Source organism: Symphalangus syndactylus, chromosome 18 (assembly GCF_028878055.3).
Source record: "Symphalangus syndactylus isolate Jambi chromosome 18, NHGRI_mSymSyn1-v2.1_pri, whole genome shotgun sequence".
In the NCBI taxonomy this organism is placed as follows: domain Eukaryota; kingdom Metazoa; phylum Chordata; class Mammalia; order Primates; family Hylobatidae; genus Symphalangus; species Symphalangus syndactylus.
The window spans coordinates 25,854,028-26,095,353 of NC_072440.2; the positions used below are offsets into that span (position 1 = coordinate 25,854,028).

The 241,326-nt window shown below is 37.1% G+C and overlaps 2 protein-coding genes and 1 non-coding gene across 18 annotated transcripts; 2 read left to right on the forward strand and 1 right to left on the reverse strand.

Annotated features, from left to right (window-relative positions):
• Nucleotides 1-6,094: 6,094 nt before the first annotated feature.
• On the reverse strand, nt 6,095-96,565 carry POLK (DNA polymerase kappa). Of its 15 annotated transcripts, none has more exons than XM_063623133.1 (16): nt 96,426-96,550; nt 61,312-61,459; nt 55,160-55,279; nt 38,252-38,404; nt 31,334-31,465; nt 28,276-28,429; nt 24,594-24,635; nt 23,743-23,982; nt 21,760-21,884; nt 20,244-20,410; nt 17,799-17,831; nt 14,478-14,574; nt 10,587-10,758; nt 7,464-8,423; nt 6,850-6,892; nt 6,095-6,706 (listed from the first exon to the last, which is right to left on the reverse strand). In XM_063623133.1, the coding sequence occupies exons 2-16, from the start codon at nt 61,444-61,446 to the stop codon at nt 6,622-6,624; spliced, it is 2,658 nt and encodes an 885-aa protein (XP_063479203.1). In that variant the 5' UTR covers nt 61,447-61,459; nt 96,426-96,550; the 3' UTR covers nt 6,095-6,621. The 15 variants fall into 15 exon arrangements, with proteins under 15 accessions (XP_063479203.1, XP_063479206.1, XP_063479204.1 ...); XM_063623136.1 differs by lacking the exon at nt 24,594-24,635 and adding an exon at nt 73,436-73,572 and having other exon boundaries at nt 6,850-6,888; nt 7,460-8,423; nt 96,426-96,504; XM_063623134.1 differs by lacking the exon at nt 24,594-24,635 and having other exon boundaries at nt 6,850-6,888; nt 7,460-8,423; nt 96,426-96,565.
• On the forward strand, nt 69,738-69,798 carry LOC129468694 (U7 small nuclear RNA). Its single transcript, XR_008652773.1, has one exon. It is a non-coding gene; the product is annotated as a U7 small nuclear RNA (small nuclear RNA).
• Nucleotides 96,496-237,483, forward strand: CERT1 (ceramide transporter 1). 2 transcript variants are annotated; one of them, XM_055253146.2, is made up of 19 exons: nt 96,496-96,572; nt 96,826-97,213; nt 102,201-102,335; nt 150,000-150,116; nt 182,493-182,600; nt 183,466-183,604; nt 191,751-191,834; nt 194,489-194,646; nt 200,392-200,484; nt 208,329-208,415; nt 211,089-211,181; nt 211,998-212,075; nt 222,170-222,265; nt 225,684-225,816; nt 227,008-227,078; nt 229,633-229,761; nt 230,514-230,643; nt 232,209-232,345; nt 237,471-237,483. In XM_055253146.2, exons 1-18 carry the CDS (start codon nt 96,496-96,498, stop codon nt 232,334-232,336), a joined length of 2,244 nt encoding a protein of 747 aa, XP_055109121.2. In that variant the 3' UTR covers nt 232,337-232,345; nt 237,471-237,483. The 2 variants fall into 2 exon arrangements, with proteins under 2 accessions (XP_055109121.2, XP_063479219.1); XM_063623149.1 differs by lacking the exon at nt 237,471-237,483 and having other exon boundaries at nt 232,209-234,798.
• The last annotated feature ends 3,843 nt before the right edge of the window (nt 237,484-241,326 follow it).

Here is a 241,326-nt window from a genome sequence, read left to right on the forward strand (position 1 = left end):
GGGCCAGGCATGGTGGCTCATGCCTGTTAATCCCAGAGCTTTGGGAGACTGAGGAAGGAGGACTGCTTGAAGCCAGGAGTTCAAGACCAATCTAGGCCACATAGCAAGATCCTATCTCAACAAAAAAATACAAAAACTTAGCTGGGCATCATGGCACAAGCCTGTAGTCCCAGCTACTTGGGAAGCTGAGATGAGAAGATCTTGAGCCCAAGAGTTCCAGGCTGCAGTGAGTTATGATCATGACACTGCATTCCAGCCTGGGTGATGGTGAGACCTTGTCTCTAAAAACAACACTTCAGCAACAGGTACACCAGGTATGATTTTTTAAATGAAATATTTCCTCAAAAACAGTTTTTTTTAGCCCCAGGTTAATAGTCATATTTTAAGCCTTCTTCCAAATACTACCAAGCCACTCCAAAAGGACACAGTATAATAATAAAACATGTATAAAGCAAGCCATTATCTAATAAAGGGAAATAAATGCAATTGTCTCTTTCTGGAATGTCCACTCTTTAGGACCCAGTGTGACAGCAGCCCTTAGCCACCATTCTGTCTTCCCAGAGAAAAACAATAAGATAGTAGTAAACACTCTTGGACACATACTATCTATTCATTTATATGTCAACAAATGACTCTCTGTATCTACTGTGTGCCAGGCCATACACTTCATACTTGGAATTCAGAGATAAGTGAAAGATAGCCCAGGATCTCTTGGGGCCTACAATCTGGTAGGGAGAAACCAACATCAGCGGCCATGCAAAGAATGTTTCAGGGTCTTTGTAGAGAAACAGGAGCACAAAATAGTGACTGATCAATTTTTCCAGAGGGCAAGGAACTCTTTTCTGAAGGTGGCCCTTGAGCTGAGTTGAAAGATGAGTGATTATGTAGGTGGGAGAGAGAAAAGGAAGCATATTCTGGGCAGAGGGAACAATGGAGCACAGATGCCAGAAAGGAGAAACAGCCAAGCCAGTGTTTAGAGTGCATCATGGACAGTGATATATAGGAGCTAGCTTGTATTGGCTTGCAAGAGCTGTTAAAGTTTCAGGAATTTTGTGAACTGGCTGACATCACATAACTTGAAATCTGTCATGGTGGGAGCATCTACACCACAGAAATAATCATACACTAAAAATCACTCCCTTTTCCTACTCATTCCACTGCTAAATCTTGGAGACAGTTGAGAGCTTTTGAAAACTGCTTTTTTTTTTTTTTGACATGAGAGTGCTATTATGGGAACACTGTTTATAGCTAATCTGTAAAAAAATGTGTAAGATGGTTTAGTGCAGGGAAAACTAACAAATCAGTTAGAAAGTCAGTTTAGACAACTGATAAGGGCTTGACAAAAGAGATGGAAACAAATGGATATTTTCAAGAGGACCTATTAGACAGAATTCAGTAACAGATACAGGGTTTGCAGAGGTAGCAGTGGATACAAGGTGGATGAGTTAAAAAGTAAGGAGTAGTAAATAAATACGTTTGTTAATGAGGGCAGAAAAAATATCTCCTATTAATTGCTACATCTCTCTTGCCTTTAACTTACAGCCTTCTTACATAAATGCCTATAACCACTGTCTACATTTTCTTAGCACAAAGTTCCTTCTTAAGTTCTGTTATATGGCTTCCATTACCCATGTTGATGCTGAAACTTCTTACTCTAGAAGGTCACTTCTTCAGTGGGGACACTGACCTTGTGGATACCACAAGTCCCATGTTAACTTTAAAATAAAGCATTTCTGGTGGAGTGAATTAAATTTATAAATACTTCTTGTAATGCTACTTTTCCTACTATCACAAAAGATTGAGGAAAGGTGTAAGGCTCTATATTACAGGGACAATGTAAAGACTGATATTAAAAAAGAGACCTTTGAATTACATTGAAGAGGATTATATACATGCAAAGAAATTATTAGGCCTATGTCATTTGTTGTTTTATACTCTAATATGCATATATTCCAAATGCATAGCCCATCCTCCTTGAGACCCCCTAAACATGCTACAAATTTGAAGTGTCTCTGCATTATTCAAGTGAGGCAGGAAAAAGTTTCTCTAACTGATCTTATTTTATTTGAATACAATTCTAATAATTTGACATTAATGCAGTAAAGGGTTAACCCAGCAGCCTCAGGTTACTCAAGCCCTGCACTTTTCAGAGAGGTGTCTTCAGGTACTGGCCCTTCCTTGACTAGCTCCTGGGAAATGATCTGAGCTCTTGGAATTTCCAGTTTGATAATAGTGTTCTAGTATGCCTGAGGCCTTGGGCTGCATTTTGTTAGTCTGACGAGATAGTTTATGCTAACAGTATGAATCACCTCGAATGTCTGTTTTTGAATGGCTGAAGCCCTGGGCCATGAGGTATCACTACACCTCTGGGGTCTTGAGACTGAACAGGTAAGGTCAGTCACAAGGGTGATGCATGTCTATGTGACTGACTTCCAGGAAAAACCTTGGACACCAAGGATCGGTTGAGCTTCCCTGATTGGCAATATTTTGCACATGCTGTCACACATTTCTGGGAGAATTACGCATGTCTCCACGTGACTCAACAAGGAAGACGCACCAGAAAGCTTGTGACTGAACTGATACAGAAATAGCGTACTGTAAATAACAAAGCCTAATATAACGAATTGACTTAGAGTTGGAGAGAAGAATTTAGGGAGTGGGGACACAAATATCAGACTGGATAACTGGTGACTTCTTTGGTGGTGTATTAGGGTTCTCTGGAGGGACAGAACTAATAGATGTATATATGAAGGGGAGTTTCTTAGGAAAATTGACTCACACAATCACAAGGTGAAGTCCCAGACTAGGCTGTCTGCAAGCTGAGAAGCCAGGAAGCCAGTCTGAGTCCCAAAACTTCAAAAGCAGAGAAGCAGACAGTGCAGCCCTTCAGTCTGTGGCTGAAGGCCTGATAGTCCCTGGCAAATCACTGGTGTAAGTCCAAGAGTCCAAAAGCTGAAGAACTTGGAGTCTGACGTTCAAGGGCAGAAGACACGCAGCACAGAAGAAAGATGGAGGCCAGAAGACTTAGTCAGCGTAGTCCTTCCACGTTCCTCTGCCTGCTTTTATCCTAGCTATGCTGGCAGCTGATTAGACGGTGCCCAACCAGATTGAGGGTGGATCTGCCTCTTGAGCCCACTGACTCAAATGTTAATCTTCTTTGGCAATACCCTCACAGACACACCCAGGAACAATATTTTGCATCATTTAATCCAATCAAGTTGACACTCAATATTAACCATCACAAACGGTAACAAAATATTTGGTCAAACTGTCAACAGCTGTCTTTGGAAAGAAGACCAAATAATGATTGAGGCTGTAGCCTTAGAGGAAATGCTAGGAGAAAAACTAAAAATTTTGCATGGGATGGCTCTTTCTTGCTGTGTTCAGCAAGGTTCTAGAAGAAAAAAAATGTATTTTTTTCTCGATTGAAATTAGCTAGCCTGCAGAGATGGAGGAAAATATCATCTTGTTAACGAAAGCAGTTTTTGCCATTTTTTTCTTTTTATTATAAAGGTCATATATAACAAGAATATATAAAATATGTATGTATAAAGAGTATTTTAAAAGCGAACATCCATGCAATCACCACCCAAGACAAGAAACAGAACATTGCCAGCATCCCAGAAGCACCAGGTGCCACTCCCCAATCTTACCTCTCCACAGAGGAAATCATTATTCTGGTTCTGGGGACAGCAAAACACTTGCTTTTCTTTACAGTTTTATCTCATGTATATAAATATATACCCTTAAAACAATATAGTTGTTCAGTTTTTACTGTTTTAAACTTTATATAAATGGAATCATGTTGACGGCATCCTTCTTTGATTTGCTTCTTTTGCTCTATGCTATGTCTGTGATATTCATCTATGTTGTGGTTAGCTATTTCCTTCATTTTCACCACTGTGTAGAATTCTATCGTTTCAATATAAATGCCATGGTAGAATTTAACCATTCTACCATTGCTGAATATTTGGTTCATTTCTAACTTTTGGATATTGCAGTGCTGCTATGAACATTAAAAAATTTTTTTCTTGGCCACCTTCCTGATTGGGAAGAACATTCTTGTACATGCTTCCTAGGATACATGTTCAGTAGTTTTCCCAAGGCATTGTATTAGTTAGGGTCCTGACAGGGAAAAAAATAACTGTAATGAAAGATAACCTGCAAAGATGTATACTTCAGAGTGCAATTGCTAGGTTTTGAGCAAGTTTATCTTTAAATTTACTGAAGGACAAATTTTTCCACAGTGATTGTTTTCAATGTAAGAGCTGACATCATCACCAAAACTTAGTATCATTAGATCATTTCATTTTTGCAAATAAGGTAAAGATGTAATGATACCACCTTGTAGTTTTATTTTTTACTTCCCAAATATTAATATGGCTGGGAATATTTTCATGTTTCTTGGTCATCTGGATTTCCTTTCACTTGATATGCCATATAAAGTCTTTTGTCCAAATTTCTATTGACTGTCTTTTTCTTACTGATTCATAGGGATCATTTATATATTCTGGACACTAGTTTTTCACCAGTTATATATATTACAAATATGGTGGTTCTTTGTATTGGGTTTATATTAAGTTCACTAAGTAGGTGAGATTATGTATGCTTATTACCAGTTCTTGTAGTTTTGCTGTATTTTCTTCAAATGCCCCAAATCAAAATTATAATAAAAAGAAAATGGGTTGGATATAATAGACAAAACACGTAGTAAAGAATGTGAAGAAAATTCTGGGCAGAGAAAACAAAAGTGAAGGCATAAGAGGGAGGAAGAGTGGAAAAGTAAGAAAACTATCTCTATTAGATCAATTAAAGTTTTAAATTTTATTTCAAATGATTATTAAATATTACTAAATGATAATATTCAACTACATAAATCTTTAAATGAAAATAATTTAGCATTTATTCTAATATTGAAGATAATAAAAATAAACCTAACGCAAGACAGAAAATAATTTACTATGGTACTATTTACCTTTCAGTATGTTAAATCAGTGTTTCATTGAACTTAAATTTGTACATAATTTACATAAGTAAATCACATGATCAAGAACCATAACACTACAACTCTGTATTTGCCATAGTGTATAATAACATCAGTCATGGGATTGGATTGGCATGCTAGCAGGCATTAAGCCTAATTTAAAGAATCTAGTAATTACAAGTCAAGTTACCACTTTGCCAAAGTCTGCGAGTTCTTAATTAAGGTATTCCTAAAGTATTATAATATATAAAATACATATTTAGATCATAAGCTAAAATATGAAAAGCAAGGGGAGAGAAAACAAAAATAAAAGAGAAAAGATTTAGCTCCTTTAAGAAGTAACAGAAAATGGCTTCCAACTTCATGTTGCAATTAAATAATAATAATAACTATTATTATATTATTGAGACAGAGTCTCGCTCTTCATCCAGGCTGGAGTGCAGTGGTAAGATCTTGGCTGACTGCAGCCTCGACCTCCCAGGTTCAAGTGGTTCTCCTGCCTCAGCCATCTAAATAGCTGGGATTACAGGCGTGTGCCACCAAGCCTGGCTAATTTTTTTTTTTTTTTGTCGTTTTAGTAGAGACAGGGTCTCACCATGTTGGCCAGGCTGGTCTCAAACTCCTGACCTCAAGTGATCTGCCCACTCGGCCTCCCAAAGCGCTGGCATTACAGGTGTAAGCCATTGTGCCTGGCCTAATTAATTATTTTTTGAGAAGAACTCATTGATAGCACAAAAGTACTTGGAGAAACTACTTAAGCTAACTACTATTAAGCTGTCTTCTTTCACAAATATTAATAAAAATATTGATAGAAATGTAACTAAGATACGTAATGTGTTTTAATACACATTCATCTTTTGAATTACACATTTTCTCTTGAGGATTATAATAAAATGACAGTACAATTCATCCTTCTTTATAGATTTGTGGAAAGTATCAACATAATTGACAAGAAATGAAATACTGCCATTTAAAAATCCTGTATTAAAATAAAACTACTTTGAATCATCTTAGACTAAATATTTTAAAAAGTGATTCAAGTGCTTATTCATAAGATAATGGAATTTTAAATAACAAAAGCCAAATTAAAAATTATATTTTAGGCAAAAACCATTTTAACACAGATAATACTGTGATATTTATTTTCCTGAAGAAAACCACTTATGCTAGTTACATTAATACTCTTCACAGAACTTAAGATAAATTTTAATTATGAATGCTCATGAAGTATTTAAAGATACTAGGATCAATGCCAACAAAGTAGTTAAGTGCTGAAAAATTCTTATGATAATATAGGTATGTGTGAATCTTTGAGAGCCCTTACAAATGTTTTTATATTCAGTATAAAAATAATAAAAAAAATCACCTTCTTATCCCATTCCTAATTTCCCTTTTAAAAATTATCTCTTAACAGGATTAATTTCCAGTTGATGTATAATGGAAGTAAAATTCTCATGGTTATAAAAAAGATACACAGAATCAGTATATGTATCTTAGAAAAGCAAACATCATCTGAGGAAGGATTATTGCACTTGCCTTCACTAAATAAATCTGCAAACTTAAAATCACAAAGAACAAATTCATTGATTATAAAATAACAAGTTTCAATTAAAAATTAATGATAAAATGTTCAATGTTTACTTAAAAAATATATCAAGGGTATGTTTGGGATTGTTTGGTTTTATTTTCTTTGATGTTGAGTACTTTGTCATCAATCCTGGCCTAGAATGAAAAGAAACACACAATTAAAATGCAGGAAGAGATTCCAGAAAATAATTCATTTTTAATATTGATTACTTAATAATTTATAAAATAATTGAATTTCATATTGTAGCCAGCTTTATTAAAGCTCAAATTAGCCATACCTTTTTGTTCTTGTTACAGCCTTCTGTACTCCACTTGAGCTACCTTTAGAGGAAAGAAAGTCAAGAAATTCCATAATGAATAATATAATTAAAAAGTTGTATACAAATTTAAAAAGTTAAAACTTATTGATTAAAGATAACTTCCTTAGTACTATATAGTTCATATGTAAACACACCAAAAACTATAATTTCTTTGTAATTTACTAATTTTATTAGCATTACACTTAATTTTATTGGTGAAATTTGGGTACAGTCAGCACTACCAAAAAATAAGTTAAAGAGGCTTTCTGGTTATGCAATTATAGTTAATTTACCACTGTGCCTTCACAGATGTTCTCTGAAGGAATTTCTTTTTTGATTAGATCACTCAGCTCCTTAAACCTTTGAGTTCATTCTGTGCTAAATCAAGATCAAACCAAAGTTTTCCCCAAATTCACAATCTATAGGCTTGAGTTAATTCTAACCTATGGCAATGTAACCCACATTTCCCTAAATGGCGGCATACACAAACTACCCATTTAATAGTAAATGTTTCAGATTTAACAACAATCTCATTAATTTTAATAATACATATTCCTAGAAAACCATGCAGTTTAAAATGACTACACACTTACCAGTACTTCTGGAGCTTTCTTTAGGTTGATTAACTGGGTTAACTTTATCCTTTCTTAATTCTTGGATAAAACTTTTATTTAAGCAAACATCCACATGCACATTGAACAGGGTTAGATCTGAAGTCTTTTGTTCTACGTTACAAACAGGACAAACTAGAGCTTGGTCTGTTTTCACTTCACATAAGTAAGGCTGGCAGTACTCTTGTCTACTTAATGACCCAACATCTTCGTTTTCCAATGAAACAGTACAAGAAGAATTCTGACGACAGTGTTTAATATTAAAAGACTTGCTTGGGAGACTAGAACATTCTTCCTTGCTATGCTTATTAATTAAAGCATCTATGCTTTCTGCTTTAGATGAGTTATCTATAGTATCTACTAAAGCTACACCATCTACTGAAGGTATTTCTTTAATTTTTGGATGGGCTTCATAATCTTGCTTCTCACAAGGTGAAGAAGCAGGAACATTTTCTTTCTTGTTAACTTTGGTAGCAGAAACACGTGAACATGAGAACATTTTAAAGTTTTCACTGATTGAAGGTCCATCAAGACATTCATCTACATGTTTATTCAAGGCTTCCAGACTGATGCACCCTTGTGCCCTAAAGCAAACAGGACAGGTAAATATCTGACAGTCATCTGAATTCTCTGATATTTCCAAATTCTCATTCATCTTCTTCTTTAAAACTTGGAATGGTTGTGATGTCTGGAAACTTTGTTTATTCACGGCTTCACATTTAAATGTATCTTGGTGACTCCATTTCCTTTCTGATCGTTTTTTATCAAAGAAACTCTTCTTATGAGACATTTCTAGAGGTTTTACAAACTTATCTTGGTCAGTTTTCTCTAGTATACACCCAGTGGCTGACAGGGCTTGGTTTCCAGCCTGTAAAAAGCCAATAATGCTCCTTTGTTGGTGTTTCCTGTCTTCTTCATTGAGAAAACTAGATATCCGAACACCTAAATTAAACCAATCACAATCAATTTCAAATTGAACAAAGCCAATTCACTCACAATGCATAAAAACGTTTTGTCTAGTGCTATGACATATACAAAAGGTTGGCTAGAGAGAAACAATGAGTAACATTTCAAAGCTGGTATTATAAGTACAAATTTACGTTCCTTTATAAAAGAATATCATTAAATATTAACTATTTGGAGTTAGTATAATGATGTAGGATTTTAATTCATATGACACATAATACCATTAAATTAATACCACTAACTAACTGGAGTCAACTATACAGACTCTTTAGCTCTTTTTTTTTCTAATAGACTTTATTTTTTAGAGGAATTTTAGGTTCACAGCAAAATTGAGCAGAAGGTACAATGAGTTCCCGTAGATCCCCTTTCCCTACACATGCACACCCCTCCACTCCAACTATCGACATGTGGCACCAGAGTGGTACATTTGTTACAATCTATAAACCTACATTGCCACAACATTGTCACTCAAAGTCCATAGCTTACATAGGGTTCACCTTTGGAATACATTCTGGGCGCCTGGACAAATTTATAATGACGTGTCATTATAGAATCATACAGAATCATTTCATTGCCCTGAAATTCCTGTGTTTTGCCTATTTATCCCTCCTTCCCCTCTTAACTCCTGACAATCAATTATTTTTTATGGTACTCATATTTGCCTTTTCCAGAACCTCATATGGTTGGAATCACACAGTATTTAGCTTTTTCAGACCGGCTTCTTTTACTTAACATTATGCAGTTAAGTTTCATTCATGTCTTTTCATGAGTTGATAATTCATTTATTTTCTGTGTTGAATATTATTCCACTGTCTGTATGTACCACAGTTTATTTATCCATTCACGTAGCGAAGGACATCTTGCTTGCTTCAAAGTTTTGGCAATTATGAATTAAGCTTCTATAGATATCTGCTCTTGGGCTTTTTTTTTTTTTTTGAGGTGGAGTTTCACTCTTGTTGCCTAGGCTGGAGTGCAACGGTGTGATCTCAGCTCACTGCAACCTCCACTTCCTGGGTTCAAGCGATTCTCCTGCCTCAGCCTCTCGAGTAGCTGGGATTACAGGTGCTGGCCACCATGTCCAGCTAATTTTTTGAAGTTTTTGTAGAGACGGGGTTTCACTATGTTGGCCAGGCTGGTCTCGAACTCCTGACCTCAGGCAATCCACCTGCCTTGGCCTCCCAAAGTGTTGAGATTACAGGCGTGAGCCACCGCACCCAGCCTGGCTCTTTTAATTAACACTTTATTCAGTTGATTTCAGTGTGTGCTATATCTTTCATAAATAAAAGTATGGCTAGTGACCCACTCCTTACTAGTAAAATGTGCATTTGGAGTGGTGATCCATATATATACGTTCAACCAGTTCACTTTGGAAACATGGCTTGTTAGTTTTTACCATGTAATAGCTGGAGATGTGATTTCACAATGTCACAATCCTTTATCTGCAATTCCAAAATCCAAAAAGTTCTGAAAATTGTAAGCAACAAGTGATATCTGATGACTAAATTAATGTCATCAGTCTTTACAGTCTCTGAATATTTTGTTTTGCTACAGAAATATTAATGTGTTTGAACAGGGGGTGTTGCCCCAGATCCACAAAGAAGTATTACAACATAATATACTCTACCTGCACTGAATTTGCTTTCTAAAATCTGAAAAGTTTTGAATTTTGAAACATACCTGGCCACAAGAATTTCATCAAGTTATAAGGAAAAGAACAACTTTAATTGGCTCTTACTGGAATTAAACTAATGATCATGGCTTCACACATCAGGGTCTAACAATTAAAGACAAATGGCAGCAGCAAAGGAAGAACTTTCTAAACAGGTTTAAGAAATAAAATGAAGGTGAGAATACAGGTGCTCATTGACTTACAATAGGATCGTATCCAGATAAACCCACTGTAAATTGAAAACATAATAAGTCAACTTACAATACTTTCAATTTATGATGGGTTTATCGGGATGTAACCACCCTGTAAATCAAGAGTGTACTGAAAGCATACAGCTTTCCCACTGTCGCAAAGTTGAAAAATCATTAAGTTGAACCATTGTTAAGGTGGGGGCCCCCTGTATTCCCAAAGTTGATTATTTGGGAAAATCTAGCAGATTTAAGGAAAAACAAAAAATAAAAAAGTCATACCCATAAGTCTTAATCTCAAGGGATGTGGAAAATCAGCATCAATTTCTGTTTTTAGCAATTCTTTAGCAATGGCAAATATTTCTTCCGCAGTAGAAACAACAGATGAAACTGTAGATGCACGAGTTTTTACTTCAAAATTCACATTCTTCAACTTAATGGTAACAGTTCTACCCTATAACATACACAATATGTTATTTATTTATTTATGAGACAGGGTCTCTCTCTGTTGTCCATGCTGGAGTGCGCTGGCACAGCTGTAGCTCACTGCAGCCTTCAACTTCTGGGCTCAAGCGATCCTCTTGCCTCAGCCTCCTGAGTAGCTAAGATTACAAGTGTGTGCCACTACACCGGCTAATTTTTTTTATTTTTTTGTAGAATCAGAGTCTCACTATGTTACCCAGGCTTGTCTCAAATTCCTGGCCACAAGCGATCCTGGCCTCCCAAAGTGTTGGGATTATAGGCATGAGCTACCACACCCACCAGAATACATTATTCTGTATGACTTCCTAACTTCTAGAAAAAAGTCATTTACATGTTAGAAAAATTCACAAAGGGGGCCGGGCGCGATGGCTCACGCTTGTAATCCCAGCACTTTGGGAGGCCCAAGACCACAGTGAAACCCCATCTCTACTAAAAATACAAAAAATTAGCCAGGTGTGGTGGCGGGCGCCTGTAGTCCCAGCTACTCGGAGAGGCTGAGGCAGGAGAATGGCGTGAACCCGGGAGGCGGAGCTTGCAGTGAGCCGAGATTGCGCCACTGCACTCCAGCCTGGGCGACAGAGCGAGACTCCGTCTCAAAAAAAAAAAAAAGAAAAATTCAGAAAGGTTTACAGACATAAGAATATGGAAGTATAACCAATTATTTATAAAACATGGTGATAAAAATATCATAAAGAATAAGAGGCCGGGCGCAGTGGCTCACGCCTGTAATCCCAGCACTTTGGGCGGGTGGATCACGAGGTCAGGAGTTCAAGACCAGCCTGGCCAACATGGTGAAACCCTGTCTCTAACAAAAATACAAAAATTAGCTGGGCGTGATGGCAGGCACCTGTAATCCCAGCAACTGGGGAGGCTGAGGCAGGAGAATAGTTTGAAGCCGGGAGGCGGGCGTTGCACTGAGCCGAGATCACACCATTGCACTCCAGGCTGGGTGACAGGGCAAGACTCTGTCTCAAAAAACAAACAAACAAAAAGAATAATTAAAATACCATTTTAGCCAAAAACTTTTACTTCCCTTTCCAAACATAAGCTGAAATCCCATTTTATTTTGTTTTTGAGATGGGGGTCCCGCTCTATTGCCCAGGCTGGAGTACAGTGGCATGATCGTGGTTCACTGCAGCTTTGACCTCCCAGGCTCATGCTATCTTCCTACCTCAGCCTCCCAAGTAGCTGGGACTGCACACTTGTGCCACCATGCCCAGCTAATTTTTACATTTTTTTTTGTAGAGACGTGATTTCGCTATGTTGTCCAGGCTGGTCTTGAACTCCTAGGCTCAAGCAATCCTCTGGCCTCAGCTTCCCAATGTGCTGGGATTACAGGCATGAGCCACTATGCCTGACCTAAAATCCCATTTTAGCCAGTAATTTTTATTCCCCTTCCCAACTGAATTTTTTTGTTTGTTTTTTGTTTCTTGTTTTAGACAGAGTCTCACTCTGTCGCCCAGGCTGGAGTGCAGTGGCGGGATCTTGGCTCACTGCAGCCTCTGCCTCCCGGGTTCAAGTGGTTCTCCAGCCTCAGCCTCCAGAGTAGCTGGGATTACAGGTGCCCGCCACCATTTTTAGTAGAGATGGGGTTTCACCATGTTGGCCAGGCTGGTCTCAAACTCCTGACCTCAGGTGATCCCCCTGCCTTGGCCTCCCAAAGAGCTGGGATTACAGGAATGAGCCACCGTGCCTGGCCCCCCAGCTGAATTTTTATAAAAGACCATTACAAGAGGGAAAGGTTAAACGATCACTTTTATTTTTACTGAATCTCTTTTGGAGGTTGATTAATTACCTACAAAGGAAGGAAAAAAATCTTTCTAAAAGTGTCTCACTGAAAAGGACTTATGAATAGCTCACACTTATTGTGTACCTTCTGCATTGCCAGATGCTATGCCAAACAATTTAAATGTAAGAATTCCCTTTACACTTCAGTTTTTTATGAGTGCAGGGTTTCAGCGGAGACAATGAAGCAGTTCTAGAGATGGGTGGTGGTGATGGTTATAAAACAATATGAACTGTACACTTAACAATGGTTAAAATGGTAAATTTTATGTTATGTGTATTTTAGTATCCCCTGGAGGAGGAAGTTAATTCCTGCTCTCTCTCATCTGAGGGCAGTTAGATTTACTCACTTACTTCCAAAAGGAAAAACACTAACTTCACAGTGGAAAAGCCTAGAAAACACTAATCAAGTGATGAAGGTTAATAACATCCATGACATCATGTGGCTATTATATACCCCATGATAGGATGTTATGAGAAGAGCACTTCCTCTTTGTGATATTCTTTCTAAAAATCCATAACCCTGATCTAATCATGAGAAAATCATCAGACAAACCCAGATTGGGCGACATTCTGCAGAATACCTGTGTAGTACTACCCAAGACTGTCAAGGTCATGAAAAAGAAGGAAAAACTAAGAAACTATCACAGACCAGGAAACTGGAGAGGCATGACAGCTAAATGCAATGTAGTCCCCTGGACTGAATTCTGGAAGGCAGAGACGACATTAATGGAAAAATAAGTAAACTCCAAATAAAGTCTGGGGTTGAGTTAATCACTGACAATGTATTAAATGTCAGTTTCTTATTTTTGACAAATGTACTCTGGTAATATGTTAATAATGGAGGAAACCAGGTGAGGAGTATGCTGAAATTCTATTATTTTTGTGACTTTTCTGGAAATCTAAAATGATCATAAAATTAAATGTTTATTTAAATATTTTTTAAACAGAAAATTCTTTAAACTCAAGGTATGATAAAGATACTCATCAGATATTCCACTCTTTGTAGTAATTTTTTTAAAACAAATTTTTTACTGATTAGCATAATAGTTTTACTGATGCATTATATGAACATAGTAAATTATCACATGTACCTCATAGTTTTGATCTTTGTAAAGATCAAGTAAGTGTACTTGGGATATCTATCACCTTAAATATTTGTATTTTATGCTAGAAACATTCAAATTATTCTCTTCTAGCTATTCTGATATGTAACATAGATTACTGTACACTATAGTCACCTTACTGATCTATTGAACACTAAGTCTTATTTCTTCTATCAAACCAGATATTTGTACCTGTGTAGCAATTTTAAAATACCTTTTTATTAAACTTTGTACTGACTCTACCTCTGGTTTGAGAGTGTGGGGAATACACTAAATAAAAATTGTTGCGAATGAAGATTATAAAATAGCAAGTTCAAAGCCTTATGGGTTTTGTTGTCCTGTGTTAAGCAACCTGGATTACAACCTTGAAACAAAATGCCTATTTTAGAAGGTAATTGTCTAAGTAAGAAAAACATTAAAGGATGATTGGAAAGACATTTGTAATATGTGAATACAATTCTCTGGAAATCCTTTCTTTTGCCTTATTATCTAATGTCAGTGTAACTTTGGTTTTAACTTATTCAAATGTACTCCTGAGGTAAAGGAGTAAAGTCCTCTGAATTATACTGAACCACTCTATCCTCATAAGGTGCTTCTTCATAGAATCACCTCATCACAGACTCCAGATATGGGTCAGAATTGGATTTGTATCTGACTGTTGGGGATAGGAATACACTATTCTGACGTTTGTTAATTTGTATTCATCTTTAAGAAATGTGTAATCTAACTCTAGCTTTTAAGGTAGCATTTTACTATTAAAAAACTTAAAAACTAAGAACACCATATCAAAATAAAGCACCTTAAGTCTTTCTTTCTGTAGATCTTGAGCAAGTTCACTGCAAAGTTCCTGACATAGGCTGTATTGTTCTTCCGCTTTATTTATCTCACTGAACGTCCTAGAAAGACAAGAATAATTTTGGTGCACAAAGTAAACTATAATCCAGGATAATTTGGAAATGGTATGCATGTTTATATGGCTGGCATTAAGTTATATTTTTCTGTAGTACAAAATAAAGTTTTCAGATGAACTAAAATTTAATTAAGTAAAAACATCTAAGATCTATATAAATAACGGAAACCCACCTAAACAGCAAAGCTTGATTAGCAAAGAAACAATGTTATGCTCTTGCTCTATTATATCACAAAAAAGATAATTAAAATTACCAACAGATAATGGTAATGTCTCCAGAACTTAAAACAGATTAGGGTGTATGTATATATAGACTTTATTACAGAAGATTATCTTAAGAAAGTCCAAATGAGAACATCATTCCAATTACTGCACATGGATTTTATGGATGAGAAACATCTTTAAGTAGATTTAAGGGGTTGGCTCATGGAACCTAGGCAGAGCTGTTTAATAGACAGCTGAAAATAGAAGGTTGATAAGATTAAATGTAGGTATTTTGAATTCATCTGCAAGAGTGTTGAAAGAAGTTAAGTGATATTAACTTAAAAGAGGATAATACAAAGAGACCAGAATGATGAGTATGGACCCTGAGCAAGTGACTCTTCAGTAAAGAGTCCCCTTTCTACTTCTAACCTTATCCTCAGCTACTCAGTTCTCTTCCCTAGTGGCAACCAATGTGTCAGCTTCTTATTCTTATGAATTCCTTAGAAATATTCCACGTATATGGGCGCCTGTAGTCCCAGCTACTTGGGAGGCCGAGGCAGGAGAATGGCGAGAACCCAGGAGGCGGAGCTTGCAGTGAGCCGAGATCGCACCACTGCACTCCAGCCTGACGACAGAGGGAGACTCCGTCTCAAAAAAAAAAAAGAAATATTTCATATATATATGTGTGTGTGTATATATATAAAATGAGCAAACAAGAAGACATTTTCCTCTCATTTTTTATATAAACAGTAGAATTTTAGATACATTGTTTAGTACCCTGCTTTTCTCAATTTGTCATGGTGAGAGTTCCCCATGAGTAAATGATTTCCTCATTTTTATATAGCAGCATAATATTCTAATTTAATGATGTAAGATAATTTAACCAATTCTCTATTCATGGACATTACAGTTTTTTTCTATTATAAAAAATGCAGTGAGTAACCCTGTATATATGTAAAATGACATGTGACTAGAGCTGTGGAATTAATTCTCAGTAAAAGAATTATGGCATCAAAGTACACGCGTATCTGTGATTTTGATACATATCATGAAATTTCTTACCCCCTGTGGTAGGCTAGATAATGGTCCCTAAAGATGTCCACATCCTGATCCCTGGAATCTGTGAACCTAGTATCTTACATGACAAAAGGGATTTAGCAGATGTGAATAAATTCTGACGGAGAGAGATTACTCTGGAATGTTCAGCTGTGCCCAATGTAATCCCAAGGGTCCTTATAAGAAGGAGGCAGGAGGGTTAGTCAGAGAAAGAAGTTGCTGAGGCTATGAGCCAAAGATTCTATGGCCTCCAGAAGCTTTTCATAAAGAAATGGACTCTCTCCCAGAGCTTCTAGAAGAAATGGAACTCTACCAACACATTAACTTTAGAACCGCTGACTTTCAGAATGGTAGAGAATAAATTTGTTTTGTTTTAAGCCACTAAATTTGTAGAAATTTGTTTTAATTGCAATAAAAAAACCTAATGTACTCCCTCTAAAGTTTACACATTTTTCACTCCTACAGTCTTGCCAATAGAGTATGTTAGAATCTTTGCCAACCTGATTAGTGAAAGGTATCTGAGAGAACTTTCAATCTGTATTTCTTTAATTATAAATAAAAATGGTAGTATTTTCACTTGTTTTAAGAGCCATTTGTATTTCCTTTTCTGTTAATTAATTAGAACTTTGTTCATTTTTTCTGTTGGCTTACTGTTCCTTTTTTATTGATTATAAGAGTTCTTTCTATATTAGAGAAGTTAGTTTGTGATATAAATTGCAACCTCCTTTCCCCCAACTTCATACCAAGTTTGATGTTATATTGCCCATTTTAAAAAGCCAAGGGGAGAAAGTTTCCAGAAAAAAAAAGTGGAGAACACATTCCTGTACATCAAATAGTGTTCCCAGTAACAGAGAAAATGGCAGAGAAATTTATCAAATAGGGCAATACTATTTTGCTTTTGATGTTTTTTTTCTCTCTCTCTCTTTGATTGCTTTTATATGGACCAAAACCTAAAATAGCAATTTTTATCAAAGCTATTGATTATGCTGTCTTGTAAAAGTTATTCAGCTTTTTCTGACCACAAATAATATATGTGAAATATAAACACAACCTTGTACTAGGTCAGTGTTTTGTTTTGTCTTGTTTTGATTTTGAGACAGACTCTCACTCTGTCACCCAGGCTGGAGTGGAGTGGTGCCATCTCAGCTTACTGCAAACTCCGCCTCCTGGGTTCAATTCTCGTGCCTCAGCCAGCTGAGTAGCTGGGATTAAAGTTTAAGCGACCACGCCAGGCTGATTTTTGTATTTTTTGTAGAGACAGGGTTTTGCCATGTTGGCCAGGCTGGTCTCAAACTCCTGGCCTCAAGTGATCTGCCCACCTCAGCCTCCCAAAATGCTGGAATTATAGGCGTGAACCACCTTGCCGGACCCTAGGTCAGTGTTTCTTAAATGTCTCAGTGGAACCTTGCTGCTTTGAGGAAATAATTGAGGGACGTTTCAAACAACGACTTATTTCCCCAAACGGTAAGTTTCCATCATTATTTCATTTGGTTTTCAAACAGGATTGTAAACCACTAAACTAGATCATCTTTAAGCTCTCTTTTATCAGTAATATTTTACTGTTTGATTAAGCTTCTGCTTAATCACCAATATTGAAAGAATTTTAGGAAGAATTCCCATTGTTACTTCTTAAATTTCCAAAGTAAATACTCAGTTGTCCTTATAAACAAGCTAGAAATTAAGATATGAAATTCTAAAATGCTTGGTTTTCACTAGGTAGGATTAAAACCAACATTAAAAAATAGCTGAAGTTAATTTTTGAGATTATAGCAACTGAAAATAATAGTCTTATACTAAGGCATTTATTGCAGGGAGTGTAAACTACTAAAAATTGTTATAGTAATTTGCAAATAGATTTCTTATTTCAGTGATATTTACTAAAAATTAATTCAATGTTAGTTTAAAATAACAAGAATTATGCACAGTTAACAATAAATAATAAAACATTACCTCTCAACGCTCATACTTTTCCTCTCTCCATCCCTTGAAATGAAAAAAAAAAGGTCTTTATTTTTCAAAGACTGAGTTTTTTTTAGTTAACCAAGAGGATTTAACATTATCAATTACCTTTTAGAAATCTCAAATTTTTTATTAAAATTTATACATCATAAAAAACAGTTTTTTATCTAAAAACAAATCACCAAAGAACATAGATAGGTAAGATGCTAATATGATTACGAATCAAGTCTATATCTATTGAAGAGAACAAACTTGAAAATAGGTAGATATTAGAAATTGCTTCTATTAAAAACCTGACTATCAAAAACCACAACTTATAAAAACAAATAGGAAGTGACAGTGTAATATCTTCCAGTCAAAAAATATAATTAAATGTTAAATAATTTAAAATCAGTTATCTAGTTTTTGGTTTAGTATATTAACTTCTTTCTCCCATAGCCTTTTAATTATTCATTTATACCACTCTATAGAACCTCAGTCGGAAATTGGTACACAGCTATAGGATGAAGATTGGGAATCTGAATCACCTAGTTTGGTTGTATTCTAGCTGCTCTGACAGGATTAGTTAAAACCAAAAAGTTGAAATGGCATGTAGAGTACTCATTTTCCAAATATTTAGTGAACCTATTATGATTCAAGCACTGTTCTAGAACTTGAGGATATAGTAATGAAGGAAATAGACCAAGTACTTGCCCTCAGGAAACTTATATATCCCATTGGAGAGAGACAGATAAACAAATATAGTAGTAAATATGGAATGGGTTGGAAGAGGAGAAGTACTCAGATTAAAAAGCAAAGCAGAATAGGAGAACAGAGAATATGGACAGAGGGAAAGGCAGGCTCGGTATTTGTTATTATAAATTACCTATGAATTGCATGTAAAAGCCTTACCTGGATCTCTAAATACCACAAGTTAATATATGTTATGTTACATCAGAACTATATTGTTTTCAAGCACTATGGAAATAAAAAAACTTTTGGATTAAAAATAAAGTTTTTGGGCTGGGCGTGGTGGCTCATGCCTATAATCCCAGCACTTTGGGAGGCCAAGGCAGGTGGATCACGAGGTCAGGAGATCGAGACCATGGTGAAACCCTGTCTCTACTAAAAATACAAAAAATTAGCTGGGAGCGGTGGCAGAAGCCTGTAGTCCCAGCTACTCGGGAGGCTGAGGCAGGAGAATGGTGTGAACCCGGGAGGCGGAGCTTGCAGTGAGCCAAGATCGTACCACTGCACTCCAACCTGGGGGACAGGGCGAGACTCTGTCTCAAAAAAATAAATAAATAAATAAAAAATAAAGTTTTATTTCCTGCTATCTTCAAATATAATTATTTATAGTGCTGTGATATCTTCATCTTTCATTATGCCCACTGAAGATCAAAGTCAGCTAACTGTGGACTCAAAAGATTGAAGAGCAGGAAGAGATGAGAAAAGCAATACAACGAGCCTTGCAATCTCTGTAAAATTTAGTAGGCTTAATTGGTCCATTGATTTTATACGCATCCTCATTGATTTTTATTGTTATCCTTTAGTTTAAATACAAGAATATAAAGGAGTCATTCTGAGGACAGGCTGACAAGGTGATGACAAAATTGTAAAAATAGTGCCCAGAGTTGACTTCCACGATTCTCAGTCTTTTAAAATTTCCTTCGTTTCATCTACTATCCCACAACAATTTACCTTCTACCTCTAGGGTTCCTCCTTTTAAGACCTAGATGAAAGAGTGGCAGGGAAGAAAACCCAGGGTATTTCCTCCAGCTGTTCCCTCTTCCAGCCTTTGCATGGCTGGCTCCCTCAGGTTTCTCCGCCTTTGGATGATGGTTGCTAACCCTCACACTTACCCCCCAGTCATTTTCTATACCCTCACTCTGCTTTACTTTCTTCATTTGTTTATTTGGTTATTTTCTATCTCTCACACTAGTCTGTAAACTCCATGAGGGCAAGAATTTGTCCTATTCGCTGCTGTTACCCACAGTGCCTAGAATAGTACCTAACACAAAGTAAAGTAGTCAGTACTGAATAAATGAATCCGGAAAAGAAAAGCAATGCAGTTTAAAGCTTTCAAAGAATCATTACATCTCCTTCCTTAAAGGGTGAATTATGGAATACGGCCATCTTTCTTTCCACAACAACCCGACTACTGGCATTTCTCTTAGGTTCTGAACAAAGAACAAGTTGGGATAAAAAATAAACTAACTATCATTCCTCTTGTCTCTCTACCTAACCACTGACACCACAACCTAGGGGTGATTCTTTATTCTTCTTTTCTTTCCTCCTACATCCAATCTGTTGACTCTAATTCAAACATTATATTTTGAATTAAACTAGCCTAAAAGAATTTTAAAACATGTTATCCACATAGCCTCATCTCAATGGTTAAAACTGATATTGCAGCAAATGCTAAAGAAAAAGCAGAATGACAATACATATAGATACCTTGTCAGGTGTGTTGGACCTAGACCCAAGGAGATATGAAGGAAATAATGCCAAGATGTTTCAGAGAAAAGGAGAGAGAGCAATGCCCTCTGTTGGTAAAGTTCTGTACATGTAATAATTCCAAGGGCCTTTAACATTTTCTCTGTAACTTTTCCTATTCCAGAAACCTAGAAAAGAATCAATATTTATTATTAATAGATTTTAAAGTGAAGCTAAAAATTGAGATTACAACCTCATTACACTTTTTTTTTTTTTTTTTTGAGATGGAGTCTCGCTCTTGTTGCCCAAGCTGGAGTGCAGTGGTGTCAAGTTGGCTCACCACAACCTCCACCTCCAGGGTTGTTCAAGCGATTCTCCTGCCTTAGCCTCCTGAGTAGCTGGGATTACAGACATGCGCCACCATACCCGGCTAATTTTGTACTTTTAGTAGAGATGGGGTTTCTTCATGTTGGTCAGGCTGGTCTCGAACTCCTGACCTCAGGTGATGCGCCCACCCTGGCCTCCCAAAGTGCTCATTATATCTTTTATCATCGATAAAAGGTATGAATAATGTGACTATCTTCAGAAGTCATGCAAGAAAACTGCTTTAATTACTTTTTGACCACATTTACTAAACTAGCATTTCATGGAATTTCAAAAGGCATTAAAAAAGGAGTGCTGTTGTCATATAAACTTGGGGAATGGTGGGATTAATAAATTTAAGTGAAACTTTTTATTCCAAGATTTATGAATTTTTAATATATTAATATGCATAGTGACACATCAATAGTACACTCTAAAGGTATCTGACCCCAGAACCTTTTTAAAGGGAATACCTATCCATACTTGAAAAACATATTGGAAAACACTGCTTTGCAGCTACTCCTTACATATACTAGTCAGTAATCATTACATATTACATACTAAGCATTGAAAAATATTTAAATTCATTCATGTACATTATGTTGAATGAGAAAAGCAAGTCCTAGAACATCATATACAGTAGTATATAGTGCAATTACTGAAAAAAAGTGTATATACGCAGAAAAATCTAGAAGCTCTAAAAAATAATAAAGTATACACTTTCTGGAACCCCTGAGGGATAATTTTACCATTTTAAAAATGGCAAAATATTTTGGTTTATTCTCTGTCAAAAACAATTAAAATTCTAAATCTCTTTGAAGCATCATGCCCATTAATCTAGCAGCAATGTGGACTTTAGAACTAAGATAGCACTAAGTTACAGATGAAAGGACTGTTAGAAATATTCTTTTAATTTCCCTTCTCCTTGGCAGGAGTTCACTTAAAAATCTGTGATTATTACTTTCTTAAAAGTTTATAGCAAATAAGCTAAATCTCAATTTTATGGTTTCATAGAAAGGTTTCTTCAAGTCCAAATTCAATCACCCATTATAGTTCTTGCTTGTTATCTATTATTTTAAAACTTTTAAGCAAAGAATGATTAACTAGTGGCCTATATAGTATCTCTACAGAATTCAGAGTACATATATAAATAAACTTTATGTAAAAATCTTACCTTTCTAATGGGTAAATCCTTGATGAAGTCCATCACAGCTTGTCTATTGGGAAGAATTTGGTATTGTCCATTTGGTTTATTCTTATCACTGCATACTTTTGCTAACATTGTATTTGGGGCAATGCCTTAAAAGAAGAATACTCTGATGACTCAAAGAAGTTGATATGTATGACTTTTAAATATGCAATAACAAAACAGAAAAAAAAAATTTAATTGCAAAAAATCCCAAATGATATATAATGCTACTTTAAAAATAACATTTGATTACCATCTGTCTCCCCAGGGCTTGCTATGGTTTTAGGAAAAGAAATTGTACTAGTTATAGTCATTGGGGCAGCAAAAATAAGAAATATTTAATTCTCCATGATATTTTAAAATGTAAGAGTAATTTCTGAGCTAAGCAATATTAAGTGTTATTATTAGTTTACTTACTACCTTTAGTAGGAATACAGATTTTTTTTTTTTTTTCAGATGGAGTCTTGCTCTGTCGCCCAGGCTGGAGTGCAATGGCGTGATCTTGGCTCACTGCAACCTCCGCCTCCTGGGTTCAAGCGATTCTCCTGTCTCAGCCTCCCAAGTAGCTGGGATTAGAGGCACGCAACACCATGCCTGGCTAATTTTTGTATTTTTAGTAGAGATGGGGGTTTCACCATATTGGTCAGGCTGGTCTCAAACTCCTGACCTCAGGTAGTCCACCAGCTTCGGCCTCCCAAAGTGCTGGGATTACAGGCGTGAGCCATCGCGCCCAGCCCAGATTGTTTTTATAGTGGTTCTATATCTATCTCTAAGAAAAGATACAGAATATAATTTAGGGTGGATGTTTGATCTTTGAAAATGTCTTTTGCGTAGATTATCCACATAAAGCAAAAAATCAAAGATTCTGGTTACCGTATATTTAAAATAATGATAATTAGATGGTGTATCATTTTTATGTTATTCACAAAACAAATTACTATTTTTCAGAAAGATGTTTCACAATTTCTAGGAGTCCTGATTAAGATAATTTGAAATAGGTATATTCAAATATATTCATTAAACAGTTCATTTCAATTGTTATATAGATCTTCCTAAAACGCATTATTCATTCTCATGCTTTGGTGTAGAAAGAAAAGATTTACCTAATCACAATATGGCTTTTACAAGATAGTTCAGGGTCCTCATTATGAATAACAGTTATTATGCTAAGAGACAGTGATGGCCTCATGGGTTATCAACATACGTAAATTTGTTTTTCCTTTTACCAGATAGTCCTGGACTGCTATGTTGCTAGTTAGTATTTCTTTTGTCTCCTACCTTGTGGCCGTCTGGGTTCTCTCCTGCAATGTAATCTTGGACAAGATTGAAGTCTCCCAAGGAAAAACTAATAATCAAGTTATTACGTGCGAAACCAATAAAAATATATTTTGTGCTAGAAAAAGATAGCTATATGAAATTTATGGGTTGGGCGCGGTGGATCACGCCTGTAATCCCAGCACTTTGGGAGGCCAAGGTGGGCGGATCATGAGGTCAGGAGATGGAGACCATCCTGGCTAACACGGTGTAACACCGTCTCTTTTGAAAACACAAAAAATTAGCTGGGCATGGTGGCACGTGCCTGTAGTCCCACCTACTTGGGAGGCTGAGGCAGGAGAATTGCTTGAACCCAGGAGGCAGAGGTTGCAGTAAGCTGAATGAGATCGCCCCACTGCACTCCAACCTGGGCGACAGAGCAGGTTTTTCTTTCTCAAAAAGAAAAAAAAGAAAAAAGAAAGAAACGTAAAATCTTTTTTTCTTCAGGCTCATAGTCTGCTTAATTCAAATTTAATTACTAGGTTCACAGCTATTCTGAATAGGTAAAGTTGTTAGAAGTTGAGTGAAACACTAGATAAGTAAAATGTTACTATATACTTTATAATGAGAAACTACTAATATTACTAATATTACATTTGAATTAGCCAGTCTGAAAATTATAACTACAGTGGCCATCAATACCCTTTTAAATACCTGCACTGGCTGTCAGTGTTGTTTTCTGCTCAATTCTGAAACGAATTTCCTTTACCACTTCCTCGGCTGATGTTCCAAAAACAACTGAGTTTTGGAGTATTTGAGGATTGTTTTGTTCTTCAAAGTTCACTTGGAAAGGATCTCCTGGGGGCTGCAAATCAGAAGGACTCTCTTCAAAAAGTAGTGGAGAGATGGATCGTTCATGCTCACTCAGTTTATTAACTTCCTTTCCTGGATTATCTAAATCATAAACAGGAAAATAACTCACCTTGATTTTAAGAAGTATATACTTCATAAGTTAGGTTTCCCTACATTATTTCTGAAGACAAAAACAAAAATCTAGTTTAGTTTAGTTTCTAGGATCCAAGATCAGAAATGCCATCATTTATCATTTAATGTTTTATAACCATTAAAGAGAACACTGATTATGAATTTTTCTTAAAAAGACTATTATCCATTTCCACAGTATAAATATTAAAAGGAAATATACTATGTAAAACTCACTAATGTTCGTACCTAAATTAATTGAAATTCAGAATTAGGTTTCAGTTCACATTACCTTTTTCTTCAAAAAAAAAAAAAGGAAATCTTTTCTTTATTCTTCTTTAGGAAGGAAAAGAATCTTCGAAAATTAGAATTAAGAATATAATAAACAATATATAATAATTATACCTGAAAATGTTGTGTTTTTGGAAGGAAAAACACTTAACTTTTCTTCATTTATGGAAGAAACCTTTTAGACGTTAAAATAATCTGAATTTTCTTCTTTCAAATGCTGATTTTAATTTTGATTTGCTTGTTTATAAAGTATCACTTTGACTAAGGGCACATTTGAAATAAATAGAAATTACCTGTGAAAGTTATGCTTCTTTGAATATACAAATTCTTAAGGTCTGATTGGATAATCCAAGTTTAAGAAAAAGAGACGTTATTATTAATAGGCTATAACTATTATTACAAAGTAAAGTAAAAATACCAATCTGGTTATTACCTCTTTATATTTATATTTTTCACAAATGGACTGTAAAATATACTTAAATCTATACTGATACTAAAAATGTCTCCATGAACAAATCTATTAAAGCCTGTTTTCTTGGCTTAATGTAGAAGAAATACATTTAAATGTATTTATAACAACCAAGGTTAGCAACAAAGCTTTCTGATCCCATCTCGTAATTTTATTACATATAAATATTTTCCAAATTAAGGTAAATGCAGAAGCAAAAATTAAATTTCTAGTTTTAAGATGCATATGAATGTATATTACTTGAAAAATGAATTTGGCTGTTTAGGAAAAAATTTTAAAGATAATATAAAATAAATAAGACAGACATCTGATTAATTTAAAAATTTAAAATATGTAGTGTGAATTAAGTCATAGATGTTAATTCAGTCAGATGTTTTCCAAATCTGAATTCTCAGGCCACATACACAATAAGCCTATTTTCTTTCTCTCTTTCTTTTCTTTTTTTTTTTTTCTGAGACAGGGTCTCCCTCTTGCCCAGGCTGGAGTGTAGCTAGGACTACAGGTGCAAGCCATCACACTTAGCTAATTTTATAATTTTTTGGTAAAGATAGGGTTTCACAATCTTGCCCAGGGTGGTCTCAAACTCCTGGCCTCAACTGATCCTCCTGCCTCAGCCTCCTAAAGTGCTAGGATTATAAATGTGAACCACCTTGCCTCGCCAATAAGCCTTATTTTCAAACTTACATTAGCTGATATTTATGTGCTTCAGTTCCTGTCATTTTTTAATATTCTGGTTTTAAAATGTAGAACAATTCAGAGGGGAAACAGGCCAGGCAAGGTGGCTCACGTCTGTAATCACAGCACTTTGGGAAGCTGAGGTGGGAGGATCACCTGAGGTCAGGAGTTCGAGACCAGCCTGGCTAACATGGCAAAACCCCATCTCTACTAAAAATACAAAAATGAGCCAGGAATGGTGGCGCACAGCTACTTGGGAGGCTGGGGCAGGAGAATTACTTCAACCCAGGAGGCAGAGGTTGCAGTGAGCTGAGATCGTGCCACTGTACTCCAGCCTTGGTGACAGAGTGAGACTCCATCTCAAATAAATAAATAAATAAATAAATAAATAAATAAATAAATAAATAAAAAAAAAATAAAGACTGTGAAACAGTTGAAATGGTATCTACCTGGAGCCTTTTCCCCATCTGGATGGGTAGAAGTCAAGGTAAAGAAAGCTACAGAAAAACTGCAAACCAAGTAAGTTATCTGTCACATTCATAAATCCATTCTGCAGAGATTTTTATGCCATGTTTTGTACCTCATGCCTCTACCACCCTGCCCTCAGGTGAGCCATTGTGAGAGCAGAACTATACAGCAGGAAGCAAAGAATGCTGCCTTCTAGCACATTATCAGAGCTGCTGCAGAATGTTCAGGTACCTTTTCAATCTGAACTACTTTCTACTTTTCTGTGAGGCCTGGCTGTGTAACTAACAGCTGAAGTAGTTTCTTATTTGCTTTGTGACAGAAACATCTTTATAATTCTCATAACTAAGGTAATCAGAATGTAACACTAGGATTAAAGCATTTCATTTGGAAGACAAGTGCTAAAAAGTATATGGTATTTCAGTTTCTTATATTATCTGGCACTCACCATCCAGATTTACATGGAAGAATAAACATTTAAAAAATTATTATTTTATTTGTATGTAGAGACGGTAGTTAGCAATATATTTCCAAAGACAAACACCTTTTAGAAAATGGGGAAACAGCAAAAAAAGTCTTGGACTTTAGAGGAAGATATATCAATTGCCTGCCACAGTTCCAATGCACTATTGACAATTTCCCATGGCATGACGTGAGGTGAGACACGCCTGAAAGTCCAGCCCACAGGTATTTATACATGAGAAGAAAAGTTTAACTATTCCAATTGCTTAAGAATATGAAAATACATGAAGAGGGCAATATACAAGTAAATATGTCAAAAGCAATAGATATTAAAAATTCACATACTCATAGTGAGTTTGGACATTATAATAAATGAAAAGAACATTAGTAGGCCGGGTGTGGTGGCTCATGCCTATAATCCCAGCACTTTGGGAGGCTGAGGCGGGCAGATCACCTGAGGTCAGGAGTTTGAGACCAGCCTGGCCAACATGGTGAAACCCCATGTCTACTAAAAATACAAAAAATTAGTTGGGTGTGGTGGCACACGCCTCTAATCCCAGATACTAGGGAGGCTGAGGCAGGAGAACTGCTTGAACCCAGGAGGCGGAGGTTGCAGTGAGCTGAGACCACATCACCGCACTCCAGCCTGGGTAACAGAGTGAGACCCTATCTCAAAAAAAAGAAAAAAAATTAGTAGAAAATGAAAACATTTACTTTAATCCCAATGTAAAAATTTTAAAACATATCATGCAAGTAATTGTTATGGGAGGCCCTCAGGAGATGCTTTGACATAATTATTTAATGATTTTCCCTCATTCTCTTGTGAAAGTAAGGAATTAATAAAGTAAGATTTTATACAAAGTGACATCAGGCTTTATGTACCACATCCTCAAACAATAAAGTTACACCAAATAAGGAAAACCTTTTGCTCTGTGCCTCTGTGTCCAGAAATGATGATTATTGTTTAATGTTCCTATAAAAGAAAAGAGAGAGCTATCCCTTAGGACTTTAAATAAGGTAATGAAGTTGTATTTGGTGCCCATATTAAACTTGCTCCAAATGATGTGAGTCACAAATAATGTGAGTTAGATTAATGTCATTGTGGATCTACCATTTTTGCTTCAGGGAAAGTTACAAACAGGTCTCCCCAGCACTGCCTGGCCCGTCTGAAGCAATGAGTTGTGCACATGAAATGTTCCTGTGGGTTGTGAGCAAACCCTTCTGTGTCACTTTTTCATCCAGGTGAACTTTGTTCCGGGGTCCAGGACATCTCAGACATAATCATACCTTTGACAAAATGTTGAAAGCAGTATGTGTAATATCTGCATGTTTCTTGGCATTGCTTTTGGATAGGTCATAAAGGGATTATTTTTTTTTTAAAACCCTGGAGTCTTGAAATTATAAAGTCTAAAGCAAAGAAGGGAGTGGGAAGTCATTAATTTTGGCAGAGCTAAAAACAGTCATAATTTCTATAATAATTAGATTATAGAAAATTAGGAAAATGAAGAAAAATAGAATCGTCCAATGTTTTGATATGTTTGAGGCTAGTCTTTTCTAACAACAAAAGGCCGCTTTAAACAGATAACTTCCTCAGCTTCAATGCCATCCAAACTCTTTGTTAGTTAGACCTTATGAAAATAACTGCTATAAAATTACTTTGTTCAGGGACTCTGCGGACTCTTAAGCTTAGAGATTTAACAATCACATTTTGTTTATGTTATATTCTACATGTTTAACTCAGAAAACCCACTGGCATTTTTTAAATTTTCTGATTTTACATTTTTATAAAAGTACATCTATTCTTTCTACCTATACAGGCTAATAAATTAATTGGATTAATTCAAAGAGTAGTGGGTTTTTTTTTTCACTGCTTCTTGGTTTGATAGTCTTAGTAAGGTGCTTACCATTTTCTACAGAGTTTCCCATTTTGATGAAATACCTTCTTTTATCCTCAGGCCAATTTTGTCTTTCTTCTAAGTGCTTTGTTATATTCAAGTAGGCTTCATCAAGACTCATGGCCATAAAATTGGGATCATAATCAGCAAGTATTTCCTTAACCTTCAAAGGAAACAAAAAAAAGTTTAAATTTTGCTGTGATAGCAAAATTCTTCTGTCATATGTAGCTGATAAGAAATGTTAATATTCTTAGTTTGCAACTACAGTAACAATCCTGCAGTCAACAGCTCATGGATTTAAGGAATAAATAATCCACTACCAGGGAATATTTCCAAATTTTCCTTTTGTATTAAAATAGACCATGAAGGCAGAAAACCACAAAATAGCTTCATTTGATATAATCTCTATTTAGCTATCTATATCTAGTTATAATAAGCAATTCAAATAAATCACAACATTATCTGGTAGGCCCATGCAAAAAAATGGTTAAGGTTTTAGGTAGCTCATCAGAAGCTGAAGTGGGAATGATAGGATTCTATTCCCTCCTGCCTTTTGTGATTTATTGTTTTTGGTTCATTTTAAAAAGGAAAAATCTTATATAAAGGTACTATGTTGCTTTAGAAAATATTTCAATTAATTATAACACGCACATAAAAGTCCACTTAACATTAATTAATGCATTAATCCATACAGGAAAATGAATGTTTTCCATTTCCTATTACTTATTAAGATCTGGAATGGAAGAAAATGACAATCCATAGTGTACTCCATGATTACCTTAAATGATGGGGAAAAGTCTGGAGTAACATCTTAGGATAAAAGAAATATATATAAAGATTAGAATTACAGTTGCTGTAATTCAGAAATGCCTTTTATATAAGATAGTGTTACTACATAAAACTATTACTTTTTCTTCTAACCACTTAAGTATTAGCTGTAGTTAGAGGCAATGGTTGTCAAAATAGTATGCGTAGTATTTTCCAGCTTGGGTGACAGAGTGAGACCCTGCCTCAAAAAAAAATGTATATTAGAAAACATATTTGCTGAATTATGTTATGCTTCCATTTAGCTTTTAAAACTGTCTACTGTATCATAAGAAAACTGTTTCTTATTTTATAAAAAGGTTTTTAGCTTAATATAATTATGAACAGCTGAGTCAAAGGGAATTTTAGAAAATGGTGATATAAACTTGGCCAAGTTTTACTCAGAGAGTGCCTTAATTAGCTTTGTTCTTGTTATAATGTGCTCAAATAGAATCTTTCCAATGAAAACAAAACTCTGTGAAGTCTGTAACTGGCAGCCAACTAAGATTCTGAATGAGAAGTACTCCCTAGAGACACTGTTGAGTATTAACTTCCTTTACATAGGATATTGCTACAAGAATTAAAAGAGACATTCCAGTAAAAATCAAGCACTTAAAGCTCCAATATTTTGGATAAAACAAAAATGGCTAGCTGGGCATGGTGGCTCATGCCTGTAATCCCAGCACTTTGGGAGGCCCGGGCAGGATAATTTTTTGAGGCTAGGAGTTTAAGCCTAGCCTGAGCAACACAGGGAAACCCTATCTCTGCAAAAAAATTTTAAAATTAGTAGGGTTGTGGTGATGCATGCCTGTCTAGCTACTCAGGAGGCTGAGGCCAGAGGATTGCTTAACTCAAGAGTTTAAGCTTACAGTGAGGTATGATCGAGTCACAGCACTCCAGCCTGGGCTATGGGGTGAGACCCAATCTCAAAAAAAAACGGGAGGGCTTTTTCTTAAACTTTCTAACCAATTCAGGAATATTCATGTATCCATAGGCAGTGATGAATTTGTTCTACAGTTCATTTACACATAAGAACTCATTTGTTATTTGCAAATAAACTAGCTAGATCCGGCTCAAATTTGAAGAGTTCTCTGACTTACATAAATAACCAGACTAAAATAACTAAAAACACTTTGGTTTTCACTGGCATACTGCCAGAAGTTTTGCTGAGTTAAAGTACAACTTTAAAAAATACCTTTTCTTAACTAAATTTTTGTAGGATTTTTAAAACTTCTTAAAAGGCTGTATTTACGATTAGTATTTTATCTCTTTTTAATTAGGAATACAACGAAAGAGATAAGCAGTAACCAAATATAGGTGTGCTCCCCTCTCCTCCACCACCTTTTCAGAGATATGCACAAAGCACTTGCTGTCATAGACTGCCTTGGACAGAAAAAAAAAAAAAAGCATAAACCTGTGTTTAAACTTGGAATAGTGTCACTTCTAGGGAAAATGAGGTGGAATACAAATAAGAGGGGTGAATTTAAAGACCCCTGGTATAACTAAAGAGTTAATAAGTATTAGGTCAGTTTTTTAAGTGTTTCCATTCAGACAGTAGTCTTAAACACATTTTACTATAGCAGTCTAAAAGTATTTGACGTAGCAGTCTAAAATTTTAATTCAAAAATTAAATTCCAGCACTGCATGATAGACCAGTTGTCATGAAAAATAGGAAAAATGGCAGTTTTCACATATGACAGTTTGGCAATTTTAGTAAATAATCAAATTTACTTCAAAGATCCTTTCCAAAGCAATGGATTACTCCCTTTTCAATTATCAGTCTCTTAGACAGCAAATGATTATGGGGCAAGTAAAGTAGGCTAATCAAAATACATGAATTTTGTCACTGTTCAACAACATTAATAAATAATTATTCAGATAATAGGTTGAAATTAATGATGAGTAGATTCTGTAAGTTATAAATAAAATGTGGTTCTAGAAAAAATGTATATTGTACATTAAGAAAAATAGCTAAATTTAATTTAATATTATCATTAAGGCAGTTCAAAGTTTGAGGAAATGGGAAGAGTTTTCTAAGCAAATGAAAACTGCATGGAAAGGAAAAGAATTGGGAAAAAGAATGATGTATTCTGGATGCTATATGCAGCTCAGTATTCAATATAGAAGCTGAAGAAGTGATAGAAGGCTCGACTGAAAAGATAAACTAAGACCAAATCCTACGTGCTAAGGCACTTGCACATGAGACTCTGTAGGTGACAGGAACTCAGTGAAAGCCTACAGTAGGGGTGAGACATTAACTTACCTCTTTACTCACAGCTTGGTATTTGTCAAAGTTTGGGGGCACTATTATAAGTTGTGGGCACAGTCTCTTAGCAATAAATCCTGGCATGGCTGCACGAACACCAAACCTCCTTGCATGGTAATTTGAAGTAGACTGAAAGAAAATTGATCACATGGAAAAAAAATATACAAACCTAAATGGACATATTGATCAATGCATTCTTAAGAAACAAATTAATATGTGCATTTTCAATTCAAGGACATTTCATTTATACGCCACTGTTTTTTTTTTTTTGTTTTTTTGTTTTTCCAAAAATAGAATGTATTAAGCATTGTTTTTTATTAATGACCCAAGGTCATCATTCTATCATATCTTTTTTCTTAATTATACTTTAAGTTTTAGGGTATATGTGCACGACGTGCAGGTTAGTTACATACGTATACATGTGCCATGTTGGTGTGCTGCTCCCATTAACTCGTCATTTAATATTAGGTATATCTCCTAATGCTATCCCTCCCCCCTCCCCCCACCCCACAACAGGCCCCGGTATGTGATGTTTCCCTTCCTGTGTCCATGTGTTCTCATTGTTCAGTTCCCACCTATGAGTGAGAACATGCAGTGTGTGGTTTTTTGTCCTTGTGATAGTTTGCTGAGAATGATGGCTTCCGGCTTCATCCATGTCCCTACAAAGGACATGAACTCATTATTTTTTATAGCTGCATAGTATTCCATGGTGAATATGTGCCACATTTTCTTAATTCTGGCTATCATTGTTGGACATTTGGGTTAGTTCCAAGTCTTTACTATTGTGAATAGTGCTGCAATAAACATACGTGTGCATGTGTCTTTATAGCAGCATGATTTCTAATCCTTTGGGTATATACCCAGTAATGGAATGGCTGGGTCAAATGGTATTTCTAGTTCTAGATCCCTGAGGAATTGCCACACTGACTTCCACAATGGTTGAACTAGTTTACAGTCCCACCAACACTGTAAAAGTGTTCCTTTTTCTCCACATCCTCTCCAGCACCTGTTGTTTCCTGACTTTTTAATGATCGCCATTCTAACTGGTGTGAGATGGTATCTCATTGTCGTTTTGATTTGCATTTCTCTGATTATAGGCCACTGTTTTAATCCAAGTTTTGACTTATTCTGTCACGGTATTTTGATACCATGACCCTCTCCCATTACTATCCCTATATTTATAATGCGATACCAGGTATAAGCAAGACCGTGCTAATAAAAAGATTTTCTTATATTTCTACTAACTAAACTTCATTGGTTTTAAGGCATACTTGTTATAGAATGAATATCAAAGTTTGGATGATAGTGAGTTATGTTACATGAAAGTAATAGTATAGTAAGTTGTATAGAATAGTCATAAAATAATAGTATAGTACAAATAGTATAGATGTTACATTATAGAAAGTAATAGTATAGTATAATAGTAAACTTTTGGAATTTGCTCTATTTGGGATTTTGGAAACTTTTCATCTAGAACAAAAATAAAACGTCTACTATGTGGTCAGTCAAATTAAGTCTCCAAAATGAAGTGATTAAAGCTTAAAATAAGTTTAGAAATTAAGGGTTTTTTTAAGGCTTAATTATCTTTTGTGCTGAAAACATTTTGACTAGGAGATGGAACTACAAAAGTATGAGAGTAAAAAGGAGAATATTGCTTATTAAATCCTGTTGATGATATCTGATGAAAGTCTATGTGAACGTGGTAGACCACAGTACTATTTATAAAACAAATTTTATCACAAATTAAATCCTTATTTGGAATCTCAAGTGAAATTTCAAAGAAAGGCAAAACAGAATCAAATGAAGGGATTATTTCAGAATAATATGAATTTTCCTCTAATGATTTTCAAATGGCACTTAAAACATCTTGATAGTACTCAGAACTATACTAATCCTAGGTCAGTGTTCTGGAACAGAAAATGTGGATAGCACTAGAAACAAAACCAATGCTTTAGAAAATAAGTTTAATATAATTGACATAAAAGCTAGATCTATAGTAGAGGACAAACTTTTAAGTAAGAATTTCTCTAACTTTTAGATTTGTGGTATATTGTAGATCACAGCCACAATACTTTACAAGTTACTCTTATCAAAAGTGGGTTCTAGTTCCTCATGCAATGTGACTTGCCTTGATGAAAATAATGTGAGGGAAGTGACACTGAGTTCTGAAACCTAGGCTTTTGCTTCTTGTAATCCAGCAACCATTGTAAATATTTTGGGGTAGATTACTAAATGTTGAAGCAACAATGGAGAGGAGAAAGTTCTGAAGCTGGAATCCATTCCAATCTCAGTCGAAGTGCCAGACCTGTGAATGAAGCCATCTTGGATTTTTTAGCCTCAGTTAAATTGCCCTAGCCAACTCCAGGTAGAGCAGGGTTGAGCCATCGCCATCGCACTCTGCTCAAATTACAGAATCATGAGCAAATAAATTTTGGCTGTCCACTAAATACTGGGGGAGGCTGTTATGCAGCAATAGGTAACTGCTGTAGGATCTCATATGCAACTCTCAGTGCCAAGTTAGAACATTTCAAAAATCCATCAAATTCACCAAAAAAGAATTCTATCAGTAGGAATAATCAAACAATCACTCCCATTAATTTGTAGATATACTTTCATATGTTTAATAGGACAAAAAGTTATGCTTAGTAGAAGGGAAAACTATTTGTTCAACATACAAAAGAGAATACATAAGTGAAGGAGATACAAAAGGGGTAATCTTTGTTTAAATATAACAAATAGTAATTTTGAATTTAGAAACAATAACTGATTTTTAGGAGGACAGAAATTGTAGGAAAGAAAATATTTTGTAGATTTCAAAAGCAGTCGGCTTAGCTTTAATATGGCTACAGCGTGATGCCTCCAGCTTTGTTCTTTTGGCTTAGGATTGACTTGGCGATGCGGGCTCTTTTTTGGTTCCATATGAACTTTAAAGTAGTTTTTTCCAATTCTGTGAAGAAAGTCATTGGTAGCTTGATGGGGATGGCATTGAATATATAAATTACCTTGGGCAGTATGGCCATTTTCACGATATTGATTCTTCCAACCCATGAGCATGGAATGTTCTTCCATTTGTTTGTATCCTCTTTTATTTCATTGAGCAGTGGTTTGTAGTTCTCCTTGAAGAGGTCCTTCACATCCCTTGTAAGTTGGATTCCTAGGTATTTTATTCTCTTTGAAGCAATTGTGAATGGGAGTTCACTCATGATTTGGCTCTCTGTTTGTCTGTTATTGGTGTACAAGAATGCTTGTGATTTTTGTACATTAATTTTGTATCCTGAAACTTTGCTGAAGTTGCTAATCAGCTTAAGGAGATTTTGGGCTGAGACAATGGGGTTTTCTAGATATACAATCATGTCATCTGCAAACAGGGACAATTTGACTTCCTCTTTTCCTAATTGAATACCCTTTATTTCCTTCTCCTGCCTGATTGCTCTGGCCAGAACTTCCAGCACTATGTTGAATAGGAGTGGTGAGAGAGGGCATCCCTGTCTTGTGCCAGTTTTCAGAGGGAATGCTTCCAGTTTTTGCCCATTCAGTATGATATTGGCTGTGGGTTTGTTGTAGATAGCTCTTATTATTTTGAGATACGTCCCATCAATACCTAATTTATTGAGAGTTTTTAGCATGAAGGGTTGTTGAATTTTGTCAAAGGCCTTTTCTGCATCTATTGAGATAATCATGTGGTTTTTGTCTTTGGTTCTGTTTATATGCTGGATTACATTTATTGATTTGCATATGTTGAACCAGCCTTGCATCCCAGGGATGAAGCCCACTTGATCATGGTGGATAAGCTTTTTGATGTGCTGCTGGATTCGGTTTGCCAGTATTTTATTGAGGATTTTTGCATCAATGTTCATCAAGGATATTGGTCTGAAATTCTCTTTTTTGGTTATGTCTCTGACTTTAAACTATACTACAAGGCTACAGTAACCAAAACAGCATGGTACTGGTACCACAACAGAGACATAGATCAATGGAACAGAACAGAGCCCTCAGAAATGATGCCGCATAGCTACAACTATCTGATCTTTGACAAACCTGACAAAAACAAGAAATGGGGAAAGGATTCCCTATTTAATAAATGGTGCTGGGAAAACTGGCTAGCCATATGTAGAAAGCTGCAACTGGATCCCTTCCTTACACCTTATACAAAAATTAATTCAAGATGGATTAAAGACTTATATGTTAGACCTAAAACCATTAAAATCCTACAAGAAAACCTAGGCAATACCATTCAGGACATAGGCGTGGGCAAGGACTTCATGTCTAAAACACCAAAAGCAATGGCAACAAAAGCCAAAATCGACAAATGGGATCTCATTAAACTAAAGAGCTTCTGCACAGCAAAAGAAACTATCATCAGAGTGAACAGGCAACCTACACAATGGGAGAAAATTTTTGCAACCTACTCATCTGACAAAGGGCTAATATCCAGAATCTACAATGAACTCAAACAAATTTACAAGAAAAAAACAAACAACCCCATCAAAAAGTGGGCAGAGGACATGAACAGACACTTCTCAAAAGAAGACATTTATGCAGCCAAAAAACACATGAAGAAATGCTCCTCATCACTGGCCATCAGAGAAATGCAAATCAAAACCACAGTGAGATACCATCTCACACCAGTTAGAATGGCCATCATTAAAAAATCAGGAAACAACAGGTGCTGGAGAGGATGTGGAGAAATAGGAACACTTTTACACTGTTGGTGGGACTGTAAACTAGTTCAACCATTGTGGAAGTCAGTGTGGCGATTCCTCAGGGATCTAGAACTAGAAATACCATTTGACCCAGCCATCCCATTACTGGGTATATACCCAAAGGACTATAAATCATGCTGCTATAAAGACACATGCACACGTATGTTTATTGCGGCACTATTCACAATAGCAAAGAGTTGGAACCAACCCAAATGTCCAACAACGATAGACTGGATTAAGAAAATGTGGCACATATACACCATGGAATACTATGCAGCCATAAAAAATGATGAGTTCGTGTCCTTTGTAGGGACATGGATGAAACTGGAAAACATCATTCTCAGTAAACTATTGCAAGGACAAAAAACCAAACACCGCATGTTCTCACTCATAGGTGGGAACTGAACAAGGAGAACTCATGGACACAGGAAGGGGAACATCACGCTCCGGGGACTGTTGTGGGGTGGGGGGAGGGGGGAGGGACAGCATTAGGAGATACACCTAATGCTAAATGACGAGTTAATGGGTGCAGGAAATCAACATGGCACATGGATACATATGTAACAAACCTGCACATTGTGCACATGTACCCTAAAACCCTAAAGTATAATAAAAAAAAAAAAAAAAAAAAAAATATGGCTACAGCAAGTTTGTATGTATACACATACATAAACATACATAAATTTATGGTGTTATATCTTAATAAAATTAAATATATTTTTTGAAATATTTATTGATGATTTGTAGGAAAGGCGAGTTTCCTTTCAAAAAACAGTGTTTTGGAATCAGAGTTATCAGTTGCCTGCATACTCACAGAGGCAGAGATAAAAAAACAAACAGATTATAGTTTTATAATAAAATAATCACTCAGTAAGAATTAGTTTTGTAGCTATCTAAGGCATGGGAAGGAGTTAGGAACAGGGAAGAACTCTTCTTGTTTATCTAATACTTTTTAATTACCAAAGCTCATCTATTTTAGTTGCTACTTTTAATTTCCAACACACTTTCAGCCACACATAGCTATCCTGGTCATTTTTACCTTCTAAGGTTAGAGTGGTAAAAAGGAAGAGCAACTCAGTAATCAGAAAAGCAAAAGTTCTAAGTCATGGGAAAAACAATTTAACTGCATTCTAAACGTACTCTATTAACGAAGTATGTTATTCCAGAACTAGGGTTGGCAAACCTTTTCTTTTCTGTGAAAGTCCAGATAGTAATCATTTTAGGCTTTGCAGATCACTCAATTATCGAACTCTGCTCTTTTAGTGCAACAATAGTAATAAATAAATGGGGGTGACTTTGTTCCAATAAAAAGCTGGATTTGGCCTGCAGACCAGTTTGAAAATCTCTATTAATACTTCAGAATAACATTTCCTTTTCTTTCTTCTTCAACTCTCTTTAACTAGAACGGTTACTTACGGAAAAATTTAATTTGCCATGGAAATTATTAGGTTTGTAACTTTGGGCAAGTTATTAAACATCTCTCTGAGTTTTGTTTTTTGCCAAATGGAAATAAAAACTAGTACCTTAAAGCAGCAGTTCCTAACCTTTTTGGCACCAGCGACTGGTTTTGTGGAAGATAATTCTTCCACGGACTGGTGGGGTGATAGTTTTGAGATGATTCAAGCACGTTACATTTATTGTGCACTTTATTCCTATTATAATTACATTGTAATATATATTGAAATAATTATACAACTCAACATAATGTAGAATCAATGGGAGCCCTAAGCTTGTTTTCCTGCAATTAGACAATCCTATCTGGGGGTGATGGGAGACAGTGACAGATCATCAGGCATTTGATTCTCATAATGAGTATGTAACCTGGATCCCTCGCATGTGCAGTTCACAATAGAGTTTGCGCTCTTATGAGAATCTAATGCCGCAACTCATCTGACAGAGCTCGGTCATACTGCAAGTGATGGGAAGTGGTTGTAAATACAGACGAAGCTTCGTTTGCTTGCCTGATGCCCACCTCCTGTTGTGAGGCCCAGTTCCTAACAGACCATGGACCAATACCAATCTGTGAACTGGGGGTTGAGGTCCCCTGCCTTAAAGTATGTTGAAAGGATTCAGTAATTGAGTCACATATAAGGCACCCAGAAAAATACTCAGCAAACTGGTAGACCTCAATAAAGAATTCCCCCTTCATGAAACAGTAAAGCTTATTGGAATATGTTATAAAATTTCCTTTTTGTCTTTGATCTTTACTTACCAGCATACTCATTGATCCTACAGCAATGGGTTTATCCTTCAATTCTGGATTGTCCCTCATTTCTACAGCTGCATAGAAAGCATCCATGTCAATGTGCACTATGGTATTGCTCAAATTTCGGCTCTGTTCTAATTCCATTGCAAATCTGTCAACCTTAATTTTTTAAAAAAGTTAACATACTTTTAGACAACATAATATTGAAACACCATTAACCGCAACATTAATCTTAATTTCTTAAGTGTCTATCAGTCTCTGTCCACACACCCATTCATCCATCCATCCATCCAATAATCCATCCACCCATCCACGTACTTATGGGTGTGTATTTTGTTGTTCATGGGTGTTTATGGGTTTATATTTTATTATTGTTTACAAGTGTTTATCTATGTATATTTTATTGTTTTTTAAATTAAAATTGGTAATCGCTTTTATTTTCATAGAGACAGCCCATCCTCAAATATAATTCCCTAACAACTCTTTCATCTCTCCATACCCACAGGCACATAACGGGAACTTAATATTTAAGGAATGAATGATCTAATCCAACTGCTTTTATCAAATGATTCTACTGCTTCATAAATTTGGAGTCCAACTCACTATAACTAAAAGCTTCAATGTAAGTAAAATAAACAACTGACATTTGATTCATAATAATAATGTCTTAAAAAAGCAACAAAGGAAATATACAACAAAAGATAATACCTCTTTGGCATATGATATTTATGCTGAATAGTAAGGTACAACTGAAGATACTGAAGCATAATGTAAATGTTCTCTCTGTAGAATTGCTTTTATAATGTTAAAATTTGATGTTAATCTATACAAGTAAAATTTAAAACACAAGCTGTAATTTATTCTTCATGAACTTTAATATATATGTCAAATACAATAGTGAAGATTCTTAATCTTTAAAGAATTTTAGTTTCTTCAGAGAAAAAGAATTAGATTTACAACAAGAAAGAAATGAAAGGGGGTAGAAATAAACAAAGGAAGCAAGTAAGAAAAGTGATTATGTAAGCAGACATACTCATTTCTAACTTCCATTTTTGTGGCTGGCCTCCACTATCAAGGCAAGAAAGGCTAAATACTCACTTTCCCAGCTTACCCTGCAGCTGGAGGTGGCTGTGTAATAGTTGTGATCTATGCAACATAGGGAAGTTACCAAGACCATTAAAGTAAAAATCATAAGAAAGCTATTAAATAAGCTGGAAAACATACAGAACATAGAACAGTACCTGGTACATGGCACAAGTTCAATAAATGCATCTGTTACTAAAAGGATCAATGGATAGCTGCATAATAAAACATTAAAAACTGAGAGAAAAACAGCCAGCAATGAGCAAGTGGGGTCATCTATGGAATGTGGAGTTCCCTCTAGCAAGTTTTCTCAAAGGTGGAGAGCTATAGCTGTATATGTGGCTTTTTCCCTCATGTTGGACTCCAGCTTTGCCTCCACTCTGCAGAATTTTTTTTTATGTCCTTCCTTCTTAGTGTTATTGTGACACTAGCTGCCCACTAGTTGCAGGTTAAAACTATAACTCCTCTTTTAGAAGCAATCACCCTGACTCATGTTTGTCTCCAGGAGGTACAGTGAAATCTGTAGGAGGCTTCCCCTTGTTTAGGCTACAGCTCACTGAATGACCTGGGTTGCTCTATGCCTTCCTCAGGCTGTTCCTCTGTCTAGAGTGCCTTTCCAAGCTCTGTCACAAGCCTTCAAGGATCAGCTGAAATATCTCTTCGTATCTTAATGGAATGTCTGTCGTCTGTGTCACAGAATTTAATGTTCCTTGTTTTCCTGCTCTTGCATGGCACTTACTGTATTAGATACTAAATTGTCAGTTCCTTCAGGAGAAAGACCTTATCTGACTTTAAATTATTTTCTCACAAGACAGACGGGGAAGGGAGACTAGAAGGAGAAAAATAATGAATTTATAGCAGTATATTAAAGTTGGTTTAAAAAGTGAAAGCAGTACTAGTAGAAAAATCTTGAAGGCTAACTTCTTACAGTAAAATCCCATACCTAATAAATGGAACCTTTCAATATTACCAAAATTTAACATGCTAATTAAAATCTACTTCTTTCAGTACCTCAATTCTGAACCAGAGAATAGCACCATGACCACATATAAACAAATTATGGAGATTAACAAAAACAACTGTAAACTAAAAACTACTCTATTTTAATCCAGAAAATATACCTAAGATATAACAGTCAAATGAGAATAAGAAAGTGGCATCTGAAATACTTGGACATGGAATCATCTAGAAAAGAAAAAGATAATAAATAGAAAGCAAGTCAAATGGGAAAAAATTCTCCTCAGACTCATATATTAATGCTATAATGTCTTCAGCAAGCTATTCTCTTTTTTTGTGCTTAAAGCAAGTGTAGTTGCCAAAAGGAAACCTCTCCACTACATGACTCATACATTCCACTTTCCTTTACTATCTCTCATTAGTCACCCTTGTCTGAACTCTTTTCTTTCTACATCAACCAGATGCATGCCACTATTGCTTTTAAAAGTTTCTTCAACTGAAATCCCCATTCATATTGTCCTTTCTTCCATTTTCCAATGACTTTCAAGTTTTGATCTGAGTCTCCAACATGCACATTGTTCCTTTTGCTACTGCTCAAAACTGGTGTGTGTCACACTGGTTAAGAATAACGGCTTTGGGGATTCCCGGGCAAGATCGCTGAATAGGAACAGCTCCTGTCTGCAGCTCCCAGTGAGACCAAAGCAGAAGGCGGGTGATTTCTGCATTTCCAACTGAGGTACCCGGCTCACCTCACTGGGACTGATTAGAAAGTGGGTGCAGGCCACGAAAGGCTAGGAGAAGCAGGGTGGAGTGTCACCTCACCTGGGAAGCACAAGGGGTCTGGGAACTCCCTCCCCTAGCCAAGGGAAGCCGTGAGGGACTGTGCCGTTGGTGAGGGACGGTGCTATCCGGCCTAGATATTATGCTTTTCCCACCGTCTTCACAACCTGAAGACCAGGAGATTTCACTGGGTGCCTACATGGGTTTCAAGCACAAAACTGGGCAGCCATTTGGGCAGACACTGAGCTAGTTGCAAGTTTTTTTTCATACCCCAGTGGTGCCTGAATGCCAGAGACAGAACCGTTCATTCCCCGGGAAAGGGGGCTGAAGCCAGGGAGCTGAGTGGTCTGGCTCAGTGGATCCCATGCCCACGGAGCCCAGCAAGCTAAGATCCACTGGCTTGAAATTCTCACCGCGGGCACAGCAGTCTGAAGTTGACCTGGGACGCGCCAGCTTGGTGAAGGGAGGTGTGTCAGCCATTATTGAGGCCTGAGTAGGAGGTTTTCCCCTCACAATGTAAACAAAGCCAGCGGGAAGTTCGAACTGGGTGGAACCCACCACAGCTTGGCAAGGCCACTGTAGCCAGACTGCCTTCCTAGATTCCTCCTCTCTGGGCAGGGCATCTCTGAAAGAAAGGCCGCAACCCCAGTCAGGGGCTTATTGATAAAACTCCCATCTCCCTGGGACAGAGCACCTGGGGAAAGGGGCAGTTGTGGGCGCAGCTTCAGCAGACTTAAACATTCCTGCCTGCTGGCTCTGAAGAGAGCAGCAGATCGCCCAGCACAGTGCTCAAGCTCTGCTAAGGAACAGACTGCCTCCTCAAGTGGGTGCCTGACCCCAATGCCTCCTGATGGCAGGGGTTGACAGACACCTCATATAGGAGAGCTCCAGCTGGCATCTGGTAGTGCCCCTCTGGGATGAAGCTTCCAGAGGAAGGAAAAGGCAGCAATCTTTGCTGTTCTGCAGCCTCCACTGGTGATACCCAGGCAAACAGGGTCTGGAGTAGACCTCCAACAAACTCCAGAAGAACTTCAGAAGAGGGTCCTGCTAGAAGGAAAAATAACAAAAGCAACAGCATCAGCATCAACAAAGAGGATAACCACGCAAAAACCACATCCAAAGGTTACCAACATCAAAGACTAAAGGTAGATAAATCCACAAAGATGAGGAAAAAACAGTGCAAAAAGGCTGAAAATTCCAAAAAACAGAACACCTCTTTTCCTCCAAAGGATCACAACTTCATGCCAGCAAGGGAACAAAACTGGATGGAGAATGAGTTTGACAAATTGACAGAAGTAGGCTTCAGAAAGTGGGTAATAACAAAGTCCTCCGAGCTAAAGGAGCATATTCTAACCCAATGCAAGGAAGCTAAGAACCTTGATAAAAGGTTACAGGAACTGCTAACTAGAATAACCAGTTTAGAGAAGAACATAAATGACCTGATGGAGCTGAAAAACACAGCACGAGAACTTTGTGAAGCATACACAAGTATCAATAGCTGAACTGATCAAGCGGTAGAAAGGATATCAGAGACTGAAGATCAACTTAATGAAATAAAACATGAAGACAAGGTTAGAGAAAAAAGAATAAAAGGAACGAACAAAGCCTCCGAGAAATATGGGACTATGTGAAAAGACCAAACCTACGTTTGATTGGTGAAACTAAAACTGACAAGAAGAATGGAACCAAGTTGGAAAACACTCTTCAGGATATTATCCAGGAGAACTTCCCCAACCTAGCAAGACACGCCAACATTCAAATTCAGGAAATACAAAGAAAACCACAAGATACTCCTCGAGAAGAGCAACCCCAAGACACATAATCATCAGATTCACCAAGGTTGAAATGAAGGAAAAAATGTTAAGGGCAGCCAGAGAGAAAGGTCAGGTTAAAAAGGGAAGTCCATCAGAATAACAGCAGATCTCTCTGCAGAAACCCTACAAGCCAGAACAGGATGGGGGCCAACATTCAACATTCTTAAAGAATTTTCAGTCCAGAATTTCATATCCAGCTAAACTAAGTTTCATAAGTGAAGGAGAAATAAAATCCTTTACAGACAAGCAAATGCTGAGGAATTCTGTCACCACCAGGCCTGCCTTACAAGAGCTCCTGAAGGAAGCACTAAATATGGAAAGGAAAAACCGGTACCAGGCACGGCAAAAGCATACCAAAATGTAAAGACCACTGACACTTGAAGAACCTGTATCAACTAAGGGCAAAATATCCCCAGCTGGCATCATAATAACAGGATCAAAATAAATGCCCCAATTAAAAGACACAGACTGGCAAATTGGATAAAGAGTCAAGACCCATCAGTGTGCTCTATTCAGGAGACCCATCCCACGTGCAACAACACACATAGGCTCAAAATAAAGAGATGGAGGAAGATTTGCCAAGGAAAGGAAGGAAGGGAGGAAGGAAGGAAGGAAGGAAAAAAAAAAAAATCCCAGTCTCTGATTCTGATAAAAGAGATTTTAAACCAACAAAGATGAAGAGAGACAAAGAAGGGCATTACATAATGGTAAAGGGATCAATGCAACAAGAAGAGCTAACTATCCTAAACATATATGCACCCAATAAAGTAGCACCCAGATTCATAAAGTTCTTAGAGACCTACAAAGAGACTTAGACTCCCACACAATAACAGTGGGAGATTTAACACCCCACTGTCACTATTAGACAGATCAACGAGACAGAAAATTAACATGGATATTCAGGACTTGAACTCAGCTGTGGACCAGGCAGACCTAATAGACATCTACAGAACTTTCCACCCCAAATCAACAGGATATACATTTTCCTCAGCACCACATCGCAATTATTCTAAAATTGACCACATAATTGGAAGTAAAACACTCCTCAGCAAATGCAAAAGAACACAAATCATAACAAACAGTCTCTCAGACCACAACACAATCATATTAGAACTCAGGATTAAGAAACTCACTCAAAATTGCATAACTACATGGAAACTGAACAACCTGCTCTGAATGACTCCTGGATAAATGTGAAATTAAGGCAGAAATAAGTAAGTTCTTTGAAATCAATGAGAACAAAGACACAACGTACCAGAATCTCTGGGACACAGCTAGAGCAGTGTTTAGAGGTAAATTTATAGCACTAAATGCCCATAGGAGAAAGCGGGAATGATCTAAAATCAATACCCTAACATCACAATTAAAATAATTAGAAAAGTAAGAGCAAACAAATTCAAAAGCCAGCAGAAGACAAGAAATAACTGAGATCAGAGCAGAACTGAAGGAGATAGAGACACAAAAATCCCTTAAAAAAATCAATGAGTTCAGGAGCTGTTTTTTTTGAAAAGATTAACAAAATAGGCAGACTGCTAGCCAGGCTACCAACCAAAAAAAGTCCAAGACCAGACAGATTCACAGCCAGACACGGTGGCTCACATCTGTAATCCCAGCACTTTGGGAGGCTGAAGTGGGCAGATCACCTGTGGTCAGGAGTTCAAGACCAGCCTGACCAACACGGAGAAACCCCATCTCTACTAAAAACACAAAAATTCACAGCTGAATTCTATCAGAGGTACAAAGAGGAGCTGGTACCATTCCTTCTAAAACTATTCCAAACAACAGAAAAAGAGGGACTCTCCGCTAACTCATTTTATGAGGCCAGCATTATCCTGATACCAAAACCTGAGAGAGACACAACAACAAAAAAATTTCAGGCCAATATACCTGATGAACATCAATGCGAAAATCCTCAATAAAATACTGGCAAACCGAATCCAGCAGTACATTAAAAAGCTTATCCACCACGATCAAGTCAGCTTCATCCCTGGGATGCAAGGCTGGTTCAACATATGCAATTCAATAAACGTAATGCATCACATAAACAGAACCAATGACAAAAACCACATGATTATCTCAATAGATGCGGAAAAGGCCTTGGATAAAATTCAACACCCCTTCATGCTAAAAACTCTCAATAAACTAGGTATCGATGGAACGTATCTCAAAATAATAAGAGCTATTTATGACAAGCCCACAGCCAATATCATACTGAATGGACAAAAGCTGGAAGCATTCCCTTTGAAAACCAGCACTAGACAAGGATGTCGTCTCTCACCACTCCTATTCAACATAGTATTGGAAGTTCTGGCCAGGGCAATCAGGCAAGAGAAAGAAAAAGGGTATTCAATCAGGAAGAGAGGGAGTCAAATTATCTCTGTTTGCAGATGACATGATTGTATATTTAGAAAACCCCATTGTCTCAGCCCAAAAACTCCTTAAGCTGATAAGCAACTTCAGCAATGTCTCGGGATACCAAATCAATATGCAAAAATCACAAACTTTTCTATACACCAATAGACAAACAGAGAGCCAAATCATGAGTGAACTCTCACTCACAATTGCTACAAAGAGAATAAATAAAATACCTAGGAATACAAATTACAAGGGATGTGAAGGACCTCTTCAAGGAGAGCTACAAACCACTGCTCACGCAAATAAAAGAGGACATAAACAAATGGAAAAACATTCTATGCTCATGGATAGGAAGAATCAATATGGTAAAAATGGCCATACTGCTCAAAGTAATTTATAGATTCAAAGCTATTCCCATCAAGGTACCACTGACTTTCTTTACAGAATTAGAAAAAACTACTTTAAATTTCATATAGAACAAAAAAAGAGCTTGTATAGCCAAGACAATCCTAAGCAAAAAGAACAAAGCTAGAGGCATCATGCTACCTGGCTTCAAACTATACCACAAGGCTATAGTAACCAAAACAGCATGGTACTGGTAACAAAACAGATACATAGACCAATGGAACAGAACAGAGTCCTCAGAAATAACACCACATATCTACAACCATCTGATCTTTGACAAACCTGACAAAAACAAGCAATGGGGAAAGGATTCCCTATTTACTAAATGGTGTTGGGAAAACTGGCTAGCCATATGCAGAAAACTGAAACTGGACCCCTTCCCTACACCTTATACAAAAATTAACTCAAGACGGATTAAAGACTTAAATATAAGACCTAAAACCATAAAAACCCTAGAGGAAAACCTAGGCAATACCATTCAGGACATAGGCATGGGCAAAATTTCATGACTAAAACACTGAAAGCAATTGCAACAAAAGCCAAAATTGACAAATGGGATCTAATTAAACTAAAGAGCTTCTACACATCAAAATAAACTATCAGCAGAGTGAACAGGCAACCTACTGAATGGGAGAGAATTTTTGCAATCTATCCATCTGACAAAGAGCTAATATCCAGAATCTACAAGGAACTCACACAAATCTACAAGAAAAAGCCAAACAACCTCATCAAAAAGCAGGCAAAGGATATGAAGAGACACTTTTCAAAAGAAGACCTTTATGCAGCCAACAAACAAAAAAGCACATCATCAATGGTCATTAGAGAAATGAAAATCAAAACCACAATGAGATACCATCTCACACCAGTTACAATGGTGATCATTAAAAAGTCAGGAAACAACAGATGCTGGAGAGGATGTGGAGAAATAGGAACGCTTTTACACTGTTGGGGAGTGTAAATTAGTTCAACCGTTGTGGAAGGCAGTGTGGTGATTCCTCAAGGATCTAGAACCAGAAATACCATTTGACCCAGCAATCCCATTACCGGTTATATACCCAAAAGATTATAAATCATTCTACTATAAAGACACATGTACAGGTATGTTTATTGCAGCACTCTTCACAATATCAGACTTGGAACCAACCCAAATGCCCATCAATGATAGACTGGATAAAGAAAATGTGGCACATATACATCATGGAATACTATGCAGCCATAAAAAATGAATTCATATCCTTTGCAGGGACATGGATGAAGCTGGAAATCATCATTCTCAGCAAACTAACACAGAAACAGAAAACCAAACACTGCATGTTCTCACTCATAAATGGGAGTTGAACAATGAGAACATATGGGCACAGGGAGGGGAATATCACACACTGGGGCCTGTTGGTGGGTGGGCAGCAAGGGAAGGGATAGCATTAGTAGAAATACCTAATGTAGATGATGGGTTGATGGGTGCAGCAGACCACCTTGGCACATGTATACCTATGTAACAAACCTGCATATTCTGCACATGTATACCTATGTAACAAACCTGCATATTCTGCACATGTATCCCAGAACTTAAAGTATAATAATAAAACAAATTTTTTTAAAGAAACAAAAAATAGAATAACGGCTTTGGTTCGGGTCCTAGCACTGCAACTCATGAGACAGGACAGGGAGCAATTTAACCCCTTTCATGCTTACTTTCCTTATTTGTAAAGTGGTACTAAACCAACCTCAATAGGTTATTGAAAGAATTAAAAGAGACACCCATGTAATGCACCTATCTAGGGATACAATAAGGGCTTAATTATCTATAATTATAAAGTAGAAGTTACATTTATTGAGTATATGTGTCATATAATATGCTAAGTGCTTCCTATGTTAACTCATTTACTGTTCATAATTCTGAGATCATAATTATTGTTCCCATTTTATAGATGAAACTAAAGCTCAGTAAGAGTAAGTAATTTGCCTTAAGTCATAGAGCTAGTAAATGTTAGCACTAAACACTGAAACCAGGTTACTCTGAGTCTGTTTTTGATTATGTTATGATGCTTCCCTGTAATAGATATTTTAAAGTCTGTAATGTTGAAATACACTCAAATCAAACTGTAATGGTATATTTTCTATCCATATTATGTCTTATTTTCTTTAAAAATCTTCCATTTCTATTACATTGAGGAGACTATTTCAGAAATAATGTGTTTTTTTGGTTTTGTTTTCTTAAACTAGTATTTCCCCAAGACTACTGAATAAATTTGAGTTAATAAAATCAATTGTTGGCCAGCCCCAGTGGCTCATGCCTGTAACCCCTTTGGGAGGCTTAAGTGGAAGGGTAGCTTGAGGCCAGGAGTTTGAGACTGGCCTGGACAACATAGTGAGATCCTGTCTCTACAAAAAATTTTAAAAATTAACTGGGCGTGAAAGTGTATGTACACCTATAGTCCCAACCTACTTGGGAGGCTGAGGTGGGAGGATTGTTTGAGCCCAGTAGTTGGAGATTGCAGTGAGCCATGACAGCACCACTGCACTCCAGCCTGGGTGACTGAGAGAGACCCTGTCTCTAAAAAAAAAAAAAAAAAAAAAAACCCAAATCAATAAATTGCCAAAATGGTCAAAATGCACTGATTCGCTGTATAGCTGTCATGCAATGTAACATAAACAACTGTCTACTTGATTTATGAACCCACGTTCCTATACAACAATTTGTCAGTTACAAAAATGATTGTGCTTTAAGAAGTCCACTGAGATTGGGAAAGGGTGGAGTATACTTAGAGAGGTTCTGAACACTGTAGGGGTTCATGCCTGTAAAAGTTGCTTACCTTAGCTCGACTAGCAATAGTTCATACTATCATATCACACATAATAAAATCGAGTACTTGGAAATTTTAAGACTCTAAAATAGAAACACATTTCCTGTGAAAACAACTCTGTTCTCTCAGGCCTTCTTGACTCCTTAAACTTCCTCAATCTCCTCCCATTTATACAACTTCTTTTGGAGGAAGCTCAACAAATGAAACAATTTAACAATCAACATAAAACACGTTTCCTGCCATTCCTGTTGCAAAAGATGCCAGAGAGCCTCTGATGAAATAGTCAACCAAAACTGGAACAAAATCTTAAATTCTGCTATACAATGAAAGATACTTTCTGTTCCTTCAGATTATTAGTGTATTTAAGGATATGAGCTTTAAAAATAGTATGAATAGCTAACAGTTGTTAGCATCACTTATATAATGTATCATTAAAACTGTTAAATATATTTGTAGGTTATAGATCAATAAAATGAAAATGTCCAGAAAGTACATTGCTTAAGGATTAATATCAACTTTAAAATAATATTATTGTGGATAGAACTGACTTTTTTAAAACCTTGATAAAATGATGCCTAAGTTTATTTGAAAAAAACATGCATGAGAAAAACAAAAAAATATTTTAAAGAAGAGTTACAAGTGAGAATATTAAACTATATTCCTACTGTTCAATAACTAAAACTGTATGGTACTGATACAGGAAAAGACTGAATTGATTAGAAGAGAGAGTCCAGAAATAAATCAAAGAACAACTGAGAATTTTTTAATTTGGAAGTGCTTCATTTCAACTCAGTGAAGAAAGGATTCATGATTCAATAAATGGAGTTGGGACAAGTGAATCACCACTTAGGGAAAATAATACTATGTAGGGAAAACATAACACCATTTAAGAAAAACATACTTCACACTTTACATCAAAACAAATTCCAAATTGACTAAAGATATGAGTATGCCAAGAGCTATAAAAATACTAAAAGAAGACATAGGCATGGTTATGAGGAATAATTTTCCAAGTACAATATCAAGACCAAAAAAAAAAAAAAAAAACATAAGAATACTGTTCCTGGAACTAGTAAGTGATAATAATCAGTTACAGGATACAAGGTTAATATACAAAAGTCAATCACTTTCCTATATGCCATCAATGAACAAATAAAATCTAAAATTTAAAACACATTACAGGCCCAACATGTTGGCTCACACCTGTAATCCCAGCACTTTGGGAGGCCGAGGCAGGTGGATCACTTGAGGTCAGGAGTTTGAGACCAGCCTGGCCAACATGGTGAAACCGTCTCAACTAAAAATACAAAAACTAGCCAGGCATGGCAGTGAGCATCTGTAATCCCAGCTACCGGGAAGTGGAGGCAGGAGAATCGCTTGAACCCAGGAAGAGGAAGATGCAGTGAGCTGAGGTCATCCCACTGCACTGCAGCCTGGGTGACAGAGGGAGACTCTGTCTCAAAAACAAAACAAAACAAAAAACACATTACAATTTACATTAAAACCTCCAAAAATGAAATACTTAGGAACAAATGTAACAAAATATGTACAAGATCAACATGAGGAAAACTACAAAGTCTGAAGAAAGAAAGCAAAGAACTAAATATGGTCTCTGGCCTATGATGGTTCAACTTAAGATTTTTCAACTTTATGAGGGGTTTATCTGGACATAACCCCACCATTAAGTCAGGGAATATCTGGACTTATGATGGTTTGACTTACAATTTTTCAACTTTATAATGGGTTTATCCAAATGTAACTCTATTGTAAGCCAAGGAGCATCTTTAAATGGAGAGATATTCCATGTTCATGAAGAGGAAGACTCTATTATCAAATGCCAGTTCTTCCCAACTTCATGTATACACTCAATGCAATCCTAGTCAAAATCCCAGCAAGTTATTTTGTGGATGTCAACAAACTGATTCTAAAATCTATATGGAGAGGCAAAAGATCCCATTAGCCAACACAATATTGTAGAAGAAGAACAAAACTGAAGGACTGAAACTACTTGACTTCAAGACTTACTATAAAGTTACAGTAATTAAGATAGCGTGGTATTGGCAAAAGAATAGAGAAATAGATCAATGAAACAGAATACAGAGCCCAGAAATAGACTCATATAAATACAGACAATTGGTCTTTGACAAAGGAGCAATGACTCAATAAAATGGAGAAGAGTTTCTTTCTTTTTTTTCTTTTCTTGAGACAGCGTCTCATTCTGTTGCCCAGGCTGGAGTGCACTGGTGCAATCACGGCTCACTGCCACCTCGACCTCCCAGGCCAAAACAATCTTCCCACCTCAGCCTCCCGAATAGCTAGGACCATGGGCCTGTGCCACCACCCCCAGTTAATTTTTTCTATTTTTTGTAGAAGCAGGGTCTTGCTATGTTGCCTAGGCTGGTCTTGAATCCCTGGGCTCAAGCGATCTTCCCACCTTGGCCTCCCAAAGTGCTGGGATTACAGGCGTGAGCTGCCACATCTAGCAAGAAAAGAGTTTTTTAACAAATTGTGCTGGAACAATTGGATATCCTCATGTTAAAAAAAAAAGAAAAAAAGATGAACTTATATCCTTCACAAAAATGAACTCAAATGAATCACAGACCTAACTGTAAAATGCAAAACTATAAAATTCCTAGAAGATAACATAAGAGAAAATCTAGACGGACTTGGATTTGATGATGACTATTTAGACACAATACCAAAGGCACAATCCATGAAAGAAAGAATTGATAAACTAGACTTCATTAAAATTAAAAATTTCTGCTCTGTGAAAGATACTGTCAATAGAATAAAAAGAAAAGCCACAGATTGGGAAACAATATTTGCAAAAGACATAACTGATACAGGTCTGTTGCCCAAAATGCACAAAGAACTCTTAAAAACCAAAAATAAGAAAGCAAACAACTTGATTATAAATGGTCAAGGACCTTAACAGACACCTCAACAAAGAAGACATACAGATGGCAAATAAGCACATGAAAAGATGCTCCACATCATATGTCATCAGGGAAACGCAAATTAAAACAACAATGAGATACCACTATACACATATTAGAATAGCCAAAATTCACAATACTGACAACACCAAATGATGGCAATGATATTTAGCAACAGGAATCCTCATTCATTGTTGGTGGGAAGACAAAATGGTATGGTCACTTTGGAAGACAGTCTGGCAGTTTCTTATAAAGCTAAACATATTTTTATTTTACCATATTATCCAGCAATTGTGCTCCTTAGTATTTACCAAAAGGAGTTGAAAACTTATGTCCACACATGAGCCTGGCCATGGATATTTACAGCAGCTTTATTCATAATTCCCAAAACTTAGAAGCAACCAGAGTAACCTTTAGTAGGTAAATGGACAAATAGCCTGATAGCTCATTTATTTTATGTGCTGAATATTATTCAATTGTCTGTGGTATGGCTCACGCCTGTAATCCCAGAACTTGGGAAGGCTGAGGCAGGCGGATGACATGAAGCCAGGAGTTCGAGACCAGATTGGCCAACATGGTGAAACCCCGTCTCTACTAAAAAATGCAAAAATTAGCTGGGCATGGTGGTGGGCACTGGTTATCCCAGCTACTCGGGAGGCCGAGGGAGGAGAATAGCTTAAACCTGGGAGGTGGAGATTGCAGTACGCCAAAATCGCACCACTGCACTCCAGCCTGGGCAACAAAGTGAGAGAGACTCCATCTCAAAAAAAAAAAAAAAAATTGGGGTACACCCAGACAATTGAATAATATTCAGTACATAAAATAAATGAACTATCAAGCCATGAAAAGACACGAAGGAAATGTAAATGCATACATTTACATTACACTGCATAAGTAAAAACAATCAGTCTGAAAAGGCTACATCCTGTATGATTCTAATATATGACATTCTGGAAAAGGGAAAACTATGGAGATAGTAAAAAGGTCAGTGATTGCCAGGGGTTAGTGGGGGAGGGAGGGATGAATAGATGGAGCACAGAGTATTTTTTTAGGGCAGTGAAACTACTCTGTATGATACTATAATGGTGGATGCACCTCACTGTACATTTGTCTAAACCCACAGAATGTACACCACCAATATTGAACCCTAATGTAAACTATCAACTTTGGATGATAATGTTGTGTCGACGTAGATTCATAAACTGTAACAAATGTACCCCTCTGGTGGGAGATGATGATAGCAGGGGAGGCTATGCCTGTGGGGAGACAGGAGTATATGGAAAATCTTTGTGCCTTTTATTCAATTTTGCTGTGAACCTAAAACTGCTTTGAAAAATAAGATATTTTTATACAGGCTTGTGTTTGTTCACTGCAGCACTATTCACAACAGCAAAGACATGGAATCAATCTAAGTGCTCATTAATGATAGACCGGACAAAGAAATTTTTGTACATATACACCATGGAATACTGTGCGGCAATAAAAAAGAATGAGATCATGTCTTTTGCAGGGACATGGATGGAGATGGAGGCCATTATCCCTAGTAACTAACAAAGGAACAGAAACCACATACCGCATGTTCTCACTTATAAGTGGGAGCTAAATCATGAAACCACGTGGACACATAGAGGGGAACAACATACACTGGGGCCTACTGGAGGGTGGAGGATGGCAGGAGGGAGAGAATCAGGAAGAGTAACTAATGAGTGGTACTAGGCTTAATGCCTGGGTGACAAAATAATCTGTACAACAAACCCCCATGACACCAGTTTACTTATATAACAAACCTGCACATGTACCCCTGAACTTAAAAGTAAAAAAAAATAAATTTCGAAGTGAAAGGAAGATATATATATATATATATATACACATCTATATATATATAGACAGATAGATAGATAGATAGATATAATCTTTTTTAAAAAGTAACTGGATTTGATTACATAAACATTAAAAATTATATGAGAAAAACTACAAAATTAAAAGACAATATATTGGAGAAATATTCATAACAAATGGAAAGAAAACATCTCTAATATATTAAGACCTTATAAATCAAGATAAATAGATATAAACTCCCCCAGAAATGTGGGCAAAAAACATTGCTTCAGGCTGCTACTTGAACCCCAAAATCCATTCTTCCTTCCCTCCATAGTAATGGATTTTCAGCTGGGCACATGGCACCCAGCTAAAGTTATAGCTTATCTTGCAGTTAGGTGTGGCCGTGTAACTTAAATTCTTGCTAAAGAATGTCAGCTGAAGTAATGTGTGCAACTTCTTTTTCACTTGTTTAATAGCAAATTACTGTACTTGCCTTCAATTTTTTCCCTTTCTTCCCTAACCAGGAGATGGAATATGGACGGAAAATAATTCAGTTTTGTTAATTCAGGTAAGGATAACACCAGGGGATGATGGAACAACATGATTTAAAGAACCTGGGTCTCTAAATGATAATCAGAGTCACTCATAAGCTAGAACTACTCACTTATTATGTGAGAAAGCAAGCAGCTCTTATTTAAAATATTACATTTTTGGTCTCTTGTGCTAGCAACTTAGTGTATATACTCACAAACAGAATAAAAGAGGAAATTCTCACAATAAGGAAATATTAATGGCTTACAACTATGTGAGAAAATCAATACTTTCATGTTGAAAATGTAAAATGATACATCTTTGGTCATCTTTGGTCAAAATAACAGCACTAGAGTACAAAGATAAGAATGATAATCACAGGGTTGCGTATGAAACAAAAAACTGAAACCAAGGTGGGATATGGTAAATAAATTATGGTACCTCCATATAGTAGAATGCTGTGAAGCATTAAAAATTATATGACAAATCATCTTTCTTCATAATAGAAGACCACTTAAAAATTATCTTGTGCTCTGAGAAGGCATATGTATCAAAAATGACACATTATATAGTTTGATAAAGAAAACATACAATTTATGATCTTTGAACTCTGTCACAAGAGAAGGATTTTGTAGCATATTAGATTAACCTAATTTTATTGTTACCTTATAGACTAGAGCTCTGTTAACATTGGATCAGATTTTGATAAAGAGTAAATTCCTCTTGCCATGACTTGTTTTACTATCAGAAATTTGACTGCTTTGAGTTGTCAGTCTACCACACAGTGCCCTGCAACTTGGATATTCCCAAACTTTTCTCCTGAAATAGCTTTTCATAGAAGAGGAAACTTGGAGTATTTACTTCCCGAAGATCCTGGAGAAGGCAAAAACCTTCCAAGGTTTTAGAAGTCTTGTGTTTTGTCTTAAAAGTTCATGTACATTTGGCATTCTAATCTATAGTGTGACTTTTCATTTTACTATAACATGATTATGTTTTCAGTTACTCTACAATTTAATTAGTTAACATATTCCTCAAATTTTTTTTGCAAAATCAGCACTACAGAAAACATGCCACATTTATCCTGTGGCCTTTTCTAGCTGTGATGTACACAATAAAAAGAACATAGGCTTTGGATTAAATCCTAGTTCTGCTAACTACCTGTCCTATCAAGCTGGGCAAGTTACTCAACCTAATTAAGACTTCATTTACTCTTCTGTATAATAGAGGTGACAATGTCTATGTGTGGAGTCTTTATGTAAATGAGCAGAGCAACACTTAGCAAAGTATGTTCATTTGCTGCATATGTATACTTTACAATATAATGAACCTTTACATTTCATCTTGTTTTCAGTTATGACTTGACAATACATTTTAACTGTCAATTACTATTCTACCAGCTTCCACTTTATTTAACAATTTAATTAATACCTGTAATTGTGCTTTTCTTAGCTGTTGGCTGGTGATTTGAGCTTTTTGTTGCATCATATTTTCAATTCGTTGGTTGACTTGCTTTTCTTTCTTGAGCTCATTTCCATAAAATCTGGACCCCTACGGAGGAAAACAAAACAAAGCATAAGAAAAATATCTGAAGGAAAGCATCACTGTAGTATAACCTGGTGGCTAAGAGCACATACTGAGGAAACAGAAGATTTAATTTAAAACTTAGCTCTACTACTTACTAGCTAGGTGACCCTAAAATTATTTAATCTTTCTACATCTCACTTTCTTTATTTGTAAGATGAATTTATTAGTAGTTAACTAAATCATAGGATTGTTGTGAGCAGTACTTAGCACAGTACAAGCTCTCTGAGATGAATACAGATTTGCATTCAGAAAAAAACAGTATGTCCTAGGTAGGATCCACAGGGGGTATCAAAGGCCTTAGTGGGCTGGATCATCAGTTATCTGTTGTGTTAAAAAATACTCCTTACAGTTACATGTCCAAGAAGACTGAATGGCAAAGGCCCTGTGGTAGAAGAGAACAATGATATTTTTAAAAAATTGAAACTAAAAAATAAAAGAATGCGTGGTAGGCTGTAATAATGCCCCTGCTTATCCTTAAAGATGTACATGTCCTAATTCCTGGAATCCGTGAATGTTACTTTACATGGCAAGGAGGACTTTTCATATGTGATTAGGGATCCTGAAATGGGGAAATGATTGCCCTGGGCACAATATAATCACGAGTCCTTATAAGAGGAGGATGAAGGGTAAAAGTCAGAGAGGCCATGTAATGATGGAAGCAGAGGTTAGAGTGATGAGGCCATAGCCAAGGAATGCTGGTAGTTTACAGAACTGGAAAATGGATTCTCCTGTAAAGCTTCCAGAAGGAACCAGTCTTGCTGATACCTTGACCTTAATCCTTTGAGATCCTGACTGTGGACCTCTGACCTCTAGAATTATAGGGAAATAATTTATGTTATTTTAAGCCACTAAGTTTGTGGTGATTTTTTATAGCAGTAACAGAAAAATAATATAAAATTAGTCATATATCACTTGTATAATTTAAAGAAAAAAGAAAATACCAACCATTCAAGTAGAATTGACGAATTCTTGCCATGGAATTATATTAACATAGTGAATTACAGAAGGTATTATAAAATAATACATTGTTACAGAATAAAGGGAAATAATAAAACATAATATCATTAAATTTTCCACACTTACAACAACAACAACAACAAAAAATACTCCTTACAAAGTATTTTCAAATATTTAATGGTAAGTCATTAAAGAAAATGTAGAAAATAACTCAAAAAACTGCCCATCATTTCATCATTGAACATAGTGTCTATCCATTTATCTGGTTGATAGACATTTAGCTTATTTTCACTTTTTGGCTACAGTGAAAAATGCTATCATAAACATCTGTGGACAAGTTTTCATGTGGACATATGTTGTCATTTCTCTCAGGTATGTACCTAGGAGTAGGGTTTCTGTGTCATATGGTACCTCTACACTCAACCTTTTGAGGAAATGCCAGTCTGTTTTCCAAAGTGGTTGAACCATTTTATAATCCCATCAGCAATGTAGGAGGGTTCCAATTTCTCCACATTCTTGCCAACAATTGTTACTGTGTCTTATTTATTATAGCTATTCTAAGCAATAGTAGCATGAATGGCATCTCTTTGTGGTTTTTAAATTTTTATTTCCCTGATGACTAATGATATTGAGCATCTTTTCATGTGCCTAGAGCCATTTGTATATCTTCTTTACTGAAATGTCTATTCACATCTTTTGACCATTTTTTGATTCGGTTGCTTGTCTTATTGAGTTGTAGACATTTTCTGTATATTCTGGATATAAGTCTTTTATCACATGTGTTTTACAAATATTTTACCCAAGGCACATTGCTATCTTTTTCTTTTTTAAGAGATGGGGGGGGAGGTCTCATCATGTTGCCCAGGCTGGTCTCAAACTCCTGATCCTCCTACCTCAGCTTTCCAAAGTGTTAGGATTACAGGCGTGAGCCACCACACCTGACCTATCTTTTTATTTTTATTGCTGTCTTTTGAAGTGTAAACATTTTAAATTTTGTTGAGGACCAATTCATCCGCTTTCTTTTATTGATTGTGCTTTTAGTATCACATCTAAGAAATTTCTGCCTAACTGAAGGTCTCAGAGGCTTTCTCAAATTTTCTTCTAAAAGTTGTATTGTTTTGGCTCTTTAAGTCTATTTTGAGTTAATTTTGTGTATGGCGTAAGGGTTTTGTTTTGTTTTTAAGAGACAGGGTCTCACTATGTTGCCCAGGCTGGTGTCAAACTCCTGGGCTCAAGTGATCCTCCTATCTCGGCCTACCAAAGTGCTGGGATTACAGGTGTGAGCCACTGTACCTGGCCCTTTTATTTATTTTTATTGCCTGACTGCACTGGTTAGAACTGTTAGGACTATGTTGAGTAGAAAAGGTGAGAGTAGACATTCTTGCCTTGTTCCTCATTTTAGGGAGAAAGTGTTCAGCCTTCCACCATGAAGTATGACGTACACTGTAGGTTTTTTATAGATGCCCTTTACTAGACTGAGGAAGTACCCTTCTATTTCAAGTTTGTTAAGAGCTTTTAGCATGAATAGTGGTAGGATTTTATCAAATATGCTTTTTCTGAGTCTACTAAGATGATCGTGTGGTTTTTTGCCATTTTAATATGATGTATTACATTAATTGATTTTCAGATCTCTCTCTTTTTTTTTTCTTTTTCTGAGGAGTCTTGCTCTGTTGCCCAGGCTGGAGTGCAGTGGCGCGATCTCAGCTCACTGCAACCTCCACCTCCCAGATTCAAGCAATTCTCCTGGAGTAGCTGGGACTACAGGCATATGCCACCACGCCTGGCTTATTTTTGTATTTTTAGTAGAGACAGGGTTTCCCCATATTGGTCAGGCTGGTCTTGAACTCCTGACCTCAGGTGATCCACCCGCCTCAGCCTCCCAAATTGCTGGGGTCATAGGCATGAGCTTGGCTGATTTTTAGATCTTAAACCAACCTTGCTTTCCTAAGATAAATCCCATTTGGTTATGGTGCATAATCTTTTTGCTATATTGTTTAAATCAGTCCTCTAATATTTTGTTGAGGACTTTTGCATTCATAATGATGTATAACCTTGTGTTTGGCTTTGGTATCAGGGTGATACTGGCCTCATAGGAGTTGGGAAGTGTTCCATCCTTCTCTATTTTCTAGAAGAGCTTGTGGAATATTGGTATCATTTCTTCTTTCAATATTTGATAAAACTCACCAGAGAAGCCAAATGGCCTGGTCTTTTTTCTTTGATGGGGAGATTTTTACTTACTAATTTATTTCCTTATTATATAGGTCTATTTAGATTCTCTGTATCTTCTTGAGTCCATTTTGAAAAATTGTAAACTTCTAGAAATGTGTCCAATTTATTGGAATTTGTTTTAAAATACTCTACTCCTCCCTCCAAAAATCAGCAGGGGAAGGGTAAGATAGATAACTATATTTGCAAAAATGTTGGTAATTGTTGATGCTGGGTGATGATTATATGGGGATTTACTTTACTATTATCTGTAATTTTCTACATATTTTAAATTTTCTGATAAGAGTTTTAAAAAAGTAAATTGTATTGCTATGGAATAGTAACAATTAGAAAATTCTAATTTAAACAAGGTACCATTTATGATAAACTCACCTCATGCACTAGAGGAATATATATTATTCTATGTATTTTTATATACCAATTATGTGATATGTGCCAATTATATATGCACCTATATATTTTTGATATATATCACATAAAATTTATTTGAAAGCAAAGCTTCAAGAATACTCAGGATATTCTTGAAAAAGAACAAAGTGTAAACAAAAGAAATTGTGCTAGCAGATATCAAGGCTTATTATAAAGTATGATAATAAAAAAACATATCGTATACATACAAACAGGCAAATGATCCAGTGGAACAGAAGAGAAAGCACACCAGATCAGTAGGAAAAGGATGGACTATTTAATAAATTGTACTGGGACACAGAGAATAGAGAGGGAGGATCAGACAGATAGGGACATCTAGGGTAACCTACATATTCTATTTCTTAACCTAAAAACTAGATTCATATGTTTTATTCTTTTTATTCTTTTTGAACATTTTTATGATGAAAATATCAAAAAAGTCTCAAACGCAGAAAAAACATGAATACAATAAACACGTATGAAACTATCACTCAGATTTAACAGCTGTTAACATTTTACTGTATATGCTTCATTACAAGTGAAACATTTTAAATTATAAATATCAAGATATTTAGCCATTCCACAGAAGATTTCGGTATGCATTTAAAAATAAGGCCATTTTCCCACTTCACAGTAACATTTTCATAGCTAACAAAATTAACAATAATTCCTTAACTTTTTATCTTGGAATTTTCAAATCTGCAAAAGCTCAAAAAATAGTTCAATGAACACCTATATACCCTTACCTAGATTCATCAATTAATATCCTGCTACATTTGATTTCTTCCCCAACTCCTATGTATATATGTGTGCATGAGTGTATACACACACACACACACACACACTCTCCCCTCCTTTAGCTAAACCATTTTAAAGTAAGTTGCTGTGGACATCACCGTGCATTTCCTAAGAACAAGGATATTCTCTTAAAGTTTACATCTTTCTACATGTATATTAATACATGTATTGTGTTTATTAATACACATAACATATAATACAACATACTAATATACATTATATATTATGTATATTTTAATGTATATTAATATTGATATACATTGATAATACACATAACATTAATACATATATATTCTATAATATATAAATGAAACAAAAAAGTGGTAAAAAAATTAAAGAATTCTTTTATAACCTTGAAGAAAGCCATATGTAGTTGACATTCAACTACATAAAATGGAGCAAACAAAAAATTTCTGAACAGGAGAAACTACCATAAGCAAAGTCAAAAGATAACTAATTATTGAATGTGCATATGTATACAGAATATATAATCAGAGTTCATAAAAAATGAAATGCAAATAATTTTTAAAATATCAAAAGAGCACCAGGCACAGTGGCTCATGCCTATAATCCCAGCACTTTGAGAGGCTAAGGTAGAGGGATTGCTTGAGGCCAGCAGTTCAAGACTAGCCTGGGCAACATAGTGAGACCTCCTCTCTACAAAAAATAAAAAGTTAGCCAGGCTTGGTGGCATGTGCCTATTGTCCTAGCTCTTCAAAGGCTGAGGTGGGAGGAACACTTGAGACCAGAGTGAGGCTGTAATGAGCTATTATTGTGCTACTGGACTCCAGCCTGGGTGACAGAGTGAGACCTTGTCTCAAAAAAAAGAGAAGATACGCAACTAATTTTTCATAAGAGGAATACAAATTAATGCTATACTATATTACCTCAGATTGACAAATACAAAAGTTTAGTAATACACTGTGTCGGCACAGCTTCAGTATGGTAATACATACTCTCACATATTTGTGGTAAAGTGTGAGTTGATAGAAACACCATGGAGGGTAATTTGGCAATTCATAAAAATCACACCTGCATATATTCTTTTGTGCTATGTGTAGTTGGAGAAACAATTCCACTTGTAGGAATCTCTTCCACAGTTATACTTGCACATATAGAAAGTTATAAAATACAACGTTATTCCCTACTTCACTAGTAATGTTTGTAAAAATAAAAGACTACAAATGACGTATATTTATCCATAAACTTTTTGGATGGTTCAATAAATTACATTATATCCACACACACAGGCATACAAAGAATGAAGATCTTTAATTACCTATACAGAAAGAGCTCCAAGTTATATTAACTGAAAAAAAAAATCCAAATACCAAAACAATTTCTCCCATTGGGGTTAAAAAAAAGGTGAACAGGAACATGTACATTACTTTGGTTTTACATGCCTATTATATGCACGTGAAATAGAAACGTGGATGGTAGGAGCAACAGAATAGAAGGGAGATTATTCCATACCCTTTTGTAGTTTAAAAATAATATATATTAAAATATTGAAATATTAAACACAAATGATATCCAAATGATTTTCTTTGAAACAACAAGATTAAAGGTCATTAAATTACATATATCAAAAGAAACAAGAAACATACCTTTGTGGCTTCCATTATAATTTTGTTAATTTTCTCTTTATCTAATCCTTCCATTCCTGCTTTATTATCATTAAGTCCCATCCTAAGCAGAAGATCATCCTTGTAACTGTCACACTTCTCCTTTGTGCTATCCATGGTATAAACTTATCTGAAAAAGCATAAAGATAAACACTGCTTTTAAAACCATCTGTGGCCAGGCATGGTGGCTCCTGCCCGTAATCCTAGCACTTTGGGAGGCCAAGGCGAGCAGATTGACTAGCTCAGGGGTTCGAGACCAGCCTGGGCAACATGGTGAAACCCTGTCTCTACTAAAACACAAAAAAATTAGCCAGGCATGACGGCGTATGCCTGTAGTCCCAGCTACTAGGGAGGCTGAGGCAGGAGAATTGCTTGAACCCGGGAGGCAGAGGTTGCAGTGAGCCGAGACTGCGCTACTGCACTCCAGCCTGGGTGACAGACGAGACTTTGTCTCCAAAAAACAAACAAAAACCAGAAAAAACTCCAAAAAACATGTTGTGGGGGTGGGGTAGGGCAGGAACACCATGTACATCCATTATGCATCAATAAAAAAGTTTTAAAACGTTAAATGATATAGAAATCAGCAAAACAAAATTTTTAAATGACAGTTAAGAATTTTTAGCTACTAAAAATTATTACTCAGATTTTAAAAATTACAGTTGACTCTTAGACAACAGGGGTTTGAACTGAGAAAATCCACTTATATTTGAATGTCTTCCGCCTCTGCCACCCTCAAGACAGAAAGACCAACCCCACTGCTTTCTCCTCCTTAGTTTATTCAACATGAAGACAATGAAGATGAAGATCTTTATGATCTACTTCTACCATATGATCTACTTCCACCATATGATCTACTTCCACCATATGATCTACTTCCACCATAATAAATATATTTTGTCTCCTTTATGATTTTCTTAATAACATTTTCCTTTCTCTGGCTTTCTTTATTGTAAAAATACAGTACAGAACAAATATAACATATAAAATACATATTAATCAACTGTATACCTTATTAGTAAGGCTTCCAGTTTACAATAGGCTATTAGTAGTTACGTTCTTCAGGAGTCAAAAATTATACGTGAATTTTTTATTGTGCGTGGGCATGGTCCCTAGCCCCTGTGGTGTTCAAGGGTCATCTGTACTATCACAAGATTATGATATTCTTGGAGAGAAGAAAGGAATTAGCATTTTCTGCATGCTCCATTCTAGCTACTATGCTTATGGCACTACATGTGAGGGCCATAACAGCCCTGATAGATATTAATATCCATACAAAAAGGTGACAAACCTGAGTCTTAGAACATGTATACTGACACAAATTTGCTAACGAGTGGCAACACATGTGCTGGAACCCAGGCATGAGTAGAAAACTTGTGTTTCTACCCAGATTAAAACATGGTATACAAATACAAAATAATACTTCCTCTGCTACACATGTTAAGTTCAAACGCATTTATTATCTACTGCATGCAGATCTCCTTCTTAAGGCAATGAAAAAATACAGAAAAAAAATAAGCTAGAAAGTTACGTCACCTCCAAAGTTAAGAAAAATCCTTTCAGATAATAATTCTTTAATATCTTTATAAACTTTATAGTTTATCTTCGCATACATTAGCTTTTAAAGATATTTAGAACCACGCAAAACAGATCTGGTTATTTTCATATTAGGGAGAAAAAAATGAGAACTTCAGCAAGATTGAATGAATTGCCCATCATAATTAGTAAGTGGAAGAATTGGGATTTGAATGCAAGCCTTCTTACTTCAACTCTGATGCACTCCATGACATTACGGTTGCCTTCAATTTGGGGATCATCTATGCTATAAATAAGTGGCCAGATGTACAGTCGTCATGAATCTAAAATAAATTACGATTGTGACTTATTTGTATGATTTAGAGAGGACCCTCATTTACTCCACTCTGCCTTGAGGATCTTCCCTTAACAATGCTGCTTCTGTTTTGGGCACCAGCAAAGAATAAAAAGAATTTTGGAAGGGACTCTGAATACTGTGACTATTAGTGGTAGTTCCACTAGGAAAAAAAGTATACATCATGGTAGTTCTCAAACTTTGCTGCACATTAGGCCCACCTGGAGAGCTGTGATGCCAAAGCTCCTCCCATACCAAATAAATAGAAGGTCTGGGAGTAGGAGCCAGATAGGAGTATTTTAAAGAGATGCCCAGGTAATTCCGATGTGTCCCAAAGTATAAGAACCACTGGTATAGATGTTATTTCGTAGTGCCCAAGGGAATATAGGTTGGTTTTTTGTTATCATTTGAATTTTTTTCCCTTCGACTATCACACTGAGCTAATATTACTCTATATTTTGCCTTACGCTTCATTAATCCAATTACTTGTCATTTTCTAGTAAAGCAGGTGAATGTAATTCAGTCATAATTTCGCCATACCTTCACTACTAAAGAGTGAAGTGGCTAAATGCAAACATCCTACATTTAAGCTGTCTTGCCCATGTTTCTGGGTTTGTCATTGTTATTCATATTCATTCATTCATTCATTCATTCAGAGACCAAGTCTCACTCTGTCACCCAGGCTGGAGTGCAGTGGTGTGATCTCGGCTTCCTGCTACCTCTGCCTCCTGGGTTCAAGTGATTCTCCTGCCTCAGCCTCCCAAGTAGCTTGAACTACAGGCACACAACACCACGCCCGGTTAATTTTTGTATTTTTAGTAAAGATGGGGTTTCGTCATGTTAGCCAGGCTGGTCTCAAACTATTCAAGTGATCCGTCTGTCCCAGCCTCCCAAAGAGCTGAGATTACAGGCCTGAGCCACCACACCTGGCTCTTGTTTTTTAGAGACAGGGTTGGGCTGCCCAGGCTGGACTTTAATTCCTGGACTCAAGTGATCCTCCCACCTCAGCCTCCCAAATCGCTGAGACTGAAGGCACATACCACAACTCCTGGCTGCCTTGCCCTTTAAATGATGAAATGTATAAAAGGAAAAGACATATCATTGAATGCCTACTCTTCATATATATTAATTGCTTAGCCAAAAAACTCTTGAGAAGAGGCCGGGTGCAGCATCTCATGGCTGTAATCCTAGCACTTTGTGAGGCCAAGGCAGGAGGATTGGTTAAGCCCAGGAGTTCAACACCAGCCCTGGTAACACAGTGAGATTCATGTCTACAAAAATAAAAGTAAAAAATTAGCCAGGTGTAGTGATGCACACCTGTAGTCCAAGCTACTTGGAAGGCTGAGTTGGGAGTTTCACTTGAGCCTGGGAGGTCAAGGCTACAGTAAGCCATGGTCATGCCACTGCACTCCAGCCTGGGCAACAGAGCAAGAACCTGCCTCAAAAAAACCAAACCAAACAAACAAACAAAAAACTCTAAAAGTTGGTTTTGGTGCTTGAATCAAAAGAACTGGGCTATGGGCAATCCTGGGACAAGGCAAAATTGTGAGATAGGTAAAGTTAGTTTTTTGCTACCTTCCTGCTTATTGATACCTAATTACCATGAAATTTTTGTCCAGTTTCATAAGCATATGTTGACTATCATCTGCATGCCAATGACTTACAGGTTTATAGCACCAGTCCAAATACCTGTTTGACATTTCAAGTTTAACACGTCCAAAAGTAATCTTTTCATCTGCCTCCATCCCCTCCAACCAGCTCCATTTACGGCCTTCCTGGTATCCATTGAGGGCAACTCTAATCTATTCCAGTTGCTCATGCAAATAACCCAGGAGTCATCGTTGACCCCTCTCTTTCTCATACACCCACATCCAACCTATCGGGAAATCCTGTGAGCTCTGCTTTCAAAATCGCCCTGAATTTATTCAGGTTACTAGTTAAAAATATAAGGCACAGCTGGGAGCAGTGACGCACGCCTACAATCCCAGCACTTTGGGAGGCCGAGGTGGGTGGATCACCTGAAATCAGGAGTTCAAGACCAACCTGGCCAAAATGGTGAAACCCTCTCTACTTAAAATACAAAATTAGCTGGGTGTGGTGGCACATGCCTATAATCCCAGCTACTCAGGAGGCTGAGACAGAAGAATCGCTTGAACCTGGGAGGCAGAGGCTTCAGTGGGCCGAGACTATACCACTGCACTCCAGCCTGGGCCAGAGCGAGACTCCGTCTCAAAAATAAATAAATAAATAATGCTGGGCGTGGTGGCTCGCGCCTGTAATCCCAGCACTTTGGAAGGCCGAGGTGGCTGGATCACGAGGTCAGGGGTTCCAGACCAGCCTGGCCAATATGGTGAAACCCCGTCTCTACTAAAAATATAAAAATGAGCTGGGCGCGGTGGCAGGTGCTTGTAATCCCGGCTACTCGGGAGGCTGAGGCAGGAGAATCGCTTGAAACTGGGAGGCAGCGGTTGCAGTGAGCCAGGTTGCAGTGAGCCGAGATCACACCACTGCACTGCAGCCTGGGCAACAGAGTAAGAGTCCGCCTCAAAAAAAAAATACATATATATATATATATATATATATACACACACACACACACACAAACACACATATACACACACATATAAGGCAAACTTTTGTTTTTGGTGGTAATAAAGATGGAAACTTAAGAATTTTTAAGAAAGAATTCTAAGGAAAAAGTTTTAGTGTGGTAGGGCTCCTCCCACCTATAAGAGGTAAAGAAAGCTATATAAAAAAATCACACTGTGATCAAAGTCACCTGGAATTAATCTACAAAGATATGCGAAATATACCAAAAGTAATAAGAGAGAAGGGGAGGAGAAAGCGGATGGGAGAAAGGGAGAGGGAGGGAGAGAGAGGGGGCGGGACTACAGTAAGTTCCTAGGTGGAGCTTGTTTCCTATTTCTAATATACTGTAAATAACCAAATGCAATAATTTCCTCAGAAAACCTTTATATACTTTAAGGACAAATACTATTTTAAATCTCCCAAATATTCAAATATTTAATACTTTGAACAGATTAAGCACCCAGCACAAAATTTCAGAATGTGATTAAATGCTCTTATTATTCTCTATAAATTTAAATACAATGCATTGAATTAGGGATATTACTCTACATTTAAAGTAGTAATTTTCAAACCAATACATCTTATATGATCTACTTTAAAATTTCCTTTTTCATTTTCATTTATTTTAAAAATATTTTTTGAAATTTCAAGAAAATAAAAAATCACAATTTCAAGACTTTAACAGATTACTTTTCCATGTTCTTCAATTATTTTACACACAGATACACGAAAACATACACTGAAACCATATGGCCACAATTTTTGTATGACAAAAATGAAAGTATAGGTGCAACTTTGAATTTTTAGCTTTAGCTTTTAATATTTTTGCAAAACGAGGAAAAAACTTTCAAAAATATTTTAGACTGGATTTGAACGATTTTCTCATTTACATGTGTCACTGAGAGAAAGAACAGAAATAATGAAACTCCACAGATCCTAAACCAAGAGTATATACACTAAAAGAAAACTCAAGTTTTTTACCAGAGACAGAAGGCCTGCCTTGTGAGAACCATGCATGTATTCTCTTCTACTGCCTTTCTCCTTTTTTTATTCATTTAATTGGTTCTAGTGAAGAAGAATGGGACAGAGGGAAATTTAAAAATCTATACTCTACTTCATCCTAAATACATTAAATTCATTCTTATAGAACAATAAGCGGAAATTATCTTCTTTCGACAGGATGAATAATATTCTGACATAAACATATTACCTACAGTGTCAATTGAAAGGTAAATTCCCCAAGACACCAAATTTTTGTTTTTGTTTTTTGGCTTTTTTTTGAGACAGAAGATGGAGTTTCAGTCTTGTTGCCCAGGCTGGAGTGCAATGGTGCAATATCGGCTCACAGCAACCTCCGCCTCCCAGGTTCAAGCGATTATCCTGCCTCAGCCTCCCGAGTAGCTGAGTAGCTGGGATTACAGGCATGCGCCACCATGCCTGGCTAATTTTGTATTTTTAGTAGAGACGGGGTTTCTCCATGTTGTTCAGGCTGGTCTCAAACTCCTGACCTCAGGTGATCTGCCCGCCTCAGTCTCCTAAAGTGCTGGGATTATAGGCGTGAGCCACTGTGCTCGGCCTCCAAGTTTTTAAGTTTCTATTTGGACGATGAGTTACATATTTTATAAAAAGCCTTCCAGGTTCTTTAACAATGAAAACTCTAACTCAGAAATAAACATACTCATAAGTGTGAAAATCTAAGTTTTTATCTTATGAGTTGATTGTTTCTTGGAATGCTGACTCAACATGAAGGAGATAGGCTGGGAGTTTCTTTGGGCACTAGATGTCGGCAAAAGTATCTATCTATATAAAAGTGACGCTAAATAGACTAATTTTGTTTCAGTAAAGTGCACAGGTCTTAAGGGATAGTTCATACTAATGTCCTTAGAAAAGGAGAAAACATTTCTCCTGTAGTACCTTTTTTGGTACTGTATTTTTTAAGTTCTACAATCCAGAATACTACGATTTTAATGTAAAATTAGGCTGGGGCAGTGGCTCAGAGTTGTGATTACAGCACTTTGGGAGGCCAAGATGGAAGGATCATTTCAGGTTAGGAACTCAACACCAGCCTGGGCAACATAGTGACACCCTGTCTATACAAAAAAATAGCCAGGTGTGTTGACATGTGCCTGTAGTCCCAGCTACTCGGAAGGCTGAGGCAGGAGGATCGCTTGAGCCCAGGAGTTCAAAGCCGCAGTGAGCCATGGTTATGCCACTGCACTCCAGCTTGGGTGACAGAGCAAGAGTTTTTAAGAGACAGGGTGATGAGGCCTGTGTCTTAAAAAAAAAAAAAAATTACAACAGAAGCCAGGATAATAGGATAGGGTTACACTACAAATAAGAAATCGAGATACTGTGCTATTTATCTCCACACCACACTCCACACTATTGGAAGGAAAATATCTAATAAAATCAAAAAGAGTTGTATAAGCTATTATTATTTTCCTGTCCTGGAAAAATGATCCTTTCAATTGTCCCCTTTGCCAAACTGCTCCTAAGTTTCTTCTGAGTTCTAACCTTGATATTGTTTCTTGATCCACTGCTCCTGACTTTTTAGTTTTCTTACAGCTCTAATAGTGTATGGCAGGGGTTTAAAACTCCTTAGCAACATAACCCTGTTCAAATGAAATTTTAGATACAAATCTCAAATATTTCCTTAGATCTCTGTTCTACTAATGCTACTTTACAGCTCTTCTATAATTTCTTCATATGTATTCTATCACTAATTTAAAAGAATAAATAGGTAACCTACAAAAAGGGGAAAGCTCATAGTAAACTTCATTTATTTGACTCTCCAAATTCCTTAGAAATATTTATGTGAGTAGGGTGTGGTGGCTTATGCCTATAATCCCAGCCCTTTGAGGGGCTGAGGCGGGAGGACTGCTTGAGCCCAGGGGTTTGAGACCAGCCTGGGCAACAGAGTAAGACCCATGTCTCTACAAAAAAAAATTAAACTTGGGGGGCTGAAGTGGGAGTATCTCTGAAGCCTAGTAGGTCTAGGCTGCAGTAAACCATGATAGTGCCACTGCATTCCAGTTTGGGTGACAGAGACACCCTGTCTCAAAAAAAGAAAAGAAAGAAACAGAAAAAAGAAATATTTGTGTGAACACTAATATACATTGCGATTGTTACCAACTCAAAGACCGCAATAACAGTTGTTTACTATTGATGAATTTTAAAAGATGGTTTCCATAGCAAATCAGCTCTGAAAATCATTATGCTATTTTCTTCCTAGTCATATCATACATGCCTAATACCAGAAACAAAAAAATTAAACATCCCAAAAATACTGCTTCAGGACTTGCCAAAACATGATAAAAAAAAAAAATCAGCAAGAAGTTGTGGTCTTGCAGTGATTAAGCCAAAATGATTTAGAAACGTAATCACATAGCTTCCCCCTGCCCAATAAATTGAAAAAAAAAATCCTTAATAATCTTTTTTTCTTTTAAGAGCACACTGTTAAAAAGAGCCTTACTTTTAAAATACTGACAGTCCATTTGGAAACTATTATTAACCCTGTGCTATAAAAATACACTTAAACGGCTGGGCACGGTGGCTCGTGCCTATAATCCCCGCACTTTGGGAGGCTGAGGCAGGTGGATCACCTGAGGTCAGGAGTTAGAGACCAGCCTGGCCAACAAGATGAAATCCCACCTCTACTAAAAATACAAAAAATTGGCTGGGCATGGTGGCACGAGCCTGTAATCCCAGCTACTCAGGAGGCTGAGGCAGGAGAATTGCTTGAACTTGGGAAGTGGAGGTTGCAGTGAGCTGATGTCGTGCCACTGCATTCCAGCCTAGGCAACAAAAGCAAAACTCCATCTCAAAAAAAATAAAACAAAATAAAAAATAAAACCACTTAAACACATATTATATAAAAAGCATCTGATAATAAACAACGGCATCTGGGATTTACACTAAATTAGTAAAAATAATTATTCTCAATTGATGAGATGAATGTTACAGTTTTTTAGAATTTGTCTAACAGGTTTTCCGGTCTTCACCAGAAAGCTCCCACCACCCCTGCCAAAAAAAATTGATGAGATGATATCTCTCTCTCCTCTGAGATACTATAACTTGGTTTGTATTTAGTAATTTTTTTTGAAGTTTCATAAAACACTAATGGAAAATTTATGAAAGAAAGCATGGGTTAAAAAACATTGCAAAACACCAAGCTAGATTAGTTCATCAAACTATCACAATATGTGGTTTATGTTAGCTTAATATGCGGTTTAAGTTAGCTTAATTTTTTTCATAAAAGAAAAAGCAGTCCAGACTTACTGGTAACTTTTTTAAATTAATGAGATCTAAATATGCTGTTTATTTTAAGAAGACTTTAAAAAATGTGCACATGCTATATAGTATTATGAAAATTCATAAAATGTTAACAGCAACCTCCAGCATATGAAGTACTTATTTCTATACTACAAAGTACACTAAAAAATAAAATTTGAGGCTGGGCACGGTGGCTCAAGCCTGTAATCTCAGCATTTTGGGAGGCCGAGGCAGGTGGATCACGACGTCAGGAGATCGAGACCATCCTGGCTAACATGGTGACACCCTATCTCTACTAAAACTACAAAAAATTAGCCAGGCGCGGTGGCAGGCGCCTGTAGTCCCAGCTACTCGGGCAGCTGAGGCAGGAGAATGGCGTGAACCCGGGAGGCGGAGCTTGCAGTGAGCCGAGATTGCGCCACTGCACTCCAACCTGGGCGACAGAGCAAGACTCCGTCTCAAAAAAATAAATAAATAAATAAATAAATAAATAAATAATAAAAAACAAAAAATTTGAACCGCAAATAAAATATACATTTTCTAACACTACTAAAATAATTATTATAAAATACACATTTCCTAACACTGCTAAAATAATTACTTTCAATACTTCACAAATGCTAGGAAAAGCACAAAAGGCACAACAAACTAATGCCATAACGTGTAATTAAGTGATCTGCTTCTAACAAATAGATTATAGCAGAAGTAGAAGTGATGGAATGTAACATCTAAAAATGGGTTAGGTTAGTGGGGCCAAGATGGCACACTAGAAGCAGCTCATGCGCACTGCTCTCACAGAGTTATTAATAAGCAAAAGGGCTAGTGAACACTGAACTTGCAGGCTGATCATCTGAGAAACAACGTTGAGATCTATCAAGGCAGTAGGGGAACACAGAGAGCACGGAGGAATGAAGGTGGGCACCAGCTTGTCTGTGCTGAGCACAGAGCCAGGAGAACCTAACCAACACCGGAAACGGTGAGTGAGAGCCCCCAGGGGGATTCACACTTTCCACAGAGACCTGTGCAAGACTGGGAATGGGAGATTCCCTCTGGCCACCCTGTGCCCCCCACCCCCATGCTTCTAGACTGAGGCAGAGAGCCACTGGGATGTTTGGTGGAGGCAATTCTGAAGCCCAAGGGCACCTCTATAAGTCTTGGGCCCCGGAGCAGATCAGCACCAGTGTTATAGCCCCAGTGGAGGCCGCCACTGCAGTGCCTGAAAGCAGTAAGATTTCTTCACTACTCCTTGCCGGATGGGGCTCAACAACAGCCTCCAGCCCAGTGGTCCTGCTTCAGCCAGAATTTGGCTGGCCACTCCATCTACCCTTGCCACAGGTAGCCAGGTAGGCAATGCTTGCTAGAGCTTCTAGCCCAGCAGTCCTGCTTCTGTGTGAACTCAGCTGAAGGATGCAGCTTCCTGTCATCCCAAGAAACACCGGGACAGCAAATTACATGGCCCTACCCGCCCCTGTCACTGGTAGCCAGGCAAGCAATGCTTGTGAGAGCTTCCAGCCCAGCAGCTCCACATCTGTGTGAACTTAGCAGGAGGGCTCAGCTTCCTGTTGTACCAGTAAACGCCCAGTCAAGAGAGCATGTCACCCTGCCCATCCCTGACTCTGGCAGCTGGGGGGCAACACATGCTAGAGCTTCCAGCCCAGGGGTCCTGCTTCTGTGAGAACTCAGTTGGTGGGCACAGCCTACTATTGTCCCAGCAAACACCCAGGGGGCAGGGTGGGTGCCTCCACCCACCCCCACCACTGGTAGCCAGGTGAGCCATGCCTGCTAGAGCTTCTGGCCCAGTGGTCCTGCTTCTGCCTGAATTTGCTGAGGGGTGCAGCCTTTTGTTGCCACGGAAACACCCAGATGGCAGAGCAGGCAATTCCACCCACCCTGCCTCTTGTAGCCAGATGGGCCACATCTACTAGAACTTCCAATCCAGGGTTCCCACTTCCACCTGAACTCTGCAGGCAGGCACAACCCCATGTTTCCCCAGGAAGCACACAGATAGCAGATTAGGGCTGATGTTGCAAGAATGCAGCCTCTCTGCCAACTGAGGAACCTGACTGAGGAAGCCCTGTGGACCAGAACACCCCCCAAAAAATGCAGGCACAGAGAAAGTAATCAGAGAGCGCTCCTCCAAGACCCAGGAACAGACTAGAATCAAAGCTCATTAACTGAATCCACCTTATACCATAATCAAATCCCCCAGGGCATCAAAGAAGAGAAAAGCAAAAAAATCCATCCAAAGGACAGCAACATCAAAAACTGAAGGAATATGAGCCCACACAAATGAGAAAGAACCAGCACAAGAACTCTAGCAACTCAAAAAGCCAGAGTGTCCTCTTACCTCCAAACAACCACACTAGTTCCCAGGCAATTGTTCTTAACTAGGCTGAAATGTCAGAGACAGAATCCAGAATATGGATAGGAACAAAGATCATCAACATATAGGAGAAAGTCAAAACCCAATTCAAGAAATCTAAGGATTACAATAAAACAGTACAGGAGGTAATAGACCAAATGGCCATTATATAAAAGAACCAAACTCACCTGATAGAGATGAAAAACACACCAGAAGAATTTCAAAATGCAATCCCAAGTATTAACAGCAGAATCCACCAAGGTAAGGAAAGAATCTCAGAGCTTGAAGAGTAGCTCTCTGAAATAACCCAGTCACACAAAAATAAAAAACAATAAAGAAGACTGAACAAAACCTCCAAGAAATACGTGATTTTGTAAAGAGACCAAATCTATGACTCATTGGCATCCCTAAAAGAGAGAGAGAGAAAGTAAGCAACTTGGAAAACATATTTCCAAGTCTATGAAATTTTCACAACTTCGCTAGAGAGGCCAACATTCAAATTCAGGAAATGCAGAGAACCCCTGTGAAATACTGCACAAGAAGATCATCCCAAAGGCACATAGTCATCACTCTCCATGGTCTGAAAGAAAAAATGTAAAGACAGCTAGAAAGAAGAGGCAGGGTACCTACAAAGTGAGCCCCATTAGGCTAACAAGCAGACTTGTCAGCAGAAACCTTATTAAGCCAGAAGAGATTGGGGGCTTATATTTAGCATTCTTTAAAAAAAAATTTGCAACCGAGAATTCTATATCCAGCCAAACTAAGCTTCACAAATGAAGGAGAAATAAGATCCTTTTCAGACAAGTAAGTGGTAATTGAATTAGTTCCCCCTATACCTGCCTTACTGAGGTCCTGAAGGAAGTGCTAGATATGGAAAGGAAAGACTGTTACTGGCCACTACAAAAACACATTTAACTACACAGACCACTGACACGACAAAACAGCCACACAAACAAGTCTTCATAATAACTGACTAACAACATGACAGCATCAAATCCGCACACATCAATACTAACCTTGAATGCACACCCCAATTAAAAGACAGAATGATAACTTGGATAAAGAAGCAAAATCCAATGGTATGCTGTCTTCAGGAGACCCATATCACATGCAATGACACCCACAGACTCAAAGTAAAGGGATGAAGAAAAACCTATAAAGCAAACAGAATACAGAAAAAAGCATGGATTGCTATTGTAATTTCAGACAAAACAGACTTTAAATAAACAAAGATCAAAAAAGACAAAGAGGGACATTACATCATGGTTAAGGGCTCAATTCAACAAAAGGACCTAACTTTTCTAAATATATATGCACGCAACATAGGAGTGCATAAATCAAGATTTATAAATCAAGCTCTTAGAGACCTATGAAGAAACTTAGATAACCACACAATAACGGTGGGAGATTGTAACACCCACTGATAATATTAGACATATCATTGAGGCAAAAAACTAACAAAGATATTTGTACATATAGGAGACAGTCAAAACCCAATGCAAGAAATCTAAGGATTACAATAAAACAGTACAGGAGGTAATAGACCAAATGCCATTATATGAAAGAACCAAACTCATCCCTGAATATGGATAGGAACAAAGATCATCGACATATAGGAGACAGTCAAAACCCAATCCAAGTCAGTCTATCCCTGTTTGCAGACAGGGATATATCATTCTATACCCAGAAAACCTCATGGTCTCAGCCCAAAAGCTTTTTTTTTTTTTTTAAGACAGGGTCTCGCTCTGTCATCCAAGCTGCAGTGCAGTGACACGATCTCAGCTCATTGCAACCTCTGCCTTCTAGGTTCAAGTGATTCTCCTGCCTCAGCCTCCTGAGTAACTGGGACTACAGGCATGCACCACCATGCCCGGCTAATTTTTGTATTTTTAGTAGAGATGGCGTTTCATCAAGTTGGCCAGGCTGGTCTCGAATTCCTGACCTCAAGTGATCCACCTGCCTTGGCCTCCCAAAGTGCTGGGATTATATGCATGAGCCACCACGCCCAGCTCCAAAAGCTCCTTGATGTGATAAACCTCAGCAAAGCTTCAGGATACAAAATCATTGTACAAAAATCTGTAGCATTCCTATACACAAACAACGTCCAAGCTGAGAGCCAAATCAGGAATGCAATCCCATTCCCAACAGCCACAAAAAGAATAAAATATCTAACCAGGTATTGAAAGGGAGGTGAAATAGCTCTACAATGAGAATTAAAAAACACTGCTCAAAGAAATCAAAGGTAACACAAACAAATGGAAAAATATTCCATGCTCATGGATAGAATGAAACAACATTGTTAAAATAGTCATGCTGCCCAAAGCAAATTACAGATTCAATGCTATTTCTATCAAACTACAAAGGACACTCTTCACAAAACTAGAACTAGAAAAAACTATTTTAAATTTCCTATGAAACCAAAAAAGAGCTCAAATAGCCAAGGTAACCCTAAGCAAAAAGAACAAAGCTGGAGGCATCACATTACCAGACTTCAAACTATATTACAACGATACGGTAACCAAAACAACACGGTAGCAGTACAAAACAGACACACAGACAAATGGAACAGAATAGAGAGCCCAGAAGTACAACCACATGCCTACAATCATTTGATCTTTGACAAAATCAACAGAAACACGCAATGGAGAAAGAACTCCCTATTCAATAAACGGTGCTGAGATAACTCGTTAGCCACATGCATGAGATTGAAACTGGAACCTTTTATTACAGTATACAGTATAAAAATCAACTCAAGATGGATTAAAGACTTAAATGTAAAACCTAAAACTATAAAAACCCTGGAAGACAACCTAGGAAATAAGATTCTGGACACAGGCTTTGGCAAAGATTTCATGATGAATATGCCAAAAGCAATTACAACAAAAACAAAAACTGACAAGTGGGACCTAATTAAACTAAAGAGGTTCTGCACAGCAAAAGAAACTGTCAACAGAATAAAAAGAACCTACAGAATGAGAGAAAATTTCTGCAAACTATGGATCCAACAAAGATCTAATATCCAGCATCTATAAGGAACTGAAACAAAATTTTAAAGCAAAAAAAGAATAACCCCATTATAAAGTGGGCAAAAACACGAACAAATACTTTTCAAAAGAAGACATACATGTGGCTAACAAACATATGAAAAAATGCTCAACATTACTCATCATTAGAGAACTGCAAATCAAAATCACAATGGTATCACCTCCCACCAGTCAGAATTGCCATTTTTAAAAAATCAAAAAATAACAGATGCTGGCAAAGTTGTAGTGAAAAGGGAACACTCATACACTACTAGTGGGAATGTAAATTAGTTCAGGCATTGTGGAAAGCAGTTTGGCAATTTCTCAAAGAACTTAAAACAGAATTACCATTTAACCTGGCAATGCCATTATTGGGTATATATCCAAAGGAATATACATCGTTCTACCATAAAAGACACATGCATGTGCTTGTTCATTGCAGCACTATTCACAATAGCAAAGGCATGGAATCAACCTAAATGTCCATTAATGGTAGACTGGATTTAAAAAAAAGTGGTACATATACACAAAGGAATACTATACAGCCATAATAAAGGAAGAGATCATGTCCTTTGAGGCGAAATGGATGGAGCTGGAGGTCATCATCCTAAGCAAACTAACATAGAAACAAAACTAAACACCGCATGTTCTCATTTATAAGTGGGAGTTAAACTTTCAGTACACAAAGAAGGGAACAACAGACACTGGAGCTACTTGAGGGTGGAGGGTGGGAGGAGGGAGAGGATTGAAAAACTACATATGGGGTACTATGCTTATTACCTGGGTGACAATCTGTACACCATACCCCATGGCATGTAATTTACCTATATAATAAATGTGTACGTGTACCCCTGAACCTAAAAGTTAAAAAACAAAAAATCAAAAATGGTTTATAAAGGAATGGGACTTCCATCTTAGATGTTCTTATTCTCACTTGGATTACTAACTCTGGGGAAGCCAGCTGCCATGTGAGACAGCCCTGTGAGGAGGTCATGTGAGTGACCATAGAAGTGGATCCTCCTCGATCGAGACCACGGTGAAACCCCGTCTCTACTAAAAATACAAAAAATTAGCCGGGCGCGGTGGCGGGCGCCTGTAGTCCCAGCTACTCGGAGAGGCTGAGGCAGGAGAATGGTGTGAACCCGGGAGGCGGAGCTTGCAGTGAGCCAAGATCGCGCCACTGCACTCCAGCCTGGGCGACAGAGCGAGACTCCGTCTCAAAAAAAAAAAAAAAAAGAAGTGGATCCTCCTCTAGTCAAAGAATACTGCCCTAGATAATAACTTGACTGGACCCTCATGAGCCAGAGAAATTTAACTATGCTGTGCTCATATCCTTGACCCTCAGAAAGTATGAGATAAGTTTACAGCTTACTCTCTTTTTTTTTTTTTTTTGAGACAGTCTTGCTCTGTTACCCAGGCTGGAGTGTAGTGGTGCAATCTCGGCTCACTACAACCTCCACCTCCCAGGTTCAAGCTATTCTTTCCCTCAGCCTCCCGACTAGCTGGGATTACAGGTGCCCACCACCATGCCTGGCTAATTTTTGTATTTTTAGTACAGACAGGTTTCAGCATCTTGGCTAGGCTGGTCTTGAACTCCTGACCTCGTGATCCACCTGCCTTGGCCTCCCAAACTTATGGGATCACGAGGTCAGGAGATCGAGACCATCCTGGCTAACATGGTGAAACTCCGTCTCTACTAAAAAAATACAAAAAATTAGCCGGGCATGGTGGCAGGCACTTGTAGTCCCGGCTACTCACAAGGCTGAGGCAGGAGAATGGCATGAACCCGGGAGGCAGCTTGCAGTGAGTGGACATCACGGCACGGCACTCCAGCATGGGCAACGAGCGAGACTCCGTCTCAAAAGAAGAAAAAAATTTCAAGAGGGCAAAAACTGCTACAGTGCTAGGCCATTAGACCTGTTAATTATTAAATGTGTGTTGAATGAATGAACAGACTAATACACAGATAAAAATAAAATTAGTAACAATATATCAGTTAAGTTTTTACAAACACAATAATTGTAAAAGTTAACATTTGGCTCTTATAGTATTTTACATGCATGATATAATATTCATCAGAGATGAGGAAACTGAGGTATGTATTTAGTAGGTACCTTGGATAAGGTAATACAATTATCCAAGGCTGAGGTTGACAGAGTCGCTTGAACCTGGGAGGTGGAGGTTACAGTGAGCCTAGATCATGCCAATGCACTCCAGCCTGGATGACAAAGTGAGATTCCAACTCAAAAAAAAGAAAAAAGAAAAAGAAAAAGGAAAAAAAAATACAAAGAGGCTGAGGCAGGAGAATTGCTTGAACCTGGGAGGTGGAGGTTGCAGTGAGCCTAGATCGTGCCAATGCACTCCAGCCTCGGTGACAAAGCAAGATTCCATCTCAAAAAAAAGAAAACAAAAAAAAAGAAATACAAATAGATTCAGCTTTTTGAATACCCTGAAATGTGAGAAACATAAAGAAAAATACATTTTGGATCAACTGGAGATCTTCCCAGTAATCCAAAGGGTAATTTCTTCAATAATCATAGCATCTAAAACAGCTTTTCACCAGACATTACCTAACTTAAAAACTGAAAAATCAACTATCAAGTAAAAAGGGCCCTATATTTCTACTTAAAGGAAAAGGGAAAGTAAAGGGAAAGCATTATTCAAAAAAAGAAAGTTTTTGTTGTTGTTAGCCATTTCATGTGAATTTGAGTGAACTAAGATTTACTGCAAAATTTGTGCTGATAGTTCTATTGTATCTCCTGGAATGTAAGACTGGATATGAAGGGTACAATTTCATCTATATGTACATGTTTATATTCAATTATATGTATGTACTTAAATAATTGAAACGTATTAAGTATTTTTTATACTATTTCAATCTAAAAGATCTCCATATACTCCAGTACATGTTTTGACATGTTTATATATATATTACAAGATTATAATCTGTGTACTTGGCCTTTCATATCCATGGGTTCCACATCTGTGTATTCAACCACTGTATATAAAAAATTATTTTTAAAAATCTGTACTGAACATGTACAATTTTCCTTGTCATTATTCTCTAAACAATAGTATAACAACTATTTATAGAGCATTTACAACTATTTGTATAGCATATACTATGTAACAGTATAACAATTACTTATACCGCATCCAAACCATGCATCCATGGTTTGTATGTGTGTGTTCCTCTCTAAATCTCATGTTGAAATGTGATCCCCAATGTTGGAGTGGGGCCTAGTGGGAGGTGTTTGGGTCATGGGGGTAGGTCATGACCTATTACCCTCATGAATGGCTTAGTGCCCTCCTTGTGGTAATAAGTGAGTTCTTGCTCTGTGTTCACAAGTTGTTAAAAAGAGTGTGGCACCTCCCCCCTCTTTCTTTTGCTCCTGCTCTCTCCATGTAATGTGCTTGCCTCCCCTTTGCCTTCTACCATGATTGGAAGCTTCCTGAGGCCCTCACCAGGAGCGGATGCCGGCACCATGCTTCCTATATAGCTTGCAGAACCATGAGTCAAAATAAATCTCTTTTCTTTATAAATTACCCAGTCTCAGATATTCCTTTAAAGCAATGCAAATGGACTAACACAATTAGGTATTCTAAAGAATCTACAGATGATTTAAAGTCTATGGAAGACTATATAAAGGTTATATGTAAATGCTATGCCATTTTATATCAGGGACTTGAGCAATCGTGGATTTTGGTGTCTGTGGGAGGTCTGGGAGCCAATCCCCCATGGATACCAAGGGATAACTGTATTCACTTATGTCGTGAAAATACATAACTTTACATTTTATAACATCTATTTCATTAAATTCTATTTTTGTTTAAGAGACAGGATCTTGCTTTGTCGCCCATGTTGGAGTGCAGTGGCACAATCATAGCTCACTGTAACTTCGAACTTCTAGGCTTAAGTGATCCTTCTGACTCAGCCTCCAGAGTAGCCAGGACTACACGTATGTGCCACCTTGCCCAAATTTTTATTTATTTTTTTTTTGGTAGAGTGGAGTTCTTGCTATGTTGCCCAAACTGGTCTCGAACTCCTGGCCTCATGTGGTCCTCCTGCCTAGGCCTTTCAAAGTGCTAGAATTATAGACATGAGCCACCATGCTCCACCACACTCTAATTTTAATATAGCATCAATGTTTATCCCAATGATAAAAGTTCATGCTTGCTACAAAAAAAATTTATATCAGAATGCATAAAAGGGAAACAAAGATAATAAATATATCATGCAACAATCCAGAGAGAATGATCATTAATATAATATTTTGGGACAGTTTTATGACTTTCTTCTATGTCTGTTTCTTCATACATTTTATACAAAAATGACATCATGCTATTCATACAGATTTGTAACCTTTTCTTCCCCTCTTAATCATGGAATTATTTTTATTTAAATAATCATGGAACTATAGAATCATTTTTTCTTCTGTATTTTTTTTACTTATATGGAGTATAAGTGTATCATCTACATATTTTAGACATAGATTTCATCCTACATATCGTTTTGTAGTCTGTGTTCTTTATTTAAGACTGTATGAAGGGAAATTTTCCATGCCATCATGATGTGTCTGGGCATCTGAATTTAGTTTGGCCACTTGGGGACGGCTGAACTTTTAACTTCTTGCTTCAAAATCTTTGTCTGAGAGTACCAATATTCTAACATCATTTTTAATGGCTGTGCAGTGTTACACTGTATGGTTGAACCGTATTTCATATAACAGCTCCCTAGTGACAGCAGTTAGGTTGTTTCTAATTTTTCTCTATTATACAAAATGCTGTGATGAATATCTATGCCCATAAATTTTTAGGCACTGGTCTTAATAAGACAGACATTTTAAAAGCAACACACGGAATTATTTAACAAGTGGTCTTCTTACCTTCTTACCTATCAGCCTGCCTGGTTATCTATTTCTTTCCAAAAAGATTTTGAGATACCTTATAAAAAGAATTAAAAATTTAAGTGAAAGCAAAACTACCAGGTTAAGAGAAGAAAAGCAGGTATGTCAAAAGTAAAGTCCAAACAGTTGATCTAAGAATAAAACTATATATATACACACACACACATACACATGTATATATACATATATACACACACGTATTTGTGTGTGTATGTGTGTGTGTGTATATATATGTATTTTTTTTTGAGACAGGGTCTCACTCTGTCACCCAGGCTGGAGTACAGTCACACAATCCTCCCACTGCAGCCTCTCAAGTAGCTGGGACCACAGGCGTGCACCACCAAAACCAGCTAATTTTGTTTTATTTATTTTTGCAGAGACAGGGTCTCACTATGTTGCCCAGACTGCTCTAGAACTCCTGGGCTCAAGCAATCCTCCTGCCTTGGCCTCCCAAAGTGCTGAGATTAGGGGTGTGAACCACTGCACCTGGCCAAAACTACATCTTAAGATTTCCAACAACTAGAATAAAAAAAAAGTTTGATTATATAATTCTTTTTAGAGGAGAACAAAACAAAGCATATCCTCCTTGGAGACTTTTTTATGTAATGAATTATATTTAAAAAGTCAAATTTAATACACAATATCTTTCACTACCATTCATATCAAATAGAGAAACAAAGTCCAAAGGGGTATCTTATGGTTTATGCTTATGAACATTAAAACTCAAATCAGACTGAGAGATAAACTCCACATACCTAGCTGACTCTTTTTATCTACTTAAGATACCTCTACCTTTTACTTCAAAGGAAAATAAATGGTTTCAGGTTTTAAAATATTCACATTAGGCCAGGTGCAGTGGCTCATGCCCATATCCCCAACACTTTGGTAGGCTGAGGCAGGTGGATCACTTGAGGCCAGGAGTTCGAGACCAGCCTGGCCAACATGTCAAAACACGTCTCTACTAAAAATACAAAAATTAGCTGGGTGTGGTGGTGCACATCTGTAATCCCAGCTACTCAGGAGGCTAAGGCACGAGAATCACTTGAACCTGGTAGGCGGAGGTTGCAGTGAGCCAAGATCGCGCCTCTGCACTCCAGCCTGGGCAACAGAGCAAGACTCTGTCTCCAAAAAAGAAAAAAAAAAAAAAAAAAAAAATTAAATCAGAAGTTTATCTCCAACTGTTTAAATCATCCTTTTAAAATACCATGAAAAATACTGAAAAAGAAAAGAAATAAGGAGACAAATAAAACAAACAAAAGGGTACCAAATGAAATGATTGGATAAAGTTTAATTTACATAGTAAAAATCTTATTAACTAGGTGCTGAGGTTTTTTGTTTTCTAAGAGAGAAAAATTTCCCCTCTCATTTCCTTTTCTGAAAATAAGAGCTTCCTAAATCTTGTTTTTGCTGAAGTCAAAGCAGTAGTAAAAGTGATTTCTCTTTTACAATACTGTCAATGGTTTCTTCCCTTTTCTTTTTTCTTTTTTTTAAAAGAAGGAGTCTCGCTCTTCCCTTTTCAAGATACAGCCAAACTCTCTAAAGTTGAACAAAAATGAAACAGATAAAAATATAAAATACGAAATTCTATAAAGGTTGGTTATATTTACTATGAAGCTAAAAACATGCATATATAAATGGCAATTAATGTTTTCCAACAATTTACCATATGCCAAGCAGATACTAAGTGCTTAAGAAGCATCCTCTCATTGCTACTCAGTAGTTTAGATACTTCATTAAAGTGTCTTTAACACATAAGGAAATTGAGGTTAGAGAATTTATATAATTCACCCATGATCACAAGAGGTACTCAGGCTGAAACTCAAATCTAGATTCTGTCTCCGGAGCCCGCATTCTTAATCAGTATGCCAAATACACAACTACACCTAAGATGCCAGTTTTTTTTTATCCTCATTCTCAAAAGATATCTTCATCAGATATAGAACTGAATTGGCAGCTTTTTTCTTTCAGTACTTTAAAGATGTTGCTCCATTGTTTTCTAGCCTCCATTATTTCTGCTAAGGCCATGATCACTCAAATTGTTGTTCCTCTATGTATGTTTTCCTATTTTGAGAAAGTTGTGGCTATTACTATTGTTTCTTCCTCTTCCTATAATCTCTCTCTCATCTCCCTTTGGAGGTTCAATTACCTGTTACTCCTGTTATTACTCCTTTGCTATTGTTCCACAGGTACCTGAGTTTCCTTTTCTGTTGTTGTTATTGTTTTTAATTTTTTCCCTTACTCTTCTTCATACTGGTTATTTCGTATTGCTCTATCTTAGAACTGACAGACCAATTCCTCTGTCATTTCCATTTTGCTATTAAGTCCATCTAGTAACATCATTTTGATTTCAGATATTGTATTTCTTAGTTCTACAGTTTCCGTTTGATTTTTTATATTTTCCTTTTTTGCTGAGATTTCCTTTCTGTATAGTGATACAAACATATTTCTTTACTTCGTTAAGCACAGTTTTAATAGTTGCGTTACAGTCTTTGTCAGATAGTTCCAATATCTGGATCATCTTGGGGTTACCATCTGTTGACTTGTCTTTTCTTTGAAAATAGTTCACATTTCCCTGGCTCATATATCAAGTAATTTTAGATTATATCCTGGATATTGTAAATGCTATGTTGTAAGAACTCTAGATTCTGTTTTATCTTTCTGAAGAGTGTTAATGTTTTTGTTTTAGCAGGCAAATAAAGTCTAACTGAAAACTCTCTATGTCTGGTGAGGAGAGAGACTCAGATCTCAGTTCAGATTGCTCTCAATTTGCCCCTGGGCATGCATGTAGACTATGCAAGTCAGAGAGTCAGGTGAAGCTATTATATGGCATTTAGAATTTCCATTATCTGGCTCTCTCTTTTCTTGGGTTCCTTCCCTACTTTGGTAGCACTGGCCCCCTTCCCCTGGTTCTTTTGGACAGAATAATGGGGGGTTTTCTAGTGGAACATTAGTTATGCCTTACTGTGCCTGCCCTCAAGGCAAAGCTGCAAAGAATGAGAATCTCACTCTGTAAGGGTTGCTTTGTCAAAGTTTGATACCCTCCAAAATCTATCTGTTTTTTGTTCCAGACCCCGCAAGTAATTGATTTTTGTGTTTTTTTTTTTTCTAGGTTTTCAGTCATGTGCAGGAGCTTACTTCTGCATACTGGAAGTAGAAGTTTCTCAAAAATTTAAAAGCAAATAAACTTATACGTAATTTACTTCATATTCCTAAAGTACTAAAATAACTTTTGCTATCCAAAGTGCAGCTATTCCACATGTTTAAACAGATGTTTGCTGACAGCACTGACTTCTCCAAGATCCTAAGAGAGGAGAGCAGCCAATTAAACTCCAATCTCTTCTAAAATTTTAATCCTAGATTGGTTTCAGATGGGTTATGATAGTCATTCAACCCTCAAGTATTTAAGGAAGGCACCTGGGACTGACTCAGTCCCTAGCTTTAAACCTGTTCAGTGAACTGTCCACCCCTACCTTCAAAGCACAGAGATAAAACAGGTTCTCATATTCTCTATGAGCACATCCTCCTACTCCTGCTTCCTCTTATCTGCCCTTTTTATAATCTGAAAGTTTTTTTTTTGAGACGAAGTCTCACTCTTGTCACCCAGGCTGGAGTGCAGTGGCGCAATCTCGGCTCACTGCAACCTCTGCCTCCCGGTTTCAAGTGATTCTCCTGCCTCAGCCTCCTGAGTAGCTGGGATTACAGGTGCCTGCCAGCACATCCGGCTAATTTTTGTATTTTTAGTAGAGACGGGGTTTCACCATGTTGGCCAGGCTGGTCTTGAACTCCTGACCTCAGGTGATCTGCCTGCCTCGGCCCCGCAAAGCGCTGGGATTATAGGTGTAAGCCACGGTGCCCAGCCTACAATCTGAAAGTTTTATCTGTCTCTGACATGCAACAAAGATTCCTTCCTCACCTCCCCAGAATCCTCATTATGCATATAAAGTGTTTTCTAGTTTAAAAACACTCTCAAGTGAAAAACAAACAAACAAACAAACAAAAAAACCCAAGGCTTTCCAAGGCTTCAAAAATTCCCAGGCCTTCTTTCAAGAATATAACCTACAAAACCTACTGCTTGAATCATGTACCTGTTTAACTTAATCACAAAACAGTTTGGGTTCTCATTCCACAATAAAACTAGCAAAAATTCCTAGAAAGAAGCAAAGGTCTTTGTTTGCAGAAAGCCTTTGTATCTGGAGTTTACAGGTATTTCTTAACTTTACACATCTTTTCACATATCTGCCTGAGGGCTAAGGTAAATATTACTGCATATTAGTCATTGATCCCCTTGACTTTACTTTGGTCCTTGATAATTCTCTTAGATTGCAATTTACACAGTATGGTTCTACTATGAACTGATTTCTACAGTGCGATCTACATGACAGACATATCTTTCTTATGTGGAAACCTGAAAAATGATTTTAATACTTTAGGTATTTCTAACTAAAATGACATTCAGATATCCCAATGGATAAGTGTTTACTAAATACATCATATATAATATTTTCTATTTTTTAATGCAAAAAATTTTACTAGATTGGACAAAGATAAATCAACTAGCAGTATATTATGATGTGCTTTGACCTTTAAGATAAAGAGTACCTTATTTAGGCAAATTATTCTTATTTTGTAATGAATTACAACAGCTAACCCTGAGACAGGGGAAGGAAATATAAATCAGCTCAGGTTTGGTTGTAAAATAAAATTGAAGAATGTAGTTACATTAGCCCTTATATACCACCAAGGTCTTTTATTTTTGAGTTTCATCTTTGAACAACTTTATTTGTAAACATTAATATTTCATACCTTATTTTCTTAGAAGTCTTCCAAAGAAAAAAGGATTCTTTTTTAACAGAATAAAACTGATTCTATCCTACAATTATTATATGAATATATTCATCCTCTTTATAAATTTAGTATGCATAATAGAATCTTAGGGATCCTGTTTTTCCTATGCTCTGTATTTTAGTATTTCATCATCCTAGGTTTATTTAATCATTACTCATGAACTATTTCTTAGGAGATATGCTAAAAATAAAATAATTTAAAAATAAAACGGAATCACCTAAAAAGATGATCCAGTAGGAAAAGAAATCATTTTTATATCATACTTCAACTTTCATATTGTTTCCACAGTATAACATCTTTGAAAGCAGAAAAGCACAGAAACCTCATTTTTGCAGTCTTCTTTTTAGTGGCTTTTATTAACACCATTAAGAGTTCTGAAACCAGTTTTGGGTTCCAAAATGGTAAGTAGAAGTAAGCTGGCTTCATTCCCTCACTAGAGAAAACCAAAAACAAATATATGGTGCTGAGATTATTGCTAGTAATATCCCAGAACTCAAATATGTAGATCAAACGGTTCCAAGGGACACAAAAAAGTGAAAAAAACTCCAAGCAGACAGAAAAAGAATCAGAATTTAGTATCTATGACACCCTTCCCCACAACCTGCCTGACACCAAGTATGTGGAAAATTTCCCTGACTCACAGTGTCTAAACTGGAAAAAGTGAGACTGAAGTAGACAACCAGTTTCCCCCACCATCTTGGGGTCCTGACAGGAGACCTGTCCCTGACTCAATCCATGGGGAGCATCATGAGTACAAAAAGGGAGAAATAGCCCTGAGGACACTAAGAGACAGAGGGGGAAGGCAGGACTACCATTCCCAGTCTTGGAAACTCTGCCCTTTAACTTAGTCAAAGGAGATACCAAATCAGAGTACTTGTTCAGCAGGACCACTAGGTAGGAGGTACGTTCCACAGGTCCCCTGGGCACAAACCCCTAGCCAGCCTTTCTACACTGCTGAGATATCACCTTTGGGACCTCCCAATTCCTAACAGGCAACACTCTGATCCTTTACTAGGGCAGAGGCAAACCTGGAATTAAGGCTCCATCTAGTGCCAAAAAAGAGGCAGAGTGACCTAGCAGAAAAAAAAAAAGAAACTCAACAGGTAAGTTACAAAGAATCTCTAAGCAAACATGTCCAATAAAAACCAAACTAGTCAGAGAAGACTAAAATAAATAAATAATGTTTCAATGCGAAGACATAGGTATACATCCAAAAGAAACAACAGCAAACCATGATCTCCTCAAATGGACAAAGCAAGGAACCAGTGACTAACCCTAACGAGACAGTGATATGTGAGCTCTTGGACCATGAATACAAAATAGTGATTTTATGGAAACTCAGTGACATCCAAAATAATACAAAAAATCAATTTAGAAACGTATCAGAGAAAATTAACAGAGTTTGAAACAATAAAAAATCAAACAAATCTTGGTGGAACTGAGAAATACGTTTGCTGAACTAAAAAATTCATTAGAGGCTCTCAACAACATAGTGGATCAAGCAGAAAAAAACAATCAGTAAGCTAGAAGACAGGCTATTTTAAAACACATAGAGGAGGAAAAAAATAATAAAAAGGAATGAAGATTGCCTAGAAGATATAGAAAATCACCTCAAAAGACTAAATCTAAGAATTACTGGTATTCAAGGAGTTGAGCAAGAGCAGGAGTAGAAAGTTTATTCAAAAAAATAAAGCTTCCCAAAATCTAAGAAAAATATCAATATTCAGGCCAGAGAACACCAAACAGATTTGACCTAAATAAAACTACCCCAAAGCATATAATAATCGAACTCTCAAATGTCAAGGACAAAGAGAGGATCTTAACAGTAGCAAGTTAAAAGAAGCAAATAACTTATAAAGGAGCTTCAATTTGTTTGGCAACAGGCTCCTCAATGGGAACCAAATAAGCCAGGAGAGAGTGGGACGACATTTTCAAAGTGCTGAAAGAAAAAACTGCCATTCAAGATTATATTCAGCAAACCCTCCTTCAACTACAAAAAAGGAAAAATAAAGTCTTTCCCAGACAAACAAGCACTGAGAAAATTCACCATCACCAGACTCATTTTACAAGAAACACTAAAGGGAGTTCTTCAATCTCAAAGAAAAAAAATGTGCAAAAAGAAAACATTTAAAGGTATAAAACTCACTGCTAGTCTATTACAGGCACTGTGGTTCATGCCTGTAATACTAGCTACTTGGAAAGCTGAGTCAGGAGGACTGCCTGAGGCCAGGAGTTTAAGACTATCCTGGGCAACATCATAAGACCTTATCTCTAAAAAAAAACGTTTTTCTAATTACCTGAGCATGGTAGCAAATGCCTGTAGTCCCAGATACTTGGGAGGCTAAGGTGGGAGAATCATTTGAGCCCAGGAGTTCAAGACTACAGTGAGCTATGATTATGCCACTGCACTCCAGCCTGGGTGACAAGGCAAGCCCCTGTCTCTGAAAACAAAAATAAAATAAATTAAATAAATAAATTCCTCTGGTAAAGGTAAGTACATAGACAAACCCAGGATGCTCTAATACTATAATTGTTTTTGGTCCTCCCATAATTCTAGTATGAAGTCTAAAAGACAAACTTGTTAAAAACAATCGTAGCTACAGCAACCTGTTAAAAGATAGGCAATATAAAAATATGTAAGTTGAGACAATAAAAAGTCAAAATTTTAGGAGTGATAGAGTTAAAGTGTAGAAGTTTTTAAGTTTCTTTGTTAGTTTCTATTTTTTCTTTGTTATCTAAGATAAGTTGTCATTGTTTTAAAATAACTTGTCATAGCTCTAAAACTTTTTTTTTTTTTTTTTGAGACGGAGTCTCGCTCTGTTGCCCAGGCTCGAGTGCAGTGGCGCCATCTCGGCTCACTGCAAGCTCCGCCTCCTGGGTTCACGCCATTCTCCTGCCTCAGCCCTACATGCGCCCGCCACCACGCCCGGCTAATTTTTTTGTATTTTTAGTAGAGACGGGGTTTCACCGTGGTCTTGATCTCCTGACCTCGTGATCCGCCCGCCTTGGCCTTCTAAAACTTTTGTGCTGGGATTACAAGCGTGAGCCACCACGCCCGGCCTTCTAAAACTTTTTAATAAACCTCATGGTAACCACAGTGCAAAAACCTATAATAGATACACTAAAAATAAACAGCAATTAATTAAAACATACTATCAGAGAAAATCACTTAACCACAAAAGAACTCAGAAAGGAAAAGAGAGGAGTACAAAACAACCAGAAAACAAGCAACTAAATGGCAATAATAAGTTCTTACTTACCAATAATAACACTGAATGTAAATGAACTCAAGTCTCCAATTAGCAGACACAGAGTAGCTGACTGGATAAAGAAACAAGACCAAACCATACAATGCCCACAAGAAATCCACTTCACCTACACAGACACACATAACACTCTAGGTGAAGGGCTGGAAAAAGGTATTCCATTCAAGGGGAAACCAGAAAAGAGCAGGAGTAGCTAACATATCAGATAAAATACAACTATAAGTCAAAGACTCCAAAAAGTGAGCAAGAAGGTCACTATATTATGATAAACAGGTCAATTCAGCAAAAGGATATAACAATTAATAATATCTAAGCATCCAATACCAGAATACCCAAGTCTATAATGCAAATATTGATAGACATAAAGGGAGAGATAGAGTGCAATATAATAATAGTAGGAGACTTCAACACCCTACTCTCAGGAAAGGACAAATCATGCAGACAGAAAATCAACAAAGAAACAGGGAAGTTAAACTAGACCAAATAGGCCTAATTGACATTATAGAACACTTCACCCAACTGCTGCAGAACAGACAATCTTTTCATCAGCATACGAAACATTCTCCAGAACAGATCACATCTTGGGCCACAAAACAAGTCTCAACAAAGTCAATTAAGTAGAAATCATATCACATATCTTTAGTAACCACAATGGAATAAAACTTGAAATCATTAACAAGAGGAACCTGGGAAACAATACAAAAAATTAATTGTTTGATTTAATTTCGAGCAAGTTCAAATCAAATGACTTATTCCTGGCAGGGCATGGTGGCTCATGCCTATCATCCCAGCACTTTTGAGAGGTCAAGGTGGAAGGACTGTTTGAAGCCAAGAGTTTGAGAACAGCCTGAGCAACACAACAATACCTGGGCTGGCTGGGCTTGGTGGAGTATGCCTATTGTCCTAGCTACTCAGGAGGCTGAGGCAGGAGCATCCCCTGAACCAAGAAGATTGAGGATGCAGTGGGTCATGATCACACCACTGCACTCCAACCTAGGTGACAAAGTGAGACCCTGTCTCTATTTAAGAAGGGAATTAAAAAACATTCTGAATCAAATGACAATGGAAACACAAAATACCAAAATCTATGGGATATAGCAGAAGTAGCAGTACTAAGAGAGAAGTTTACAATAATAATTGTCTACATCAAAAAAGGAGAAAGATTTCAAATAAATAACCTAACAATGCATCTCAAAAACTAGAAAAGCAGGAACAATCCAAACCCAACATTAGTAGAAGAAAATAAATAATAAAGATAAGAACAGCAGTAAATAAAATTGAGACTAAAAAAATACAGGTCAACAAAAGTTGTTTTTTCCAAAAGATAGATGAAATTGACAAAACTTTAGACAAATAAAAGAAAGAAAATTTAAATAAAAACAGAAATGAAAAAGTAGACATAGCAAATGAGACCACAGAAATACAAAGAATCATTATATACTATTATGAGCAACTATAAGCCAACAAATTGGAATAGCTAGAAGAAATGGATAAATTCCTGGACACTACAACCTACCAAGATTGAAACATGAATAAACTGAAAACCTGAACAGACCAGTAAGTAACAAGATGGAAGCTGCAATAAAAAGTATTTCATCAAAGAAAAGCCTGGAACCTGATGGCTTCACTGCTGAATTCTACCCAACATTTCAAGAATAACTCTCACTTCTACTCAAACTCTTCCAAAACAAAACAAAAAGAAAAATTAAAGAGGGAATACTTCCAAACTCATTCTACAAGGCCAGCATTACCCTGATATCAAAACCAAATAAGGACACAACAAAAAAGAAAACTACAGGCCAGTATTACTGATGAACACAGATGCAAAAATTCTCAACAAAATACTAGCAAATCACATTAATAAGATCCTTCACCATGATCAAGTGGGATTCATCCAAGGGACGCAAGGATAGTTCAACATATTCAAATCAATAAACATGATACATCACATTAACAGAATCAAGAACCAAAAACATATGACCATTTCAATAGATGCTGAAAAAGTATTTGACAAATTCAATATCTCTTTATGATAAAAACCCTCAGCAAACTGGATATAGCAGGAACATGCCCCCAAATAATAAAGGGCACATATGATAAAACCACAGCTAACATTATACTGAATGATGAAATATTGAAAGCCTTTCCTCTAAGATCTGGAACAAGACAAGGATGCCCACCTTCACCACTGTTATCTAACATAATACTGAAAGCCCGGGTCACAGCAATCAGACAAGAGAAAGAAATAAAGGGCATCTAAATTGCAAAGGAAGGAGTCAAGTTATCTTTGTTTGTAGGCAACAGAATCTTATATTTACAAAACCCCTAAAGACTCCACCAAAAAGCTGTTAAGAACTGATAAACAAATTCAGTAAAGTGTCAGGACACAAAATTAACATACAAAAGTCAGTACAGACTATTTTTATTTAGATTGCTTTCTTATTTTTCATATTGTTTGCTGTTAGAGTATAACATTTACAATAATTACAAATAATATAAAATACCGAGGAATTATCTTAAGTGAAAGATCTATAAAAGAAAACTATGAAACACTGATGAAGAAAACTGAAGACACAAATAAAAGGAAAGATATTCTAAGCTTGTGGTATTAGAAGCATATTGTTAAAATGACAATACTGTCCCAAAATAATTTTCAGATTCAATGCAATCTCTATCAAAATACCAGTGACATTCTTCACAGAAATAGAAAAAGAATCCTAAAATGTACACAGAACCACAAAAGACTCTGAATAGTCAAAGCAGTCCTAGGGGTAAAGAACAAAGCTTGGGGCATCACACTATCTGACTTCAAAATATACTACAAAGCTATAGTAACCAAATGACCACAATACTGGCAAGAAAATAGACACATGGACAAATGGAACAGAATAGAGAACCCAGATATAAATCCACACATTTACAACCAAGTAATTTTTGACAAAGCAATCAAGAACACATTACGGTAAAAGGATAGTCTCTTCAATAAATGGTGCTGGGAAAACTAGATAACCAGATGCAGAAGAATGAGACTATCTCGCAGATATTTCTTCCTTATCTGTTTTTGATTTTTGATACAAAAATCAAATCAAAATGGATTACAAACTTAAATTTAAGATATGAAATTATGAAACTACTAGAAAAATGTATTTGGGAAATACTCCAGGACATTGGTCTGGCCAAAGGTTGTTTTATTTTGTTTTTTTTTGTTTTTGGAGACAGGGTCTCACTCTGTCACCTGGCTTTGAATGCAGTGGTGCAATCACAGCTTTCTATATCCTTGACCTCCTGAGCTCAAGTGATCCTCCCACCTCAGGCTCCTGAGTAGCTGGGACCACAGGTGTGTGCTACCACATTCAGCTAATTTTATTTATTCATTTAACTTTATTTTTAAACTTTTTAAACTTTTAATGTTTTAAACTTTTTTCTTTAATTTTATTTTAATTTTTAAACTTTTAAAATTCTTTTTGCAAAAGTAGGGTCTCCCTATGTTGCCCAGGCTGGTCTCAAACTCCTGGGGTCAAGCAATCCTCTGCCTCAGCCTCCCAAAGTGCTTGGATTATAGGCATGAGGCACAACTCTTGGCCTGGCCAAAGACTTTTCTGTGTAAGACTGCAAAAGCACTGACAAACAAAGCAAACGTAGACAAATTAGATTATATCAAGCTAAAAAGCTTCTTCACAGCAGAGTGAACAATAAACAAAGTGAAAGGACAACCCACAGAACAGGAGAAAATGTCTGCAAACTATTCATCTGACAAGGAATTAGTAACCAGAATATATAAGGAGCTCAAACAACTCAATAAAAGAAAAATAATCTGATTTAAAAATGGGCAAAAGAATAGACATTTCTCAAAATAAGGCATACTAATGGCCAACAGGTAAATTAAAAAAATGTTCAACATCAGTAATCGTCATAGAAATGCAAATCAAAACCAAAATGAGATGTCATCTTACCTCAGTCAAAATGGCTTAAAAAATTTTTTTTTTTATTATAATAGAGACGAGGTCTCACTACGTTGCCCAGGCTAGTTTTGAACTCCTGAGCAGCTCAAGTGATCCTCCCACCTCAGCCACCATGGGCGGCCTAAAATGGCTTTTATTAAAAAGATAGGGAATAATGGATGGTGGCAAGGATGTGGAGAAAGGGGAACCCTGCTACACTGTTGGTGGGAATGTAAATTAGTACAGTCACTATGGAATACAGTATGGAGGTTCCTCAGAAAACTTAAAATACAACTACTATATGATCTAGCAATTCTACTACTAGGTATATATCCAAAAGGGAAATCAATACATTGAAGAGATATCTGCACTCACGTGTTTATTACAGCACTATTCACAATAGCTAAAATATGGAATCAACCATCAATGGATGAATGGATAAAGAAGATGTGGTCTATATACACAATGGAATTTAGCCATAAAAAAAGAATATTGGGCCTGGCATGTTGGCTCACATCAAATCTCAACACTTTGGGAGGCCAAGGCAGGAGGATTGCTTGAGGCCTCCCTATTTCAAGAATATATGGAATAAAAATTTGGGTTTGCTATATTTTTATTTTTATTATAATTTCTAATAAAGTTGTTTTTCCACTATCCCTTTATTGCTACTTCTCAGGACTATTCATAAAATGACCAAAAATACAAAAAATAAAATGATAGTAAATGACAATGACTATCTTTCCTGATAATACCAAAGGTTAAATCAATACGTTATTCCTTTAACGATAGTTGCAAGAGGCTCCAGAGATCATTTAAATTATTTATGGGTAATTGGAACATATACTTGCTAGTATACACTAGCAAGAAAAGAACTGTAAACTGGCTATATGTTATTGCACTTTAAAAATGCATGTGGATGAATTTTCTTTTAAGAAAACTGTTAAACTAAACAAAAGCTATGTAACACACCTAGAATGTAATCTGTCTGGCTCTGACAGATTCTCAAATGTTTAATCATTTAAAAAATTTGGGATGATAGTTTTTTGGAAATTTTTTTTTTTTTTTGAGACAGGGTCTCACTTTGTTACCTACACTGAAGTGCACTGGCATGATCACAGCTCACTACAGCCTCAAACCTCTGGGGTCAAGCTAGCTTGCCACCTCAGCACCCCGAGCAGCTAGGACTACAGATATGTGCCATTATGCCTGAGTGACTTTTCTAAAATCTAAAATCAATTCTATATGTATTAAAAGTTATGTATTACAAGTGCCTAAGGTCCAAAGTCTGGACTAGACTATTCACTAGCGATGATCTGGACAATTTACTTAACTTCTTTGAGTGTTAATTTCCTCATATGTAAAATAAGAATAATGTCTACCTTGCAGGATTTTTGTGAAGAGTGAATAAACCAAATGAACCTAAAACAATGTTTGACATTTTGTAGGCCTTTGGCAAATAATAATCGCTACTTACAAAAGGCTATGATGTTATTTGGTTCTTTGGTCTCTGACCAATTTTAATCATATTAGTGATTTTTTCTTGGGCCTTGTTAACTGCAGTTCCCACAACTTCCCTTCAATCATCAACCAAGCTAAACTTATTTCATTCATTAGTTATTATTTACTGAAAACCTCCTATGTCATGCGCAATTTTAAATCTTTATTCACTCTCTACACATAATTATTGTCAGAATACCTAGACAGAAAAATGCTAGAAAACAATGAGTCTACAGAAGAAGTGGTTTATATCTTACTTTTATAGCACCCCAGTCAGATGATCATATAGCAAGATCTTAATAAAGATCTTAAACAGGGATAAACTATATTTTCATAAACTATCACCACAGCAACATCTTCTATAAAAATATATTTTTTCAACTTATTTGACTAAGAAGAAAAGGATGTGAAATTATAGAAGTGAAACAATAAAAAGGTTAGAAAAAACAGGAAGCAAAACACGTTTACAAAATAACTATCATGAGGATTCTACTGATACCTAATATACCACCACACTGCTTTGTATAGTATGCCTTTAAAATATTAATAAAAGAATTTCTCAGTGTAACAGGAAGAGACTCAAAAGCTAAGCAAAATAAAAACGACAGAAAGAACATGTGTACATGCCAAGAGTGGGCACTAATACTGTTCATTGGTGTACTGTACTGTGTGCTTTTTAGACTAAAAGATTTTCCAATGTTATAGTGAAGCCTATGAAATACCAACTACCCTAACAAGTTTTTATCCCACAAACCAAACAGATAGGAGTAAAAGATATGGGAATATATTTTCAATTTCATTGAATAGTAAGAATATTTCTGCTTGAAACATTCCTAGCCTGGCTCTCATTTCTACAATAGGGAACAGGATAAAAAGGGTGGCCTACACACCCTTTGAAATTCCATTTCTGAAATCACTGTCTTATTCTCGAATGTTAGAACTTTTTATGAGAACTTTTTATGAGACATATTCTCAAGCAGCTGTGAAGTGCATTAAGGTATCAATGAGTATCCCCATCTACCTCTTCCCTCCCACTTTTCCAAAAATACAGCTGTCTTTGGAGACTTAAATGGTAAAAATCAACAGATAAAGGAGTCCTAGACAGATATGCAAAGTCACCTTAAGGATCAAAGCTGCAGAATAAGACATGGCAGTATGAGCATAATATAATAATAATTTATATTAGTAAAAGAACTCATCAATATAAATGGAGTGTAGATGGTCAGAAAAAGAAGAAAGTAAAAGAAAGCAAGATAAATATTGGCAATGCCTACTTAAATATCCATTGCCACAATAGGGATAACCTAGCTTCATGCTACCAACCATTCAGAATCGTAATTAATCCCCCATGCAGGAAGAAAAAAATATGAGACCGGGATATGGGAAAAGGTCATCAAGCCTAGATTTGAAACCAGGATATAAAGAGCTAGAGTTACAGGCACCTACTACCATGCTCGGCTAATTTTTGTATTTTTAGTAGAGACGGGATTTTACCTTGTTGACCAGGCTGGTCTCAAACTCCCGACCTTAGGTGATCCGCCCACTTCGGCCTCCCAAAGTGCTGGGATTACAGGCGTGAGCCACCACACTCGGCCAGCGTTTTCCCTTAGACTCGAAATTTCGCTCCTATCGTCCCATCCTTGTAGTAAGAAACTAGTCTTTCTAAGGTTTAATAACAAATTTTACTCTTGGCTATTATAAGGAAATTGACTATATTAAAATAGCTAACGAGAGGAAATTACTGAATCTACAAAGTCAAAAGTCTCATAATCAAAGTTATCCTTGACAATTGACAAGAGTTGTTAGATCTTCTATTGGTCTTTCTGCTAATTCAACCCTAGTCTTAAAACAAAAATAGCCTCCTATTGCCTAATCCCTTGTATACACAAAACCATTGCACGTCGGTATTTCTAATACGAGAAAGTTTCTATATATCCAACCTTTCCTATCTTTGAGGGGCAGGCATGGTTAAAGTGGTTCTCAGTAAGATATTCATTTACAACCAAGAGAAAATCCCAGGCTATCATCTGACATTCTTGTTTTACTTTAAAAACCCTTCTAATGTCATTTATTCTCTGACAACCTCAAAATTACTTTCTACAAAGAAAACTCTAGAAATCTAAAAATGCGAAGTGCGTGCTTGTGAGAAGATACTAAGGAAATTCTTCCTTTACACGTCAATTGTAAATTCTAACTTCTAATGAGTAAGACCCTCGAGATTTACAGCGGTGGTCTGGTGGAAAGAAAACCCTTGGCACTAGGAGCTCACAAAACCCCCGCCTGTGGTTGAGGCGGAAGCGGCCAGACGCTCCCGGGCTTTCGACAAGCCGCCCTGGAAAGCAGGCCCATCATCTGCAGCGGAAAGCTCCCTCACGTCTGGGCCCGCAAGCCCGGAGGGTTCGTCATAAACACACAAGGCAAGGACAGAAGCGAGGCCGAGGGGCAGGTCACGCAACTGTCAAACGAAGCCCACCCACCGACTGACAAGGCCCCAAGGGGACAAGCGATCCCCGCGCGGGATACTCACCCGTTACCTCAGGATCGCGACTACAACTCCCAGGAGGGTGCGCGAGCGACGGACCAACGCCCTTCCCAGAATGCAGCACAGCGGCATCCGTATCCCGCCCTCTCCTTTCTCTGCTCCTCCTGCTTTCGTCACCCGGGAGAGCCGGAGGTAGGGTTCGGGAGGAGGATCCCGAACGCGCGGCGTGTCGCGTCAGACGCCGGGAGGGGGACGGGGCGGGGAATAGTGGGGGAGAATGGGAGGACGAAGGGGAGGGGAAAGGACAGGGGAGGGGAGGGTAAATAGTGGGCCAGGCAGGAAGATGGCGGCGGTAGCGGAGGTGTGAGTGGACGCTGGTCTCAGCGGCCGGATTTTCTCTTCTCTTCTTCTCCCTTTTCCTTCCCTATTTGAAATTGGCATCGAGGGGACTAAGTTCGGGTGGCAGCGCCGAGCGCAACGCAGGGGTCACGGCGACGGCGGCTGACGACTGGAAGGGTAGGCTTCCTTCACCGCTCGTCCTCCTTCCTCGCTCCGCTCGGTGTCAGGCGCGGCGGCGGCGCGGCGGGCGGACTTCGTCCCTCCTCCTGCTCCCCCCCACACCGGAGCGGGCACTCTTCGCTTCGCCATCCCCCGACCCTTCACCTCGAGGACTGGGCGCCTCCTCCGGCGCAGCTGAGGGAGCGGGGGCCGGTCTCCTGCTCGGCTGTCGCGCCTCCATGTCGGATAATCAGAGCTGGAACTCCTCGGGCTCGGAGGAGGACCCAGAGACGGAGTCTGGGCCGCCTGTGGAACGCTGCGGGGTCCTCAGTAAGGTGAGCAACCCGTGGTGCCAAGGGACCCCTGGCCAGACTCACCTGCCGCGAGGCAATCCGCTGAGGCGGTGGGGTGGGGCTGGCGGGAGGCGCGGAACGTGCCGGGGTGCGAGGCTGAGTACTGCTGCAGCGACTAGGGATGAGGCGGGGATATGGGGCACCGTCCTTGTTGCCGGGGGACTCGTCGGGGGCAGCCGAGAACCAGGGAAAGGGTGTATCAACCTGGGATCCAGTTTGGGAGGCCAGATGCGCGCCGTGACTTGGGACTTAGGGCGGCAACTGTCCCGGGTGTAAGGAATCCGGGTTGGGCTTCAGCGGTGTCCGAACGACTGGGCATGGGAGCGGTTCAAGTCGGACCTCTTAAGAGAGGTTGGTCTCTCTGAGGATGCCAAGCCGAGTAGGTCGGGGGGCACTGCGGACGCAACTCTTTCGACAGAAGCTGTAGCGACTCGGCTTGGTGTTGAAATTTGAGGTGCTGAACTCTGCCAGGTTAAATGTAGTGAGAAACATGAATGTTGAGGACTTTCTCTCTCACCCTGTACCTTAGTTCAGAATAGAGATATTTGAATCGGCACGTGATGGGTACAGGAAATATTCATAGTAACTTGAAACATGTGAGAATGGAGACTGATCTTTAGTCCAGGAAGAAGAGCATTACTTAATAAATATTTTTGCGGTAAGGGGTCGGGGGTAAGGAAAAGATGTTTTACCTTTTATATATTTTTTAAAATCCCTGTATCAAAATTTTAGCAAAGCAGTCATTATAGGACTGCAGATGGATGATCTCTTGATATTACATAGTTGTGGGGATTTTTTTTTTAAGTTTTTGCTATAAGAAGATTCACATAGCTTTTTTGACTTCTCTCTCCCTTCCTGTTAAACTTTTTTAGAAATGGCTGGAGCTAGCAGTTAACTTGGAGAGGGGGAGCTGGGCCAGTCCCTCAACAAGCTGGTCATAAGATACTATGTCATGTGCAGCCAGTGGCTATTAAGAAATCACCCTGTTTCCAGTATTCATACATTGGCAAATCAGTTGGACATTATTTGTGGAATTGTTTCATATTAGGCTTTTATAATGTCTTTAGGAAGCTAATGAGAAGGGGACCAGGAAAGGCATGAGTAGTCAGAACTAAGGATTGCAAGTGTTGACTTTTATTTGTATGGCAGCAAAATTATGTTGTATATTGATGCTGTGATCATTCTTGAAATTTCAGTGCAAGGTTTTCAGTAACGAGAAGCTCCTAAGGATTTCTTTAGATTAAATGTATCCTGTAATTTAGGAATCTCTATTGAACACATTATGTAGTAGGTATACATTTTCAGTTGGTAATAGGAAGTGGGTTACTTGCTTCTCAGTGATTTTGATAGTTTCATCACTGCTCATAAGATGGGAAGCTGACTGCCATATTAGTATTGTGATGTGTTAAGTATTTTACAAAACAAATTGTACTTTTGACCTACTGATAATTACTTTTTGGGGGTTTGGGGGAGTGGAATGACTGGGGGAAAAAGTCACCAGTGCTCTGGAGTAGGTATACTATAGATTAAAAAATGGAAGACCAATCTCGGTATTTAAATGCATACAAATGTATTTGATCACCTCTATGGAAGGTGAATAGCTTAAATTTTGACTGTTGCTGCATATGTAGAATGAGTAGGAATAAAGCTTTTGGTATTCTTCCTCATAGCTATGAAGGAAATTTTCCTGAGATTTACCAATTTTTGGTTATATACAGTGTTTTCTGGAAGCTTTTTAATAAAGGATATTCTAAATTGAATATATATACTCATACTGAGTATGGTACATGTTTTTAAATGTAAATTATATATTTTGAATTCTTTGCATTCACCTGGTAATTTAAACAAGGGTCAGAACTCGGCTTTTGTTCTTTTCCTTCCATTGAGTAATGTAAATAAGTCCCGGTACAATTCGTTTTGTTTCTCCCCCAAAATGGGGTGGATTTGGAATGGGCTTGGGTAAATTTATATTAGAAATATACCAGTTCAAAGGGTATTTTCCATATGGTAATCTGAAATACATGGAAATACCTATGAAGCATATTTCTTATAAATCACTTAAGTGTATAGATTCCAAAAATACTGGATAGATAATAATTCTATCTGGTTATAACAAGTATCGTGATGGATCATGCTGGGGAAAAGATGCATGCCTTAGTAGGAGTTGAGAGCAACTAAACCTGGATAAAATAATCTCATTCAATTTCTGAATTTCCTCCATCCTTCATGGTTTACCTTCTGTTTTTCCACACACCAAACTGTTTGAAATTCTATCCATCCTTAAGAGTCCAAACCAAATACTGTCCTTTCCATAAAGCCTTTTCTTATTTTGCCATCATTCAAGACCTCCTTCACTTGAATTCCCATAGCATTTTGTTTGTAGCTTGCTTCTGACTGACTCTTATTCTAAATATATATTTTTTTCTCTTGAGTTTGTATCTGTTGGCCTGTTGGCCACAGTAATATTTGATACCCCTGCAGTGTCTAGCATATTGCCTTGTCTGTATTTGTTAAATGGGGAAGAGTGAGGGAACATTATGAGAGCAGAGAAAAGACAAAAAACTTGTCTTCCAGGTGTCATGATACAGCTAACACTTACTGAGTAAAGGGTCCTGAAGCTGATATAGTTTGTTCAGTCTCTTATAAAAACATAATATTAAGTTATGGATACATAATTGCTGAGGCCTGTCCTCTAACATTGAAAGAGTTCTATTCTAGTGAGAAATGCTGAAGGTTAAACTTCATTAGCTACGTATAACTCTTCCTCAGATTCAGAAAATACTATGTCCAGGCACTGTTCTAAGTCTATTCTTGTTTAAACTTTAAGAGAGTTTGACAAAGAAAAAAAGAACACAAAGAGAGGAGAGTAAGTAACTTGACCACTGTTACAAAGTTTAGCCTTACGAAGTGTGGTAATTGTAAATGAGGTAGGATTAATCCATGAAGGGTCTTGAATGCCCTAAACAATTTGTATGACAGTCAGTGGGAAGTTGTCCATGTAAGTTTTGGAGCTGGAGACTCAATACGATCAACGTGTAAGAAAAGTTGGCAAATATGCTTAGTAAGTAAATAAGCTTGTGTAAATTATGAAAAAAACAGAAGATACTAGAGAAAAGATTATTAAGTCTCCTAAGGAATACAGGAACTGGATAATTTGATTGGAATAGTTGAAAATAAGAAGAGGAGGCAAATTTAAGGGTTTACTGTGGAGGAAAGATGAGCAGCTTTTGGTGATGGGCTATAAATATTGAGAAGCAACACTTAGGTATTGAGTATCTTCTGTGACTATGCTAGGCATTTGCATTATTTTGTTCAGCCATCAGTCAACAGGCAAAGAAACTGAAGTTTACAAAAGTAACTTGTCAAAACTCTCTTCACATGAGTTATAAAATAGTTGAGCCTATTTTATCCTATATCCACTAATCTGTTTGTATATCTAATACACTAACTCTGAGCAGAAGTAGCAGTCTCCCCAAGGAAGTACACTTTATAGGAAGGTGAATTCAGTTTTATTGGTAACTATCATTTATTTCAAGCCCGTGTCTAAGTGGTGGTACATCACAAGCAGTTAGAAATAAGGAAATGGTGATTGGGAGCCACTAGGATGAGTTAAATTGTTGGCTTGAGTGAGTTCTCAGAGAGTAGTTGTAATGATGGGGCTTAGAAAAATTAAGAACTGTCTAGGGATGGTGGCTCACCTGTAGTCCCAGCACTTTGGGAGACCAAGGAAGACACATCGCTTGAGCCCAGGAGTTTGAGATGAGCCTTGGCACCACAGCGAAACCTCATTTCTACAAAAAATTAGCCAGATGTGGGGGCACACACCTGTAGTCTCAATCACTTGGGAGGCTGAGGCGGGAGGATTGAGCCCAGGAGGTTGCAGTAAGCGGAGATGGTGCCACTGCACTCCATCCTGGGTGACAGAGCGAGACCCTGTCTCAAAAAAATACTAAATAAAAGAAAATTTAAGAACTGAATCAATCTCAAAAATGCTTGATTAGAGAACAGAAAAATAAAAGATTTCTCAGTGGATATAGAGCCTGAGCCAATGCAGTATATTTTGGCAATCTGTTTTTAATTAGTTTTTGGAATTGGCAGATAGTTTTTGAGATTTTTCTATACTTAAAACCCCAGAGCATAGATAAAAACATGCAAAAATAAGTATTCCTGTAAAGGTTACATTTCTGCCTTTTCCAGTTTATTGTGATCTTCACTGTGCAGCAAGACTTTAGCAACACAGAAACTCTTTTAAGGTATTGAAGACAATCCAATATGTTTTTGAAAACCAATTTTATTTTTGTTTTATTACTCTTGAGTTTGAAAAATATATGTTCAGAGAAACTTGGAAAATGAATTGGCCATTTTTAATATTATTCAGTTCTGTAGAGGAAAAGTTAAAGTTGATGCCAGCTTACTAAAGATTATTATTTTTATTTTGATATAGTTATGACCATTATAAATTTTCATATAGGAATAACAAAAGTAGAGTTTAGCAATAATTGACTTTATACTTCCGTTGATTTAGAAGGCTTCATGCAGTCTTTGGTGTCAGAATGAGCGACTACATACATAACTGAACATACTTCTCTGTTGAATATGTTAATTATGACAAGGACCAAAACAAATATCATGAAGGTACTTAGGAGAGGATGAAAGGACTCAAAGAACAAACAATAATTTTAACCAAAATCTGGCTTTCGTTTTATTCTTCAAATGTTAGAAGAAAATGTTATATTTTATTTCTTACTGATTTATTTATAATATTGTAAAAATTACTGAAAATCATTATGCGATTTAGAAAATCTCAACTTCTCACTTTTTGTAATCATTTTACTGTTTATGCTTAGAATTACATTGGACTTTTCACGTTTTCGTTTTAAAATTAGATTGCTGTTTCAAAAAGTTTGCATTTCTAAAATACTTCTATTTTTTGTTTTCTTCTCCCTTCCCTTCCCCTTCCCACTCCCAGTGGACAAACTACATTCATGGGTGGCAGGATCGTTGGGTAGTTTTGAAAAATAATGCTCTGAGTTACTACAAATCTGAAGACGAAACAGAGTATGGCTGCAGAGGATCCATCTGTCTTAGCAAGGCTGTCATCACAGTAAGTTCCTTTTCTTCTTCATTCAACAAATATTTATTGAGTGTCAGCTACATACCAGAAACTGTTCTACGTGTTCAGGATACATCCGTGAATAAGATAAAGATCCTTGTCCTTGTAGAATATACATTGTAATACTTTTTTCCATAAAGTGATTTTACTGTGGTTTTTACTACATATTGTTATTTTACATAGACGTAGTTTTTATCTAGTGGGTATATCAAACCAGTTTAAGGGCTTCAGGAAAAAAAATGTTTGAAGCCTTTTTATTTGTTGAGGCTGGGACAGTTACTTTGTAGGTTACTGAATATTTAAAAATAATACATCTTGTAGGTAACATTCTAAAATTTTAACTTAAATATATAAATGTACATTCATTTTTAAACTTTTTAACATTGAGCTAATGCCATCTCTTTGTGGAGTTGGGAGAAGCTGTTCTCATATTCCTCACACGTGATTTGCTATTTGCAGTTTTGATTTCTCTAATGTGGAATAAAAGCCTAAAGATAACTTTTGAAAAACCCTGAGTATAGGCTCCTTCTAACTTTTTATGATTTCCCCTTATATTTTGCAGTTATGTCACTGTTATCTAATTCAACACCCTTTAAAAGAATAACTCACCTTTGTTGAGTCATTCTACTTAGTTTACATTTTGTTGTTCTTTTTTTGTTTTGTTTTTGAGACAGTCTTGCTCTGTCACCTAGGCTGGAGTACAGTTCTGTGGTCTCAGCTCACTGCAACCTCGACCTCCCAGGTTCAAGCAATTCTTCTGCCTCAGCCTCCCAAGTAGCTGGGACTATGGCCACGTGCCACCACGCCCAGCTAATTTTTGTATTTTTAGTAGAAATGGGGTTTCACTGTGTTGGCCAGGCTGGTCTCAAACTCCTGACCTCAAGTGATCCACCCACCTCAGCCTCCCAAAGTGCTGGGATTACAGGCGTGAGCCACCGCGCCCGGCCTACTTAGTTTACATTTAACTTATGTAGAAACAACTGTTCCTTTTTGCACTCGTAGTCATTAGACATGAATAATGTTTAAGATATGTAAGAACTATAACAAGTAAACTGGCATAAACAGGTTTGGGAACAACCAACTGGCTTGTTAAGCATGTAACTCAACTAGTGAGAACAGAAGTGCCTGATTATACAAAAAACAGCATACCGGTTAAGAATGGTCGGCATGCCATGGGCAAAAAAAAAAAAGTGGGCCAGACAGTTAAATAGATGTCAGTTAAGGGAGTTGTTGTAGTTAAAATCTGAAAATGGGTATGTTAAAACAAAAATACAGATTTTACTAACTCAAAGAGAAGTCACATTTTGTGATAGAATTTATTCACTTATAAAAGTGAAAGATATATATAATACTTCAGATTTCCATTAATATCTAATCCTAACTTAGCATATATTTGTTATGCATTTAGGGAAAATCTTACAGTATTTTTACATTATACATTATTTCCCCCCTTGTATATTCAAAGTTTGAAAACAAAAGTTTAGAATTGAATATCAAGTTAGAGAAGCACGGAAGAAATATTTGGAAGTGTTGATAATGAAACTACTACTCTCTATTCTTAGAGACAATTTTTAGGAAATAGTTTTAACATAAAGGCTCAGTATTTATTTTGACTGGTATGTGGTACGTTGTAATCTGTTTAGAAATTGTATCCAGTTTAATATTTTGGGTGTTTTTCTTCCGAGATAGATCATTATTCATGTCAGTGGACAGAATAATGGATTGAAATGTACCTTGCGACCTTGAAATGTTTTTCCTTGATCCTCCACTCCCCTTCTTTTGTGTATTATTGGGTGTTTATTAGTTGTAATGCTTAACTCTTTGAAAATAGTATAATGATTGATGTAAAAATGGGGAGGAATTAAAATTTATCTTTATTGTTCCCTAAGTAGTAGTATTCCTAGAGTACCATGCTAGTTTCTGTGGATTTAAATATAGTTATTCTGTCTCGAATTATGGACTATAATAATATTGCCTGGCTTATTTGGAGAAAAAATTTTAAATAAACATTTATATCCATCTTCTCAGGAAGAAAACAGTGTTACTTTATTGTAATTGATTTATTGTTGTTGTTATAGCCATATGTACACGCATAACTTTCATTGTGGTAGATAGTAAAAGACATGGGTAGGAACGAGAAACAATTTGAATTCTTTGTAGGAGAGATAAAAGTACAAGTAAAAAGATGAATGAGGCAGCAAAATCTGTGTGGTCGTCTTAGATACAATGAAACGGATGATAGGAAAAAACACAAGCATTTATATTATTGAACTTGAACTTTTCTTGCCCTGTGGGTTCACAGACTCCATGTTACATATTTAAAGGAAATTAAAAATATAACTGAATTCAGTGAACTCAGGATGAGTTTACAAATTAGAGTATGTACTTTAGTTAAATAAATAAATGTAATAGTAATATTCCTCATTAAATATTAATAGGCATCTCTTGGTATTTTTTTCCTTAAATATGGGCTATGCCTGTATCACTTCATGTCAGAATACAAAGAATGTAAATGTTTAATTTCTTTATATGGCACTCTTATGAAATTGATAATATTCACGTACGAAGAAATCTGGGCTTGAAGAGTTGATGTGATTTTACCATAACCATTCATTACTATATTATTTGTTGGTGGACCTAGCATCTGAGCCCACATTTCTTGATAGAGCCTAATCCATTTTAAGTTCATTCTTAGTTTAATGATTAAATCACTCTTAATTATTCCTTATCTGTGTGATAATAAAGTGGGTGAAATAATTTCAAGGAAGAAAGTATGTCTTGAGAGAATTTATTCCTTAATGTGAAAGGATTGACAGTAAGCAGGTGAGAGGAAAAATAGTATTCCCTTAGTTTGTGTGAAAAGAGCTATTTGTATGTAGAATAAGTGTTTGTAGAAAGACAATTGAATTCTTCAGTTATTATAGCTTGATACTTAGAAGACCCAGCCCCTGCTACAAAATTTGCCACATAGTAGATATTCTGAATATGTTAGTTGTAATTGTTTCAGTTAAAAGCAAATGTTTATGGAATATTTACAGTTTACTTTTTGTATTCTATTTTTAAAATAAAATGCACATGATAAAAATATAATTCGTGGCATTAAAAAGTTTAAGAAGTACATGCTGCTTGTCTTGCACTTGAGGGACAACCAAACTTAAATTTCTGGTCGTCTTTTCAGAAAATGTGTAGGCCTATACAAGGATTTGTTTATATCTTTCATAAATATTTACACAAATGGTATATGATAATATTAAGCCTATTGTTCTGCACCTTGTTTTGATACAACTTACACATTAACTGTTATATTCTGTTGAATCATGTGGATATATTATATTTATTTGCCTGGACCCTGTTTTTGCACATTTAAATCATGCCTAATTTTTATTACAATCATTATTGAAACAAATATGTACTTTAAAATTTTTTTTTAGCTATTGTCAAATACTCCTTCAAGAGTACCACTCCTCATTCCTACCAGTAGTGAATGAGTGCCTCTGTTTCTCCTTACCCGCAAGTATTGAGGAAGTTGGGTTTTGGCAAATGTTAAAGTATTTGTCAAACTGCGACATTAAAATGGTATCTTATTATATTAAATTGCACTTTTTATCCATGAGGTTGAGTAACTTAATAATTTATAGCCCATTTTTATTTCTTTTTCCTTTTCCAATTGCTTATGCACTTTTTTGTTGGTTTTTCTTTCCTTATTGGCTTGTAGAAACTCTTCATATGATAATTAGCCATTTGGCACATTTGTTGCAAATATTTTCCCCCGCATTGTCACTTGTCTGTTTCTTCTTTGCTTGTTTTATAGTCTATATTAGGCCCTAGAGAAATCTTAGATTTTTTACACTCTTATTGACATCTTTTATTATGGCTTCTGTATTTACTTGTTTAGATAGGTGTTTCTCTCTCAAAGACTATCTCTATATAAATGTAGATATATTTTCATCTAAAATTTACACTTGAATTTTGATTCCTGTGGAAGTTATTTTAGTTTAAGGAGTGATATTGATGTTTTTAGTTTTTTTCCACATGACTAATTATGTATCCTGGTAGCATTAATTAAATAACTAACCTTTTTCCAGGTGGTTTGAAACACCACTTTCATCATATATTACGGTCCCATATTTATTTAAGGTTGTTTCTGGACTCTCTTCTGGGCATTTGGCTTGTCCTTCTTCTTATCCTCTGTTTACAATTATATTGTGGGTATTTCATCAACCAGTTCCTTAAACTGCTAATGATTCATTGGTGAAGATAGAAGTAATTTATTTGCACTTACTAAAATTAAAACAGGTAGAGATTTTTGGTGTAATATCTTCAGATAGAATTAGTTTTCCTAAGTTCTGTAGTTTCATGTCTCACCTTAGGCATCTGCCTTTGTATACCTCATATCTTGTTGAACTTTTAAAATCACCAAATGTGTAGAATTCCTATTATTCTTATCATAGGTTGGTTTTAGGGAAATTTGCCATTTTATGTTTTAATATTTTTAGAAGAAAAACTGAAAGGTAATGAAAATGTTACTGTTGGATTAAAAAAAAAAAAAAAAAAAAGTCCAAATAGTGATTAGGCAAGTTGGTGAGGTAGGGGGTTGCTGCAAGAGCGGAAGTTGAAAGATCTTGGAAAAATTAAAGAAACTGATGGAACCCCATCTCTACATCAAAAAAATACACCAATCAGCTTGGCGTGGTGGTACACACCTGTAGTCTCAGCTCCTTTGGAGGCTGAGGTGGGAGGATCAGCTGCTTCAGCCTCGCAGGTGGAGCCAAGGTGATGCCACTGCCCTCCAGCCTGGGAGACAGAGTGAGACCCTGACTCAAAAAAAAAAAAAAACAAAAAAAAAAAACCAGACAATGGACATATAAAAGCAAGGGAAGGAAGTGTTCAAAATTGAAGAGAACCACAAAAATAAACGTAAATTTTGGAAGTGCCAGATAGTAATCAGATCTAAAAAGTTTTTGAATGTGGAATTGTAAAATGAGAAATTATGTTGTGGAAATGAACTTCAGAAATTGGGTATCATCAAAGATGATTAGTGCCATAAATAGTCGTTATAAGAACTCCAAATTAGCGAGAAATCCAAGAAGTAGGCCTTTTCTCAAGTGTGCAGTTTTACCATATTGAACTGTATTAGTGAGAACTAAAGGAAAGAGAGGAAAGTGTGCAGCAAATAAAAGCACTAGATAAGAAACTAGTTGTTAATTCTCATTGGAGGAGCATTTGTCAGTGAATTTTTAAAGAAATGAGACTCTCAATCTGCTAAGATTTATGCTTTGAGAAACTCACAATTTATCTGTTTAGCAGTTCATTCGAAAAAAATAAATTCCATCTTTCAATAACATATGATTCAGATAATGTAACTCAAATAGCATGAAGTAGAAAGTACTTAAAATATTTGGTAAGAGGTCTTGGAAGAAGAAAAACATGAAAAGGGGCACCTGTTGAAATCTGGGGCTCAGAATGTAGAAATAACTTACAGAAAACTATATAATTTAAATTATATAATTATACAATACATTCATTTGCTAGGGTTGCCATAAGAAAGTACAGCAAACTGGGTGACTTAACAGAAATGTATTGTTTCACAGTTCCAGGGGCTGGAAATAGGATCAAGGTGTGGGCAGGGTTGGTTCCTTCTGTTGGTGTTGAGGGAGAAGCTGTTTCATGAGTTTCTCCTTACATCTGGTGTTTTGCTGGCAATCTTTGGTACTCCATGGCTTGTGGATGCATCACTCCAATCTCTGCCTGCATGTACACATGGCATTCTTTCTATGTATTTGTCTTTTTCCAGAGTTCCCCTGTTGATCAGGACACCAGTCATGTTGGATTAGGGGTCCAACCTACTTCACTGTTACCTCATTCTAACTAATTAAATCCACAGTGCTGCTATTTTCAAACAAGGTCACATTCAGAGGTACTGGGAGATAAGACTTGAACATATAATATGATTTTGAGGGGGGCACAGTTCAACCCATAACACAAAGTATCTGTTAAGCCAAGAACCCAAGTCTGATTGCCATCTGTTATTTTATGACGTCACTGGGCATAAGAAAATTGTATATGTGGTGCATTTTATTTTGTGTAGGGGTTGTAGGAACATAACTGTTAAATATTTATGAAGCAACTCTTAATTACGAAGTGCTTAAAACGTCGTGCATGGGCTATGAAGTCAAATCTGGGTTCAGACCTTAACTGTGTGTACTGCTATGAAGAAATACCTGAGACTGGATAATTTATAAAGAAAAGAGATTTAATTGACTCACAGTTCTGCTTGGCTGGGGAGGCCTCAGGAAACTTACAATCATGGCAAAAGACACTTCTTCACAGGGCGGCAGGAGAGAGAATGTGACCCAGGCAAAGGGGGACGAGCTCTTTATAAAACCATCACTCCCATGATTCAATTACCTCATAACAGGTCCCTTCCACAACACATGGGGATTATGGGAACTACAATTCAAGATGAGATTTGGGTGGGGACACAGCCAAACTGTATCCTTCTGCCCCTGGGCCCTCCCAAATCTCATGTCCTCACATTTCAAAACACAGTCATGCCTTTTCAACAGTCCCCCAAAGTCTTAGCTCATTCCAGCATTAACCCAAAAGTCCAAATCCAAAGTCTCATCTGAGACAAGGCAAGTCTCCTCCACCTGTGAACCTGTGAAATCAAAAGCAAGTTAGTTCCTTCTTAGATACATTGCGGGTATGGGCAGTGGGTAAATACACCCATTCCAAATGGGAGAAATTGGCAGGCAGCCAAATCTTAAAGCTCCAGAATGATCTCCTTTGACTCCATGTCTCACATTCAGGTCACACTTGTGCAAGAGGTGGGCTCCCACCACCTTCGGCAGCTCCGTCCCTGTGGCTTTGCCGAGTACAGGCCCCCTTCCTGGCTGCTTTCACAGGCTGGCATTGAGTGTGTCTGCAGCTTTTCCAGGTGCACAGTGCAAGTTGTCAGTGGATCTACCATTCTGGGATGTGGAGGACAGTGGCCCTCTTCTCACAGCTCTACTAGGTATTGCCCCAGTGACGATTGTGTGGGGGGGCTTCAACCCCACATTTCCCTTCTGTACTACCCTAGCAGAGGTTGTCCGTGAGGGCTCCCCTCCTGCAGCAAACTAATGCCTGGACATCCATGTGTTTCCATACATCCCCCTGAAATCTAGGCGGAGGTTCCTAAACCTCAGTTCTTGACTTCTTTGCACCCACAGGCCCAACACCACGGGAAAGCTGCCAAGGCTTGGGACTGGCACCCTCTGAAGCAATGGCCTGAACTGTCCTCAGAGTGGCCTTGACCCCTTTTGGCCACAGCTGCAGCTGAGACACAGGGCACCATGTCCCAAGACTTCACAAAGCAGCAAAGCCCTGGGCCCAGCCCAGGAAACCCATTTTTCCCTCCTAGGCCTCCAGGTGTTTGATGGGAGGGGCTGCCATGCCCTGGAGACATTTTCCCCATTGTCTTGGTGATAACATTTAGCTCCTTGTTACTTATGCAAATTTTTGCAGTAGGCTTGAATTTCTCCCTAGAAAATACGTCCTTCTTTTCTGTCACATCAACAGGCTGCAGATTTTCCAAACTTTTATGCTCTGCTTCATCTTGAATGCTTTGCCACCTAGAAATTTCTTCTACCAGATACCTAAAATCATGTCTTTCAAGTTCAAAGTTCCATAGATCTCTAGGGCAGGGGCAAAATGCCGCCAGTGTCTTTGCTAAAGCATAACAAGAGTCACCTTTGCAGGCCGGGCACCGTGGCTCATGCTTGTAATCCCAGCACTTTGGGAGGCCGAGGCGGGCGGATCACGAGGTCAGGAGATCGAGACCACTGTGAAACCCTGTCTCTACTAAAAATACAAAAAATTAGCCGGGCGTGGTGGCGGGCGCCTGTAGTCCCAGCTACTCGGAGAGGCTGAGGCAGGAGAATGGCGTGAACCCAGGAGGCGGAGCTTGCAGTGAGCCGAGATCGCGCCACTGCACTCCAGCCTGGGTGAGAGAGCGAGACTCCGTCTCAAAAAAAAAAAAAAGAGTCACCTTTGCTCCAGTTCCCAACAAGTTCCGCATCTCCATCTGAGGCCACCTCAGCCTGGACTTCATTGTCCGATAGCATTTTGGTCAAAGCCATTCAACAAGCCTCTAGGAAGTTCCAAACTTTCCCACATTTTCCTGTCTTCTTCTGAACCTCCAAACTGTTCCAACCTCTGCCTGTTACCCAATTCCAGAGTTGCTTCCACATTTTCGGGTATCCTTATAGCAGCACCCCACTCTCTACGGTACCACTTTACTGTATTAGTCTGTTCTCATGCTGCTATGAAGAAATACCCGAGACTGGGTATTTCTTTTTATAAAGAAAAGAGGTTTAATTGACTCACAGTTCTGCTTGGCTGGGGAGGTTCAGGAAACTTAAAATCATGACAGAAGGCATCTCTTAACAGGGTGGCAGGAAAAAGAATGAGAGCCAAGCAAAGGGGGAAAAGCCCCTTATAAAACCATCACCCCCATGATTCAATTACCTCCCACCAGGTCCTTTCCACAGCACATGGGGATTATGGGAACTCCAATTCAAAATGAGATTTGGATGGAGATTCGGCCAAACCATATCACTGCTTACAGCCAAAGGTACCTTTGGCAGATTACTAAATTTCTCTGAGCTTTCAGCTTCCTTAACTGATTAAACAAGGGGGCTAATATCTAAGTATGGAATGATTATGTAATTAAAAGAAATAACATATAAAAGTACTTTGTACAATTCTTGGCACATAGTAGTAGGCTTTCAAATTTATTTTGTGAAATGTTTGTATTGGGAGTAAAGCCTACAGTTAAAAAATTAAAGTACAGGAGGAGTTGTCAGACCCTTTTATCAAAGGGGGACAAAGATGCAGTTGACTCACTAGAGCCAGGATATGTAGTGTGTCATATTTGAACAGATTCTCATGCAACTCTGTTCAGAAATTTTCTTCTACCAAATAGTTCTGTTTACCAACCTGAAAAAACAGTTAACTCTTTATATATTTTCTGCGTATTCTTGATATTCTTTTTTCTTTGATCTATTTATTGTTTTCTACCTTTTTTTGGTTTTCCTTATTCTATGTCTTTTTAAAAAAAAAGATATGTTGTGCCTTTTAAAAAATCACATTTATTGAGATATAATTTACACACAGTAAATTTCACCCTTTTAAAGTATACAGTTATAGTTTTCACAAATGCATACAGTCATATAGTCATTACCACATGAGTATATAAGATATTTCCATCATCCCAGGTAGTTCTCTTCTGCCCCATTGTAGTCAGTTACCCTCTGTGTCCCCAACCTCTGGTAACCACTATTCCAGCATATTATATACATGGAATCATACAGTATGCATCTCTTTGTGTTTGGCTTTTAACTTACCATACTGCTTTTACTACTCATCATGTTGTTGCATGTATTCTTAACTTGTTGCTTTTTATTGCTGAATACTGTTTCACTATAGGGATGTGCCATATTTTGCTTATGCCTTCACCAGTTGATGGATATATATTTGTTTCCAGTTTTGAGATACAATAAATAAGGCTGCTCTAAACATTTGCATGCAGGTCTTTGCATAAACATATTTTCATTTCTCCTGAGTAGATACCTATGAATGGGATTGCTAGGTTGTAAGGTAAGTATATGTGTTTAACTTTATAAGAAACTGTGAAACTGTTTTCCAAAGTGGCAGTACCAGTTTACCATCTCACCAGCATTATGTGAAAATTCCATTTGCTTGGCATTTTTGTCAGCATTTGGTATTGTCACATTTTTGGGGCTTTTTTTTTTTTTTTTATCTTAACGGTTCTAGTAAGTATGTAGTGATAGCTCATTGTGGTTTCCATTTGCATTTTCCTAATAACTAATGATGTTGCACATCTTTTCATTTGCTTATCTGTATCTCTTGTGATGTTTGTTTAAATATCTTGTGTTTGTTGTCTTAATGTTGAGTTATGAGAATTCTTTATATATATTCTGGATACCGTAACGTTTGTCAGGTGCATGTTTGGCAAATATTTTCTCTCAATCTGAGAGACTGGTTTTTGTCACTAACACTAAAAATTTATCTACAGTTAAGACCTATTTGAATGTGTATTTCGATGACTTTTCGCTCTGAGTTCTTAACAGCATTATTATTTACTTTTTTTCTATGTTATGTGTATAGAGGCAACATTTCTCACTGTTTTTAAATTTTTATTTTTTATATTGGATCTACAGTGGCACCCTGTTGTTTAAAGTGACAAAGCCTTAAATTTAAAACTTGCTGAAAACTCGTTATGTAGTGCATTCACCAGGGAAGCTGGTATTCCTGTTGAGCTTCCTTTGAGTGAGTGCTGTGTAGGCTTGGCGTCTTTTTTTTTTTTTTTTTTTAAATGAGATAGGGTCTCACTCTGTTGCCCAGGCTGGAGTGCAGTGGCGTGATCTCGGCACACTGAAGCCTCTACCTCCTGGGCTGAAGTAATTCTTCTACCTCAGCCCCCCGAGTAGCTGAGACTACAGGCATGCGCCACCATGCCTGGCTAATTTTTGTGTGTTTTTGTAGAGATGGGGTTTGACCATGTTGCCCAGGCTAGTCTTGAACTTCTGGACTCAAGCAATTTGCCTGCCTCAGCCTCCCAAAGTTCTGGGATTACAGGCATGAGCCACTGCACCTGGTCATGTCTTTATTGAAGGAAGAAAACTGTGGCTGATAAAGAAAGCTGAGCTATTCTGTTGGTCTCCAATTTAGAGAATATATATTATCCAACAATTACGTATTTTAAAAATATACTTTCCCTCTAATGAGGATTCATCACTTGAAAAAGATTACTTATAAATTAATTATATGGAACCAAAAGACTGAGAAGCCATGACCAGTTGAATCTTATCTAGATTTTAAGGCAGTCTGTAAAGTGACAATGTCTCGAGGGTGGGAGATAGGAAAGGGTAATGATTCCTGAAAACTTACATATAAACCCAGTTTCATAAAGTAAGGTTGTCTCCTGTTGTGAAAGACTTCAAATAGTTTCACTTGGCTTTTTAAAAGGTAGGAATTTCATCCAGGTAAAGGTACATCTAGTTTATCTTCTTATGAAGAAAAGAAATGGGGCTAAAAACTGTCAAAATCCCAAAAGACAGGGTGGACAAGAGAGGAAACTACAGAAGACAGCATTGTAGAAACTGGAAAACAAATGGTCAAGTGCTAAGTGAGTTAGTAAATCTGAGAAACCCAGATCCTAAACTATCAGTTAGGGAAGCTCAAAGCTAGATCTATATCATAATTATATAACATTGTAGCAGTTCTGGATACCTCCTGGAATGGAGAGTTGGGGGTGGAGAGTGTATAAGGAAGATGAGTTATATGTCAATTTAAGAAACAATCAAATCTTGATATTTCCCGCCCACACTGGACCTCTATAGAGAGAAAAAATCGGAGGTGTCTGGTCTTGGAGGGCAGAGGAGTAGGCACCAGATACAATTGAAATCAAGGTATCACATTGAATACAGGGGGATTAGGGAAACAAGCAAACTAGCTACTGAGCCTCACATGACCCTATCCCACCACTATTCCTCAACTTCCAAACTCTGGCGAACAAACTTTAATCCTCAGGACAGGAGGTTGCTGGGGTCTTTTCTAAGAATCTGACCAGCATAAGAGTTTTGACCTAAAGATAACAATATAGCTTCCCTAACAAGGTAGCCCAACTAGAGTATCCTGTGGTGAAGCCCATTTTTGGTAAACTCAAAGTACAGCCTTTGGGTTTCCAGTCAGAAGATTCCCTACTGTTAAAAGTGAGCAGACAGCAAAGGACTATCAGTCATATGAAGAAAGTTTCCAATATGAAAGAGATCAAGAGAATCAGTGCAACACTAGGAAACACATTATTCAGATGTCCAACAAAAAGAAGGCAATTTGTCAGTGTTTTTAAAGAGATAAGAGTTTTTGAAATCATGAAAAAGTAAGTATACCATAAAAAAGGAAGAGGTTAAAAAAGAGCTCTTGGAAATTATAAATATGGTAGCAGTGATGAAAGAAATTAGAAGAGTTAGAAGGTAGAATTATAGACATTTCTAGAAAGTAAAGAAAAAGATTTTTGTTTTTTTAAAGGTAGTAAATAGAATATAGGTAAAATTAAGGAAATAATCCAGGAGTTCTAACATCTGAACAGTAGGAGCTCCAGGCAGAGAGAACAGAGCAGAAAGGGATTAACAGTGAAAGAAAAAAAGAAAAATTCACAGAAATAAAGGACAAGAGTTTTACATTGAAAGCATCAAGCAAAGTCCAGTATAATAGATTTTTAAAAAGACTCATGTTAAAGACACATTGTGCTGAGTCAGACCACTGGGAAGATCTTGGATGCTTCCAGAGAGAAAAAACATCACAACAAAGGTTAAGGATTCAAAATGACTGTGGACTTCTCAAAAGCAATGCTGGAAGCTAAGATGCAATGGCTCATGCCTACATTCTTCTGAAGAATAATTATTTTCAACAGTGAATTACATATTCATCCAAATCACCAGGCGAGTATAAGGACAGACTAAAAGCATTTTAAAAATGGTCTCAACAAATTTACCTCTCGTTTTAAAAAATATTTTATTTTAGAGATGCATACTTACATATCTACAGATGATATGTTTAGAATTTGCTTCAGAATAATGCCTTTGGAAGGGTATGAATTGATGAGGATGTAGATTTTAAAAAAGAATAACCATGAGTTAATAATTGTTGAAGGCAAATAGTGGTAAGAGGGTTCATTATTCTGTTTTTTTGCATATATGTGAAATTTTTCATAATAAAAAGTGAAATACATCCACAGACACAGACGTCTGTCTTCTGCTGAAAGATATGCCCCATCAAAACAAGGAAGAATTAAATAAACAAGAGGAAAATGCGATAGAGGTTATTGTACTCAAAGTGTGATCTCCAGAGCAGTAACATCAGTGTAAACTGTGAACTTGTTAGAAATGCAAATTCTCAGGCCCTGCCCCAGACCTAATGAATCAGAAACCCTGGATATGGAGTCCAGCATTCTTTCTTTAACAAACCCTTCAAATGATTCTGATGCATCCTGAAGTTTGAGAACCACTTTCCTAAAGCAGGAAAAATGGCTTTGCTCGAGTAAAGAATGGACATGACTGGTGTTTTGTATCATCTCATTTTCTTAACTGCTTGCTCTCTGGATGTTGATAGTTGCTCTGACATCTATATCAATTGAGTTGTTATACATAAAAAATACTATATTGTGCTATTTGTTCTAACAATCTCAACAATCAATGTAAAAGTTCAAATTTAAGGAAACTCTTGAGTATAGTGATTGTATCAGAAATGGGAAGAGGTATGTGGGGAACATATGAACATGCCTTATACCAACCTGGCTGCTTGTCTAACTGGCACCTTGACATTGTTTGCTGACTTCGCCAATTGAAATTTTTATTAATCTGGAATGCCTTTTCCTCCTCTGCTATCAAAAGCCTGTCTTTCCTCCTGGGCTCAACTAAACCACAGCTTTTCAATGAACCACTTTAGATCTCATTCTCATCTTTCTGTCTCTACCATCAGATTTTTAAAATTTTATTTATTTATTTTAAACAGGGCCTGATGCTGCCATCCAGGCTGGAATGCAGTGGTGCAATCATAGCTCACTGCCACCTTGACCTCCTGGGCTCATGATCCTCCTGCCTCAGCCTCCATAGTAGCTGGGACTACAGGTGCACCACCATACCTGGCTATTTTTTGGGAGTTTTTGTTTGTTTGTTTGTTTTTTGGTAGAGACTGAGTCTCGCTATGTTGCCCAGACCAGTTTCAAACTCCTGAGCTCAAGCAATCCTCCAGCCTTGGCCTCTCAAACTGCTGGGATTACAGTGTGAGACACTGCACCTGGCCATTACTATCAGATTTTTTAAAATATAAATAAGGACTGAGCAACTATGACATGCATTGTGCTAGCTATTTTATGTATTATCAGGAAAAAGGTGAAAATGATTAGGGAGAGAGAAATAAAGGTAAGAAGAGCTACAACTGTTTTTCATGTCAATCAAACCTTAACTCAAAGAGTTCAGAATGATTTAACTCTTTAAACTGTGTGGGCTTCTGAGTAGCTGAAGACAGTGGTAGGTGGTAGGCTTGTGGTAAGCAGCATCCCAAAATGTTATCTCCCTAAAAGATACAAAATAACTTCACATCTATATCATTTCTACATGAAACAATGCCTTCAACATTACTTGTAGATAGATAATGCCAAAACTGCAAAATAATCATGTAAGAAAAAGGTAACACACTCCAGTGCAGTGGTCCTACATGCTTTTACCCCATTGCCACAAGGGGACCCTGTGGCAAGGAAAATTAGACCAAGATATGTTCCTTGAGAAGACAGAAGGAGCACTAGTGAGGGCGAGCTGGAAGAACTACCAGAAAGATTAAATCTACCCTTTTTTTGTATTTTCAATGCAAAAAACTAACCAGGCAGATCAGAGCAGGATTACAGGAAAAGGATTTCAAAGTGTAAGTACTTTAAAGGGCTAGACAGCCGTTTAAATGTGATTTAAAGAGACAGACTTCTGAATGTCTAACTTCTGGAAAACAGAAAAGGAAAACAAGAGTTCTTTGGAAATTGGATGGTCAAGGAAAAAATTTTAAAGACCTGCAAGAAAAAAAGGAACCAAAAAAATTAGAATGCCTACAACCCTCTTCTCTACTATCAAAGCAAAACTCCACTCAGGTATCTAGACTTTGGCAAACAACAGAAAGAAAAAGATGCCATTAAACTAAGGATATTAAAAAAATGCCCCCAAATCACAAAAATAAAAGGAAAGTGAAATCCTTTCCTTTAGTTTATAAAATTAGGGAAAAATTCATACAAATCAACTAAGGAAAATTCCCCTAATCCCGTAAAACTACTTAAGAGGCAAAAGAAAACTATTAGTATACACTCCAAATAGAACTCAAAATATACAACACCTGGGTTTGAAGATAAGAAGAACCACTTTGAGTCACAAATTGAGAATCAAGAACAAAAATGGGCGAAAACCAGGGGAAAAATGCAAAAAGAATTGTACTCAAAGAGATGAAAGAAAATGACAATAGATTATCTTAAATGAAGAAAAAAAGATACCAGATACTGAAAATAGAGTCAAATGAAAATTTAGGCTGGGCGCGGTGGCTCACGCCTGTAATCTCAGCACTTTGGGAGACCGAGGCGGGTGGATCACGAGGTCAGGAGATCGAGACCATCCTGGCTAACATGGTGAAATCCCATCTCTACTAAAAATACAAAAAATTAGCCGGACGTGGTGGCGGGCGCCTGTAGTCCCAGCTACTCAGGAGGCTGAGGCAGGAGAATGACGTGAACCCGAGAGGCGGAGCTTGCAGTGAGCCGAGATTGCGCTTTTGCACTCCAGCCTGGGCAACACAGCAAGACTCCATCTCAAAAAAAAAAAAAAAATTCATACAGGTGTTGAAGAAAGAGTAGACAACAACAAAGAGACTGAAAGTAAGATAAAAAGGATCAGAAAAATTACTGAAAATGGAAAACAGACAAAGACTAATTTTTGTATTACTAGAGTCTCTGAAGAAGAAAAAAAGTTTTTTATTATACTTTAAGTTCTGGGATACATGTGCAGAATGTGCAGGTTTGTTACATAGGTATACATGTGCCATGGTGGTTTGTTGCAACCGTCAACCTGTCATCTACATTAGGTATTTCTCCTAATGCTGTCCCTCCCCTTGTCCCCAATCTCCCGACAGGCCCCGGTGTGTGATGTTCCCATCCCTGTCCCCATATGTTCTCATTGTTTACCTCCCACTTATAAGTGAGAACATATGGTGTTTGGTTTTCTGTTCCTGTGTTAGTTTGCTGAGAATGATGGTTTCCACCTTCATCCATGTCCCTGCAAAGGACATGAACTCATTCTTTTTTGTGGCTGCGTAGTACTCCATGGTGTATATGTGCCACATTTTCTTTATCCAGTCTAACATTGATGGGCAATTGCTATTGTGAATAGTGCTGCAATAAACATACGTGTGCATGTGTCTTTATAGAAGAGTGATTTGTAATCCTTTGGGTATATACCCAGTAATGGCGTTGCTTTCTAGATCCTTGAGGAATTGCCACATTGTCTTCCACAATGGTTGAACTAATTTACACTCCCACCAACAGTGTAAAGGCATTCCTGTTTCTCCACATCCTCTCCAGCATCTGTTGTTTCCTGACTTTTTAATGATCTCCATTCTAACTGGCGTGAGATGGTATCTCATTGTGGTTTTGATTTGCATTTCTCTAATGACCAGTGATGATGAGCTTTTTTTCATGTTTGTTGGCCACATAAATGTCTTCTCTTGAAAAGTGTCTGTTCATATCCATCACCCACTTTTTGATTTTTTTCTTATAAATCTATTTAAATTCCTTGTAGATTCTGCATATTAGCCATTTGTCAAATGGATAGACTGCAAAAATTTTCTCCCATTCTGTAGGTTGCCTATTCACTCTGATGATACTTTGTTTTGCTGTGCAGAAGCTCCTTAGTTTAATTAGATCCCATTTGTCAGTTTTGGCTTTTGTTGCCATTGCTTTTGGTGTTTTAGTCATGAAGCCTTTGCCAATGCCTATGTCCTCAATGGTATTGCCTAGGTTTTCTTCTAGGGTGTTTATGGTTTGAGGTCTTACATTTAAATCTTTAATCCATCTTAAGTTAATTTTTGTATACAGTATAAGGAAGGGGTCCGGTTTCAGTTTTCTGCATATGGCTAGCCAGTTTTCCCAACACCATTTATTAAATATGGAATCCTTTCTTCATTGCTTGTTTTTGTCAGGTTTGTCAAAGATCAGATGTTTGTAGATGTGTGGTGTTATTTCTGAGGCCTCTATTCTGTTATGGTCTATATATCTGTTTTGGTACCAGTACCATGCTGTTTTGGTTACTGTAGCCTTGTAGTATAGTTTGAAGTCAGGTAGCATGATGCCTCCAGCTTTGTTCTTTTTGCTTAGGATTGTCTTGGCTATATGGGCTCTGAAAAAAATTTTTTTTAATGAGGCATTATTTAAAACTGTAATCAAGGAAAACTGTCTCATAATAGAGAAAGAGGCTGGAGTTACACATGTAAAAGGATACTGGGTACTTGGGAAAATTAACCCAGAATGATAAACTGTGAACAGTAAAACTGTTAGATCAAATATAAAATTCTCCAAGCAAAAGGAATGAATCATAAAAGCAAAAATAATTGGATTAGCACCACACTTTACAAAATTAAGAAAGAAGGCAACAGGGAGCAGCGTTTTTAAACTTAGAAAAAAAATGTGGATCAAGGATTTTATGTCCAACCAAGTAGTCCTTTAAATATCAAGTCTTTTGAAAAGTGATTTTTAAAGTAAGCTATGTACAACTTTGATAAAAATTAAAACTTAAAATTTAGAGTTTAGCAGTACTATATGAAGTATATTTGCAAATAATTTATTAGTTTTTAAATTCACACTTTTTATCGATAGACTTACATTTGCAAGTTCTATATAAAAGTAAATCTTTTTTGGAAGAAACATCAACATTTTCAAGTTACTATTTTTGTTGTTTAGAAGACTTGAATTGGCAAGAATTCCTTTTTTTAAAAAAATGTGATGAGTACATAGTACGTATTTATGGGGTACATGAGATATTTTGATACAGGCATACAGAGTGTAATAATCACATCATGGTAAATGCAGCATCTGTCACAAGCTTTTATCATTTCTTTGTGTTACAAACATTCTAATTATATTTTTAGTTATTTTTAAATGTACAGTACATTTTTGTTCACTCTAGTAACTGTGTTATGCTATCAAATACTAGATTCTTATTAATTCTAACTATATTTTTGTACTTACTAACCCTCCGCACTCCCTCACTCTAATCTTCCCAGCCTCTGGTAACCATCATTGTACTTTCTGTTTTCATGAGTTCAATTCTTTTTATTTTTACCTAACACAAATTAGTAAGAACATGCAAAGTTTGTCTTTCTGTGCCTGGCTTATTTCACTTGACATAATGTCCTCCAGTTCCATCCATGTTATTTGAAATGACAGGATCACATCCTTTTTAATGGCTCAATAGTAGTCCATTGTGTATATCTACCACATTTTCTTTATTCGTTCATCTGTTGGTGGACACTTACAATGGCCATTATAAATGGGATGAGATAATATCTCATTGTGGTTTTCAGTTGCATTTCTGTCATTAGTGTTGTTGAACACCTTTTCTCATACCTGCTTTCCCAGTGTATTTTGTCTTTTGAGTAATGTCTATTCAGGTCTTTCAACCATTTTTTAAGTGTATTACTAGATTTCTTCTTGTAGACTTGTCTCATCTCCTTGTATATTCTGGTTATTAATCCCTTGTCAGATGGATAGCTTTCAAATATTTTCTCACATTCTGTGGGTTGTCTCTTTGTTGATTATTTCTTTTTCTGTGGAGAAGCCTTTTAACTTGATGTGATCTAATTTGTCCATTTTTGCTCTGGTTGCCTGTGCATATGTGGTATTACTCAAGAAATCTTTGACCAGTACAATGTTCTGGAGTTTCCCCAGTGTTTTCTTTTAGTAATTTCATAGTTTGAGGTCTTAGATTTAAATATTTAATCCATTTGATATGATTTTTGTGTATAGCAAGAGATAGGGGTCTAGTTTCATTCTTCTGCTTATGAATATCCGGTTTTCCTAGCACTATTTATTGAAGCGACTGTTCTTTCCCCAATGTATGTTCTGGGCACTTTTCTCAAAAATGAGTTCACTGTAGGTGTGTGGATTTGTTTCTGAGCTCTCTGTTCTGTTTCGCTGGTCTATATATCTGTTTATATGCCAGTACCATACTGTTTTGGTTACTATAGCTCTGTAGTATAATTTGAAGTCAGGTAGTGGGATTCCTACAGTTTTGTTCTTTTTGCTTAGGATATCTTTGGCTATTCTGGGTCTTTTGTGGTTCTGTATACATTTTAGGATTGTTTCTTGTGGTTTGGTGAACAATGTCATTGTTATTTTCATAGGGATTTCGTCAAATCTGTAGATTGTTTTGGGTAGTATGGACATTTTAACAGTATTGATTTTTCCAGTCTGTGAATATGTGATATCTTTCCATTGTTGTGTGTCCTCTTCAGTTTCTTTTTTTTTTTTTTTTTTTTTTTTGAGACGGAGTCTTGCTCTGTTGCCCAGGCTGGAGTGCAGTGGCGCGATCTCGGCCCACTGCAAGCTCTGCCTCCCGGGTTCACGCCATTCTCCTGCCTCAGCCTCTCCGAGTAGCTGGGACTACAGGCGCCCGCCACCACGCCCGGCTAATTTTTTTTGTATTTTTAGTAGAGACAGGGTTTCACAGTGGTCTCGATCTCCTGACCTCGTGATCCGCCCGCCTTGGCCTCCCAAAGTACTGGGATTACAAGCGTGAGCCACCGCGCCCGGCCCTCTTCAGTTTCTTGAATCACTGTTTTATAGTTTTTATTGTAGAGATCTTTCACTTCTTTGGTTAAGCTTATTCCTAGGTATCTTATTTTATTTCTAGCTATTATAAATGGAATTACTTTCTTGATTTCTTTTTCAGGTTTTTGTTGGCATATAGACATGCTGTTGATTTTTGTGTATTAATTTTTGTATCCTGCAACTTTACTGAATGTATCAGTTCTAATAGTTTTGGTGGAGTTTTTAGGTTGTTTCAAATATAAGGTCCTATCATTTCCAAATAAGGATAATTTGATTTCTTTCTTTCCAATTCGTATACCCTTTATTTCTTTCTCTTTTCTGATTGCTCTAGCTGGGACTTTCAGTCCTATGTTGAATAGCAATGGTGAAGGTGAACATCTTTGTCTTTCAGATCTTACAGGAAAGACTTTCACTTTTGTTTCATTTATTATGATACAGGCCATGGGTCTGTTGTGTATGACTTTTATTATGTTGATGTATGTTTTTTCTACGCCCAGTTTTGTGAGGGTTTTTTATCATGAAAGGATGTTGAATTTTATCAGTTTTCTCAGCATCAGTTTAAATGACCTTATGGTTTTTGTCCTTCATTCTGTGGATATAATGTACCACATAGATTGCGTATGTTGAACCATCCTTACATCCCTGGGATAAATTCCATGTGGTCGTGATGAATGATCTTTTTAATGTGTTGTTGAATTCAGTTTGATAGTGTTTTGTTGAGGATTTTTGTATCAATGTTTGCCAGGGACATTGGCCTGCAGTTTTCTTTTTTTGATGTGTCTTTGTCTGTTTTTGGTATCTGGGTAATACCAGCCTCATAGAATGAGTTTGGAGGTATATCCTGCTCTGTTTTTTGGAATAGTTTGAGTAGGATTGGTTTAGTTCTTCCTTCAGTGTTCAGTAACATTCAACAGTGAAGCTGTTGGGTCTCAGGCTTTTCTTTGCTGAGACTTTTTATTACAGCTTTGACCTTACAACTTCTTATTGGTCTGTTAAGGTTTTAAATTTCTTCCTGGTTCAATATTGGTAGGTTGTATCTGTCTAGGAATGTATTCATTTCTTCTAGGTTTTCCAATTCTTGGCATATAGTTGCTTATAGTAGCCTCTAATAATCTTTTGAATTTCTGCAATATCAGTTGTAATGTCTCCCTTTTCATCTCTGATTTTATCTATTTGGGTCTTCTCTCTTTTTCTTAGGTTGTTGATCAAATGTTTGTCAATTTTGTTTATCTTTTCAAGAAGCCAACTTTTTATTTCATTGATCTTTTGTATTTTTTTGTTTCAATTTCATTTGTCTCTGATCTTTATTATTTATTCTGCCAATTTTGGGTTTGGTTTGCCCTTTTCTTTAAGATGCATCATTAGGTTGTCTATTTGAAGGTTTTCTACATTTTTTATCTAAGTGCTTATTAATGTAATTACGCCCCTCTTAGTGCTACTTTCACTGTATACCATAGGCTCTCTTCTCTTTTTTTTTTTTTTTTTGTATTTTTGTGTAGACAGCATCTTGGTATATTGCTCAGGCTCATCTTGAACTCCTGCCTTCAAGCAGTCCTCCTGCATTGGTCTCCCAAAATGTTAGGATTACTGGTGTGAGACACCACTCCCGACCTCCCATGTATGTTTTTGTATGTTTTATTTCCTCTTTGATTTGTTTCAAAAAAATTGTTTAATTTTCTTCTTAATTTTTTCGTTGGCCCAAACTGGTGATTCTGGAGCGTGTCATTTAGTTCCAAGTTTCTCTTGTTATTGAATTGTAGTATTATTGCATTGTGGTCAGAGAAGGTACTTGATATGATTTCAGTTATTTTGAATTTTTTGATTTATTTTGTGGCCTAACATATGGTCTATCCTTGAGAATGATCCATGTGCTGAGGAGAATGTGTCCTCTGCAACTGTTGTATAACGTGATCTGTGAATATCTTTTAGGTCCATTTGGTCTATAGTATAGATTAAGTCTGATGTTTCTTAATTTTCTGTTTGAATGATCTGTCCAGTGCTGAAAGTGGGGTGTTGAAGTCTCCAGCTATTGTATTATGGTCTGTCTCTCTCTTTAGTTCTGTTAATATTTGCTTTATATATCTGGGTGGTCTAGTGTTGCATATATATTTACTATTATTATATCCTTCTGAATTAACCCCTTTGTCATTATATAACGACCTTAACGACCTTCTTATTTCTTGTTGGTTTTGTCTTGAAATGTTGTCTAAGTATAGCTAAGCCTGCTATTTGTTGCTTTCCATTGGCATGGAATATCTTTTTCCATTCTTTTATTTTCAGTCTATGTCTTTATAGATGACGTGTATTTCTTGTAGGCAACAGATCATTGGGTCTTGCTTTTTTAATTTTTTAATCCATTCAATCACTCTGTCTTTTGATTGGAGCATTTAGTCTATATACATTCATATTATTAATAAGCAGGGATTTACTCCTGCCATTTTATTACTTGTTTTCTGGTTATTTTGTGGTCTTCTTTTTTTTGTTTCTTTCCTGTTTTTTTTTTTTGTGTGTGTGTTCATGTGCAGGTGATTCTCTCTGGTGGTATGTTTTAATTTCTTGCTTTTTGTCTGTTGTAGGTTTTGTCTGTTGTAGATTCGATGTTACCATGAGGCTTTCAAATAACAAGCCATTATTTTAGACTCATGATAACTTAGCACTGGTTACAAAAAGAAACAAACTAAGAAACAAAGAGAGAATTCATAAAAACTATAATTTTATCATCCCCCACTTTTAAACTTTTTATTGTTTCTCTTTATATGTTATACTGTCTGTCTTCAAAAGTTGATGTAGTTATCATTTTTTGTAAGTTCATCTTTTAGTCTTACTACTCAAGATATGAGTAGTTTACACACCACAATTAAGGTGTTATATATTCTGTGATTGTGTACATATTATTAGTGATTTTTGTAACTTCAGATGATTTCTTATTGCTCGTTAATGTCCTTTTTTTCCCCCCAGACTGAAGAACTCCCTTTAGCAGCTCTTACAAGACAGGTCTAGTGTTGAAGTCCCCCAGCTTTTGTTTTTCTGTGAAAGTCTTTATTTTTCCATCATGTTTGAAGGATATTTTTGCTGGATATACTATTCTAAGATAAAAGTTTTTTTCAGCACTTTATTTCATGTTCTATAACGTTTCTACTGAGAAGTCTTCTGCCAGATGTATTGGAACTCCATTTTATGTTGTTTCTTTTCTCTTGCTACTTTTAGGATCTTTATGCTTAATCTTAATGCCTTGATGTAGACTTATTTGGGTTAAATCTTCTTGATGTTCTGTAACCTTCTTATATGTTCATATTGATCTCTTTCTCTGTGTTTGTTAATTTCTCTGTTGTTACCACTTTGAATAAACTTTCTACTGTCACCTCACCCTCTATTTTCTCTTTAAGGCCAGTGACTCTTAGAGTTGCCCTTTTAAGGGTATTTTGTAGATTTTGTAGGCTTGCTACATTCTTCTTTTTTTCTTATCTCCTCTGACTATATTTTCGAATAGCCTGTCTTCAAGCTTACTCATTGTATCTTCTGCATAATTAATTACGCTGTTGAGAGACCCTGGTGTATATTTCATTTTATCAATTGGATTTTTCAGCTCTAGAATTTCTACTTGATTTCATTAAATTTGTACAGTTGGTTAAATTCAGATAGGAGTCTGCATTTCTTCTCTGTTTATCTTCAGCTTCACTGAGCTAACTCAAAATAGCTATTTTGAATACCGTATCTTAAAGGGCACATATCTCTGTCATTCTGGGATTTATCACTGGTGCCTTACTTAGTTTGTTTGGTGAGGTCATGTTTTCCTGAATGTTCTTAATGCTATGGATGTTCATTGATTTCTGGTCATTGAAAAGTTAGGTATTTATTATAGTCTTCGCAGTTTGGGCTTCCTTGTACCCATTCTTCGTAGAAAGGTTTTCCAAGTGTTCAATGGGAACTGACTGTTGTGATCAAAGTCCCTAGTTGCTATAGCGGTATCTGCATTAGGTGGCACCCCAAGCCTAGTAATGCTGTGACTCTTGCAGACTCACAAGTAGAACTGCCTTGCTGATCTTGGGTAAAATCCAAGAGAATTCCCTGGATTACCAGGCAGAAATTCTTATTCTCTACCCTTTCCCCTAAATGGAGTTTCTTTGCATTGAGCTGCCTGGAGCTGGGGTAAAGGTGACACAAGCACCACAGTGGCCACTATCACTGGGACTATGCTGGGTCAGACCCACAGCCACCACAGCACTGGGTCTTGCCCAAGGCCCACAGTGACTACTGTCTGACTACTGCTGATGTTTACTCAAGGCCTAAAGGCTCTCCAGTAGGTGTCAGTCAGTAGGTGACAAATTTAGCCAGGCTTATGTCCTTCCCTTTAGGGTGGCAAGCTACCCCCTGGGCCAGGGCCTGGAGTCAGAATCCTTAGGTGTCTACTTGGTGCTCTATTTTACTGGAGCTGAACTGGCACCCAAGCCACAAGTCCTTCCCACTCTTCTCTTACGTTTCCTCGTGATAAGAGTGTCTTCCTGTGTCATCCACCACCCCAGGCCTGTAATGAGTACTGCCTGGGTACTGCCAATGTTCACTCAAGGTCTAAGGGCTCTTTAGTCATCTTGTGAATGCTGCAAGGCCTGGGTCTCTCCTTTTAGGGTAGTGAGCTCCCTTATGGCCCAGGGCTGGTCTAGAAATGGCATCCAGGAGCCAAGGCCTGGAATTTGGGACCCCAAGAGCCCATCTGGCGCTCTATCCCAGGAAAGAAGTGGTTTTAGAAGCTAAGTTAAGGTCATTAAAATATGTTTTTATCAAGTAATTATAATCAGATCAGTTCTAGTAAGGTCCTGTAACATTCCAGTAACATTGTAAAAATGTATTTTGGGATCTCTGACATCCCATTATTTTGTATGCCAGTCTTACTAGATTGTGATTCTTACAAGAGGAGAGATCATATATGAAGGGGTGGCCTGCCCCTCCACACCTGTGGGTGCTTCTCGTTAGGTGGGACGAAAGACTTGAGAAAAGGAATAAGACACAGAGACAAAGTGTAGAGAAGGAAAAGCGGGGCCCAGGGGACCAGTGCTGTGCTTACAGAGGACCTACACCGGCCCCGGCCTCTGAGTTCCCTTAGTATTTATTGATAATTATCTTTACCATCAAAAAGATAAGGGAGTGACTGGACAATAGGATCATTGTAGGGAGGAAATCAGCAGTAAGACATATGAACAAAAAATCCTTGTAACATCAATAAGTTTAAAAGAAAATGCTGTGCCTTGAGATGCATATGCGAACATCTCCATAAACCTTTTAGCAGTATTGCTCCAGCAAGCCCCACCTTATTCCTAAAGGCGGTTTTCTCCTTACTCAGTAAACAAAGCACACAAAGGGTTTTACCTGGAGATGTTCCATCGCCCAGGGACGGGCAGGAGACAAATGTTTTTCTTTTTCTCTAGATTTAAGAGAATGGTGATGACCTTTAACCATAAGCAGCCTTTAGGCACTTGTTTAACAAAGCACATTCTGCACCGCCCAAAATCCTTTTAACCTTAAGTCACCACAGCACATGTCTCTTGCAAGGACAAGGTTGGGGGTAGGGTCACAGATTAACAGCATCTCTCTTTCTTTTCCCCACACATATATAACCACAAAATTAGCATTTTCTTTCATTATCATTGTAGCCAAAAATCACAGTAATATTGTCAGTGTCTGTGCCTTTGAGAGCAAAAATTAAAGACAGAGTTTTATTTTATTTAGAGATTCTCAGAATTGAAGAGTTAAACTAATCAAGCAGATACATCAAGTCAATGTTATATGAAAGAACTGGAAATGAAAAATTAATAGTTATAATTAGCTTTCCTATATATTTTCCTGAAAAATTTGCAGTTAAGATTTACAAACAGAAAACAAATTGTTTAAGATATTTTACATTTGGGGATGATATAGTTACTCAGACTGACTTTGTCTGGGAGTCTGTTCCTCTTAGGCTGTTAAGCACATTTTTATTAAGTAGCTTTTGTTATTTTAACATCTTTTATTGTAGGGTGGACTGGGAAGGTTTCTCTGGCAAAGTATTACCATATTTTAATTAGTTTGATGCCACTAAATTTAAGGTGCACCGTATAATGATATACTATAGTAACTATTCAAATTTGTATCATTTGTAGGATATATCCTTATTTCAGAGATGTAAAACTGTGTGTGTATTGGGGCAGTTTTTATAGTGAGTGAAATGGGGAATTTGAGAAGTAGTCTGAAGGTGGGAGAGAAATGAGTCATGCCATTTAGAAGAAGTGGTGACCAGGTAAGAAGGAACAGCAGCTGTAAAGGACAACCAAAGCTAGTTAAAGAAGGCCAATATGACTGGAGCAGAGGAAACATGGGGAAAGCAAAGTGGTAGTGAGGCCTCATTGTGGAGAGCCTTGTGGATCATCCATAAGGACTTTGACTTTAATGCTGAGTGAGATGGGAAGTTACTGGAGGTTTGAGCAGAGGAGCGATTTGATCCTTGCAACAGGATCACTTGGTCTGCTGCGTTAAGAATAGATTGTAGGAGGCAGGGATGGAAGCAGGAAAATAGAATCAGGCAGCCTTTGAAGGCTGTTGCAGGTAATCCAGATGAGAGATATTGGTGGCTTGGACCAGAGTTACAGTGGTAGAGATTACGAAAAGCACTTGGATTCTGGATTTCTTTTGAAGGCAAAACTGACAAGATTTGCAGATTTGCTTATGAATTCCTATGGAGTGTGAGAGAAATGAGAAATCAGATTATTCAGGTCAAAGCAACTGTATTGTTACCATTTACAGAAATGTGGAAGCCTTCAGGAGAAGTTGAGGAAGGCAAATCAGATGATCAATTTTGGATTATATTGAGAAGCCTGTTAGGCATTATGAGAAGATTAATAGAGAGAGCAACTGAGTAAAAAAGTCTAGAGACCAGGCAAGAGGGCCCAGTTGGAGTTATGTGTATGCATGCACACGTATGCATGTATTACGTAGGGCATGTATGCGTGTGAGTTTATCGTTTGATTCTTGCATTATTGACTGTTGCTTCAGAATTCCATTTTTCCCCCTTGTGTTTAGTCTGTGATTTTATTATTAGAGGTTTTCTTCAAATGTCTGATGAGCTTTGGCTCTCCTTAACAATGAGATATAAGGAGAGATTAAGCAGCTAGCTTCTACAGAGGACTTTTGTGAGGGAAGGAAGAATAGAGTTGACCAATGGTGTATTTTTAAGTATCATTTTTGTTTTTTAACTTTTTATTTTGAAATCATTTCACAGAGAAAAGTTGCAAGAATAATGTAGGTAACTCCTGTTAAGTACCTAGGTTCAGAATATTATGTAAATGATGTAGTGTTTTTCTCAGGGTGTCACATCAGAGACATAGATAGTGGTCCCTCATTTGACAGTAACTTCAAGAATCCAGCAAAGGGCCAAGGGGTTGTCTAGTTTTTCTGCTTTGTAATTTCTGTATCTCCTTGAAACTAGAAGGTAAGGTCCAGGGAATATACGTTAAGACTGTGTAAACAATAAGATACCATCTCACACCTGTCAGAATGGCTATCATTAAAAAGTCAAAAAACAACAGATGCTGGTGAGGTTGCAGAGAAAAGGTAACACTTACATACTGTTGGTGGGAGCATAAATTAGTTCAACCATTGTGGAAAGCAGTATGGCGATTCCTCACAGAGCTAAAAGCAAAACTACCATTCAACCCAGCAATTCCATTACTGAATATATATACCCAGAGGAATATAAATCCTTCTGCCAGTGAGCCGAGATCGCGCCACTGCACTCCAGCCTGGGTGACAGAGCGAGACTCCGTCTCAAAAAAAAAAAAAAAAAAAAAAAAAAAATCCTTCTGCCATAAAGACACATGCACTCGAATGTTCATTGCAGCACTGTTCACAATAAAAAAAAAAAAAAAGACATGGAGTCAACCTAAATGTCCATCAATGACAGATTAGATAAAGAAAATGTGGTACATAGACACCATGGAATACTATGCAGCCATAAAAAAGAGTTGAGATCACGTCTTTCGCAGGAACGTGGATGAAGCTGGAGACTATTATCCTTAGCATAGTAATGCAGGAACAGTACCACATGCTCTCACTTATAAGTGGGAACTAACTGGTGGGAACTCATTAACACAAAGAAGGGAACAATGGACTCTGGGGTCTACTTGAGGGTAGAGGGTGAGAGGAGGGAGAGGAGCAGAATAGATAACCGTTGGGTACTGGGTTTAATACCTGGGTGATAAAACAATCTGTACAACAAACCCCTATGGTAAGAGTTCACCTGTGTAACAAACCTTCACATGTACCCCCGAACCTAAAATAAAAGTTAAAAAAAAATAACAGACTGTAAAAATCTTATTCCCTCATCATCCTTTTCTCTAATTTAGCAATTATTTATGATGCCTGCCCCACTCAATCTTAGTTTAATAATGTTTGTGAAGTAGTGATTTTTTTAATGCTGCAAACATTGCAGAGTTTATCAGCTAGCATATTGCTATTAAAAACTCAACAAAACACAGTCTTTTTTTTTGTCCCATTTAATAACATAGGGGACTTACCTGTTTCTGCTTAATATTGAATGTGTTATAATCCATTACTGTACTTATATATTTTGATGATCAAAATTGTCCTAGATTTGGCTAATGGAAGCACCTTCGAGCTGATTTCTTGGTCCTTTTGGCATACCTGTGTGGCTTTTTTTTTTTTTTTTTAAGTACTTACTTTCAAGCTCAAGATTTTCCGGATTCATCTTATCTTATACCTCCCTTGCCCCAGTCCTGGACCATTTCTCTGAGGAGCCTTGCTTGCTTTGGATGGAGAAATAGTATCAGAGAGGGGGTAGGGAGTGAGAGTTTCACTACTCAATATGGGCTTTGCCTTGATCTTTCTGTTTTGAACCCTTTTCCTCAGCTTTCTTTGATAGTGCTTACTTTAGGGGTTCTTTCAATTCAACATATCCAAATAGAAAACCTCTAGTAGAAGACTAGAAGGGTAATTTGGTTATTTTTAGGGATGGCGTCTAAGCAGACTAATTGCTTCTTACTTTTAATCAGTTCTTCTGTTTATAGCTTCAGAGGAATCTAGTGTTTGAAGTTGCTGATTCTCATTCTTTTTATTCTTTCTGTGGTTCTTTGACACTAATAAGATTACATCTTATCCTGTCCTCCCTCACTGCACACTTAGATTTCCCTAGTCACCTGTGACATCTTAATGTGCTCATTTGCTTTCAGATATCTAAAATTTGATTGAATTCTCTTTTTTTGTTGTGCTTTTTCCTCTTTTCTTTTGTTTTTTTTTTAGAGGCAGAGTCTTGCTCTGTCACCCAGGCTGGAATGCAGCAGCACGATCTTGGCTGACTGCAACCTCCGCTCTCAGGGTTCAAGCAATTCTCCTGTCTCAGCCTCCCAAGAAGCTGGGATTACAGGTGCTGCACCACCACACCTGGCTAATTTTTCTATTTTTAGTAGGGACGGGGTTTTGCCGTGTTGGTCAGGCTGGTCTCGAACTCCTGACCTCAGGTGATCTGCCCGCTTCAGCCTCCCAAAGTGCTGGGATTACAGGCATGAGTCACTGTGCCCGGCCTCTTCCTTCTAATCTTCTTATTTCTAGTTTAATGCCTTTTTTTATCTTTTAAGTGGGGTTTGTTAAGTCAAGGTGAATATATCAATCTGCCACCATATTTACCCACAGGTCTTACGTATTTTTAAATGAACTTTTTTTCCTTTAACAAAAGTATTATGTATGATTTATGGAAAATACAGGTAAGCAAATGAAAACAATTAGCTCTACTCATATAGTTTAGAGGTAGTTACTGTTAATCCTTGATGTGATTTTTTTTATGTATACAAACTTGCTTATTAAAATAGCTGGATAATATTCCATGGAGTAGGTATCATATTAGGCTTTTTGTTGTTGTCGTTTGTTTGGTTGGTTTTGTTTTTTGTTTTTTTTTTTTTTTTACATCTTACTAGACCTTTACTCTCATTGAAGTGACCTTCTATGAACTTATTTGTGCTATATATCATTATGGTCGGGACATGAGGGTAAGCAATAAGGCAGTTACAAACCCCCAGAAATTTTTAGAAATAACACTAAGAGATTTTAAAGACTGAGCTAGAGGAGATTTTGATAGTATCATAGTTCATGTCTTTCATGAACTGGGATGTAGTTTCATGGAAACACAACTGAGAGAGTAGAAAACCTAACCAATTTTACCGTATTTTATCTAAAAAAAAAAAAAAAAAGACTATTACTGTGTCACATACAGACTTTCAACCTGCCCTGTCTTCAGCCCAGCTGTACCCTTGATGTTATGGATGAGAGAAAGCCAAGTAAGGGGAGAGCCAATAAGCAGTATCAAAATGAGGCCAAGACATTTAGAAATTTACTTACAAAGATGGTTTACAAGAGAATACAGACTTCAGAAGAACCAACTCTCCAAATAAAAATGCTGTCAGTTTTAAAGGGGGGAAAATAAGATTCCAAAGTTACCATCTAATCTCTACATAGTAGGAAAAACAACAGTTTTTCATACTTTGCATATGATTATCATATCTGCAAAAGTTATCATGTATCTTCAGATAACACCTTTGCAGAAGTCAAGGACATAGGGAGTCAGTAGTTAAAGGAACAGCTCAAGGTTTTGTTAATTTGGGAATTTGGGGGACTTTAAAACTAATGAGATGACTGGATTTTTTTTTCCCCCATCTCAGAGTACAAAGTATTTTTTCCCCTTGACTTTTGAATGTGTTGTGCAGGCTTTTCCATAGTTACACAGAACAAGGCATCAGTTTTGCCTCCAAGGAAGGGCATTATGCATGGAAAAGAAAAACCGAAGTATTTTTCGCTGTCTCCAGTGTTGTTTGAGGGAGTTCCCTGACTAGCAGAAGTATTTTACTATCCAGTTCTGATGGTTTTGATATATCCAACAAGTTATCATTTTGATTACCTAACTACCTTTGCTCTAGTTTCTTATTTTCAAGCCTTTAAATCGGATAAGAAGCATGTGTGAATAGGTGGGAGTTAGAGGTTAAAATTTTAGATAAGGTGGCCAAAGGAAGGGATTCACTTGAGTCAAAACCTTAAGGAAGCTAAACAATGAATATATTTGGAGGAGAGTATTCTAGGAAGAGGAAAGAGCGGCTCTGAGGTTAAGTCAGGGGTATAGAATTTGTCATGGAGAGCATTGAAGGACTTTGAACAGAGGAGTGACATGATTTGGTTTTCCTTTTAATAATCAATCTGTTATATATACTAAACACATGGTAATAGATAGTGATAGGTGCAAAAAAAATCACGATTCCTATGCTCTTCTTATATCCTAACAGAGTTGGGATACGGTTATCTGAAGCCCAGTGTTACAAATTGGAATCAAGAAAACAACCTCTTTAACTCACCATTTAATTCATCTACAACTTAAAATGTTTTATGCTGCCAGATTATCTAAAACATGTTTCTTTTGTCCACCTTTGTTTGTGTTTTTATGTTAAATAAATAATCCCTATGAATTGATAGACAGATGTTTTAGAGAAGCTTGTATTGTTTCAAAACTAAATTAGTGTTTTTTAAAACTTGATTTTTTATTGAATAAAAAATAGGTTTTTTAAAGTATATAGCTGACATTTGAGTGCTTTTACTATTCTAAAGATCGCTTAAAATGCTTTCACTATTTGCACATACAAAATGTGGATTATCACATTCTGTCCTCTCAAAAATCCAGTGAAATAAGTTTTATTATTACCCCCACATTCGTAGATAAGGAATTGGAACTTCAGAGAGTTTAAATTGCCTAAGGTTACAAAAGTTTATATACCATCTCTGATCTTTGATAGGCTGGAAAGTAACATAAGCAAGTTCTGTATATGAATATACTGATTCCAAGGAAAGCTAAATTGGTAATTGTTGAAAAAGAAAAAAAAAGCCTAATATTAAGCCCCAAGCAGGAAAACAAGTATCTAAAAGAACAGACCTTTGGCAAGTTTTAAGAAAAGGGACCCCAGGAACAGTGTAATTTTCAAAGGATATGTTAATCGTGGTATTCACCCTGTTTTGTGAAAATGCCTCAGGAGCCATTTGGTGAGAGTGACAATGATCTTGAGGGGAAAGAAAATGGTAGGGCTCTTCTTCCTTCCCCATTCCCATACATTTTAAAAATATGTAAGTATTAAAGTTAAGATTTGGGAAGGTGGGGCAGCAGCACAGGGTTCTATCACTTAAAACGAAAATTGGGAAAACATTACACTAAATTTGGTGCTACTGGTCACTAAAAGTCTTTTCACTCTCTTTATTTTGATCCCATGCTGAAACTTTTATATTTGATTTTTCTGGATAGGATTCTTAAAAGGAGCACATTTACCAGAAAATTGAAATGTCTGGTTATCATGGCATTTGTTCTTTGCTATAAATCATTAAATTGTCAGTATGGTATGTTCATTGATACATTCCTAAATCTCTTAGAAGCATCGTAGGTTAGACTTAAGAGTCTCTCTATGTCTGGGGCACTGACAAGATGTAGTTTCTAGATTTGCAAAACTTTGTTTACATGCCTTGGACTGTGGGTATTTTCCCAGGATCATACCATGTATGTTAGGTACTGGATATAGCTAGTTGGCCTCCATTAACACCTCAGTCCTCATTGTGTCATTAGCCTGCCCAGTGGATGATAATCTCATGTAGTCTATTAGGCTCCCTCAAATAGACTACATGAGATTATTAGACTCATGTAGTCTATTAGATTATTAGACTCCCTCTAGTAGAAGAAGGCATAGGAGCTTTCTTCTACTAGTTTCATAGTTTTAGGTCTTATATTTCAGATTTTAATTCACTTTCAATTGAATTTTGCATATGGTGAGAAGTAAGCATTTAATTTCATTCTTCTGCATGTGGATATCTGTTTTTCCTAACACTATTTGTTAAAGAGACTGTCTCTCTAGTAGAGGGAGTCTAATAGACTACATGAGACAATCATCCACTGGGCAGGCTAAATTCATTATTAGTAAGGCTAAATTCATTATTCTTCAGATTGGATTAGTGCCTAAAATCATTTATTTTTAACTGACTTTTGTGATGTACTAAGAGAACAGCTCTTCTACTTGATTAAGCTGTGGGTTCTACTGTCAGGTATTTTCATTACAACTTTATTTCACCAAACTATAACTGCAGCAGGACGAACCGCAGACAAAACTCAGACACCGAATTATAGAAGGAAGGGCTTTATTCAGCTGGGAGCATCAGCAAGCTACTGCCTCAAAATCCGAGCTCTTCCAGTGCACAATTTCTGTCCCTTTTAAGGGCTCACAACACTAAAGATTTCACATGAAAGGGTCGTGACTGATTTGAGCAAGCAGGGTGTATGTGACCGGGCTGCATGCACTGGTGGTCAGAGAGAAACAGAGAAGGTCAGGGAGTTTCACAGTGTTCTTCTATACAATGTCTGGAATCTATGAATAACATCAGTTTTTAAGTTATGAGTTGCTTTTTAACTACTGGGTTTAGGCCAGGCAGGCCCAGGTCCAGTTTTGGGCCTGGCACTGAGCTGCCTGTCTTTGGTTTTACTTCCTTGTTGTTTTTTCTTAGAACAGGTACTGAGTATAAAATAATATGAGAGGGTCTTTCTCTTCCTTCATAACAATGATTAAGATTGACAGCCAGCTCTTTTATTTTAAAGTAACATTTTTTTTTTACATTTAAAAAAATTTAATTTTAAAAGTTGACATGTAACATGTATTTATTGTATACAACGTGCTTTTTTGAAGTATATATACATTGAGAAATGGTTAAGTCTAGCTAACAAATATATTACCTCACATAGTTACCATTTTTGCAGTGAGAATACTGAGCATCCACTCTCAGCATTTTTCAAGAACATAGTATGTACTCATTAACTATAGTCACCATGTTGTACAATTTGTCTCTTAAACTTAATCCTCCTATCTAACCTTAAGTATGTGTCCTTTAACCAACATCTCCCTAACCCTCCTCACCTGCTAAACACTCCAGACTCTGGTAACTACCATTCTACTCTATACTTCCATGAGATCAACTTTTCTAAGATTCTACATATGAGGGAAATAATGCGTTGTATGTCTGTGCCAGGCTTGTTTCATTTAATGCCCTCCAAATTCATTCATATTGTCAAAAATGACAGTATTTTCTTCTTTTAAATTCCTGAATCAGTCAGATTTGGTGGCTCATGTCTATAATTCCAGCACTTTGGGAGGTCCAGACAGGAGGATCACTTGAAGCCAGGACTTCAAAGACAGCTTGAGCAGCATAGCATAGCAAGACCCTGTCGCTACAAAAAAATTTAAAGAAGGAGCTAGGCATGGTAGAATGTGTCTCTAGTCCTAGCTACTGAGGAAGGTGGGGCAGAGGATCACTTCACCCCAAGAGTTCAAGGTTGCAGTGAGCTATGATCATGCCACTGCTCTCCAGCCTGGGCAACAGAACAAGACCCTGTGTCTTAAAAAAACAACAACAAAAAAATGGCTGCATAGTATTCCATTGTGTTCATATACTATATTTTCTTTATCCAGTCATCTGTTAGTGGACATTGAGGTTGATTCCATATCTTGGCAGTTGTGAATAGCTATAATAAAAGTAGGAAGTACAGATGTCTCTTCGACATATTGATTTTATTTACTTTACATATATACCGAGGAGTGGCATTACTGAATTATATGGTGGTACTATTTTTAATTTTTCGAGGAACCACCATGGTGTTTTCCTTAGTGGCTCTACTAATTCACATTACCAACAAGTGTAGGAGGATTCCCTTTTCTCCACACTCTTGCCAACACTTAACTCTGTTTTGTCTTTTTGCTAATAGCCATTCCAACAGGAGATAATATCTCATTATGGTTTTCATTTGTATTTGCCTGATGATTTATGACATTGAGCATTTTTTCATATACCTGTTGACAATTTATATGTTTTCTTCTGAGAAACGTTTGTTCAGGTGTTTGTGCATTTTTTTAATTGGGTTTTCTTGTTATTGAGTTGGGTTCCTGATATCTTTCAGATATTAATCCCTTATCATATACAGAGTTTGCAGATATTTTCTCCCATTCTGTGGGTTTTCTCTTCACTTTGTTGATTGCTTCTTTTGCTGTACAGAAGCTTTTTAGTTTGTTGAAATCTCATCTATTTTTTATTTTGTTGCCTATGCTTTTGAGGTTTCATTCAAAAAATTCTTGCCAGATCAACGTCATGGAGCATTGCTCCTGTGCTTTGTTCTACTAGTTTCATAGTTTTAGGTCTTATATTTGTCCTTTCCCCATTGTGTGTTTTTCACATCTCTGTCAAAAATTAGTTGGTTGTAAATGCACGGATTTATTTCTGGGCTCTATTCTATTATAATGGTCTGTGTGTCTATTTTTATGCTAGTTACCTGTTGATTTGATTCCTATAGTTTTGTGTAGTATATTTTGAAGTCAGGTAGTGTGATCCCCTCCAGCATTGTTCTTGCTCAAGATTCCTTTGGCTATTTGGGGTCTTTTGTGGTTCCACATGAATTTTAGGATTACCTTTTCTGTTTTTATGAAAAATGTCATTGGTATCTTAAGAAGGATTGCATTGAATCTGTAGATTGCTTTGGGTAGTGTAGACATTTTAACAGTACAGTCATGTGTCACACAGTGATGTTTCAGTCATCAGCATACCACTTCTTTTTTTTTTTTTTTTTTTTTTTTTTTAGACCAAGTCTCACTCTGTCACAAGGCTGGAGTGCAGCGGCGCAATCTCGGCTCACTGCAACCTCTGCCTCTCAGGTTCAAGCAATTCTCCTACCTCAGCCTCCCGAGTAGCTGGGACTACAGGCGTGCGCCACCATGCCCAGCTAATATTTTTATTTTCAGTAGAAGTGGGGTTTCACCATGTTGACCAGGATGGTCTCAATCTCTTGACCTCGTGATCCGCCTGCCTCAGCCTCCCAAAATGCTGGGATTACAGGCATGAGCCACCACGTCTGCCCAGCATACCACTTCTAAGCCAGTAATCCAGTAAGGTCATAATGGGGCTGAAAATTTTCTATCACCTAATGATGTTGTAGCCATCATAAGACCACAGCTTAATGTATAACCATTTCTATTTTTAGATACACAAATAGTTACCCTTGTATAATAATTGTCTACAGTATTCAGTAGAGTAACATGCCATCCAGGTTTGTAGCTTGGAAGCAATAAGCTATACTGTATAGCTTAGGTGAGTAGTAGGAGTAGTAGGCTGTACCATCTGGATATGTATAGCTGACGAAATCACCAAACAGCATATTTCTCAGAACATATCCCCACTGCTAAGTGACACAAGACTGTATAAATTCTTCTAATTCATCAACATGGGATGTCATTCCATTTATTTTTGTCTTCTATTTCTTTCTTGAATGTTTTACAGTTTTCAGTGTAGAGATCTTTCACTTCCTTGGTTAAATTTATTCCTAAGTATTTTATTTTCTTTTTGTAGCTATTCTAAATGGGATTATTTTCTTTTTTTTTTCCCCAGATAGTTCACTGTTAGTGTATAGAAACAGTAGTGATTTTTTTATGTTGATTTTGTTCCCTGCAAGTTTTCTGAATTTATTTATTAGTTCTGATAGTATTTTGGTGGAGTCTTTAGGGTTTTCTATATATAAGGGTCATGTAATCTGCAGACAGGGACAATTTAACTTATTTCTTTGTTTTGCTTAATTGTTCTGGCTAGGACTTCTAGTACTATGCTGAATAGAAGTTGCAAGAGTCGGTATTCTTGTCTTGTTCAGGATCTTGGAGGAAAAACTCAACTTTTCCCTGTTCAGTGTATTAGCTGTGAGTTGTTGCATATGGCCTTTAGTGTGTTGAGGTACATTTCCTCTATAACTAATTCGTTGAGTGCTTTTATGAAAGGAGTTGAATTTTGTCCAGTGCTTTTTCTGCATCTATTGATCATAGGGTTTTTGTCCGTCAATTCTGTTAATGTGATGTACCACATTTACTGATTTGTTTGTGTTGAACCATTGTTGGGTCATTGCATCACTTGATCGTGATGTTTAATTTCCATGTATGTGTGAATTTTCCAAAGCTCCTCCTTTTATTGACTTCTAGTTTTATACCATTATGGTCAGAAAAGATACTCTATATTATTTCAGTTTTCTTAAATTTGTTAAGATTTGTTTTGTGGTCTAACATATCTATTGTGAGGAATGTCCCATGTGTAGTTAAGAAGAATAATATATTCTGCAACTGAAATATTCTGTATATATGTGTTAGGCCCATTTGGTCCAGAGTATAGTTTAATTCTGATGTTTTCTTGTTAATTTTCTCTCTAGATGATCCGTCCATTGCTGCAAGTGAGGTGTTGAATTTCCCTACTATTATTGTGTGTGGTAGTCTTTCTCTCCAGATCTGTTAATGTATGCTTTATATATTTAGGTGTTTCAATGTTGGATGCATATTATAATTGTGATATCCTCTTGCTGAATTATCGATATATAATAACCTTTGTCTCTTTTTTACAGTTTTTGACTTTTAAAGTCTATTTCATCTGATAGAAGTATAGCTATTCCTGCTGTCTTTTGGTGTCTAGTTGCATAGAATATCTTTTTAAATCTCTTTACTTTCAGTATGTATATGTTGAAATGAGTCCCTTATAGGCAATATGTAGATGGGTCTTTTTAAAAATCCAACCAGTCACTCTGTGTCTTTTGATTGGAGAATTTAATCCATTTATATTTAAGGTATTTATGTATTGATAGGTAAGGACTTAACTGCTGCCACTGGTTTCCTAATTGTTTTCCATTCTTACTGTCATTGTGGCTAAGTGATTATCTCTAATAGTACATTTGATTCCTTGCTTTATATTTATTTTTTGTATTTATTGCAGGTTTTTGCTTTGTGATTACCATAAGGTTTACAAAAAAATAATTATTTTAAACTGATAACAACCTAAAAATAAACTCTTTTTACTACACTGTCGCTCAATGTTCTGAATTTTTGATGTTACAATTTACATCATTATTGCATATTCTTTACCAAATTTTGAATCCAGGTTTTCAAAGTTTTCTGTTCTTATTCTTTGAATAACCTTTCTACCTGTTTGCCTTTCTCTACTCCCTCTTGAACTCTTATGACTCAAAAATTTGCTTTTAATGCTATCTCATAAATTCCGTAAGCTTTCTTTTATTCCTTTTCAATCTTACTTCTTTTTTTCCTGACCATATATTTTCAAATAACCTGCCTTCAAGTTCACAGATTCTTTTGCTTCTTTGATTTTGCTATTGATGTTCTTTATTGCATTTTTCATTTTATTCATTGTATGTTTCAGCTCCAGTATTTCTGTTTGATTTTCTTTTAATTATTATTTCAATCCATTAATTTTCTCATTCTGGTCATTTGCTATTTTCCTCATTTTGTTCAATGTTTCTGTGTATTTTCTTGAAGTTCATTGAGCTTCCTTAAAATAGCTATTTGAATTCTTTGTTAGACTTTTGAGACATCTCCATCTCTTTTGGGTTTGTCATTGGAAGTTTATTTTGTCTATTTGATAAGGTCATGTTTCCCTGATTGTTCTTGATCCTTCCTGTTGTGCATCTATATCTGCGTGTTGAAGAAATAGGTACTTATTGGAATGTTTGCAGCCTGGCTTTATCTGGCTCTTTATCAGTAAGCCTGTTGTTAGATCCTGGGCAGGTCATCTGGTGTGATCTCTAAGCCCATGACTGTTGCAACTGTTACAGCCTTAGGCTTTCTATACCCAGAATTACCATGGTCAGTATAACGATAGACTAGAATCTGTTGTTACCACGGCTGGCACAGCTCTGGGGTGCATCTGAAAATCATGAGGCCTGTTACTGAGGCTTGACTGAAACCTGAGGCTGCTGTCATCATCCAGCAGTGATGGGAGCCAGAGATTGAGTCCATTTTGTGAGGGCTACAGTTTACCACCTGTCACTGGGATAGGTGAGGAGATTCAGTTCACAGATACCAACCTGGATTCAGTTACCATGAGGGGTCTGCCTGGCACTGGATTTTTACTGTGGCAGGCCCAGTATTAGGGACCAAGGGAAAGTCCTACACTTCTCTCTTTTTCCCCAAGCGGAGGAGATACCTCTGCATTCTGCTGACTAGAATTGTGGGAGGTATGACACAGATACCGTAAAATTATCCTGTCTACCCTCTTCAATGGGTATTTTCTTATTAATATGCCATAAACAGGTATTGTGAACTTTCACTTGGTTTTCTTAGCTCTTTTGAAGATGTGTTCATGCATGGATAGTTATTCAAAATGATGTTTCTACAGGGGGATGATCGCTGGAGAGTCCTCTTTCTCCATCTGGCTCTGCCTTCTTATAACATTAATTTGTTTCATTACAAAAGTAATGTCTATCCATTATCAAACTCTTACCAAATACAAAAATTTCTAAAGAAGAAAACCAGTTGTAATTCTAACACTAAGGGCCAACCACTTTTTGCATTTTGTTCAATTTTTATGTTTTTCACTTAAAAAAACTTTTGTAAAATTTTGAAGTAATTGTACATTCTTAAAATCTTGTAAAAATAGAGTAGATGGGTTCCATTTATTCATCTGGTTTCCATCTATGGTCTGATTTTACATAGCTATAGTAAAATATCAAAAACAGGAAATTAGCATTGGTACAACTCACCTTAATTTATATTTTACCAGTTTTACATATACTCATCTGTGCATCTGTGTAGTTCTATGCAATTTTATCACTTAGGTTCTTGTAACAATCATCACAATCAAATTACAGAACTGTTTTATCGCCCCAGAGATTTCTTATGCTACCTTTTTTTTTTTTTTTTTTTTTTTTTGCAGACAGTCTCACTTCTGGAGTGCTATGGCACAATCTTGGCTCACTGCAGCCTCTGCCTCTCTGGTTCAAGTGATCCTCTGGACTCAGCCTCCCAAGTAGCTGGGACTACAGGCATGCACCACCATGCCCAGCTAATTTTTGTATTTTTGGTAGAGATGGGGTTTCGCCGTGTTGACCAGGCTAGTCTTGAACCCTGAGCTCAAGCTATCTGCCCGCCTCAGCCTCCCAAAGTGCTAGGATTACAGGCGTGAGCTACCACGTCCAGCTTCTTATGCTACCTCTTTATAGTTACAACTTTCTCCCTTCATTCTACTCTCTAATCCCTAACCACTGGAAACCACTAAGCTGTTCTGCAGTCTTATAATTTTATTATCTTGAGGATTTTATAAAAGTGGAATCATACAGTATATAGCTTTTTGAGATTGGCTTATTTCACTCAGCCTAATTTCCTTGAGAATCCACTAAGTTGTTGAATGTATCAAAAATTGGTTCCTTTTTATTGCTGAGTAGTATTCCATCTCTATACCACGATTTAGGCATTCACCAGTTGAAGGACATTTGGGTTGTTTCCAGTTTGGGGCTGTTAGAAATAAAGCTTTTATGAATATTTTTCTGTATGTTTTTGTGTGGACATTAGTTTTCTGAATTTTATGCTCAGCATTCAATAAAGAGGATCACCTGGAACCAGAAACCACATTAGGTATTTTAGCAGAAAGTGTTTAATATAGGAAATTGTTCCAACAGTTGTGGGAGAAGTGAAAGAATAAAAGAAAAACATTGAGGTAATACAGAAGTGATAATTGCAAGGACTAGCTTCTAATTCTTAGACTACAAGAACAAAGGGAAGTGGTTTGGGTTATCAGAACCTGTAAGTATCGAGGGATGGGATAGTCCTGCAGAGGTGGACTCAGAAGAAAAGTTGCTGCCTGCTGGTGTTCGTATCATTACCTTAGGACCCTCCTGGAATGAGGCTTAATGAACCTCTGAGCTGAAAGGGCCACCTAGCTAATGAGTACTTCCGGAACTTAGAGAAAGGATCTCTGAAGAGTTGAGGCTCAGCTGGAGAGGGTTGCTCTTTATCTGCTATTCTTATCTCTGAAGCTTAAAGGAAGTGCTTTGTGCAGCTGGGTCTCAGACAGCTAGAAGGGGGATTATAGCTCATGTATCTTATACTCTAATATCCCACTAATCTGTAAAGGAAATGTTGTGGAGCGACACTTCATACAACTAAGAAGTGGCCCATGCGTAGCTGGTACTGGCACCTCTGAGGTATCTAGATGAAGCTGATCCAGGGAGTTTTAAAAGAACCTTTTGAGTTGAACTGACTGCCACTGCCCGGGCTAAGGGCTTTTGCTGGGCAGATGCTGATGGAAACAGTATGCAGACAGCAAGGTGCAAGTTCCTTCTATCTTGTTCCTGGCTTCTAATCCTTATCTAATGTCCTACATTGACAGAACCTAATAAAAGGGGGCTGGCAGAGGAGGAATATAGTTTGCAGCATCCCAGTTCCGGTAGCACAAACCAGTATATAGAAGGGTGGATTTAAGAGAGATAATAGATTGTTAAGTGGCATTCTTATCATCAAAATCCTTTTTTCTTTTGAGGAATTCCCCACTATGTGAGTGGAAGGTCTCCTTCAAATGATCTGTAAAGACCAGATACTTAATTGCTTCCTCTATCCTACAATCTCCTATCTTGTTAACTCCCCTTAGTCAGCATATGGGCATATGAATTAGGCCTAACCTATCAGACTGTTGCGCTGTCCTTCTCTACCCCCCCTTTTCCTTGTTTTCCTCTCCAACCTTACTTTGATTCTATAACAGGACCAATATAGAGAATCAAGAGACAGGAAGTTTTTCTTCTGATAGTGCTGGCAGCAGGAGCATGCAGTTTCCAGTAGAAGCAGTGCCAGTAGTGGCTTACAAGGTCCAGAAGTGGAGGCAGTCCTGTCCATACAAATGGCACCTGTGGTGCAATCCCAGCAGGGGTTTTTGTTGCCTAGTCTACCTTGGTGCCTTTCCATTTTCTGATCTCAGTTCTTTGTATTTCTTAGCAATATGAACTGCCTAATACCTTCTAAATGAATTCCTTCTTGAGTGAGCAAGAATCAATTTCTGTGGCTTACAATTTAGAGCACTGATTGATTCATCTTGTTTGAACCTAATAGGATTTATTTAACTGTCTTGTTGAGTAAAGAAATTCTAATATTTTGTGTTTATTTGTAAAAACAAAAAAGAGATGCTAGACTTAGACAATTTTAAGTCTTTAGCCTTCACAAGTGTTTGGCAGGATATTTGGAAATTATCAGATATCCTACTGTCAGGGTAGAATAGGGTCAAATCTCTATTGTGATGGTGGTGCTAAATGTCTGTAACTCTAACAGAAAAATCAGCCCACCATTTTTCTGACTGGTAGAACCTGGGAAAGTTACTTGCTTTAACCAGGGCTATTAGAAAGCAAGTTGAAAACTTGAAAAAGGAGAGAGCTAGAGGAAGGAATCTCAAAATTGTATATATAAACTTCAAGTCTCTGGTTGACTCCTGAACCATGCATGTGTGCACCTGACTGAGAGCAGTCTGAACCATGATCTCAGTCACTGTCCATCATGGCAGAGATGTGAGAGAGCTAAAACTCCGTTAAAGAAAACCTGCCATCATTTTAGGTGTAGGAACCAGGCAAAAGAACCTAGATAGTAAGGAGATAATACTAAATTACAGTGCATGAGAAAGAGAACCTAAAATTCTGAGTATAAAACTCTGGGCCACGTGCGGTGGCTCACGCCTGTAGTCCCAGCACTTTGGGAGGTCGAGGCAGATGGGTTGTGTGAGTCCAGGAGCTCGAGACCAGGGCCTCGGCAACATGGCAAGACCTTGTTTCTACAAAAAATACAAAAATTATCCAGGCGTAGTGGCATGCATCTGTGGTCTCAGCTACTCCAGAGGCTGAGGTGGGAGGATCATGTGAGCCCAGGAGGCAGAGGTTGCAGTGAGCCAAGATTGCACCACTCCAGCCTAGGTCACAAAGTGCGACACTGTGTCCAAAACAAAACAAAACAAAAAAAACACTGCTTATGTGTCTTTACCAGACCACCCTGGGCAACATAGCAAGTTTGGGCCCTAGCCTTCTGAGTGCCAAGAAGGGGAAAGAGGCCTTAAATATGAAGACTTTTCTTTATCTGCTTCCCTTCACCCCCATCCTCCATAGCACCCTGTACCCTATTCTCTGTAAGAATGTCTGATTTAGTCTGTCCAGAGAGTGGAGAGTGGGGACTCTAATGTTACTATATGGAGGTATGGGCATGTGGGGTTTCAGGGGTCTAGTTGCACCTTTTAATGACTCAATCAGTTCGGTCTCAGCTCCATCCATGCCTTAACCTCTAATGCTACCTGATGCCTCCAGTTCCTTTACTTCTCCAATGTTATGTGCAAATTGGCTTGATTCTTTTTTGTTCTTTTCCCTTGTAGATTTTTAATTTTCAGTTTTCTCAAGCCTGTGAAACTGGTCCAGTTTTCGCATAGAACTGATGTTTATAGTTTCTTTTGCGTAAACCTAGCACTTGACCCTCCCAGTCGTGAAACTTGAGAAAGTTACATTTGTCTTATCTGAATTCCTTTCTCAGGAAGCCAACCATCAGGCCTCCCAGGTAATATCAAAGAACTGAAAACTTACCAGATCACTGCATCTGGACAATGAGATGCCAGAACTCTTACCTGCCATAAGTGCCTAACCAACCACTTGCTTCCTGTTGAGCAACTCCTTTTCCTTACCCCTCCCTGATTCTTATGTTTCCACACATGGTTATATTTCTTCCCTCCTCTGTAGACCCCTGATTTTAGTTAGTCAGGAAGATAGATTTGAGACTGACCTCCCATCTCAACTTTAGCACCCTATAAAGCCTTCTTCCCTGGCAGTAATTATTGTCTCAGTGATTGGCTTGCTGTGCTGTGAGCAGCAGGACCTGGACCAAACCCCTGGTGTTTTGGTAACACCTGTTAAGTCATTTACCGCATTCCAACTGTGAATTTTGGTGATAAGTTTTTTCTTTTTCTTTTGGACATTTATGTCTCTTTTGTTCCTATAAGGTTATTTTGGTAGGGAGTGGATATAAGTGCCATGGATTTATTCACCTTTTGAAATTTTTTTGTCCTTAACAGTGAATGTTGACATGAGAAAATATGGAACCCACCTTTTTATAGATGTCTTTTTCCTGTAGCATGCATTCTTAGTGGTGGTGATACTTGGTTCTTGAGGAGGGGTGAAATCTTAGATAAAACAATGGTTTATGGCCCCCAAAAATTCTAATGGACAAAAATCTTATCCTCAGTATTTAATTGTGGGGTAGAGGGTGTGGTAATGCAAAAACCTTGAGAAACAGTGTCCTATAGCATTTCCTTTATTCTTGAAATTAATTAACTTTACAGAATATATATTTGTATTGATCTTTCTGTGTCTGTTTTTCCTGGGCATAGTGTGTCTTTCTGTTACGTGTGTTATATTTTCATGTTTGAAAACACCAGCTAAAGTATTTGCTTTATCTCCTTTGATAATCTACATTATTATATTTCTTTCATTTTGTGCTTTTCTCAAATCTGTTTAACATGTCCATGACTTTTTTTTTTTTTTTTTTTTTTTGAGATGGAGTCTTGCTCTATCACCAGGCTGGAGTGCAGTGGCGCCATCTTGGCTCACTGCAACCTCCACCTCCCGGGTTCAAGCGATTCTCCTGCCTCAGCCTCCTGCGTAGCTGGGACTACAGGCACGCGCCACCACACCCAGCTAATTTTTGTATTTTTAGTAGAGACGGGGTTTCACCGTGTTGGACAAGATGGTCTCGATCTCCTGACCTCGCGATCCACCCACCTCAGCCTCCCAAAGTGCTGGGATTACAGGCGTGAGCCATCCATGACTTTTTAAACCTGGCTTTTTGTTGTTGTTTCCCATGTTTTTAACTTTGTTTTTTGTTTTTTTTAACTTAGCTCCATCAGCCCTCTTTTCATCACTTGTCACCTTAATCCTTCTTTAAACTTTTTAGTCTTTTTTCCTTTAGATCAGGGGTCCCCAAACCCCAGGCCACAGACCAGTACCAGTCCATGGCCTGTTAGGAACCAGGCCACACACCAGGAGGTGAGTGGCAGACAAGCCGACATTACCTCCTGAGCTCTGCCTCCTGTCAGATCAGCAGCAGCATTAGATTCTCATAGGAGCGTGAACCCTATCGTGAACTATGTATGCAAGGGATCTAGGTTGCACGCTCCTTATGAGAATCTAATGCCTGATGATCAAGGTGGAACAGTTTCATCCCGGAACCATTCCCCGCAACCTGTCTTTGGAAAAACTGTCTTCCATGAAACTGATCCCTGGTGCCAAAAAGTTTGTGGACTGCTGCCTTAGATCATATCTTATATTTATCACCTCTCAATGTTTTCCATCTGATTTTGGCCTCTATCCTACATTTGTTTCTTTCTTATAATTACTTCTCAGCACCAAGACAAGGAGGATGAGACCGGTGAGGGACTTACCTCAATCACAAAATTTAAGGAAGCAAGAAAAAACTCAATAATCAAGATAAATATTTTATTGCAATATTTTTTAAAAGGACTAAATTACTGTATAATGAGCAAAATATCAAAATTTTTAATAAAGACAGGATTGATTGTTACTGAATAAAACAATCTGTTATAAGTTTGGGGCACATATGTGTGTATAATATAGTGATGTGAGCTTCATTGCATAATACATCCTCTTAACCAAATCTGTCATTTCCTTTGCCCTGTAGACTCATCTTCTCTCATTTTTTTTTTTTTTTTCACTTTGTTGAGATGTAAAACTTTTGTGTTATTCACAGACTTTCTATACCACTTACAATTCATGCTTTTCTCTTCTGTGCCACCTATGCTTCAGATCATAGATGGTAGAAATGGTTCCCTTGTCTGCATAGGAAGGTGTTTGCCAGAGAAAATGGTGAATTATGAGTTATATGTTCTTTTATTTTTCTAAAGCTTTAATAAGGATATTTAACACAATACAAAATGTAAAACATTTTAAGAAATACTGGCTGGAAATATAATGGGAGTTATCATGGAGTAAAAGTTTAAAACTCCTGGGGTACTTACAGCAATAGACTGATCATCTGCTTTACTTTATTTGGTTCTTTAGATCAGCATTTCCCAATCTTTTTGGCACCAGGGACCAGTTTCATGGAAGACAATTTTTCCATGGAGTGGGTGATGGGGGATGGCTTTGGGATGAAACTCTTCCACCTCAGATCATCAACCATTAGATTCTCATAAGGAGCGAACAACCTAGATCCTTTGTATACACATTCATTGTAGCGTTCATGCTCCTATGAGGATCTAATGCCGCTGCTGATCTGACAGGAGGCAGAGCTCAGGTGGTAATGCTTGCTTGCCTGCTGCTTACTGCCTGCTGTGCGGCCCAGTTACTAACAGCCCATGGACTGGCACGGATTTGTGACCCAGAGTTTGGGGACTCCTGCTTTACATAGCATATGTATGTTTCATTTCCTCCAAGAAGCTATTCTCAGTAATTAGACTTGATTCTTAAGATGCCTGGATGTTTAGAATTCAGTTAAATTTATGATCATTATTTATGAATGTTGGACGTTATCGCTTATGTCTTTCTGTATTTATAATTACTGAAGCAGGATATGCATTGTTTTTCCCTTTTGCTTCTTTCTAGCACACTCTACTTCTCACTGTAGGCTTATTATTGTCCAGCACATACTGATTCAGGACATTTAACTTGAATCCTTTAATCAGTCAGAACCATGATTTCTTATCTTAATCAAGTTGTTTCATAGCCTAAAGAAAATGGTAGAGTTAGTTTATATTCTTTTTGCTAAATAAACTGATGAGATAAAAGGTGGATGTTGTTAAGGGAGGGAGAGAATAAACAATAAACCCTGGGAGGAGTACAAGATGTAAATTCTGTTGAGCAAATAAGTTCACTGTTGTGTTCCCCAGAGCAGATTCTTCTCCCTCCAAGGTTAAGAATCTTTTCAGGAGAGGATATTGACTGACTGTCTCTACTGTATCTGGTGGAAAAAGAGGTGGTAAATGTGATGTATTCCTGTCATAATTTAATTCATTTATTGAGATTAAAAACAAGGATGTAAAACACTCATTTTTTATATTCTTGAGTCAAGAGCACTGAATCAAAAAGTTGACATTTTCACTAAATGTTTACACCTTAATGCAGAGTTTTCTCTAGATAGCTCGTGTAGATCTTACGTAATATTCATTTTATTTTTTCCTTTAGCTGGAACTGCTCCTGGTTGTTACTATCAAAGACATGTAAAAGCCTAGAAGTTAATTTTAGATACTTAAAGGGAAATGTTAACATTTTTATCTTGCTTTGTTAAATTTCATAAGATTTGATAAATGAGATATCAAGAATATTTAATGAAATAAAATTATTAATGGGCATTTACTTTTGAATAATGGAGTAAGAAAAAAGTAGTAAATGTCTACTCTAAAACTTATTTTGGCCTTAAGAAATATATATGCTTTTAGCGTGGCACAATAGCTTGTGCCTGTAACCTCAGCAACATGAGAAGCCAAGGTGGGAGGATTAAGGCCAGGAGTTCGAGACCAGCCTGAGCAACATAGCAAGGCTCCATTTTTTTTTTTTTTTTTTTGAGACGGATGTCTTGCTCTGTCACCCAGGCTGGAGAGCAGTGGTGCGATCTCAGCTCACCGAAACCTCGGCCTCCCGGGTTTAAGCAGTTCTCTGCCTCAGCCTCCCAAGTAGCTGGGATTACAGGTGCCCACCACCACGCCCAGCTAATCTTGGTATTTTTAGTAGAGACAGGATTTCACCATCTTGGCCGGGCTGGTCTTGAACTCCTGACCTCGTGATCCACCCGCCTTGGCCTTCCAAAGTGCCAGGATTACGTGCATGAGCCACCGCGCCCAGCCAGCAAGGCTACATTTTTAAAAAATTTTAAAAATTAGCAGGGCATGGTGGTGTGTGCCAATAGTCCCAGTTGGGAGGTATGAGGATCACCTAAACCCAGGAGTTCAAGGCTGGAGTGAGCCTATGTTCATGCCATTGCACTCCAACCTGGGCAATAGAGCAAGACTCTCACCTCAAAAATAAATAAAAATAAAAGTTATCCTTTTGGTGGTGTTCTCACTAGTTAACTCAAAGCATTTGATGAAAAATATTAGCTCTTTTTAGAAATAGATGTTTGTAGCATATGTGGCAACTCATTTGTAAGAGTAGTGACTGAAATTTGGCTTTTCGTAACTGTGTCTTTGTACATTCTTATCTGAGACATCTTCAGGTAAGTTATTTGAGTAGAAAAATAAAAAGTAACAAGTCTCCCACCAGCACAGAATGAGTCTGTTCATGTTTTGGCTTTGGGGTGTAACACTTCTAAGGATATAATTAGCTTTGCTTTTCATTTTCTACTTTTTCTCCACAGCCTCACGATTTTGATGAATGTCGATTTGATATTAGTGTAAATGATAGTGTTTGGTATCTTCGTGCTCAGGATCCAGATCATAGACAGCAATGGATAGATGCCATTGAGCAGCACAAGGTAAGATCCCTAATGTTTACCTGTCCATGGAGGACTAGGTAAGAGATTGTTGACAATACCTTAAAAAAAAAGTTGACATGTGACATTAGTTACTGAAACATTGAGCATTATTTGGGTGATAAAGATTAAAGCAGTTCATATGTAAATTTTTGAAATAATTTTTATTTTTAACACTTTAGTTGTACTAAGGGTATTTGCTATGATAACTATTATTCGGCTGGGCGTGGTGGCTCACGCCTGTATTCCCAGCACTTTGGGAGGCCGAGGCAGGTGGATCAGCTGAGGTCAGGAGTTCAAGACCAGCCTGGCCAGCATGGTGAAACCCCTTTTCTACTAAAAATAGGAAAATTAGCCGTGCTTAGTGGTGAGCGCCTGTAATCCCACCTACTCAGGAGGCTGAGGCAGTAGAATCGCTTGAATCCGGGAGGCAGAGGTTGCAGTGAGCCGAGATTGGGCTACTGCACTCCAGTCTGGGCAACAGAGCAAGACTCCATCTCAAAAAAAAGATAAATATTTTTCATTGTTAACTAAAACAAAAATATTTCCTTTTTCATAAAACACATTTCAATTTTTTATTTAGGTTTTGCTTCGTAATAAATACCTTTTTAATGATCTAAATAAAAGGATTTTTGAAATAACATTGGATTATAAAACCCTAACTTATAAAAGCTTCAATGTTAATTTTTGTTATAACTATTTGGGTAACTTCTTAGTACGAACATTTGTAAACCAGTTATTCTTTGTAAATGTGAGGCTATCTAATGGTAAACCTATAGAAAGTCTTCTTTATATAAATATATAGGGTACATTCATATAATTTAAAGCTAGTCTTTGACTTCTGTTAATAAATATTAAGTAGACTAAAGAAATACATTAATAAATCTGTATTATTAGCTAATTCAGTAATACCATGATAAAACAAACAGAGAATGTTCTAAATCCACCATGTCATTCTTGAGTATGACTCGAGAGAAGTTTTGCTTGTTTACATACTTGCCTGTACTTGTTCTTTTGAGTTTCACAAAGTTGTAGTTGAATCACCTGTTTTGGTTATTTTTAACAGGCACAAAACACACACACACACACACACACAACACACACACACACACACACCCCTATACCCATACACCCAAGAAAAACCAGTCTGGCTTGAGAAAGAAAAACTAACACGATTGATAAAGAAGTATACGATTGTGAAATCTCACAATTGTGAAATCTCAGGCACTGTTTTGGGTATTTTTAACAAGCACAGAACACACACACACACACCCCTACACGCACACACCCAAGAAAAACCAGTCTCACCTGAGATTTCACAATCGCATACTTCTTTATCAATCGTATTAGCTTTTCTTTCTTGGTTTATTGATTTAAGATTTCTCCCAGCCTAAATAAAATTGACTTTGTTACCTTTCTTTTTTTGTTTGTTTTAGCTTTAGGACTATATATTTAAACTTTAGTGTTAAGTGTTTTAAACATTTTCTAAGTCTTAGTTATCTTGGTAATGTTACTTCAGAAAAGTCTAAATATGGAAAAAATTTATTGTTTTTCTATTATTTAAAAGAGAAATAAGCTAGTATTCAAAAAATCTCAATGCTCTGGAGCCAGGCCATATATGCAGCCTCTGCCATGTATGACATGTGTGAGCTTGGCCATGTTAATTAACCTCTTCTTAGTGTTTATTCTCAGCTGCCATGTTGGTACTTCTGCTAAAAGTAGTAGTAAGACATAAATGAGATAATATTCAAAGTTACTTACCAGAATGACTGATATATTTCCCCATTTATGGCATATAGGAAAAGCAAGAGACTTGGAGTCTCAACTAAATTCACTAAATTATACCATCTTGTTTCTGGATGAAGAGTTTTACATTAGGTGACAGAAGCTAAATGTGCTTATAAGGAGAACAGCCTGTTTCATGTTAATCAGGGCCAGCCGTCTCAGTAGTGATTAAAGATGTTATTAAGTAGAATTAATTTCTATATTTTTAATGGAGATGACCTTCAAGGGCTTAATGAGTTGATTTTTATTACAGGGCAAGTTTTTTTCTGTTTTAATTAAACATATTTTATTTTGCTCACTTTTCTCTGTTAAGTCCAATGACAGTTCCTTTGCAAGGTTCCCGTTTTGTGTTTTCTTTCTTTAGTGAAGATTAATGCACAAAGTATATATTTCTCCTATACTGTTGATTTCTTTACATCTTTGAACAATGGATAGATTTAATCTTTGGGTCTCTCTCAGAGCAGTGGGACTTAAGCTGAGTTAACAAATTTTGAGTGATTTTTAGTTCTTGAAAAAAATACTCAACTGCAGGGTTGTGATGCATTGTACAAGCTTGCCCCTTTTTTTTTTTTTTTTTTTGAGATGAGGTCACTCTGTCACCCAGCATGGAGTGTGATCTCGGCTCACTTCAGCCTCTGCCTCCTCGGTTCAAATGATCCTCTCACCTTAGCCTCCCAAGTAGCTGGGACTACAGGCATGCACCACCGTGCCTGGCTAATTAATTTTTTGTATTTTTGGTAGAGACAGGGTTTCGCCATGTTGCCCAGGCTGATCTTGAACCCCTGAACTCAAGTGATCTGCCCATGTCAGCTTCCCAAAATGCTGGGATTACAGGTGTCAGCCTCTGCACTCGGCCACCCTTTCTTATTTTTAAAGGTAGTTTGTATACTAGGAGAAATCATTGTTAATTGTTGTTAATACTATTTAATGTACTAAAGTAAAATATGTGATGTATGCCAACTGAGCAGCCTATCAGTGAATATTTAAGTGAATTCATATTTAGAATATGAATTCTAAAAGTAAATTGTTGAGTTATTTAACATGTAAGAAGGAGAAATTTCAAATGTTGTCATTGTTTTTTTTTCCTCTCATAGACCAGGGCTAGTGAGATGTTTCTTGATTCATTCTTCAGTATCATTAAGGAATATTGATTGTAGAAGCTAAGTTTAGTAATTTTACGATTTAAGTGTGCACTGTTGTCTTGATCCTCTATATAAAATTGTACAGGCATAATGATGATAATGATAGGAGCTACCACTTATTGAGGATCACCAAGTACTAATCATTGTATTAAGTGCTTTGTGTGTTGTATTTTCTCCCTACTATCCTGAAAAATAAAGTATTATTTTGCAGAAGAGGAAACAGGTTTAGATTAAAATTAAGTTAATTTGCCTGAGACTGTACTGTCTTTCAGTTTGTGATTTCTGAGTATTCAATTTTGTGTTAATTCTCTTGCCTGTCTGTTGCCATTAGTAAACTGTTTATGAACAATTCCCATGAGCTAACCTCCTGCAAATTATGGTGTATAATCTGAATTCTCCTACTATACCTATGCAAGATAAATATGAACTCATTTTTCTTTTCGCCCATGGATTGTCAAACAGGACAGTATATTATATTGGTGGCTGTTTCAGTACTGGATTTCAGACTCCAGAGTCTGGCAAATGTGGATTTGAATCCTGGCACTACTGTGTATTAGATTAGTGCAAAAGTAACTGTGGTTTTGGACCATGATTTTTTAAATCATTTTAACTAGGCTCAAACACATCTTTATTAATCAAAATAGGAACCATTACAATCAACACATTTTTGCCAATAAGAAATAAGTTTGTTTATTCTTGTAGCATAAAAATCTGTGCTTTGGGATTCTACAAACTCTTGGAAAGCATTTTCTGCATCCTGCTGGTTGTGGAAGCGTTTTCCCTGCAAAAAGTTGTCAAGATGCTTGAAGAAGTGGTAGTCAGTTGGCAAGAGCTCCGGTGAATATGGCGGATGAGGCAAAACTTCATAGCCCAGTTTGTTCAACTTTTGAAACATTGGTTGTGCAACGTACAGTCAGACGTTGTGAAGAAGAATTGGGCCCTTTCTGTTGACCAGTGCTGGCTGTAGGCATTGCGGTTTTCTGTGCGTCGCATGGATTTGCTGAGCATACTTTTCAGATGTAATGGTTTCACCGGGTTTCAGAAAGCTGTAGTGGATCAGACCGGCAGCAGACCACCAAACAGTGACCATGACCTTTTTTTGGTGCAAGTTTGGCTTTGGGAGGTGCTTTGGAACTTCTCTTGGTCCAACCACTGAGCTGGTCATCACCAGTTGCTGTATAAAATCCACTTTTCATCACATGTCCCAATCCGATCGAGAAATGGTTCTTTATTGTTGTGTAGAATAAGAGATGATGACACTTCAAAACTGCGATTTTTAAAATTTTCACCCAGCTCATGAAGCATCCACTTAATCGAGTTTTTTCACCTTTTCAATTTGCTTCAAATCCCAAACAACTGTAGAATGGTCGACATTGAGTTCTTCAGCAACTTCTTGTGTAGTTGTAAGAGGATCAGCTTCAAAGATTGGTCTTAGTTGGTCGTTGTAAACTTCCGATGGCCAGCCACTACACTTCTTATCTTGAAGGCTCTCATCTCCTTTGCAGACTTCTTGAAACACCACTGCACTGTACGTTCGTTAGCAGTTCCTGGGCCAAATGCATTGTTGATGTTGCAGGTTGTCTCTGCTGCTTTATGACCCATTTTGCACTCAAATAAGAAAATCATTTGAATTTGCTTTATTTGCTTTTTGTCTGACATCATTTTCATAGTCTAAAATAGATACAAACAGCAAGTAATAAGTCATTAGCAAAAAACATAAAGCAAGAAATGCACATTAAAATAATGTATAATATAACCACATTTATTTAAGAATGTAATCCAATATCAAACGGCAAATTTCAACAATGCAAAAACTGCATTAGCACCAACTAATACTAGCTAAGTGGCCTTGGTAAGTTATTGAAAGGAGGAAAAAAATGATAGTTTACGGTATGTGTTACCATACCCTCAGCATCCACACACCCTAACAAAAATAAGCAACAAAATAACCTATCCATGATAAAACAGTAGTATTATACTTTGCAGTTAGCCTGGGCACCCATCATTCCAGCTTATTCAGTTCATTTCATAGTTGCTTCACCAGTGCACCACTTGCCATTAGTAGACCTGTGTTTTTCTGTTCTGATGCCATTGCATGGGCTTTTGTTAGGGCTTACCTGGAAGGTTTTAGTTATTTTCAACATCTGGAGGTAGAGGTCGGGGGTTTCTTTTCCTTCCTTCCCAGGAGACCCTTATGCTCATTATAAATTCTTTGTATTGATCTATTTCACACATGCACATTCACGCGCCCGCCACTCTCACTCGCGCGTTCTCTCTCTCTCATACATACACATGTGCAAACAAAATGAGTTTTATTTTACAGGACTTCTAAACAATAATAATGGTGATGGTAATGAAGATAGCTAATATTTTTGAGGATTTATGTATGCCTAACATGATAAACAATTTATATATATTATCTCATTTTTTTCCTCACTTTCATGAGATTAGCATTATTATCCTATTTTTACAGATTAGGAAATTGGGGCATAGAGAGGTGAAATAACTTGTCCAAGGTCAATCAACTAGTTAGTGAAGAAGCCAGCATTCAGACCTAGGTCTTTCTGACCCAAGAACCAGGCATATTCTAATTAAACTTCTTTGTAGGAATCAGCAAAGCATTGGGCACGCAAATTTTTTATTTGAAATAATTTACAGTATTGTAAAACAGATTTCATGGGAGAAATTTGTGATATTTGAAGGCTTTTCCCCCTTAAAATCCTCATGGTTTGTATTACAGTGATTACTGACAGAATACTTTCTGTCTAGCTTTACTGTTTTTGCCCTCCTTGGCATCCATTCTAGAATGGTTGCTCACTACAAGAAAAGTTTTAATGAAATGACTGTATGATTTAAATGTTCTCAATGCATTAGAAATCACATAATTCAATGTGACATTATACAGCAGCCCCTGCAGAAAAAAGTTATTCCCGAGGTCATTCTTAAATTCAAAAATTATATTTCAATTTATAACATAGAAAAGGACATATGTATACCAGACCAGTAATTTTATTTAGAAATATTGTGCTGGCTTTATTCTGTGAAATCCATTAATATTCTGCATTTCTCCTTATGATTTGGAGACAACGCTAAATTATTTTTAAAGATAGGGTTTTGTTTTAAATGTCTTAGCCATCTTTCATGCTGTCTTGAGGTCAAATGAGATAGTGTTTGTAAAAGTTCTTTAAAAAAAACTGAAAGCTGTATGAATTAAAGTTAAGATTGTATAAAGTTAAGCTAACATTTTTCTAGTAAAGAGGTGCCTATTGTCAAAGGGCTCTGTGAGCATTTTCTGTACAATTTATCAAAGATATATAATAAACCATCTTTTGATGCTATTATTTTTTTAAATTATAGGATTATTTTCAGAATCTTCTACAATTAGAATACATGTGATTTTGATTAAACAAAGTTTCTGCTTACTATGAAAAAAATGGACTCCCCCACTTCAACCCCTCAAATCCCTAAAACTAGCACGAAGGCTTTCCTGATGCTAGCGGATTTAAAAATCATCTTGAAAAAGTTAAGTTTCTTGAAAGCCTCTGACAGAGTTTATGGTAATCATATGACATTCGTATTTCCATAAGGGAGCAACCTTAGTAGATCCTAAAGTGTTGGTGCCTATGGGCCACACAGACTTTCCCCACATTGTGGAAATTATCCATGACACAAAGATTCATATGAAAATATAAAATTAGGGAGGAAGAATCCAAATGGTAATTTTTACAGATGTTGATTTTCTGTAGTGGGAATCTAGAGGCAATTGTCTTGTCATTTAATATTTGTGGAATTGTTCTTAGCCTTTGTGAAGGCCGAATTCACGTGTGAAGCATCAATGAACTTTGAAAGAAAGGTTTATTCTCAACCTGAGAAGGTTAGAGATTTCTGTTTGAGGAAATTATGTGGAAAACACTTTTTGAAAGGAACATATATTTTACTTGAAATAAAATGAAGTGTGAAAAAAGTTTTTTACTGAGAGAACCCCATTGTTGAGCCATCTAAGTGAAGCTCAAGACCCATTTAGAGATCTTTTAAAAATTTTGTTGCCTTTGCCATAATGAAATATTTTCCCCATGCTCTGTCAGAATCAGTTTGATTTGCTATGTTTTTTTAATTTTAAGAGCAATTTCTACTTAGTTGACACTTTCATTTTTTTTGTCTTAAATTTGACATAATCTTAGGAAACTTCTAAAATAGCTAGATGGCAGAATTATTAACTCTTAGTAGTTTTTAAATATCAAGGTCATATAAAGTCATACTGTTGGTTTGTGCCATTTTAAATCAATATTGGATTTTAACAGATACCCTTTCTATACTTATCTGCTTTATAAATTATATAAAACAGCTTTGCATTTGAATGTGATTTAACTGGGAAGTGTTTAAGAATGCAAATATAACTTATTATTTTGAGTGTTTACTTCATATAAGCAATTTCATGAGTGTATTAGAACCAAGTCTCCATTTACCTATTTGCATCATATGATGATGACACAGGATCAAATTTTACTTCCTCTTTACATTCAGGAGTTTTAAATTTTGAGGGAAGGACTCATTAATAGTTCTCACAGTAGTCGGGGCTCTGCCGTTTTCTCAAGTTGTAGAAAAATCAGTACATAGAATCACAACTGACCTTTATTAAGCAGCAAAGAAACTTCATGTTGTCTCTGGATGTTTCAGTCATTAAAATCAAGAATTTGGTTCCTAATAATGGGAGTTAACTGCCAAACTGCATGCAGTAATCCATACACGGTTAGTAAATTTTTTTAAAACACCACAATGTAGATAGTATCAAACTACCAGCATTTTTGAAGTTGGTGAAATCAAAGAGGAAAACAAGGTACCAACCAACCCCCTTTAGTTTTTATAGTCTTCTGGAATAAAAACAATTCCGTTGTCAAGGGTTTATAAAGTAACTTCATATTTGTCAGTTTTTCCTGCCTGCAGTATTTGAAAACTGGCATCTGAGACATTAGAAGTTTATTTTGTCAAGGTTATGGATCATGACCCATGACACAGCCCTAGGAGGTCCTGAGAACATGTGCCCAGGGTTGTTGGGTTACAGCTTGGGTTATGTTTTAGGAGACATAAAACATCAACAATACATGTGAGGCATACATTGGTTCAGTCCAGAAAAGCAGGAAAACTTGGAAGGGGTGGGAAGCATACAAGGTCATTGGTGGATTCAAATATTTTCTGATTGGCATTTTGTTGTTTTATTATCTGAAGGCTTAGAATCAATAGAAAGAAGTGGCTGGGTTAAGACAAGGGATTGTGAAGACCAAGATTATTTCTTACATAGATGAAGTCTCATGGGTGGCTGCCTCACTAGAGGCAGTAGAAGGCAAATGTTTTCTATACAGATCCTTACAAGGCTCTAGACTCATTCGGGATCAGAAAAAGACCTGGATCGGGAAAGGTTCTCTATTCTCTATAGGAAGTAAGTTTCCCCTATAAGAGACAGTTTTGTGGGGCCATTTCAAAATATGTCAAATAAACATATTTTGGTGTAAAATACTTTGGTTTCTTTCAGGGCCCTACTCTCTGCCATGTGATGTTATACTAGAGTCAGGTTGGAAGCTATAGAGTCTGTTCTGTTAGTCTTAGAATCTCTATTTTAATGTTAATGCTGGTCAGCCTTGTGCCTGAACTCCCAAGGAAGGAGAGTATAATGAGGCATACCTGACCCACTTCCCTTCCAGTCATGGTCTGAACTGTTTTTCAGGTTTAGTTGGGTCCCCTTGGCCAGGAGGAGGGTACATTCAGCCAGTTGGTGGGGCGCCTAGAATTTTATTTTTGGTTTACACCCAAATACTTCAAAAAGTAAATCTTGGAGAGAGAAGAAAGGTCAGTGATTTTTCAGGTGGTTTCTTCTGTCTGGGAAGGTGCTTAGCTTTTACCAAGATAGTGAAAGGATTGGGAAGATTGTACACTGAGTAGTGAAGAAAGAAGATATTTAGATAGCTAGTCATATTAACTAATATAACCAATGAAGAGATGTAACTTAAGATATTATGTCAAAAAGACAGGGAGATTGTTACAAATCAATACAAAAAGTTTAGGAAGTTCATTTAAGGGGCAGAAAGCCAGAAGATTTGACTGCTCCTTCATAATAGGGTGCTCAAATGGGTAATAAACATAAATAAAGGTACTCCATTCTATTAATCATCAGAAAAATGCAAATTTAAACCTCAGTGAGATAACACCATATACCCATCAGAATGGCTTTAAAAAAAAAAAAAACACCAAGTGTTGATGAGGACGTGGAGCAACAAGTAATCTCATACATTGCTGATGTAAGTTATAAATTGTGCACACACTTGGAAAACAATTTTTCAGTATCTACTAAAGCTGAGCATAGATGTCCCCTCTGCTCACATGCATATTGAAAATTTGAAGCTCTCAGAAGTATTGATGTCATAGGTCCATTCATTTTAATTAAGCTGTTTAGGTTATAGGGACTAGAGGCCAACCTATATTCTCTTGAGAAATGGGAAAATTTCCAGCAACCAAGAAAATTTAGAATACGCTACCTGCAAGGAAAGTTGGAATTGTATACTTAACTCAAGTGCTTTTATTGTTAACAAAACTCCAATCACCTGCCCTCAGCTACAGTTAATATGTTTCATCCTATTATTTCTTTTCTCTTTTTTGTAATTCCTGTTTATTCATAACTTTTGCTCTCCTATCCTATTCTTAGTTTCTGTTTCCTCAGTTTGTCATTTTTCTCTGTTTTGATTTCAACCCATAACTACCTTAATCTCTTAGTATGTCCCAAAGTAAAAAGAAAAAAGTCTGATTGCCATTTCACACCACATTACTATGAATTTGTTAATTATTTGTTTTTAAAGAAAGTTTAAAGGAAGGGGTAGGACTGGCAGTTATACAAGTATAATGTCCTGAAAATGCGTTTTATAATTTTGCATAGAGTTTACCAGATTTTCAAGTTTTTATAACGTTTACTATGTGTTTGCCACTAACAATTTAGGTTACTGTTACTAGATTTTCAGCTTATTTCTCTATCCTTTTTTCGTCTGTAATTTGTAAACTATTTAGATAACAAGTTATAAAAAAAAGTTAATCTAGGGTCGAATAACTGTTCCATATAATTCTTACAGAAGATTAAAGAAAACGAGATTACATACTGCAAAAGTTATTTCTGTACAATGCCCTATTGTGGTATTTAAATTTTTATTTAATGAAGAGGGAAGATTTCTGACAGTCACTGGGACACATGGGATTCTGCTTTTTTCTATATTTAGTATGGAAAAGTAATGGTGGGAGACATGGCTTATACATATTGACAGCAATGTAAACTGTTTTCCAGTTTTTCTTGCTGAGTATTAGGACTTTAACTGGGAGAAAATGTTTCCTAAAGTCAACACAGAACTGCACTTTTTCATCAAATAAATCTTTTTAATCAATCACTTAAAAGTATTGTACTTATATTATCTTTATTGCTTGGTACGTATTCTCAGCTTGTCTGATACTAAGAATGAAAAACAACATTGGGGTAGGAATAATAAAAATAGGTAGCAAAGTAAATTAGTATCCCGCAGGTTAAAATATTACCCTAACTGAAAACAGTTCTATCATTTTTCAGTCACACAGGAAGTCCATGTACTTCATAGGCAAATAATGATTAATATAGGAATGCTTATGTTGCTGTTCAGTTCTTAGCCTCTTGTTCTTTTTAATAGTACTCCTCTGATCTATAGAGGGATAGAAGGAATAATTCAGCACTTTAATATGTTATTTCTCACAGAAGCCCCATTTTACATAAAAATGAAATTGAATAGATTATGAGAACATTGATTATTGATTGGTAAGTGGTAACATTTTTTTCAAGAACAGCAACCTAAAATATACAGTTAGCTCTAACAATGTTTATCAAGTCTTAAAACTATTCCTGCAAATTGTTGTATTACATAAATGTTATTGACTCCTCAACCATGGTTTTTTAAAGTAATATTTGTTAATTATAAAGTAAGAAAATACAAGCCGGGCATGGTGGCACACGCCTGTAGTCCCATCTACTGGGAAGGCTGAGTCAGGAGGATTGTTTGAGCCTGGAGTTTGAGGCTACAGTGAGCTATGATCACATTATTGCACGTTAGCCTGGGTAACACAATGAGACCCTGTCTCTTTAACAAAAAAAAAAAAAAAAAAAAGGCCGGGCGTGGTGGCTCACGCCTTTCCCAGCACTTTGGGAGGCTGAGGTGGGTGGATCACGAGGTCAGGAGATCGAGACCATCCTGGCGAACATGGTGAAACCCTGTCTCTACTAAAAATACAAAAAAAAGATTAGCCAGGCGTGGTAGCAGGCACCTGTAGTCCCAGCTGCTCGGGAGGCTGAGGCAGGGAATGGCATGAACGCGGGAGGCGGAGCTTGCAGTGAGCCGAGATCGCGCCACTGCACTCTAGCCTGGGCAACAGAGCAAAACTCCATCTCAAATAAATAAATAAATAAATAAATAAATAAATTTTTTTTAAAAAAGGAAGAAAATATAGAAACTACCTTCAGTCTTATAACCCAGACAACGGTATATTTTTCTCTTCTGTGTACCTTTTCCTTCAAAATCATTATGGATGGCGATAGGATTTGGGGAAGATGGCAGAGCAGGAAGCACCAAGAATCTGTCTCCCCACCTAGAAAACAATTACACTAGCCAGATATGTCTGATATAACTGTTTTGAAACTCTGGAGTCTACTAAAGGCTTGCAAGTTCCAGGGAAGGCTTGAGTGGTAAATTGCTGTTAATTTCGGTTAATTTCAGCTCTTAACACAGTGGTAGCTTCCTGTACCTCCACCCATCCCAGCCCCCTGGCAGGCAGCTGTGCATGTGTTCCTAGAGCAATCCATACACAACTTGTGGGAACCAGAGTGAGCACAAAGGATTCTGTCCTCTAAATACTAGGGATCTATGCTCTGACTGCCAGTTATGGCTTCTTATCACAGAGGTGCAGACAAGGAGGTGGGTGACCATTGTTGTTGCAGATCCCTCCCCGCTCTGGCTGTAGTGATTTCCAGGGGATTTGAAGGGCCACTGCCCTCTTTCTCCTTAACTTTTATCTTTTTCCTTTTGGGAGCAAGACATGAAAGACTAGGACATTCATAAACAACTGCATATACAGGAAAAATTAGAAAGTGATGATTGTGCATGCTCAGGAAAGGTGCAGGGCTAGAAAAAATCCTAAGAAGACCTTACCTTTCCGCCTCAGGCTGGATCCTTGGCACAGAAATAGCCTACAACAATAAAAAATAACAATAACAAATAACAAACTCTGAGGAAAAAAAAGAATCTAATTTTCAGAGTTACCACACTAGTAAATTCAAAGTTCCAGTTTTCAACAAAAAAACACAAGGCATAGAAGGAAACAGGAAAATGTGGCCTTTTCAAGGGAAAAATGTAGATCAACAGGAACTGTCCCTGAAAAAGACTTGATGGCTGATCTACTAGACAAAAGACTTTAAAGCAACTACCTTAATGATACTCAAATAACTAAAGGAAGATGTGGGGAAAGTTAAGAAAAAGATAAATGAACAAAATAGAAGTATCAATGAAGAAATAGAAAACCTGAAAAGAAATAAAAAGAAATTATGGAGCTAGAAACTATAGTAACTGAAATGCAAAATTCACTAGAGGTATTCAAAGGCAGATTTGCACAAACAGAACAGTCAATGAACTTAAATGTAGGACAATGGATATGATTTAGTTTGAAGAACAAAAAGAAAAGATTGAAGTGAACAGAGCCTAAGAGAACTACGGGACACATCTGACAGACCTCCATATACATTTTGAGAGTGCCAGGAGAAAAGAGAAATGAGCAGAAAGAGTATTCAAAGAGATAATGGCTGAAAACTTCCCAAATTTGATGAAGGACATGAATATAAACATGTGAGAAGTTTAATGAACTCCAAATAAGATTCACAGATATAATCAACTTTCGAAAGACATACAGAGTATCCTGAAAGCAATCAGAAGCAGCTCATCATATGAAAGGAATCCTCAATATAATTAAGAGATTTCTTGTCAGAAACTTTAGAAGCCAGAAGGTCTGGGCCAATATATTCAAAGTGCTAAAAGGAAAGAACTGTCAACCAAGATTCCTGTATTTGTGGAGCCAGGCATGGTGGCATTGCACCTGTAATCTCAGCTACTCAGGAGGCAGAGGCAGGTGGATCATTTATAACCAAGAGTTTGAGACCAGCCTTGGCAACATAGCAAGACCTCATCTCAGTAAAAACCCAATGCTATGTCTGACAAAAGTGTCCTTCAAAAGAGAAGGAGATAGCAGGTGTGGCAGTGTGTGCTTGTAGTCTTAGCTACTTGGAAGGCTGAGGCAGGAGAGTCACTTGAGCCCAGGAGTTTAAGTTTAGCCTGGCAAAATAGCAAGTCCTTGTCTCTTAAAGAAAGAAAGAAAAAATTAGTTTTCCAGCAGTAAAAAGAGGGAATCAAGTGAGGGAGAAATTTAAACATGCCCACATAAACAAAAGCTAAGGGAATTAGCTTTGCTCTTTACCACTAGACCTGCACTGCAAGAAATGCTTAAGGGAGTCCTCTGAAGTGAAATGTAAGCATACTGGACAATACCTCTAAGCTGTATGAAGAAATAAAAATCTTAGTAAAAGTCAGTGCATGAGCAAGTATAAAAATTAGAATTATTGTAACAACAATTTGTAATTCTGCGTTTTGTTTTCTACATGATTTAAGAAAATGATACATGTTTAAGAACACAGTCTAAAAGCTAGTAGTATCGTAACTGGTTTGTAATTGCAGATTTTGTTTTCTGTATAGTAGACTAATGGATTTAAAAGAATATTTGCTTATTTTTTTAGTCACACAGAATATAAAGATGTAATTTTTTGACATCAACAACTGAAAGGGCTGAAGACAGAGCTGCAAAGGAGTAGAGTTTTTGTATGTTACTGAAGTTAAACTAGTTTAAGTTCAGATTACAGTGTTGTAATTTCAGGATGTTAAATATCGTCCCGATGATAACCACAAAAAAAATAGCTATAGAAATACACAAGAGGAAATATGAAAAAAATTCAAATATTTCACTATGAAAAATCAACTAGGCCGGGTGCAGTGGCTCATGCCTGTAATCCCAGCACTTTAGGAGGCCGAGGTGGGCGGATCACAAGGGCAAGAGATCAAGACCACCCTGGCCAACATGGCAAAACCCAGTCTCTACTAAAAATACAAAAATTGGCTGGGCATGGTCACGTGGGCCTGTAGTCCCAGCTACTTGGGAGGCTGAGATAGGAGAATCTCTTGCACCCAGCAGGTGGAGGTTGCAGTGAGCCGAGATTGCACCACTGCACTCAGCCTGGTGACAGAGTGAGACTCGGTCTCAAAAAAAAAAGAAAAATCAACTAAACAGTGATAAACTAGACAGTGATGCAGGAAATGAGGGACAAAAATGCTAATAAGGCACATAGAAAATAGCAAAAAGAAGTAAGTTCTTCCTTATCAGTAACTGCTTTAAATGTTAATGGATCCAACTCTTCAATTGAAAGATAGACTGACAGAATGAATTAAAAATACATGATCAGGCCAGGCGCAGTGGCTCACATTTGTAATCTCAGCACTTTGGGAGGCTGAGGTGGGTGGATCACGAGGTCAGGAGTTCAAGACCAGCCTGGCCAAGATGGTAAAACTTCGTCTCTACTAAAACTACAAAAATTAGCTGAGCGCAGTGGCAGGTGCCTGTAATCCCAGCTACTCGGGAGGCTGAGGCAGGAGACTTGCTTGAACCTGGGCGGCAGGGGTTGCAGTGAGCCAGGATCGCGCCACTGCACTCCTGCCTGGGTGACAGCAAAACAAACAAACAAACAAAAAAAACATGATCAACTATATGCTGTCTATATGACACTTCAGATCCAAAGACAACAAACAGATTGAAAGTGAAAGAATGGAAGAAAATACTCATGCAAATAGCAACCAAAAGAGAGCAGGGTTAGCTATAGTAATATCAGAGAAAATAGACTTTAAGTTAGAGAAGGTTTTAAGAGACAAATAAGGACATTGTGTATTAATAAAAGTTCACTGCAGCAAGAAGACTATAACAATTATAAACATATCTAATGACAGACCATCAAAATAATATGAAACAAAAACAGAATTAAAGGAGAAATAGACAGTTCTACAATAATAATTCAATGCCCTTTTTCAGTAATAGACCAGTCAGAATTAAGTAAAGAAACAGAGAACTTAACACAATATACCAACTAGGTCTAAAAGACATATAGAGAACACTGTACCAAACTATAATATATACATTTTTCTCAAGTACACATGGGACATTTTCTAGGGTAGATCATGTATTAGGACACAGATTAAATCTTATTCCATTTTGAAATAAATACCATATAAAGTGTCCTCTCTGACCACAGCTGGGTGACTTGAGAAATTAGTAACAAGTAAAACTGGAAAATTTACAGAATCATGGAAGTTAAACAACTAGTGGATCAAAGAAGAAATTACAAGGGAAATTAGAAAATGCTTAGAGTTGAATAAAAACATACCAAAACTTTGGGGATACAGTGAAAGCAGTGCTAAGGGGGAAATATAGCTATAAACACTTAACATTAGTAAACAAGACCTCAAATCAACAACATAGCTTTACAAATTAAAAAGGAAAATAATGTAAATCCAAACCTAGCAGAAGGAAGGAAATAATACAGATGTGAGCAGAAATCAACCAAATGAGAATAGAAAAACAATAGAGAAAATCATTGGAACTAAAACTTGATTATTTAAAAAGATCAAGAAATTTGACAAACCTTTAGCTAGATGGACTAAGGAAAAAAGAACACTCAAATTACCAACATCAGGAATTAACGTAGGGATGTTATAGGATTCCTACCTTATTCACAAGGGGATATGTTCCAAGACCCCAAGTGGATGCCTGAAACACCACAGATGGTACCGAGCTCCATATGTATATATATAAATTTTTTTCCTATGCATACATACTTATGATAAAGTTTATTTTAGAAATTTGGCACAGTAAGAGATTACCAACAATGACAAATAATAAAATAGAATGGTTATAACAGTATACTGTAGTAAAAGTTATATGAATGTGAGCACATGTGCATACTCACTCTGACTGTTTCTTTTCCCTTCTCTCCCCCTATTTCCCCCTCCCTCCCTCCCTGTCAAAATGTTTTACTGTGCTATACTCACCTATTTTTGGATCAGAATTTCCCACAGGTAACTCAATCTATGCACATGAAACCAGGGAAAAGAGGGGATTACTGTACTACTGACTATAGAAAATAAAAAGAATTGTAAGACGTTATGAAAAATTGTATGCCATAAAATCGGGTAACCTAGATGAAATGGACAAATTCCTAGAAACACAACACTGGCCAAGACTAAATCAGAAAGGCTGGGCACAGCGGCTCTTGCCTATAATCCCAGCACTTTGGGAGGCAGTGGTGGGTGGATCGCTTGAACCCAGGAGTTTAAGACCAGACTGGGCAACATAATGAGACCCCATCTCTACAAAAAATACAAAAATTAGCTGGACGTGGTGGTGTGCACCTGTAGTCCCAGCTGCTTGAGAGGCTGAGCTGTGAGTATTGCTTGAGCCTGGGAGGCAGAGGTTGCAATGAGCTGAGATTACTAGACCTGCACTGCAAGAAATGCTTAAGGGAGTCCTCTGAAGTGAAATGTAAGCATACTGGACAATATCTCTAAGCTGTATGAAGAAATAAAAATCTTAGTGAAAGTCAGTGCATGAGCAGTTATAAAAATTGCTCTCCAGCCTGAGTGACAGAGTCAAATTAATAGTATAATGAGATACCACCTTAAACCCATTAGGGTGGCTATTATCAAATAAATAACAAGTGTTGGCAAAGATGTAAAGAAATTGGAACCCTTGTGCCCTGTTGATAGGAATGTAAAATAGTACAGCCAGTGTGGAAAATAGTGTGACAATTCCTCAAAAAATGAAAAATGGAATTAACATATGATCTACCACTTCTGGATATTTACCCAAAAGAAATGAAAGAGGGATCTTGAAGAGAGTTGTATACCCATGTTCCTGGTATGATTCACAATCGCAAAAACGTGGAAGCAACCTATGTGTACATAGATGGACAAATATATAAGCAAAATGTGGTATATCCATTCAATGGAATATCACTCAACCTTAAAAAAGAAGGAAATTGTGCCACATGCTACTGAAGCGTGAGGACACTATGCTAAGTGAAGCCAGTCACCAAAAGATAAATACTGTATGATTCCACTCATATTGGGTGCATAGAATAGTCAAATTCATAGAGACAGAAAGTAGAATGGTGATTGCCAGGGACGGGGGGAGGGAAAAATGGGATGTTGCTGTTTAATGGGTATAGAGTTTCAGTTTTGTAAGCTGAAAAAGTTTTGGAGATTAATTGTACAATAAAGTGGATATGCTTACCACTACTGAACTGTATTCTTAATGGTTAAGATAGTTCCACTGTTTCAAAACATGTAGTCTGTCCTTATAACAAATACCCACATTCTTAACGATAGGGATACATTCTGAGAAATGCATAGTTTATCGATTTTGTTGTTGTGCAAACATCATAGAGTGAACTTATGTATAGATGGTGTAGTCTATTACACACTTAGGCTATATGATAGAGCATATTGCTCCTAGGTTACAAACCTGTATAATATGCTATTGTACTGAATATTGTAGACAGTTGTGACACAATGGTAATTATTTGTTTGTCAAAACATAGAAAAAGGTACAATAAAAATATGGTATTATAATCCTGTGGAACTACCGTCATATATGTGGTCTGTCATTGACAAAAACATTATGCAGTGCATGACTGTACATGCTAGAACAAAACACTGTTATACCAATACTGTTGTGACACATTTTAAATATTGGATACTAAATGAATATAGAGGCTGATAGTTGAGTGTAATTGTATTTCTACCTCTACCAAGACCTTATTAGCAAAGCATGGACTTGATCCTAAGAGAAACAAGGAGCCATAGATACAGGTATATGATATTACAGAATCAAAAGCCCTGAATTATAAGTGTAAGAAAAGAAGGTTGAAACCAAGCAGAAAATGGGGGCAGTTGTTACGGCCCTCTACTTCTATGGTACCATATTATATTTGGGCTTTTTTTTTTTTTACTTTGGATGGTCTTAAGCAATGTCTTACTCTCTTCTTCCTCTCTAGTATACTTGTAACACTGAGCTTTTTAGCCCTGAGTTAGGTAAGTCGTTGCTTAAGACACAGGAACTAGGGTGTATGATAGGCGCTGGTTAGTTTTTCCAGCTTCATCTCACTTTAGCATTTTGCCTATTCAGATATTTCTGTAAAGGAAAGTTCATCACATGTTCTAGTTTAGTAGAAGAAAATGCCAAATGAATAACCAACTCCCATAAACGACCTGCAAATGAGTTGCTATATTTGATACTAGTTTTTAAATTATGATATGGGAATGACTAGGATTTGAAAAAGCTTTCCTGTGGTAGTTTATGGGCTAATTTTTGCAAATGTTGTGATTTTCAGCGTGATTTGAGAAAAGTATCTTGAGGGTAACCAAATAGGGTATTCAGTGAAGTTAATTGTACTGTACCTAGGTTTTAGACCATTGAAATATGATAAAAATCCTGTTTAATACTATTTGAAAATAAATGTTTTAAAATTTATTTGATTCATGAGTGGTTCAGTTCCTGGAAATCATTGTCAGTTGAGCCTTTTCTTATAAAGTTAGTTTTCTTAATGAATTATGTGTTATGTCTCTGCAACTGGTTCAGCAACGGACTGTCTTATTTGGTTTCTACTGTATATGTACGTTTTCAGCCTGAGTTTTGGTATTTAGGTTTAGTATAGAGAATTACACTTCTGGACTAGCCATATCATTTTAAAGATAAAATGAAGCCCAGGGAAGGTAATAAGTAATGTGTCTAATTGTCTGTTACAGTGATTGAAAAGCCCATTTTCTCACTCATATCCTTGTGGGGTTTTTGCTACAGACTATAACTTCTCTAGTGGGGAACCCATAAGTATTTGAAAGCCTAAATAAATTTTAATATTAATGAGCATGAAATTGTCATGCTAAATTTTTATCTCAGTTAATATATTTATATTGAACTGGACAAGCTAAAATTGTTGCCATTGCGTATTTTAAATTACAATTTTATTGGTTAAATTGCTCTCTTTGATATTGTATCTGGCTTCTCATGTGGTTTGTTTTAAAATAGTAATATTGAAGTTAAATGTATGGATGCTCACAACACAGCTTGTTTGATTTTATTATGGGCTTCAGAATTTTATTTTCAGAAAAATCCTTTATTGTGCTTATGTTAACATTTAATCTTGTATTTTCTCATTTTCCATAATTAAAATGGAGAGAGACAGTGTAGTTTAGGTGGAGGGAGTGGGAGTGAGGAACTATGACATTAATAAATAGGTAATTTTTGACACCATGAGGAAGTTACTTAATTTCTCTCTCAATTTCTTTGCTGTGCTTCTTGCTACAGAGTGTTATTAGGAAAAAGAAGAAGGTTTTCAAAAGGCAAGTGCTATTTTTTTTTTAAAGCCAACCTTTTTACTATGTTTTATACCACTTTCTTTGGAGGGTAGATAGACTGATGAACAAGCTGTGCAGAATGATAATGTACGAGTTTATCTTCCACATAATTAATCCAAGCTACCAAATTTAGCTGCAACTTTAAGAGAAGTTTTCTGGCTTTTTCTTTTTGTTCAATTCCGTTTTTAGACATTTCTGGTATTTTATTTAATTGATAACTTTGAACTATATAATTTGAAATGCTTTTAAATGTTCTCAAAGTGTCAAAGTCTAAAGCATAAAGGTATATATATTGGATTTAGTCTAAAGATTACTATTTTTTTTTTTTGACCAGTAGTAACCTTCGTATCAGCTTTCAAATTGAAAAATATAACTGACCTCCTCTAGTGGCCAAAAGATTGTTATTTAAAAAAATGTTCAGGCTAGTATTGCTCTTAAAAGAAAAAAAAAAAGATACGTCCTAATATAACAAAGGTACGGTCTCATTACTGTAGTATTCAGAAGTAGTAAACCTTGATCTGTGTAGGAGGTGTTTCAGTAAGTGCTTCATTGACCCAAGATGTTATTTTTCATTTATGTAGAACATGCTTAGGAATACTGCTTACAAACACTAACAAATTTGGGAAGCAGTTTTTTTTGCAAAACAGTTCGTATAAGAGATCTTAAAGCAAATATGTTGAAATGGAAAAATACTCCTACAGTAACTATATTTGAGTTCCACATTATTAATTTTGGTAGAATTTGTGTTTTCAAAATAATGGATTGGTGATTAGAGGTTGTAAATGAGTTCGCCTTCTTTTTTCTTGTGGAAGAGTAAGTGGAATTAAGAAAAAGCCAGCATGCCTTTAAAGTATTGTTCCCAAAACTGGTGCCATTGGGATTTTGAAAGCATGTTACAAATTTTAAGAACATTTAACACTGTATCAGTTATGACCACTAAGTAATTTCTTCTCATTTTCATCCTTACTTTCTTAACCCTGCTTCACCCTCAAAAAGCAGACATTATAAATGCAAATAAAAACTTGGTTTTCAAAGTGGATATCTTGAGAAGCCAAAGAGATGTGTTAACAAATTTTTATCACTTTTTAGAACAGTTTGATAACTTTTATTTTAGAACTATTTTTGGTCCCTATAATACTTTTTAAAGGCACTGATATCTTTGATGGTAGATATGATTTTTGAGAGAAATTGAAAACTAATTCAGAGCCATGTCATATAAATAAAGACAATCAATTTAAGCTCTTCCTGTAATATAATGAGGCTTTTATTTAATTTTTATTCTAAAATCACCAAAATGATTTGAAATAGCTCTATTTTGTGTAATAAATTGCTGTCAATATGGTTATGGTAGGACCATTCAGGAAGTTTCACACAATGACAGCATCATTAGCACAGTTGTCGACATTACTAGAATGACTAATTTTTAAACAATGAGGGTGTATTTGTGTGTATATTTGTATTTGTTAAAAACTCAAAATTTTTGTATTTGTAGTTATTATAGTTACTGGCATAATAAACCCTCATTATTAAATTGAATAACAATGGAAGTAGGATTCATGAGTATACTATCTTTTCTTTTTCTTTTTTTTTATTGAGACGGAGTCTTACTCTGTTGCACAGGCTGGAGTGCAGTGGTGTGATCCCGGCTCACTGCAACCTCTGCCTTCCGGGTTCAAGCGAGTCTCCTGCCTCAGCCTCCCAAGTAGCTGGGACAATAGGCGTGCACCACCACATCCAGCTAATTTTTATATTTTTGGTAGAGACTGGGTTTTGCCATGTTGGCCAGGCTGGTCTCAAACTCCTGACCTCAAGTAATCCACCTGCCTTGGCCTCCCAAAGTGCTGGGATTACAGGCATGAGCCATCACGCCTGGCCTGTTTTCTTTTTCATTGGAATTATTTATACAGTATATAATGAAACTTATTTAAATGAAATTTTATTAGACTTAGAAGTACAAGTGTACTAAACTCCTAGCCTCCACATTTATCTGTTACCCATCACTTAAAATGTGTTGCATCAATTTTGCTGAAATGGAGTCTTGTTTTATCAAGTGTTTGTTGTAAGATGATGTTACTTGTTTTGAAATAGTGGAACTTGAAGAAATACATAAGGACATAAGACATATAGTGAAGACATCATTAGTAAAGTGTTTAATGTTTATATTTTGTTTTAAGAGCATTTAAAAAAATCAGTAGTTTTGACTTGCTCTGTTTAAGACTCATTGATACTGGACATGAATAGGGTGGATTCATTTGGATTTAAACTTCATACTGGGCCAGGTACAGTGGCTCCTGCCTGTAATCCCAGGCCTTTGAGAGGCAAGGTAGGAAGATCGCTTGAGCCCAACAGTTTGAGACCAGCCTAGACAACATAATAAGACCCCGTCTTTAGAAAAGTAAAAAATAAAAATAAATTAGCGGGGCATCTTGCTGCATGCCATTAGTCCCAGCATGCAGCATACTTGGGAGGCTGAGATGGGAGGATTGTCTGAGCCTGTGAGATCGAGGCTGCTGCAAGCCATGACTGCCACTGCACTCCAGCCTGGGTAACAGAGTGATACCCTGTCTCAAAAGAAAAAATATATATATTCAAACCGTTGAGTTTTGAATATTTTCAAATAAATGTCCAAAATGTGTTTAACATTATAAAATATGGATTATAAGTTGTAGGGATATTATTATATTTAAAAGGACAATCCAATTTTGCTTAGAAATGAATCACACATAGGTATCTAAGTAATTTCTGAAATACCTTATATTTTCATCTGTTACAGAGAGATTCTTATTTTTAATTGTAGTCTCCCATATTTAAATCTAGTGAAAGAAAGGAAAGGGAAAGGGAAGGAAAAGGAAACCTTTACCAAAACCAGTATAAGAAATAAAGTACTACACTTACAAAGCTAGCATTGTGTCTCAGAAAAGAAGAAACTAGAGCCATTTTAGGTAAAGGACCTAACATGATACCTTTGCTCTAGGATTTTAATACACCTCATTGTTTCATAAGAATTTTCCACACAGGTGGCCTAGTGCAGTGGCTCACGCCTGTAATCTCAGCACTTTCGGAGGCCGAGGTGGGCAGATCATGAGGTCAGGAGATAGAGACCATCCTAGCTAACACGGTGAAACTCTGTCTCTGCTAAAAATACAAAAAAAGTAGCCGGACATGGTAGCAGGCGCCTGTAGTCCCAGCTACTTGGGAGGCTGAGGCAGAAGAATGGCGTGAACTTGGGAGGTGGAGCTTGCAGTGAGCCGAGATTGCGCCACTGCACTCCAGCCTTGGCGACAGAGCGAGACCCCGTCTCAAAAAAAAAAAAAAAAAAGAATTTTTCACACAGGGACCTGCCACTGCCCCGCATGGCATGCATGCATGCACAGACCCCTATGGGTACACAAATATATGAAGACACCTGCAGGTCCCCTGCCGGTGTGCACATGAGCAAGGACCCCCATCGCCTCACCTGTGCATATGTGCAGGGTGAGGGAGCCACCACCACCCTACCAGAGTGCTTTTGCCAGCAGCCCCCATCAGAGTGTTTTTACCAGCAGACTGGGAACGCCTTATCCCTCCAGTACAGCAGGTGCTTAACCTCTAGGGGCCAGACAGTAATCCTGGTCTCAGCCCCTCAGGATTGGAACACATCGCTAAGGAGTGCTGAACTAAGTCTTGGCCCCCTTAAGGTGTCCAGAAACGAAACCAATCAACTAAACCCAACTTACACCACAGTCAATTCCTCAAGAGCCTCAAACAGTATAAAAAAAGAAAGCCCTATCCAAAAGACAGCAGCTTCAAAGATTAAAGGAACACCAGCCCACAGAGTTGAGAAAGAATTAGCACAAGAAGTCTAGCAACTCTAAAAGTCAGTGTCTGCTTACCTCCAGATGACCACCTAGCTCCCCAGCAATGGCTCTGAACCAGACTGAAATGGCTAAAATGATAGATACAGAATTCAGAATCTGGATGGCAAGGAAGCTCCTTGACAAACAAGAGAAGGTTGAAATGCAGTCCAAGGAACACAGTTAAACAGTCCAAGGGGTTGAAAGATGACGTAGCCATTTTAGGAAAGAACCAAACAGAACTTCTGGAAATGAAAAATTCACCACAGGAATTTCAGAACACAGTGGAAGTATTAATAGCAGAAAAGACCAAGCTGAAGAAAGAATCTCATAGCTTGAAGACCACTCCTTTGAATCAGTGCAGACAGACAAAAATAACAGAGGTAGAATTTTAAATAATGAACAAAACCTCCAAAAAATATGCCCACATCAAGAAGTTAGAATGATCACAAATTTACAACCTAACATCACCATGATGAGCTAGAAAAACAAGACCAACCGCAAAGCTAGCAGGATAAATCAAATAAAATGAGAGCTGATCTGAATGAAACTGAGATATGTAATCTATGCAGAAAATCAGCAAAATGAAAACTTGGTTCTTTGGAAGAATAAGATTGATAGACTTCTACCTAGACTACTAATGAAAAAAAGAAAATCCAAATAAACACACTTAGAAATGACAAAGGTGACATTACCACTTATCCCACAGAAATACAAAAAACTCTCAGAGATTAAACACCTCTGTGCACAAAAACTACAAAACCTAGAAAATAGGTGAATTCCTGGAAACACAAAATCTTCCAAGGTTTGACCAGGAAGTAAATGAAATCCTGAACAGACCAATAACAAGTTCAGAAATGGAATCAGTAATTTAAAAAAAAAAAAAAAAAAAAATCTACCAATCAGAAAAAGCCGTGGACCACATGGATTCATAGCTCTATTCTACCAGATGTATAAAGAAGAATTGGTACCAATGCTACTGAAATTATTCCGGAAAAAAATCAAGGAGTACATATTCCTCCCTAACTCATTCTATGAGGCCAGCATCATTCTTATACCAAACCTGGCAGAGACACAACAAAAAACTTCAAGCCAATATCCCTGATGAACTTAGATGCAAAAATCCTCAGCAAAATATTAGCAAATTGAATACAGCAGCACGTCAAAACACCACCACAATGAAGTAGGCTTTACTCCTGGAATGTAAGGTTGTTTCACCATATGCAAATCAATAAATGTGATTCATCAGATAAACAGAACTAGAAATGAAAAACACATGATCATCTCAGTAGACAGAGGAAAGGCCTTAGATAAAATTAAACATCCCTTCATGATAAAAAAAAAAAAAAAAAAAAAAAACCTCAACAAACTAGGCATTGAAGGAACATACCTCAAAACAATATAAGCCATCTTTGACAAACTCACAGCCAGTGTAATACTGAACAGGCAAAAGTTGGAAGTACCCCCTGTGATAACCAGGAAAAGACAAGGATGTCCACTCTCACCACTCCTATTGAACATAATGCTAGAAGCTCTTAGCCAGAATGATGAGTCAAGAGAAAGAAATAAAAGGCATCTGGATTGGAAAAGAGGAAGTCAGACTATCTTCACAGATAATAAATATTATTCTATTCCTAGAAAACCCCATAGTCTCTGCCCAAAGGCTCCTAGAACCAGTAAACAAATTCAGGGTATAATATTAATGTACAAAAATCAGTACCACAAGCCAAGCACCATGGCTCATGGCTGTAATCCCAGCCGTTTGGGAAACTGAAGCAGAAGGAATCACTTGAGACCAGGAGTTGGAGACTAGACTGGGCAAAAAGAGTGAGACCCCATTTCTACAACAAGTCAAAAAATTGCCTGGGTGCAGTGGCAAGCACTTGTAGTCCTAGCTACTATGGAGGCTGAGGCAGGATGACCACCGGAGCCTAGGAGGTTGAGGCTGCAGAGAGCCATGATCACGCCACTGCACTCCAGCCTGGGTGACAGCACGAGACCCTATCTCGATAAAACAAAAGTCAGTACCATTTCTATACACCAATAACGTCCAAGCTAAGAGTCAAATCGGGAATGCAGTCCCATTCACAGTAACCACAAAAGGAATTAAATACTTAGGAATACAGCTAACCAGGTAAGTGTTAAAGATCTCTACAGTGAGAATTATAAAACACTGCTGAAGGAAATTGGAGATGACACAAACAAATGGAAAAACATTCCGTGCTTAATGGATAGGAAGAATCAATATTGTTAAAACTGCTGTAATGCCCAAAGCAGTTTACAGATTCATTGCCATTTCTATCAAACTACTAATGTCTTTTTTCACAGAATTAGAAAAAACTATTTTAAAATTCGTATGGTACCAATAAAGGTCCCAAATAGAACAATCCTCAGCAAAAAGAACAAAGCTGGAGGTATCACATTAAACTGTATTACAATGCTACAGTAACAAAACAGCATGGTACTGGTACAAAAACAAACACATGACCGGTGGAATAGGTTAGATAACCCAGAAATAAAGCCTCACAACCACAACCATCTGTTCTTCGAAAAAGTTGACAAAAATAAGCAATAGGGAAAAGGCTCCCTATTTAATACATGGTGCTAATATACCAGGCTAGCCCTATGCAGAAGATTGAAACGGGATGCCTTCCTCTCACCTTGTACAAAAATTAACTCAAGATGGATTAAAGACTTAAATGTAAGTTCTAAAACTATAAAAACCCAAGTAGAAAATCTAGGACATACTGTTCTAGGCATAGGCCTTAGTGAAGATTTCATGAAGAAGTCTCCAAAAGCAATTGCAACAAAAACAAAAATTGACAAGTGAAACCTAAAGAGCTTTTGCAAAGCAAAAGAAACTATCAACAGAGTAAACAGACAACCTACAGAAAGAAAGTATTTGCCAACTATGCATCCAACAAAGGTCTGATATCCGGAATATAAGGAACTTAAATCAAGCAAAACCTAAACAACCCCATTAAACGATGGGCAAAGGACATGAACAGACACTTCTCAAAAGACGTCCATGCTGCCATCAAGCATGTGAAAAAGTGTTCAACATCACTGTTTGTTAGATAAATGTAAATCAGAACCAGTGTGATACCATCTCACCAATCAGAATGTCTATTATTACAAATTCAGAAAATAACAGATGTTGGTGAGGTTGCAGAGAAAAGGGAATGCTTGGCCAGGCGCGGTGGCTCACGCCTGTAATCCCAGTACTTTGTGAGGCCAAGGCAGGCGGATTACGAGGTCAGGAGATCAAGACCATCCTGGCTAACATGGCAAAACCCCGTCTCTACTAAAAATACAAAAACAAAATTAGCCGGGTGTGGTGGCTAGCGCCTGTAGTCCCAGCTATTCAGGAGGCTGAGGTGAGAGAATGGCGTGAACCCTGGAGGTGGAGCTTGCAGTAAGTTGAGATCGTGCCACTGCATTGCAGCCTGGGCGACAGAGCAAGTCTCCATCTAAAAAAAAAAAAAAAGGGAATGCTTATACACTGCCAGTGGGAATGTAAATTAGTTCAGCCACTGTGGAATGTAGTTTGGTGATTTCTCAAACAACGTAAAACAGAACTACCATTTGACCAGCAATCTCATTACTGTGTATATACCCATAGGAATATAAATCATTCCTCCATAAAGACCACATGCACGTGTATGTTCATCACAACATTGTTCACAATAGCAAAAACATGGAATGAACCTAAATGCCCATCAACAGTAGACTGGATAAATAAAATGTGGCTTATATACCTCATGGAATACTACACAGCCATAAAAAGGAGTGAGATCATGTCCTTTGCAGCCACATGGATGGAACTGGTGGCCATTATCCTTAGTAAACTAATGCAGGAACAGAAAAACAAATACTGCATGTTTTCATTCATAAGTGAGAGCGAAGTAATGAGAACACATGGGCCAAATCATGGAGCGTATCTAATAAGTTTATGTTCAACATTAGCTCTAATTAGTTCATTTCCAACCCCATAACACAGGGAAGGAATCAGGTGGGTGATGCCAACAGTTCTGTCGTGGCAGAGCTCACATAGCAGGGCCACAGAAGCATTGTTCATCCAAAGTGCTTCCTGAGCTCCCTCTGCCTGCTGGACCACCTCTTCAGTGTAGTAAGTCTGGAATGGGTGCTAATTCCCTTCCTCATGAAATGGATGCAGCTGGAGGCCATTATCCTAAGTGAATTAACACAGGAACAGAAAACCAAATATCACATGTTCTCACTTAAAAGTGGGAGGTAAACATTCAGTACACCTGGACACAAAGAGGGAAACAATAGACACCCGGCCCTACTGAGGGTGGATGGAGGATGGGAGGAGGGCGAGGGACAAAAAAATACCTATCAGGCACTAAGCTCACATCCTAGGTAATGAAATTATTTTATACCAAACTCCAGCAGCATACAGTTTACCCATGTAATAAACCTGCACATGTATTGCCTGAACGTAAAATTAAAATTGAAAAACAGCAAGTCTTTTGTTTGTTTGAGATAGTCTCTCTGTGTCACCCAGGCTGGAATACAGTGGCACAATCCTAGCTCAGTGCTATCTCGAACTTCTGGATGCAAGGGATCCTCCTGCCTCAGCCTTCCAAGTAACTGGGACTACAGGAGCACATCACAACGCCCCACTAACTTTTGAAAATTTTTTTTGTAGAGATGGTGTCTTGCTTTATTGCTCAGTCTGGTCTTGAACTCCTGGGATTAAGCAGTCCTCCTGCCTTGGCCTCCAGAGTGCTGGGATTACAGGTGTGAGCCACTGCACCTAGTCAAGAACTCTTTTTTTTGTGAACTGATTGCTGTAATTAGAATTCCATTTAGCTGTGATTCTGTTATGTTGAAACAAGCTTACATTTTTTTCTTTATCAACTTTATTGGAGTACAATTTACATTTACATTCTTAAAAAGTACACATTTTAATGTACAGTTTGAGTTTTGACAAATGTAGTCTACACTTCTCACATTTTCTTCTACCTCTTTGTATTCAGTGCCCCCATTGTACTCTGGCCTGCTCTTGTTTGTCATAGATTAGTTTTGTCTTTTTTAAAAATCAGTTTTCTTGAGGCATAATTTGCATACCATAAAGTACATGCTTTTGATTACCTTTTCATTAATCGTTTTCCTGGCTCCAGAACGTTTATTTTGCTTCATCACTAATACATTGCTTTGAGATGTGGAGTCAGGTAAGTCTCGAAGAAGAGCTTTGATTCCACCTTGTCTTAAAATTATGTGTAATTTGTTAGCCAATTAAGAGTTGAGAACATATTGAAGTACTTTTTATAGATAGAATGTTTTATAAGCAAGCATCATTAAAAAGTGTGACCATTTTACTTTGGCAACTGTTAGGTGTTAGAAGTTTAAAATTTAAGAGGCTACTTGTTTTCATATGGATAAATTCCTAGTGTCTGCCTGAAGATGTCCATTTCTTTTTTCATGAGCTGTTATTTTGGTTACAGATTCCTTTCCTCCTCTCGTCCTCCTTTTTTTTTTTTTTTTTTTCCCCGTTTTAACCAGATCCATCTGATTATTGATGTTGGGGGTGGGGACAAGTTTCCTCCTCCTTTGAGATTGTTACTGTTGTACCTTCAGAGAATTGTCCCTCTTTGTTGCTGTTCCTTGCCATTGTTATTACCACTTCTAATCTCTACTATTCTTTTTACCCTTGCTTTTTTTTTTTTTTTTTTTTTCCATTTTTTCTTACATTTGGATGAACTTATCTAGTTTCTGATAGCTTTTCAGCACTTAACGCTGCCAGGAACCAAACTTTATGGTGACTATGGGCTCTTACTGTTTCAAGGTAATATAGAGGATGGTGGGCTATTTTTGATTTACTTGCTTGTTTAAGAGACAGGGTCTTCTTGCTCTGTCACTTAGGCTTCAGTATAGGGTGTGTTTAGAGCTTACTGCAACCATAAACTCCTGGCCTCAAGTGATTCTTCTGTCTCAAGTCTCTCAAGTAGCTGGGACTAGAGGCACAAGCCACCACACTGGTCCAGGGCAGGAGGTTTAAAGAATTCCAGGATATTTTGGGCAGGCGGGGTGGCTCACGCCTGTAAGCCCAGCACTTTGGGAGGCCCGAGGCAGGTGGATCACCTGACGTTAGGAGTTCGAAGACCAGCCTGGCCAACATGATGAAACCCCATCTCTATTAAAAATACAAAAATTATCTGGACATGGTGGCACACGCCTGTGATCCCAGCTACCGGGGAGGCTGAGGCAGGAGAATCGTTTGAACCCAGGAGACAGAGGTGGCAGTGAGCCAAGATTGTGCCACTGCACTCCAGCTTGGGCAAGAGACAGTGAGACTCTGTCTCAAAATAATAATTATTATTACTATTATTATTCAGTTTCTATTTAGAGGTTTTCAAAATCCCAGATAACCTGAATTTTATGTACTGTAGACTGGAGGTGGAAGTAGGGGTAGGGATGTTTTTTGACAAAAAGACCATTAGTCTGAGAAGCGGAAAATCCAGAGGTTACTATAAGATCCTAGATGTCTAGAACATTGAATTTCTATCACTTAGTGTAAAATATGATTTAGAAACATTTATGGATAAAGATAATAAAGATGGGGGATTATTTGGTAAGAAACAAAATGTAATTATCATACAAATGTAAAGCCTATCTACCTTGAAGAGATAATAGGACACAAGGGAAGATTTTTGGAATGTGCTTTGTTCTTTAAGTTTAGGTACCATTAGGTCCTCTGCAACTTTAAATGAATTTAAGGTTAATGAATTAACAGTTTTGTTTTAAAACCCAATCTAGGGTAATGACAGCTCGTTTCTTTCTTGGTGTTGATTATAATGTTTGCCTCTTGTAACTTTTTTTTTTTTTTTTTTTTTTTTTTTGAGACAAAGTCTCGCTCTTTCACCCACGCCTGACTGCAGTGGCGCGATCTCAGCTCACTGCAAGCTCTGCCTCCCGGGTTCACGCCATTCTCCTGCCTCAGCCCCCCGAGTAGATGAGACTCCAGACGCCCGCCACCACACCCAGCTAATTTTTTGTATTTTTAGTAGAGACGGGGTTTCACCGTGTTAGCCAGGATGGTCTCAATCTCTTGACCTCGTAATCTGCCCGCCTCGACCTCCCAAAGTGCTGGGATTACAGGCGTGAGCCACCACGCCCGGCCAACTATTTTTTAAAATTAATGTGTGCTCATAGTCTCCTCTTTTCTTTGTAAATTTGCTTCCATTTTGTTGCAAATTGCACGTTAGTTTTTTTTGATTGGGTGCCACCATTCCAGAAGCTCTGAGATCCTAGAATACTAAAGTTAAGGTAAATGAAGTGATACTAACTGGAAAATGTTTTAAACTAGTGCTAATATCATTTACATAAAAATGAACATAAAAATTTCATTTATTAAACCATAGAAGCTTGGTATTCTTATAGCTAAAAAGAATATTTTCCAATTAGAATAATATCATGGGTAAACCAACAGCTATATAGGAAATGTAATAGATTTTCAGGAATTAGACCACAGAGGCTGTAAAACGTCAATGGATATATTTTCTATAACACATTGTATGTAATTTTGTTTCCTAATATTAATCTTGAAATTTTTGTAACTTTAAATAATTTTTCATTGTAACCATAGGTTTGATACTAAAAGTAATTAGATATTATTTTACCACTTAAGTTTATTGAGTAGAATTAAAATTAAATACAATGTAGCTTTTTGTTCCTTTGTTTTCACTGTTGATCTCCAAGTATTAAAAAAAATTGATGTTTACTAAACCTACAGGTTTGTTTTCCCCATTCACATGAAGGAAAGCTGTTCAGTATAAATACTTATCTAGCACCATAATAGTACAGAGGAGCAAGATTGAAATCAGTCAAACCATAATAGATATGATTTACTGTCAAAGGATATAATACAGATGCCTTGGTTTTTCCACACAAGCATATTAATTCACTGTACTTTTTTGAGACTGAGTCTTACCGTGTCACCCAGGCTGGAGTGAGTGCAGTGGCGTAATCTCGGCTCACTGCAACCTCCGCTTCCCGGGTTCAGGCGATTCTCCTGCCTCAGCCTTCTGAGTAGCTGGGATTACAGGTGCCCGCCACCATGCCCGGCTAATTTTTGTATTTTTAGTAGAGACAGGGTTTCACCATATTGGCCAGGCTGGTCTCAAACTTCTGACCTCAAGCGATCCACCCACCTCGGCCTCCCAAAGTGCTGGCATTACAGGCATGCGTGAGCCACCACTCCTGGCCTAATTCACTGTACTTTTTAAAAGTAACAGTAGAAAATAATCAAGGATCCAAAATACCTGGTTTTAGTTACTTGGAAGTTCAAATGTTTAATTGCTTTGTCTATATTGTTATATTGCATTTGTATTAGAGAAGGTAAAATATAAAATTTATGCTCTGAAGAGTATCATCCCCATCAATTATCTTCCATGGGATGCTGACTTAACAGACTAGCAAAATTGGAAACTTCGTGCCATTAACTGTCGAGGTGGTTACAAAAATTTAAAAGATACAAGCTGCTTCCAGAAAGATCCAAGTCCAGTAGTAATAACAAAACACAAACTATTGTGAATGGTAAATGCTGTAATTGTGATGTGTTAAGAATGGGTGAGAATACATAAAATTACCATTTTGACCACTGTTAAGTGTACAGTTCTATGGTATTAAGTACATTCACACTATTGTTCAACCATCACCATCATCCATCTTCAGAACTTTATCTTCCCCAGCTGAAACTCTGTGTCCATTAAATAATAACTACCCATTCTTCTTTTCCCTGCCTCTGGTAACAACGATTCTACTTTCTGTCTATGAATTTGACTACTTTAGTTTTCCTATTATTAAACAGTCTTTGTGACCACTAGCCCAGCACATAGTAGGTATTCAATAAATTTCTAAATTAAATGGTATTTAGGAATTGAAAGGCATTGCTTATGTCAGTGGATTGACTATATATCTTATGTGCACCCAAACTGCCAATTGTTATAATAACCTTGTTAATTCATAGGAAACCTTTTGTTTTCTGAAGTATTTTTTATTTAAATTCCTTTCACATAGTTTACTTTTTTTTTTTAGACTGAATCTGGATATGGATCTGAATCCAGCTTGCGTCGACATGGCTCAATGGTGTCCCTGGTGTCTGGAGCAAGTGGCTACTCTGCAACATCCACCTCTTCATTCAAGGTGTGTAGTTAATGGATGCCTCAAGTTAAAGCAACATAAATTTAGTATTGGATGTTGTGAACAGAACATATTTGATAATTTTTTGAACAAATTTTTTTATAGTATAATTTATTTGAAGTTATTAGAGAAGTACTTTTTAAGGTATAAAATAACTCATACAGATGAACACGTCACTGATTTTTTCATTCATTCATTAATGAGGTAAAATACAAAAAAAACTGGTTCAAAGGAAAACCTGAAGAATACTGAAATGATTTGCGAATATGTGCAAAACTGGTCAATATCCACAGATTAATAATCAGTGCTTCTGCACCAGACAAAATTCATTTGTATCTCTATGAACAAGAATTATTTATACTACTCAGTTTTTTACTAAAAGAGTTGTAAAATAGCTCAAATGCAGTGAAAGGCAAAAGTGTCTGTATGATCAAATAGTACTCTCCCAAGGGTACCATAAATGACAGCTCACCATTACTTTGAAAGGACACTAGTAATATTTTTGCCCATTTCAAAGTCTTTCACAGTTGTTCCTCACAATTTTGTTTAATTTGAAAATATCCAATGTTATATTTGCAAACTGTCAGGTATTACTGCTTTCTTATTTTCTGTAAAAAATAAGGCTTATTTATAAGTGATATCACTTACAAGGTTATCATCACTCGTAAGTGGCTTATCACTATCAAGCCAGTAGATTCGTCAGTTTCAAGCCTATTCCTAGAAGTATTATATTGAACTAGACAGCTCTCCTTATCCCATGCCCTCAGTTATAAGGTGCAGACCTTAAAAGTTGATGAAATACCATAGGACCACATAAAATCCAGTTTTGTTTTACTTGAATTACATCCACCTATTTTATGTTTTGCAGAAAGGCCACAGTTTACGTGAGAAGTTGGCTGAAATGGAAACATTTAGGGACATCTTATGTAGACAAGTTGACACGCTACAGAAGTACTTTGATGCCTGTGCTGATGCTGTCTCTAAGGATGAACTTCAAAGGGATAAAGGTTAATTAGGCTATTACCACTATTTTTACTTGGAGAATGAATGGATTAAAAGCCTCTTGATCTCAGAGGGTAATGTCTTTAAGTGATAAAGGTATTTATAGTCATTTTTTGCTGCAAACCCCCAGTGAAACAGATTTCAGTGTCCTTGTAACTTGGGTACTTCACTTACACGTACTAATTCATTTTGATCATCCATACCAGATGCCATTGAAGACCTTTATTTTATTTATTTACTTTTTTGTTGAGACAGGTCTCATTCTATCGCCCAGGCTGGAGTGCAGTGGCACGATCATAGCTCCCTGCAGCCTCAAACTCCTGACCTCAAGCAATCCTCTCACCTCAGCCACCCAGGTAGCTAGGACCACAGGTGTGCGTCACCACACCCAGCTAATTTATTTTTCTATTTTTTATAGAGACGGGGTCTCACTATGTTGGTCAGGTTGGTCTTGAACTCCTGGCCTCAAGCAATCTTCCCACTTCGGCCTACCAAAGTGCTGGAATTATAGGTGTGAGCCACCACACCAGGCAAAGACTTTCAAATGATACTCTTTATTCCATTAAAAAATGGTATCTATTATTTTGGTAATAGGGAGCATTTCACATTATTATTATGTCTGATAAATTTACCCCATGATGAGTCTTAGAGGAGATAAGTGTATGTTAAATCCTTCAGATCTGAAATCAACCAGTTGATCTCTTTCTCTTTCTCCCTCTCGTTTCTCTTTTTTCTCCCCCTCTCCTTTCTTTTGGCCTTTTCCTTTCTCTCTCTTTTTCTTTCTTTTTTTTTTTGAGACAGAGTCTCACTCTGTCACCAGGCTGGAGTGCAGTGGCGTGATCTCGGCTCACTGCAACCTCCGGCTCCCTGGTTCAAGTGATTCTTCTGCTTCAGCCTCCCAAGTAGCTGGGATTATAGGCACGCGCCACCACGCCCAGCTGATTTTTGTATTTTTAGTAGAGATGGGGTTTTGGCCAGGATGGTTTTAATCTCCTGACCTCGTGATCTGCCCGCCTCAGCCTTCCAAAGTGCTGGGATTACAGGCGTGAACCACCGCACTCGGCCCCCTCTCTCTCGCAGACTCTCCCTTTCTCTACCCTTTTTCTTATAGAAGAAGAATCAGTAATAGAAATGAAAATAATAATTGTATGTACATTTAAAAATAATTGTATTGAGTTCTTATTTAAAAGAAACAAGATATCTTCAATTAACTTATAGTGTTAGGTTTATAGTTTAACTTTCCTTTGTTAGTGCTAAAAATACTGCCGATGTCAACATTGTTCTTCAGCTTTTTCACTTAATTTATTGTGATGGCAAAAATGAACTACTCTACCATTATTACCAAATAGAACTAAGTTCATCCCCAATATAACTAGGTGGCTTGACATGGTTTCATTTCTCTTTTTTATTAAATGTGTTTGATCTGGATCCAAGTTCTTTTTGTCTATTCTATATTCCCTTTTTCTGCCTTCTTTGGATGAAATTTTTTGTATATATATAATTCCACTTTATCTCCTTTGTTGGCTTCTTAGCTATAACTCGTGGTTTTGTTATTTTAGTGGCTACTTTAAGGTTTATAGTTTGCATATTTAACTTACAACAGTCTGCCTTCAAGTAATATACCACTTTATGTGTAGTATCAGAACCTTCCAATAATGTAATGGAATGTTCATAGCTCCCTGTGACCTTAAACTCCTGGGCTCAAGTGATCTTTCTGCCTCAACCTCCGAACTGGCTAGGACTACAGGCATACACCATAACATCTGGTTAATTTTTAAATTTTTTGTAGAGATGAGGTCTCGCTATGTGGCCCAGGCTGGTCTTTAAACTCCTGGCCTCAAGGGATTCTCCCACCTCAACTGCCCAAAGTACTAGAATTACAGGCTTGAGCCATTGTGCCTGGCCTTGAAGTTCTTTCTGTTTGTTAATATAAAAATTTTATTAAAGGTTTTGGTTCGTTAATGTGTGGATTTTTTTTCCCCTCTAAAAATAAAAAACACCTGAACTTCTGTTTCTCCTTCATTAAAAAAGGATACCTTTTAATCAATTTAAATGTTACAGATTAGCTTTAAACAAAAACAGGATACATATAGAATATGATGCCTTGTTTATCTTAATAGTCCATACCAATAGTGTATAGTATTAGAAGGACAAAAGTGATGGTGGAAAAAGTAGAAGTTGGGATGCAGTGATAAGCAGGTTGTGTAGATGATTTGAAAAATAATAATAGACATTACACTGAATCTTTTCTGCTACATGTTTAAATAAATAGCAAATTGAAGACTGATGTATTAGTTTGCTAGGGCTGCCATATCAAAGTACCACAGACTGGGTGGCTTAAACAACAGATTTATTTTCTCACAGTTCACAGATAAAGGTATTGGCAGGGTTGGTTTCTTCTGAAGGCCCTGAAAAACCTGTTCCATGCCTCTTTCCTTGGCTTACAGGTAGCCAACCTCTCCCTATATCTTCACATCATCATCTTTCCCTTTGAATGTGTCTATGTCGAAATTTCTTCTGCATATTGTACAGTCATAGTGGATTAGTGCCCATCCTAATGACTCCATTTTAACTTAATTACTGCTTTACAAACCTTGTCTCCAAATAACAGCCATATTCTAAGGTACTGGAGATTAAGGACTTCAACATATGAATTTCTGAGACACAATTCAGCCCATAACAACTGATTTCTCTACAAATGTTATTTGTGAGATACTGACTGATTGATTGATCCTTTGATTTTTATTTGAGACTGGATCTCCCTCTGTCACCCAGGCTGGAGTGCAGTGGCACAATCTTGGCTCACTGCAACCTCCGCCCCCCAAGCCCAAGCAGTCCTCCCGCCTCAGCCTTCCCAAGTAGTTGGGACTACAGGCGTGCACCACCACACCCAGCTAATTGTTGTATTTTTTGTAGAGACAGGGTTTTGCCATGTTGCCCAGGCTGGTCTCAAACTCCTGAGCTCAAGCAATCTGCTTGCCTCTGCCTCCCAAAGTGCTGGGATTACAGGCATGAGCCACCACGCTCAGCCTGCAATACTGATGTTTTTAAGAATACATGTTAGGTATAAGGACATGGACCATAATTTCCTACTTGGGAGAGCAGAGTTGCTGACCTGAGTTTAAGGTTCTCTGTGGATATACTGTCATTAAATTATCAAAACTAAGTTTGTGACTTAAGTAATTTTAAGAATCAGTGTCTGTCTTTATGTATATCCTTCAGTAAGATTTAATTAACATTTTAAGTCTAGATACTCTGGGGATTACAGAAGTGGGAGACATCACTTCTTACCTAAACACATTGTTTAATTTTAAAAACAAGACATATATACCACATTAAAAGTAAAATTTCTTCTAATCTTGCTCTTCTATTTATTGTTTAGTGACTTGAAGTAGATTTCTCAACATTTCTCAACACCTGTTTCCTCAGCTATAAAATGGTTATTGTATCTAGCAACTGTGATTGTGAGAATTAAATGATAATGAATGTATATGTTAGCACTATGTTTAAAAGCAAAAACTCAAATAATAGCTGTTATTATTAATATGGTTAATTTGGATTGTTGCTGGGGTAACAGGAAGCAGGAATGTACAAGATTTAGCCTAACAGACTTGAATGTTGGTAAGGGAGACCAGTCTGACTGGAATGGAGGAATTTTGTATTAGGATGATGGTTTCAAACCACGTGAGATATCCCTAAGAGTTCTATAAAGTTGCCTCAAAGATGCACAAGAAGTTCTTTGGGGGGAAAAAAGGGAAGGCCACTCTTTTAGTGAGAGTAGCTTATTTTCATCAGTTTTATATATTATTGGCCTTAAAAATATATTTTAAAAAGCTTAGAAAAGTTGAAAATCAGTGTTTGATGCTGGTAGGCTGTTAGGTGGAGAATATTGAATACAGGAACAGTTGCGATTTAATCTAAAAAATAATTTTCACTTTGGTAATTTAAAAAGTTACTGTTTGAGGCCGGGCGCGGTGGCTCACGCTTGTAATCCCAGCACTTTGGGAGGCCGAGGCGGGTGGATCACGAGGTCAGGAGATCGAGACCACGGTGAAACCCCGTCTCTACTAAAAATAGAAAAAAATTAGCCGGGCGTGATGGCAGGCGCCTGTAGTCCCAGCTACTCGGAGAGGCTGAGGCAGGAGAATGGCGTGAACCCGGGAGGCGGAACTTGCAGTGAGCCGAGATTGCGCCACTGCACTCCAGCCTGGGCGACAGAGCGAGACTCCGTCTCAAAAAAAAAAAAAAAAAGTTACTGTTTGGGCAAGGATATAAGTTGAAGTTAATATTTTTAAAAGATTAATCATTGTAGGTAATTGTAACATAGATTAGAATGGTGAGAGACTTCAGATAGGAGAAAATCATGTGGTAACCCATTGTAGCAATGTAAACATCTGTAAGTGATCCGCTGGATCAAGCATGAAGGATAGAGGAAATCCATTAGAGGGGAGTTACCACGATTAATTTTTGTAATGTTTTATAGTATTTACCATGTACTATGTTAAATACTAGTTATCTGATATAATTTTATAATAACCTTATGTAGGTGTAAATATTAAGCCGTTTTTATAGATGAGAGAACTGCACAGAGAAGCTAAGCAGCAGTATTTGCACAGCTGGCTTGTTTATGGAGCTACTTTTAGTAGTAGACATTTCTTTGGAGAAATTGTATGGGAGATGTGAGCCTAGTGTTAGTATAAGAAGTCACAGGAAAATAAGGAGTCATTAGCATAAAAATAGTTGGAGTCATAACAGTGAATAAATTCCCATGGGGTAGAAGGATAAATATCTGAGGAAGGAGACTGGAAGTTTGCCCACAGCTAAAGAGTAAAAGGAAGTTTAATTTTTAAAATAAACGTAATATAGGGTCATGTTAGCAAGATGTGAGAATCATCAAGGCTGTTTGGTCTTGTCAGGTAGAAATTTGACATGTAAGCATGAGCAGTGTCAAATACAGCATGGACGTCAAGAAAGAGATGGGAGCAAACCGCAAAAACAGATTTTATTAAACGATAGTTAACCTTTGTTTTTGTTTTGTTTTCTTTGAGACAGGGTCTTGTTCTATCGCCCAGGCTGGAGTGCAGTGGTGCACTCATAGCTCACTGCAGCCTCGAACTCCTGGGCTGTTTTGTAGAGATGAGATCTTGCTGTTTCCCAGACTGGTCTCAAACTCCTGACCTCAAGTGATCCTCCCACCTAGGCCTCCCAAAGTGCTGGGATTACAGGCATGAGCCACCACGCCCAGCCTGAAAAAACTATTCTGTGTCTGTTTTGGAGGTGGAGGGTTATGGTAAAGGGGTAGTTTGAGAGGAAGATTTAATGTGGTGGTGGCTGAGAAATATTTGGGTGGCAAAAATAAACAGATGTCTGGCTGATACTGTAATCATCTCGGGGAGCTTTAAAAAAAAAAAAATTGTATCATACCCTTCACCATAGTCTCACTAAACCAGAATATTCAGGGGTTGAGGAGAGAGAGAGAGATTAAGGTTTTGTTCTTTAAAAGTTCCTTGATAGGTAGATAATCAAAAGTTCCTTGATATGTGAATACCGTCTCTAGTAGAAGTATGAGCTAGCATTATAAACAAGCGTTCTGAAGGCAGAAGGAAAGCACAGCAGAAAGGGGAAAACAAATACTGTATAGAAGGCTTTTGAGTTTTCCAAGAAAACAAGTCCTTTAAATTGTGAGAATAGGTCAAATCTAGAGCAAACGAAATTATCTGCTGCTTCTGTAGAAAAGAATGCATGAAGGTAGAATTGAAGAGTGAGTAACAAACTGCTTTAACTTTTCATTGATATGATGCAAAAAAAGTAGGGAAATTTGAAAAGGCCCCAGGAAGTAAGGATCTCAAAAGGTACTTGAAGAAGGTTATCTTTATGGGATTATGCCAGGGGACTAATTTAGGAATAGTTGTATTATAACTTCAACTGATGGTCAGCGTGGTTTTTTATCTGAATATGGTGTAAAAATAATGTATCTAAAGATATTCCACAGCATATTTATTGAGCATATGAGATCTTACTCATCTTTGTATTTTCACTGGTAATCAAGGTATGCTCATATTGAAGTCTGTAGGAATGATGGAAGTGGAAAAGAAAAAGAATTGAATATTGAGATCACAGCCAGGTAGAAATGAATACAAGGTATTAATAGATAAGAGTTTATGATTTGTAAAAGTTGTTATAGATGATTGGCAACATTTTCAAGTGATTAGTAAAAAATGAAATAGTCCAGTAGTAAGAAAATGGCAGTACGGAAGATTTTCCATGGTGATTCCTACCATTTAATCAAAGGAGGGAAATAAGGTATCGAACTGGGCTCTGCATCCATAAAAAAAGACAGCTAAGATAGATGAGATGTTCCTTATAGAGCCACGGTGCTCCTGATGTCAAAAGATACAGGCAGCAAGTAAGACATTAGTTTAAAATGTAGATTCCTTCTTTATAAAGGGAGTTCCTCAAAAGATAAAGGAGCCATGTAGGCTGGGTGCAGTGGCTTACACCTGTAATCCGAGCATTTTGAGAGGCAGAGGTGGGCAGATTGCTTGAGCTCAGGAGTTCGAAACCGGTCTGGACAACATGGCAAAATCTCCTCTCTACAAAAATTAGCTGGGCTGGTGGTGTGCACCTGTGTTCCCAGCTGCTCAAGGGGCTGAGTGGAATTCCTTGAGCCTGGGAGGTGGAGGTTGCAGTGAGCTGAGATTGTGCCACTGCACTCCAGCCTGGGCAACAGAGCCAGGCCCTGTCTCACAAACAAGAAGAAGAAGAAGAAGCCACAAAAAGCTTGGTAAAAGCAGCAAATAGTGTTGGGAGCTAAGATGCAGGAATTTGCATTATGAGTGGAATGCGTAGTACAGAGAATTAAAGTATGTGAGGTAGTAGAAATAGGGATAGCACATAGAAGAAAGAGGTATGTTAAAGTAGAACAAGAGAGATTCTGTTTTTTTCTGGAATTAGAGAATTAAAAGGGATGCCTGGATACAGATATACCCTGGGATGAATGAAAATTGATATCATGGTCAGGAGATCGAGACCATCCTGGCTAACATGGTCAAACCCTGTCTCTACTAAAAATACAAAAAATTAGCCAGGCATGGTGGCAGGCGCCTGTAGTCCCAGCTATTCGGGAGGCTGAGGCAGGAGAATGGTGTGAACCCGGGAGGCGGAGCTTGCAGTGAGCCGAGATCGCACCACTGCACTCAAGCCTGGGCAACACAGCAATCTCAAAAAAAAAAAAAAAAAGTTGATATCATATCTGCAAGTCATTATATTTTCCCTGCACGTCAGAAATAGTATATTTAAGAACTCTCGGCTGGGTGTGGTCACTCACGCCTGTAATCCCAGCACATTGGGGAGGCTGAGGTGGGCGGATCATGAGGTCAGAAGTTTGAGACCAGCCTGGCCAACATAGTGAAACCCCTTCTCTACTAAAAATACAAAAATATTAGCTGGCTGTGGTGGCACGCACCTGTAGTCCCAGCTACTTGGGAGGCTGAGGTGGGAGAATTGCTTGAACCTGGAAGGCAGAGGTTGCAGTGAGCCAAGACCGTGCCATTGCACTCCAGCCTGGGTGACAGAGTGAGACTCCATCTACAAAAAAAAAAAAAAAAGAATAACTCTCAGAGGCAAGCTAAGGTGTCTTCTGCATGGAAGGTACCTTTTATAGTCCTGTTCAGCCCTTCTGGTCCTCTTACAGAGTGGAAATTGCCCCATGGAAGGGAGCAAGAGATAGGAAGACTACAGGGTGAAATAATTCATAGCTCAGTAACCTTCCCTTACACAAATGAGAGTGAATATGGTTTAAAAATAATGTATCTAAAGACATTCCACATATTTTGGTGGCAAAAATAAATAGATGGCTGATATTGTAATCATCTCGGGGAGCTTTAAAAAAGAAATAATTGTATCATACCCTTCTCCACAGTCTCACTATGGAGGGGGTTGAGGGGAGAGAGAGAGATTAAGGTTTTGTTCTTTAAAAGTTCCTTGATAGGTAGATATTTATTGAGCATACCTTGATTACCAGTGAAAATACAAAGATGAGTAAGACTTCGTACTCACAGAATCAGAATACAGAGTAAAATGACTCAGTTGAACATAAGAATAGACATTAATTTCTTTTCATCCTAACTTCCTTAAATATATTTTATTTAGTGGTAGAAGATGATGAAGATGACTTTCCTACAACACGTTCTGATGGTGACTTCTTGCATAGTACCAACGGCAATAAAGAAAAGTGTAAGTAATATGTTTTTCCCCTCAGCTGGATAAAATATACTTTCAGAAGTTATATAACAACTCACAAAAAATAATTACCTGATTGAGTAATTTTTAAAAAAGCAATAGAACTGCTGGAATCCAAGAGAAAATATCTTCCAAGGCATCCAGGTAAAAATCACATTCTGACATTATGTAATAATGGTAACTTTTACATATGGATGTCCAGCTGTCCCAGCATCATTTGCTGAAAAGACAATTTTTTTCCCTTGTCTTGGCACCTTTGTGAAAAACTGATAGACTGTAAATGCGAGGGTTTATTTCTGGACTCTCAGTTCTGTTGAGTTGATGTATGTGTCTATTCTTATTAAGAAAATATAAGCTTTAAAAAAGCTTTATTGAGATATAATTGACATACCATTTAAAGTGTATAATTTGATAAATTTGGATATTTTCATGAAACTATCAACACAATCAAGATAGTTAACATTTATATCACCTTCAAAAGTTTTCTCCATCCCCTTTGTCATTCCTCTCTCCCCCATTCCCAAATAGCCATTGATCTATTTTCTGTCACTATAGATTAGTTTGCATTTTCTATAATTTATTTTTTTATTTATTTTTTTTTTTTGAGATGGAGTCTTGCTCTGTCACCCAGGCTGGAGTGCAGTGGTGCAATCTCGGCTCACTGCAAGCTCCGCCTCCCGGGTTCACGCTATTCTCCTGCCTCAGCCTCTCCGAGTAGCTGGGACTACAGGCGCCCGCCACCACGCCTGGCTAATTTTTTGTATTTTTAGTAGAGACGGGGTTTCACCATGGTCTCGATCTCCTGACCTCGTGATCCGCCCACCTCGGCCTCCCAAAGTGCTGAGATTACAAGCGTGAGCCACCGCGCCCGGCCTCTATAATTTAATATAAATGGACTCATACAGTATGTATTCTTTTTTTGCCTGGCTTTTTTCTTAGTTTGAGATTCATCATTATTGCATATATCAGTAGTTCAGTTCTTCTCAAAGCTCAGTAGTATTTTATTGTATAGGTATACCATAGTTTGTGTATCTAGTCATTCATTGGTGGACATTTGGGTCAGTTACAGTTTTGACTATTATAAATAAAACTGCTATGAGCATTCATATACAATTCTTTTCATGGAAATTTATTGTATTTATTTTGGGTAAATACCTAGGAGTAGAATGTTCTAATCATATGGCAGGTGTGTGTGTGTGTTTAATTTTTAAAGAAACTGCCAAACTGTTTTTTACCAGCCACATATGAGAGTTCCAGTTCCTCCACATCCCTACCAACACTTAATATGGTCAGTCTTCAAATTTCAGTCATTCTGATAGGTGTGTAGGGATATGTCATTGTGGTTTTAATTTGCATTTCCATACTAACTAGTGATATTAAGCACCTTTTCATGTTTTTATTTGCCATTTGTATCTGCTCTTTGGTGAAGTGTGTGTTCACATTTTTTGCTCATGTTGGGGTTGGTTATTATTATTGTTGTTATTATTATTATTATTATTATTATTATTATTATTATTATTATTTTGAGACGGAGTTTCCCTCTTGTTGCCCAGGCTGGAGTGCAGTGGGGTGATCTCGGCTCACTGCAACCTCCACCTCCCGGTTTCAAGTGATTGTCCTGCTTCAGCCTCCTGAGTAGCTGGGATTACAGGCATACACCACCACACCCAGCTAATTTTGTATTTTTAGTGGAGACGGGGTTTCTCCACATTTGTCAGGCTGGTCTCGAACTCCCAGCTTCAGGTGATCTGCCCGCCTTGGCCTCCCAAAGTGCTGGGATTACAGGCGTGAGCCATCGCGCCCAGCCGGTGTTTATTATTAATGAGCTTTGAGGTTACTTCATATATTCTGGGTGGAAGTCTTTATTAAATATATGCCACACAAGATTTTCTCCCAGTTTGTGGCTTATCTCTTTATCCTCTTAACAGTGTATTCAAGAGCAGAAATTTTACATTTTGATTAAGTTTCACAATTTGTTCTTTGATGGGTTATACCTTCACTGTCATATCTCTAATAGTTTTTAAAGTCAAAACTGTCATTATTTCATTTATAAGAATTCTACTAGAATGATTTCTTGACTATAGAATATTATGCTTTCTTGTTTGCATCTTTGAGTTTTAAGATTTTTTGTTTAATTCAAAAGCTAACCATGAATTAAAATGATAAAATTGAAACATAAAAGGCATTGAGTTTAAGTGCATTGGTCCCGGATTTACATTTGTATGTTTATTTTTAAATTGTGTATTATTTTATTAGATTCTTTAGCTTATCTTCAGATATTTTTTAAATTCTAGGCTTTTCAAAATAATAAGGTAGTTCTTGCCATAATTAGGTCCTACTCTAAGCTGTCAGAATGTTATTGTTGAAGTGTTGCTCCTCCTACCATTTGATTAATTGGGTGCAGCACAGCAAATAAATTTCAGGAAACAGAATCTAGAAAAAAAGGACTTGAAAGTACATATGCTGCCATGAAGCTTCTTTGCTCGTAGAGCTTGGATAGGAGATTTTTAAATGTTGGCCTACAGGAGGAAAATTAAAATCCCAAAACCTGCTCTGACTTGCTAATTTTCTAAACATTTTCTAATCTTAAATTGTGATGAATTATTTCCTCATTAGAGATATTTTCAGTGAATAACTTTCATTTTCAGTATTTCCACATGTGACACCAAAAGGAATTAATGGTATAGACTTTAAAGGGGAAGCGATAACTTTTAAAGCAACTACTGCTGGAATCCTTGCAACACTTTCTCATTGTATTGAACTAATGGTTAAACGTGAGGACAGCTGGCAGAAGAGACTGGATAAGGTAAGACTAGGTTTTTTTCCTTTTAAAAATAATCACATTTTAAGTTTTATGTATTGTTTGAATATTTAAAACAAGCTAACTTAGGGAAGAATCTTGGATTGATAGAAATAGCAGATGATACTGCTACTCTGAAGCTTTATGGGCATCTTAAACTCATTTGCCTAACAAGATTCACCAGTTACTTGTTTGGTTACTATACAGTATGCTTCCTTGAAAGATTTAATAGAAAAGTTTTTGTGATGATGTTAGTAATGCTTTGGAATAGAAGTGTTGAGCCATTTAACATTACCCACCTTTAAGTGTATGATGTATGAAACTGCATTTAAGGCATGTGACCTAACTTATATGCCAATTTACAAAGTTAAACATTTACTTATTACAGTAATACTCATGTATTTTTTCCATGGTCAGTGATATCATTTAACATACGTTATGTTGTTTGAGCATTTGCCCTATGTTCACATTTTCCCACCTTTGTTTAAACTGCAGCACTGATAATATTACAGTATGACTCTTTAGTTTCTAGTGTGAAGTATGGCTCAATGGATTTGTTAAGTAAGGAAACTTCTATTTATAATTCAGCTTTAGAAAAATAGTAAAATGTTAGAATTGAAACATACCTTAAAGTTCTAGTCCAATGCCATCATTTTATAGAAGAAGGAATTGAAGCCCAGAGGCTTGTCAAAAGGTGAAAAGTAACAGAGTTAGAGGCATTTTTCTCTATTCTAATATATCAGCTCTGGATACCAGATTAGACATCAGCCAGAATCATATTCATTCTGAGTTATATTGCTTGCAAAGTTTGAAGGCCTTTGAATTTGAGCAGGACACTAAGGAAAGCAATGTTAGCACTATGTGTTTAGGAAGGTTCCCATGTTTTAGAAGAAAAGAGAGCTGTTCAGAATGCACAAGTGCAGGTGAGAGTAAGCCATTTTGATTAGGAATATGTCTTCTTTTAAAATAGGTAATGAAAACATCCTTTTAAGGTATAGAAAATTTATTATCATGCTGGAGCCAAACTATTATTATCTTCAAAGATTTCAACTCTGTACTCAGTGTGGATCAAATTGAACTATTAGAAGAGTCCCTGTTCATAAAAAAAAAATGTATTGAAAAAAGGACAACTCCCTAAATACATTAGACTAATGATTCAAGAGTATCATTCAGCTTGTCCAGACTAGCTTATTTCCAACTTTTTGGCAACTTTCTCTCTCTTTAGTCTCTTTTTCCTTCACTAAGGGATCATATTCTTTGGTCATATACTCTAACCACATTGCCTAAAATAATTTTTTTTAAACCTTTGCACATTATATAACACCACTTCCTGATTATTTTAGCATTGAAGTTCATTTGCCATGTTGAAAAGGGGAGATAGATTTTTGATTGCTTTCAGCATTGTTAATCTTACCAGTTCTCTTTCTTTATTGGGTAGCAATGAGCAGAGCAAACCAAAGATCTGCGGGAAAAAACCACTTTTGTTGCTTCTCCATGCAACACTCTCCACGAAAGGACAGCCAGAAAAGATGGCAGTATTGGTTACAATCTGGACACTACTGTGTTTTATAGTCTTCTTACAGATCTATCTGATGTCAAATTTTATTAACCTTTTCCACTGTAATTTTTTCTCAAGGTTGAAATAACTGGATCCCAGTTACATTTTACATGGAATGTAAGTGTGTGTGTATTTGCACATGTGTGTACACACAGTATGTGTGTGTTCATATATATATACATAATATATGCAGGGTATGTGTGTATTTATTGGTAAGCAACTCTATTCAAGAACTTTCTAATCTTTTGTATGTAGAGTGTGTGTGTGTGTGTATATATACACACTAAAGACTAGAAAGTTCTTGAATAGAGAAAGTTGTTTATCAACAAATATGTCTTTCAGGTAATTCTTAGAATTGAGAAAGAAAGTACAATTATAACAATATGGTTTCACTGAAATTGTTTCATTCAGGTGCGTGCCTGCTGTGTGCTTGACTCTAAGCTAGGAATGGGAAAACAGTGATGAGCAGGAAATAGTCTCTCAAGGGGCTTAAAATCTAATGAGAGCAATTAAATAGGTGATAATAACAGCTATTTAATAGTAGAATTGTCTATATTATACTTTTATGTAGATTTATAATGTCAGTTCCAGGATTCTTTCAGCTAATTGAAAATACTATTTTGTAGTGATGATTTTTATTGGTTACCTATAACAATAAGAATCCTTTCTACTGTAGAAGAAGTGTACTTAATTGTAAGCCAGTCATGTCCAGGAAGACCAAAAATTCTAAAATTAGGCAATTATGGTTAACAATGTTAATAAGAGATAACCTGTTCATTGAAGATACATTTGCTTACATTATTAGATTCACAGGTGTGTAATTTTACATACATTTTTACTTTCCTGTAAGTCTTTAATATTATTGCTGTGCTGTGCATTTTTGTTTTATTCATTTAAAATTAATATATAACATACATACAGTGAAGTATACCAATCTTAAGTATACTACTTGATTTTTTTTAATGCTTGTATACACGCCTTAACCATAGTCAGATCAAGATATATGACTTTTCTAGCACCCTAGAAGGTTCCTTCATGCTCCTTCTTATTCCATATCATACCACCACCCCAAGAGGTGATCATATGATTTTAACCTATGTCATTATAGATTAGTTTTGCCTGTTCTGGAACAACATACAAATTGAATCATACAATATACTTTTGAGTCAGGCCTTCTCTTTCCTTCAGCATTGACTGTGAGATTCATTCATGTTGTTATATTTAATAATAGTTTATTCTTTTTTATTGCTATACAGTATTTTATTGTATAACTTTTTATTGTATGACTTCAATTTGCTTATCTGTTTTCCTGTTGGTGGACATTTAGGTTTTTTTTTCATCTTTTGGCTATCATGAATAAAACTTCTATGAGAGTTCTTGGGGCATATCTTTAGGTATATTTCTCATACCTTGGAGTAGACTTATTGATTCATAGGGGTATATGCTCAACTGTAGTGGATATTGATGATTTTCCAAAGTGATTAATATTTCTACCAGCAATGGGTGAGGATTCCAATTACTTTTAATTCTTGACAGCACTTGGTATTGTTAGGGATGTGTGGGTGTGTGGGTGTTGTTGATGTTGTTCACTCTTGACTGTACTTGGTATTGTGTGTGTGTGTGTCTGTGTGTGTGTGTGTAGGTGTTGGTGTTGTTTGATTTTAGGGACAGCCTTTTTTTGAGAGACAGGGTCTCACTATGTTGTCCAGGCTGAAGTGCAATGACTATTCACAGGCACAGCCATTAGCATACTATAGCCTTGAACTCCAGGGCTCAGGTGATCCTCCTGCCTCAGCCTACTGAATGACCAGGACTACAGGCACATGCCACTGTACCTGGCTTAGTCATTCTGGTGGATCTGTAGTCTCATTTTCTCTTTAGTACACAAAAATCAATTAATGAAATCTTTGGGTCTAATGAACCCATCGATTCATTGATTTCCACTGTCTTTAATGCTGATGTGGTATTTAGAAGTAGTTTGCTTTGTATGAGTTCAGTTTAGACTTTAGCCATTAAGTACAGTGATATACTGCATAACGACATTTCCATCAGTGATGGACCACATATACAACTGTGATCCCATAACATGATAATGGAGCTGAATAATTCCTTTTGCCTAGTGACATCTTGATGATCCTGACCCTGTGTAGGCCTAGGCTAATGTGTGTGTTGTCTCTTAGTTTATAACAAAAAAGTTTAAAAAGTTAAAAAAAAAAAATAAATTTTTTAAAAAATAGAAAAATGTAGAATACAGTGTAAAGAAAGAAAATATTTTTGTGCCACTGTACAATATGTTTATGTTTTAAGCTATCTTATTACAAAAGACTCAAAAAGTTTAAAAAATTAAAAAGTTTATAAAGTAAAAGTTACAGTAAGCTAAGGTTATTATTGAAGAAAGGACATTTTTAAATAAATTTAGTGTAGGCTAAGTATGCAGTGTTTAAAAGTTTACAGTGGTGTGCAGTAATGTCCTATGCCTTCACATTCATTCACTACTCACTCACTGACTCATCCTGAGGAACTTCAAATCCTGCAAGCTCCATTCATAAGTGCCCTGTACAAATATACTGTTTTTTATCCTTTATATCGTATTTTTCCTGTGCCTTTTCTATGTTTAGCTTCACAAATACTTACCATCATGTTAAAATTACCTACAGTATTCAGTGCAGTCATATGCTGTAAATGTTTATAGCCTAGATGTGTAGTAGGCTATACCATCTAGGTTTATATAAGTACACTGTATGATGTTTATACAAAAATTAAGTCGTCAGTGACACATTTCTCAGACTGTATCCCCATGGTGAACTAACATGTGACAGTAAATTCATGTGGCTTTCATTAGCCTACTTTAGATCACAAGCATAATCTGTTCTCTTATAATTTTTGATGATCATACTCTTCAGAGTAGTGTTTTTTTTGAGAATAAGGGGAAATAGGAAGAGCTGTTTACATTTCCTATAGCCAGAGTGACCATGAATCCTGGTTTGACCAAGGCAGTTCTTAATTCAGCAAAATTATTACTAACATTCCCTTTCGCTTTCAGAAGTGTCGTGCTTAGATTACCCAATAGGGGGACCAAGCAAATAAGTCTTTTAGAAAATGGAATTTGGACAAGTTAAAAAAAAGAAAAGAAAAAAGCCATGTATGACTATTTGAAATGAGGAAATAAAAGCATTAGATTATTTACAAACATACTGGACTCCAGTATCAGTTTTGACCCAGCGAACCCCATTGTTGTGGAAATAAGTTTTATATGGGACCAACATTTTAAGTGTTGACCCTGGGTCTTTTAACCTTTTAGAGCTATAGGCCCTATCATTAAAAGGAGACTGTTAAAGTAGATAACTGAAGTCTTTTTCAATGCTAAAATACAGTCTTAAGCAGCAGTGAGAAAGTATAAGAAGGTTTTCTTCCTTAGAATATCTTTTTAGCATTCATTGATCCCACCTACTGAGTTCTTTTCTGGTATTACTTGCTGTTTTTCTTCATACCAAAATAAATGTATCTCTTAACTGGAGTTAGTGGGAAGGGGAAGTATAAGAATGTATAGTAGGTATTTTTCAGGTGCTAATTTACCTGGGGTTTTTTTTCTTGTCTTTTTTGTTTAAGTATACATGCAGTTACTTAGCCATTTAAACACATAACCTACTTTTAAGGTGATTTTAGTGGTGATTTAAATCGTAGGTTGTGGCCAGGTGCAGTGGCTCACACCTGTAATCCCAGCATTTTGGGAGGCTGAGGAGGGTGGATCACGAGGTCAGGAGTTCAAGAAAAGCCTGGCAAACGTAGTGAAACCCCATCTCTATTAAAAATACCAAAATTAGCAGGGTATGATGGCACACGCCTGTAGTCCCAGCTACTTGGGAGGCTGAGGCAGGAGAATTGCTTGAACCCAGGAGGCGGAGGTTGCAGTGAGCCGAGACCACGCCATTTCACTCCAGCCTGGGTCACAGAGCAAGACTCCGTCTCAAAAAATACATACATACATACATAAATAGTAGGTTGTAAGTAATTTATAGCCTAGAGAAAAGTGTTTTCTTGGGCAGGATAATACTCTTATTTTTCACAGGAGTGGAATTTTTTTGTGTCAAATTGTAAAATTTCAGTGAAATGTAGAGGAATTCCACCTAAAAGACTTCGTTGTAATTAAAATGCCTGCCTCAAATTACAAATTTTTCACTTCTTTTTAATAGGAAACTGAGAAGAAAAGAAGAACAGAGGAAGCATATAAAAATGCAATGACAGAACTTAAGAAAAAATCCCACTTTGGAGGACCAGATTACGAAGTATGAATTTATATTTTGATCTTAGAGAAACACATAGGTCATGTCTATCACAAAAGTGATTTTTTAGTAATACTTTTGTAACCTTTAAATATTCTAAATATATAATTTTTTCCTCAGTGTTTATGTTAATTCAGTGTATATTTCATGATATATAAATGCCAGGCATACTCAAATATATATTTCTTATTGCCTACAAAGTTTAGGATTCAAAAGGCTTATTATTAGACGTGTTCACTTCATAGGACAAATTTTTATCTCCCCTGTAAAGATGATCATTTTTAATGTTATCTACTTTTTTTTTTTAACATAAAAGCAAACTATAAAGTAAAAATCAGATTACTTTGCAGACAAAAGATTTTAGTCTGTACTATACTGTGAGATCTTTTTTTTTTTTTTGAGACGGAATCTCGCTGTGTCACCCAGGCTGGAGTACAGTGGCGCGATCTCGGCTCACTGCAAGTTCCGCCTTCTGGGTTCACGCCATTCTCCTGCTTCAGCCTCCCAAGTAGCTGGGACTACAGGCGCCCACCACCACACCCAGCTAATTTTTTTGTATTTTTAGTAGAGACGGGGTTTCACCGTGTTAGCCAGGATGGTCTCGATCTCCTGACCTCGTGATCCACCCGCCTCGGCCTCCCAAAGTGCTGGGATTACAGGTGTGAGCCACCACACCTGGCCTACTGTGAGATCTTATCCATAGCTGAACATAAACTGTTCTAATTGTCTTTGTTTGAAAATGTCTGAAACCAGCGTTTTTCTCCTTGTGTTTATTTGTTAAGTAGGTAATAAAATCTCCTTCTCCATGTATATACACACATGCATTAAAATCTTATAAGCTATCTTTCTATATTTAGAGAAAAAAATGTGTAAGAAATATATTTGGTAATTGCCATTGAACAATGTTGAGGCTAGCACACTGGCTCACGTCTGTAATCCCAGCACTTTGAGAGGCCAAGGCAGGAGGATTGTTTGAGGCCAGGAGTTCAAGACCAACCTGGACAGCATAGCAAGACTTCATCTCTATAAAATAAAATACAGAAATTATCTGGGTATAGTGGCACATGCCTGTAGTCCCAGCTACTGAGGAGCCCAAGACTGCAGTGAACTACGATTGCACCACTCCACGCCAGGCTAGGTGACAGAGCAAGACTTTGTCTCTTTAAAAAAAAAAAAAAAAGTGTTGGCCAGCACGGTGGCTCACGCCTGTAATCCCAGCACTTTGGGAAGCCAAGGCGGGGGTATCACAAGGTCAAGAGCTGGAGACCAGCCTGGCCAATGTGGTGAAACCTCGTCTCTACTAAAAAATACAAAAATTAGCTGGGCGTGGTGGCGAGTGCCTGTTGTCCCTGCTACTTGGGAGGCTGAGACAGGAGAATCACTTGAACCCGGGAGGCAGAGGTTGCAGTGTGCCGAGATCGTGCCACTGCGCTCCAGCCTGGGCAACAGAGCGAGACTCCGTCTCAAAAAAAAAAAGTGTTGATATTTCTGAATTGAGCAGTTTAAAAATGGGGTATCAAGGAGTATCATTGAGGTGGAATAGAAGAAGAAAATAGTTGTAGTTATATTTATGAAAACAGAAGAATTTTTTCTTGCTACTTTTGCTCTAGAAAGGAAAACTAAACGGCTACTCTGCTGTTGCTGAATTTTTTTATATTGGAATCAATTTCCAACTGTGAGAGTGTATTCTGATGAGACTTAAATTGTAATATTTTTTAATTATTGTTCTCAATTTATCCCTTCTAAAATGTATTAAAATTACATAATTAGCTATCCTCTGAGGTTTTAATATGAGGTATTATAATGATGATTTTTGTTTTGAAACTGAGCAAATTATTTTGCTATTTTAGGATTATTACTTTGGAAGAAATACCAACTTTATAAAGTACCTTATTAATATTATAAATAAAATGTATATTCATTATAGGAAGATTGTACAAAATACAAATAAGCCAATAAAGCCTATGTTTTAAATTTAACAATATATGGTACAGTTTATCATCTACCAGCAGTATGTAAGTATAATTTGTATACATATTTATCTCTGCTTCCACCAACACAGGTTTTTTTTCCCCCCTCAGGGGGAGAGGACAGGGGTGGAGGGAAGAGGGGCCTTGTGCTAGGTACCTGTATTTACTAGTTTCAAAGCCAAAAAATTGCTGTATGTATGTAATGGAGCATTTTAAAAATTATGTTTATCAGGCATTCATGTTTCTTTTTTTTTATTTTATTTTACATTGGAAGTACACATGCATGTTTGTTACATGAGTATATTGTATACTGGCAGAGATTGGGCTTCTAGTGTGCCCCTTACCCAAATAGTGAACATTATACCAAATAGCTAATTTTTTAACTCTCACCCCTCCCTCCCAACCTTCCTTCTTTTACAGTCCCTACGTTTCCATCTTTATGTCTATGTGTACCTATTATTTAGCTCCCACTCATAAATGAGAACATGCAGTATTTGATTTTCTGTTTGTGAGTTAATTTGTTCCGGGACCAAACTGAGGGTCAGGCTGCTATTTCTCGCAGCCCAATAACGAGATGCAGATGAACTGGGGAGGGGGGAGGAAGAGAGTTATTTCTGTAACTGGTTACAGGGAGAAGGCCTGAACATCATTACCAGACCAACTCCAAATTACAAAGTTTTCCAGAGCTTATATACCTTCTAAGCTATATGTCTACCTGTAAGTGTGCATTCATCTAAAGACATAAGTTACTAACTTCTTTTAATCTATAACTAAGGTCTGAGTCCTGAAGACCTTCCTTTGGAGCCTCAGTAAAGTGCTAGAGTGATTACCCTTATCGTGTCTCCTACTAAATCACATAGGTTTGAGGAGTTCCTTCAGACCCCTAATAAACTTGTTTGTGGAGGACTGGGGAGTTTCTTCAGACCCCCAGTAAAACTTGTTTAATCCTAAACGGCTCGTATTAAGAATTCCTTCATTATTTTATCACGCTTTAAGGCCCAGGAAAGGCCTAGGCAAAACTCTTGATGGGCTTTTGTTACATCCCAGCCTTTGTATAAGGGTACTGGCTTTTAATATTTAACTTAAACACTCAGTCAGTACTGAAACGGTTGTTTAGTGAGACGTGGCCTGTGACAAGTTCACTTTGGATAATGGCCTGCAGCTCCATCCATGTTGCTGCAAAGAATATGATTTCATTCTTTTTTATGGCTGCCACGTTTCTTTTTTAAGATTAACTTGGCCATGTCCTTTGGTTGTTTTCTTATTCGTTTTGTTTTGGGTTTTTTTTTCCTATTAATTTAGAAGGTGTATAGAATTTGCCTTTTTTTTTATTTTTTTCCTTCGTAACTTAAAAAAGTTTGGTAGATTTTGCCATATAAAAGTTTTAAACCTTCGTGTAATTAACTCCTCAATCCTTTGATCCACTTTTCTCCACATTTGGTATCATGCTTAGAAGGGCATTTTCTACTTTAAATAATTATATTTTCTCATTTTTTATTTTCCTATGGTCTCTTCTAAATATATTAATACATGTGGAGTTTTTAAAATAATGATACAACATAGAAACCTATTTTATTCCACTAGCATTTGTCGAGTAAACATCCTTTATTCACCTGTTTGAAATGCACTTTACTCTTTCTTAGTGAAGAAACTGGTTAAGGGTACTCTATTTTTTTTCTCACTAAGTTAAATTAAATACACAATTCCTATATAAACTGGAAACTGTTTTTACACTTCCCCTTCTTACTTTTGGAGTTTTGAACCATCCAACTTTTCTTGTATCAATATTATAGTCGTATGGGTTTTAGACACTTAATTCAAACTATGACTGTTTTTGTTTATAATCAGATATTCATGATGTTCTAATTATAAAAAAGTTCTAAGTGTTTCTGACTTATGTAGCCTCAGAAATTATAATCTTAAATTTATTCCTTAAGACTTACCATAATGTGGCTGGGTGTGGTGGCTCACATCTGTAATACAAGCACTTTGGGAGGCCGAGGCGGGCAGATCACCTGAGGTCAGGAGTTCAAGAGCAGCCTGGCCAACACGGTGAAATGCCGTCTCTACTAAAAATACAAAAATTAGCCAGGCGTGGTGGTGTGCGCCTGTAGTCCCAGCTACTCGGGAGTCTGAGGCAGGAGAATTGCTTGAACCGGCAGGCGGAAGCTGCCTCGCTACTGCACTCCAGCCTGGGCAACCAACTGAGACTCCATCTCAAAAAAAAAAAAAAAAAAAAAAAAAGAAAGAGAAAAAAAGACTTACCATAATGTAGGGCACTACACTAGGCTTGGAGAATATAACAAGAAACAAGGCTTATAAGGATCCTGCCTGAGGGCCCTACCTGAACGCATAATGGGAACAAAGACTAATAGACAATTATCATAATGTATGTCATGAAACACTTTTAATGCAGAGAAGGTGTTGAATCAGAGATGTCTTCCCGGAGGAAAGAACCTCTTAGCAGAAACCTCAAGAATGGTGGCGGGCGCCTGTAGTCCCAGCTACTCCGAGAGGCTGAGACAGGAGAATGGCGTGAACCCGGGAGGCGGAGCTTGCAGTGAGCCGAGATTGTGCCACTGCACTCCAGCCTGGGTGACAGAGCGAGACTCTGTCTCAAAAAAAAAAAAAAAAAAAAAAAAAAAAGAATGAGTAAATTGAGTAAAGAGTGTTTTCCAGTAGTCAGAAGCAAAAGAGTATTTTTCCTCAGGGGAACTGAAAGTAGTTCTCTTTGGAAGGTAGAGCCTCCACAAATTGAGAGGAAAGAATGGTTAAGAGACTGGAAAGATCAACAAGAATTAGTTCAGGTCCTGAGACAATAGGTTTTAATGAAGAAAATGACATTTTCACATTTGCAGTTTAGAAAAGTCGTTCTCCCTGCAGTAGGAAGAATGGATTGAAGGTAACAATTGTGACTGGGCACTTGGACACTTTTTGTATAATATAGATGAGAGTTGAAGGTGGCCTAAATTAGAGTCAAAGCAGGAGGAATAGAGAGGCACTGACAAATTAGATACAGTAATCCCCCTGTATCAGTGGTTGGGGGGATACATTAGAAGACCCCCCAGTAACTGCAGATGGTACTGAACCCTATATACACTGTTTTTTCCTATATGTGCTATGTTTTTTCCTGTATGTATGTACCTGTGATAAAGTTTCATTTTTATTTTAACAATAATAAAATAGAACAATTATAGTACTGTATTATAGTAAAAAGTTATATGAATGTAGTCTCTTTCTCTCTCAAAATATCTTATTGTATATAAACCACAGAAATCAAAACCACAGATGGGGGAGACTATTGTATTTGGAAAGTAGAATTGAAGGGTGTGATGATTGAATGAGGGAAAAGGAAGGAATCCAAGATTAGGCCCAGGTTTCTGCTTATAGGTTTGGAGATAGAAGAGGAGGTTTCAGACACGTTGCAACTGAGGTGAGTCGTAAGAGGAAGTCTTCTATATTAGATACAAAGATCTAACCCTTAGAAGAGAGATGGTCTGGCTGTGAATTTAGGAGTCATCAAAGGATGACTGAAGCATTGGATATAAGTAAGAATGCTGTGGGTAGAGCAAGTATGGAACCCTGAGGAACACCAACATTTAAAGGATAGGCAGAGAAGGGGAAACCTACAAAAGAGCCCCATAAGAGTGCTTAGAGAGGGAGAGGGGAATTTAGGAATCTAAGAGTAGAGAACTCTTCAAGGAGAGTTGTTAACATAAGAAATGCTGTTCTAAGGGGGCGGGTAAGTAGCTCCTGCCCTTAGTAAGCATGATGAGATAAAAGGGTTTTTTTAAAGTTCCTTTTACTAAAGAAAATTTTATGCCAATTCCTTTAGTTCTTCTCCCAAAGGTTTGCCATTAAAGGAAAAACCATTTCATTTGGCAAAATAGAATTGTTTTCTTTTGTTTTGTTTTGTTTGTTGTTTTTTTTTTTTTTGATAAAGAATCTTGCTCTACCACCCAGGCTGGAGTGCAGTGGTGCGATCTTGGCTCACTGCAACCTCTGCAACTTCCGTCTCCCGGGTTCAAGCAATTATTGTGCCTCATCCTCCCGAGTACTAGGTTTATAGACGTGCTCCACCACACTCACTGATTTTTGTATTTTTAATACAAGTTTTCATCATGTTGGCCCGGCTGGTCCAGAGCTCCTGGCCTCATGTGATCTCCACTCCTTTGTCTCCCAGAGTGCTGGTATTCTAGGCATGAGCCACCACACCTGGCCAGAATTTTTAAATGCTGTAGTTTTCAATTAGACTACTGAGGCTCTGGCATGATTGCTTAAGGACTAGAAATCCACATGTACTAAATCACTGTAGATTGAATGAATATTAATATTTTCTAAATGTAGATGTTGTTAAATAGTTTTTAAAATCATTAGAAAATATGCTTGAGTTTGGATATTTTGTGTTTTCTCTGATCAACAGAGAGCAAAGTTGCCCTGCTGTCATTTTACTGTCTTTGAAATGTTTTGACTTTATAAAGAGAATCCTGCAGGAGGAAGGCCTCTAGAGTGTTGTTACTATTTTTTCATGACCCTCTTGTCCCAGATGGTCATTAGATGGTATATTCACTTTATGATACTTCACTGAGATATGCACTGTTCTGTATGTTTGTTGTATCTGAATAGAAAGTTGTTTTTTTTTTTTTTATGAAGTAGGTTATAGGGGACTGAGTCCTCATAACCCTAAAAGAAGAACTCCATTAAGTCAATATTTCTTATATGCCAAATGACAAGAATGTTACCCCATACCTCCCACCCTTCCAGTATGGTTCCAGGTTATGGTGGGGATAGGACAATGTTTCTAGATACTTTTTAATGGACTAATGATGACTTGGGGTTATGAGTTTAACTGGGAAGATATCGCCAATTGTTCATGTGTCTTATTTTGTATATTTTAACATTTAAGAAATGCTAAACCCAAGCCTACCTTTTAGCCTCTACTTTTATCATAATACAAAGCTGTCGTTCCACTTACCTGGTTCATCACAGCAGGAACATATGTTGATTGTTTACATTTTGTTATTGTTCTTTATATGTTTATCTTCTGATGCAGCTGAGGTTCCACTTGAATGGGAATCACTTGAGGGAATTATTAAACATGTATATTCCAAGGTTCCACTGAAGACCTACTGAGAAATAATTTTTGGGCATGGAGGCCTGGGAATTTTCATTGTAAGAAGTCTCCCACACATTTCCCCAAGTGATTAATGGCCATTATTCTGCCATCTAGCCAGACTATCAAGCATCAACTCAACTTTTATTTCCCCTTGAAACAATTACCCGTGCTTAGGAAGATCCCCCTCTGAATGCCTAGCCGTACTTATTAGCTATATTTCTTGTGCAAATTTTTACTTACCTCATTGCAATTTTATATCTCTGTTGTCTCTGTTGTAAGTCTCAACTCTGCTACTAAAGAAGCCCTGGATAATACATAGATGAAAGAGCATCACTGTTTTCCAATAAAAGTTTATGGACACTAAACTTTTAATTTCAAGTAATTCCCACATGTCATATTATTACTTTTATTTTTTCCAGCCATTTAAAAATGAAATTCTTAGCTCACAGGCTGTACAAAAGTAGGCAGCAGACTGGATTTGGCCCTTGGGTCACAGTTTTTGCCAATCCCTGCTCTAGACTATTATCCCAACACAATATTGGTCAATATACAGTAAGTAAATATATGAGTACTGAGTGAATTAATTGTAAGACTCATGTGATTTTACACAGAGCATACATATGATCTAGTGTACTGACTGGTTTGTAAATATGCGTTCAATAAATGTTTGTTAGGTCAGTTTTCAAACTCAATACCAGAGTTATCAGAGTTTTCTGTTTCTTTAAATAAACTGCTCTTTTTCCCCCTGTGTGTTGGAATAGGAAGGCCCTAACAGTTTGATTAATGAAGAAGAGTTCTTTGATGCTGTTGAAGCTGCTCTTGACAGACAAGATAAAATAGAAGAACAGGTATATCTATTATTGAAAATTCTAAGCTGAAATTTATTTTGACACTATAGGCCTTCCTTGGTGTATATTATTTCATGTAAATAGAATTTGAACATTGTGAACTTAGTAACCTAGAAGCTTAACTGTGAATACATTGAGTCAAAAATGTAAGATAATCTTTTTTTTTTTTTTTCTGAGACAGTCTTGCTCTGTTGTGCAGGCTAGAGTGCAGTGGCGTGATCTCGGCTTACTGCAACTTCCACCTCCTGGGTTCAAGCGATTCTTCTGCCTCGGCCTCCCGAGTAGCTGGGACTACAGGCGCGCACCACCACGCCTGACTAAATTTTTTTTGTATTTTTAGTAGAGATGGGGTTTTACCATATTGGCCAGGCTGATCTCGAACTCGAGACCTCATGATCCCCCCCGCCTCAGCCTCCCAAAGTGCTGGGATTGATTACAGGCATGAGCCATGGTGCTGGCCGTAAAATAATCTTTATAAGTCAGTTCCTTTATATGTGAATTTCCAAGCAATAGAAAGAAAACCAATAATTGTTAAAAGGAACCATGCATAATTAACATGAACTTAAATAGAAGTGTTCTTTTTGCTTATTTCCCTTTAAGTGTCCAGCTTAAACCATTCTTTTAATATAAAGCATATATTTAGTCTAAGTAAAAAGCTTCTTTGAATTTTTCTTCACCAAGTATGATATGAAAAGGAAGATGACCAAAAACTTAAGGTTTTTCATCTATATTAGTATTGTTTTTATTAACCCCTTTATTGCCTTCACTACTTCACCTTCAGTTTCTTTCTCACTTTTACTTTGTTCAGTGTTTTGTCATCATTATTGAATGTATAGCAGTTACACCCAGCTGCTGTGGAAATTGAAGAAACGTATTTCTTAAACCCATTAACTAGCTTCAAGATTAATTTGACACTTTGTCTTCTTTAATTTGGCAACAGTACAGTTATCATATGTTACAACTAGATGGTACTTAAGGATGAATTTTGTTATTTCCTCCACTTGTTTAAGCTATGCTAGTTATGGTGGAAGCTTAACCTTTTTGGGGGGCAAGTATTAATAAACTGGCTACAGAGTATCTTGCCAAATAATCATGTGTGTCAGTTTTATACTACAAATAAATTTGCATAGAAAACTTCGCTTGTTCATTTCCTGTCATTGCTAAGACAGTCATGGCTATTGTGCTGTTATTGGTCTACCTAACTAAGAGTAAATCACCTGCAGTAGTAACTGCTTCTCATGTGTATCTTTCATTATTTTTTTTTTAATTACTGATAAAAAGTTCATGTCACATTAATTTGTAAAGCTTATTGCTCATTTTTTTTTATACCCAAAAGATGCTATGTACCACTCAAGAAGAGTGGGAACTTTTAGTTCCTAAATGGGCTCTACTTTTGGAAACTTAAAGTACTACCTGAAGTAGCATTATTTATTTGTTTCCCTTAGTTTTTTGTCTAGGATGTGCTGTTTTGGGAAAAAGTAGTGAATGGGTCAAGACACCTCAGACTTACTCTTAGTTTTACCTCTAACTAACTTTGTAGCTATGAACTTATCACTGAATTCCCTGGGCCTTGGTTTTCTAATCTGTGAAACAAAGTAGACAAGATGATTCAAAACATCTCTTCTCTCTAAAATGCTACTCTACTGAATATCAGTATGGTGATTGAGTTGGGTTTGAGAGAATTGATGAACCCTTCTGTAAGCTTTAGAAAAAGAAATATTCATGGGGCCATCCAGTCAACTCCATTCTATTCTTGACACTGTACTAGATGCTCTGCAAAATAGTCATTGAACAGAGCGTTGTTTTTCTTGCCTAATAGCCAGGCATGTTGATATGACAAAGATACAGTGTGGTAATACTCTATAGAGTAGTGAGAGCTTCAGTAATCCATAAAATCAGTTCCATAGATTTAGATCATTTCCCTCTTCATATTCAGTATATATTGCACAGATCTCTCAACAACACAGCCATGAAATAGATATTCTCCAAGTGACACTTATATCACACATGTTTGAGTTTACGTTATTTGCAAACACAGGGAAAGATACATGTGATAAACTGGTGCATGAGAAATAAGATCTTAGCAGTTGGTTGAAATAAATGAGAACAACCGAGGCAAACTAAAGAGGAAGGAGGAGGTCAAGTGGCAGCTTAACAGGAGTAAGATGATGAGATGAAGGGCAGAATACCTTCATGGAGAGGAGGCAAAGAGATATACATGATATGTTCTTAGGAACATAACTGAAGCAAACAATGAAATTATTTCTGATTATATATAAACCTGTGGGTCAGCCCTCCAGGGGCCTGATAAGGTAGAATCACTGGAGTGATTTGGCCAGGGTATGGATAGGAGAGAACTGGCAGCAGCGTTAAGATTGACCCATGATAAATAATGCTATGCAGGTAGCAGGGAGTCTGACTAGGAGCAAAATCAAAGAACTTATCCCTTGCCTAACATAGTATCTGCGGAGTCAGAAAGAAGAGGTTAAATTGGGATATCTGAGGCAAGTATCAGGATTTGCCATGTCTGTGGAGTAGTTTCATAATTCTAATGGTTATAAGTACTAAGGCGTTCACTAAGTGAATGTTGGTAGTTCCACGTTATATTATCCATTCTTCATTTGCAAAATACTCTTTAAAACTTTCCCATCTTAACATTATATGTTTTTTTAGTCACAGAGTGAAAAGGTGAGATTACATTGGCCTACATCCTTGCCATCTGGAGATGCCTTTTCTTCTGTGGGGACACACAGATTTGTCCAAAAGGTAAGCTAATGTCAGAGTTTACTAAAAGTACACCTTGTATTGTTCTTCATTGTTGGTGGAAATATCTTTTATTTGAGATGGAGTCTCACTGTGTCACCAGACTGGAGTGCAGTGGCGTGATCTCGGCTCACTACAGTCTCCACCTCCCAGGTTCAGAGATTCTCGTGCCTCAGCCTCCCTAGTAGCTGGGATTACAGGCATGTACCACCACACCCAGCTAATTTTTGTATTTTTAATGGAGACAGAGTTTCACCATGGCCGGGATGGTCTTGATCTCCTGACCTTGTGATCCGCCCACCTCGGCCTCCCAGAGTGCTGGGATTACAGGCGTGAGCCACCATGCCCAGCCAGAAATATCTTGTAGTATAAGTTTTCTCCCCTTTTCATGAATTTAAGTAATGAGACGGTTTTTGGTTTTATATATTGTATTCCATATACATCCTCCAAAAGAGTTAGAAATCTTGTTCTGAAAATAAAGTTCTTTCATTTTTATTTAAGGGGAAAGTGGGGGGTGGGCAAATAAGGAGTGGCTAGTCCAAAATAGTTAACCGGAAGTATATCCAGTTATACTAAATCTCTGTCTTCTTTGGGGTTAAATGGTATTACTTTGTATTATTGGAAGCACCACATTCTTTTTTGGAATGATTTTGGAACATAATACATAATAGGTGCATGAAGTCAGCAGTTGCTGCTGTGCTTGTTTCATATAGTGCTTTGTTTTCTCTTCCCTTTATCTTGTGTTTGGAAGTTGGTACTGAATGCTCTGTTGTGCCTTTGTTCTGATTACTTGGTTTTTTCTTTGTCTGTCTCTGGTAGCCCTATAGTCGCTCTTCCTCCATGTCTTCCATTGATCTAGTCAGTGCCTCTGATGATGTTCACAGATTCAGCTCCCAGGTACTGTATGAATGTATAGAGTGGACTTGAGTCTTTCTGTGCTATATTTCAGCCTGCTTTCCCAGTTCCTGGAAATCTTTTGGTTAGGCCACTGATTTTAGTTTTGAATTTTAAATAGTAACATTAAGCATTAAAAAGGTCTTCCTTGTCTACTAAATAGTTCCTCTGTCAGGTTTGCATGTGTCCTTTACTATTCACAGCTTGGAATTTTGTCATATAGGAGGTACTCCAGAAAGATTTTCAAACTGAATTGAAACAAATAGAATATACTATTTTGTATATCATGTAATATCTGTTTCTTCAGTCAGGATTTAGCAGTTTTGATGGACGTGGTCTATATGATATGTTATAGCAGATAAGCAGATTTTAGCAATCTCACTTTTAAGCTAAAGTATCTCCAAATTATATTCAACAAGGAAATCACTTTTTAATAATATGTTTCATTTCCATTATAATACTAAGCTCTATTAAGCAGATTGTGTTTTCCTTATGCAAATTACCTTTGGATATTATAAATGAATATTTCTGTTCATATGCTAAATCTATGGAAATTTGTTTTAATTTTTAGCATTGGTAAGGGTTTAGGAATTTAAGACAGGAAGCTGGATGCTGGCAGTCTCTAAAGTCTGTACCCTCAAAATAAAATCAAATTACCATTGGAGGAAGTTTTGTTTAGTGTCAGCATTAGTTCTTTTTTTAATTTTCTTAATCTTCACATCCTTGCCATTCAACTTTTTATCTTTCTGGTGATTGCATTTTGTTGGACTAGATTATATTGTGTTAATCTTATATTAAAGACCTGAGCACTCTAGTCAGAATGACTAAGTTTAAATCCTGGTTAGGTGTATGATCCCAGTAAGTTTTCCAACTTTTTTGTGCTTCATTTTTATGATTTAGCTAGAACCTGACACATAATAAGTGCTCAATAAATGTTACCTTTTATTGTTATTACAACATTATTTCTTTGAGCTAATAAAAGTTATCTACATCATTATTTTTTCCTCTATGAGAGTATTGCTATAAAAGTTTTTAAAAGTCATAGTTTAAGGAGATTTCTATTATTTTTATGTATATAAATAAAGTTTACATTAGTTTTTAACCTGCAATAGAGAAGAATATTAAGACTTTAATGTGTTTTTCTGACTTGTACAGCGTTTTTCTCCTTGAATACTTTTAAGAAAAAGATTTAGCAATTCTGGATCAGAAATCATCCATAACCAAATATACTACAGTATATTTTACCTTTTGCTTGTCAATTTGTACATTTTTTCAAAAAATTTTACTTATTTATTTTCGAGACAGGGTCTTGCTCTGTTGCTCAGGCTGGAGTGCAGTGGCACAATCTGGGCTCACTGCAACCTCCACCTCCCAGGTTCAAGCAATTCTCCTGCCTCAGCCTCCCGAGTAGCTGGGATTACACGCATGCACCACTATGCCCAGCTAATTTTTGTATTCTTAGTAAAGATGGGGTTTCACCATGTTGGCCAGGCTGGTCTGGCACTCCTGACGTCGTGATCTGCCCACCTCGGCCTCCCAAAGTGCTGGGATTACAGGTGTGAGCCACCATGCCCGGCCCTGCATATCTTTTTAAAAAGAGACTCATATTCATAATGAATCTGTGACAAAACTACTTAATACTGGGAGACTTTGGTTTATTATGCTAAGCTCCACATTGCATTAAAATCATATCACAGACTAATCAAAAATGTAGGAATACATAGGCTATAAATGAAAGAACATATAATGATAGCAAGAAAAGAATGTAAGCCAGTAATAAAGAATGCCTAAGAATTAGGGGTTCAGAACCCAAACCAGGGCCCTCACAGTAGTGCTGTAGAACAGCTGAATTGCCTTTAAGTCCAGGTAACTATATCACTGAGAAGCAGGTGCCTGTATTTTTACAAAATTTTGCTGACAGCTTGCTTTTTCATAATATTAATAACTTTTTGTAAAACTCATGTATGTAACTTGAGAGAAATCTTGCTGGATTTTTTTTCTAATATATGGTGCTCATGATTGATCAGATCCTGTTTTAGCTTTTGATTATATACTGTTTTATATGCCAGAAGAGGTAAAAATGAAGAAAATAACATTAAGGTCTTCAAGTATTTATTGTCCTTGCTAAAGCATTAGTTGTCATTAGCAGACATGGACTCTAGCAATTAACTGTTGTAATTAAATTGTGTACCTTATGTTCGGCAGTGCCTTTATAATAGATGACTAATTCCCAATTGATAAGATTTTTTGTTTCAGAGGATGTTACACTGCCTTGTCAGCCATTATCAAAGGCTCTAGCAAGTTGATTTTGTATAGTCACACTTGAGAATATAGCATTGGATGTAGATCTGGAGTTATTATTAGCTGAGAAACATTGTGTTATCTGGAAAACTCTTCCAGTTAACACAGTGTAAAATTATAGTAGTGACTATACAGTAGTGTTACATTTTACAGTTCTCACACCCTATAGAGACTTTTGTATTAAGCAAAGTAAGAGGCTCAATTAGAAACACTTATGTTATATTACATTGCATCGGTCTTTTCTGGTTTTTTTTTTTTGAGACGGAGTTTCACTCTTGTTGCCCAGGCTGGAGTGCAATAGTGCGATCTTGGCTTACTGCACCCTCCGCCCCCTGGGTTCAGCCACCTGAGTAGCTGGGATTACAGGCATCTGCCACCACGCCCAGCTGATTTGTTTGCATTTTTAGTAGGGACGGGGTTTCACCATGTTGGCCAGGCTGGTCTTGAACTCCTGACCTCAGGTGATCTGCCTGCCTTGGCCTCCCAAAGTGCTGGGATTACAGGCGTGAGCCACCACACCTGGCCTACATTGTTCTTAATACACAAATATACACGAGTTACTCCACAGCACTTGAAATATTGGAGGTAGCCAAATTCTTTGTTTTGTAATATCTTCATAATTAATTAAAAAATTAAGTCGACATTTTTAATCACCTTTAATAATTTGCCAAAATATTATATAAGCATAATATAATCAATTCTTATTTACTCCAACAAATTTTAAAGGTCCAGATACAGATATCATATCTAGTTTCTTGATAATTTTATCAGCTCCCATACAGAAGCCTTCTAAATCTCTGGTAATTTCACTTTGCTGTTTACATAAGTATTGCTCATAACTACCTTGTTGTTCTTGAAATGATGTTTTATAGTCTTGAATTGGCTGAAATAATCAAGTGTACAACTCAGAGATGCCCTGAAAATAGCTTAAAATAAAATATATACATCTACTAGGAAATTAGTACCAACACATGAATCTGTCTGATGGGCAGATATTAGGAATGAAGTCACTCTGGATCTGAGAAATTAAAGTTGTAAAGGACTGCAGGTTCTGTGTTTTGTTGTTGTTGTTGTTGTTGTTTGTTTTTTTCATTTTTGTTTTTTGGGTTTTTTTGAGACAGAGTCTCATTCTGTCACCCAGGCTGTAGTGTAGTGGCACGATCTCAACTCACTGCAACCTCTATCTCCCAGGTTCAAGCGATTCTCCTGTCTCAGCTGGGATTACAGGCACGCGCTATCACACCCAGCTAATTTTTGTATTTTTAGTAGAGATAGGGTTTCACCATGTTAGCCAGGCTGGTCTCAAACTCCTGACCTCAAGTGATCTGCCCATCTCAGCCTCCCAAAGTGCTGGGATTACAGGCCTGACACACCATGCCCAGTCTTTTTTTTTTTTTTTTTTTTTGTAACGAGACAAGGTCTCACTTGTCCAGGCCGAGTGCAGTGGCATGATCATAGCTCTGTAACCCGACCTCTGACCTCCCGGACACAAGTGATCCTCCTGTCTCTCAGCCTCCCAAGTAGCTGGGACTACAGGCATTCCACCACACCCAACTAATTGTTTTTATTTTTTGTAGAGACAGGGCCTTGCTATGTTGCCCAGGCTGGCAAGTTCTTGAAATAATGGCTGTAGCCACAAACTAGAAAATAATTTTCAGGTGTACAGAGAATAGAAAGAATTTAGATTCATAAATTGATCGTTTTGGTCACATTTATTTGCATAACACAGTTCACATTTAAAGGTGTCACCTTAGAAATCAAAGGGGAAGAACATCATCCTCTATTGAAAAAGAAAGAAATCAAAGGATGTACAGTGAATTTGCAGCTTAATCTATGGGGAGCATCATTGCAAAAAGTGGTTCTGTGTGAGGCTCTTTCCCACCCTTTGTCCATAGGAGCACATTATTGTTGTGGTAATTATTTCACCCCTCTCCCTTTTTTAGTGTACAAGTGATAAATGCTAATTTTAACAGAACTTGAAAGTAGAATAAAATTAATAGTTTACTAATACTCCATTTATCTTCTCTCATATATATGAGATAAATATTAAGGTGTATGTACTCATCCATATGTGCCTGATTTTAGAAAATCAGGCACATATGGATGAGTACATACACCTTAATATTTTTTTCTTCTACCAAAATAGATAACTCTATATAAACTGTTTTATAATCTTTATTTTAAACTTATATTTAGACCCACCTTCCCATCAGTAAATATAAGTCTATATGTCTTTGTCTATTTATGCATACGCATGGCTGGATTTACCTACTCACCTAATATTGAACATTTAGCTTGTTTTTGGTTTTTCTCTGTTATATATAGTGCTACAGTGAGCATCCTTGTATATACATCTTTGCACCCTTATCTAATTATTTCTTTAGAATATATTCCTAGAAGCATAATTGTGGGAACAAAGGCCATGAACATTTTCAAGTGCTTATTATTTTATTTTATTTTTTATTAATTTTGATACAGGGTTTTGCTTTGTTCCCCAGACTGGAGTGCAGTGGTGAGATCACCACTCACTGCACCTTGACCTCCTGGACTCAAGCAATCCACCTGCCTCAGTCTCCTGAGTAGCTGGGGCTAAGGACTACAGGCACACGCCACCATGCCCAGCTAATTTTTTTATTTGTAGCAGAGACAAGGTCTCACTATGTTGTCCAGGCTGGTATTTATTTTTTAAGATATAGGGTCTCATTCTGTCATCCAGGCTAGAATGCAGTGGCACAATCATAGCTCACTGCAGCCTCAAGCTGTCTTTGCCTCAGCCTCTTGAGTAGCTGGGACTACAGGCATGGACCGCCACTCTCAGCTAATTTTTGTTTTAATTTTTTATTTTTTGTAGATAAGGGGGTCTCACTGTGTTGCCTGGGCTGGTCTTGAACCTCTAGCCTCAAATGATCTTCCCACCTCAGCCTCCCAAAGTGCTAGGATTACAGGCCACAGGCCTCAGCCAAGTTTTAAAAATTTTTACTGTCAAACTCTTCATTAGAAAAGTTGAACCAGCTTACATTCCCAGGCCAGGTTTCTATTGATAATAGTAGCACTGAATATTATGATTCAGTTAACTTTTGTCAATATGGTGGGCTAAAAGTGCTATGTTCTTAGCCATCTCTCTTTTGGGTTAACAGTGCACTATTTTGTTATTAATAATTATTCTATCTAACAAGCCCCTCTATGGTTTTGTGACTTTGTAGTGAGCATAGTTGTATTTCCTTTTTTGAGGTGGAGTCTCGCTGTGTTGCCCAGGCTGGAGTGCAATGGCATGATCTCGGCTCACTGCACCCTCCGCCTCCTGGGTTCAAGTGATTCTCCTGCCTCAGCCTTCTGAGTATCTGGGACTACAGGCATGCACCACCACGCCTGGCTAATTTTTTGTATCTTTAGTAGAGAGGGGAGTTCACTGTGTTAGCCAGGATGGTCTCTATCTCCTGATCTCGTGGTCCACCTGCCTCAGCCTCCCAAAATGCTGTGATTACAGGCATGAACCACCGTGCCTGGCCAACATAGTTGTATTTCTTTTACATGCATAAAAGAAAGAGATCTGAGCTGTTTTGAGCCCTAAGACTCTCTTTTTTTTTTTTTTTTTTTAAGTAGATGAGGTCTTGCTATGCTGCCAAGACTTAACCTCAAACTCCTAGGCCCAAGCAATCTTCCCAAGCTGCTGGGACTACAGGCATGAACCACCATGCCCAACTTAGACTTTTATTGTACTATCAAAAGGCAATTTTCTTTTCAAATTTCTGGGTAATAGTATTAGAAAAATCCTGCTTGGTAGCCTCCAGAAATGGCATCATACTGAGTGATGCAAATGTGAGTTGGAAGAAAAGGTTAGAATTGGAGTGAACGTCCCCTCTTATCTCAAATGTATTTTATCTCCATTTTGTTTCATAGTTTATTAGTTTGAAGATGCTTTGTATGTCAGCTAATCATTTTCAACTCTAGGTCCAGAAAAATCAAGGGCATGATTTCTGAAATTACACATAGCCTAATTAAAACTTAGAAACACTTTTCACTTTCTTCAGTGTTTTTGACTGAGTCTTTTTCATTTATAAGTGACAGGAGGTGTTACTATAACATTATTTCCTAGAATGTCAAATTTTGAGCCTAATAGAATGGTAAATTTGGCTGTATTTGTTTTTTGTTTTTTTTTTTATGAAACAGTATTTCCTTGTTTCCCACTTCATTTTTTTTTTTTTTTTTTTTTTTTTTTTTTGAGACGGAGTCTCACTCTGTCGCCCAGGCTGGAGTGCAGTGGCGCAATCTCGGCTCACTGCCAGCTCCACCTCCCAGGTTCACACCATTCTCCTTTCGCGGCCTCCCGAGTAGCTGGGACTACAGGCACCCGCCACCATGCCTGGCTAATTTTTTTGTATTTTTAGTAGAGACGGGGTTTCACTGTGTTAGGCAGGATGGTCTCGAACTCCTGACCTTGTGATCTGCCCACCTCAGCCTCCCAAAGTGCTGGGATACAGGCGTGAGCCCCCACGCCTGGCCTCCCACTTCTTTTTAATATGTAGTGTCATAACCAAACAGTAAAGTGAGCAGATTATTAGGTTAAATCTGAATAGGTCAGTCTGGTCACCAGTGCCCAAGTTACTGCCCCTATTGTACTATTGGTTACTTCATATTTTCCTATAGCAAACATAAAATTTGTTATAGTGAGATTTTTACCTGTGTACCTCTCTTCTTAACTTTAATGATATTACCTCAAGGAACATATTATAATGAATGAAGATTCCATGATGAAAGTTTTGCAGAGTTTATTACAGTAATTTAGTACTTCATTAGAATCTTTGATTTTTTAGGAGCACAGCACTGAATGTTTGTTTCTTTGTTGTACCTTTTGAAAACCGGTTTTCCATTGATGTAGTGTAGCTGTTACAGGAATATCATTTTTAAAACATTTTTATACAGCATTGCTGAAAATTGAACCTGGGCCTCCCTCATGGCCTACCATTGAAGGAATAGCATTTTTTGCCTATCTAGAAAGACAATGTTAAATGTGCTTTCTATATATTTTTTAACTTGTGCTACCTACTACGTGTTTATATTTGTGGAATCTGTTTTCTTCTGGACAAAACCACAAATCAAAAACACCTCATTTCTTAGGCATTTGAAATCCCTAATTCAGAATAATCTCCCAAACAGAAACACAACTACCTGCATTCTTTTTGACAAAAGAGCTAAGTAGCAGGGAATTGAACAATGAGAACTCATGGACACAGGAAGGGGAACATCACACTCCGGGGACTGTTGTGGGGTTGGGGGAGGGAGGAGGGACAGCATTAGGAGATATACCTAATGCTAAATGACGAGTTAATGGGTACAGCACACCAACAGGTCACATGGATACATATGTAACAAACCTGCACATTGTGCACATGTACCCTAAAACCTAAAGTATAATAAAAAAAAATAAAAAAAATAAAAAATAAATAAAAAACAAAAAATTATTTTAAACCCAATCCTGTCTTTTAACAGAATAAAATTCTTCTGTTCTTCACATTCTTCTTTCACAAGTAACCTATTGAAAGTAGGGTTTATTTGGGGGAAGCATTTCTTTCTGTCTCTTATCTCATAATAAATACAGGTGTGCTTAACTGCTAGTTTCCTACCTCAAAGATATACTCAAATCTAAAGATTTTTAAGATTTTGGGATCTGAAGAGTAAACATTTCTCCTAATCACAATGTGACAGAGACAAATGAATCAAGCCAATGCTACTTTTATTTATGCACACTAACTGGAACTTTTCTTTTTGGAAATCAGATGCATTTTGTGTATATTAGTAACTTGGAATCCTGCATTAGTTATCCTTGCCCTCCCAAAGCAGATTCTGAAATTATAAAGGTGCACAGGTTCTCCATGCAACACCAAAAGTTATATTTTCCAAGGCTTTGTAAAATTGTAGAATGTCCTGTTAGTTAAATTTCTGTCAAATCAGTAACTCACACTGTTTTGAGAATTATGAATAAAGGAATAAAATATTGTTAGTGTTTATTTAGTACAAAAGTAGATTATACAATCTCAGCATTTTTATCAAAAATTTTCTTTTTGATGATTGACAAATCAGGAGACACTTAAGGCCATACCTGCTTTCAGTAATCAAAAATGCATTTAAGATACAGAAACTTGAGGTAGCAGAAGTATACATCATTATCACATATAACATATCCTTTGGTATAGAAAATTGTATTCCCAGAGTGAGTTTCTTTTTTAAAACAGTTAATGAGGCCAAGGTGGGAAGATCACTTGGGACCAGGAGTTCAAGACCAGCCTGGGCAAGATGGCGAGACCCTGTCTCTACAAAAAATTAACTGGGTGTGGTAGTGCACTCCTGTAGCCCCACCTACTCAGAGGCTGAGGCAGGAGGATCCCTTGAGCCCAGGAAATTGTAGTGGCAGTGAGCTGTGATCATACTACTGTACTCCAGTCTGGGCCACGAAGTGAGACCCTGTCTCTTAAAAAAAAAAAAAAATTAGCTGGGCGTTAGCACAGGCCTATAGTTTTAGCTACTTAGGAGGCTGAGGCAGGAGGATGGCTTGAGCCCAGAAGTTCGAGATTACAGTGAGTTATGATTGTGCCGCTACACTCCAACCTGGATGACAAAATAACCCTGTCTCTGGGGGGTGGGGGGGGGATGTTGATTATTTACTTTGAAATATGTTCAAAACTGATTCTTGTTCTATATTCCTAATGAACAGAATAGACTTTATATAAAACAAATAAACTTAAGGATAAAATTTTAATGGAAGTATAATATATATATTTTCCAGCTCTTCTGTCTTCTAATATATTTATTACATAAAATGAAATTACTTTGTTTCCACAATCTTTGTATCACTTCAGTTCTCCAATAAATCTGAGAATTCTGGCAGTGTGAAATATTCAACTTTCTTTGCTTATTTACATAAAATGTATAAGGACAATTTGTGATAGTTAAGAGTTACATTTAAATATCAGTAAAAAGTTATAAATTTAAATTAAAAATTTTTTAAAAGGAAATTATTAGAAATTTAAAAAGAATGAACTAAAAGGTGATTATATGTAAATGCTTGCATATATGAATATTAGCATTGTCCCTAAAATAATTTAGAACAAAGAAATTGGAATCAAATAAATTAAGGTTTGATTATTTTTAAATTGGCTTATATTCCATGATAAAATAGAGGTTTATCAGTGGCATAAGGAAGGTTTTTCATCTTTTTTGTATTGAAATCTTTTTGTATTGAAGGACATATACATATATATCTTTGCTCATCTTTGTGTATCTTTGCTCATATGAGAGCAGAGATATAAGCAAAGATATGCTCTCTCTATATATGTCTTTGTTCATATCAGACCTTCCTGATAACTCCACATAGTCTTAAATATAGGAACATTAGACTGGATGATCTCTGTGCCCCCCTTTATCTCTACTCTTCCATTATTTTATACTTTAACACATCATCTCTGTTTTATGATATAGAATGGAATATTTCTTTTTTTCTATTTCTATTTCTTTTTTCTAGAAAATGCTTATTTTGGTCACTTGATACACATTAGGCCAATATGTGTTACTTGAGTGACCCATCTTCCTTCTTTTCATTTCTGTCTCGTCATTACCCTGGGTATCTGGAATGTGGACTAAACTCTTCAAACACTGTGCAAAACCTACTAACCTTTGTGCATTTGGTTGCTCAGCTACTAAGAGCACCATTTCTGAACTGAAGTTAACTGAATACCATTCTGTTTTAGAGACTATGACATACCTTTTGGATTCTCATGCCTTTTTCCTCCCCTCTCAAGGTTGAAGAGATGGTGCAGAACCACATGACTTATTCATTACAGGATGTAGGCGGAGATGCCAATTGGCAGTTGGTTGTAGAAGAAGGAGAAATGAAGGTAATTCCCCCTGAAATGTTATAGATTGCCAAAGGCATCTCTGTTTCAGTCATATTATCATTACTATTGATATGAATAAGGATAGCACTTTCAACTTACCTTTAAAACAAGTTATTACATGTGATCAAAGCAGTACCATATATTGAGCAATAAAATGTCTTTTTGCTTTTCTGGTTTTGCCTTTACTAAAGTTTTTTATGATTATAATATAAATATATGATTAAACCTTTCTGTTTTGACTAGGCCATGAAGAAAATAAAATTTGGAGAATTAGATATGAACAGGTCACAATTAGCTGATGGTTCTTTATTTGGATATTTCCTTTTGTTTTGTTTTTTTAACATACTGAATGTTGTGCCTAGATGACACTTTGTTTCTCTCCCTTTTTGGTCTATACCCTCCTTCTTTTCCCTTCTCTTACTACACCTTTATTTGATATTTGGACATTGGTCAGTTAATCTTGTTTACATCCCTAAACACAGGGACAGAAAATAAGAGCAGGGATGGAGAGATACAGAGATGGATTGAAAAGCAAAAGCAACATTGAATTTTGGATTCTCTCATTCCTAAGGAACTATGCTAAATAAAGATACAAAGATAATAAGACACTCTCCAAGCTAAAGCTTTAGTTAAGGGAAAAGAATATTGACATTTAAAAGATACTATTGGCCAGGCACAGTGGCTCATGCCTGTAATCCCAGCACTTTAGGAGGACATGGCAGGCAGATTACTTGAGCTCAGGAGTTCAAGTCAAACCTGGGCAACACGGTGAAACCCTGTCTCTACAAAAAATACAAAAATTAGCTGGGTGCAATACCACACACTTGTAGTCCCAGCTACCCAGGAGGCTGAGGCAAAAGATTTCTTGAGCCAGGGAGGTCAAGGCTGCAATGAGCCACATTTGTGCCGCTCAAATCAGAAAAGAAAGATCTCTGTGATTTGAAACAATTAGATTGTTTTACAATGCAGAGAAGCATTTGAACTACATCTGGAAATAAAAACAGTTATGACAAGGGTGAGGTGAGGGCATTTTAGGAAAAAAATTATAATGTGAGCAAAAACTTGAAAGCAAACTTTTTAGTCGGGATTTTTGCATAATCTATGTTGACCAGAATTATTCTAGCAAATAAGATATAATATTAGATGCTGGGATTTCCTCTCCCCTTAAATAAGGAACAAATTAAGACATAAGATAAAAGAGACAGATAAATGAGATACCAGAATGTTAGCTATAATTCTGATAAGGTGATTGTAGAAAATAGTTTGAGATCAGCTGCTACAGGGTCTTGTTATTCCAGAATTAAGCATGTTCCTGGCATTGCTGGATAATCACAAACCTTCACTACAGAAGCAGGCCAGGATATATGCTCTTTGCGGAAGAAAAGGTTGAGCCAGACCTGCCTTATTTCTTCTTCTGTAGTCATCATTCAGTCACCGTAGAGTCACCTCCCTCTAGGGAGGAGGAAGTGAAGTACTGAAGAGAAGCCAGGAGTGAGGGTCTGGATGACGTCCCTCTACCTGGAATGAGGAATAGAAAATAAGTACTCCTACAGCCCACAGCGTTAGAGAGAAATTGGGCCTAGATTATGGGAAGCATAAAGTTACTCTCTAAAGAGAATATTTATTGTCTATAACAATTGTTTATAACAGTAGACTAGCCACTGTATGAAAAGTATGTTTTTTTGGTTTTTTGGTTTTTTTGAGACAGAGTTTTGCTCTTGTCACCCAGGCTGGAGTACAATGGCATGATCTTGGCTTATCGCAGCCTCCGCCTCCTGGATTCAAGTGATTCTCCTGCCTCAGCCTTCCAAGTAGCTGGGATTACAGGCACCCACCACTACGCTTGGTTAATTTTTGTACTTTTAGTAGAGATGGGGTTTCACCTTGTTGGCTAGGCTGGTCTCGAACTCCTGACCTCAGGTGATCCACCCGCCTTGGCCTCCCAAAGTGCTGGGATAACAGGTGTGAGCCACCGTGCCTGGCCTGAAAAGTGTAATTTTAAGAAGATCAAGCTGATAGGGAAGAAACTGGAGAGCAAGCAGACTACTTAAAAGAGTCAGGCACAAAGTGATGAAAGCCTACCTAGAACAGTAGAAAAGTCAAACTGTTGGATGTCTTAGAAAAGACATTTTAGACAAAAAATAATAATGTGAGCTAGAGGCCTCCCTGCTCTGCACCTTTGGCACCACGTCTAGGAACTGCCAGTGCCATGGTGTCAATAGATTCCTGCCTCACCCCAATCATCTCTGCTATGCTTTATTAAGGACAGTTTTTGACTGGTGGCGGTGGCTCATGCCTGTAATCCCAGCACTTTGGGAGGCCATGGTGGGCAGATCACCTGAGGTCAGAAGTTCGAGACCAGCCTGGCCAACATGGTGAAACCCTGTCTCTGCTAAAAATACCAAAAATTAGCTGGGCGTAGTGGCAGGCGCCTGTAATCCCAGCTACTCAGGAAGCTGAGACAGGAGAATCGCTTGAACCTGGGAGGCGGAGGATGCAGTGAGCCGAGACAGCGCCATTGCACTCCAGCCTGGGCAACAAGAGCGAAACTCCGTCTCAAAAAAAAAAAAAAGAATAGTAAAAAACTTACTAGCTGTGTGAACTGTAAAGGGAGGAATCAAAAGTCTAGAGTTTCTAGTTTGGGTAGCTGGGAAAACGGTGGTCCCAATAATATGAGTAATAAATAGGTAGGGGAAGGTAGTCTGTTGAGAGATACTCTAAGAGGAAACTATGTGAAATGCCTAACAGTGTCTAGCCCCATAGGTCCTTCATAAATTGCCACTTGGTTCTCCCCCATGATGACATGTTTCTTCATTTCTCAAGAGTATTTATCACATAATTATCTAAAGTAGCAAACTCTTTAATTTTAAAATAATTAATTTTACTTAGCATTTAAGGTATGTAACCTCAGTATTTAAAGCAAGATAGATCTGTATTTATGTTTTTGCCATCTTAGCTTTCAGCCATTGATTTAACAAATAACTGACTGCCTACTGTGTTTCAGATACTATTCTAGATGTTGGGGATACAGCATTGAGCAAAGCAGCCTTCATTTAGTATCTTCAAGGAGAATATATTCTAGCCAGGTTTATTTGGTTTTCTTAGCCATGTTAAACAGTCTTTTGAGAATGTTTGGTAAATAATGCCTAATTCAAATTGATACATTTATTTTTAAACAACTCACAATAAGTCATTTATCACATATGCATGTTTTTATATGAAGTTTACCTTGGATTTATAATTTTAAGTACTTTTTTGTCTGTTAATTTGAAATTTTTAATTTTCTTTTAGCAGAATATGTTCTATAAATAGACTTCCATAAAAATCTAAAGAGCAGCTATATTTAAAAGCATGCTTTCATGCTTTTATGGGCTTGATTTTTAAATTTCAAACAGTTTCGGAATTATGTTCTCTTTAGGTATACAGAAGAGAAGTAGAAGAAAATGGGATTGTTCTGGATCCTTTAAAAGCTACCCATGCAGTTAAAGGCGTCACAGGACATGAGGTCTGCAATTATTTCTGGAATGTTGACGTTCGCAATGACTGGGAAAGTAAGCTGTCATTATTAATATATTTTAATCTAATTATTATTTTGAATTTAATATCAAATCCAACCTAGTTTTCTGCATCTCATACATAGTTTACAAAGTCAACATAGAAAGTATTTAGAAAATCATATAGCGGACTAGCAATACATTTATATAGAGCTTTTCAGTGTATGAAATGCTTCCTAGTATGTAATTTGATCCAATAACCTCAGTAATCCTACAATGATAGGTAGTTATTATTGCTTATTTAAATACAAATAAAGTAAAATTCAGATAGGCAAAGTGACTTGTCAAAGGCAGCAAGAGCTATATGGTGGAGAAGCCAAGACTGAAATTGAAGATTTCTGTTTCATCATCTACTCTTTCCTAAACTGTTTCCATGGTAAATCCTAGGTGAATCCTTTTGTGATTACTTTAGAATTATTATTATTTTTTTAGACAGAGTTTCGCTCTTGTCGCCCAGGCTGGAGTGCAATGGCATGATCTCAGCTCACTGCAACCTTTACCTCCCCAGTTCAAGCGATTCTCCTGCCTCAGCCTCCCAAGTAACTGGGATTACAGGCGCACACCATCACGCCCAGCTAATTTTTGTATTTTTAGTAGAGATGGGGTTTTGCCATGTTGGCCAGGCTGGTCTCAAACTCCTGACCTCAGGTGATCCACCTGCCTTGGCCTCCCAAAGTGCTGGGATTACAGACGTGAGCCACTGCACCTAGCCTAGAGTTATTCTTAGTGTGTATTCCCCTTAGACACAAAATTTCCTAAGTATAGATACTTCTCAACGTCATCAGATGTTTATCATTGGCAGTTTGACATCCCTTTTTCACAGAAATAGCCACCTAAGATTAGATATAACAATTTATTTAACATCAATAAATTAGGGAAAAGGGAAGGGTTTTAGTGTTAGGGAATTATTGGTGCCTCAGTGATGCAGTAGTGATTAGAATTGCTTTCTTGCTGTGGAAGATAGATACTGGGCCAAAGAAATGAGGCTTCCTGGTGATCAGACCTCACATCCCTAATCTGTAACCATAATACTAAGTATTAGCTACCTTCCATTTGGATGTAACCTAGATAGGGCAGGATCCTGTTCAATTTACCATACTGTCCATTCGTACTTGACTTTCAACATAAGTGAATTGATCACATTCTAGGAAAAGATAATATATCTTTTTATTATTCTCTTCATTTCAGCAACTATAGAAAACTTTCATGTGGTGGAAACATTAGCTGATAATGCAATCATCATTTATCAAACACACAAGGTAAAGATCTCTTCATTCATCCTAGAAGTATTTCAGTGTAGTTCAAACTTAGACATATAGATTCTCTAAAGTAAATTGTGGAGGTTATTAAAAGCCACAAAAATCCGAAGACTTTATTAATGATTCATGAATGTCATGTATTTGAAAGGTATATCAACTTGTTCAAAACAGAAATATGTGCAGGCAAGAATCTGAGAGATACAATCTAGAAATAGAGTGCTTGATAAAGATCAGCTGTTAGTTCCTTTTTTTTTTTTTAAAGAGACAGGGTCTTGCTGTATTTCCCAGGCTAGTCTCAAACTCCTGAGCTCAAGTGATCCTCCTGCCTCAGCCTCTCAAATAATTGGAACTACTGGTGTATGTCACACTTTTAGCTTTCTTTATACACAGTTTAAGTCTAGAAAAGAGCCTTCTGAAATACTGAAACCCATTTAAATACCTTTCTAGTGTCTAGTCTCTATAAGAGGTAAAATGATAGTTACCAAATATGAAAGTGAATTATAGCTTCCTGTGACAACAACAATAAGGGTAATGGCTAGCATGGTATTAGCCTATGTTAAGACTAATAGATAAAAAAGTAAATGGATTATCTGAAAGCAAAGAAAAATCACAGAGCATGACTTGAGAGGTTAGTCATATACCAGAGCACACAGAAACATAATTTAAATTAGTTCCCTTTCACCTTATTTCTTCTTCTGCTATTCTTGATATTTAAAATTATAGAATCAATATTTCTCTTGCCTTATTCTGCTCTTTCTCTTCTGAAAACTGCCCAATAACATAATGTATATACCATAATAAAAAGAATTAAAATTTTGGAGAGATCCACCAAAAACAGTATTAAACATTATAAAAGAAATATAATGATTTAATAGGTACTTCGTTTTTCCAATTCAGTGAATGCTTCATTTTTCTTTTTTAAATGGTTTTTAATTGAGTGCAGTATATGAAAATTTATAAATCTGTTATGTATTTCTTAAACTCAGTCTTGTCATCTGAGACATCTTATATCTAATAATTAGGAGCCATACTTAATTTTACACGGTAGCTGCTCAGAAATGCATAACAATTAAGATTCGGTTTCAGCATACAAATTTTGAAGTCTAATTTGAAATCTAAAATTTAGTAAATATCAGAATATTAATTAATCACCCTATAATTTGGAATGAAGATAAATGACCAGTAATTTAGAACCAAAAGAACCTTTTTATCTGAAAATAATCCATCATGGAAAAGAATCTGCTGAAGGTATTCTACTAGATAAATAGTAGATGGAAGGAGGGTCATGTAAGTTGTATCAGGATTGAAAAATAAAACTAAAAATTATTAAAATAATGAATCTTATATGTAACAAAATTTGTTACAGTTATAATTATTTGCCAATTCTTGGAATAAACAAATTGTCCTGGAATCATTTTTTCAAGAAAATCACATTACATTCACAACGTATATAACCATACCACTAACACTATATCTGAAATTTATCATCACCCCAAACAGAAACTCCATACTCATTAAACAACAACTCTCCATTCCCCTCTCCTCCCATTCCATAATAATGTTCTGCTTAGACTCAAAGTCTATAGTGTTATTTACACTACAATATTTTTCCCTTTAAATTTGACATCTTTTGCAATATGGTCTTAAAAGAGGGCTACTGGTCTCTTGATATTTAAGTCATTCTCATTCTTTAAATTTCTATCTTATCATCCTGTGGATTTGTATTCATTAGGTCTAAATTTACCAAATCTTCATGTATTACTTACTGTCTCCACACAATTTACCCAACACTATATTTGTCAACTATGTGAAATTTTGTATCTTTAAAAAATGAATCATTTCATCTTGCAAATGATTTGTATTTTATGCTGTTTATTGCTCAGTAATCAGGAATGACGCTGCATAACAAGGACTAGTCCAGATACATATACAAGTTAACCAAAATAAAAGTAACTTAAATAGGATAAAAGTTTTTTTTTTTTATTTAAAGTAGGTAGTCCCATTTATTGAAGACCTAGGCTCCATGTCATTCCCATAGTATGTTTCCCCTTGCATACCTTAATATTGAAATATTTAAGTGACTTAGAATTCTTTCTAATGTGATTTGATTCAAATAAGTCTTTTTTCTTTAAATCTTTGAATCTAAGCGGAACATAATCATGGAGTATGAGGAGAGAGGAATGGAAAGTTGTTGCTTACTTGGTACAGAGTTTCTGTTTGGGATGATGATAAATTTCAGAGATAGCAGTATGGTTACATAACACTGAATGTAATTAATTTCCCTGAATTGTACCCTAAAAATTAGTTAAAATGGCAAATTATACATGTATATATTTTACTGCAATTAAAAAAAAATAGAACATTATTCCTTTTTTATATTGTTCTGCAAAGCTATTAACTCTGTTCATAATTAATCATTTGGTAGATATCCTCAGATGCTTTCCATTTAAAATTTGAGAGATTTTACCTTTAATTAAGACATTTATTGGCATTACGTTTCTCTTGTTAGTTCCATGTTAGATCTGTTTTTCAGAAGATTTTTACTTCTCCACAGAGGGTGTGGCCTGCTTCTCAGCGAGACGTATTATATCTTTCTGTCATTCGAAAGATACCAGCCTTGACTGAAAATGACCCTGAAACTTGGATAGTTTGTAATTTTTCTGTGGATCATGACAGTGCTCCTGTAAGTACAATGTATATAAATGTGTATAATTAAACAATATAAAGCTAAATACACAATGCAGGACAAAGATGATAAACACAGCCCATACACAATACTTGATTTGATAATGCTTCTTAGATTTTATGTTGGATTGACTGCTAGGAACAGTATAGCCCATGTGTTGTCTCAGGGCAACAGTCATGACTATGAACATTCCACCAGAGCCGTTTACCTTTCCTTCTAAGGTTTGGTAAAACAGCCAAAAGGGCAGCACATACACTGGGCAGTAGGCTACTTCCCATAGTTCTCTCTTAAGCCGTTATCAACTACCAGCCAAGCCTCTGGTGTTTACCACAATTTAGCTCCATTTACTACTTAAGAGGAGGGAATCTTGGGCAACATGGTTAGACCCCATCTCTATTAAAAAAAAAAAAATTTTTTTTTTTTTTTTTAATTAGCCAGGCCTGGTGATGTGCACCTGTGGTCCCAGCTACTCTGGAGGTTGAGGCGGGAGGATGATTGAGCCCAGGAGTTTGAAGCTGCAGTGAACTATGATGGCACCACTGCACTCCAGAGTGGGCAACAGAGCAAGACCTTGTACCCAAAAAAAGTGGGTGGGGAGGAATCCTGGTGTCATATCAGCTTGGTGCTTATAAGATTTCACTGGAGATATTTTTAAGAGTTACGATTTTGGTTAACCTAATATAATATTAAACCAGCAGAGTTTACAAAATACTGGGTATCTACTAATGCTTTGTTTTTTGTTTTGGCAGCTAAACAACCGATGTGTCCGTGCCAAAATAAATGTTGCTATGATTTGTCAAACCTTGGTAAGCCCACCAGAGGGAAATCAGGAAATTAGCAGGGACAACATTCTATGCAAGATTACATATGTAGCTAATGGTATGTATTTTATTGTTTTTGCTCTTTGGTAATGTGGCTGTTCTTGATCATGACCTATATGACAACAATTTGGACAAATGCCTTTTTAGTTCTTATCCATTAGATAACTAATTTTTAATTTGGAGAAAGGTGTATCAGAATTACTAGAGAATCTTTGAAAATACAGATGTCTGAATTTCACCCTGGAACTACTACTATATGAGTATTTCTGAAGCTAGAGCTGGATAGGAAAATTTTAAAACTTTATCCCTAGGTCACTGTCATATACCCTTCTTTTTTTTTTTTTTTTTTTTTTTTTTTTTTTTTTTTTTTTTTGAGATGGAGTATCGTTCTGTTGCCCAGGCTGGAGCACAGTGATGCAGTCTCAGCTCACTGCAACCTCCGCCTCCCGGGTTCAAGCGATTCTCTGCCTCTGTAGCTGGGATTATGGGTGCCCACCACCACACCTGGCTAGTTTTTTGTGTTTTTAGTAGAGATGGGGTTTCACCATCTTGGCCAGGCTGGTCTTGAACTCCTGACCTCGTGAGCCACTGCGCTCAACCTAGCCTTCATATTTAAGCACCATTTTCTTAGATATTTGCCTCATAGATTTATTATTAGGAATATAAGCAACAGTGGGGAAGGAAGTTAAGAGTTCTTTTACTCATTGTCAGCCTTTTTAGCTTTCTGAATCAATGCTCCCCTAGTCCTTATTAATTGCTAGTTACATATTTATTTCTCTTCGGCATTCATTGTCAGGCTTTTTGTTTTCTGAGTCAGCGTTTCCCTAGTCCTTATTAGTTGCTAGTTACATATTTCTTTCACTTTGGATAGGTCTTTTCATTGCTTGCTTTGGGTCCTTACTTCACCTACTTTGCACCTGGAGTAATCATTGCAACCTCTCTCATCAAAAGTCAAACCTTCTTTATACAGGGCCATAACTGCTAGTATGTTCAAAGAAACAGTTGTACCTGAGTAAGTTACTACTTAATTGTAGTACAGATTTGTGAATAAATCTGCCCTAAATAACCTTAAGTGGTGCTATACTAATTTTTGCAGCTAATTTTGGGAACCAAGAACATTGTAGAAAGGTTATAAATGCTTTCTTATTTGCTGTCTGATTATGTCTGATGGATAGTGTTAAGGAATGAAGGGTTGGGACTTAAAAGATACTAATTGGTCCAGCCGGGTACAGTGACTCAGCCTGTAATCCCAGCACCTTGGGAGGCTGAGGCAGGCGGATCATGAGGTCAAGAGTTCGAGACCATCCTGGCCAACATGGTGAAAACCTGTCTCTACTAAAAATACAAAAATTAGCTGGGCATGGTGGCGTGCACCTGTAATCCCAGCTACTCGGGAGGCTGAGGCAGGAGAATCACTTGAACCCCGGAGGCGGAAGTTGCAGTGAGCCAAGATCGCGCCACTGCACTCCACCCTGGCAACAGAGCAAGACTCCGTCTCAAAAAAAAAAGATGCTAATTGGTCCATTGTGAGGAATATTTTAAAAGCAAGGGAACAAATTAAGTGCTTCACATATGTTCGGAGAATTGTATCTTAATACATTTTAATTTTCCTTTATCTTGCAGTGAACCCTGGAGGATGGGCACCAGCCTCAGTGTTAAGGGCAGTGGCAAAGCGAGAGTATCCTAAATTTCTAAAACGTTTTACTTCTTACGTCCAAGAAAAAACCGCAGGAAAGCCTATTTTGTTCTAGTATTAACAGGTACTAGAAGATATGTTTTACCTTTTTTTTTTAAACTTTATTTGACTAATACGACTCTGTCAATACTAAAATTTAGTTGTTGAAAGTATTTGCTGTTTTTTTTGATGTTCCCCTATAGAGTATTGTTTTGTTGGTTTTTGTTGTCGTTGTTGTTGTTTTAAACAGGGTCTTGCTCTGTTGCCTAAGCTGGAGTGCAGTGACACCATCACGGCTCACTGCAACCTCGACCTCTGGCCTCAAGCAATCCTGTCATCTCAGCCTTCCCAGTAGCTGGGAGTCCCCACAGGCATGTGCCACCATGCTCAGCTGATTTTTTATTTTTTGTAGAGATAGGGGTCTTGCTATGTTACCCAAGCTGGTCTTGAACTCCTGGCCACAAACAATCCTCCTGCATCAGCCTCCCAAAGTGCTGGGATTACAGACATGAGCCACCGTGCCTGGCCTTGAGAATTGTAGTTTATAGTCTTTAAAACTTAATTCTTTTATTGTTTCCTTTTTCTTCTAATGCTTATGTAAAGAAATTTTGATATTATAGAACTGTAGAATTGTAGAAGTGCAAACTTCCTGTATTCTTTCCTTTCCTAGAAACTGTTATTTTTGTTGTATATTCTCCCAGATTTTTCTGTGTATGTACTGACGTGTTTTTGAGTGTTAAAATGTTTATACTTACTATTATAACAAAATTCTTGCTTTATAACCTTTTTTCTCCACTTAACAATGTATCTTGACTATCTTTATGAGACATGAGATGTGCAAAACATCTCATTCTTTTAATATCTGTTACATGCATGTTGCAGAATTTATTAACTAGTCCCATGTCAATGTCTGAGTTGGTTCCATATTTTACTGTCAACCAGTACAGCACTGAACACCTTCATGCAAAGAGGTAGAATCTTTAACTTTATTTTGGTGTTGTTGAGACAAAGTTTCTCTCTTGCTGCCCAGGCTGGAGTGCAGTGGCACAATCTTGGCTCACTGCAAACTCTGCCTCCCAGGTTCAAGCGATTCTCCTGCCCCAGCCTTCCGAGTAGCTGGGATTACAGGCGTCCACCACCTCGCCCAGCCTATTTTTGTATTTTTAGTAGAGGCGGGGTTTCACCATGTTGGCCAGGCTGGTCTCAAACTCCTTATCTCAGGTGACCTGCTCTCCTGGGCCTCCCAAAATGCTGGGTTTACAGGCGTGAGCCACTGTGCTCAGCCCAGAATCTTTAACTTTTTAAAGTAAGTGATACATTATCATGATTAAAAGTCAAAAGTGGCCAGGTGCAGTGGGTCACACCTGTAATCGCAACACTTTTTGGGAGACTGAGGTGGGAGAATGGCTTCAGGCCAGGAGTTCAAGTCTAGCCTGGATAACATAGCAAGATTCCATCTTGACAAAAAAACAATTAGGCATGGTGGCATACATGTATAGTCCTAGTTACTTGGGAGGCTGAAGCAGGAAGATTGCTTTGTCTGGGAGTTGGAGGCTGCAGTGAGCTGTGATTACATGACTGCACTCTAGCCTGGACAGGTAATGCCTGTTAAAAAAAAAAAAAAAAAGTCAAAAGTGTGAAAAAGTTATACAGTAAAATTTACCCTGTCTTGCATTCACCATATAGTATTAACATATGCTATTACTAGTTTCTTCTAGAAAGTTTTTAATGCTTGAATGAACAAATACAAGTGTATTTTCTACACACACGCACTTTTTTTGTTGTTAAAGAATTAGCAGCATACTATAAACACTGTTCAACATCTTATATTTGCATTTATTTTATCTTGAAGGTCTCACATATTTGTAAGGAGCTTCCTCATTTTGATGGTTATACAGTATCCCGTTGTATAGATGTACATGATTCATTTAATCGGTTCTGCATTGGTGAATATTACAGTTTCCAGTTTTGGCCAGAACAGTGTTATAATTGTATCCATATGTCATTTTGTACTTGCAAGTTTATATGTGGAAAAAATTAATAGATGTGGTACTACTGGCCCTGCTAGGGGTTTGTGCATTTATAATTTAGATATTACTTTTCATAGAGGTTATAGTAATTGACCATCTCAACAGCAGTTAATGAATTAGAGTGCCTGTTTCCCACAGTTTTTCATAAAATGTGTAAAACAAAACCTTATAACTTTCCCAACTCATTAGGTGAAAAATACTCTCTCAGTGTAGTTTTAATTGTATTCCTCTTCTTATGACTGAGTTTAAGCCTGCTTTGGTCCATTGAGAATCTTTTGTATAGTACTATTTCTATAAATTCTATTTTATAATAACATTTAAAATATTAGTAGATATTGCCAATTGTGTTACACAAATGGTAAGCAATAACACATGAATATTCTCTCATTCTCACCTACACTGGATGTTAAATAATTGGCTGAGAAATGTATATTCTTGAGTTCTTTTCTTTAGCTAAAAAAATAGACAATTATATAATGAAATAATTTTAAACAAGTCTGATTTCTAATGATGTTTATAGTATGTCTTTCTTTTAAAAAATGCAAAGGCTAAATTTATTGTCCGATACTAACTAATATCCCATACTAACATAAGGGATATTGCACTGATGTCTCAGTTATTTAGCTTTTTCCCAGGAAAAAGGGTATTTGAAAATATTAAACAGGTTCCAGTCTTAGTTACCTGAATGATTGGTGTTTTGGAATATAGCCTGACCCTTTAGGTATTCTCTCTTCAGGCACAAGTGCACTGCATTCAGTGTGCTGACAATTTTTATATCTTGTACTTTAGAATTGTTATAGCTAGATCTGGACACATTACTTCTTACTGATTCTGAGTCTGTGCCATATTTATCAAATAAACCAGAAAACTGATGGCACGTGACAGCAACAGGCTTATCACCCTGCTTCGCTATATGTCTCTTTGCCATGGCCTCTAGGTTTTTAAAGCGGTACTGTTTCACTCTATCCAAGACCAGATTTTGTTTCACTATAACTATATCTGCCTTCTCTCTTCTTCACTATGACCTCACTGAAACGGCCTCCCTCTTGATGCTTTATGATGACTTCCTTACCAAAGGTTCTCAGATATTCAACTAGGCAAGGCAGAAAATACAACTTTGTATTAAAGCAAGAGAAATCTGAATGCAGTTGTGTGTAAAACATGCTCTCAGTTATATTTGAGAAGAATAACTTTTTTAAACAGTTGAAAGATAAATGGTAGGATATTAGCAGCATTTGCCTCTAGACTGTTGGATTTAGAGCAGTGTTTTATTGACTCTCTGTGTGTGTATGTGTGTGTGTGCATGTGTATGTGCACAGATGTTTCATTTGTGGACCTGTGAGGGGGAGGAGCTTGGAATCTTAAAAAATTCATCTCTAGGGAAGAGAGGTCTATTGTTTGTGGATACATGTATATGTGTGCAAAGATACAACTGAAAACATTCATTGGCCCAAACTCAGATTTGGCTTTTTGAGTCCAGATTGAGCTTCTTTCTAACAAAGATCCAAATTCAAACCTTAAGATGGTAAAATCTTTGTTACTGTAACATAACTTTTTTTTTTTTTTTTACAATAATTATGGAAGATAAATGTATGAAGTCGAACCCAGCATTGAAACCCTAGGAAAGCGAACATTAATTTTGGTGATAGAAAAAATAGTAACATTCAATAATGTGTATATCATCTTTAGAGAAAGTTCTGTAAAGAGTTAATAAGATCCAAAGTTGTTTAACAGCAAAAACTTTATATATATTATATATATAATATATATTTTTATTTATTGTATTTATTTATTTATTTTTTGAGACAGCGTCTCACTCCTGTCGCCCAGGTTGGAGTACACTGGAGCGATCTCAGCTCACTGCAGCCTCAACTTCTCAAGCTCAGGTGTTCCTCCTACCTCAGCCTCCTGGGTAGCTGGGACTACAGGCACACACCACCATGCCCGGCTAATTTTTTGTACTTTTAGTAGAGTTGGGGTTTCACCATGTTTCCCAAGCTGGTCTCAAACTCCTGAGTTCCGCCTGCCTCAACCTCCCAAAGTGCTGGGATTACAGGCGTGAGCCACCTAGCCCAGCCAGTAAAAACTTTTAAACTCATTTGACAAAGAGGTCTGAGCATGTTTGTTGATTAAATAAGGCAGGCCTCTCTCTCATAGCTTGAATACATTTTTTAAATTCTTGGTAAGTAGTATTGTATGTCATAGTTTTTATTGCAGGCTAAGAGGAAAGAAATACCATGTTGTGGGGTAAAAATCCAGAGACCTTTCACTGATTCCCTCTGCTCACCTATATTGCCCTTTTTTTCTTCAGATGCCTACACCCCCTTTATTTGACACAACTATGCAAATTGTGAGGCCAAGGATGTGACTGCAAACAATTAAGATTTGATTTACATGAATAAGCTTTCTTCTCCATGAAAATACACTGTGTCACTTCACACTTGGTCTAACACACACACAAAATTCTCACCCTAGGTGGCACAGATACACTCAGCATGTAATATTAAGTACAATTTCCATTTTATTTTTCCCAGAGAATAGTCCATCTTCAGTCTTTAAGGACTCAGCTCCTTACATGGGCTTTGGTGGGGGTCATGGGGTAGCACCCACAGGTCTAAATTGGGGTGGAGGTGTTCGATCCTTCTCCTTCATGAGATCGATTCGTGACTACTTTGTTGTGAGTTGCACAACTCACACAGTAATATAGCTTCACATAAAGCTTGGGATGCACATAGACATCAAAGACACTCGCTTCGGAAATGTCCCTGACTGCTGCGGCCTTCACTGTGTTTCAAATGACGAATTTCTTAATGGCCTTGCCCTTGGGCACACATCAGGCACAGTTGGTGCAGCAAACAGGCTGCACATGGCTGTGGCCCTTTTTGGCACAACCATTGTTCCTTCTTTTCTTTGTCATCTTGGAGGCCCAGACCGTAGAGAGGACTATTCCCCTTTTTAATTTTTTCTAACTTTTGAAAAATCCATATACCTTCGATTCCTTGCTGATAAGTTCAAATTTGTAAGGTTAATAATTTTGCATTCATAATGATAAATTTTAATAGAGATTCCATGCATTCCATGAATATGGAGGGTGGGAGAACTCTCTTCTGGTAGTCTTGCAGCTGTTAGTAACAAACATACTGCTGAATTTTTTACTTGTCTTTTTTTTTTTTCCTTCAGTGACTGAAGCAAGGCTGTGTGACATTCCATGTTGGAGAAAAAAAGAAAAAAAAAAAAGCTGAATGCTCTAAGCTGGAACGTAGGATCTATAGCCTTGTCTGTGGCCCAAGACCTTGGCCTTGTGTACAAAAATGACAAAATATTGCAATAGCAAAGCTGAACATCTAACACTAGCTATCTCCTGGTAGATCTCCTTGCTCAGCATATAACTATAAATACATGTAAAATTACATGTATATGGCTATATTTTTATTTGCTTGCTCCTAGAAGAGAAAATCAACTTTGAATCACAACTAGGAATTGATGCTTTAATTTTTGGATACTTTTTCAGAATTTTTAATTTACTATGGTCCAGCCTAAGATCCTCTGTTGTATCAGGTTTTGTGCACAAAAGAAAAGCACAAAAGTTGAACGCACATGGGGCATGTGCTTTCTGTGCACCAAATACCTGGATGAGGTTCTTTTTTCAGGCCTACAGTCAAATCTGTGTCCAGAATTTTTTGACTTTTTTGCTTTGTATAATCATAGAATTCATTGCTGCTGATTTCTATAATGATTCATGTTGTCATGTGTCTCTTAATAACTGAGGGCTGTCAGTAACCTGTGATTTTGCCTTTTCTATAGTCTTACTCCCATGAAGAACCTTGGTTCTGATGGAGAAAGTGAAAAGCTTTATTTCTTTCCCTAGATATCTTTATATTTCTATTATATTTTTTAGTTGTGTACTGTGTACTAGAGATTTTTTTCAGTTTGTTACGAACACAATTTGGTAAGCCCTAAATTGGTTCTGCCTGTCTCCAAACAGAAACATCTGTACAAATCTTGTTGGTATAGACTACTTTCTGGAAAATGGTCAAGATAAGTTTATGTTTTCTTGAAATTTCTAAGATAGTATATGGTATCACTTGTTTAAAGCAAATCAGACTGAGTTTGACATTTAATTCAATATTTCTAGTATTCAGTAACGGGTATATATGTTTGTTCTTCCAGTTTGGATCAGTTTAAAAGATACGTTGCAAAGTATACATAGAAAATGTGAGCAGTGCCTCTCTTTGCCTCTTGATCAGAAACTTCAGCAGAGCAGTAAGGATTCCATATAATTTAAACTGAAATGCTTTTCTTTGTTGCTATAAGAACTTAAAATGTAAAATACCTTTTTCAGTTTAAGTCCTGTGAACAACACTGAATCATGGAGATGAGGCAAGGAATAGTACTCACTGAAGTTGAAATGACTGCCCACTTCAAAATCTTCATTGTGTTTACACACCAGTGTATTTATACAAATCAGAGGCATTTTGTAGATGCTTTGCTGACTTGTTCAGCTCTGTAAAAACACAGAAATCAGACCCATTTTGTAAAGCAGAAAGTCATGTTACATAGAACATGTCCTGTATATATCACATAGGTGGTAATGGAGTCTTAATGATAAGTGCAAGATAATAATTTAATGATGGGATTAGTCTGATCGCTTAATATGCACAATCCTGGAAGTGAATTACTTGCATCAGATATAGTGATATTTATTATTCTGTACAGAGAGAAAAATACATATAAAACATATGCTTACATTACATGCACGCAGATTTCACGCTCCATAATCTTTTCTATTTTTTAATTTACCTTTCTGTAAATGATGTGCATGGAATATGCCTTATAGAAAAATGCTGTTCATAATTTGACTACGTGGAAAAGTGCCTATATGGTGGTAATGCTAGTAAGGCAAATAAGACAAATTATCATGTTGGTTTACTACATCACCAGTTAACATTTTATATTGTGATGTTTAAAAAAGAAAAATTTATACCTCAAATGTGTATTTTATTTTACAATCAGCTGTGGGGTATGGGGTTGGGATGGGAGAATGGGAGGGTTGGGGAGGGCAGGTTTATTCACCATAGCCGCTGATAAGAATCTTCAAAAAAATTCTATATGCTCACTATAAATGTTTCTCTGTTTGCCATTTCTGGTAACTATCATGAACACAGACAGTTAACTTCTTTCATAACTAAATTGGATAGCTTTATTTTACAGAAGTATGAAAGTTTACAAAGCAATATCTAAATCTAATTATCATTAGTTGCATTTGGACTAAATGTGATGATATACTTTTGCAATTGATTCTGTAAATAAAAGGATTACACTAAAATATTTGTATTAAAAGAAGAAAAGATAACATTTTACCTTTAGATAACTGCACTTGTACTTCACTAGAGTTAATCCCACCCAATCAGATTGAGAAATAAATTGGGGAATATGGAAAGAGTCCAAAAGAGGTCAGAATTTGGAGAGGTACTGGCCTTCTGAACAACATTTAGACCCTTTACAATTATTTTCATTAAGCTGATTCCTACATCCTGAATATTCATGTTTTCTCATCTACAGATATTTGTCTTCCCCCAAACCAAAAGAAAAAAACTACCCTTTACTCTCTTTTCTACTCAGTTACTCTTTTGTGCTATGTTAGAAACTTGAAATATATTGGTGATGTGGGGATTTTGTCCCTGACTGCCCACTGTACAGGACAAGAGAGCACAGTGTTTCAGTTGGAATTCAGGACTCCTGGTTTTGAGGTAGAGGATGATCACTGCAGTACTTGGTTTGGAATTGCCACAGGGGTAGCTAAACCAAAGGAGGGTTATATCTGCAAGGGAGGTGTAAGAAGGCAAAATAAGGAAAAGGAGGAATGGGTTTTCTATTTGTTCAGTTTCATCAACTAATTTATACACCTAATACAATGTCAGTGTCAGTTGCTATTAAGAAATTTTTAGTTGGGCTGAGCTGGTTCTCTTGTGAAATTGTGCTGGTTATCTTTAAGCTTATCAGTTATTTGTCCAGTTAAACACTTTTCACCAGTATTTAGTCTGAGCTGTACAGACGATATATTTGGATTTTGTCATGGTTCATCTACAGACTCAAAACATTATCAAAGTACCTTGGGAGTGTGTAGAGTAACTTCTATAATAGCTTTATGATCCTGATGATGTTTTTTAAACACAATAAAGTTGGATCTTCCATGTTACAATCACAAAATTAAAACCAGTATTTAAAGTGGAAAAGTATTAAAATATTATGGACAAATATGCTGGCTTGATTTGTTTTCCTTAACCCTGAGATATTGCCCTACTCTGAGTAGTTAAGAGCTTGAAATTCAGTTTTGTTCCCGTAACCTAGTTAGGGATCACGAAAACTACTGAGTTGCAGCCTACATTTTTTTTTTTTTTTTTGAGACAGAGTCTTGCTCTGTCACCCAGGCTGGAGTGCAGTGGCACGATCTTGGCTCACTGCAACCTCCACCTCCCAGGTTCAAGCGATTCTTGCGCCTAAGCCTCCTGCGTGGCTGGGATTACAGGTGTGAGGCACTACGCCCGGCTAATTTTTGTATTTTTAGTAGAGACAGGGTTTCGCCATATTGGCCAGGTTGGTCTCAAACTCCTGACCTCAGATGATCCACCCACTTGGGCCCCCCAAAGTGCTGGGATTACAGGCCTGAGCCACCGCTCCCAGGTCAATTTTTTTTTAACAAAATATAACAGGATGGAATATATCAAGTACATGACATGTAATAAATATTTTGTATATCTTTTGTCATATGTATTACACATATGTGTGTGGTGGGTTACAGTTTACAATGAATTTCTTACTGTGGATCACATCCAGAAGTTTTAAAAGATTGCTAGAGAAGCCATATTCACTTGGGTGTTTCTAAAATGGAAGCACAGTGCTGGTGAATGATACACACTTATTTTGTAATTGAGCTGTGTGCACTTAACCATAAATAAATAATCTCATTTATTTAAATCTCATTTAATCTCAGCTCCACTTGTTGCACTCAGGTAATTTATGCCCTAGAACAACC

Excerpts from the sequence above, each read along its gene's own strand:
- POLK (XM_063623133.1), bottom strand. The coding sequence starts at position 61,446 with ATGGATAGCACAAAGGAGAAGTGTGACAGTTACAAGGATGATCTTCTG. Across the intron at positions 55,280-61,311 it reads TTATAATGGAAGCCACAAAG|GGGTCCAGATTTTATGGAAA; the intron begins GTATGTTTCTTG and ends TTTCCTCCGTAG. Across the intron at positions 6,893-7,463 it reads AGAAAGCTCCAGAAGTACTG|GTAGCTCAAGTGGAGTACAG; the intron begins GTAAGTGTGTAG and ends TTTCCTCTAAAG.
- CERT1 (XM_055253146.2), top strand. The coding sequence starts at position 96,496 with ATGCAGCACAGCGGCATCCGTATCCCGCCCTCTCCTTTCTCTGCTCCT. Across the intron at positions 97,214-102,200 it reads GCTGCGGGGTCCTCAGTAAG|TGGACAAACTACATTCATGG; the intron begins GTGAGCAACCCG and ends TCCCACTCCCAG. Across the intron at positions 227,079-229,632 it reads TCATTTATCAAACACACAAG|AGGGTGTGGCCTGCTTCTCA; the intron begins GTAAAGATCTCT and ends ACTTCTCCACAG.